Source organism: Schistocerca nitens, chromosome 7, assembly GCF_023898315.1.
Source record: "Schistocerca nitens isolate TAMUIC-IGC-003100 chromosome 7, iqSchNite1.1, whole genome shotgun sequence".
Taxonomy (NCBI): Eukaryota; Metazoa; Arthropoda; class Insecta; order Orthoptera; family Acrididae; genus Schistocerca; species Schistocerca nitens.
The window spans coordinates 425,659,168-425,947,525 of record NC_064620.1 but is presented as its reverse complement, the minus strand read 5'-3'; the positions used below and the strand labels follow the sequence as shown (position 1 = coordinate 425,947,525).

Below are 288,358 nucleotides of genomic sequence, written 5' to 3'. Positions count from 1 at the left end.
TGAGAGAGTATTAATTCTATAAATATTAGAGAGTCCAGTTTACTGTAATATATTCACTTATTTTGACAATCTCCTTACAAATGATCAGGTTAGTGAGTATTATATTAAAATGTTTTTGTGCATTTTGAGGTCCGCATATGGATGCATGGAAAACGTAACTCAGATCAAAAGTGACGGTCAAGGTATTGAATTTGATTTAAAACAAAAAAACTGCCCATTTTTGAAGCTATATAGAGTAAAAGGAAACTGCTAAGGCCAGTGTCAGCAAGCGTCTACAGGGGTGCCTAATTGGTTTTGTGCAGATTTAAACAAAGGAACTATACTCACTTCATAACTATTCCTCTAACATATTGGACCTACGTGATGAATAAAACCGAAATTCATCTCATTGATGATACAGCTGATGTTCTTCAGGGACATTTATATAGTGAAGAAGCATGCTATTGAGAAAGCAGACATCTATGACCACTAACACAGCTTACTGAGTCGAGCTTCTGAGAATACTTAGTGTGTAAAGGTTTCCTTCAGACTTTGTGAAAGAATTAGTTCTACCATTTTGGTGCTCCATTAGAAAAAAAAAAATAATAATAACCTAGAGTGCATAGGACAGCACCACGATAGGACCTGAGAACTAATGCCGCCTGCGCATCATGAAACAGGTTTCGAACCACTGAGATAACGAGAAGCTGGTGGCAGGCAGCTGGTCTCTCTCATTGCAATATTAGTCACTAAGCCTCATAATGCAACATTCAAGATAAGAAAGGTAATGCCAAGTGAATTTAGCAGAACACTTCAGAACCACATGTGGAAATAAATGCACCATCACAGGGTTGCCAAACATTTGCAACCCAACTGCCATGTCTTGGATGCGCTTGGGGCAGCTATGTAGCAAAATGCTTGCTATGTCTTATATGGGCTCTCAGAGGGAAGGTGCGAGCACTTTTCATTTTTATGCACATTTATCTCCTGATCCTTTTTGACTAGCTATCTACATTTAAGGCATTAAACTAGACTTAATCCACAATTTCTCATTTTTGAGGCTTTCCAATGCAGAAGTTGTCTGTTAATGCCAGTGTTATATAATTTCAGCAACAGGGATACCAAAGCTAGCGATGGTATTTCCAGTTATGCAAAAAAGGTGCTGAGCACTATGGGACTTAACATCTATGGTAATCAGTCCCCTAGAACTACTTAAACCTAACTAACCTAAGGACATCACACAACACCCAGTCATCACGACCAGTTATGCAGCATACAGCTTGGGATATACTGAGGTATACTATTTTCCATCACAATTACAATATCCCAACAATAGAAGTGAATAAAACACTTTCTTTGGTAGTTTGCAACAAAAACTTATTTCAATGGAATAAAAAGGAATTGGCAATTAACCTTCCCCCACACACCACGAAACAGATCTCTCACGCTAGATTGCATTTCCAGTTCTGATCATTCATGATTCCAACTGCAAAAATGCATTCTTCTTGCCATTAGCATACCCAAGATAGTGCAACATTGTATACATTGTTTGGCAACTCTACTGTCATGACAGTGATTTGCAGGAGTGGGCCTGATTGATCCTCCTAAATTCACTTGACTTTTTCTTGTTGGCTCAATCAAATAGTCTGGGTAATTCACACTCAAGATATGACATCAGGTTAGTGAAGTATAGCTTTTGATTCCAAAGTAGTAGGAAAAGCCTAATAAAAAAAGATGAGAGACCCGTGATGCAGGCAGAACTCTGCAAAAATATCTGCCTATTTATTTGGCACACCTGTGACAGTGTATTTACTTAACACTTTCGCTGCGGCATCGGTGCAGGCATGCAACTCTCCAGTGCGGCCCGGCAATGTGCGAGTGCAGGCTGGTAACGCTCGAGTGCAGGCCAGTGACACTCTGAAATGGCAGGTACCGCTCGGAGCCGACGCTCCTAAGCACACCTGAACTACAGGCTGACATCAAGACCTTACAAGATCTGTAGGAGCATGTTCTATACTGACCTGATGATGACACCTTAGGTGCATTACTTCAAAGAAGCTTCGACTGTATTGTGGTCATGTTTTAGTCTGTATGCTATCTGACACCTGTAGGGGTCACAGGCGTCATTCAGATGTTTGTGATTTGTTGATAATGTAACAAAAAATAGAATTTGGATTCCAAAACGCATATTCTTAAGAAGTAAAAAAAAAAAAAAAAAAAGGGAAAAGGAAACTGGATTCACTTGAAATTATATTTACTTTAAATGTGCATTTTTAAGATTGACTCTGATAGAGGTTGTCAATGTAGTAGCATGTTTGCTCCTGCTGTGAGAGAATTGGACATCTACATTTATCATAGACGCCCAGGGGACGCCCAGATGTGTAGAAATTAGTAAGCGAAACACTTTTCCTGCTCCTTTTCACACTGGAAGGTCCATTAACCGCCATTATGAACAATATAAGTTCGATAACTGACCTCACAAAACAAAAGTTTACACGTTTTGATGCTAGCTTAGACACTGCAACTAGACTGAGTAATCCGACAGCTTATAAGCGTCAGCTGCACTGGCTCATGGCTTCTTGTGATGCTTATAAGCGTCAGCCGCAGCGAAAGTGTTAAGCATGCAGCCAGAACTGTTCTGCTACATTCACCTGACATTTTCTTTCATATCTTGAATGTTGCAATACGAGACTCGGTGACAAGTACTGTGATGGGAGATACCAGCTGCCACCAGCGTCTCATCATCACAGTGGTTGCAAACCAGTTTTATGATGCACAGGCAGCATGAGTTCTCAGCTCTAATCATGCAGCAGACCAGTACACTTCTAAGTTCTTATTTTCCATTTTATTTAATAGAGCTCCAAAATAGTAGAATTAAATCTTTAACGAAATCTGAAGGAAAGCTTCACACATTAAGTCTTCTCAGGGCTCAACTCAGAGAGCTGTGTTAATGGTTATAGATGTCTGCTTTGTCAATAGCAAGCTTCTTCACTGTACAAATGTCTCTGAAGAACTTTGACTCTACTGTCAACAACATGAATTTTGGTTTTGTTCATCTCACAGATCCCATATGTCGGAGGAAAAGTGAACATAGTTCCTCTGTGCTGAATCTGCACGAAAGCAGTTAGGCACTCCTGAAGAAATTTGCTGACAACCAGCATTAGAAGTTTCCTTCCACTCTAGGTAGCTTAAAAAATGAGCAATTTTTGGTGGTTTAAATCTAATTCAATACTTTAACCATCTCATTTGATTTGTGTTAAGTTCTCCAAGAATCCATATCTGATCCTCAGAATTTGCAGTGTGCCTGCACTGCTATTGAACGTGCACTCTAAAGTATTTACACAATTTATTGTATACACTTACTGTAATAAATGAAACAACAGTAATACTCATTATACCAGAGTACTTCATCTGTTTATGTTGCTGTCGAGGCTGAAATGCAAGTCATAGACATTTTTTATGGAGAAACACTCAATAACAGCAAAGCATTTTATACTCTCCAAAGCAATGAGCAGTTGCTGACGCTTTCGACACAGGGCGATGGAGCACAGTGTTGCCACGGCAGCCACTGCAGTGCGGCAGCACGTGGGTCCAGGAGAAGACTGACACATGTAGCGTTTAGAGACAGACACAATCTGCCAAGAAATCGTTTGCAAAAATATTATTCAACACAGCTGTTATTAAAGATGTACCAGAAAGTGAAAAACATGGCAGCCATGCTACCATTACACTCAGGACTTCAACGCCAAAATATTTATGCAACGAGCTTACAGACAGCGAGACATTGCATTCTGACGATGCACTGTTTACCACTAGACCACAGGTGCAGACAAAGCATAGTATCTCTAACAGATAAGAAGACTTCCTCCAGGAAATGCTGCAGCTTACAGTGTTGCCACACTGTGCAGACTGCCAAACTTACACAAGTATTATCAGTGTGGACTGTATATTTGTCCCATGTCACAATTGGTGCAGACTGAAGGCACTGTGGCCTGGAGCTTGTCACAAGTCATCATGGATGTTAAACAGACGATCAAATTTTATTTCTTTGAAGAGTAATATGTAACAACAGACCCAAGGAATATTTTTGTACAAAAGGAAAGAAATAGTTCCCTGTTGTTTAAATAACAGCAGACTGCAAATAAATTGTATTGTTTTGATACGAATAGTACTGGTTGCCTTACCTCAAACAACAAATTCAGTACATTGTTGTACAAACCATGGCGATATCGCTGAAATGAATTTCATTTCAGCATATGACTGTCCTGAGGACAAAAAATTGTATTTCTTTTACTTTTATGTCTACTCTAAAGAAATATTTTGTTTCTGGCTTCAATCAGCCCAATTAACTTGCCGGACAATACTTCATACATCCCAAGGAAATATTTTAAGCAAGCAACTCGTAGCTTTTTAAAACAGCTAAGGGAGTGAACTACTTATCTTGTAGCCACATGTTCACCCCCCCCCCCCCCCCTCCCAACTTACAATTTTGTTTCTGAATGGATGGTTGGTTTTGAACACGAATCAACTAGATATATTTCTTGAGATATATTCCATTGAAATGGTGGCGAAAAACTGACCCTTGCAATAATCTAAACCCTACAAATTGTGCTACAATGAAAGTACATTAAAAGTAAATAACAAAATGCAATTTAAAGATCAATCAATACGGTGTACAGATTTAGGATAAACACAAAAACAATACATTTATAGGAACTGATGAATGTTTTTGATAATGTGTAATCGAATAAATGTTTTCTATTTTTAGACAGCACATTATCACCTACAGGGATAGAAAGATAATCCACTCTATCCGTGCAAACACACTGGAATAATCAGCACTGATGAAGGAATACAAAGATGTCAGATCAGTTAAAGTACAAGGCAGGTTGTTCACTGTCACAACTTTTTAGTTTGTATATAGAAAAAGCAATAACAGAAGTAATGAGTTCTAAATGAGAGACGTGTTTGTCACAGACAGAAAATCAGCTTGACATTGCCTGCTCATGACACAGAAAGCCACAAAGGTAATGAGCAGTAAGTGAACATTCTGGCTGGGGATGTACGACTTTTGCCATCTCATAAGCAAATAGAGAAAAAGAGCATGAATCAAGAAAGGCATAGGAGCAAACATTGTACAAGGCAAAATGACTTTTTCTAAAAAGAAAGTGCTATTAATACCCAAAAATAAATGTTGAGATTAGAAAGAAAACCTGAAACACTTTGTTTGAGCCACAGGCTCCATATGGGAAAAAAAAGGATAGAGGGCTATTGGGAAGACAAATGCAGCAATTAGAAGAACATGAAATGTCATTTACAGGAGACTACTGAAAATTGGACCGAGTAGGGAATGAAGACATCCTGCAGTAACTCAATGAGAAAAACCATGCCAAATAACAAATACGATGAAGTGAGGAGAGAAAATGGTTGGACACACAATACAACATTAGTAGTAGTTGAAGAGATGGTAGATGGAATCAACCACAGAAGAGACCCAGACATGAGGACACAAGCAGCATGTTACACTGAAATGAACACCATAGCTGGCTGGTGACAGGAATAGAGGTTTGTGGTCAAAACAACTGAGTTTATGCAAAATTACTAATGTTCCAAATAGATAACAAAAGTAGGAAATTTGAAACTACTATACCTTTGGTTTATTTGGCTCAGGGGAACAAACTAAAGTGGAAAACGTAAGCACGATTGTAATGAAAAATGAGTGGTTAGCACACTTAAGCAGGGAAATACATGGTGCTTGGACCAATGGAATTTCTTTACCGATTACAGATCGGAGATTATCAATGTGATGCCCTAATGCATGGTGAGATGATGACATTTAACAATATCACGCACAGCTACTTGAATGCCATAGCTGAAGACCATAAAGCAATGGATGATCTACTAGGTTAAACATTTACCATAGCTGTTTTACAAAATGATTCTCATACCGTAAGTGTACATTAATGTTGCAATAATGCAAATATGGGGACTCAGAAATGGAAGAGAAACAATGTATTTGAGATGTGATGTTGCACGAGGATACCAACAAGTGTGTGGCCAGATAAAGTAAAAGATGATGTAGTTCTCCATAAAACTGATATGAAAACATATTGGTAAAAAACAATGGACATGACATCAGAGAATAACTTCCTATACGCGAGACAGGAGGCCTCACAAAAATCAAATTGAAATATACCCATAGAACAACTTTTGAAGACAGCAAACGTAAGTGCTACTATGGGACAACAAGATTGGCACAGGTAAAAAAGGGGATAGGTATGGGACAGGACGCGCTAAACCAGTTAGTAGATGGTTGAAAATAATGACATGCAATCCAAATGAAAGTTATAACTTCTGTATGGGCAAAGGACAGTATGTAACACAGAAGCACTTCGACTCCAGGAGATGTTTGGAAAAACCGAGTGGTGGAAACTAGTGCCCATCTGAAAATGGACACAGAAAAGAGGAGCATAACAGATTGTAGGAAACTGATTAACATAGAAACACACAAATTTCAGTTTTGCTCAGGATGTGTGCACTACACTTCCTTTAGTTTACACTGATTACTTTATTATTATTATTTAGTTTGAACTGGGACAGATTGTTTAAGCACTGCCACAACTGTGTGGTGTGGTCTTTGGTAGCACAGAGTCTTCTGCTTGTCTGAACTATACTGTGCATGGAAAATAACTAATCACTCATGTAATGTGACTAAATGTACTTTTTTTCCATCTACGTGTATCTGCTATTCTTTTTGACTTCAAAATAATAGTTATACTAATTTGTTATTGTTTTCAATTCAAAATTCGATGATTTGATTCTTTTAAGTCCATTTACTGCCTTCATGCAGATTTATTAAATTTGTGTTTCTCTTCTCTGATTCTATCAATGAATATTTTCCTTCATTGCCACATAAATATTTTCATATATGCAGTCTGGAATGTGTACGAAATCTTTGATCACTGACATTGTGTTATCCCTCAGTAAACTTCTATTTGAAGTAAATCTATGGGAAAATGAATTTTTTTCATGGGAATAAAGTGCAGAGCAAATATCATTACTTACTTTAAAATTCAATACTATCAACCATTGTATTCAAATAGACATTTTCTTTGTTATACTGGACATCTCACTGAAACTAATTTTGCTGTCACAATGCATGTCAACATTATAGCTACACGAAGTTACATAAGATTTTGTATCTGAAGAACTGCCGACTCATTTCACTACTAAACTTTTCCAAAATTTTTGAGGTCATGCACTCCAGAATCATATGCCAGCTGGGCAACAATAGTATCGGTAAACTACAATTTGGATTTCAGAAGAGTTGCTGAACTGAGAATTTACACAGGCATTCACCAAATTAACATGGGCTAAATAACAAAACAGCACTAGCTGGTATTTTCTGTGACCTAATACATTTGACTGTATGAATCATAACATTTTTCTGGATAAAATCAGGTTTTATGGAACTGATGGTATAGCCAACTAATGGAATGTCATATCTAAACAACAGAAAGCACAAAGTTATACTTTACAATTCAACCACCGTAAGCAGGCAAGAGACTTCTGACTGGGGAGAAATCACCAGTTGGATTTCACATGGCTCAATCTTAGGTGTACTATTGTTTCCAATGTTTGTAAACAATCTTCCATCCATGTACAAGAAGCAGAATTTATTCCTTTTGCAGATGACACTACTATTGTAATCAATCTGAACATACACACAGCATCAAAAGACATAGTAAATAATGTTCTTAAATGCATTATTGAGTGGTATTCTCCGACTGGTGTCAATCCCAGTTTAAAAAAAATAACCTATCTGCACATCTTGAGGTGCCAACCAGCGGCAAGTTTAAAAATGATGACCAAGTACGAACTATGTTGGAAACTTCAAAAATTTTTAGGTGCCCATACTGATGCAAATTTAAACTTGAAAGAAACATTTTGGAAATCCTAAAACAACATAGTTCAACCTTATTTGCACCTAAAATCACTGCAAATCTTGGAGAGCAGCCAATCAGAAAGTTGATACATTTTGCATATTTTCATTCGATGTCACAAGGGGTTATGTTCTGGGGTAACTCTTCTCTTTTTAGTGTTCATTGTTCAAAATGTGCTGTAAGAATATTACACAGAGCTCTCCTACATGACTATCTTGTAGATAGTGGCTGACAGTTGCCTTTTAGCAGTCAACATGCTCAACAGGTACACATTTTGAATACCCCCCCCCTACCCCTAAGTATATTTACTCCCTCATGATATATATATATATATATATATATTTTAAAATTATCTACTTGCAAAATGTAAACTTTCATGGCTGGAAATGCCACAATAAAATATGCTGGGCTACTATGCCATGTTTGAATAGATTTCACATTTAAACCCATTGTTTCATCCCCACCTGCAGAGGACATTTTTAAGGGGTACTGAAGCTTCGAGTGTCCGTTTCACACTCTGGTTTGCTACTGGCTGCAGCAAAATTCCATTTAGGCATGCTCCTGCGAAGTGGCGTGACATTACATTGTTTTGAATACTCGAGAGCAACTGGTCACTGTCGACTGTCATTGTCCACTGTTGCTGTCACACCATGTTGAAAGACTGGTACGCATCTTCTTGACATGCTAATTTTCAAGAAGAAAGCTAGCAGCTTAGGTCACACAATTTACCAAAAATCCACACACACACACACACACACACACACACACACACACACACACACACACCCCATTACTTTCGCCGGTATTTGAACCACCACTCACAACAAAAGCAAGGCATCATAAAAATGTTGGTGGATAGAGCAAGCAACATCTGTGAACCAAGTGGAATTAAAATATCTCTCCAATAAATTGTTCAAGAATGACTGATCATTTGTTGAGGTAAAAAAAGATCATTAAGACCACAGCACAATAATTGGAGTGATGCACAAGCGCCTGTGAAATCTAAAGGTTCCTGTCTTTCATTACGGACATTACTGACTGCACTGGGAAAATTGTGGTTAATAAAAACACATTACGGTAACCTACAGACACACTGGATGATACACAATCACCTAAAACTGGTGAAGGATGACTACAAACGAATGGGAAAGGCAGGAATTTGTAGGATAAGAGCACAAAGGTAATTGTAGAAGAGGGAGGGGGGGGAGGAAAGGAGGGGGGAGAGGAGAGATGGAGATCAGCCACTGCAGAACATGCATTGCAGCCAGGAAACTACCATATTCAGTTTGACAGTCCTTAAGCACTGCCACCCACAAGCAGATACCATGAAAAGCTATACAAAGAGGCCATAGAGATTGTGAAACAACTCAGGAACATACCTGGAAGGAGGAGGACATGAAATTGATTGGAATTTGGATCCTGGCACTGGAGAAAATGTATACTAGTCTTCCACTATGGGGTGACAGCTATAGCAGACGACGAATAGACAATGGCCAATTGCACTCGAGTATTCAGAACATGTGATGACACGCCACTCTGCAGGAACACAGGTAAATGGAATTTTGCTGCAACCAGTAGCAAGCCGGGGTGTGAATCACACACTAAGAAGCTACAAAGCCTGTTGAAAATGTCCGCAGATGGGATCAAAACGCTGGGTTTAAATGTGAAATCCATTCAACCATGGCATAACAGCCTGGACATTTTGTTAATTTTGAAATAATCCACTGAATTTTAAAAGGGAAGAATGAAGTACATAATTACAATACCAGAATAAGATTGTCTTTAGCACACAAAGGGGTACACAATGCTGCCACCAAAATTTTAATGTTTTACCCAATGATGTACAATGTGTTATATACAGCAAAGTTAAATTTGGAAACAAACTCAAGAAGGTTCTCATTGACAAATACTACTATTCCATAGAAGAATTATCAACTTCTGGGTCATTCTGTGTGAAATCAGACAATAAAAAAATAAATCTGAATGTTGTTGGTTTAGAATGCTTTTATTTTTTGTCACTTAATTCTGCTTATCAAATTAAGGTAGAATCCAAAATTAGATATTTTGGACATTTCATTTTTGGGTTATTAATTTTAAAGTTCCCAAAATTGCACTATTTGCAACGCATTTTGACACCTTCAAGTGTCAGTATCTCAAAAGCTGTGACTTACAGAGATCAAATTTGTACCATTTTATTTAATTTCTTAGAAGGTTTAAATTACTTGCTGCTTGACCGTATTTATAAAAAAATGCTAAATTTTCACAAACCAAACTTTAACTCTTAAAATTTCAAAATTGGAATTTTTTATGTTGAAAAAAATGCATTATGTTAATGTGTGTGCAAAGTTTAATAATGGTATTCCAAAGTGAACATACTGAATTAAATTTTATTCAATTTGCACTGCCAACTGTAAAGATTCGCAGGATGGTTGACAGAACTATACTAGGTGAACAATAATAAAAATCAACAAACTACAAGGACAGATTCCTTACTGGAAATTGAGGAAAGAAGGTCCTATGAACATGTGTAAGGAAATGCACCTTGCCATGGAAGGCGGCACTGATGAATGAAAGTTACTCTGAGCATGTGCAGTGTATTCTTTCTGTACTGCAGGCTGTATGATTGACACAGCATACTGTAAGCAGCACTAATGGTCAGGTATTCATGTTGGGAACAAGCTGAGATTGTGTCTGTGTATGGCCAAGCTTATATGAAATGGTCGAGAAGCAGCACAGCTATATTAAAACACGTACCCTCACAGATGCCAACAACATCGCACAATATTTCAAGTCCTTTTTGGACGTTTGTGTGATCATGGGTTATTTCAGACACACAAACATGCAAGGAGCCTGTGGACTGCATGTTCACTGTTTCTGGAGGACAGTGTTCTACAGGATACTGAGACGAACTTTAGTACAAGCACCAAGCCAAGTGGTCCGCCAACATGGCGTAGGCCAAAGTATGATTACATTTTCCTGCATGACAACTGCTACTATCCCTACCACATGCAACAATCATCAGCAGCACATTTCCCTCCATGGCATGGATTTTATAGATGGTTTTTGCACCATACCATCACAATTATGGGATTTCTATCATCAGTCCTCTTTAGTGATGAACCGTTCTGTTGCTTGCAGTATGCTGCATCAATCTCACAGCCTACAACACACAAGGAACACATGGCATGTGGTCAGACGAACTGTCATTTGTCAGTGCCATCTACTTGCCAACGATACACTTCTGGACTCATGTTCATAGGACCTTCTTTGCTCCATTTAAAGTCAGGAATCTGTCCCTGCAGTTTGTTGGTTTTTATTATGTTCATCCTGTGGTTAAATGAAACTGCTGAATACTAATTGAGGATGTTCTGGTTCATCATTCTCAAAATGATGCCATATAACAATTAACATAAATAATGTAATGCATTTTAAGCTGCGTATTACTACGAGGGCTATCCACAAAGTACATCAAGTTTTGGAATTAAAAATAAATAAAATATTGGACATTTTTTTCTTTATATACAGATGAAAGCCACACTTAAATACTACTTTTCTACATAGTTGCCATTTAAATTAAGGCACTTTATCGTAGCGATGGACGAGCTTGCAAATTCCTTCGTTGGAAAATTCGGCCGCCTGCGCCTTCAACCACGGGGTTATCTCTTCTTGAAGCTATGCGTCATCATCAAAACGCTGCATAGCCTACCACTTCAGGTTGTGCAGAGTTTGGCAATACCTTTGAAAGTTTATTGTAGTACCTGTTTCCAGGAAATCCACAAAAATCTTATTTCTACCGGGTTACTGATTAACCATGTGGTTGAAGGCGCAGGCGGCCGAATTTTACGACGAAGGAATTTCCAAGCTCATCCATCACTACGATAAGTGCCTTAATTTAAATGGCAACTATGTAGAAAAGTAGTATTTAAGTGTGGCTTTCATCTGTATATAATAAAAAATATTTCCAATATTTTATTTATTTTTAATTCCAAAACGTAATGTACTTTGTGGATAGCCCCCGTATTTTATAGAACTTAATTTAGTTGTTGCTCACTTTTACAGAGCAACAAAAATATGTGTAACCAATATATTTAAAAAAAACACTCACTTGTATTGACAGTAACTCACTTCAATAGAGATTAGAAAAGCACTATGGTGGGAAATGGGGACATAACCTTAGGTACTAAGAAAGAATGAAAATCTGCATATTATATAAACTAAATTAACTAAAGAAAGAAAATCTGAATTGCTAATAATTGAACACAAAGAATCTTCCGGGAAAATGCAATTGAGTTGTAGGTGGTCTGATGACCCACAAGTTTATGGATGTCTAAGAAGGCTTGCATTTGTTGAATGCCTGTAACTTTGACAGGGGAATCCACAGTAATAAAAATGAAATGTATCAGCTAAAATGAGGAGGCCAAGTCCTACTCCAGGATGTAGTGCCAATGGAAGAAGAAGAAGAATCAGGTAAAAGAAATATTGCAAAGAAAATACCAAAAATGTTACACGCAAACTTAAAATTATCTTCCATGGAGAAATTAGTAAAAATAAAACAGGTCTTTGATGATCCACAAGCCCAAGTTATTGTACAGTTTCAAGGCAAATTTCAAGTTTCTACTGTAATAAGAAAAATTTTGGTTGGCTTCCTACCCACAGTTGAATGTGTACATGTATCGAAAAACAAGTTTGAAGTAAGCAACTTCATTGCAAGAGAAAAAAAAAATTGTGGAAAAAAGGCACACACACTACTCTTGATCATACACCTGGACAGTCCTTGTCTGCAAAACCAAGTCTGTAAGTGAAAGTTTTATTGTAATGATGATGATAGCACACAAATGCTTGGGAAAAAATGATTACATATCTTTGTGAAAGACAGAAACTTAAAAAAAAAAAAAAAGATTAATTTTGAGTAAACCTAAGGTTAAGTGTACAAACTTAAATTACTATATTCATAGTCTTTATTACACATGTTATGATGTATGCTGAAATATTTTCAGAGTAACATGGCAAAGCCAAACCTGAATTTCAATTTAAATTAACAATTTCTAATAATGTAATAAAATGATTGCTACCAAAGAAAAAATAATAATGACTGACAGCCTTATACGGTTTTTTGCCATTTGAGGTTTCCATTACAACTTGGCAATAAGTCAGAGTCTTACACACTACACACTGAATGCAACAATTACCAGTAAAATCATGTTAATACGTTCCCAGTGGTATACCATCATGAAATTTGGCACACATATTAATAGTGTATGTCTAAAAAATTTTATTCATAAAGAAACTAAAGTCTGATTTTGAAATTTTATTAATTAAAAAATTTTCCTTTGAAAGACTACAGCATTTTTATTAATTTGGTCAAGCAGTAAATATTTTCAAAGCTTACAGGAAATTAAATAAAGTGGTGTAAATTGTAGGTCTGTAAATCAAATAGCTTTTGAGATGGCCATTTTTATGTTTCAAAACTTCACAAAAATTTCACAACTCTTGAAACTTTTAAAATTAATAACTCGAAAACAAAAGGTCCAAAAAAGTTTAAGAATGTTGACGCAAATAATTAATACTATCATTGTACAGAGAATTAAAAAAATCTGAGATGTCAAGAGCCACTGACTGATTTCACATGGAGTGACCCTTTCGTAATGTGTAAAAGGCAGTGGATATGAAGTAGTAACTCACAACGGTATTTAAGGAAGTAAATGGTCAGAACGTAGCCGTATTTACACATTAATGTGTAATATGAATGTAAAATACCTTATTCCACATTGTAATGAATCATACAAATGGTTCAAATGGCTCTGAGCACTATGGGACTTAACATCTGAGGTCATCAGTCCCCTAGAACTTAGAACTACTTAAACCTAACTAACCTAAGGACATCACACACATCCATGCCTGAGGCAGATTCGAACCTGCGAGCGTCGCGGATGTGCGGTTCCAGAATGAAGCGCCTAGAACCACTCTGCCACAGTGGCCGGCAATCATACAAATGATCCATGAAATATTAAACTAGCTATACTTCGAGTTGGTAATGCTAATTTAAAATGTCATCCTCTTATATCTCACCTTTCTGCAATTCCAGACATTTGAAGATATAAAACAGATGAACTTTTAACTGATTTCTAGCAGTATGACATACTTAGGAAATAAAGAACCACTTGAAAATAATATAAATTTGTACTGGGGAAAACTTACTTTTCTTTCAGTGAATTTTTTTATTAGGGACAGCATCTTTGTTTTTCCTTTTGTTCCCAGTATAATCTTCACCAAACTTTTCAGTTCAATCTGATAAATTAATTATTTTTATAATAATCTTTTTACAATTCTCTATAATGTTGTAATAAAGTTTCTGTATGCATCCCTGTAAGTAATATTATAGTTCTCCGTCTTTCCACGTTATTGCCTCATATGGTTAATATGGCTTTGTGAATGCACAGGTTCTGAAATAAATCCAGCTGTGTAGATACTAAGTGTGGCACACATGAAGAAACTGTGTCACCCAAATACATCAAATCTGTAGTTGTGTTTAAGACATACGTGATGTAAGCAAAATTTCTATCAGATGACTCTCACAATATTAACTTTTTAAACAAATTTCCGATGATACTACTACATTTATCTTATGCTGACCATAACAGTAGAATTTGTGGAAATTTCATTTGAACAGGGGCTGTCTTGAACAAATTTTGCAAGACAAAGGTGGTTTCATGCTCACGCTTGTTATTGGTCTGACGGTTTCACCTGTCAAGCACTGTAATAACATGTCAAAACACATCATTAGAAAGGACAACAAACATTCTATTCGAACGACTTCTTCATTTTATGCCATTAATTTTTTATAGTTTATGTAAATGTCCAAGTAAACATTCAGTCCTTGATTATATGAGAAAATATATACAAAAATGATTGACTGCCTTGAACATAGATGAGTTCGAGGAGGAAATCTAAAAGGATTTAAATAAAATAGCTATGACAGTGGATTTAAAATAAGTTAAACAACTTTTATTGTGTGGTAATAAGCTGTAACAGCTATTAGTAAAAAGATTATAAACTGCTCTTGTTTGCACACATTCACTGCGACACAGCCATAACTATAATGATTTCTTGAGTGCTAAAAAATTGAAGTGCCTTTCATGTGAAAGCTAGTGTAAAGAAATAATACACTGTCCTGGTAAATAAAATCAGGGATTTTTTTTTGTGCCTTTGCATATACCGGGATAATCTATAAAATTAATGTTACATAAAAATATCAAACATATGTAACTTACTGGAAGCACATTTACAGAACTGCTTGCTCCAAAATTCAGCTGTTCACTTTTAACTATGGTTTCATGAGAAGATCAGTTTATAACTTTGGTAAACAATTGTTGTGGTACAGAAAAAGAGGCAATTGGTGACATCAGCAAGATGCCAGAGACAAGACAACCACATGTGCTGCTACAATAAATGCACTGAAGCCCTTAGGTCATGAAATTTCAAGTCTGTTGGTTTCTAGTGCAGATGCCTTGGAATACATACTCACAAAAAAAGAAAAAAGAAAAAGAAGAAAAGGAACATGACAAATTACAAGCTCATAAATACACAGATATAAATGTGTTTTCACGATACTACACTGAATTGTCTTCTTCAGTTACTGTCCACACAGAATACTCACCCATTCACACATTTCAAGCACGCGCTCACACAGACACGTACACGATGGCTCACATTTTTTTTGTCGAGTCATTTATAAATAAGACTTATTGAAGATTATCATGTTCAAAACAGTCTAATCACACAAGGGTACATGTGGCCCCACACATAAGTGCATCTCAAAGTGTTGCAAGTAGATTTGCAACTTCAAGAGCTCAGTCAATGCACCTGCCAACAGCAAGAACTTTTAACTAGTTCCGCCCAACACTTGGCACATGGCTGCAAAGTGAGGAAGAGAGGTCAAGCGACACACGACGCCCGACTGCGGGCAAAAATTCGGACACGTCGGCCAGGTGTAGACCCCCGAGGACGGGCGCCATCACTGGGCCTCACCGGGCGTACCGCTCGGTTGAGGTTGGGGGCGGAGGGGGGACGGCTCCGTTCCGTAGAGGAAGTCCGCTCTTGCGCCGCTTGCTGGCACGGCCTCGATGAATGTTGTTGGTCGTGGGAGGTGCAGTCTGTTGTTGCTGCTGTTGTTGTAGAGATGGCACTACTGTCTGGTGAACACTGGTGGGATGGTAGGTCATCTGTTGTGTTACTCGATGTTGTTGCTGTGTTGTTACTGGAAACAAAGAAAGTGTGAAAATTTTAAGAACTCAAACGAATTTCAGTTCTGAAAAATGAGATTATAATGTCAGATGAATTCAGTGAATGATGAAAATTATGTACAGACACATTTTCATCGGAGATTATGATTACATTATAGTTCCTTAAGACTAGTTGCATAAGTAGTCACAAAAAATTGTGTTTTACGTGAAAGTGTTAGGAACTTACCTGCAGACGGGGAGTAGTGTCTTGTGTGTCGGGGCCAGCCCCGTGTTGTCGTCATGCCCCTTGACAGGTGACGATATCTCCGACCGACTCCAACTATCTGTTCGAAGTCTAAACCTGTTGCATGGTTTGGAAGGTTTTCGTACTGAACACTGGTCACTTCCCGCCTCGACGAACTTCTGCTGCTTTCTGAATCCTACATGCACACCCAAAAAGATTTTAGGAAACATGAAAAAAAAATTGCTTCACAAACATTAATATACAAATTTCATATAACAACTTTTTGCTGTTCCAGCAAAAATGACGACTACAGCTTTGTGCCACAAATGCACAAAACTGAAATTAAATTGTTTTTAATTTCCACTGTCATTATAATACACCAAGAGTACTATATGATATTATTGTGTAAAAGTAGACATAATGTAATGGTCATATGTTATTAACAAGGTTTTGGATCAAAAAGAAATTTCACAAGAAAAAACAATAAAAATACAAAGAAACAAAAGGGCCAGCTAGTACTTACTTTCAGGATTTGGAATTCCATACTGCTGATAGATACAAAAGTGAATCACTAATCATAACTTCCGTAACTACTGTATTTGCACAAATAAAAGCTGCACTTTTTGCCTAAATTTTGGCTTGGAAAATAATGGTGCAGCCTATAATCAAGGTTTTCCTCTCTGTTCATAAATCTTCGATATAAAAATGATATGTACATTTACCTTGCAAGTTGAAATTAATACTATCACAAGTTAATGCACTTACTTTTGTAAATCATCAAAAACTTATGGAAAAAAGTGGAAAAACTTTTATCTTGTTCACAAATACAGCAGCTGTTCTTGAAAAAGGAAACCGCTGCATCACTGCTTTTCAGCACCCAACATCATTTACTGTAACGCTGTCTGGCACATCAAAATAGACGGATGTTGGGTCTACATTCCCTTTTTTGGGAATGTAAATAAAAATTTTTCCTTTGAAGCTGCACCAGTAATGCTTTTGTTTCTTTGTATTTTTATTGTTTTTTCTTGTGAAATCTTTTAGTAAGCTTGAGGTAGTTTTGATGCGATTTTAGTTCTATGCTGAAAAGATAGGTTATTTCATTGCACAGAGCACCGAACCTACCCATACGAAACTTCCATTTGATAAATGACTTTTACGTGCTAAGCAGCCTTCAATTTGAATAATTGCAGTTGTAGGAACTACAGAATCAATGAAGTCTTTTTCCGCACCTTGATATTTGCATTTCTGCTCTCAAAATAAACACTGACTTTTCAAACTGTTTTAAGTTAAAACTTTACCTGCAACATACCACTGACAAGCATCTTTTTTTGTTTATCTTCATGAAATCTGTCTGTGCATATCTGATAACTTGAGGTTGTTCAATTATAATGTAGGGTTGCCAACATAATTTAGTGTCTGCATCATGTACATACTAGGAGTATTTCGAAATCCAAGGTAAATTTAGTAGTGCTGCCTACATCAAGATTTACTTTCTTTTATAATTTTTTGACAAAAGTTTAGTAGTGGCCTATATTCACGCAAATACAGCATTAGTTCATTCCTACAAAAATAATTTTAGAGGGTTAAAAAGGAGTGGCCAGTCACTCGGATTCCACTAGGGGGATCCACCTGTTATGAGGTTTAGGAGAAATAAAACCATTCCTAGGGACTGAGAGCAAGAACAGAAGTGAGGAAGACATCAAATTAGCTATCCATGTTTGGTACAATCAAATGTTTTTTTATGTTTGGCGTGTTACATTTGATGGATAAAGACTGTCCTTAGTGGCTAAGTGCAGCTGATGTGAGACTCAAAAGTTGACTATGCCCTTCCATTATGGAGTCACTTTGACTGTACCACTGAGTTGAAAGTTGGTTGTACATCAGTTAACATAAATAACTGAAAATATTATTTCACTTGTGTTTCTTGTTAGAAGCAACCTACACAAAGAAAAAGAAGAACTGGGTCACTGTAGACAACATGGGAGAAAATCGGCAGTAAAAAAAAAAAAAAAAAAAAAAAAAAAAAAAAAAAAAAAAAAAAAAAAAAAAAAAAACTGGACTATGGCCTGATGTGAAACAGGGGAAGCACGTGCGATTCAGGAAATGTGAGATACCCGATCGTCACTGTATTTACCTGTGCCCTGTGTACTAAGGATTGCTTACTTTGGGACATGGACAATGGACCTAACAATGTTCGAATAACAGCAACAGTATCTAGACACCAACAAATATGAGTTACAGAGACTATAAAAGTTTTAAGAATGCACTTACAAGGGATCGCTGTCTGCCATTTATCCTTAACTACGGATGAAAGGTCTATTTTACCTCTAAGTTTCTGTTTCCCTGAAAATCACCCATCTTCGTCTTTTCCAAGTTGAAATGATAACTGTGAATGTTTCCAAATGAAGATAAAAGTATCAAAATTACAGTCAATGAACATATGGATTCAATTGTTAATGGAGATTGCACTTATGTGCATTTCTCGTGGCATAATGGTCATGACAGTGGAGTGATAATATGAAGGTGCAGTGTTGAAACCTACATGTTTCCATTTTTTTATCATTTATACTAATTCACTGGAATGAAAAAGATGGCAAAATTTGGGACAATTTTTACCAAAATTAGAAACTGAGTAACTGTGTATCACCTTTGCTACACTTGAAATGTTGTTCTTCAAGCAGCAGAAGTTGTGAAAGGTATCATGCCTTATGTCAGAAAATATTCAACCACAAAAACAATTTTTCAAGAGCTATTCTTCAAATATAGAACCAAACATTAAATCATTACTAGTTCAGAGTAAGAAACATTACAAACTCGTGCAGCTTCACTTAACAGTTATTCCTCATAACCATTTAGAAGAAATGACAACATTTTCCCAATAAATTAACAATAAAATACGTCGATTGACAGTTAACAAATAAGGTTGTTACAAGAAGTTTAGTGCCTACAAACATGCATTAAGCATCTCCAAACGGGTAGTTTCATTACATCAGCAACATGTTACTGGATCACCTACCTCTCACAAAATATGAACTGTAACATATGAAATGGACTTCTAGAAATAAATTACTCATAATTCAAAGCTTTACATAGGAGTGAACTCAGATGTCTGCATCTAGAGTGATGGGGGCGAGTGCAGTTTATAGGCTTTTAGTTTGGTCCAGTTCGTCCAATACAAAACAAAACATCATAGTGAAACAATGAAAACAGTAGCAACTGTAATTCATTGTATCTTCCTGTCGCTGGTATACTTAAGTAAAACATTGCATTACAATGCAGCATTATATATCTACAAATTTCATCCATCACATGTGCTGAATTAATATTTCATTCCATTCCCAAATGTAAAATGTCTGCACAGGATCCAATGCAATGACGATGATGTAAAATATCATTCCACAAACCTTTCTATGACATTTTTTCATGGGGTTTGCTATATTAATCAGGTTCTCGTGATGTACAGTTGATGTCTTGGATGCAAATTGTGGGACACCGTACATCATGTGGACGCCCCTTTGATTATTAACAAACAAATCAACACCAGACTAATTGCCCATAAAGCAAAAATTAGTTGGCGAGACGAGCACGAATCATGTGGTGAACTATCATGGCAACAACAGCACGGGACACAGAGCAGTAGAAGAAATTCGGAGACGTCTTTGAACAAGTGCAGCACACGACTTGCTAGTAACAAACATAACAAATAAACTTCTATAATCGAATGAAGACATTTTAGATGTAGTTACTCAGTCGTAGTTTAAGCTCCCCAACACTACATCTCCAGGTAACTGTATTACACTCCTGGTACTGATTGTGTATGGGTGACTGTAACCGAGGTAGATGTTTAGAGCAGTTTTCTTCGATCACACAGGCTGTCCTATGATCTGAACCTAGCTGCAGCAGCACAGGATCCAGCAAACACCTGCAGTATGCAGATAAGCGAATTGCCACCTGCATGTGTCACATATCTGGCACAATTATCAGTTTTTAGGTATCCTGAACCCACATGACTTAAGTGTCAGAAACATTTATTGCCAAAGGCTGAACAAGTTCACCTCAAAGATGACTATGTTGCCTCTGTATTGGGAACTGGCATTTGGTAATTAGGTCAAACAACCATTCACTGTGTTTTACTGAAATCGATATTACTCACCAAGTACACAAAACGTCAATACAAACACTACGAAAATCACTGTGCCTTGGAACATATTTGAATCAGAGATCTTTGTCTTACTGTCTTAAATTCATCTGCAACAGGATGTCAGCCAGCTAACTTTTTGTCTTATTTAGACGTGTCTTAAAAGAAACTGGCCTCAGACACAGGCATGTGACAGATAGTAGCTACTGGCATTTAGCAACTCTACAGTGTAGCTATTGATTATTTGTTAAAAATTCAAACAAGTTTCTTAGCAACTAGTCCACAAATGATTGAGCCACAGACACACTGACACTAACAGACAAGCACAAACGACAAAACCATCAATTCCAAGGGCGCGATTCAAATCCATTAGCTCTGAGAGTCTTAGTGTCTTGGCTCACATGGCTTCCACAAACTGGAGCCACACTATCTTAAGAACAGATCTAAAGTGGCCAGAATTTTTGACTATGACTTCCTCGAGCCGACAACTATTCCTCCTCAGATATCAGTATCAGAATGGCAAGCACAAATCATATTGTACACAGTCAGTCGCATTTCCTCACAGAGCATTCAGTTCCAGACAGAATCATCTCTATGAGTGAAGACAGGTTTTCAGCTGGAGATACTGGCAGGAGGTATACTGCTCCACCTGCTAATGCTAAGAGATGTCAGAGGGATTATGTTCAAAGAAGCACTATGAACAGAGTTCCTGTCTCATGCAGGAAGTGACTGAGAATGCACCTGGAGGACAGAGAGCTAGAACATAAGAGCAAAGCAGCTGCAACGAGAGACCAACTCCTTCAGCTACAATGACACAGTTTGCCGAAGACTGAGAGAAACTGCACAGCACACTCAAAGATCTACTGTGAAACAGTAACTCTGAAAGGAAAATGTTTTATACCATCTGATGTTCATGGAGCTCCATCTGAATGCAGTGTAGGAAAACTTAATTTTCACCAACATAAGGTGTTTTCCATGAGCAACGATGGTCCAAGAGTTATTTAAAGGCCGCGAGGGACAAGACATTGTGAAGAATATGCAGTGACTATAATGAGAGGTGGGTCGCTATTGGTTTCCTGCAGGAGTTGGATTTCTGTGACAGAAGCAGGAGTACTTCACAGAACTGAAGGAACTACTGATTGCAGGCAGTACGCCAATATAGTAAAGAATACTATGCTTCCTTCAGTGCAAAAAAATCAAATGTATGTACTGCCTTATTGGGTGAGACCCCACACCATCGGGGTTGTTCGCCTGCCGGGTGCAAGTTTTTTTATTTGACGCCACTTCTGTTGCTGATGAGCATGAGTTTTGTGATTGGCATGTAAGTTCTTGATTTGACGGTGGGAGATTCATGTGATGAGCAGTTTTGTATGGAGATAGAAGATGGTGTAACTAAGCGAAGGCAGCCTTGTACAGCAAATGACGAATAAAATCAGCAAGGATATTTTCCGAAAACTTCTCTATCATAAACCTTCTCCTCATAACCTTTATTCAGTACATTTTAGATCTGTAGGTGGAAACCTATGAAATTCCTGAATTACACACCGATTAATACCAGCACTTTTCTGCTTCAGCCAACAATATTTAAAATATATTAATTTTTTGTGATACAGAATGTGATTAAATACTTAGTAGAAATGAACAATTTGTTAAGCAGGTAAGACAAATTGATTTCGTCTGTAGCAGACTGACTTTGCTATGGTAATGATAAATAATAATTTCAGATGATCATCAGCCCCCCCCCCCCCCCCCCATGTGGATGGAATGTAAATTGTTTTCTTGGGCATTAATTTAATGTTGAGTTATGTAAATATCTTTTTTGTTTCAGCTAAACCCTCTGACAGAGAAATGTAGCTATTATGCTTAATGGTATATAAACAAAATAGTTTCACTTTAACCCGTATGAACCTGTATAGTGTGTTCTCATGTCTTAGACCAGTCAAAATGCTTGGAGGCTATTGTAAATGTAGCACAATGGCTTTGAGATAGGTCATGGAAACAGCCATCTGTTTCCTCGTAATATCACTCATAAGCTCTTGCTTAACAAAAAATTGTGGGTCACAAATATAACATAAGGGAATGACATAAGATATGTATACTAGCAATGCCACAGCTGAAATCACTATGCAAGTACTTGATAACTTCACCAAGAAGGCAAAAAATGCTAAAGTAATGGTCTCAGATTATATGAGAATGGAACAGATTAAACATTTAGGCATCAAGGGAAGTTCCTTCTATCTGTTAGTTAATTCAATGTTCATTCGTCCATTAATAATGGAAGAACGCCCCTTACTCATCATAGATGGCTTCTTACTTTCACAGCTTATGAATATAGTTGTAGGCATCAATGCAATCCCGGTGCAATAAGGGACTTACTGGAGGAGGCAATTATGCCACTACAGTAGAAATTCATCAGCAGACTCAGATCACCTCCCAGCACTTAAATATCACCGAAGTTTCATATCACCACAATAGTTTATTCAAGGGCCACCAGCCAACCTTGGCCTGTGAGATGACGTTAAAAACAATACCACACACATCCTACTATCAGGTCTTAGCATACACAGCTACCAATCTCCACTTAACTGACTGATTAATTCCCAGCTAAAACCCTACAATGTTGTCAAAAAACTGATCAAAGAAAAATTTTCAATACCATGTTGTAGGCAAGAAAGATACAACAGTCACAGGAAATCGAGCACATCAGAACTCGTGAAAACTTTAGCTACCTCAAGAACAAATATATGAACTATAGTGAGGCTGATAATATGGCAGGAAGGCCACCTAATTTGTTATTCTCATCCTTTATTTCATAATTTGGGGAAACACTGTCCAAAATTTCCCAATCTTTTTCATACTGCTGAATTTGTACAAATTATGAAAAAGTGAAACATGCAGCTTAGAAATCTACACCTTCAGATTACCACTCTGCTCTTCTAACCATTATGCCATGAGAGAGAGAGACATCATGATAGTCTTCTTTACAACTTTAACCCATACGTTCGTCAGTCTTTATTTTGTGGCTTTATCTTCATTCTAGAACATGCGAAGTTATCATTTCAACTTGCAAAAGAAGAAGATCAGCAATTTTTGGAAAAAACTAACTTGTTTGTAAAATTGGACTTTAATTCTTAGTTAAGGCTGAACAGTAGATAGTGAGCACTCAATAAGCACATTCTTAAAACTTTTATAGCCTCTGTGCCTTTTATTTATTGGTTCTAGATGCTATTGCTGCAATTTGATCATTATCTTGTCCATAATCTGTCCCCAAAGTAAGCAATCCTTAACATTCAGGGCTTAGGTGAATGCAGAAAGACCAATGGATATTTTGCATTTCTCAAATCAATGACACGCTTCCTCTGATGTCATTGCCCTGGCCTGATTTTTCTGCTGTTATTGCCAAAAGGTCTGATTTTTCTGCCTTTTGTCTACAGTGGCCCAATTTTTTTTGCTGTTGAGTGTACAATAAAACACTTTGTGAAATAAACAAAAGTTTAAAAAGAACATGGAATGATTTAAACAGGTTTTGATTGTTCCTGAGGGCATGGTAGCATTGAAGATGATTCTGCCTGCCTTATTTCTATTAAGAACTCTTTTAAATTAAAGTAACTTTATTTTCTGCTCTTTTATCTTCGAGTAAATTTTATATGTTTATAGTTTAATGGGACAAAAGTTTCTTGAAATTCACATGAACAGTGAAAAGATGGGAAGCTGCCAACTTACAACAACAGCCAAATATACAAGAATTTAATTCCCTTTTTTTCATCATCTTAAGTACACAAAAATTTGGAAAGTATGCCTTCCATCTCCACTTGAGACATACCGTATTTACTCGAATCTAAGGTGCACTCGAATCTAAGCCACACCTGAAAAATGGGACTCGAAATCAAGGAAAAAAAAATTTCCCGAATCTAAGGCGCACCTGAAATTTGAGACTCTAAATGCACGGGGAGAGAAAAGTTTTAGGCCGCACCTCCAAATCGAATCAAAGTTGGGCTATTGTAATATGAGACACAATTTAGGTCGAATGAATGACGATACAGCTACAGTAGTTTGGTTCGAGTTGTAAGCTTAGCAGTTAAGCTTTACCAGGTAGCCACTGCTGTGCGTCAGACGCTTCATCCATATTTATACGGATACCCTTCCTTTTTCACGTGCTTCGTCTGGTTTGAATTGGTTGCTTATTTTTCTTTGATCTGATAAGTGCCGCTCTCTTTGTTATAGGTGTTTATGTCACTCTAAGCTGAAAATGCATTATTGTACTGTGTCATGCATTGTTTGTCGCATTCTGATAATGAGTGTTTACGACCTGTCGCCGCTCGCAGCATGGCTTGCTTTTGTGTGCGCTACCGTCGCTTTAAAAAAAAATAAAAAAATAAATTTGCGAAACAATGGCAAGAGACTGGTATTTGTTGTTACTTACACTGCTGCTTTCTTTGATAATGATCAACAAGAACCAAATAATAGACTGCGTTTGATAGATGTTCTGAACAAAACTTTAGCTAAAATTTTTCTGTTTGAAAATCTTTGCAGACGCCTCTCGTGCACATTACATTATGCACAGAAATTAGAGTCAACTTAGATTTAAAAATCTAGTCAATTGCCATGCTTCATTTCTGATTGTATCACTATTAGGCATAAGAATAATACGAATATAAACATGACATGATATGTATATTCTTCCGCATTTGCTGTTGTGTTTCATAGGTTATTAGGCAGACAGGATTTAAATGAGATAGCAGCAAACACGAAAGAATACATGGCAAAATGTTTATATTTGTATTATTCTTATGGTGAAGAGAATACTGCATGCGATTCACAATTCATAAAAGTTCCTATTAACAACCATCTCTTTTCACAGGTAGGAAAAAATTCAGAACATAGAGTTGGTCATATTGACAAACATCCCAAACAGTCTTGCCAGCCGGATTTTCATAGTACATTGAAATACTGCTACATTCAAAGATGAACAATACGGAATTTGTATTTACTTCGTTGGATAATGTATGAAAATGCACTGGTCGAAACTCGCGGCGGAGAAAAAAAACTCTTCTTCCACCTTTTTTAAAAAACATTTATTTACTGACACAGAGGTTTTGGCGCCAGTATTTACCTTTGTGCATGCAAAGCATGTCTGTGTAGCGCTACATATATTCGACGGCAGAAGTTAGTTGTGGCGGCACCTACCAACATTTTTCAGAACTTCCGCTTACTTTGCACTCGATTATAAGCCGCAGGCAGTTTTTTGGATTTTTTTAAAAAAATAATAAAAAAAAGAAGTGCGGCTTAGATTCGAGTAAATACGGTACTCAGACTCCTGGGGAGATAATTAACAGACATATATAGCCAAACGTAACAGGACCTAACGCACTATGCATCTCTGAAAGTATTAAATGATGAACACTAGAACGTGTCAATCTATTTAAAATAAAAAATGTAAATGTCGTATCTCCTCTACCTGGAAGATTTTCTTCTATTATTAAAGTAATTCATGAGTCTGTCTTAAGTGCCTCAGCTTGTATACATCATCTATGGAAGAACTGGATATATGCAATTTTTTATTTTTATTTTATTGTATTCCCACTTGTACTATGTGCACAGAATATTAACACCCTACAATTTTGGCAATTGTTAGTGCTGTTTTGTTTTTATCCTTTATCACAGTCTCTGTACCTTATGATATGGTGAGATAGATTATAATAAAGCTGTTTCACTGAACATGTGCAGCAGAATATCAAAATACACAATGTCGACCATATTGCCAAATCTACCATAACACTGTTTGACAAACACATTTAACAGTGCCATATATGGTCCAATATTTGACAACCATAGAAAGTTTGACGAACTATTATTGTATACAGAGTGCTTACAAACGCTAACAGAAGTAGTTCACTTTAAAGAAGGGAGTGGACAGTTGGTTTAAATTACAAAACTACAATGTGAAATGACACACACAATGGAAATGAAAATAACAACATGGTCATCCAAACACTACTCTCGCACGAAAGTCAACTTAAACAGCTGATGTTGTAACCTTACTTATCATTTTGTGTTGTACTGCCAGCACCTTGTGCACAAGAAATGCTGTGATACACCTCATTTCAAGTGGATGCTATAGTTCAAATCTGGGTTGGAAACACAATTATGAGTTTTGTCTGTGCTGGGTTATTTACCCATCTGAAGTTTCTAAGAGTTTCTTTCTTACAATACCGAAAATGATATTGGAAACATTGGGTGGCTCTGGAAAGGAGACAAGAGCAACTGTAATAAGGACAAGCAAGAAATGGATTTCAGTGACCATTAAAACAGTTACATAAAATGCATGAGAAGAAGACCAACCATCACTTCACCAGAGACCAACTGGACACTCCACAGGAACAAATAGGTGAATACATAATTTTTTTTACAGCAGACTCAAACAATATGAATGAGCAAGTAAAACAGAAGCAAAACACTCAAAAGGAGGAAAATTAAAGACAATATCTCAACTTCAACACTAGATGAAGACAAAAGGAGCCTAATGGCAAGTGAAACCTATGTACCTGAGGAGGGTAAACATCTCAGAAGAAATACATTACAAACTTAACAATAAACAACTGGAAATTTTTTAGAGTGATCCAATCAAAATATGAATGGATAATGGTGAAATATATGTTTAATGATAATACAAATTTTTACACATGATGTTGGCATTTTCAATAAACTAAGAATAACCGCTGTCATTTTGAAAAAAATCTGGGTGCATCCAGCATGGTGCAGGAACCAACATCCTGTAATCAGGTTCCAATCACAACATCCTGTAGTCAGGTTCCAATCACTGCATCATTCTACAGACCATAGTTCAGTTCTTGCATATGGCACATGAATTAGCACTTAGCATGCGGCTGTCTTAATATTATGGTGACTGTGGGAAATTGGAATGAGTAACTAATGTAGTATTATGTCACACCAGTTACAAAGATTTTCCATGGTGTTCACCATATATTTACAGTCCCACAAACATCTGTGAGGTCAGCAGACTTTGTGACTGCTTGGTGGCAGAAATGGCATCACTGGAAAAATTTGTCATTTTTGAAACCTTCGTTACTGATTTTGCTTTACAACCATTAACTGACATTCAAGCTCTGTCTATTTCATATGGTTGTGTGTTCAAAATGTGCAGTAAACAGGAGAAATATTTTGAGCAAATGATTTGCAAAGCCTTGCGAGGCTACAGATGATAAAAATGAAGTATTTGATGACAACCGAAAATGGTAATAGCTGATGCATACATTTATTATGCTATGTTCAAAAACTGTGTTGTTATCAATGGTTTTCCTGGTTAAACCAGGAAATTAATCTGAGCATAGCAGTCCAAGGACTGTGTGTATCCGTGTTTCAAGTTTTATCACTGTAGCCACTAAATTTTGTTTGTAACATTTCTGGTTTTTTTTTTTTTTTATGTAAACTGGCTGCTAAAGAAATTTAAATAGAAAAATCATGCCTGTTTATGTATTTGAATACTATAACGCCTTTTCAACTTTTTTATGACAAAAATATTCAGTTGAAGTTTCATCTGTATATTAAAATTTAACAACACAGATGTCTAATAAAAGTACGAAGACCAACAAACCTAGAAATACAAGTTATGTAGTTTACTACTGTCGTTTGCAACTGTAACAGAAGCCTTATTTAGACCAATGACATTTGGTTTGATTTTGAAACATCTCCAGTGGTCAGGTTTATTTGTCTCCTACTTCATTCATAACATTTTTCTACACACAAAATACAATTATGTTTTTATACAGTGCTTGTCAGCTGCCATATCACTATCATGTACTCTGAGATGGCAGCTGACCTACACAATATAAAAAGTAAATGTATTTTATATACATGAAAGAGCTATGCACAAAAAGCCAGCATACATGTGTAAGAGTATTAAGAATGAAGTCTGAAGCAAAAAGATGTGACCAATAAAGATGCTTAAAATAAAGCAAGATGTGTATGATCTACACAAGACATATTACAGCTGGAAACGATGGTATTAACCTACGTAATTTCTGTAACTGTGACTGCAGTAAAGGAAAGAAGCCAACATGTAATCCTAATACTTTTTTGAAATTCCAACTACATATCTGCACACACACAAGCTGTGACTTCCCAAGACAACACAGATTTTAGCCAGTCCACAGATAATGCCCACTAACTAAAAGATGAACACTAAGTATTGATGTGTGCTGTGCACTGTTTTCTTTGTCATCATTAATACTTTTTCTCATTTGTTGTTATGTGCTATTTCTGTTCACTATGGCATACGTGAAGGATCACTGAATTTTTAGTGTGATTCTGTAAATTCACAGTAGTTACACTGATTACTGTATTATAAAACTCAACTGTCGTACAGAAAAACTAAATAAGTTTTGTACTGTTACAGCCACATTTCAGATTTCTGCTATATGAGTGCAGCAGAACTGAATTTGGTGATTGTATGTGCAATTTAAAGCTTCAGGATACATCTTCAATGGGAAAGCAAAAGCTGGCCTGCAGCGACTGAAGAAACAGCTGATCGTGTATGGCTGAGTTTCGCACATAGCCCACAGAAGTCTAAGAAACTCAGCAAGCAAAGTCCTGAACATACGATAACTAACCGCTTGGAAGATCTTAAGGAAACAATTGAAGCTGACCCCTTACTGCTTGCAACTGCTGCAAGCAAAGTAATCTGCTTTGAATTTTAAGCATGACAATTCTAATCATGACAATGCAATATCCCAACCATTCTCAAGTGTGTACGAGAATATTATAATGCTTTTTAGATAACTAACCGCCTCATTCTACAATGTGGTCTACATCAATATGTTTTTAGCTTTGCTAGGCGTATACGATTAAGTCGCACAAAAAACTTCCAATTTGCTTTACATTTAGCTTGTCACTATTTGGCTCGAGACTCAAATAACTTGGGTAGCTGGAATTTGGTAAATGTTTGATATCAAATTCAGAATGTTTCAGACTGGTCTTACCCAAGAGCGACATTATTTTGAATATCTGCTGTGATAAAGGTAATCTCAGTTTGTCACACTGTGTCTTAGTACACAACTGCATGTGTGCACTTCCATCACTTGTGGAACACATTTTATATCAACAATATATTTACAGTATCAACGAGAAATTAAGAAAGAGAGAACAGTATTTAGAGAAGGCGGTACAACATGCCAGCTTACCAAGTAAGCACCACTAAATGCATATTCAGTGACAATATTATTTTCTGGTCTATCTCTGTAATATGGAAAGGAGAGTTTTGAAGAATATTTGAAAAGAAACAGTGGGTTCACCATACCTTTCAAGCTCTTACAAGAACCAGGTTTTTCTTGAGCTACTTGTTAATATCTGCTTGCAATTGCTACAGTTTGTATGTCTGCTTCTATGATCAGTTGATATACATTTAAAACGTGGCTATAAGTTCGGAACAAAAAGTTTCCTTTTCTAAATGTTACGAGCACTAGCAATAATTTCTTGGTAGTTTCAAGATGCAGAAGTGTGGAAATATTTTTCTGATCATGAACCAGAACATGAAATTAATATTAATTTCAGGTTTTAACTCAAGCTTCAAAGAAGTTCTGCAACTACATATTTCTGAATAATGTACACTTGATAGCTCCAGCTCACAACACAAGGGGCTGGAGGGAAAAGGTGCTATCCCTCAATTTAGTGAAGATTAGGCTGATCACAATATTTGTTGTGTTTTCAGCTACATCACATACATATCAGATACTATGAGATCTGTTCAAAAAATTCAGGAACTTTGTCCACAAAATTTTTCTATCCTTATCTTTTACATATTGTGCATCGTCTCCTTCAAAATACGCTCCTTCACAATTGATACACCGTTCCCAAAGCTGTTTCCACTTCTGGAAGCAACCTTGGTATGCCTCTTGCTGGATCGCACGAAGCACTGTCGGCGAATGTTCTTTTATCTCATCTATTGTTGCAAATCTTTGTCCTTTCAATGGGGTTTTCACCTTTGGACATAAAAAGTCCCCAGGTGCCAAGTCTGGAGAGTATGGAGAATGAGGCAGCACAGTGATTTTGTTTTTTACTCAATAGTCATGTACTAGTAGGGATGAATGTGCGGGTGTGTTATCGTGATGAAGAGCCATGAATTGTCTTGCCACATTTCAGGCTGTTTACATATAACATTTTCTCGCACGCATCATAACACGTCCTGATAGTACTATCGACTAACAATTTGCCCCAGTGGCGCGAATTGGTGATGAACTACCTCTTCTAAGTCAAAGAAAACTACCAGCATGACTGACATTTGAACTGACACGACAAGCTTTCATTGGTCTTCAATAACCTTTCCCAACCCATTGTGGAGACTGAACCTTGGACTCAACGTCACAGCCACAGACCCACATCTCATGACCTTATGATTCTCTTAAAGGGAGAGACAGAACAGAAAAAAAAAAAAAAAAAATTTTTTTTTTACATTTTCGGATTTTTACCTCCATTATAAAATTTGCAATTTTCCAAATAAAATGATATGTGTATCTTTTATAAACTCACATGGGAAGTATTTTATTTTTTAAATATAATCTACACTGGTTGAAAAGGTTAAAATTTTTATGTGGATTATTTCAAGATTTAATAAAATCGGTAACTTTTTAGGTAGAAAGCTGTAGACTGCTGTGTTATAAAGGTTAAATTATGTGTTTGTATTGGTAGCATTGTCAAAAACAGTATCATATCTTTTCACAGTACAAACAAACTTTGTATGTCCAACTGTTAATGTTTTTCCGAGAAAAGTGATGAATATACTGGTTAATCTCTCAAAAAGTAAATTATGACACCAAAATGAAGTGTTTTTTAAGAAACATGAGTTTCATGGCAATAGATCGAATAAAGGGAAACACTGTGTTCAACATGTGGCATGTGAAGTTACAGACAATGAAATACAGGCAAACTCATCAGTATCTACATAAACACCAGATTGAAATAAAATGTTGCGATACAAAGTTTTATCAAAACGAAAGTGATGTAAATGGTAGGTTAGGTTATATTCTGATAGATTTACACATCTTAACAAGGGTGTTAGGTGAATGTGCTTGTTGTAAAATATGTAGAGGTACAGTTAGTTTTCATGAAGACAGTGAGATATCAAATGGAGTAGCCAGGAAACTTATCATTAATTGTGCCAGTTGCATATATACTCTTTCACTTTGGAATTCTGGTAAGTGTAAAGATAATTATTTTGAAGTAAATGTTCTGTGGTTTTACAGATTGAAAGCAATTGGCAAAGGACACACTGCAGCAGAAACAATGTGTGCCGTGATGAATATGCCATGCCCACCTTGTAATATCGACAAGTATGCAAGATTTATTGGAGCTGCTGTGTAATCTGTCGCATGTGAGTCAATGAAGGGCACTGCACATGAAGCTGTTGAAATAAATGACGGTATGACTGACATACCAGGAGCTTTCGATGGCACTTGGCAGAATTGCGGCTACAGTTCTAAGAATTCTGTTGCTACGGTGACTAGTGTGGATACTGGAAAGGTAACAGATTTCCAGATTTTAACCAAACATTGTTGTAAGTGTCAAACCAGGGAATGAAGAATGGCATATCTGTGACAGAAATTATGAAGGAACAAACGGTGGTATGGAGGCCTCTGCACTTAGTGAAATTTTAAGTTGATCTGAAAACGAAAGGGAAGTGTGTTACACTAAGTTCTTAGGTGATGGAGACTCAAAAGAAGTGAAGTAGCCTCCATGCCTTATGGTGAGAAGATTATCACAAAACTGGAATGTGTTGGTCATGTCCAGGAGAGGGTGGGCACCAGGCTGAGGAAGTTGAAACAAAGTTTGAGAGACAAGAAACTTTCTTATGGTAAAACCGTAAGAGGCAGGCTGAGAGACAAAATGATTGATGAACTATAGCAGTATTATGGGATGACCATTAGAAATAATACTGAGGATTTAACAAAAAAAAGCAGGTAATACACTAGACAGTCAACTGATGAAAAACCAGTACACCACCTTTGCCCTCCTGGACCTGGTTCATGGTGCAATTACCACAATGCCCAGTACTCTAACAATTCATAGAGCCATAAACATTTCAGCCCAGCAGCAGTCATGGAAAACATAAAACATATTTACAGAGACCTGGCAAATCCTGAATTACTGAAGAAGTGTCTGCATGGTCAGACACAAAACTTCAATGAGTCGTTCAATAATCTTATATGGACTCTAATACCTAAAAATATTTTGGTTGGAATGAAGACAGTAAAGTGGGGAGTCAGTGATGCTGTTATTGCTTCTAATGATGGAAACATTGGTAGGGTGAAAGTGCTACAGCATATGGGAATTAATCCTGGAAAAAACTGCATTAGAGAACTTGAACGGATGGACAAAGTTCGCATTGATAAAGTGGAGTATGAAGTACAGTTGGCTACTAAGGAGTCCAGAAAGAAGAAAAACCTTGGAAAAAGATCAAGAGGATGATATACAGTGTGGTGCAGGGTGCTTCTGAGTGACTAAAAATAAAAAAAACTTTAGAAGCTGTTCCTGAAAATTTACATTTTCTGTTGCATTTTCCCCTAAATCTCGGAAACCACTTTGAGTAGAGTATTCAAATTTTCAGGAAGTAATAAAGGGTGTATACAGGACAAGTATTTAAAAAGAGAGAGAGAGAGAGAGAGAGAGAGAGAGAGAGAGAGAGAGAGAGCGAAAAGAAAATCTCGGACCTCCCAGTTAAAAATACACTTTCTCCCGGATGAAAATACACTTTTTCCGTATTAAGGGGCAGTATAATTTTCCTCCCAACTGTAAAACTTATCAATCCTTTAAATCATTATGGTTTTATACACCGGTGTAGAATTTCCTGGCATTTTCGGAACGAAACACGGGGGGATATTTGTGACGTACATTGCGTGTTTTTGTATTGCGAAAGTATAAATTCGAATTTCACCAAACTACGCATATTACTTTCCGAAGCATTGAAATAGAGATTGCGATGCGATTCTGTAAGCCAGACGTAGCTCAAGCCACATGATCTCGCCAGCCGATGACAGTGGATATTCAGAGCATATGACACCTGATGTAGTCAGCCAATAGCAGCAACATCACTATTGTGTAGCACGAACACACAAAAAGGAAACATTAATGGTTTAAATTAATATACATAGCATTGCTACAAGAAAAGCAAAGCTTTCACATATAATATTAATCTTTTTTGCGCATGTTACACTTTAAGATACATCATACAATTGTGCCAATAACATTTTTAATAATGACATAAATGTCTTATCATCTGGGCTCGAAATTCTTCTGAACGGTTGTCCTCAAAGAGTTGATTTTTAAATGAGAGTCTAACCCTCTGCGATTTAAGAAGTTCATCGTACATTCTTGCACATAGTTCATCTTGCGTAAAAGGAAATTTGCTTTGAAAGCAACTCTCTTCAATCTACCATTTGTAATATTTTCCCGTGAACTGTGGAAATAGGTTAGTTTCAGCAGTTGCCTGAGAGGGCCAGATAACAGGTGTCACCGCGCTTGCACAGCCATGACGATACAGGAAGCCCTTATATTCGTACATGTAAGACATTAAAATAGCTTACATTATGTCATAAAAGAAACAAGATATCGGAGGATACTTCAAGAGCATCATAATTTCGTGGACCATATTAAAATCCTTAATTCGGCTTAAAGTGCACATTCATATGTCCAGATTCAGATGTAAACTTTCCTGGAGTACCAGTACTGTATTATCTCATGTTTGGTTCTTTATTATGGCATAATGCCATACGCGCTAGAAGATGTTAATGTGTGCTTCAAATGCAAAACACTTACTTTCAAATAAATTGACTGCCTCAGCGTGAAAGATTAACAAAAGCCAAATTTTTTTAGCAAACCGACAGAAATTACTTCATTGTTCTGCAAGGCAATTAACGCTTGACTGTCGGAAAGGTGTAAATAAAATAAAATCTGTAACTAACAACATATTTTAGCCTTCTGTAATTATTTGAATGTATTTTAATTCACTTCATTGCTCTCACCATAGAAATCCGATTTGTTTTTATTTGACGTGAGAGAAATGAACGAAGAGGAAATAGCAAAATCACTACACGTAAACACGAGTCGCGTGGAGACTACCTACCTCCATATTACAACTCAGTCTGCTGTATGTATCAGTCCCATATCCATGATATTTCCGAACCGGGGAAGTACTAGATGTATCCCCCACCACCCCTTTCTATCGACCGTTTGAGGTAGGACGCCAAAAATTTAAAAAATTGACTTTCAAAAAATGTTCTTTTTGTAGCAAACATCTTTCTGAAGTGTCCAATACATAAAACACATGTGTTCAAAGAAATGTAAGAAATGTTATTTGGTCTTAAGTGTGCAAAAGTACAGTGCCACGCTTCTTCATGCAGCATTCTTCTATCACATGTCACTGTATTTCGCTCTGTGGAATTCAAACGTGTATATTTTATAGTGGATGCATCAAACTATATGCAGGACAATGGAAGTTAAAATGTCCCGTGGTGCCTCTCATGCTCCTAGTCGGTCGGTTTGACAGATCCCGAGGCCAAAGTCTAGAATTCTGGTATTGGCTTGTAAGCTTTGGCAGCAATACGATTCTTTCCAAGATGTGTCAGGATTTCATAAAATGATCCAGCTAAAGTATTACATTCTTCTGTAATCTCTCAGACAGTCAAGTCTTCGACTGGCGACTGGCCTGCAGAATTTCCTTAACCTCTCTGACACGAGTGTCATCGGTGGACATCAAAGGGTCACCTCTGACTTCCATCTGGCCACTTTTAAACCGTGTGAACCATTCGTAACACCGAGTATGGCTTAAGCACTCATCAACACAGGCTTCCTGCATCATTTGGTATGTTTTCTTGAGTTTCACGCAAAATTTAATACAGATGTGTTGCTCCTCTAACTCTGCCATCTCAAAATTTTCGAACTGTGCAACACAATGTTCTACTCAATACAGCACTGAACAATAACCAACAGACATACAATGAAACTTCTGGCAGTTACGCACTACACACAGGCATGTGCAGGGATGCCAAGTGCTTTTTGCTCCAATACATCATTGGTGCAAAATTATGAATATTCTGGAATTTTTTGAACAGACCTCTTTAACAAGTAGTTCCATACGTACTGCTAGAAACCACTGCCCAAAATATATATTTGTCAGTCTTATTGTATTTTATATCCTTTAATTGAACATAAAAACACAGAAACTGCAGCAACTTGAAAGACTTGGCTCTCTGTTTTGCTAGTCCCTTCAACTGACACACAATACCTTATAACTTGTTGTTCTTACATAATGACTATAGACATAAATGTGGATGAAGAAGTGGAAATAACATTTAACGAGCTGGAACTTTTTACTACTACTACTACTACTACTACTACTACTACTACTACTACTATATGCAGAATGACGTGGCACACCACACCCACCAAACGGGAGCGGTAGCTGACCCACCGAATCGCTGGAGGAAGTTAAACTTGAATCTCCAGTATCCAGAGTTGACTGATCACTGCACGAGCTTAAGGATTCCTCTGCTTCTGCTTCAGGCTCGGCTTCAGGTTCAGCCTCAGGCTCGTGCTCTCCTTCAGTCTCTGTAGATGATACGGGAAAATTTTCCCGGATCCATGCTCTATACTGGATCACTTCATCAGTCACCCTGATGATTCGGCCTAGAATACTGTGAAATAAAATTTACATTACAGACTGAAAATATACTGGTCTGAAGTCTCCCCAAGTATTCCTTTGAAACTACACTGCTAATAAAAAAATTAGTGTGTTTGAATACCTCTGGAAACTTAATAAAACGCTTTTTGAAGTTCCAATTGTGGAAGGAATCCAGCATTGGCCCTTAAAGCCATTTGGGGATATCTCAGGGAAGTTAAATTTGTTATGAGATGGGTGTTTGAATATGGTTCCTCCAGAATACGAGTCCGTGTTTCTCAAATGTGTCACAGTGCTCATCTCAACCTAACCTGTTTCTTTTAAGCTTTATAGGCCCATTGTGAAAGGTAAAAATAATGTCATATACATTACAATTTTTTTATCTATTTTTGGCCCACATCTTTGTTTTTTCATCTACACAATACTTCACACAAATGGGTATCAGTAACCCCACTCATTCTGTGACTTAACAGTAAGTGTCTAGAAGTGGTATGCAGAACAATTTAATATTAGACAGCTGCCACTTCTATGGTTCATCACATGTTTCACTTTATGTAAAAATACATTTTAAGCATACCTGGCCTTGTTAGCATCATAGATGAGGTGATTAAGTGGATTCACAGCTTGTGTAAGCACAATATAAGCATAACTGAAAGCCTGCTTTACTTGCAGTGCACCATATGAACTGCGTCCTATGTCATTCCCAGGTGTTAGTGGGTCTTCAATGTAAAGAAGTGAAGGGTGTTGTCCATCTGCCATATCACGCTGCACCTGCAAGAATAACAAGTTTGGTTGACTGTGTGGGCCTGAATTAATAATCAGTAATAATTAATTAATAGTTTCCTGTTGATAATTCACTCATATAAAAAGTGGAATTGCCTGTCAAGGGTTCTGTTTTAGTTTTTCTGAGAACAGCCTGGGCAACAGAAATATCTAATTATTGAAAACAGTTAAGAGATTGAAGAATATTTGGTTCACATGATCTATGCACTAGGTTGAAATTTAATAAAATTTACACAAATATGTATGCAAGAACTGTTTTGTCTGATGTTAACTCTTAAAGGAACTAATTGCAACATGCCTTTGGGGGGGGGGGGGGGGGGGAATAAAAAATAAACAAATAAAATCACCCCTGTATGAATGAGAATTTGTCCAAGTAATTATCATCGATCTTTCCAAAACAGCGCAATGTAATGGCACAATTCATTATTGTATACTCAATGCTTTCAAGGAACAGTTGCAAACAGTAAAAACGACTAGACAACAATTAATTCAGGTATTTTAATTCATTTGCTATGTATCATTCGTTATTAAATTTTTTATAATGCCAACAAAGTCCAGAAATATAATGAAGTTGCCAATAAATTAAAAGCTCACCTAAAAGTCTTAAGGATAACAAAAGATAGTGAAGGAAATTTTAACCCTTCTGGATTACTGAAATTACTGTAGACAGACAATAGTGTACACTAAATGAATGCAAAAATTTCCACGCAGGCCCTTGATGAGCAGAATTAGCTAACCTACTTCATTAAATTTAGTTGTTCTATATGTCCATACAAAGTGTACCCAAAAAACACTGGGATACCATAGCCATGGGTGGAGCTTATGTAACATGGATTTCTGCCACTAGGCAAGTACAGCGCAACTCATTGCCAGTTCAGTGCCACCTGTGTCGTCGAGCTGGCTTGTTCTGTTCATCTGCAGTGACTGTTCTTGCTAATATTGTTTTGATCTTTTTTCATTTTTTATGATGATAGTTTTACATGACAATGTGCAGCTATAAAATTTTGTTTTCTACTTTGTAAAAATGCTGCTGAAACTGTTTTAATGTTGAAAGCAGCTTACCAAGATGATGCTATGGGAAAAACTCAAGTGTACGAGTTGTTCGCTCGATTTAAAAATGGTGACATGTCGATTGATGACAAACCTCATTCTGGACGTCCATCAACTACCTGAATCAATGAAAATACTGAATAAAAATTTGGGGTTTGTGTTCACAGGCCATCAAAAGACAATTGATCAACTGTCAAAGATTAGTGGGTTATCTTGGAGCTCGGTTCAGTGAATTTTCACGGAAGATTTGGAAGCGAAAAAAGTTGCTGACAATTGTTCCTCGGTTTTTGAAGGATCATCAAAAGGAATGGTAAGGTGAATCATGTCATGCTTTGAAACAACAACTTGAAACTGATCCAGAGTTTCTGTCAAAGATTATTACTGGTTGATGAGTCATGGTGCTATGGTAATGGCCCAGAAACAAAACAACAGTCAAGTCAATGGAAGACATCATAGTTACCCCCTCCAAACAAATATCGCCTAGTCAAATCAAACGTCAAAACTATGCTGATCTGCTTCCTCGATGCCAAGGGCGTCGTTAATTCAGAGTTTGTTCCCCCATATCAGACTATCAATTAAACCTTTTATTTGAAAGTTTTAAGAAGATTTTGCAACAGTTTTTGTCAAAGAAGACCCGAACTGTGACAGACAGAAGACGGGTTCTTCCACCATGACAATGCACCTGCACACACAGCCATCTCTGTTAATGAGTTTCTGGCTAAAAACGTCACTCCCGAAATAATTTACTACCTTTGTTAAAACAAAATTAAATAGGCAAATGCAACTACAAGGGATTCAAGTATCAGATAAATATGAAGACGTTATTTCCATTGCACCCTCCTCTCTGAACAGTGACTGATGTATTAGTGTTACCTGGCTGAATTCCCGGAAGTTATTTGAAAGATGTATTCATGGCCTGGATCATTGGTCTTCCTGGAGGTTAGGTGGGGTTACATCCCCCCCCCCTCCCCCAAACAACAACAACAACAACAACAACAACAACAAAACAATAAATGAAGACGTAAATAGAAAATGATGTGCAGGTTGCATGGTTTTGTATAATGATATTCCACGAAACATGTACACACTTTTGTTGCACAATCAATACTTATCATACAAATTTTCTGAAATGTAGTGATGAAGGTTAAGAACAGAATTTAAATGCTCAAATTACTATGTAATCTTTTATGCACTAGGCAACATTTCAAAGAATTACTTCTAGTTTTTTTACATGACTCACCTCTTCCTTTGAGATGTAGGTGCCTCCATTCTTAACGCGAATGCCAGTCTTCATGTAATTGAATTTACGGCCATACAGCTCAAAAAATTCAATTAGCAGCACACCAAGATTAGCGTTTGGGCTATACGCATTCTGACGTGGATGCAACTGCAATGAATAGAAAAATAAAATCATAATTGAAGCTAATGCTTGTAGCAGTTTCAGTTTGAGAAACTGAGTTTATTAGGCTCTTACAGAGCAGAATACATATTATGTGAAAATTCTGTACAGGAAATTGCACAGATAGTATATAGCAATACGTCTCTCTCAACAAATATAGAAATCCAGATTCAAAATAATTTCATATGAAGTAAACACCCAAAAGAACACCTTTGGGATGAGTTAGACTGTCAACTGTTCTCCAGACTCCAGCTCTAACATCACCATCTTAGCAGGTTTCAGTTCCTTGGGAAGAATGTGCTGCCATTACTTCAAAGGCATTCAGACACTTCACTGTAAGTGTTCTCAGCAGAGTTCGAGTCATCAAAGGTGAAGTGTGGATACATCCCACATTAATGTCTACTAATAATGTCTGGATACTTTTGATCAGAAAGTGTATTGTGACTGTATATTTAAAAAGCATTAACATCTAAAAGATGACGACAGGTGACCAACAGATAATATTCTTACAGCTTGCTTTTGGCCAATAAATAATTCATTCCCATGAGAACTGGCCCCAGAAAATTGTTCCATAAGGTATTATCAAGTACCAATAAGTCAAGTATGTTTGGAGTTTGATTTGTTTGTTTCTAAGACTAGCAATTATAAGAAGACTGGAAGTTGCTTAGCTTATTTGTTTGAGCAACTTACACTACGTGATCAAAAGTATCCGAACGCCTGGCTGAAAATGACTTACAAATTCGTGGCGGCCCCCCATCGGTCATATTTGAATTCAATAGGGTGTTGGCCCACCCTTAGCCTTGATGACAGCTTCCAATCTCGCAGGCATACTTTCAATCAGGTGCTGGAAGGTTTCTTGGAGAATAGCAGTCCATTCTTCACAGAGCACTGCATTGAGGAGAGGTATGTCGGTTGGTGAGGCCTGGCACGAAGTCGGCATTCCAAAACATCCCAAAGGTATCCTACAGGATTCAGGTCAGGACTGAGCAGGCCAGTCCATTACAGGGATGTTATTGTTGTGTAACCACTCTGCCACAGGCCACACATTATGAACAGGTGCTCGATCATGCTGAAAGAGGCAATCGCCATCCCCGAATTGCTCTTCAACAGTGGGAAGCAAGAAGGTGCTTAAGACATCAATGAAGGCATGTGCTGTGATGTTGCCATGCAAAACAACAATGGATGAAAGCCTCCTCCATGAAAACCACGACCACACCATAACACGACCGCCTCTGAATTTTACTGTTGGCACAACACACGCTGGCAGACTATGTTCACCTGGCATTTGCCACACACACACACACACACACACACACACACACACACACACACACACACACACACACACACCATCGGATCGCCACATTGCGTACCGTGATTTTTCACTCAACACAACGTTTTTCCACTGCTCAATCGTCCAATGTTTACACTCCTTACACCAAGCGAGGCATCGTTTGTTATTTACCAGTGCGATGTCTGGCTTATGAGCAGCCGCTCGACCATGAAATCCAAGTTTTCTCACCTCCCGCCTAACTGTCATAGTACTTGCAGTGGATCCTGATGCAGTTTGTAATTCCTGTGTGATGGTCTGGATAGATGGTTGCCTATTACACATTACGACGCTCTTCAACTGTCAGCAGTCTCTGTCAGTCAACGGACGAGGTCGGCCTGTACGCTTTTATGCTTTACGTGTCCCTTCAGGTTTCCACTTGACTATCACATCGGAAACAGAGGACCTAGGCATGTTTAGGAGTGTGGAAATCTCACGTACAGACGTATGACACAAGTGACCCAATCACCTGACCACCTTTGAAGTCCCTGAGTTACACGCAGCGCCCCATTCTGCTCTCTCACGATGTCTAATGACTATTCAGGTCGCTGATATGGAGTACCTGGCAGCAGGTAGCAGCACAATACGGCTAATATGAAAACTTATGTTTTTGGCAGTGTCCGGATACTTTTGATCACATAGTGTTTTCCATACAGAAAATAAGCATACTGGCAGTTGTAACATGTGTGCCACTGTAAGATTAACCTTTATCAATAACCTTTACCAATAGTTGTCTATTGACTTGAAATATGCAATACAGACAGCAATATTCACAAAAAATGGAAACAACTTGAGCACAGATTGAGACTAATTCTAGCAAAACTACACCAATACCTAATAAAACAACTCCGCAACACAACAAGAACACCAATACCTAAGAACATGACCACATTTGAAAAATCACAACAAGCTCGCTCTTTCCAGCCTCTCAAAATTAATTTGTACTGGTTACATACCTGCAAGAAGCTAATCGTCATTAGTATGAGACTGTAAGATGAGATACCACCAGTGAAAACCTCATTTAAATCTCTCTGTAAAAGGAACTGTTTTAGTACAAGGACTAGCTTTGGCAAAACTGGGAAGCGCTCTTTGAAGTCCTTTATGAGCTCTGCAGACTTCACACCATTGCTCATGTTAAAGCTGATGTCAACCTTTATGTCCGACTCCCGATCTTTCAGCTTTACTATTGGTACCTGTGAATTCATTAATAGAAAATGGTTTTTAAACATATTTTTCTCAATAAGAATGATACAGATTACAAAAGAAAAAATTATGTCTAATTACTTATATTTAAAAAAATGTGTGTGTGTGTGTGTGTGTGTGTGTGTGTGTGTGTGTGTGTGTTGGGGGGGGGGGGGGGGGCGGGGGCGACACATCAAATAATAAAGAAGCAATTTGTTAACAGAATATTAACATTAGTATATATACAAAAATCGAATTAGCACATTTACATGGTCTTCTTTTTCCATTACAGAAAACAGGAGCATTAACATCCAACATTATATTTGTTCAGAGAGATCTTCATTGTGGATTAAGGGTATTCACAATGTATCAGCAGCTGCAACTGGAGGCACCCCCCCCCCCCCCCCCCCATTTAAAATACCTTACTATAATATGTTACTAACTTCATGCTACGACTCAATTTTCCAATAATGCTGCATTCTCAATGGTTACTTTTTATTTCCACGTCTTGGTTTATGTTACTTTTTCTTACACATGCAATGGTTGAAAAGAATACTATACAAAGGAATGTTTAGCAACAAACAAGAACATATTTAAGATTAGTGATCAAGCTCAGCTACCCGTGTTCATCATTGACTCAGTTGTATGTGCGTCTTGGTGGAGAAGGTGATTTTAGAAGCCGAGTTATGCTCATGAACACTACGTTTATGTGCGTATCTATTGTTCCATATCTCTCTCTCTCTCTCTCTCTCTCTCACTCACACACACACACACACACACACACACACACACACACACACACACACAAAGAAATCCTTCAACAAGTATATCTACAAAAGAAAAAATAAATGTTGAAATGATGGCAGCAGATCGAAGGTCTGAGCTACAAGGGCAAAGAATATGCGATTATTAACTCTATTATTAAATATATATTTATCTTTATTTGATCAAAGTTGTGAGTAATTCTTCTGAACTTCATATCCATACATGAGCTGCCCTCTCAAAAGGCATGAGAACTCCCATTTCCCTTTCACAACATTTGCACCTCTGGTGTTCCTTGGTACTCTCAAAATCTGCAGTACAGTCATTTCTAAAGGTGGGAATATGGCAGACTTTTATTCTCAAAATTCCATATTGATCATGTAACACCAAGTATGTCAATTGTATGTCCCTGTTTTTAGTTAATTTACAGAATTATACCAATTAATTTCTATTTTATCACTATCATTCCAATTACACACCACTTTAGAAATACAAATAAAATTATACATAATTTACAAATTTACAGCCGTTATTTATATAGGGCTACTACAAACATTTGTTTTCTAAGTTATATGTTTACTGAAGTATTAATTTTACAAATATGACTGATGAATGAATAGAACCATAAACTCACTGAGTCTGCATTTTGCCCATCAGTTGACATTACGAGTTCAGTTCCTTGACAAACCACTGACTTAAGTTTCTTTGTGTTCAAATATGTGACATGTCTATCTGCTGCGAGAGTGCAGCGTGCCTTCACAAGGAATGATGGAAAAGAACTGCCATATAAACAGAGCACCGGCTGTTGGACTCTACAATTTAGGGACACTGGCTGTTTCTGTAAACAAGAAACTAACGGTCAACCAACTGTGCCACATTTTTGTATGCATTAAAAAAATTCACCGATCTGCGCAAACCACATACTTTGAACGCTGCAGAAAATTGTTTGGAAGATTTTGTGATGGTAGTTAAATTTCAAACCGTATTGTCTGCAGCTAGGGCAACAATTAAAACAGGTAAACTGTGGCTGGCGTAAGACATGGCATCCCCTCACTGGAGCATCAATGTTCACCACAAACTGAACAAAAAAGTTCCACATTGCTCGATTAGACGTAGTGGTGAAGATGATGTGGCTCTGTTCCCTTGGCTCCCAAGTCACCTGACCTAAGGCTTTTTAATATTTTCCTTGGGAAGAGGGTTTGATACATTAAGGGCCATGTTTACGTACTCTCACTGCAAAGAACATTGCAACAGCCCCGAGAAAGTATAACTGTCGTGATGACGACGGACGTAGGGGCAATCTTAGAAAATTAGTGGGGTGCAAAATGCAAACTTTGTGAGTTTATGATTCTTTTCATTAATCAGTCTATCTGTACATAGGTCACTTTAGTAAATACAGAGCTTTGATAACAAATGGCTCATTTATAGTAACCGTGTATAATTTATCAAATCTGCTATAGTGTCCAGGAAGTCCGAGGGATTTCCAGGGAATGGATTCCGAGGGCATTCTTTAACAACATATCTGACAGTGTGTCTTGGGAGCCCACTGGTGCATTCCACTGTGGTAGTCTTTCCCTACCTGTATAGTATGTCACTGCATATCTCATCGGTAGTCCGAATCATACCGAGTGTTTTGTCTTTTGGGTTAGATCAAATTTCCACGGATTGTTGTTGGCTTCGAGAAAGCTAAGGAACTCCTGTAGAGTATTATAATAGGTACCATTCTTTCTTCCAAGCTTCATGGAGTCTGCAAGGTGCTAGCTGTTCGGAGTGGTTTTCATTTGGAGTGGAGTCTGCTGATGTGGATAGCTGTTATGTCCTCATGAATTGGCAGCCGTTAATTGTTGCAAATTTTCTTATATTTCATCCGAAAGATACTGTTTCCTCTCAGGCTAGGTGGTGAAATGCTGCTCAGGAACGCAACGAGAATACGGGAGTTGACTTTATAGAGGTACATCAACTTAGTTGCGTATCTACGGGCTTCAGGCGGCTGCTGTTTATCTAGTACCACTGAGAAGTCAAAGCAGAGGGTAGGTGATCTTGGAGACAACGCTGCAGAATCCCACTTTGTACTGTACAATTTTTGCAGAATATTATTTCTTGATCTCAATTTATCTGCAGTCTTTGTTCGATTCTGTTTAAATGAAACGGTTCTATCAAGTTTAAATCCAAGGTATTATGGGTAATTGCTATGGGTCAGGTGATTACTATCGAAAAATACATCAAGTTCACAGTTGGCTCAGATATTACTCAGATGAAAGCAAGTGAATTCAGTGTTGTTCATCTGTTGGTATATTTGTGAACAGATCCATTATACAGACATCTTTTGTTAATACAGTCACTACTTTTTATAGCAACATCGCTTTTAATGACAGCAAAATTTAATAGTCCCATCTAAATTCTATGTAAATGCTATACTTACAATATCACTTCGTACATCATCAATTATTTTAACTTATATGAAACACAATAATTTTTTATTACATTTTCAGACAAAAGCATCAGCTATGAAGTCCGAAGTTCATTTCTGTTTGTAACGTATTTTGGGATTACTAACAATAATTTAATACTATTTTCAAATTATTGTTTCCTGCAGATTGTTGGTTTCAAAACTCTGTGTTAAATGTAAAATGTGCACCTTAAATGTAAAAAAGAAACAAATTAACCGATTATTTTAAGTAGGACAGTATAATGTAGTATGCATTACTCTATTGCATTTTAAAGTTAAAACAACTGGTTGAAAACCAAACAACACTGTATTTGCTGTAATTGCAGGATTCTACAAAATTAATTTCTGATATGTGTTATGTTTTCAAAGCACAGAAGTGGAACAATACCATATTTGTTACTGATACTTTGTGGTTGTGTGTGTCAGAAATTTTCAACGAGTTAGGTATTGTAAATCACATTTGTACAACATTTTACAGAGAATACAAAACAATGTGTAGGCTTTCATGTAATGTGTGTAGAGAACACTGTTCATTGTGGTACTGTTGATTACAGTAACTGAAATTAAGTTGCGTCGTTCTCGACTATTGTACTATACAGCACTTGCAGTACGTTTTACACATGCTCAACATTTTATCTCATTCTTTATCCAAGACCTTGTTCAATATTTAATTAATAATTTAATTTGTTGCTATTTCTTGTTTCACTTATTGCAGGTTTTATACATTTTGCTGACATTTTATTGCTGTATGTATTGCATAAACACAAGAAAAATTCCTCTTCATTCCCTATGGACAAATACAGCAGGTTTACTGTATTTCTGTCTATGCCAGCCTGTAATTTACCCAGAGTTACAACTGAGCATGGGTGTTCACATTACCCCCACTAGTAGTATTGAGTTTGCTCCACATGATTATAATACTCATTATCAATTTTGTCTTTATGAACTTCATTATCCAACTGATTGCTGCTATGGTATCCATTTTCTAAAAACTAGATACTGATCATTTTGTTCCTCTGACACAATTTAAGACTGCAATATTGTACGAATATGAACCACGACAATTTCAAATTTTACATGGGGAATACACAAGTGACACAAGAATCCTGTTTCTATTAAATTAGTGGCGTAAAACACTGAATTGTGTCAATACCAAGGCTTCTGAAGCTGAGTAAGGGGTATTTTCTCCTGTGCAGCTTGAAGTGTTTTTGCAGACAGAAATAGCCTAGGTCCAACATCCTGGGTACATCTCAATGACAGATTTACATTTAACTTCTGTGACAAAGCTATCAACATTGGAGAGTTGGGTGTGGGAGGGAAAGGATAATAAATTGTCTGACAAGATAAATTACGATCATTAGGGCCAGCATTCAAACCCTGCCCTCCCATACAATGGAGCACTACACAGACTAGTTATTTCTTTGACCAGAGCAATAAAAACAACTTAATATTTTTATACTGCAAGTGAATAACTTACCGAAGCCTTATCGAGAACTTTAATTGATGATGGTTCTGCAATGTTGTGTTCCAACAATGATTGTTCCAACGTCCGAAGTGGAAGGGTCTGCCATTTGCCAATCACAACCAGATCTATATCACTGAAATCAATACAAGTAGGTTTTTAGCATATTATGATGTTTAATAATAAAAATACTACTACTACTACTTATTATAACATCATTAACAACATCTCCATATCAAGTCATCACAATTTCTATAAATGTCCATTTCAGTTTTCATGCAAGCAACATGTATAATAAGAAAGATAAAAAAATCTGACATTAAAGTACAGATTATTATGCTAAGAGATCTTCGTTTCAGAATGTTCTGTATAAACAATTATGCAAAACAGTATTCTATATATCATGTGGGAATGAACACATACACATACGTGTAAATTGCAGAAATGCTCTCTTTTGGGGGCTAGAAATTTTGTGGAATACTAATATTCATAGCCCATATCACCTTCACACAAATCTATGCTAAAAGATTTGTCACCTCTCTTGGACACTTTTTTTCTAATGAATGAGAACAATAAATTGTGTAAATAAAATGTTATGACTGCATGAGGACAGTGGTTTGAATTTAATCTTGTTGGCTGCAGGTACCAACAATCAGTCTCGCCTCATCATGTTGCCCAGAAAGTCTCCTGTGACTAGGTTTCTGAGTGATTTTTCTGTAACTCTCCCCATTTCCTAAAACTCACTAGTCCTTTTTTCCATGCCTCTTCCTTTCCCTTCAACCCTTCTGCCAGGAGACCGAGCCACTGACTAAGAACTCACACATTTCCATATCTTTAATATGTTTTTTCTCCTGCCACTGCTTTGTGAGTAGATCTTTCTATCCATCCAACTATACAGTATTTGCAGTTAGCTTCTCATATACTTGCTGCCTTTGCAATATTTCAAAATCAATGAAACTGGATAACTTGCTCTCTCCTAGTGTGATTGAATTATTAGGAAAAGTGTACACTGCTACTCGCCTCGTCCGGGCTGAAAGCTTACGTGTGTAATAGCCTTTTAGTTGCGCCCGTCTCTGACTCAACGGCTCTGCTATATTGTGATTAGCAATCTGTCCTTTTCACAATATTATCATTATTTCATCCTGGGTCTTCCATTGTATGATTGACTGAATTTATAGCAGCTAAAGTGGTGAATGTTTGCTCAAATATAGTAGGGAACAAAAACACTGAAAAGCAGCTTCCCACCTGCAAAATAATTAAGTAATACATTGGACGACTTACACATGAATTGCTACACCAGATAATAGGTGTATAATGTAACAAATCCATACCCAAAGAAATGAAGAGAGGTGTTGGCAATATCATTAATCCATTGTTGTCAGCATTACATTAAGGGTACGCCTGACAAGACTGGACTTTCGCTGGTTTTTAAGACAACAATGAACTTCTATAACATCGTTAAGCTCATTCAAAACATCTATTCTTTAATAACTGACTTAACTGTTTTGAAAAGTAATATATTATTGGAAACAACTTGCAACTGAATTTGAACATTACTTATGCAGCCCAAATCTCATGAGACTATGGGTTTAGACTCAGTATAACTAGTAAAATAATTTTCCATTGCGTTCAGAAACTGTAAATACTCCCTCAATTAAACAACTGTCATATCTCATTTATCTTTTATTAGCCTCCAGTCTTCTTTTTTTTTTTTTGTTTGGTTTTAGGGCGCAAAACTGCTATGGTCATTAGCGCCCAGCCCGTAACTTAGGAAACAGTAAAAAAAAAAACAGAAATTGAAAACAAGCAGCAATGGGAACAAAGTCATAAAATTGGAGAAACTAAAAGCAGAAGGAAGGCTTAAAAATCCACTACAGAAAGGGGTTTGTTATCCCCAAAAAAAGCTTCAAATAACTGACGTCATTTCACTGTCACTAATAAACTGGAGAACGCGGTCGGCTGAGCGCGTGTCATCGGCTAAAATCAACGATAGATCAGGCGATAGCTGTAGACGGGCGCGTAACGGATTAAAATAGGGGCATTCAATTAAAAGGTGTCTTACCGTCCACAGCTGAGAGCAGTGGGGACAGATTGGGGGAGGATCGCCGCTTAAAAGATGTCGATGGCTAAAAAGACAGTGCCCTATCCGGAGTCTAGTTAAAATTACCTCCTCCCGACGACGCGTTCGGGAGGAAGAGGTCCAAGCGCAAGGAAGGGCTTTCACTTCCCGCAATTTATTATGGGGAAGTGTGGACCAATGCGCATGCCATAAATGAGCAACGTTGCGACATAAACCGCTCCGTAGATCGGTGAAGGGAAGCGACTGAATAGCTGGCAGGAAGAGAGACTGCAGCCTTGGCCGCTACATCGGCCGCCTCATTCCCACAGATACCAGCGTGTCCCGGGAGCCAGAGGAACGCCACCGAGACGCCCCCCAGGTGGAGCAAGCGCAGACAGTCCTGAATCCGGTGGACCAGAGGGTGCACAGGGTAAAGAGCTTGGAGACTGAGGAGAGAGCTGAGAGAATCTGAGCAGATAACGTACTGTATCCGCCGATGGCGGCGGATGTAGTGGACAGCATGGAGAACAGCGTAAAGCTCCGCAGTATACACCGAACACTGGTCGGGAAGCCGAAATTCATTTGGGGTGTCGCCAACAATATAGGCACTCCCTACACCTAACGATGTTTTCTAGCCGTCGGTGTAAATAAATGTGGCGTCCGTCATTTGTGCACATAGAGCAGCAAATGCCCGACGATAAGCAAGTGTAGGGGTATCATCCTTGGGAAATCGACAAAGGTCACGGAGCAGGCAGATCCGGGGATGGAGCCAAGGCGGTGCTGTACCCCAAGTTGTCAAGAAGGTTTTAGGAAAGCGGAAGGAAAGAGAATGGAGCAGTTGACGGAAGCGGACTCCCGGGGGTAGTAGGGAGGAGGAGCGGCCTGCATACCCTACATCAAATGAGGCGTCGAAAAAAAGGGCATGGGCTGGATTAGCAGGCATGGAAGACAGATGGTTAGCATAACGACTCAGAAGGACTGCTCGCCGATTGGACAACGGAGGTTCAGCAGTCTCAGCATAAAGGCTCTCCACAGGGCTAGTGTAAAAAGCTCCAGACACTAAACGTAATCCACGGTGGTGGATAGAGTCGAGACGCCGAAGAATAGACGGCCGAGCAGAGGAGTAGACTATGCTTCCATAATCCAATTTCGAGCGCACTAAGGCGCGATAGAGGCGGAGAAGGACCACTCGGTCCGCTCCCCAGGAGGTACCATTCAGGACACGGAGGGTGTTAAGCGATCGCAGACAGCGAGCCGAAAGATAGGAAACGTGGGAGGACCAGCACAGTTTTCTGTCAAACATAAGACCCAAGAATTTAGCGACGTCTGAAAACGGAAGGTTGACAGGTCCTAGATGTAAGGAGGGCGGAAGAAACTCCTTACGTCGCCAAAAATTAACACAAACGGTCTTACTGGGAGAAAAACGGAAGCCGGTTTCGATGCTCCAAGAGTGGAGGCGATCGAGACATCCTTGAAGACGTCGTTCAAGAAGGCTGGTCCGTTGAGAGCTGTAGTAGATCGCAAAATCATCCACAAAGAGGGAGCCCGAGACATCGGGAAGGAGACAATCCATAATTGGATTTATAGCGATGGCAAACAGTACAACACTCAGCACGGAGCCCTGGGGTACCCCGTTTTCTTGGGAGAAAGTGCGGGAGATAGTAGTGTTCACCCGCACCCTAAATGTGCGCTCTGCCATAAATTCGCGAAGAAAAAGGGGCAGCCGGCCTCGAAAGCCCCATGAGAACAGTGTGCGGAGGATGCCTGTCCTCCAACAGGTATCGTATGCTCTCTCCAGATCAAAAAATATTGCTACCGTTTGGCGTTTCCGGAGAAAATTGTTCATGATATAAGTGGAGAGAGCAACAAGATGGTCAACTGCAGAACGATGCTTTCGGAATCCGCATTGGGCAGGTGTTAAAAGACTGCGGGATTCCAGCCACCACGCTAAACGGTAATTCACCATACGCTCCAAAACCTTACAGACACTACTCGTGAGAGAAATGGGGCGATAGCTAGAGGGGAGATGTTTGTCCTTTCCAGGTTTCGGAACAGGAACGACGATAGCTTCCCGCCATCGTCTGGGAAAAGTACTGTCGGTCCAAATTCGATTATAAAGGCGAAGGAGGTAACGCAGACTATGGGTTGATAAATGTAGCAACATTTGGACGTGGATACCATCTGGTCCTGGGGCGGAGGAGCGAGAAGAAGAGAGTGCATGTTGGAGTTCCCGCAAGGAGAAAACAGTATTGTAGCTTTCGCGATTGTGAGAGGAGAAAGCAAGAGGTCGCACTTCCGCTGCACGTTTCTTCGGGAGAAACGCTGGCGGGTAATTTGAAGAGCTCGAAATCTCGGCAAAGTGCTGACCCAACGAGTTAGAAATTGCGACGGGGTTCACTAATGTGTCATGCGCGACAGTGAGCCCAGAGACCGGGGAGAAACCAGGCGCGCCTGAGAACCGTCGAAGCCGACTCCAAACTTCCGAGGAGGGAGTAAAGGTGTTAAATGAGCTAATAAAGAATTTCCAGCTTGCCTTCTTGCTATCGCGGATGACACGACGGCATCGCGCTCAGAGCTGCTTATAGCGGATACAGTTGGCCAAAGTAGGATGGTGGCGGAAAACGCGGAGAGCACGTCGCCGCTCACGTAGTGCATCACGGCATGCCTCGTTCCACCAAGGAACTGGGGGGCGCCGGGGCAATTCGGAGGTGCGTGGTATTGAATGTTCCGCAGCTGTAAGAATAACATCGGTAATATGTGTGACCTCATCGTCGACACTGGGAAAGTGACGGTCATCGAATGTCGCTAGAGACGAAAAAAGTGTCCAATTGGCTTGAGCAAACTTCCAGCGTCGCGGGCGCATATATGGCTGTTGAGGCTGCAGTCTAAGGACACATGGAAAGTGGTCACTCGAGTGTGTATCATGAAGGGCGAACCATTCGAAGCGCCGAGCTAGTGGAACAGTACCGACCGCAAGGTCCAAATGAGATAAATTTGCCGTGGAGGCAGACAAAAACGTAGGGACCCCAGTGTTGAGGCAAACTAGATCTGCTTGGTGGAAGACGTCTAGCAATAGTGAGCCACGTGGACAATGATGTGGCGATCCCCAAAGCGGGTGGTGGGCATTGAAGTCCCCAACCAGCAAATATGGGGGTGGAAGCTGACCAAGAAGATGAAGGAGATCAGCTCGTGCCATTGGTGTGGACGATGGAATGTATACAGTACAAAGAGAGAACGTGTATCCGGAAAGGGAAATACGGACGGCGACAGCTTGGAAGGAAGTGTTTAAATGGATTGGGTGATAATGGAAAGTTTCATGGAGAAGAATCATGAGTCCTCCATGTGCTGGAGTGCCTTCAACAGAGGGGAGATCATATCGGACGGACTGAAAATGAGGGAGAACAAAGCGGTCATGGGGACGCAGCTTTGTTTCCTGAAGACAAAAGATGACCGGCGAGTAGTATTTTAAGAGGATCGACAATTCATCCCGATTGGCTCGAATACCGCGGATATTCCAGTGGATAATGGACATAGGGTGAACTGGAAATGGAGGAATGTGACCAAGGTCGCTGTCAACTCAACGACTGCTCTGAGCTTGCGACCGACAGCACGGAATGGCATTCAGCCGAAGGCAGAAGATCCTGATCCATAGGTTGGTCAGGAGCAGCTCCTGCCACCAGCGATCGGCCGGTTGATCGGCCGCCAGCAGTGCGCCTCGGCGACACAGAAGACGGCCGAGGGCGACTTCCGCCAGGTGGTGCTGTAGATGGGACACGCCTTGGCGGAGAAGGAGAGGAACTGGGTTTCTTTGTAGCCTTCTTGGAAGTATGATGTTTAGAGGAAGGAGGAACCGATGGTTGCGAATTTGCCGTACGTAAAAACTCTTCACGAGTATGCTCTTTTTTCGAAGTCTTGGTGCCTGACTTTTGGGCTCGAGATTTAGCAGAACTCGACGAAGGGTGAACCAGAGAGTGGGCAGGCGAAAGTGGTGAGGTTGAACGGGCGATCTTTGCGCTGGCCGATCTGACGACCGTGGCACTAAAGGTGAGGTCGCAAGTCTGCGTGGCCACCTCCTTTGTTGGCCGAGGAGAAGCAAGGACAGTGCTGTATTTTCCTTTCTGAGGCACGGTGGGCTGCCGACTAGCGAATAATTTTCGAGCAGCAAAGGTCGACACCTTTTCCTTTACTCGAATTTCCTGGATGAGCTTTTCGTCCTTAAAAACGGGACAATCTCGAGAGGAAGCGGCGTGGTCACCCATACAGTTGATGCAGCGAGGGGATGGAGGTGGACAAGCACCCTCATGGGCATCCCTGCCACACGTAACACATTTGGCCGGATTGGAACAGGACTGGCTGGTGTGATTGAACCGCTGGCACCGATAGCAACGCGTAGGGTTCGGGACGTAAGGGCGAACGGAAATTATCTCATAGCCGGCTTTGATTTTCGATGGTAGTTGAACTTTGTCAAATGTCAAGAAGACAGTGCGGGTTGGAATGATGTTTGTGTCAACCCTTTTCATAACCCTATGAACAGCCGTTACGCCCTGGTCAGACAGGTAGTGCTGAATTTCTTCGTCAGACAGTCCATCGAGGGAGCGTGTATAAACGACTCCACGCGAGGAATTTAAGGTACGGTGCGGTTCCACCCGGACAGGGAAGGTGTGTAGTAGTGACGTACGCAGCAATTTTTGTGCCTGGAGGGCACTGACTGTTTCTAACAACAGGGTGCCATTCCGTAATCTGGAACAAGACTTTACAGGACCTGCAATTGCGTCGACACCTTTCTGAATAATGAAAGGGTTGACCGTGGAGAAGTCGTGACCTTCGTCAGACCGAGAAACAACAAGGAACTGTGGCAACGATGGAAGAACTGACTGTGGTTGAGACTCAGTGAACTTACGTTTGTGAGCAGACATAGTGGAAGGTGAGGAAACCATTGCGGAAGAATCCCCCATGATTACCGGCGTCTCCGATGGCGCGCTCCTCCCTTGTGGGGGACCTCTCTGAGGGCACTCCCGCCTTAGGTGATTGTTCACACCTCAGGTCACACCTCCCGACAAACGGACGGAGGGACCAATCGGCACTTTCGGAAGGTATCAGCTCGGGTAATCACCCCTCCCTGGGCCTGGCCGTTACCAGGGGGTACGTACGTGTCCTACCTGTCTACCCGGGGCGGGGAATTACGCGTTACCCCGTCACCGGCTACGCATGGAAGTGCGTGGGTTGGCCTTCAGACACGCACAGGGAGGAAGAAAGAGAAAGGGAAAGGAAAGAAGAGAGGTCTCAAACGCCGCAGCGGAGAAGGTAGAGAGAAGAGGTAAGGAAAAGAGAAGGACAAGGGAAGGATGAAGACTTACAAGCAAGGAAGGAAGGCGAAGAATGTAGTATATTTACAAGCGTCCGTCTCCGGACGCAGGCACAAACCATAACCCCAGAGAAAGGGAAAGAAAGAGCCAGAGGTGAAGAGGGGGGGCGAAGATGGGGGATGGGGAAGGATGCGGAAAGGGAAGGTATGCAGCCCGGAAAGGAAGGAAGGCCACATCAGCTCGGGGTCCCGTGCTCGCTACGCACGTAGCCACAAAAGAGTTGTGGATCCCCTGGGGGTCCTCCAGTCTTCTGACTGGTTTGATGTCATCCACCACAAATTCCTCTCCCACAACAACCTTTCCATCTCAGAGCAGCACTTGCAACCTACGTCCAAAATTATTTGCTGGATGAATCCCAACCTCTGTCTTCCTTCACAGTTTTAACCCCCTACAGTTTCCTCTAGTACCCTGGAAGCTGTTCCCTAATGTCTTAATTGATGCTCTATCATCCTGCCACTTCTCCTTGTCAGTGTTTGCCCCTTCTCTTTGTCAGTGTTTTCCGTATATTCCTTTCCTCTCCAATTCTGCAGAGAACCTCATCTTTCCTTACCTTACGAGTTCATTTAATTTTAACATTCTTCTAAAGCACCACTTCTCGAATTCTTCTGCTCTTTTCCGTTCTGGTTTTCCCACAATACATGTCTCACTACCATACAATGCTGTGCTTCAAACATACATTCACAGAAATCTCTCCCTCAAATTAAGACCGATCTTTGACACTAGCAGACCTACCTTGGCCAGGAATGCCCTTTTTGCCAGTGTTAGTCTGCTTTTTATGCCCTCCTTGCTCCATCTGTTACGGGTTATTTGGCTGCCTATGTAGCAAAATTCCTTAACTTCATCTACTTCATGATCACCAGTTCTGATGCTAAGTCTCTTACTGTTCCGATTTCTGCTAATTCTCACCACTTTCATATTTCTTCGATCTACTCTCAATCTATATTCTGTGCTCATTACACTGTTGATTCCATTCAACATACATCGTAATTCTTATTCAATTCCACTGCGGACAGCAATGTCACTGGCTAATCTTATTGTTGATATCCTTTCACCTTTAATTTCAATTCCACTCTTTTACTTTTCTCTTATTTCCGTCATTGCTTCTTTGATGTATAGATTGAACAGCAGGAGCAGAAGACCACATTCTTGTCTTACACCCTTTTTAATGCATACAATTCGTTCTTGGTTTCCCATTCTTGCTGTTCCCTCTTGGTTCTTGTACATCTTGTATAACACCCGCCTTTCCCTATCGCTTACCCCTATTTTTATCATGTTTTCAAACACCTTGCACCAGTTTTCATTGTCAAATGCTTTTTCTAGGTCAGCAAATTCTACGAACTTGCTGTGATTAATCTTCAGTCTTACTTCCATCACTAATCGCCACGTCACAATTCTCTCTCTGATATGTTTATCTTTCCTAAAGATAAACTAATTGTAAACTAACAGATCCTCAATTATCTTTTCTATTCTTCTGTAAATTAGCCTTGTCAGCAACTTGCATGCATGAGCTGTTAAGCTAACTGTACGATAATTCTTGCACTTGTTGACTTTTGCAATCTTGGGAAGTGTGTGGACTATTTTTTCCAGAGGTCTGATGGTGTGTTGCCAGTCTTCTACATTTTACACCCAAGAATAATCATTTTGTTGCCACTTCCCCAATGATTTTAGAAATTCTGATTGAGTTTTATCCATCCCTTCTGCCTTATTTGATTTTAAGTCTTCCAAATTCTGATTCTAATACTGGACCCCTATCTCTTCCCTACCAACTCCTGTTTCTTATTCTATCATGTTGCCAGATAAGTCTTCCCCCTTATAGAGAGACCTTCAATGTACTCCTTCCACGTATCAGCTCTCTCCTCTGCATTCTTAGTGTTACATGCTCCAGCTTTCAATTTCACCAAAGGTTGTTTTGACTTTTCTATATGCCGAGTCGTCCCTTCTGACTATCACTTCTTTATCCATTTCTTCGCATTTATCATGTAGCCATTTTTCACCTTAGCTTCCCTGCACTTCCAATTTATTTCATTCCTAAGCGACTTTTATTTCTCACAATATTATGAAAAGGACAGTTGTTACCCACTATATAGTAGAGATCCAAGTCACATACAGGGACAACAAAAAGACTGTCAAACAAAGTTTTTGGCCCAACAGGCCTCCATCAGAATTAGACAATACAAATAAACAAGCACGCGCGCATGCACACACAGTATCTCACTCAAATACAACGGCGCACGCTGTGCGTGTGTCCATCCCAGATTTTCCGTTGTTTGACTTATTTCCATATTTGTGAATTACCCCTGGGCATTTCTGTACTACTTTTGTTGATTATCTGAAGTACTTCCTCAGTTACTCACACTTTTTTCGCAGTTACCTTCCTTGTACCTAACTGAACAGCCGAGTGAGCTGCTTATTACAGTATCTATTGCCTCAAAGAACTTCTTGCCTATCTTTTCTTTCATTAGTACTTCCGTATCAGACTTCTTGTCCAGTGTTTATTCCTGATTAGTATGAAAGTTCAGCCTACTCTTCAACTTTACCAAATTGTGTACATCTGCCCCCGGGTACACGTTACAATCCAACGCCTTCTTCTATCTCCCGACCTTTTCCAAGTTTACCTCCTTTTGCAATTCTTGAGCAGAGTATTCGCTATAGCCATCTGAAATTTATTCCAGGTCTCAATTAGTGTTTCTCCTCTTTCATTACTACTAGGTCTCAATTAGTGTTTCTCCTCTTTCATTACTACTAGGTCTCAATTAGTGTTTCTCCTCTTTCATTACTACCACAAAGTCCATATTCTCCAATAACCCTTTTTTATGTCTTCCACTACAACCAAGTTATAATCTCCCATAACTCTTAGATTTTCATCTTCTTTTAAGTACACATTACCTGTTCAATATCCTCATATTCTTTCTCTATCTCTTTATCTTCTGCTTGTGACGTTGCCATGTATACCTCAACTATTGTTGTTGGGCGTTTGTTCGCTGTAGAGTGTGATGCAAACAACTCTTTTACTGAACTGTTCACAATAACTTAGTCTCTGCCCTACTTTTTCTGCTGCTGTTAATATTATCCTATACTCATCTGACCAGATATTGTTGCCCTCTTTCCATTTCACTTCACTGAACCTCACTGTGTCTAGACTGAGCTTTAGTGCTTCCCTCATCAAATTTTCTAGCTTCCCTACCACTTTTAAACTTTAGGCATTCTACACCCACAACTCTTCGGGGGGAGGGGGGGGTTATACTTTTGTTGGTTATTCAATCTTTCTCATGGTCACCTCCCTCTTGGCAGAACTTCGCAGAGATCCAAAAGGGGGACCAATCCAGAATCTACTGCCACTGGAGAGATCATTATAACACTTTTTTAATTGCAAGCCACATGTATGGGCCTTTAAAGCAGTGATTTCCATTGCCTTCTGCATCCTCATGCCCTTGATCACTGCTGAGCCTTGTACTTTTTAGGGGCAGTTTCCCACCCCAAGGCTAAGACAGTGGCCTCAACCTCTGTCCGCTTTTCCGCCCTCTTTGTGTGCAAATGCCACAATAACTTCTGCAGCTGCAAACCCACGTGGTGTGAACCAAGTAACTAACATTAAAAGATATCCTCAGCCATCAAGTAAACATACAACTTCCTCAAACCTCCACCCTTAGAGAATACATGTGCATGGGGGGAACTGATTGAGGGGATCAAAATGTGAATCAGTAAAAAACAAATATCTGCAACAGGTAACGGTTCTGGGCTCTTTTCAGTTGGTTTCTGGATGTCACTGTATGCAATGCCTGGATACTCTCCTGCAAAAATGAAAATACTATCACTGATATAAGTTTTCGATGAGAAGGCGAGGATATTTGCAACACCACCGAAAGGACTTTGATGAGCCCTCCTGTACTGTAGAAAATGAGCTCCAGTGTAATGGAACGAACCAACCAATTGTGAAAATATATGAACACGGAATACCATATCAAGTAACTCATTACATTTGTAATCTGCACGTGTGATAGATTTCTTTCTTTCAGTAGAAAGATGTGTAAACTATCCATAGGCTATAAATGTAAGCATCACTCAATAGTTCTTAGCATTACGTATATGGTAAATTACGGTATATTAAAACAAGAAAGGTAAAAACATTTCACTTTAAATGCTTGTTTTTCAATACAACTAACAAGGAAGAAGTAATAAATGTAAAAAAAATTAACAAAAACAATTCAGGTACTACAGGGTTAATACTGGATTTTTAATTTGGAGGAGCAGGACTCAAATTACCGCCTAACCATTTAAGCTTTCTGTAGATTTCCTGAATTACTTCAGGTAAATGCTGGAATGGCCAGTCCCCCTCGAATGAAGACCAAGTTTCTTATCTGGCAATAATCTACCCTTCTGTCAATCACTAGGTCAGGGATCAGAAACAGGGAAAAGTTTTCTATTTTTGACACAAGTGTGGTACAAAACACTTGCAGATGTGGTGGCAGTGGCAAGGATAATGATGGTGGAGGGGAGATGATGCACAATACACAGTAGAAAGTGTCCAGCTGACCTTTATTCTGGCCGACATACAAGAAACCTTAGATGGAAATGAAGCCAAATCATAAATTGGCAGAGAAAGGTTTTTATGATTTTCAGACCAACATGGAGCTGGGCAGAAGAGAAATGTCCATATTAGGTCTGGATAGGGATTCACCTTATGTGAGCATCAACAAAAAGAATAAAATGTTGTGTATGCCCTCAAGCAGAGCTGGGCATAGAAAGGAACTGTAGGAATACTTTTCACAGGTTTAAACCAAGAACATTAAAACAAATGTGCCTAGATGGACAGCAAAGCTAACGGGAAACGCAAATTTGACTTTGAAGCAGACAACAACCATCTAGATACATACAGTTTCTTTCCGTTTGTGATACAGGTGGGAGTATTGGGTGAAGATTACAAAACTGTCCTATAATGTGCTCTATTTCAATTGGTGGGTTTGTAAGGGGGGGGGGGTGTTCCACACTGATGTGATGTTTACACAATGAAGTAATTTTAATTTGGAAAATATATGCAGTTTTAAGTATGTACAGTGAACGAACACACCTGAATAAAAAATGTTTGATGGGTTCATTTAGAAGCAAAGGACATTTCAGAATTTGAACTAATCTACTCTTGAATGTAAGCCCTTCAGCTTTTACAAATTAGATGCAAATTATTCTCCCACCGTTGTATGTACATGATGAACATATATACATGCTTGATAAACAACTGAGCTGTGTCAAGTATTCCTTAAATTTCTAACTGATGGACAGTAAGAATCCGAACTTTCTTCCACCAAATTTATCATGGGAATAAAATTTTATTTAAAGATACTCTAGGCAATGAAATTTTTTCACATGGGCTATACGTATGATCTGCAATAAACAAAAGTGCTTCATCAGCAGATGACATGTGGGCTGTGTAAATTACATGGGTTGGTTCTTTCGTTATTCCAACAGATATATGTTCACATACTGCAGCCATAGACGAGATTACGAACACATGCCTGTGCAGTGGCACTTAACTATGTATTATCCATTTAACTCTGGTGGCAGAAGAAATGTTAAATGCTAGTATTTCTCTGGTGATGTGAGGGGAGTTGGTAACAAAGTTCCTGAGCACTAGATTTTGTGGGAGTGTCCTGGGTAAAATTCCAAATTGTTTGCACAATACACAGTAGAAAGTGTCCAGTATCTTCTGGAGAATAGGCATGTGACACTGCTGGTGGTGACTTGAGCATCAGATGAGGATTTTCAGGTAGGAGGTACCCTTGGTGCTATTCGAAAGGATTAGGCTTCGTGTTGGCACTGTGTTTCACTGTGACAGTTCTCTTCATCCATAAAACACAAACGCAACACCACACTGTATGTTATACTAGCTCTCTTATTACTCTTCCATACTACACAGACGTATTACACTGTATGTTATACTAGCTCTCTTATTACTCATCCACACTACACAGACGTATTCAATACTTTCTAAAACGCCAGAAGAAGACAACGGTGAACTATCATCTCTACAATGCCAATGATGGATTCTCATGTCTGCCTCCAACACTCATTTCCTGAGTACAGTACTGATTTAGAGAGACTCCCGAGATCTTACCACCTCTGATATCTACATTATGAACCAATACGGGACTAGTTCTGGTACCTGCTTGGCACTTGGCTCTCTGCAATCTGAGGATACTATTACTCTGTACTGCACGACACTGAATGACACTCCAGAGAAGGGCAATGACCAATGTTCAATTTATTGCTTAATGATCACTATGAAAACGGTACTTTACCTCAATCCTGAATGGAACCATTATGAGTCACTAAATCCCAGTAAATACTTCCTGTCTAAAATTGAGTAGAGACATGCTTCAGTGTAACAATGTGAACAACGTTTCCAATTAGTCCTGAAAACTGCCTGGGGAAAATGAAGTAATGAACTGGTAAGCTGACATGCTGTTAGCACATAGATCTACTTAATCTACTGATGCTAAACTTGTGCAGTAAGTATTCTTCGCAATTGAGCTGGCAAAACAGTGATGACAGGGATGTATTATTGTTTGCACAGTCACAAAATGAAACCCACCAACACACAATGCACTCAGTCACAATAAAGTGGTACATAGATTAGTCTATCTGCACCAAATTCTCAAATACATAATGCAATTAAAAGACAATATGTAAGCACATACAAAATGCTGCCACAAACAACTTTAAACCAGCAAGCACTAGATGATTACACTTTATTACAAAACCATCTACTCAGTCAAACAGAATTCCTCCACACATAAAACTGCAAACATCAGCAGACTGTTAATCACTAAAATAAATACTAAATTTTTGTAACAGATGTCACCACATTTTAAAAATTCCAAAGTATTGAAGAAGTTAGCAAATTCAAAAAGAGAAATACATCGACAACTATGGTGAACTACTGCAGTTCTCTGTTGTTGACTTCTAAAATATTATTAGGCTGGTCTGTGAAATGTGAAATTTGAATACCTCACAGCTTCCCTGAAATTTTTGTTGTGACTAACATTTGTAGTGCAGCATGACGTCTACGTTAGGTAGAAAGATTGTAATATGGTTGAGAGTATGCGAACCCGATGACTGAATGCCAAATGAAGACTGTAGTAACTGACTGATATGTTGTGTAGCCTAATGTTAACATTTGTGTCACATTTAAATTTGCTTTAAACCCCCCCCCCCCCCAACCTTGCAACCAGGTTTCTTCTCTCTGTGTAGCAAAGGAGTCATATAGACCCAAAGCAATACGCTGGATATGCAGTCAGTATCTTAACGAACCAACATAAAAACATACATTACAGTTGTTCAATGTAACAGTGATACTGCTTTCATAAAGATTATGGCCAAAAAAAAAAAAATTAAATTGGGGACTCAGTGCTAAAACTAATTAATAAATTTTAATGTGTTGTAAATATAAAACATCACTAGGTACAGCTGACTCAGGGAGAGAGTCATATTTTGGAGGTAAAAAAACAAAAAGCATAGTGAGATGATCTTCCAATATGCTTATGGGGTCATACTGACCCCAGTGGTACTATGAAGGTTAATGGTACTACAAAGGTAACGCACTTTTCGCTGTGAAAACGAAAACTGCAAGGTAAATGCAGAAAATGTATATACAATAATGGGAATGTATCCAAAGAGTATTTTGATGCTTGTTATGCAAATACACTGTTAATAAAGTACGAAAAATACAAGGAGGGAGGGGTACACTACATAATTTACATATATCTTCGTAACAGTGCTATCCTTACATTGTAAAGATTATCGTGACAAATTTCCTCAAGTGTTCATAGGACACTCAAAAAGACTCTCTTCCTCATCAGAGATCTATAAGCATTTTTCAAATCTCACGCATATGCCAAGGCAGCTGTTGTGCGGCTTTCCAGGTTCAATGTATTTATTTTGCACATGGATTCTATTCAATATTTTCTTTGGGTCTCAAATTGCTACACATAATTGCTTCACCACCTTTTTCCCCCTGGTCTTACAATGCTGTATGGAACATTTGGATCAGAATTTATTTCCACATAAAGTCATGAAATTATTTCACCCACAAAAAACTAGTTTTTCATGTGGTGTCTGTGCTGCTTATATTTTGAGGAACTAATGTTCTTCCTCAGTAGGTTTTTATAGACAAGTATTTCCTTTCCAATCTGGTTCTTGGCTCTTGATCTCTTAATTTTCAATGAAACTTTCTAAGCAAAGAGTCCAAGGGGAGGGAGGGAGAGTTGAGGGGCGGGGGTGGGGGGTGGGGGGAAGAGAGTGAGAGAGAGAGAGAGAGAGAGAGAGAGAGAGAGAGAGAGAGAGAGCGAGAGAGAGAGAGGAGGGGGGTAGGTTCTGAATATACGTAGAATTCTTTGTTAAGTTATGCAACGGAATTTTCATTTAAGAAGTATTACATGATTGTTGCCCAAAACCATGGGAAAATTATCATACGCGTCATTCCATGTCAAATCAACCAATTTTACTACATGATTTGAACCATGACCTCTCAGATTTGGATGAATTTTTTTTTCAGGTAATGTACCCTCCAACACTAGTTTAAATTTGAGATTTCAAATTTTTCTGATCTTTGGTTTTTGAGTTTCAGGGGTTTAAAAATAAAAAACCTCAGTTTTTCATCAATTTATGATTGTTTTAAAATGATGTAGCTAAAAAACTATACAACCTAAAGAACTCAAACTTGCACCATTGTTTTCCTCTAAAAATTCCCTTAAATTTGATATGTAACATGACTATGCTACCTAAATCGGAAAATTTTAAACTATTCCAAAAAAACATTTTTTGAAATTTCCAAAATACGTACCCTCAGATTGCTTTATAAAAATTGTGTGTGTTGTCCAGTCTGACTGACTACATGCATGCAAAATTTCAAGATGGGATCTCAATGGGTTCTTGTATAAAATAATATTTTACTACCGCAAAACACACTAGTGAGGTGAAAAGTAGACTATTTCTACACTATGAATACTAAGGTAGGCCTATGTAATTCTAACAAACTTAAATTATTATGTTAGCCCTTTTATGCAACATTACCCTCTTATTGTTTGTTAATTCATTAAATGATACGATGTTGTTTTAATTTAATGTTCATGATTCTTTTAACTATGCATCAAAAGGAGGTGAACACATTTTAAATGATAATATACGTGCTAAAAGTTAAAATTTTGAATAAAGCCACTCACCTTCATCCTTAGTTGTAAATGGCAGAGATTATCTATTTTTTGGTTTTCCAGTGTCATTTGTAATCATTTACAACAAGTTCCTTATATCAGAAATTGGCATGTAAGTAATTTCACTTGGGAAAAAGATTAACTTGTTGATATCTGCATGGATAGAACTGTATTTGTAATACCAATTGGTATTTACAAAGTTAATACACATGGTATTTATACAGCTTAGTGTTTAGTGAGGGTAGGTGTAACATACTTTAAACGTGCTTCTTTTAATGATCTTTTAAGATATTTTTCCAAAGTGAGAGAAGACAACTTCATTTCTTTGGCACTTAAAGTGTAGGTTCTTCCCGTAGCTGTTGTTGGATTTGCTGTTAGTAAAAGAGTATTTCCTGGGACATCTAATATATCTCTTGGTTGTGGATAGTAAAAATACTTGGCTGGACCCTTTGGGTGTAAAAAATTTATTTGGTACATGTCATTGTATTTTTCTTCAATGCACCCTAGCCACAAAGAGTCGTCATATGCTACTGTCAAATAACCAGCAGTAATATTTTCCAGATGTGACGGTGTTATTTGGTCCAGTGTTGTCACATATTCAAGAGACTCATCCAGACTAAAATGATAAGGCTTGACAGTAATTTGATTCTCTGTGCAGTGTTTATATGAGTGAAACTTTTGTGTTCCCACAATCGCTTTTGAGTCACTAAAACAAGGAAGTAAGTATTCTTTGGTCAGTTCATAGTCCTCTGTTGTGCAATATTCAAAGTCAATGTTTTTTATGTTTTCCATGGCAAATAGAAGTGATTTGGGTGTTAAGATTTGTTGGTCATATGGCCTTTGTAAGTTGGCTTTAGCAGCTAGCCGCTTCATAGTTCCGCCAAGGCCATCACATGCGCTCTTGCCACGGGATGTCGCAAAGAACTCCCACTCTGCCTCAACTTCAAAATCAGTTTTATGCAAACACAAATTAAGGAAGTTTTTCTTATTTTATATTGTGCAGCGCTGCCATCAGAAAAGTAAGCAATTTTTTAAAGTGCAAAAGGCAAGTTTTGTTTTATGATTTCTACTAGTTTTTTCTGGAATACATAGAAAGCGATTGCATTATGTTACAGGCACTCTGTTATGAAGACATACTGCAGATGTTTTAATTTTCCCTCCCATTTATAATATATGATGAAAGGATGCAGTGTAGCTTCCCCATTACATCAAGGTGGCCATAAGTGGGGTAGTGGCCAAAACTAGAGCCTTGACCCTATATGAAAATCTCACATTTTTTTATAATAAAAAGTGAATGTCGAATAAAAGCGTAAGATTCTTAAGTTATTATGTATTTTATTCTTGCATTAAAATATCATTTAATGAATTAACAAACAATAAGAGGGTAATGTTGCATAAAAAGGCTAACATAATAATTTAAGTTTGTTAGAATTACATAGGCCTACCTTGGTATTCATAGTCTGCTTTTCACCTAACTAGTGTGTATTGCGGTAGTAAAATATTATTTTATACAAGAACCCATTGAGATCCCATCTTGAAATTTTGCATACATGTAGTCAGTCAGACTGGACAACACACATAATTTTTATACAGCAATCTGAGGGTACGTATTTTGAAATTTCAAAAAATGTTTTTTTGGAATAGTTTAAAATTTTCAGATTTAGGTAGCACCGTCATGTTACATATCAAATCGAAGGGAATTTAGTCTATAGAGGCAAACAATGGTGCAAGTTTGAGCTCTCTAGGTTGTATAGTTTTTGAGCTATAGCATTTTAAAACAATCATTGATTGATCAAAAAATGAGGTTATTTTTATTTTTAAACCCTTGAAACACAAAAACCAAATGTCAGAAAAATTTGAAATTTCAAATTTAAACTAGTGTTAGTAGGTACATTACCTGAAGGGAAAAAAAAAATATTCATCCAAATCTGAGATATCAAGGTTCAGACTGTTAGTTGATTTGACATGGAATGACCCATACAGGAAATTCAAGTGAGTAGGCTTATAGTGATAAAAATTACTAAGACAGAAAAGGCTGCTTCGTCCTTACGGTGGTGATCTCTTCCGGGGTCAGCCTGAAGAGGGTTGGGTCGTTTTGGGGGAAGAGGTCAAACAGCGAGAACATTGATCTCATCGGGTTAGGGAAGGACGGAGAAGGAAGTCGGCTGTGCCCTTTCAGAGGAACCACCCCGGCATTTGCCTGGAGCGAGTTAGGGAAATCACGAAAAACCTAAATCAGGATGGCCAGACGTGCGATTGAGCCGCTGTCCTCCCAAATGCGAGTCCAGTGTGCTAACCACTGCGCCACTCGCTCGGTTCAGCCTCAACAGGTGGGTCCTTCTTAGTTTAAGAGTTAATGACCTGCTCCCTTCCCTACCTTCCCCTATCAACCTCTCCTTCCTCTCAATAGAAGAAAAACACAGTGCCAAAAGCAGGGATCACTATTTTCATTTTCAAATGTTTCTATGTGCAATATCTGGAATGTTGTTGTTGTGGTCTTCAGTCCTGAGACTGGTTTGATGCAGCTCTCCATGCTACTCCATCCTGTGCAAGCTTCTTCATCTCCCAGTACCTACTGCACTACATCCTTCTGAATCTGCTTAGTGTATTGATCTCTTGGTCTCCCTCTACGATTTTTACCATCCACGCTGCCCTCCAATGCTAAATTTGTGATCCCTTGATGCCTCAAAACATGTCCTACCAACCGATCCCTTCTTCTAGTCAAGTTGTGCCACAAACTTCTCTTCTCCCCAATCCTATTCAATACCTCCACATTAGTTACGTGATCTACCCATCTAATCTTCAGCATTCTTCTGTAGCACCACATTTCGAAAGCTTCTATTCTCTTCTTGTCCAAACTATTTATCGTCCATGTTTCACTTCCATACAAATACTTTCAGAAACGACTTCCTGACACTTAAATCTATACTGGATGTTAACAAATTTCTCTTCTTCAGAAACGATTTCCTTGCCATTGCCAGTCTACATTTTATATATCTTCTCTACTTCAACCATCATCAGTTATTTTACTCCCTAAATAGCAAAACTCCTTTACTACTTTAAGTGTCTCATTTCCTAATCTAATCCCCTCAGTATCACCCGATTTCGTTTGACTACATTCCATTATCCTCATTTTGCTTTTGTTGATGTTCATCTTATATCCTCCTTTCAAGACACTGTCCATTCCGTTCAACTGCTCTTCCAAGTCCTTTGCTGTCTCTGACAGAATTACAATGCCATCGGCAAACCTCAAAGTTTTTACTTCTTCTCCATGAATTTTAATACCTACTCCGAATTTTTCTTTTGTTTCCTTTACTGCTTGCTCAATATACAGATTGAATAACATCGGGGAGAGGCTACAACCCTGTCTTACTCCCTTCCCAACCACTGCTTCCCTTTCATGTCCCTCGACTCTTATAACTGCCATCTGGTTTCTGTACAAATTGTAAATAGCCTTTCGCTCCTTGTATTTTACCCCTGCCACCTTCAGAATGTGAAAGAGAGTATTCCAGTCAACATTGTCAAAAGCTTTCTCTAAGTCTACAAATGCTAGAAACGTAGGTTTGCCTTTTCTTAATCTTTCTTCTAAGATAAGTCGTAAGGTTAGTATTGCCTCACGTGTTCCAACATTTCTACGGAATCTAAACTGATCTTCCCCGAGGTCCGCTTCTACCAGTTTTTCCATTCGTCTGTAAAGAATTCGCGTTAGTATTTTGCAGCTGTGACTTATTAAACTGATAGTTCGGTAATTTTCACATCTGTCAACACCTGCTTTCTTTGGGATTGGAATTATTATATTCTTCTTGAAGTCTGAGGGTATTTCACCTGTCTCATACATCTTGCTCACCAGATGGTAGAGTTTTGTCAGGACTGGCTCTCCCAAGGCTATCAGTAGTTCTAATGGAATGTTGTCTACTCCCGGGGCCTTGTTTCGACTCAGGTCTTTCAGTGCTCTGTCAAACTCTTCACGCAGTATCGTATCTCCCATTTCATCTTCATCTACATCCTCTTCCATTTCCATAATATTGTCCTCAAGTACATCGCCCTTGTATAAACCCTCTATATACTCCTTCCACCTTTCTGCCTTCCCTTCTTTGCTTAGAACTGGGTTGCCACCTGAGCTCTTGATATTCATACAAGTGGTTCTCTTCTCTCCAAAGGTCTCTTTAATTTTCCTGTAGGCAGTATCTATCTTACCCCTAGCGAGACAAGCCTCTACATCCTTACATTTGTCCTCTAGCCATCCCTGCTTAGCCATTTTGCACTTCCTGTCGATCTCATTTTTGAGACGTTTGTATTCCTTTTTGCCTGCTTCATTTACTGCATTTTTATATTTTCTCCTTTCATCAATTAAATTCAATATTTCTTCTGTTACCCAAGGATTTGTATTAGCCCTCGTCTTTTTACCTACTTGATCCTCTGCTGCCTTCACTACTTCATCCCTCAGAGCTACCCATTCTTCTTCTACTGTATTTCTTTCCCCCATTCCTGTCAATTGTTCCCTTATGCTCTCCCTGAAACTCTCTACATTCTCTGGTTCTTTCAGTTTATCCAGGTCCCATCTCCTTAAATTCCCACCTTTTTGCAGTTTCTTCAGTTTCAATCTGCAGTTCATAACCAATAGATTGTGGTCAGAATCCACATCTGCCCCTGGAAATGTCTTACAATTTAAAACCTGGTTCCTAAATCTCTGTCTTACCATTATATAATCTATCTGATAGCTTTTAGTATCTCCAGGATTCTTCCAGGTATACAAATTTCTTTTATGATTCTTGAACCAAGTGTTAGCTATGATTAAGTTATGCTCTGTGCAAAATTCTACAAGGCGGCTTCCTCTTTCATTTCTCCCCCCCAATCCATATTCACCTACTATGTTTCCTTCTCTCCGTTTTCCTACTGACGAATTCCAGTCACCCATGACTATTAAATTTTCGTCTCCCTTCACTATCTGAATAATTTCTTTTATCTTGTCATACATTTCATCAATTTCTTCATCATCTGCAGAGCTAGTTGGCATATAAACTTGTACTACTGTAGTTGGCATGGGCTTTGCGTCTATCTTGGCCACAATAATGCGTTCACTATGCTGTTTGTAGTAGCTAACCCGCACTCCTATTTTTTAATTCATTATTAAACCTACTCCTGCATTACCCCTATTTGATTTTGTATTTATAAATCTGTAATCACCTGACCAAAAGTATTGTTCCTCCTGCCACCGAACTTCACTAATTCCCACTACATGCCACTTTCCAAAAGTAAATCATGGCAAACCATTCCATGTTTTTTGAGAAAAGAATCTTGTCTTGCTACAAAATGAGAGAATTTGTCGTCATGAGACACAAAGGTGTTCATAAACAAGAAAAAAGCAAAAGATCATTATAATTGACTGACTGTAGAGAGGATCACTTCCATATTTCACAGACTTTTGATTACCTCAAAAAATCAAGGTGTGAACTTATTTTAGTAACAGCACGAAAAGAATGTCTCACTATTCAGAACAATGTACTGAACTAATTAAGTATAATGGTTAGATAGTTTTTCCCAGTCACTGGGAGTGAACAAATACAGATGATATTTCACATCAGTGATACTAAACAGTAATTCCGCCAGTAAGTCCGGATAAGATGTCTGGCACTAAGTGTCCAGAACAAATGAATTAATACACTAAGAACATGAGGGGGCTTCTGGCCTAAGCTTTAGCAGTGTAAATGACCATTGATATATTTGGGAAACATTCAACCTAACAATACCACAGACCTGCACTGAATCGTCAGTGTTGCAACATAAACCACTCATCAAAATCTGACATATGTAAAAGACCAGCCATAACAAGAATTATTTTGTTGACTTCACCAATTATCAACTAAACTGTCACTCTTCCAAACTTAACCAGATCTTTGGCTACGCTACAATCATTAACTGTAATCACACTTCAAAAGATTAAACAGAATCAAGCAACTGCCAATGTTTTGCTCAAGCTTTGTGAATGTGTGTCAGTTGACATGCACATTGGCAGGAGCAACCAAACCAATACAGAAAAAATTCTCCAACATTTACATCGCAGTGAACACCAATTAGGCCCTATGTCACTAAAATTGACTAGTGTACGTAGGATACAAAAAAAGTGGTAGAAGTCTTGCTTTGCTTATGGCAAAAAGAGATGGGCAAGCGGACTGAATAAACATCAGGAGAGTCCAACAGATTTTTTCCCCCCCTTCCTATGTTTCTTTCAGCACATGTAAGACAAAATTTTGCATTTCTTTTCATTTATTTCCAGCAAGTAATGGAAATTCCCTTTTGACACTGACTTATCTGAAAATGACTTCGCAAAAATTAATTTGAATGCCTGCTCACGGGATTGTAGTGTGAAATGCATCATGGTACAAAATGCTGATGGTAGCAATTTATACCATAATTTTTACATAATCTCAATGCAACTGAGAAGCCCGACACTTATCAAAATATTTTACTATGGAAATATTCCAAAGATGTGGGAGGTACCAGAAATCTTTAGATCAAATATGCAAATGCATCATGCTCATTGGCTCTCATGGTAAGTGGGTAACAGTCCGACAAATCTATGAATCACTTTAATTCAGTCCTGCTGAATGAAAAACATACAGTGGTGCTATGAGGCAGGAGACAGGGTAGGAAATGTGGGGTGGAGAGGTGTGACATACAGTAACGGATGAAGAATATTTGCTAGCAACTGACCCATGGTTTATTTCGTTCTACCTACAGGCTCTTCACTGTATACGAACAATTTTGAGATACAGCATGTCATCAACTTGTTTACAAGACATCAATATTATTGTCTGTGCAAACTAAGTTAGCACCACACAATAACTGACAGGAACAATCAAACACGAGTGTCAACTTAAGCTTTCACGGACAGTATAACTATAACAAGTATGTGCAAAATATATTGTGATGTCAAAATGTATACAGTGAGTACAAAACAAATAATTCTAACCGTGTGCGTACAATACAGAAAAAAAAGATACTTTCCACATGAACAATGTCACATTCACAACAAGGCAATTGCCTTATTAGCTTAAAATTAGGATAGAGACACGAGTAGTTGCATGCCTGGTGAATATGGAATTTTGCTGAACTAAGATTCCTATGAGAAAAAAGATGATGCTATGACTGCAAAAAACATGAATTGGTTCCCAAACTCTTAAATAATTTCTCAGTCTGTAGAATACTAATTTCTACGTTTTGTACTGAATATTACTTCATTATCAACTAACTGCACAAATTGTAATAAACATGCTGCTGACATCTTTTCCACGTGTGTAATATACTTTTGGAGTGTACCACATACTTGGAAAAGGTCTTACTTCAAAAAATACTTAATTCAATTGTCCTAACTCTGAAATTTGACATCTTAGATAACTATTTTTGAGGTACACCCTGACTTGGTTTTTCGTACTTTTACGCATATAAAACTTGTAATCTTGGTTCAGCACATAACATTTCCTACTGAATTGATAGAAAAGACAGTAAATGTTATGATTTACTTAAAGCTTGCGCACATGCAGAAAATCTTAAGCCTACATCGACTGAACTGTCCCAGCGTTTTGTATTGGATTTTTACATTGTTTTTATTACAGGATAAAAATAAACAATCGGCTCCACACCCAAAACATTTCAACCACCGCATCACAACAATATACGCGACAATTAATTCTATAATAACTGACACGTATTTTTATTAAATTAACACTCAAGAAGTACAACTATTTTATATTTTTTAAACTAAATATGAAATATGCTACCCACTAACCTTGTTGGGAGATAAAGGCCTGTCCTGAAACTTCCAAATATTTCAACTGTTGAATCTGGCCACAAACTACGAATCACTTTTTTAATCTTTCGAACCACACTAAGGCGAAGCTCATGTTCTGCTTGCGTTGGGCTCATGTACTCGTAAAAGTCCTCGATCTCTTCATGAAGACTGAAAATCGTATTCTTTCATTAGCTAAGAGGCATAAAATTTACGATACGAAACGTTCGAAAGTCGAACTGAATAAAAAACCACATACCCGATGACACCACGACCGTAGGTTTTATTCGAATTTCTCCATGGGCAACCACCGTGCTCACCAACCAACGACGCCTGGTTAAAGTTCATGCCATAAGTACTTGCACGATTTTTCCTTTTCCTGCGTGTACGCTTGTAGTACGTATTATTATTTATCACACGATCATGAAAATCTTCATTGTTCGTTAAACTATCTAAATGAATGTAATCCTGTCCTTTCTGTCCTATTGCTGGACTAGTATCTATAATATTCATACTATCAAGCCCCTTTTGGGCTTCCCAAATGCGTGTCCACAGCACTTTCGATGGTCCGTCTTGCTCTGGCTGAAACCAACCTATACTGGGATCCATAAAACGCACCAGCCCTTTTGCAGGTGCTCAGACAACTTAAAGACACCACCACTATGCGCTTTTGAAGACTTTTATCACTATTCTACTACAAATATAACCACCAACAGCACGATCTGCACACACATCAACCGGCTGCAGTTCCATAAACTACCGCGAGATGACGGTAGCACACGAAAGCAGATATGATCCAATTTGGCTAAAATATTACGGTTATTTGATAAGAGGGCGTAACAAATAATACTGTCGTATAATATGTAATTTTAAAGAACACCACATGCCGTGTGCAAATAAACCATAACCTGTGATGCAAGAGCATTGATTTGCAACGATGAAGACTAGCTTCAACGTTTACATTGCAGGTGACAAATCCGATCAGGGACAAACTATTTTCCCTTCCAGTAAAAGTCTCGTGGCTATTAATAGACCAGTGGAACAGCGATGCTAAGGTATTTGAGATAGAAGGCGTCGAATATACACAACTCTGGAGCATTCATTTGTATTAAATGATGCAGAAATTTCTGGAATTTGCCAGGTCTATTGTAATTTCTGTGATTACCGACAGAGTTCACTGCGGTCACCATATTCATCTTTAGTATTTGTTAGGCTGCGTATCTCATAAGAAAAGGGGGGAAAAATATTTGAACGATATCATACTCCGTTTTTCGGCAAAACACTGTTAATTCGAACAAAGCATTCGTTGATTTGATAAGATACACAAGAACAGAATAATAATAACAAAAATACCTTCTTATGAAAGATGTTTTAGTTACGACCTTTTAAAAGCAATGCTGGTGCCAATTAATGGGAGGTCCGAGGGTTTAGTTACTATTTCTGTAGTCTAGAATGAAAGTCTCTTCGTCGTACCATCTTTCTTCCTACTCGGACAACTAAATAATGTCAACCACAGCGATGGTACTTCATGCAACAAATTTCAATTAGATGCTAATTTGAAATTTACGTTCAAATGTACCATCTATGCCAAAGTTCATCACATCGTTACTTATTATGCCTATTTAAAAATTTTAAAAGATGATAGACTCCAGAAGAATGATTAAAAATATGCGTGTGAAATCTGGCTTTTACGATTATGTACTGTCGATACTTCACAGTAACTTGTCTAGAATCATTTGTTTATTTTCTATTTGAGAAGTTCAATTTCATTTCCTATTATATTTTTCAAACAACATTTGTGAACATGTGCGGAAGACGAATGGGTACTGATACGCAAACAATCGTAAATGAGAGTGGGGAGCGCTTTAGTGTAACTCACAGCTCATTTAAAAGGATGGATGGTGACATTAACTACTGACATGAAGAACGTAGATTGTAAGGTGCTTCAGAAACTGAATAATAATATGATGCTCTAGTTAATATCATACTTCGAACCAGAAAATTATGATAAATACACTTAAAATATATACTATTTTAGTACAGTGTTCACATTTTCCGAATATGGAGCGTCCAGAAACTATATATATTGGCCACGACATCTTGGTAGATGATTGTTGCAGTGTCTGTGTGTTTATGGGTTGCATTTTTTCATATGACTTGTCAAACCAATGGCAGCACGGCATCTCTTGCCGCAATTGTCACAAGTGTATCCGGCTGCTGAGGCAGGAGCTGTGGTAGCATTGCGAAGCTTTTTCTGCCTTAATCTGTCTAACAAGCCTTCATTATGCTTCGACATTCCACATGATATATCATCACGCCACTCTGGTCTCATGCTAGCCCGTGACTCCCATTTGTTTGTGTCGATTCCAAAGCTCTCCATATCTCGTTTACAGGAGTCCTTGAACCTCAATACAGGACGTTCTACAGGTCCTTTGGCTATAGAGATCTCCCCAAGCATCACATCACATGGTAATCTGTCAGGATCCATACGGTGGACGTGTCCCAGCCGGCGGAGTCGTCTCTGCTTCAAGATAGCTGAAATACTGCTGCAGTTAGTTTTAGATAGCACTGCCTCGTTGTTCACTCGGTCCTTCCACGTTACGCCGAGGATGGACCTCAGGCACCGCATGTGGAAAGCATTAAGGCGACGTTCTTGTTTGGCATAGGTAGTCCATGTTTCCGGTGCATACAAAAGGATGCTGAGGACGCAAGCTTGATACACAAGAATTTTGGTGGTCAAAGAGAGTGTGTTGTCTTTCCAAACACGTGTATAGAGTTTGCCAAAAGTTGTCGCAGCTCTTCCAATGCGAGCATCAATTTTCTTGTCAACAGACATGTTTGATTCTATAGTAGATCCAAGATAGCAGAAGTTAACTACGACTTGCAGAGTAGTGCCATCTAGTGTGATATTCGGCTTTGTGTTAGCACCCTGAACTATAATTACGGTCTTACTGCTGTTTACACTCATCGAGAATAGGTGGCATGTGTGACTAAATCTTGATACTAACTCTTGCAGCTCTTCTGCGGAGTTCGCAACAATTGCAGCATCATCAGCATACAGGAGTTCACGAGCGACTATCTCGTAGCGCTTTGTCTTACTCTTCAGAAGACTGACATTGAGAAGCCTTCCATCTTTCCTAGTATGCAGATGTACTCCAACATTGCAATTCTCGAAAGCCACTTGGAGCAGACCTGAGAGGAAAATTCCAAAAAGTGTAGGTGCCAACACACAGCCTTGTCTTACGCCACAGTTAATACTGAATGGTTTAGATGTACTGCCATCGAAGATTACAGAGCCACGCATATTGTCGTGAATATTTATTTATTTATTTAGCGTATGGCTCATAACATCACAGTAAAAATTACAGAAACAATACGATTTAAGAAAAATCACATATGTATAAACAGAGCAATAAATAACAGTTGCCGGCCGCGGTGGTCTCGCGGTTCTAGGCGCGCAGTCCGGAACCGTGCGGCTGCTACGGTCGCAGGTTCGAATCCTGCCTCGGGCATGGATGTGTGTGATGTCCTTAGGTTAGTTAGGTTTAAGTAGTTCTAAGTTCTAGGGGACTAATGACCACAGCAGTTGAGTCCCATAGTACTCAGAGAGCCAAATAACAGTTTGTATACAAGAACACCGCCAATTGTAAATTTACACTCACAGAAGAGCAATCACAAGCAGACGTCCAGCTTAGATAATAAATAATCGATTGCCTCTTGGGTCGCCATTAGGAAATCCTGTGGGTCACCCTCGTATGCCCTTAGTGGGCATTCCTGCACGATGTGTTTGACCGTCTGTCTCTCAGCGCCACAGTCGCAAGCGGCCGAAGGAAGTTTACCCCATCTGTGTAAGGAGTCGGCGCATCTCCCACAGTTGGTTCTGATGCGATTAAGAGTTGACCAAACTTTGCGAGGGCAATCAAATCCTTTTGGTTTACTAAAGATGCATGGCATACTGTGGCAGTTTACTGCTGTTCTGCTCTCCCATTCCTCTTTCCATTGGTCATTTATTTTAAAGTTGGTTTGGTGCAGAGCCTGTGCGGTCTTTAGTGGAGGATGCCTAGACCGGAGTCGGTTTCCTTGGATGTCGTGAGTATCTTCATGGATTTTTAATTGAGGGTTAGTCATGATTTTTTGAAATTCTCTAACCAGAGCGTGTTCACGGCGCAGATTAGGAGGGGCTATGTTACTGAGAACGGGCAGCCACTCTGTAGGAGTTGGCCTGATTGTGCCTGATATAATACACATTGTTGCATTAAGTTGGCTATCTACCATGTGTGTGTGTTTGCTGTTGAGCCACACTGGGGCACAGTATTCTGCCACTGGATACACCAAGCCAAGTGCGGATGTTCTTAAGGTAGATGCTGTGGAGCCCCAAGTGGTGCCACAGAACTTCTCCAATATGTTGTTGCGTGTTTTAAGTTTCGCTGCAGTTTTCGTCAGGTGTTCTTTGAGTGTTAGTGTCCTATCTAGGGTAACCCCAAGGTACTTTGGGTGTTTGTTGTGATTCAGTAATTTCCCGTCTAGATAGACTTGTAGTTCTCTGTTGGCCATTTTGTTGTTCAAATGGAAGGCAGATACTTCCGTCTTTGTAGCACTAGGTTGTAGCCTCCATTTTCTAAAGTACTCGCTGAGAATCCCTAGGTCACTCGTAAGGATATCTTCGGCAGTTTCTATATTTCTGTTGGCTGTTGCTAGAGCCCAGTCGTCAGCATAACCAAATTTGCGCGATCTGGTTGCAGGCATGTCAGCGATGTAAAGGCTGAAAAGAAGGGGCGCAAGGACAGAGCCTTGTGGGAGTCCATTATTGAGTTTCATCTGTTTACTTCTCTCATTCCCCATTATTACTTGGAAGGTTCTATTTGACAACATATCATCAATGAGGTTGGTTATCTTCTTGCAGGAGACGGCACAGATTAATTTGTACATGAACCCCTGTTTCCAAACTGTATCATAGGCTGCTGTTAGGTCTATGAATGCTGCAGCTACTTTATGTTTCTTCTGGAACCCCACCTCTATATATGTTGTCAGTAATAGGACTTGATCTGTACAGCAGCGATATGGACGGAATCCTGCTTGTTCGATAGGGATTTTTTTGAGTATAGTCTGGCCTATTCTGTTGAGGAGCAGTCTTTCTAGTAATTTATAGACCATACTGAGAAGAGCAATGGGGCGGTAACTCTCTGGTCTATCGCCTGGTTTACCAGGTTTCAGGACTGCGATGATCTTTGTCGTTTAAGTGTGGGAGGAATGTTACCCACTTGGAGAATGTCCATAAAGAACTTAGCCAACCATTGTTTTGTGTAGGCTCCGACATGTATGAGGAACTCAGGGTGGATACCATCGAAACCCGGAGCTTTGCCTGATTTAACCTTCTTCAGGGCATTGGCAACCTCCTCGATGCGAATATCTGATGAATATTCTGAGTCCATTACACGGGTCCTTTTTAATGTTTTTAAGTCTTTCTTCACTTTTGTTGTGTGCTTTCTATTTCGTGGGGCTCTAGACACAGAAACTATGCGGGATGCAACCTTGTTGGGAAATATTCCGTCCTTTCTATGTTCAGGTGGATTTGCGCCTCCAAGTTTACGCAGTAGGGACCAGGCTTGTCGGCTTGACTTTGAAAAGTCTAGATTTTCAACAGTATTCTCCCATTTTTGCCGTCTAATAAAGTCGATGTTATGTAATAGTTCATCCGCTATTTCCCGGTCCCCATTCTTGAGGAACTCCACGTACAGGTCATCGCATATCCCTGTCCAACCGGGAATGTATTTTTTGCGGTACCCTCTTGGGATCGCTGTTTTCGCAGAGCTAATGACCGCTCCCACAAACCTCTCATAGCTCTTGCTGGTTGGAGGGATCCAGCTCAAGGTATAATCAAGTTGTACAGAGAATTTTGTCCAGTCAGCTTTTGTAAAATTCCACCTTGGTCGAGGGTAAGACCTTATTATCGGGATGGATACACCGATATTAATAAGCACAGGGCGGTGCTGGCTATGAGGGAAGTCCGTCAGGACCCTTCTAGAGGCTGTCAGTGGTTTATCGTTTGTATCCCTCGAAACAAAGCACAGATCCGGGTTATAGTCGCAGTTCCATGTGGCTGATCTGAATGTCCCTCGGTCCTTGGCATCAAAGACCAGATATGTATTTTGTTCCTCGGACCAATCGACCAGCATGTCTCCATTGCTATCATTCGTACTATATTTCCACATTTCGTGGTGACTATTATAGTCCCCAACGTATACGCTTGGGTGTGGGTGGATCTTTATCACTTCAGCTGGCCATGTAGTAGCAGGAGGTTTATAGACGTTAGTTACTGTAACTTCTCCTATTTTGATGACAACTTCATGGATATCATTTGCAATGGAGGCTTCAACTGGAAAGGAATCCTCTATGTCCCCACGCACATATGTCGCAACGCCATAGTGTCTGTCATACGTGGCTCCAAGAAGATCATATCCCAGAATCCTTCCTCTAGCTTCAAGTTGGACTCTATTTTCAGCTTGAGTTTCCTGTATGGCTACCAGGTCAATGTCGTTATCGTGTAAAATTCTCTGCAATACTTGACATTTTGCTCTGCTTATGTCCTCAATATTGAAATGGCAGATTCGGATGCATGTTCCGAGATCCTTTGTCATTTGGTCCCTAAAAGGACCGTTGTATGTATCTTGCATAGCGCTTTGTCTGTCATTCTGTTTCACTGTGATGTGGGGCAGGAATTCTTCGTTCGGTCTGCCGCCAGTTGTGTTAGTTCATTTAGCGTTATCCAGGGTGCACCACATGGAGGCGAACTAACTTTACACTTATTAAAGACAGCAAAGTTGGGGGACATCCAATTTTTTCGAATACGCTGTAGAGTCCCTCCCTACTGACGGTGTCAAAGGCTTTGTTGAGGTCAACAAAAGCGACATATAACGGCACTTAGTGTTAACGGCACTTCTATTGTAGTTGGCGCAAGGTGAATATCATGTCACTTGTGGATCTGCCAGTTCGAAACCCACACTGTGACTCAGGGTAGATCCGAGCAGCCAAGGTTTCCAGTCTCTTCAGGATTATCCTTGCATACCCCTTTCCAGCAATGCTCAAGAGAGATATTCCTCTATAGTTACAATTACCTTCGTCGCCTTTTCCTTTATAGATTGTTACTATATTTGCATCTCGCATGTCTTGAGGTATTGTGCCTTCTTCCCAGCACTGCAGTAGGATTTGATACAATATCGGCAAAACGCAGCCTAGTTTGATGATTTCTGATGGTAAATTATCACGGCCTGTACTCTTGCCTAGCTTTAGACTTTTAAGTGCGAGTTTTAATTCGTCAACAGTGCGAGTATCATCAAGCTCAAACATAAATGGGTAAGTTGGTAAAGTGCCCAAAGCTTCTGAAGAAATGTTGACCTCTTCTGAGTGTAGTTTAGCATAGTGCTGCACCCATCTATCTAGCTGCTGGTTTTTATTGTTGATTGGGTCTCCATTTAGAGCTTTTATTGCAGCGAACTTCCTGCTTATTGGTCCAATGGCCTTTTTGATGCCTTGATACATGCCACTATAATGTCCTTTGTCTCGGCAGATCTGAATAGTTTTACAAAGGTTGGTCCAATATCTATTTGCGCAATGGCGCGAAACTCGTTGCAGATCTGCTTTGCAGGCCTTGTATTCAGCTGTTGCTCGTTGGTCTTTAGGATTATTCATAACCTGTATATGAGCATTACGTTTCTTGTCTATATATGGCCGCAACTCACTTTCACATTCAGTAAACTAGTCACTTTGAGTCATACTCTGCTTCCCAAATGTTCCGATAACTGTCTGCATAATATTTTCTTTAGCTAGATACCACATATTTTCGGCGCTCTGTGCAGTTATAAATTGCTCAGGATTCAGTTTCCTCTCAATTTCTTCACTGAACTTTTTGTATAATGCATCATCTTGAATGGCTTTGGTGTTGATCTTCACTCTTCGAGAAACGCTCTCAGCTGAGTGAATCTTCTTTGCTGTGAACTGTGATTTGGTCATAGCTAAAGAGTGATCAGTATCACAGTCAGCACTGTGATATGTGCGGGAATTAAGGACATGACATAGATCACTTCTTCTGGTTACGATGAAGTCGAGTTGATGCCAATGGCCTGAACGTGGGTGTTTCCATGTTACTTTGTGTACGTCTCTGTTCTGGAAGTAAGTGTAAGTGATGCAGAGAGAAAGAGAGGTGCAAAGTTCCAGCAGTCGCTGACTGTTCTCATTCATATTTCCAATGCCGTATGGGCTAATGCATTCGGTCCAGTTATTCTGTTTATTCCCAACCCTGGCATTAAAGTCTCCCAGTAACACGAGTTTATCTGATCCACGAACATTCTCCAGGCATTTCTGCAGGTCTTCATAGAACATGTCTTTGACTACATCTTCAGTATTTATTTATTTATTCATCCTTTGATCTCTCTTTAGAGCAGTACTGGATGCAGTGATATTGGATACGTCAGTATACATTTACAATCACAACTATAGAGGAGATTACAATTTGAGCACATTTATTATTAATTTGTAATAGACACATACATATTTATAACTAATGATAACATCGGCATAAGAAAGACTTTTAATATTAACCTAATTTATTACACACAGGAAACCGAGTTCAGGTTCTGTTTAAATGAATGAAACATAAAAAAATCAGGTTTACTTTTCATTGACACAATGTATTGCTTTTGTATTCACAATTCTTACTAATTCTTGTGGACAGTACTCAAAATATTCCTTAACACTTTACAAACATGCTGTTCATAGGTATTCCTTTAGTTTTGTCCTGAAAATATATTCATATTTCATATATTTATATTGTTTAAACTCCTTAATGATAATTTTGTATAATGGACACCTTGTTTCAGTAGGGTCTTTGTTGGCCAGTTGTAGTCAGCTAATATTGACATAATAGTTATCTTTTACTCCTGTACTGTAATTGTGTAATTCTCTGTACAGCATTATTGTACAATTTGAGATTCATCTTAGTTTGAAATATACACAAAGAAGGTTAGTCATAATTTTATGTTCTTTTGTTTTGATATTACAGGACTGTCTTCTCTATAGCCTCCGCTACATCTATTTGCTTTGTTTTGCAGTTTCAGCTGTCTGTTCTTATGCACATTGATGTCCTTCCCCATATTATTACACAGTACGATAAATGTGGATGAATTAGTCTATAGCACTTCTTTAACAGTGCATCTGCTTCAACTCTGGGACACATTTTCTTCATTAAAAATACATATGCTTGTTTTGGAGCTGATCTTTTCTATATGATTTTCTCAAGTTATAAATCTGTCTATTATTAATCCTAGAAAGTTGCAACTGTCAACTTGTGTTACCTACATGGTCCTAAGTCTTATATACACTTTATCCTCATTTGTTGTTCTCTTTCTAAGTATGTCTATGTAGGTTGTTTTATTTTCATTTACAAATACATTGTTGTCACTTAAATATGTCCCTGATAATCCTTGCTTTTAAATAATTTATCGAGCTACTGCTTACAATGAGGGATGTATCATCTGCATATATGATTACATTTTCTTTTACTGATGCTGCCTTGACAGTGACATACAATTTAAACATTAGTGGACCAAGTATTGAGCCTTATGCTGGCCCATACTTAACTACTTGAAACACAGAGTAAAAGGTTTCCATGTTATTGTTGATATTTGTTGTGTTTGGGTAATGAACACAATGTTCATGATGTGTAATGACTGTCAACATTACCAATTCACATACACAATATTTATTTACACACATTATACAGACAGATACAACTTAAACACTTAGTGTCTCAGAACACACTGCCCAAGGTCCAGAGATACTGTTTTTGCAGCGATATTCTTGGGGATGGAAGTCCATAGAGCTTGTGTACTCACATATTATACGTGAATTCTACATTTTATTTTCTGTTTTCTATAAATGATTTTATTAGAGTGGCTGCATTTTCTGTAATATTATATCTGTGAAATAGGTTTCTATGTGTCCTGATACTTGACACGGCCGGTTCTGTAGTCTTCCGTTTCCTAAATCCATGATGTGGTTCATTCAGGGTATTTTGTTTTTCTATGAACTTCGTAACTGTTTTTTAATAACTATTTCTACAATTTTTGATAAGGTGGGTATAATTGTCATAGCTCTGTAGTTTCCAGGATACACGTTGTTGCCATTTTTTCAGACATGTGGGGAACTGTCTATTCCCCATTACTAAGTTTAATATGAATGTCAGAGGCTTAACTAGCTACTGTGTTTGATTATTTTTGCAGGTGTTCCATTTATGCTTTCTGTATCTTTCTTTTTCAGTGATTTGATTATATTTGTAACTTCTGTTTTATCTGTTGGAAATAGGAACAAACATTCTGTTATTATTGGTGAAGCTATACTGTTTTTAGCCAATGCTTCATTTTTTTATTAGTTTCTGAACTATATTTACATAATACTGATTTAAAGTGGAATATATTTCACATGAGTCCGTCAGTTCTTTCCCTTACACTGTAAGTACTATGTTCCCATTTTCTGTCTTACTTGATTCATTGCTGTCTGTACTAATGTGTGAACAGACTGTCTTAGAAATCTTTGATTAAATTCCTATTTGATGTTGATAATCTCTCGATTTTGGTTGCCTTATCATTTTCCTGTAGTCTTTCTTCTTATGTTTCCTATATATTTCATATGAATCTTTTAAATCTTCTCTAGCATTCATGATATCTATGGTGACCCATTTTTAACTATGTTTAACATTTATCTGTCACTGACATTTGGAAAGTTGCATTTATGTGGTGACTTATGACTGAAATGGAATTTTTTCGACTTTTTCCCACTCTTCTCATATGAGTAACATTTCCAGTATCTTGAGATTTCCAGAGTTTGTCAGCCTATGCTGTACAATTACATTTCCAATTTCAATTTTCTTGTTCTGTAGCTCAGTTAATTGACTATGGTGAACTGAAGTGACTAAGTTAGTAATGGACACTTTCAGTTTATTTAAAGGTACATTTTTAAAAACATGATCGATTGTTGTATCTGATGATTCATTGGTCCTTGTTAGGCTGTTTGCAATCAGTTTCATATTATATGTATTTATGGCATCATGAAAATATTCTGCATAGCTGTTCTGTTTCAATGTATTTACATTGATGTCACCACCTACTGTGAAGTATGTGAATTATTTAATAGCTTTGTCAAGTAGTATTTCAAGCACTATTAGGAAATTTTTTCTCCTAGTGTTTGGAGGGTGATATGTAGCTAACATTAGACATTTGTTCTTCTGGAAATTTGTTTGAATTGCTGTTACTTCAAAATACATTTCTCTACAGTTTGTAACTGGCTATGGAACACATTTACTTATATTGCTATCCATGTACCATGCTACCCCCTAACTAAATGTTAAGTTCTGCAAAAATGTGACACACTATTATAACCCTGTAAATTGTACATTTTTATCTCATTTTCAGTCAATCCAAGCTCATTCATCATGAAGATATTTTGTACCTCAGCACCAAGAAAACTTCCATCTCCTCTGCTGTTTTTAAGCATAATGAACATTTTGATGATATATATGGAACTCAAAATTAGTTTTAATTTCTTTTCTATACTGTGTTTCCTTTTCTTTTTTATCTGTGGATACCTGAAGTCCTGGTTTTTCAGTTGTGCAGCTTACTGGTTATAAACTTGGTGCATGTTTGTCACAGAAGAGTCTATTTCACACAAATATTGGCCATTCTCGGGAAAAACTTTATCATAATGTAATGTTATTCATTTGGTTCCTCTACCAATTATTATATTGATCCTGTTTTTAGATTTTTTCATTTCTGGATGCTACAGAATTATGGGGTAATGAGTCTACACTCTGTTTGGTGCTTAATAGTCCAATGTTAGTGCTTGTCATTCATTCACAGTCTTAACATATTTTTTCCCTTCAGTACTCACAAAAGTTTTTGTTTCATTGTAAAAATGTATTTTCCTCTTGTTTTCCTGTGTTCTTCTTGGAAATGTGCCTCTGCTTTTTTGCAGAGGTCTTGTTTGTGGTATGTGGCAGACTTAAATGGATGATGGATATGGAGTGAGTGAAAGTATTGATTCATCAGTTAGCTGTGATATAAAAATGAGATTTATCTTTTTATTGATTTGTTTTGATATTCTATTGTGTACACTGAATCATTATTCTAGTAGAGTGAGTAAACGCAGTAAAGTGTTGATTACTATCATAATCACATCTATAACAATTGGAAGTAGAATTCCCCTAAAGTGATGACCTTGTACTGAACCATATGGAGTATTCTACTCAATCAGGTGTACAACAAAATAAGTCGTAATACAATCACTGCTGTGAAGAGAGCGGGTCAGGATCCATCGTCCACCAGAAACACTACACCACAAACAACTGCTCCATGTATCAGCTCAGGCTCAAGCTATTGCAACGAGACCTACAACCCAAAAATTTCGCCTTTCTGGCCTGCCAAGGCGCAACTATGGTTAATACAGGTGGGGGCTATTTTTTCGACTACATGAACTCATATCTGACACAAAACAGTTTACATTAATTATGTCACAGTTGGAGTTAATATGATCAAACAATTGGACCAAGTTTTAAACTGACAATATTATGCTGTGTTTAAAGAAGCTGTGCATTTTGTGCTACCACAAGAATCAAGGTTACAAAAAATTGATGGCAGTGAAACATGTTCTAGTGATTTCCCATTTCAAGTGATTCGCTTACTATTTGTAATATTGGGTAACAAAGTGCTATCAGAACAGTCTTTAAAAAAATTCTATCTTTGAAGACTGCCACAAAACGTGAGGGCCATTCTGTGTGCTTTTACAGAGCTCTCCTTGGATGAACTGGCACACAAAGCAGATACAGTTACGATTGCATAATTGGATAATACAGTCTGTGGTGCTGTGAATGAGGTCATGGTGGGAGGCCCTGGACCATCATTGTGACTGCAGCTATGTGCACTGCAGCATCACAGACAAAAGGTCCATGGGCAGAGCCACATTTATGGGACAGTAGATGAACCAACTAACCGGACTAAATACTAGACTTAAGAGGCATCCCAACGATGACTGGGTTCAAGGCAAGAACGACCAGCAATGCGGAAAATGGTGTTGGTACCACAGTAGTTTTGCTGACACAGCGAGATACTGCACAAGTCGCTGCACATTTCCAAACGAGAGCGACAGTTGCCAGTAGGCACATGTACTCATTAGGATTTTTCACAGGACCTAAATTGCAGGAAGAATCCTGTGGTATCAGCTGTCACTGACTCTACTCGATTATTTATCAACAACAGAAGTCTGAGGCACTTTCCTAGTAGACACTAATTCATAAATCAGCTTATATCCACAAATGCCGAATGAATGTTGCAAAAATGAAGGTGATATTTTTCCTATGGCTGCCAACATTTCTACAACCAGAGCATATGGGAAGAAAACACTAACCCTGGAATTGGATGATGACTTCCGCCGTACATGGACACTTGTCATTGCCAAAGTGAATGGGCCAATCTTATAAGCTAATTTTCTCTGACATTTTTCGATTGTACTAGATTTAGTGCAACAATGCTTAATGCAAATACCTCTCTCCCAAACCGACTTCCACATCAGAGTTCGTACTGCCCAAAACTCTGTCCTGCTTTAAGTTGCGCGAAGATCTCCAGGGTAACTGCATCTTCCATGTAGGTTGTATAGCGGTGGAGATCGCTACAGTCTCAGCGTGGAGTACACATGTGTGCACTATGCGAGAAGACGACAGACATTTGCATGAAACAGTCGAACGGAGAGAGACCTGCGAAGTACCATTAGCGCAGATTTCTCAGATATGAGGACCATGTTCTTCAGAAAGGTCGACCGCTCATGAATTACAATACGAATACGCTAAATTGTGAAGGAAAATTTCTTTGCCAAAAAGAGTTGGACTACATACGTGAATACTTACGGCACCTATGCTGCACTGCTATGTGTCAGGTGGTGGCTGAACTTCGTCCCCCACTTCTTCTTGAAAGCCGCCTGCGGATCAGGCAATGGCCCCTGCCAACAGCTGTTGTGTGAGTTTCCTGCACTGATGGATCCAGTGTTGATCAAGAGCAACAGAAGCCATTACACTCAATTTTATGTGACAACACTGGGTCATCCTGTGGCTTTCAGGCCTCAGCGCTTGTCTGAATTATCCACATGAAAACTGGAATTTGCTAACGTGATTGCTGAAGGAATAATATAAAGATAACATAACTTGTGGGCAGCTCCATTGCAAATGGAGAATCTGTGGAGACTGCAGGGGCTGAAATGAATTCACTGTTCCAGACTGGTACCCAGTACCCCACATAGCAGACTTTAATGGTAACCTAAAGGGTGCTTGTTATTTAAGTGTCGTTGATAGCACTAAGGAGTTATTGCAAGTACCTATGGCTCCAAATAATAATAAGAAGACAGCTGTGACTACACCCTTTGGCCTTTTTGAGCATAATGCTATGCCTCTTGGCCTGCAGAACGCTGCACAGACGTGGCAGCGTTTCATGCTTGAGATTCTGCATGAGCTTCCATTCATATACCGTTATATGGATGACATGTTAGTGTTTTTGAAAACCAAGGAGGAGGTCATCAAGCATCTGTAAATTTTTTTCAGTAGACTGGAGAGTTACAATGTTATGATTAATATGGACAAGTATATTGTTTCAAAAGAAGAGATAAAGTTTTTTAGCTGCCAGTACACTGAATCATCCCATGAAATCTCACCATTTCCCAAAAAAGTGACAGATATCGCAAATGTGCCCCTACCTTCTACATTTAAACGCCTTAGACGTTTCCTGGGGATCTTAAGTTATTACAGAAGACACTTGCTACTAAACAAGTTGCTTATTGATAAGAATACATCTGGTAGCAGTAAGATTCCATGGACTCCTGAAGCTACAACCAAGTACTGCGACCTAAAAAAGGCTTTGGCGAAAGCTGCATTATTGACAAATCCTTTTCAGAACTCGCAAATTGCCTTGTGGATTGATGCAAGTCAGATGACACTGGAGGCAATGTTACAACAGTACAATCATAAACCTAGGATTTCATGTTCCAACATGCTACTGACCTCACCTCACCACATCAAATTCGCCAAACAGAGTTCATTGCCAAATTTTCCACATACCTGCAACATGTCACAAGGCAGGATAATGTCATGGGGTTATGTCGTGAGTGCCTACCATTATACAACATAAGGCAAAAGATCTGCTGCAACATTTTAGAAAACAAGATACATCCACTTTGTCCTGAAAAGTGGCGATGCTGAGTGTTTGACAGTTTTCACCACCTAGCACATCTGGATAAGAGATTCTGCTAAGATAGTATGAGGTAGGTTTGCTTGGACAGGAATAGAGAAAGGCTGCCATCAATGATCTCGCTGCCACATGTGACATAAAGGTTGTAAAATATCTCATTACAACTTTGCTCCACAGAAAGATTTCTCCTCTCCTTCTCAGTGATTCTCACACTTGCATTTGAATATTGTAAGCCCATTTCCCCCTTCTGGTTACCATGGTAGACAGGTTCACTACGTGGCTCAACACTGTGCTGGTACCAGATATTTCAGCAGTGTCTGTGGTCAGAGTCTTGATGTCCACTTTGTTCGCCAGATTTGGCATTTCTCAAGTTATTACCATGTACAGGGGTAGGCAGCTTGAGTGACAGTTGTTCGAGAACCTCTTGAGATTGTGTGGGAGCAAACACATACGAAATATGAGTTACTATACCACCAAGCAAAGGGATGGTAGAGCAAATGTACTGCAACCTGAAATCAGTTTCCGCCTGCTATGTGGAATCCTGGACAATGGCACTACTGTTAATATTTATAGGACTCCACATGGTAATTAAAGAAGACTTAGGATGTTCCTCTGTCCATTTAATCTATGGAGAGTAACTGAAAATACCGGGCGAATTTTCTCCCCCTCTCCTCCTTGCAACCTGTCAGTAAGAAAATATGCCATATTTTTACATTCACTGCAAACTCATAGGCAACTCCTCAAACCTATTAGTCCATTGCAACGTGGAGACAAAGCAATTTTCTTCCAGAAAGACTTGTTCAGGTATGGGTTTGTCTCAATAAGAGACAATGACACTATTCCTCTTCTTTCCCCCTCATATATGGGAACCTTAAGATAATTGATAGGGGTGAGAAAACATTTATAGTTAAAAAAATGATAAACATGGCACCGTTTTAAGCCAACATTTTCTGATGCATGTCCAGACGAACTATGGAATGAGAGAGCCCAATTCCTATATTCCCCATATGATATGTTGGACAAGAACAGAAACATGCGTCTTCCTGAAAAGACTGAGAACCTGATTGTATTTACACTGTCTAGTAGAGCAGTACTCTGGCAACATCTGATAGTCCAGCAGCGCCCTGGATTTTCAAGTTAAATCCAGTTGATGGACCAGACAGATCACGTCATGTGAGAATATATATGACACACATGAATTGCCGAATACAGGTCTCCTAACAAATGAGGGGCGGGGGGGGGGGAGTGGGGGGGACTGATGTGGTGGACTTAAAAGACAGTTAATGTGGGGCGAGTGTGAGGATTGATTTGTAAGTTATCTGTGTTGTGAAAATGAGATTTGTCTTTGCTCTGATCGATATGATGTATATTCTTAGGAGACGACTAATGTGGTGATATTCTATTGCGTCCATTGCATCATTATTCTATGTATAGTGAGTAAATGCAGTAAAGTGTTTACTTCCATCATAGCTGTGTGTGGTAAATTGAATGTAGAGTTCCCCTAAAGGAATTTTCAAGTTGCAAGATTGTTTGGACCCCTGAAATCGTAACACTGATTTTTTCAGTTGCTTTCGATTGTTTGCTGTTTGTATTTGGAGTGTATGACACTGTAACCATATGTTTTTGTTTACTTGAGAGGTTATTTCTACGTATTAAGTCACTGCACATAATTGCTTTATTTTTGTGGGGTTGTTTCCTGCTCACATTTGAACCACATCCTTCTGTAGCGTTTTTTTTTTGTTGGATGCGAGCAGTATGTTTGTAGAAATCATTTGTAATACGTAACAAACAGTTATTGTCAGCTGGCTTATGTCTTGAGAGCTCCAGTGCACAACATTTCAAGTGTTTATTGTTTGCTCTTAGGTTGTGTGAATTTGTGTCATTGTCTTGTTCACAAGTCTCTGTTTTTCGTAGAATTACTTTCTACACACTCCACGCCGTTTTCAGGGATTTCTTCATTATGTTTTTCAAAGCACTTAGACAGCTGCAACAAATATTTTTTCCAATCTGCATTTGAATTAAGAACTATATCTAGCTTTGTATTTACTGTGAATTATTGTTTCATAGTTCACTTGTTAACTCAATAAGATTTTGTACTAACTCCAGTACACTGAAGACATTGTTGACACAATTTTCCTATTTTTTAGGTTCCTGTGTTCCTTTTTCTCCAAAGAATTTGATGCATAATCTCTTCTTGCAGACTTCACAATGAACTTAATTTCCTCTTTTGGTCTCTTCACAGTATGAGCTTCGCTGTTATTGTGGCCTACACTATCACTGTGAAACGATTTTCTACACCATATTCCACACACAAAAACTATTTCTGTGTTTTCTGTTTTTTGCACTTTACACATTAATTACTATCGTCACTTACCACCATCTTGCATCATTTTGGTGGTACATAACAGCCATGAAAATATTTGCTCTTCTCAATGTGTGAAGATACAATATTGTTATCTCATTGTCAAATGATATGAAGTCAAAAAAAAATAACATTATTTCTCTACTTTGAAAGTGTGTGTGTGTGTGTGTGTGTGTGTGTGTGTGTGTGTGTGTGTGTGCACGCGCGCGCGCGTGTGTGTGTGTGTGTGTGTGTGTTGGTGTGCAAGTAACTGAAGGAGTTTTTCATTCACATTGTTATCTTTATTTCCACTTTCAGGTATAACCAGTACCACATTAATAGCATATGTTGAGTGGTTTTATTCATACAATTTGTGCTCTTCATTTGCCCCATAACGCAATGAATCTTGATTGTGATGCCAGATCTGATTCAATCCTGAAACAGACCATGACAGGGTTCTTTGTTGCCGTTGTTTTTGTCGTCTGAAGTAATTGTCTTTAATGACTTGTGGAGATATATGAAGACTTTACTTATTTTTCTTTCGTCTTGCACTTGGGATGCCTTATTTGGTTCCTTTGTCCTGCTGTATTGATATTTAAGTCGCTTCCTATTGGTATTGCGTTGTTATGAAAAATTTTATGTTTCTTGTTGGCAGTTGAGCTGTTAGAGGGGTTCATCGTGATGGACTTGGGAACCCGATACTAGTGCCATATTTCTGGATTCACAGTTGTGAACAATTCCAATAGTCGGACTATGGCTCGCAATGCGTCTATTTTGTAAAGAACCTGTGTTGTCTTGGTTCTAAACTTCCCTTTAATGTCGGTTTCTTTAAGTTCGATTCTGATGTCTTGGTTCCTGATCCGTCTCACTGCTCTAGTTGTTCACTGGAAGAACTTGTTTTGGAGCGTTTGCAGTTTCTTATATTTCAACTCGCACATCATTCCCCGTGAAGTAGAGCTGTACAAAATAACTGGTTAAGTCATGGTCTCGTATACTTGGAGTTTCGTTTTTTGGGTTTGAGTCCTGGCTCTTAATGAATGGAATGAGGGTTCGCGCCATACTCATTGCCGTTTTCTTACTATCGTCGATGTTTCTGGTGTAAAGCAATTTCTTATCCAAACAGACACCTAATAGAAATCTGACACCTTGTGTTGAAGGGATCTGCTATCGTTGAGTATTGGTCATCTGTTGGTAGACACAATGGCTATCGTCTTTGCTGTGTTGATAATAATTTTAGTTTTCTGTGCTCATCATTCCATGATGTCAAACTGGCGTTGCATCCTGGCAATAAACTAGCCAAGTTTCTTCCCAGTCGTCATAAACATCGCAACGTCAGCACAAAAGCTAATAGAGATCGGCGATACTGTGGGAATGATGGAGACAGAGAACGATTTTTTAACTTTGCAAGGAAATAATAATAATCTTTATTCACATATGATAGCTTTACAGTCTTGGATATTGTCATTTTTGTATATTCACAGTAGTGGAAACATATAAAAAATGTAGTTTCATATTAGATACTATTAAGAAATATTGCTACCACTACTATAATGGAGCTGAATATACAAAACGAAATATGGCAGAAATCAAAATTGTTAAGTGAGTGTAAAGATCTTTTAATAACTGTTTTAATTTATCCTTAGAAAGATTTCCACAAGGTCGCTTTATATCATTAGGTAATCTGTTAGAGAACTGTCTTCTGGCATTAAGTAGGCTGTGATCCATGGTCCTTTTATTAGATGGTATTATATGATAATGATCTCTGCTTTGGGTGTTGCAATGATGCATACCTCTATTCATTACTCTATTTTATAATTTCCGTTCTATGAACATAATCGTCTCGAGAACATACAGTTAGTAAACCACAATAGTAATTATCCCAGCCTCTCTCTAATAGAATCTGAAGAACTTATCAATGCAGACTGCAGGCTCCCCGCTTCAAATCTCTGTCCAGTATTGTAAATGTGAGCCAATTAATTATGTACTAGAACAAGAGGTATTGTTATGGTTGTATGTCGTTTTAACACGTCAATATTGCTGCATTTTTTTTACAGATGAATTCGGTATGCTGTTCCCAAATAAGACACTCATCCATCACAAATTCTAAAAATGTATATTTATCATATTTTTCAACTAAAGGTAAATATTCAAGATTTATGTCCACTTGAAATGGATTTTAAGTTAAGAAAAGGGTTTTCACAGATGTCTTACTCTTATCCAGCGTGTGTTCATTCATGATAAGGTCCTATGTGATTAGACTAAAGTTCTCTTTATTGTTTTGCATTTGTAACTCATCAGCACAGCCCTCCCTGATAGCTGAGTTGTCAGCACGATGGAATGCTGTGCAAAGGGGCCTGGGTTCGATTCCCAAATGGGTCGGAGATTTTCTCCGCTCAGGGACTGGGTGTTTTGTTTTCCTCATCATCATATCATCACCATGCACGCGCAACTCGTCGAAGTGGCGTCAACTCAAGAGACTTACACCAGGTGACCGGTCTACCTGACGTCCCCTTCTCTCTTTGCTTCGTTTCTTTCGCTGATCTTTTCTCTTTTTTTTATCTTCTTCTTACCGTGGCTATATCTCAGGGTTTACAATGCAGAAATGTAGTGAGAAGGGTTCACGATATCATAGTGCTGTGAGGGAGCATCACTCGTGCCTCTGGTTTGAGAAGACTGACTACTGAAGTACGAACATTTCTCAAAAGAAAAACAGGTATGTGCTCTCTTTTCTTTTAAAACTATAAACAGTAGCGTAGCTAGTACTATCTATCGTTCTACTAAGTTGAATGAGCGCGACACCATTGATGAAGTGTCAACCTCGAAAGTAATTTATTAATAACAATTAGCTGAAATAAAAAAAAACTCATCCAATCCAGAAGTCACTTACATTTAGCGTAATTAGTTTCTAAAGTGTGTGTAGTGGTCATTAATACTTAAAAGATCGTTTCAATACTTTTATCACTATCCGTTTATGAGTTGCTAAGCAACGTATCAACAAGTTAACTATGCAATGATTAATATTTGTCGTATCCCGACACTAAATCGCTTCTTGCTTGCTTTAAGCATCAAGACGATTACTATGCCGATCATATAAGCCTTTGATAGTTATTATCAAGCTAATGTCCGTAAATTGCGGTTAATGTTACTGAATCACACACGCGACGATAACACTCGATATCCAGCCGCGTATCTTGAACTCCGCGCCGATATTTGAGAATTCGCGCGCGATTTGTTTGCACCAAAGTCGGGTCGTGGTTCCCTAGAATAATTTGTAAATCAACTGCGTGTTGTAAATTAACAATTCTGTGCTCATTCATGAAAGTTACAGCAGATCCGCAATTGACGACTACTTGATCATGCACTCGAGCAACACGAAATATTTTTTCTTACAAAGAAAAAAATATCATGCATAATACAACAAGGTTATGTACTATGTCAAAACATATTTATATCTATCTCATTAAAACTCATTACCTATTAAATGTTGTACATAATTACGTTCTTTACTCTGTAAATAATCAATAAAATTTAGAAATGATGACATGTATAAAAAAATCTCAAGTTGATATGACGTCATGGGTCACTACTGATTTCGACTCCCCTACACTCACGTGACACAAAGTAGATCCGACTATATAGGGCATACTCATGTAATATCTTTGGAGGTTTCTCTGAACGAAGGCAATATGTTGTTTTTGAATCAGTCATTCATGCACTCATACGACAAGTTATGAACAGCACCCATTGATCATTACAACATTGATTAAATGTGGGGTCTAACAGGATTTGCCCATTAAATAAACCACAAACGTCATAACATTTGTCCAAGCTTTTTAAGCACTTTTTCACACAAATATTACACTTCACTTCACTGCAGTAACTTCACAACACTATTAGTTGAAAAGCCCTTCTTTAACTGACTGTACAAAGCAGGGATTGCAGCCAGTTCTGATGGAAAAATGACCAGGCAACGGCTGCCACCAAGCTGTTCAGGCTGCTAAAGACAGCTTAGTCATCTTCTTCGTCTCTTCGTCGTTCGACGATCCCGGTACTGCTGCTTGTCGATCGGCTATTCCAGCTTTTAAACAGGCCGCTCATATTGCTGGGTTATTTAATAGTTCAGCTGACAGAGTCATCTCTGTATCTCAACAGTGCATCTTTCTATTTTCGTTGGTGTCAGCATTGTATCCTTGACATTTCATGTTTATCAACACGTTGCATGGTGTAACGTAATCTGTTCCAGCCTTCATCTACAACTATACGGCGAATGATTTCCAACTTTAATTTAATAAGAGATATTATCATTATTAATACGTCTTAGCACTGGTGTGCATTTACTGTGCTCCATTTGTTCATTGTTGAATACAGACTTCACTATCGTGTGATACATTCTGCGAATATGTTGGTTTATCCTTCATATATAGAGTGAGTATATTTATTGTGTTTTTGCTTGCAAGTCACTTTTACATTGTGTCATAATTCTCTTTCATTTTATAATAAAATCCTTTCCTATCGGCCGTTGTGTCTAAATTACTTCGATCAACCAATCCAGTGTTTCCATCATTTTCGTGTTTACACCATGTTCATCCTCCCATTTTGTACCTTACTGATGATTATTTTTCGATAATAGTCACAAAATTATTTTAATATATCTCGTGTCCAGATTCACTCTAATTGACAATGAATTCTCCAATGTGATCTGATGCAGGTCATCATCTTGATGATGATGATCTCCTTTTCCTTTTCCATATACATGTTCCTTCTTATCGAGTCATGTCTTTTTTCTTCCTCATACCCTACACACACACATGAAATTATTTTTCACCTTAATACTATTGTTAATAACGTATTCTTCATAACATATAAAAATATAAGAAAAATATTTACAAATCTTAGATCAGTTCTTCATTCCCCTGAATAACACTTTTGGAATCCGTTAGCATTCCTTCTCTCTCTCTTATTTTTCCAATTTGGATACCTCTTTTTGTTTCTTATGACTTTCTTTATTGGCTCTGAGCACTATGGGACTTAACATCTGTGGTCATCAGTCCCCTAGAACTTAGAACTACTTAAACCTAACCAACCTAAAGACATCAGATTCATCTATGCCCAAGGCTGAATTTGAACTTGTGACTGTAGCGGCCACACGGTTCCAGACTGAAGCACCTATAACCGCACTGCCTGACTTTCTTTATTCCATCTCCTCTTAACATACATACATACACACACACACACACACACACACACACACACACACACACACACACACACACACACACACACACACACACACACACACATATATATATATATATATATATATATATATATATATATATATATACTTTCTAAAATGTACATATATTATTTTCATAACAAAAAAAATACCCTTTGTAACTGTATATTACCAACACAGAGTAGCATTCATGATATGCTTTTGTTTTATTCATAAGGCTTCATTCCTATAATGGTGTCTCAGTATCAAAGTCCTTCTTTCTTTTTCTTTCTTGCAGTTTATTTCCATATTACTGTCCTTCCCTTCTTACTGAAAGTATTTCTTAATTTCTGTATGGTGAAGCAGTCCCTTTTGGTATCTGAGTCACAGTCAGCTAATATGTAACTTCCTTCATGTGGTATTTGAATTATCTTGTAAGGGCCAGTACACAAATACTGCCACTTTTTGTTCAGTTTCTTCTTGTTGGATGGTTTTGGATGATTTCTTAATAGTATTTTCTCAACAATTGTATATGTGATTACTTTCTTTACACTTTTGTCAAACTTTGCTTCCCGCAGTTTAGCCTGATGTTGTAGGTTCTCATAAACTTTTTGCACAATATCCTCCTGTGAACAGTCATCTTCTTGAATTCTGGGCCAATTCCCTGACCAATCTTGAAATTCGTTTCTTCCACGCATTATCTGGTTCGGTGACTATCCAGTAGAACCATGTGGTAGGTCATTGTAGATCCTCTCGAATTCTGGCAACCGATTAATCAATTGGTGTTGTTGCTGTGGTGTATGTGGCCATGGAAAGCGGTTTAATTCTCGAAATAGTCTTCTCTATCGGATTCCCACAAGGATAAAATCTGGATATGTATATATGTCTGATGTTATGTTCCTTCATAGACCTTTTCCACAATCCACTAGTAAAATATGCTGCACTGTCAGTCAGAATCATTTTCTGTTTCCCATAATCAGTAATGTAACTGATGATAAGTCTCCTTAACATTGGTCGGACACGTAGAGTCTGTAATGGATATAATTTGACATATTTTGAAAAAAATGTCATAACAACCCAGTATATACTTAAATCTTCCACGTGCAGTGGGACATGGACCACACACATCACAAGCTATTAGTGTTAAAGGTTGGTGAGAAATTATAGGATGTAGTTCGATTCTTTGACAATAATTTATGGGTTTGATCTATTGGCATATTTTGCATTTCTTCAGAATATTATTTGCTAGTCGTTATAGGTTCGGATAATAGCAATATTCACCCAACTTGGCGTTACATTTAGAAGTCCCAAAATGTCCCCACTTCAAATGAGTACGCCATAGTAATGGCTGTATATAACCTTGTGGGACACAAACTTTCCAATTGGTGTTGGTAGATTCTTTCCTAAATAATACCCTAGATTGTACAGTATGTTGATATTTAGTATTAGTAGGATTTTTGTGCTTAATCTTGTCCCTAATAGGCTTCCAATGTAGGTCTTCTTCTTGCAACTGTGGCAGCTTTTGGCACAGCTTTGAAACTTGCTCTTCATAATAATTTACAGATATGTCCATTACTTTAAAATTTAAAGATAGTTCGTCATCCTCTTCATTCGTTCTCCCTTTTCTAAGTCGAGATAAAGCATCAGAAATTACATTGTCTTTTCCTTTTATGTACTGCACCGAAATGTTGTATTCTTGTAACAACAGGGCCCATCGGGTTAACCATGAATGAAACATTCGACCTGTCAAGATAAATGATAAAGCCTTATGATCACAGTATATCGTAGTCCTCTTGCCATAAGCAAAATATCTGAACTTCTTGAGTGCCCAAATGACAGCTAAAACCTCTAATTCAGTGGTACAATATGCTCTCTCGCATTTAGACAATGTTATGCTTGATGGTGTTCAGGTCACACAGATCATCTATTTGAAACAATGTTGCAACTAAACCTGTTTCTGAAGCATCCGTCGCAATACAAAAGTCTTGTTCAAGATTCAGATGGTGCAGAGGTTGTGCATTAATCAGAGCATGCCGGATTTTATCAGAGGCTTGGCCACATTCCTGGGTCCATTTCCAAGTAACCTTTTTTCACAGTAGGTGGAGTAAACAGTTTTGGGTAATTATTTGGTCAGGTAGAAATCGACGGAAGAATGAAGCAAGCCCCAAAAAAGACTTTAGTTCTTTTTTACTCCGAGGATACGGGCACCTTTTGATAATATTCATCTTCTTGGGGTCGGGCTTAATTCCATTCAGCGCAATTATGTGTCCGAGAAACTTTATTTCATTCTTGGCGAATTTTGACTATGTCAGACTCACTGTCACTCTGTACTCAGAGAATTTCATTAATACTTTCTCTAACAAATCGAGATGCTCCTCCCATGTTGTAGTCGCGATCAAAAGGTCGTCTACATACAAAGTAACTTTGTCGAGGAGACCTCGTCCTATTATGGTATCTAATGCGGAAATAAACACTCCTCCATTGACGTTTAAGCCGAATGGCATAACGGTGAATTGATAGCTTCTCCCAAGAAAGATAAAAGCAGTGTACTTCCTTCATTTAGATGATATTCTCGTCTGCCAATAGGAGCTCCTCATATCCACGGATGTCAAAAAGCAGGCACCATTAAACTTCTGAATAGGTTCTTTTAAATTCTTGGGTCTCGTTTGTACTGGAATAATAATTTTGTTAGTTTCCCTAGCGTCAAGAACTAGTCTTACATCACCATTTCATTTTATGACAGCCAAGATAGGCCTTCAATATTGAGAATTAGAGGGTTCTATTATTCCCCACTCTAACATCTTAGTGATTTCTTTTTTCACTGCCTCTCTCTTAGACCATGGAATAGAGTATTAAGTGCGACAAAAGGCTTCATGAGGATAGGTTTGAATATTAAACTCGAACTCTTTGATGATTCCTGGATGTTTACTAAATACTGGTGCATAATTAGTTAACAATCATAGTAAGTCTTCCCTGTCATCTGACGTCCGCTATTCAGATTCAAAAACTTTCTCTTGTAGTGTGCCTTGATCTACCTCTTCTTCAGAAGATTCGATGAAATAAACTTTCATTTGCTGAATCGCACTTAACACCAATATAGCTAACCATTAGTTTTATACAACATTGCTCTGGGACTACTTGCCCCTTCATCATAGGAACTGTCATAATCTCGTTTCCGGAGTTCAAAGTACACGTCCCTTCTTTCAAATTATTTATCACTCCAGCTCTACACAAAAAATCAAGACCCCAAACACAGGGTACGCTCATTTTCGAAACAATCAGAAAGGTACTATCTATAGTAGCCCCCCACATTAGAATGTCGACTCATACCTGTTTTGATATTCTCTGTGCTTTAGCACCAAATGTGCCGGATACAGTGCATCCAGTAACAGGAAACGTTAATACTCTCCCTCCTCTGCTGATCGGTTTATAACTATCTTGTGTCATTGCGCCAATGTTTGCGCCTGTGTCGATCAAGATCTCAATATCGATACCATTTATTACTGCTTGCACGACAGCTTGTAAGATTCTTCCACCTTTATTGGAAATATTCGGCGCTTCTTCACTCAACTCTTCCCTTAAGGGGCTCCAGAAAGGCTCAAAATCATGAAAAGTTCAATTTTTACTTTTTTTGCGTTTTCTGAATCTGCAGACTATTACCTTTTAATAGATATATAATTTATTCAATTCCGAAGACTACAACTATTTTTAAATTTTTTTTGAAATGTGTTCTACATGGGCGTGACCCACTGTGGCGCTGTTAAACTGCTGTCAAACGGTGTTATTATTAACGTCCGTGTTCATCAGGTACATTTTAGTGATGTGAGATAAAGTATGTGTTGTGGCTAACCTGTGATGGTTCAATATATATCGCTGGTGTGATTGTCGATTGTTTCATATTTATTTACTCTGTCGTTATCTCGAAAATATTCGTAATTAATTCTGTTTCTTGAGTCTCTGTTTTGTTGAAGTATAATAATGAGTAAAAGTAAAGTTATTAGAAATCCTCTGAAGGCTTTTAAGAAAAGGAGAAATGTTGAAAACCAAAGGTATGTGTTATTACTGTAAACAATAAAGATGATGAAAATCCCCAACATAGCTTGTGTCCCAAAGAAGAAGACAGTTGGTGTAAATATAACAAAGGATTGCTAACTGGTGAAGTGTACACTCATAAGCATAGTCTGCCTCATGCAATAATGGAGGTGATAAAACTTATTTTCAGAGACTTAGCAGCACCTGAACTGTTGAAAAAGTGTATTCATGGAAAAACTCAAAACCCCAATGAAAGTGTAAATAGTGTTATATGGTCGAGAATGTCCAAGACTGTATTTGTTGGAATAGAAACACTTCACTTTGGTGTGTATGATGCTGTTGCGACTTTCAATGATGGCAACATTGTAAGGTGCAAGGTATTTAGAAATATGGGAATGAAGATAGGTTCTAACATGGTACGAGCGATGCTTGCTTTAGACAAGGAATGCCTTCGGGCTGCAGACAGGACTGTAAGGAGTCTAGAAATACAAGCAAGAGTAAACAGGAGGAGGAACAAGGGGAAGCTGGAGGAGGAGTTTGCAGAGGATGAAGATAATCTATCCTATGGACCTGGAATGCACTAAAAAGTTAATCCAATCTTTGTCGCTCGATTCCCAAAACTTTTATTTTCTCATACTAATTACATGTTTTCTAAGGATCTTCCAAACATATTTGTTTCAAACTTTCAGTAAATATTACACAGTATCTTCTGCATAATTTAACACAGCCTCTTTCCAAAAAACTGTATATTTTTGAATATATAAATAAAAAATTGCAAAAAAATGTTGTGAATTTTCATTACAATTGAAAAAAAATCATCTTTAATAACTGAAGTAAAATTTTGTAAAATCCCTGTGTTAAGTTGTAGCCCATATTCCAATAAATAATCTGTAAAAAGTTCAACTTCCTACCTCAAATACTTTGTGAGGAAAGATGTAATTTATAAGCGTTATTTTAACATTGCAAGTATAGGGCGTTCCGGAGCCCCTTAAGTCCAAATCATTATTATATATCAATACATCTACTGAAAAATGATGCCTGCCCTCCTTTTCATACCCGGTCATCCTAGGAAGGCTTTTGGAGACGGTTTTTGGTTTAACCTTTCGGTGGATGTTTTCATCGGTGATTCATGAACTTCCACTATACGAATATTGTGTTCAGAGTTCGGTATTGCTTTGTCACTCAGTGGTATCGGTCCTTGCGATTGTGATGCTGGTACACTACGTTGCGGATAATCTACCCACGGTTGTATCCTATCAGGGTCTTCTTCCAGATATTATCATGTATGCGTTTACGATTAGGCTTTCCCATATTGACATAATTTACGCGATTACCATTATTCCCATACGTTTTCTTAGTATAATAAGCATCGCGTTTATATTGATATCTTTCATTGTTAAATTTATAATAGTCATAGTGCGTCGTTTTCTTTCCTTCTGTTAGTGTAGGTTTAGCATTCCTATCTCTGTTGTCTCCTTACAACCACCACCACGATTGTTAATACCGGCATCATTACGCTGTGTGATAGACTATCGATTATTATTCCAAATTCTGGCATTTTCCATAATCAGATCAATAGAATCAACTACAGACAAAAGCTGTTCCACAGTACAGTCAGGTACATTTATCAGTTTTTCGCGAATATGAATTGGCAATCTTCCCTTTAGAATATATATTACTTCCCAATGTGAAATGGGCTCGCACCAGTATCTCGTTTTGTTAATGTATTTTTCGAAATACTGTCGCAGTGAACTTCTCTTACTGTTATAATATTCGGGTTGGTACACTTCCTTACGCAACCGTTCCTGTTTGCTCTTAGACCAGTATTTTGACAGAAAAAGCTGCTCAAATTCTGCGCAAGTACTACAGTTCTCGCTTGCTTCTGCAGCCCACAGTGCTGCTTCACCTGTAATTTTGGATACGATGAACTGAAGCTTATCTTGTTCCGACCAACTATGTGGAAAAACATGCTTGAAGTTATTTACGAAAATTTTGGGAAGGATGTTGTCCTTCTCTGAAGAAAATGTCAGAAATTGCCTGCTTTTAAATATGCTATCTTCAACTTTTAGAGACGATAGATACCCTCTCTGTACAAACGGATCATGTTCATTCTCGTAACGTTCATAAGATTTATCAGGTACTGTGATACCACAGTTACATTTATACTCACTACAGTGTCGACTGTTTTCGATTTGTTCATTGAATGATTATCGTCAGTCAAAACATTTTGTGATGACCTCCAACCTAAATCAGACATTTTAAAATTCGTGTCCCTTTGGCCCTTCAGCAGTTCTTCAATTGTCCTATCTGTAATTGCGTGAAATTCATCAGTAAACAATTTGACAAGTTAGTCGTGTTACGCCTACGTCTGTTTCCTTTCGATAAGTTAGGATCGTTTCACTTCGAGAGCGTTATTGAATTTCTCCTCAACCTCCTTATTCTTAACCTCAATCCATTCGTTAACATATTTCTCCAATTTTGAAGTTAGTTTGTTTAAATACTTATCAATACCCTTACATGCGTCGTTTTCGAAATCTGTTATTTTTGCGGACAGATCGTCGATCCGCACACCGGTTTTCAGGCAACTACTTTGGCAACTACTGACTATATTTGATAAATCAGTATGTCCTTGAGAAATAATATCACATTTACTGACTCCTTCATTTATTTTTCCTGTAAATTCAGAATGTAAATCATTAATATCCTCAGATATTTTGGTTTCTAATTCTTCAAACTTAGCATTTAATTGTTCTTCCCAGTGAAGTTGTAATTTTGCAAATTTCTCATTTAAAGAACACATTTCCGTTTTCACTGAACCTATGTCTGTGTTCAATGAATGCATGTCTGTTTTCAATGAACTCATATCTGTGTCCAGTGAACGCCCGTTTGTGTTTAATACCACTAACAAATCCAATATCTTGGCGTCCCTGTCCGTTATCACGCTAGTGGACTTCTCTACCTCACTTGGGCCACAAGCTGTGGCACCTCTCTCCCTATCTGTTTCAGTATCATGCACAACACTTTCACCCAAACCTGATGTTTGTGATTCTATCTCTTTCACATGTGACATGTCATGGCTCTCCTCCATTAACCCATGCAATGTCTGTCCCGCATTTAATTCCTGAAACGCCTCACCCTGAGGCTCAGGTTCTATTTCCTTATCACTACTCCCTGCATACCTTTTTTTCGCACTTTTATTAAAATATCTTTTCTTCGAGTATGCATTTTTACAAATTAAATCTCCCTACACACTGCTGCTACTGGCATTGTGACGACACACACAAACGACTACAATAACAAATTTTGATTCACTGGTCTACTCATACCTGCGAGTCTCGCATTTCAATAGCGAGTACTTATTCAGTCGGTCTGTGCGAAGTTAGATGTTGTGGCCAGATGTATCCTGCACTGCAAAGTACTCGAGCCCCACGTTGGGCGCCAAATGAGACCTCCCCTTCTCTCTTTGCTCCGTTTCTTTCGATGACCTTTCCTCTTCTTTCTTCCTTCTTCTTACTGTGGCTATGTTTCAGGGTTTTCAATGCAGAAATGTAGTGAGAAGGGGGCACATGTGTGTGGTGGTTCACGATATCATAGTGCTGTGAGGGAGCATCACTCGTGCCTCTGGTTTGAGGAGACTGACGATTGAAGTACGAACATTTCTCAAAAGAAAAACAGGTATGTGCTCTCTTTTCTTTTAAAACTATAAATAGTAGCGTAGCTAGTACTATCTATCGTTCTACTAAGTTGAATGAGCGCGACACCATTGATGAAGTTTTAACCTCGAAAGACGTTTATTAATACCAATTAGCTGAAATGAAAAAAAAACTCATCCAATCCAGAAGTCACTCACATTTAGGGTAATTAGTTTCTAAAGTGTGTGTAGTGGTCATTAATACTTATAAGATCGTTTTAATAATTTTATCACTGTCCATTTATGAGTTGCTAAGCAACGTATCAACAAGTTGACTATGCAATGATTAATATTTGTCGTATCCCGACACTAAATCGCTTCTCGCTTGCTTTAAGCATCAAGACGATTACTATGCCGATCATATAAGTCTTTGATCGTTATTATCAAGCTACTGTCCGTAAATTGCGGTTAATGTTACTGAATCACACACGCAACGATAACACCCGATATCCAGCCGCGTATCTTGAACTCCGCGCCGATATTTGAGAATTCGCGCGCGATTTGTTTGCACCAAAGTCGGGTCGTGGTTCCCTAGAATAATTTGTAAATCAACTGCGTGTTGTAAATTAACAATTCTATGCCCATTCATGAAAGTTACAGCAGATCCGCTCTTGACGACTACTTGATCGCGCACTCGAGCAACACGGAAGTTTCTTTTCTTACAAAGAGAAAACATATCATGCATAATGCAAGGTTGTTTACTATGTCAAAACATATTTATATCTGTCTCATTAAAACTCTTTACCTATTAAATGTTGTACATAATTACGTTCTTTACTCTGCAAATAATCAATAATGTTTAGAAATGAATAACATGTATAAAATGGCTGTTTATAACATTAGTATAAACAAGAAACCGAAATGATGCAAGGAAGTTTTCTATGGGACCACACAGCTGAGAATGCCTGTATATACGAATTATTTTTTCCTTGTTCTTAAACTATAATAGCATGATATGTCCAATATCCTGTAAAAGTGATCCACAGATTTTTAAAATTAATACTTCTGGTGCTACTACCATAACCACCTGAGTAGGCAAGCAAGGTAACATGCCACTTTTGGGACATTGGAGGTAACACTGATCTATACTGAATCCATCTTGCAGTTTAAAGACGAGGGCTGATGAGCTGGTCATCCTGGATAAGGTTTTTAGGCTGTTTCCCACACCCTACTAGATAAATACTAGGCTTGTACCCACATCACACCTCATATACACTTTACACAAACATTTATAAAACTTTCTCACGCTTGAAAATGATATGTAACCTAGATGCAGAAAGATAACATAAACAGATATCATGTGGGGGAGGGATTGGGGGAAGGGGGGCACTACAGCCATGCGGGATTAGCCAAGCGGTCTGAGGCGCTGCAGTCATGGACAGTACGGCTGGTCCCGGCGGAGGTTCGAGTTCCCCATCGGGCGTGGGTGTGTGTGTTTGTCCTTAGGATAATTTAGGTTAAGTAGTGTGTACACTTAGGGACTGATGACCTTAGCAGTTAAGTCCCGTAAGATTTCACATGGAGTTGAACATTTGAACTACCACTACAACTATTGTAGCACAGTTTGGTAAACTGTCTTCAATAATACAGGAAATAAGTAAAGAGATTTAGTGCTAGTCATCTTCCTAATTTGTGAAAGAGTACTGAATGATCCTTAGACCAAAGATCTTATGCAAATGTATAAAAGTCCCAATGAGTTTATATCCTCTATCCATTGTTTTCAATGCCTCAAGGAAAAAAGTTGTTTCTATTGTTACTGTCAATTGCCATTTTAAGAAGTCGTGCCACAAATTCTGTATCTACAGAATAAAAATTCGATTTGGTAAATAATTACTCTCTCAAGCAACTTGTCTAGTGCTGAAGTCACTGAAACTGGCCTGTTATTCAGTGTGCAAACGGATTCTCCTTTTGCTATGGAACGCTCATATTGTAGCAGAATTGCTCGTGCAACTTTTTATAATACTCAGAACGTCGAGTTTGGTCTATAAGGAGCTGTTTACAGCATTTGAGTGGTTATCAAATATCAGAGGATAAACATACATTAGACTTAATCTCACTACTAGACAGGCTTGTCATAATGTAACAATAACAAGTATCATGTTGTTCAGTATTAACTCACAAGCACACGATTCTATAGCTAATTCAGTAGTTGGTGAAGTCATTAGATAACTAAACAAACACTGTTTTTGGCCTTGTTTCATAATTTTATTATTAATGTTATTGCACAACCAACATTTCGGGTTATAAGCCCATTTTCAAATACATTGCTGATTCGCAAATATGATAAAGCACAGATAAATATGATGACAAGGCAAAGGTAATCATCTCAACTTCTTAAGGTATCGATCCCTAGCTTATGTACAATTATGTCAATGAGCATTATTACACATTCTGCAATTACACTACAATGACTGGACTAAAGTTATGCATCAACCAAGAACTTTTTAACTGTGATGGACTGGGGCCCAAAGCTTTGCTCCTATCCTACGGTTGTAATCTCATCTAAAAGAGGTGAATAATCGAATTGGGCTTGCTCGTTTAATAATAGGTATGGGGATATATGTATCAGCTTTTTAATTTGTAAAATTTATAATTGGTTGAGTTTGGCCACCTGTTCCTCTATGTGTAGGACTTTATATCTGTTGTGTATTTGTGGTTATTGTTCAGGCAATGTTCTGCAAAGGCCGAACCAGGCTTCTTCAATCTCAAGCTTCTGTGGTGTTCTTTAAGATTGGTACAGATTGACCTCCCCATCTGTCCAATGTAGCAAGACTGACAATGATGATTTTATAAACCCCACTTCTTGTGATAGCTGATTGTTTGTCTTTTGCATCGAACAAGAAACTACCTATTGCCTGGGGGTCTTATAAAAACGCAGAGAAACCCATTGCCTTCAAGATGTTATTTATGCTATTTGATGTTTTCTCTATAAAAGGTAATATTCACCTTTTCTTTTCCAGTTTGTCTGTGTTTTTCATTGGGGGGGACAATAGGTACATGACTTGCTTCTTCATCGTTTTACCTAAAATTTAATGAATGGTGATGGGGTGAAATTCATTATTTGTGACTATTGTTTTTATTGTGTTAAGTTCCTGGTCAAAGTCGTCTTGGGACATAGGGATAGAAAGGAGATGGTGGATCATGTGATGTAATGCTGCATGTTTGTAGGTTGTAGGATGCTGGGAGGAAGCTGCAATGAAAGTGTCAGTGGAGGAATCTTTTCAGCAAATTTTAAATGTATGGTTAATGCCTTCTTTCTTCAAGTTAATTTCAATTTCCAGGAAATTTATGCTGAACTTTATGTTAGTGTGCCACTGGTTAATATTTTCCACAAATTTATGGAGTTGTCTACTGGAACCTTTCCACATACAATCTGTACCAGGTTTAAAGAACACACCACAGAAGCTTGAGATTAAAGAAGCCGGATTCAGCCTTTGCAGAAAATTGCCTGAACAATAACCACAAGTACACAATAGATGTAAAGTCCTACACACAGAGTAAAAGGGGGCCAAACTCAACCAATTAAAAATTTTACAAATTAAAAGACAGATGTATATATCCCCACACCTATTGTTAAATGAGCAAACCCAATTCAATTATTTACCTCTTTTAGATGATATCACAGACCCTGGATAGAAGCAAAACTTTGGTCCTCAGTCCTTCATTGTTAAAAAGTTCTTGGCTGATGCATAACTTTTGTCTGGTCATTGTAGTATAATTGCTGTATGTGGAATAATGTATGTAATCTGTTAAAAAATGATCATTGACGCTATCGTACATCAAGGTAGGGATCGATAACTTAAGAAGTTGAGATGATTGCCTTGTCATCATGCTTACCTGTGCACTATCGTCTTTGGAAATCAGTAATGTTTTGAAAATGGGCTTATAACCCGCAATGTAGGTTATGCAATAACATTAAAAAAATTGTGAAACAGTATTCTTTTAGTTAATTTACGATGTTTCACCAAGAACTCACAGTTGATGCAATTAAAATGATCATTAGATAACACCAGATATCTACAACACAATGATTATAAATTAGTTTTGGTGTCAATTTAAAAAAAACTTAAAGTATGTTGGTAGATACATTGTTAATAATCTATTAGGGCTCTCTTGAGCTGTTCATTGCTAAAATGTCCTTAGTATGATTGAGGCATCTTTTCTGGAGTCGATACCTTTCAGCTCTTCCACCCATACTTGTCTTGTATACTTGTTTTGCCTATCTCCCTTTCTTTCATCCATACTGTACATCCAAACCATCGCTCCTTACCTTTCCTAATACTCAACATTACATCTTCTTTTACCACACAACCCTCCCTAAATTTAATTCAATGACCTATATTTAAATTTTAAGTCTTAATGGATGTATAGAAATGTTCAACAAAACTTGAAACATGTAATGGCATTGCTTACTGATAAAATTAAATTATAAGATATCTATAAAATGAAACAGTGACAATGAATGTAAACCACTAAAGTGAACAGTGGCCTTGCATCTTCTTGGAAAGTTTGAGTAAGTCAAGTTTCTATGTTGTTTTTAATTTTAGACCTGATTCCAGGTTTTCATCAATAAAATGGATCTTCTATTTACTCTCAATTCGGTTGATGCTTGACAATGATTATTTGCATGAATATGCAGACACAAATAAGGAAAAAACAGCAAATGATAGCTAGTTTTTTCAGCTGATTAAATGAGTAAGAAATACTATTCTAGCTGCATCATCCTCTTTCAAAGCAGACCACTTGTGCTGTGAACTAAGTTCATTTATGTTTTTCTTCAATATTTTGTACTAGCATAAATATGTTCAAATTTCTATCTCCACAATTCTTTGTTTTTTAAATACAGCAATTGCATTCAAAGTTTCCAATGTCAGTATTAGAACTAGAACAATTTAATTATATTACAGTGCACTTTTAAGAGGTTTTTTAAAGTTGTTGAGAAAAACTTTCCTCATATTTAAAAGTGTTCTTTTGAAACAGCCAATGTCAATATCAGAATTATTTTCTCGACAGTGTTCCAACAGGCATGAAAAGTGAATCAAGGTTTATCTTTCACAATCTGCTAACATAAAAAAATTATGTTTCATTTCCTCTGCAGTTTATGATTAACCTGGTTTAAATGGGCATAATGTCTACCAAGCAATAAAAATTTTAGGTCTACTTTCCAATTGTTAATTCTGAATGGTGAACTTCATTCCCAAAAAGAAATGCTTTAATTTCTGTCAACAAAGAAGCAAAAGTTTCAAAATGTTTCCTCTTGGTACCAAAGTACGTTTTTATGCAGCAAAAGATCAGTGTACTCACTCTCCAATTTAACTAAAAATTCTTTAAAATGATGATGATTAACAGCTTTAACTTAATCATCAATTCCATAACTTTGTTAATTTCTTCTATAAATGTTTGCACAAAGAGTGCTTCTTAATGAATGATGTAATGGTAAACATGTATCTCTTGATTAGTTTTTTATTTCAACAGAGGAACATAATTATTTTTTATACCGTTACTATGTATTGTCACATTAATGAAACAGAGAGAAATGTAATGTTCTTCAGTGCACTCTATTACATCATTTGCTCTGTTCTCTCCACATGCTTGACCTATGAGTGGCACTAATCCTGGAAGTTCTTCCTTAGGACCTGTAGATGAAATAAATCATGCAAAAAGTGGAACTTGCTCTGTATCATTTATGTCCCAAGAGTCGTCAACTACTGTTGACAATGCTGAAACCGGTTTAAGACCTTCGACTTTCTAGTTCGCTATATTCAAACACATTTATTCTATATGGAATTATTTTAGTGGAGAATGGTAACGCTTTTTTTAAAGAATATCTTCTTTGTTCTTAAAATCCAGAAATACCTTTTCAGGTGCATTTATACAACAAATTTTTATGTATGTGTCACCTGTATATGGTTCTCCTCTGTTATTAGTTTCTTGACTAACGACAAAACTTAAAATGTTAACATTGTTGAGAGACTTCATTGAGGAATTAAAAAGAAAATTTGATTTTGCTTGACTCTTCTTAAGTTTCTAAACTGCTTTCTTCCATTTGTAATAGCTGGTGGATTTGGGGTTTTGAAATTCTACATTGCCTTTTACAGCTCCTGGTCGTGGCCCAATTCAGGTAACAGCAACATGGCTGAGGCATCCTGTGCCCTCCTGTGTATTTTAGCCCTGCAATGCTGTCAGAGTGCAGCATCTGTTGGGCAGTAGCCAACGATGCAGTTTCCTCTGACAATAGCGACTGTGGGTTTGGGTGGGCTTTGGTAGATATGACCATGTGTGTTGTGGCACAGCTCACAGACACAGTACTGGCCAGCAGCTGGTAGGTAGGTGTTGCAACGGCAGTGATCCACTGTCATTCATTGATGGCTGTCAAGCTGCAACCCAGGGCCGGTGCTGGTGCGATGAAGTGGCGACTCCGGGTCCCATAGCTTCAGAGCAAACTGCCCTGGTCCAGAGTCGACAGGGGTACATGAACAGCATTCTAGACATCACCCATGTATCACAGCCCCATGATGATGGAGCTGCAACACTAACAGAAGTGACGTCAGAGTAAAAACGCTAGGTTCTTATATGCTTCCAAGCTGCATTTTCTTGGGCTTCTCTATACCTTATGGTTTATACACTATGCTATTGGTTGCTGCCAGTGTGGAAAGCCTTCTGTTTATGTACTGTCGTGTCAACTATTTCCACACCCTACAAGGCTAGTTCGCCTCACAACGTTGTTACGGCTGTGTTATATTTTGTAAGGCGTAACACCTGCCCTTGCCTGCAGCTGGCACTACTGCAAAGCACTTCCTATTTTACATGTTTATGCCCAAATATGGTCAGTGCCCTACATTGCCCCCCTCATTAATAAGCTGTGATCCCTGAGGCAGCCTTGAACTAGACTGCCTGTGTGCAATCTAGGGTGGCAAATTCCCTGACGATTGGGCCAGTTGGCTTTAGTCTGCTCTTTGCTCAAGATTTCTCTAACTACTATCGTTTCTGACACATTAGTTGTCCTAAGCTCCAGTAGTTCCTTTTTAGCTGAACTTAACTTAAAGTTGCACTGTCGTTCCCACTATGGCCTCATAGGTTCTGAGAATGTAGTCCACTGGGATTTGAACAGCAGCTGGGTGTGAACTTTGTGTTTCGCTTCTTGTACATGTAAACAAGGACTATTCTTAGCAGAATAAGTGATGTTGTGGTACCTGGTGTGACACTGGTGAACATTGTGTCTCTCTTGTACTGGTTATTCCTGCACTGATCCACATGCTGCATGAACATCTCCACAGAGATTCGCCTCTCCTACTCGTTAACGAGTTTGTCCATGGACTAAATCAACTCGGATCCTAAAGTTTGGCTCAAAATGATTGGATTCGTGGCTGGTACCACTTCCATATGTTCGTTTGGGCAATACAACCGATACCGGAAAATGCACAGATGCTTTATTCCCGATACTGGGACATGTAGATGAAAAATGGGTCCCACTATATCGCATGATTTTCCATTTGTTAGGAGTCCACTTCCGTCTAGCTCTAGCCTTTTTGCGCCATGAGCTTTTCCTGTTCCTGGATAGTACTATCACTTTATCAAAGACAGAGTTCAACCAATGAGCCTCAACCTGCTGGAAGTACAGTTGAGGCCTAATCACCTCGTTCTGGCAATCCTTTTCTGACCCAGCAGTAACTTCACTGTGCAGGCGTTCTGATCTCTCTCACTGTCCTGTTTGAACAAAACGTAACTTCTGCAGCTCTGCTTTTTCGATTTACGCATGCCCACTTTTGTCCTCTGCAATTAGTAATAGTCACCGAATTTTTACCCTGACAAACTTCCTCAGCATCTCCATACATGTGGAATATGTAACATTGGTACCATGTTTGTTTTTATGTTACTGGAAAGGGATCTGAAATGTACGTTTTTGCTCCATCAGTCCCTGCTTCCACCATGGCTAGTTTTCTCTGTAAGGCAAATTTTTATGTCTACGTAGTAGGACCAACTATAGTTGGGGTGGTAGCAGTTTTTTTCCCTTCCTGTAGTCACTCCAGGTGCGGATTCTGCAAAGCTTTTACTACAACAATGACCAGAACCATGGCTATGGTCCACACCTTCTCCATCTTGTCGCCTGACATACCAAACGTGAGGGAAGGGATATCTATAATTATTTCCTTCCCCTAAAAGTCCCCTGCTGCCCCACAGCAGTTCATTCCCGCCTACATTATACATTATGCTACACTTATACTAAAAAGAAAAATGTAGATCTACTCTTAATGCATATGGACTTCTTCTCATTGGTTTGTCTAAAACTTCTTGCTCCCTTCTCCACACCTTCTTTTTCACACTTTTCTTCCATTCCGACCCCACAATTCCTGGAATAACTTTCGGATTCCCTCGAAACAGCTTCAGAGTCGAATATGTACAACTGTAGTCCTCATCGGCAGATGGATCTTGACAGTCACTTATGACATAATTTCCACAACTTGATGTGGTTCTTGATATTTTGCAAAAAATCTCTTCGTCTTCTCCTTTGAAGTATAAGAAGTAGATAACATTATCGATTGACCAATGTTGTATTGCGACATTGCTACAAATTCTTTCCGTTCTTCTACTAGCTTGAGGGCGTAGCAGACACGTGCTCAGGTTTTTGACACACAACAGCTTACACCATTTCTTGAACAAATCCGACTTAAAATTTGTTCCCTGACCCATTACTATCGTCTCTTATACCCTGAACTTCAGTATCCACTTATATACTGCACCACTGTTGCTGGTTATTGGTTGGATATTGTGACCATTTCCTTATATTTCGAAAAATGGTCTGCAATCATGAGCATATACTAATTCTCTGAACATGCTTTGTTGATAGGTCCTAAGACATCAACCCTGAGCAGTTGAAATGGTGATAATGCTTCAGGCAGCATTGGCAACAACACTCCTGTTTGATAGAAATCCGCTCTCTGTGCATCTTGTATGCAATTTCGCAGGTATGGTCCATGACTGCTTTCCTATTCCACCGTAAATACATCTCTGCTACTCTTCTTTTGGTAGTCCTACATCCTTCATGACCTGATAACATGTGATCATGTGTCTCCTGTAATATTCTGTCTCTCAGATATGTTGGCACTCCACTCATGGTCCCAAATTAGTTTTTCTGCACAACAACTAATCCAGTACACAAACCACCACTGCTCATGAAACGATTTACGTTCAGCATCCATGTTCTGTGCTGACTGCCTTTCCTTAAGCTCATTATCTCCTGTTTGTAGTACCACTACTTGCCTACTCAGTCCATCTGCGTCTCTGTGATTCTTTTATAGTCGATGTGTGACCTCAAAACCAAATTCCCTCAATTGCGCTGCCCCTCGGTTCAACCCCAGCAACCATTTCAACGCTGCATGATCCATTATCACTTGAAAGTTTTTCTCGTATGGATAATACTTGCAGTAGGAGATTCCATAGATAAGGCTCTAAATTTCTTTTTCATTGTGGAGCAGTTCTTCTCTACTGAATTCTTTTGCCTTGATGCGGGGGCCACCACATATCCTATGAAATTCGGAAAACAAACATAAAAATAAGGAAACTGCATTCCCAATACTCTAAGGGCGATATACTGGGTATACGCAAGCTGCATCGAAATCTGCACACGAAGCATGGTTTGCATTTAACTATGAAAAGAAAAGGTTTATATGTGATCGTGTTAGTGAAATAGTTAAAGAAATACTTCTAAGGAATAGAACAATCTATCAGCTTCCTGTACATCCTTCCAACAACAGCAAGGGGACACAACCTGCTAGAGCAAGACAACCACCATCAAGAAGTGAGGATTTTTACTGTCCACAGATGAAGACAGAATCTCCATAGTTCACTCCAGAAGTGTTCTTCAGATTAAAACGAAAGGAAGGCAGAGACAAATAAAGGTAAGTGATGAATCAGATATGCCAAATAGAAACCCCAAGTTTATAATTGTCCATCAAAATGTGCAGTCATTGCGAAACAAAATTAATGAACTAGAGGAATTGCTGTCAGATCAATTAAAAGAAATACCTGTAATGTGTTTTAGTGAACATTGGCTGACTGATGAGATGTTAGCAATCATGAGTATACAGGATTATGTTACGACATCTCGTGTCTGTAGAAAAATGTCTACACATGGAGGAACATGTATATTTGTGAAAGACAGTATCAGCTATTGCTGCCTAAAATCTCTCGAAAATTTAGAAAAAGATGGTGATTTTGAAATCTCTGCTGTAGAACTAACCTCAATAAAAACGATCATCATTTGCCTGTACAGAAGTCCAAACTCAAACATAAAAATATTCTTTATACTACTTGAAGATAGTCATGACAGTATCAGGGACCTAAACAAAACAGTTATAATATGTAGAGACTTTAACATTGACTTTAACAAAGTTTCAAATGATAGAGATGATCTTATGGCTATTTGTGCAACATTCAACCTGCTCTCAATTATAAATAAATTCCCCTGCCAGAGTTACAAGTGTATCCAGCACCACTATTGATATGCTACTGATAAACAAGTATCGCCATGAATATGCAGCTAGAAACTTCAACACAGGCTTCAGTGACCACCATGCTCAGCTTCTTGAAATATCTTCAATGCTGAACTTAATTAAACAAACAGAAACAATAACAATATGAAGAATCTTCAGCTATCAAAACATTGAGCACTTTAGGAATTTATTAAAGAAGGAAACACGGACTAAAATGTACAGATACGAAAACACAGATGAGAAGTTCAACATATTTATGGATATATATACACATTATTCTAGTATGTCATTTCCAGCTAAAAATCAGAAAATCCAGTGTAGTAGGCTTAACAGAAGATATTGCTGTTTGACAACAGGTATAAAAAAGTCATGTGCTGAAAAGATTGTATGAGATCTGCAAGTCTTCTATTGTATCCAATGAATTCCTTGCATATTTCAAGAATTATAAAATGATACTTAAAAAAGTGACCAAAGAAGCTAAAGTAAGGGCAAATGAGTGCTGTATAAATAATGCCAATAACAGGATGAAAGCTGTGTGGAGTATAGCAAACTGGCAATGTTTCTCCTCAAAATTTCAATATTGAATTGAATTGTAATGGCAAAGAAATAAATGATCCTAAAGAAATAGCAAATGTGTTCAATACTTATTTTAGCAATATAAGTGAGCAATTAATAGCTGAAATCAAATCTTGCAATATAAGCTGCCCAGTATCATCTGTAAATACCAACATAAATCCTACTTCAGTTTTTCTCTTTCTAACAACCCAGAAAGAAGTCGTTTCAGTTATCAGAACTTTAAAAGTGATAGGTAGCATCCCAGACAGCCTTCTTAAAAATGTGGCGATCTCATTAGTGAACCATTAGCTCACCTTTATAATAGTTCCTTTCAAACTGGAATTTTCTCATCATGCCTAACAACAGCTAAGCTCAAGACACTATTCAAAAAAGAGTAAAAGGTAAAGGATGAAGTGCCTGACTACAGGCCCATTGCTCTACTATGTGTATTCTCAAAAATCATAGAAAAAACTTTTAAAAGAAGAGTGGTAGATTTTATGGAAGAACACAAAATACTATCCACAGCACAAAATTGTTTCAGGAAAGGCCGATCAACTGATACAGCAATTTTTGAATTATTAAGTACTTCAGAGACTAGATAACGGCGAAAATGGCATTGGAATATGTCTAGATCTCTCTAAGGCTCTTGATATCATAGATCGCACGGAACTATTGCCTAATCTTGACAACATGGGGATTAGAGGAACATCTAACAACTGGATAAAGTCATACCTAAGTGGTCGAAAACAAGTGGTTGAAGTGCAACATCAAATTTTCATCAAATCACTCAACACTGTTCAAACTATGAAACCATTAAATATGGAGTGCCACAAGGTTCAGTTCTGGGACCTCTTCTATTTCTGTTATATGTGAATGATGTAAACAAATTGTGCGGGAACATCATCCAGTCTGCTGACGATACAAGTGTGCTAGTGAATGGGAAAGAAATGGAAATGCTTCCGAAGTCTACAACATAGACAGTGAACAATATTGAAAACTGGTTTAGTTACAACAAATTGGTAATAAATGCTGGTAAGACAGCGGCACTAAGTTTCTATAATGTGAAAAAAGGTGAGCAATCTGTTCAGATTCAGGTATGTGAAAAGACCTTCAGAATGTAGACAACATTAAGTTCTTAGGAGTATGGCTCCAAGATAATCTTAAATAAACACATATTGAAAAAGTTTGTAAGAAATTATTAACTACATGCTACTTAATGAGAATATTAGAGGGATGCTGCAACAAAGGTTCTCTGAAAACTGTGTATTATGCCTATATATACTCACAACTGAAATATGGAATTATTTTCTGGGGTAACTTTTTTTTTTAGCCAAAAGCTCTTTAGGTTACAAAACAGAATTATAAGAATAATGGAAGGTGTAAAATGGAACAAAACCTGTAGACCACTCTTTAAAAAGCTCGAAATCTTCCCGCTTCCATTTATGTATGTGTATGACATAATCGTGTTTGTGAAAAAATATTCAGTGGAAAATCCCACTCTCTTCCAGAAAAATGAAAATATCCACTCCTATAACACCAGGCAAAAAGGAGACTTTCATCTAGAGCCCACTAGCACCACCCTGAATAAAAAAGGAACCCTGTATTATGGGAAAGTTATTTATAATAAACTTCCCCCACAAATTAAATCAGTAAATGACCTGGCAAATTTCAAGTCAACTGCTAAGGGATATTTCACTCATCACTGCTTCTATAGCCTCCACGAGTTCCTTCAGAAAGTTCACAAACGATTTGTGTCTTTGCCTTAGTGTTATATCATATAAATGTTACTAGAACTTTAATGATTTACCATGTATATGTTACTGTAATACAAATATTAATCTGCCAGTAGAGTACTTGCTCTTTCTGTTTTTTGTGCAATATTTTCTCTGTATATTGTAACTCAGTGAGCCTTTAATGTAGAAATAATGACTTTAATGCAAATTTAATAGTATATACATTGACTTGTCATACATCAGAATGTACTATTTGTGTACTATATGATTACCAGAACCAATAAAACTCTACTCTACTCTATTGCCCTCGACTCCTTGAGGCAACACACAATCAAGTGCACAACTGGTCACATTATATGACATAATTCGCTCCTTACTGAAATTTGGAAACACTAAGATTGGACCTGATGTCAAAGCCTCTTTGAGTTTCTCAAAAGCACATTGACAATCATCTGTCCAAACAAATTTTGAACCTTCCTCCAGAAATTGTGTCAGTGGTGTGGCATATCCACAAATCCTTTTATGAATATTCAAAAATAATTTGTGACTTCATGACGTGATCGCAGTTTGTTCAGCAATTCAGTTACAGAAAATTCATATAAGGCTTTAACTAACCTTGAGTCTGTCCTAACGCCATCCTTACAATTGAAGGGTATGGGGAAAGACAATGGTAACCCTCAAATTTGAATTTTTCAAACCAAGTACAGTATGACAATGATTAACTTTATCTGCGCTAGGTGGTGTAACGACTTCATCATATTGATGACAGATGGCAGCACAATGTTAATTTGTTTCTGTGGGAACCCACATACGCTGGTGAGAAATAATGGTAACCCACAAATACAAAATGGAGGCAGCAGCAGATTGTAGTGAGGGAAACTGTGATATTTTTGTAATTTTAAGGGAATTGTGTGGTGATTCCAATGATTCTGACTGTTTCGATGATGACATTAATGATCCACATTTCAATTTAAACGAGGAGATGGAAGATTCTACTTATATTAATTCTACTGCAAGTCAAGTATGTTTTGTTATCCAAATCATATTGTTATTTGCTGGTTACCATAATCTTCGTGCTAGCTAGTTAGGCTACTATTTTATTTCCATTTTCAACTTTTTTAAAAGATCTTGATATGAAGATAGAGTCAATACATCTTTTAATGCAACTATATTGTCCTCTGTAAATCATGGGATGTTTACAAAAAGAAATATTCTCGTAGTTGTGGGTTACCTTTTTATTCATCTTATCATTGATGCAGTTACCAATTTATTGGTTAACAGCACTTTTTTAATATTACACTATCCATGCAAAAATATTTTTTTAATAGAATGAAGGGTATCGCAACAGAACTGACCCTAGGATTAAAGATGTCACAATGAAAACATCGAGAATAAGAAAAAAGCTAGTGAACAAACAACAACAGAAGAAACTTGCAAGGAATAGTGGACTTGAATATAGTACGAAAGAAGGTGCAATGATCCAGGCGAGAAATTTAGTTCGAATTTCCTGTAAATGTTTTAAAAGTGGTTTGAATGGATTGGAGAGAAGCTTATAAAGAGTATAAACAAGTCATTCTGGAACATTGGGGACTTTGATAGAGAAAATGCTTATTCCTTTGGTTCCATGCAGCTAGAACCCATAAAAATAAAATACACAGGCGTAACAACACTGTACAATACAGTGTTATAAAAGATTGGCAGAAGCACTGATGTCTGTAAAATTTTGTTTTTAAGGATCTGTGGTTTGTAGCACAAAAGAGGTAGAGTAGAAAACACGCAATCCAAAATGTGAGCAGGGGCTATTATTCCACCAGAAGATAGAAGAGGAAAACACAAGAATAGACCATATGTCCACTCAGAGGAAGATGTGCAATTGGTCAAAAAACATATAGAAGGTATTCCAAAATACAAAAGTCACTATAGTAGAAAAGATAATGGTGAAAAATTCTATGTGTCGATGGAATATTCCCTGCAAAGTTGCTACAACTGTTATAATGATAAATACCGGTACTGTCCTGATATCAAAGCGAAGCCTGTATCTTTTGATAAGTATAATCGCATTTTCATTAAAGATTTCAATGTTTCATTCAAACTGTCAAAATCAGATACTTGCCCAACATGTGATTCAAATGAAATTCATCTGTTGGAAGCAAAAAACGACCTGGAAAAATTAAGAGAAATTAATATACAGAAGGACTAACATCACCGAAGAGCCCAGGAATGCCAAGATAATATAAATGTGCGAACAGAGTAGTAAGTTTTTGATAAAGACTTTCATGTTATAACTTTCGATCTTCAACAGGCATTTTCCACTCCTAAACTCTCTGCAGGTCCAATGTTCTATAAGAGGAAACTGTGGACATATAACTTCAACATTCATCCCTGTAATTCGCCACCAGGTCATTTCTTTGTTTGGGATGAAATGGTAGCATCAAGGGGTTCAGAGGAAAGAGGCAGCTGCTTACTGAAGTATTTTGAAGATCACAACTTACGAGGGAATAAGTTGATTGCAGCTTCAGTCAACTGCTCTGAGCAAAACGAAAACTGGAACATTGTATTTGTTTGGATGCTGTTTATAGCAAAAGGAAGATTTTCCACCATTGAGCACCACTTCCCACTTCCTGGACATTCCACGTTGCCAAGCGATCGAGATTTCGCTGTTGTGGAGCAGTGTGTTTGCTGTCATGTGCAGTTTGTATATGTCTCTCAACACTGGGTGGACATGTTGAAGAAGTGTGGCCAAAAGCGACAATTTTGTGCAATTTTGTGTCCATGTTATGTGATCAGAAGATTTTGTATGCATCAGTGACAAGAGATTTAGATTTAGCCGTAAGGATATCTCATTAGAACGGCACAAGGTGTTATGCGAGATGCTGTACGGCTCCTCCTCGATGCCGATGAAACATGAATCTTGTTCATATCAAATACATTTCATGGGGAAGACTGGCAGAAAGTCAGTTTACACAGAGGAGGTCGTCCTACCACCTTAGAAGGAACCAGTCTTAAAAAGAAGTATTCCAGGTCAGTTCCAGTTGACTCAAAGAAGAAACAAGACCTCATATCTGCACTGAACTGGATACCACCTATTTATAACAAATTCTACAAAGGAATAAAAACTATGAAGACATCTACAAATGAGGATGAGTATGTAGATTCATCTGCAGACAAAGTGTGAGAATTTTCAGCTGTCCTGTGTTTGTTGCAGGGAAACAATGGGATGCCACCTAATATGTTCGCCACAGCTAGGAAAAGATAGAGTTTTGGACATTATTAACTCAAAGTTTGTATTTTTTTCCATTGATCTGTGCGCTTAAGATGTTGTACAGTGACTACCTTTTCTTTTGTTTCCTTCACTGCTTGCTCAATATACAGATTGAATAACATCGGGGAGAGGCTACAACCCCGTCTCACTCCCTTCGCAACCACTGCTTCCCTTTCATGTCCCTCGACTCTTATAACTGCCATCTGCTTTCTGTACAAATTGTAAATAGCCTTTTGCTCCCTGTATTTTACCCCTGCCACCTTCAGAATTTGAATGATAGTATTCCAGTCAACATTGTCAAAAGCTTTCTCTAAGTCTACAAATGCTAGAAACGTAGGTTAGCCTTTCCTTAATCTTTCTTTTAAGATAAGTCGTAGGGTCAGTATTGCCTCATGTGTTCCAACATTTCTACAAAATCCAAACTGATCTTCCCCGAGGTCGGCTTCTACCAGTTTTTCCATTTGTTTGTAAAGAATTCGTGTTAGTATTTTGCAGCCGTTCCTTTTTAAACTGATAGTTCGGTAATTTTCACATCTGTCAACACCTGCTTTCTTTGGGATTGGAATTATTATATTCTTCTTGAAGTCTGAGGGTATTTCGCCTGTCTCATACATCTTGCTCACCAGATGGTAGAGTTTTGTCTACTCCCGGGGCCTTGTTTTGACTCAGGTCTTTCAGTGCTCTGTCAAACTCTTCACGCAGTATCATATCTTCCATTTCATCTTCATCTACATCCTCTTCCATTTCCATAATATTGTCCTTAAAAACATCGCCCCTGTATAGACCCTCTATATACTCCTTCCACCTTTCTGCTTTCCCTTGTTTGCTTAGAACTGGGATTCCATCTGAGCTCTACATACTCATACAAGTGGTTCTCTTTTCTCCAAAGGTCTCTTTAATTTTCCTGTAGGCAGTATCTATCTTATCCCTCGTGAGATAAGCCTCTACATCCTTACATTTGTCCTCTAGCCATTCCTGCTTAGTCATTTTGCACTTTCTGTCGATCACATTTTTGAGACGTTTGTATTCCTTTTTCCCTGCTTCACTTACTGCATTTTTGTATTTTCTCCTTTCATCAATTAAATTCAGTATCTCTTCAGTTACCCAAGGATTTCTACTAGCCCTCGTCTTTTTACCTACTCGATCCTCTGCTGCCTTCACTATTTCATTTCTCAAAGCAACCCATTCTTCTTCTACTGTATTTCTTTCCCCCATTCCTGCCATTTGTTCCCTTACGCTCTCCCTGAAACTCTGTACAACCTCTGGTTTAGTCAGTTTATCCAGGTCCCATCTCCTTAAATTCCCACCTTCTTGCAATTTCTTCAGTTTTAATCTACAGTTCATAACCAATAGATTGTGGTCAGAGTACACATCTGCTCCTGGAAATGTCTTACAATTTTAAACCTGGTTCCTAAATCTCTGTCTTACCATTATATAATCTATCTGAAACCGTCTAGTATCTCCAGGGTTCTTCCATGTGTACAACCTTCTTCATGATTCTTGAACAAAGTGTTAGCTATGATTAAGTTATGCTCTGTGCAAAATTCTACCAGGCGGCTTCCTCTTTCATTTCTTAGCCCCAATGAATATTCACCTACTACGTTTCCTTCTCTTCCTTTTCCTACTGTCGAATTCCAGTCACCCATGACTATTAAATTTTCGTCTCCCTTCGCTACCTGCATAATTTCTTTTATCTCATCATACATTTCATCAATTTCTTCATCATCTGCAGAGCTAGTTGGCATATAAACTTGTACTACTGTAGTAGGCATGGGCTTTGCGTCTATCTTGGCCACAATAATGCGTTCACTATGCTGTTTGTAATAGCTAACCCGCACTCTTATTTTTTATTCATTATTAAACCTACTCCTGCATTACCCCTATTTGATTTCGTATTTATAACCCTGTATTCACGTGACCAAAAGTCTTGTTCCTCCTGCCACCGAACTTCACTAATTCCCACTATATCTAACTTTAACCTATCCATTTCCATTTTTAAATTTTCAAACCTACCTGCCCGATTAAGGGATCTGACATTCCACACTCCAATCCGTTGAATACCAGTTTTCTTTCTCCTGATAACAATATCCTCTTGACTAGTCCCCGCCTGGAGATCCGAATGGGGGACTATTTTACCTCCGGAATATTTTACCCAAGAGGACGCCATCATCATTTAATCATACAGTAAAATTTCATGCCCTCGGGAAAAATTACGGATGTAGTTTCCCCTTGCTTTCGGCCGTTCGCAGTACCACAACAGCAAGGCCGTTTTGGTTAGTGTTACAGGGCCAGATCAGTCAATCCTCCAGACTGTTGTCCCTGCAACTACTGAAAAGGCTGCTGCCCCTCTTCAGGAACCACGCGTTTGTCTGGCCTCTCAACAGATACCCCTCCATTGTGGATGCACCTATAGTACGGCTATCTGTATTGTTGAGGCACGCAAGCCTCCCCACCAGTGGTAACGTCCATGATTCATAAGTCATCGAATTACAGTAATTATTGGCGTAGCATTTATGTAGTATGTATATAATATTACAAAACATTATTCATAAGTCATCTCATTACAGTACTTATTGGCATATCATTTATGGAGTATTACAAAACACCATTTATAAGTCATCTCATTACAGTAATTATTGGCACTCATTGGCTAGTTACAAAGCATTTATTATGTGTTATTCAGAAGTCGTCAGGAGTTATTGCGTGTAGCATCAAGCTGCTAGTGATATATATGACATAATGCAAGTGACATAAGACATATTTAAAATGTAAGACATTGCAACTAGTATTCAAGGTGTTTAGTCCAATACTACAGAGACATAATGGAATCAATACATCAGAAAAATTTGCATTATACACTCCTGGAAATTGAAATAAGAGCACCGTGAATTCATTGTCCCAGGAAGGGGAAACTTTATTGACACATTCCTGGGGTCAGATACATCACATGATCACACTGACAGAACCACAGGCACATAGACACAGGCAACAGAGCATGCACAATGTCGGCACTAGTACAGTGTATATCCACCTTTCGCAGCAATGCAGGCTGCTATTCTCCCATGGAGACGATCGTAGAGATGCTGGATGTAGTCCTGTGGAACGGCTTGCCATGCCATTTCCACCTGGCGCCTCAGTTGGACCAGCGTTCGTGCTGGACGTGCAGACCGCGTGAGACGACGCTTCATCCAGTCCCAAACATGCTCAATGGGGGACAGATCCGGAGATCTTGCTGGCCAGGGTAGTTGACTTACACCTTCTAGAGCACGTTGGGTGGCACGGGATACATGCGGACGTGCATTGTCCTGTTGGAACAGCAAGTTCCCTTGCCGGTCTAGGAATGGTAGAACGATGGGTTCGATGACGGTTTGGATGTACCGTGCACTATTCAGTATCCCCTCGACGATCACCAGTGGTGTACGGCCAGTGTAGGAGATCACTCCCCACACCATGATGCCGGGTGTTGGCCCTGTGCGCCTCGGTCGTATGCAGTCCTGATTGTGGCGCTCACCTGCACGGCGCCAAACACGCATACGACCATCATTGGCACCAAGGCAGAAGCGACTCTCATCGCTGAAGACGACACGTCTCCATTCGTCCCTCCAGTCACGCCTGTCGCGACACCACTGGAGGCGGGCTGCACGATGTTGGGGCGTGAGCGGAAGACGGCCTAACGGTGTGCGGGACCGTAGCCCAGCTTCATGGAGACGGTTGCGAATGGTCCTCGCCGATACCCCAGGAGCAACAGTGTCCCTAATTTGCTGGGAAGTGGCGGTGCGGTCCCCTACGGCACTGCGTAGGATCCTACGGTCTTGGCGTGCATCCGTGCGTCGCTGCGGTCCGGTCCCAGGTCGACGGGCACGTGCACCTTCCGCCGACCACTGGCGACAACATCGATGTACTGTGGAGACCTCACGCCCCACGTGTTGAGCAATTCGGCGGTACGTCCACCCGGCCTCCCGCATGCCCACTATACGCCCTCGCTCAAAGTCCGTCAACTGCACATACGTTTCACGTCCACGCTGTCGCGGCATGCTACCAGTGTTACAGACTGCGATGGAGCTCCGTATGCCACGGCAAACTGGCTGACACTGACGGCGGCGGTGCACAAATGCTGCGCAGCTAGCGCCATTCGACGGCCAACACCGCGGTTCCTGGTGTGTCCGCTGTGCCGTGCGTGTGATCATTGCTTGTACAGCCCTCTCGCAGTGTCCGGAGCAAGTATGGTGGGTCTGACACACCGGTGTCAATGTGTTCTTTTTTCCATTTCCAGGAGTGTATTTAGGACCACAAATATATCTTAAACTGGTAGCATTATTTAGTTGTATACTGGTGATAGTTGGGACTGTTAATAATAATTTTTTTTGTGCTTGCAATGCAATTGCGTTGGGATCGATAGTCAATTGCTGGGACATGAAAATATTTGCTTTTGACTTATTGCTGGGAATAAGGATTAATAACGTCATTCGTCATGAGTCAGCTGTAGCAAGGTTATCAAACAAGTAGAGTATATGTGATCACATTCATGAATGATAGAGACAACTGGGTAAATAAAAAAATGCAAGTACTAGAACAGGTGTAATAATGTACTAGAACAAGTGTAATAACTAAATGTTTGTAGCATACAACATAACGAAATATTTCAGAAATCATTTTAATGTCATGAAAAGCTTCTCCTGGAAAAAATACAAAGTGGATTATTAAGCTGAAAGAAGAAATTTATTCAAATAATGCTGAAAAGTAGGAAACTTCGAATTAACAGGTAATGAAACATGTACTTAATATGTATGTACTCCAGCTGTCTTTCCCAAAACATTCAGTCATTATACTATACGACATATGATATACTGTCAAAAATAACTGCAACAAATACTTAAATAACTACATAGAATTTCTTAACTAATAGAAAATATATAAACTTCATCATTATCATCATCTGCAAAGAAAAACTTCATTATTCATATTACCATATTCTTCATATAACTATTCATCATCATTTATTATCATCTGCAAAAAAATAGACACTTCATTATTCACTATTCATATTAACATTTTCTTCATACAACTATTCATTATCATTCATTATTTCATATATTATAGAGTTTCTTACTTCTAGCATATTTCATCACTAAAATTAACATGTGTAGTTTTGTCTGACAGTCTGCCACAATCGCCTTTTATTCTGAAAGAAAAATAACTAGTCAAGACTGCTATCACATGGTGTGTGTAGTATATTTTGGTAATCTATGTAAATTCTGATCCATTTACTCTTCATGACAAGATATTGCATTTTCCTTCGTCCATTCCAATGGTGAAATTTCCATTTCATAGTAAACCACTGTGGTTGTTTAATTTATATCTTTTACATGGTATTGCTTTCTGAAAATGATGAATATGGGTTTAAATCATATACCCATTAAATGAAAACTTGTTTTTGGTGATATGACTAAGCATACAGCATAGCATGACAGAAAACGTATTAGGTCAAAACCATAGTCAATGTTCAAGTGCAAAAATGTGCACACACTAATATAATGTAGTAGCAAAAAATCTAGAATAGTCAAGATATTGAGATGTCATAAGGCAAAAATGTCAAAGCATCTGGTGTTTGTTACATCTTAAAAGATTTCATAGTGCATACAGAGAAAATACCACTTTCGATGGGAAAACCATCATACATACATAAAAAATGAAAAATGTGCGGGGTGTGATATGTAACAAGAAAAGCGACCTGCTAACCTTACCTTGCTGGGCACTTGCCAAGAAAAAATATGATCATCGTCAGTAAGTAGTCACATAGATATAAGTGCATAAGTGGTCACATAAATATCGGGAAACTGCATTACAGTGTGGTAAATCATAAAGCATGTTTATTCAATAAAGGTTTTAATATTGGAAACACAGTTATTGCCCTTGCTTTATCTGGTTCTCAAAGTTTCGACATGTTCTACATTGGGGTGAGGAATGCTGCGAATTCTATATGTACCAGCGTATAGTAGCTCAAAAAATTAATTTACTGCATCTACTCTTTCCTCTGTTGGATAAATAGTGTGTGTGCACTAATATTTTCTGTCGTATGTGAAAGTCACGGCGTGTACAAACCTGTTTTTGCTGTCTTCTCCGGCGCTCTGCGGCACGTTTGATGTTGTTGAGCGCAATGTCAATTATTTAATTTTGGCATAGTCTACGAGATGTAGGAAAAGATACTAATTCTTTAATTTTGTTGGGTGGTTCAACATTTTTCAATATAACAGTCGGAGATAGCATAGTAGATTCATTTGGTATGGAGTTAATTACGTCCTGGAATGAGAGTATGTGTGTATCCCAATCAATATGTCTTTTATGGCAGTATATTCTACATAGTTTACCAGTTTCTTTCATCAGTCGTTCAGAAGGGTTCGAAGAAGCGTTATATCTGGATATATAGATTGGAGAAATGTTTCTTAAAAAAATGGTTCAAATGGCTCTGAGCACTATGGGACTTAACTTCTGAGGTCATCAGTCCCCTAGAACTTTGAACTACTTAAACCTAACTAACCTAAGGACATCACACACACCCATGCCCCAGGCAGGATTCGAACTTGCGACGGTAGCGGCCGCGCGGTTCCAGACTGTAGCGCCTACAACCGCTCGGCCACCCCGACCGGCACAAAACGTTTCTAGCTCGTAACATACGTGAGCATATAGCAGATCGAAATTGTGGTCCATTGTCGGAAATTACTTTCAATACATGCCCTAAATGAAATAAAAAATGTTTTACAAATGCATTCGAAATAGATTTAGCAGTAGCTTTGCGTAACGAAGTGAAGGTAACGAATTTCGAAGTGAGTTCAACAGTGACAAAGATGTAACAAAAACCTCTATTAGATCTGGGAATCGGACGAAAAATGTCTACAGCGGCCATATGTCTCAATTTAATCGGTACAATGGGATGTAACGGAGAAACATGTGAAGTCGTGTCTGATTTAGCTTTCTGGCAGATTTTACATGACGCTAGAACTCGTCGAATACGTTTCTCAATGTTGGCAAAATAACAGTTCTGTCTGAGTATAAGAAAACATTTTCTGGCTCCATAATGTGCGTAACTTAAATGAGTATACCAAATTAATTTGTTAACAAGTTCGTCAGGAATACATGATAACCAGCTGTTGCTGTCAGGGTGAGAGCGGCGAAACAGAACGTTACTGCGTACGGTATAATGGTTTCTAATGGTAACGTTATTCCTATCTTGCCAAAGGTGTTTAATTTCTATCCATGCGTTGTCCTTGCTCTGCTCTTGTGCTATGTCTCGTAATGACGACGAAATGAAATTTTCAAATGCAACTTTGTTGAATATACCTGAGGCTCAAATTTGCTTGGCACAAGTTGGTTGCGATGTCTTGCTGATTGTTGCGCAGAGAACGGGATAGATAGTGCGTCTGCTACAATATTTTGTGTACCGGGAATGTGAACAATTGTAAAATTAAATTCCTGTAAATAAAGCTTCCATCTACTTAACCTGTCATGTGTAAATTTAGCGGAAAGTAAAAACTGTATAGCTCTACGATCTGTATAAACGGTAGTGTGTCTTCCACAAAGAAAATGCCTAAATCTGGTAAATGCCAATACAACACATAATGTTTCAAGTTCTGTAACAGAAAAATTGCGTTCAGCAGGTGACAGAATGCGACTTGCAAAGGCGATGTGTTTAACTACTGTAGTATCGTCTTCTCCAATTTCCTGAAAAATGTGTACGCCTAGAGCGGTGTTAGAACTGTCGGTGGCAATAGCAAAATTTCTGGTAGGATCTGGGCGTGATGAAAGTGGTGCGTTCAACAACTCATGTTTTAGATTAACAAATTCAGACTGTGCTTGGCTATCCCTGGACCAAATAGCGTTTTTGCCCGTCAATTGGCACAATCTAGGGGTATCTAAAGCAGAGTAATGAATAAATTTACGGAAAAAGTTAATTAATCCCAGAAAGCTGCTTAGTTATATCTGCGTCGTTGGAACAGCAACGTCACGTAAAGTTTTTCCGGGTCAGGCGCAATGCCTTCTGCTGAAATTACATGTCCAAGAAATTTTATAAAAATTTTGCCAAAGTGTGATTTGCTAAGATTAACTCTGAGTCCTAGTGCACGAAAAGTTTGCAACAGTTGTTCAATAATTAAACTGTATTCAGACCAGTTAGCTTCTGCGATAAGGATGTCGTCTACATACGCTGTGATTCTGTCTTTAAGTTCTGTCGGAAGTATAGTATTCAACCCGCGAATAAATGCTGCTGAAGAAATTGTTAAACCAAACGGTAATTTGCAAAATTGATAACAATCACCAAAACAGTGAAATGCTGTATACTTTCTGCATTTGGGATGGAGCTTAATTTGCCAAAATCCCGATTTTAAATCTAATGTGGAATAAATAGCAGTACCATGAAATTTCTGTAGAAGTTTTTCTAGTGCTTGTGGGCGATCTGTTTCATTGATAATAATGTCGTTGACATGACGCGAATCAAGTACAAGGCGAAGTGATATATCCTTTTTCTTAACAATATGGTGTGGGTTTATGTACGGACTAACTAACGGTTCAATAATTCCTTGGTCTAGCATAGCTTGTAATTCTTTCTTAACTGGTTCTCTGTGAATATATGGAATGGGATAGTGTTTCACTTTAAATGTGTCGCGCTGTTGAACTAGAAATTCATACATAAAACCGGACGTAGTACCTGGGATGTTGTCAAAAACTGGAGCATGCTGTAAAAGAATTTTGCGTAGTTCAGTACGTTTGTCATCTGTATTTGCGTTAGTCTGTTTTACTTTATCAGAAGTCATTTGCATAACGTCATAGTCGGCTTCGTCTGGTGTATTGTAGTTGTGTACGTACGTCTCTGTGAACGATGTGGAATGACAGTCTTATGTTACGTGATACAGAAATGACCTCTGTCCGATTAATTGCTTGTTCTTCTGCAGATAAAGCGTGCTGAAATTCTAATTCCAGTTATACCTTTTCATCCTTTAACATTAAATAGTAATTTTGAAAGTCAATAATTGCATCATTTTGTACCAAAAAATTCGTACCTAAAATAACGTATGTTGTCAATAAGGGAACAACCCAAAAATTTGAGTGTAGCATATGACCTGCAATACAAAATGATAAATATGTCTGTAATGTTACATCTACTCCTTTACCCGATACTGCTCCTTTTCCTTTAGTTTTGCCTAATGGTAACGTAGGATAAGTATTCTCTCTGTTACATTCGTTGAAAGTTTCCTCATTTATAACTGACATAGGTGATCCAGATTACTGCTGAAAATGTGGATAATCCAATCTTTACTTCAATAACAGGGTGGGAAATGGTTTTTTGAATAACTGATTTTTCACGTAAAAGTGTGTCTCGGATGTCGTCAAAAGTAATAACATTTTCGTGAACAAGATTCTGTGTGTCAAAAGTTCTGCTTACGTTGCTGGAAGATGCAGCCTGTACTATATCTAGTCAAATTCTTTCTGACGTGCTGTTATTTGCAGGAGGATGCTGTGGCATTTCAACTATTTGTACTGTTCTGTTATTTCGTCCTGATGTATAAGGTTCGGGATGATATCGACTGTCTGGTTCATTCATGATAATCTGTTGTTGTGGATGACTCTGCTGCTGATAAGACCGACTGTTATTAAATGTACGCTGAGAACTGTGCTCATTACTTTTGCGTCTGTCATGATAGTCATTACTATAAGGCGAGTTGCGATAGGAGTTGAAATGATGTGTGTTCTGTACGTAGTGATTTCCTTGCTGTGCGTTACTATTTGGCGGAGCCGACGCTATACGTGTAGGCGGCGAAACATTAAAGCTTGTTTGACCTTGCACATTATATTGTTGGTTAGGAATGCTAACCGGCTGGTTTCGTTGCTGTTGTGGGGAAAAGCCTGTATTGTTGCCAAAATGTGTTTGCCGTTGCTGGTAATTTTGATGGTACTGATAATTAAATTTTTGTCTGTTATTAAAGTTCAGGTGGTTGTCATTCCTGGAGCGTCTATGACCTTTGCTGTTAAAATAGCGTGGCTGTTCGTAATTACTGTATGCTTGTTGGCCTTGATTATGTTGTGAAAAAGCCGGCCGCGGTGGCCATGCGGTTCTGGCGCTGCAGTCCGGAACCGCGGGGCTGCTACGGTCGCAGGTTCGAATCCTGCCTCGGGCATGGTTGTATGTGATGTCCTTAGGTTAGTTAGGTTTAAGTAGTTCTAAGTTCTAGGGAACTTATGACCTAAGATGTTGAGTCCCATAGTGCTCAGAGCCATTTTTTTGTTGTGAAAAATTTTTGTTTATGAAGGAATAGTCTGATTGCTGAACTTCCAAAAGCTGTAACAGATCTCTAAATGCCGAAATATTTTCTTTCTGCTTTTCTTGTTGAAAGTTATACTCTTAACGATCGTGATAATTTTGAAATACATAATTGGATAAGTGCTGATTCACTGTATGGCTCACATAAATATTGGTTTTGTGGTAGCATGTGATCAAAAAATTGCGTAACAGTGGGAAAATTTGAGTTCTAGTAATTCGGTAAGCTAATTAACTGTTCCTTGGGTCCGCGCTCTGTCGTCTTCGACCAATGCGCTGACAGAAAAGCATTCTGAAATTCTTCTACCGAATAATATTGTCTCGCGATCGGTATCATACGAGTTGCCGGTTCGCCTTCCAAAAAACTGCAAATAAATTCAAGTTTGTGAGTTATGGGCCAAGTTGGTAGAAAAGCAAAGCTAAATTGTTGTTCAAAAATGGCTCTGAGCACTATGGGACTCAACATCTTAGGTCATAAGTCCCCGAGAACTTAGAACTACTTAAACCTAACTAACCTAAGGACATCATGCCCGAGGCAGGATTCGAACCTGCGACCGTAGCAGTCCCGCGGTTCCGGACTGCAGCGCCAGAACCGCTAGACCACCGCGGCCGGCGCTAAATTGTTGTATCCAATCCAAAGGGTGAATCTGTGTTCTGTCATTTTTAAATACCTTAAATTTCCTAACGGATAGAAAGTGCTTGTAATCAAAATTATCGTCTCTGAATGTCTGAACAGGTTCAGGATTGTATGATAATCTGTTTGTCTGTGTCTGTTCGGAATCTAAGTCACGTACTCTCTGTAAATTACCTAAGTTATACTGACTGTGTGACTGTGACAAATGTTCAGAATGTGGCATATGCTGTGACGTATTAGAGGCTGAAACATTTTTCATTTCTGTCACTTCTTTCTGTAAGGATGACAATTTTCTACACAATGTATTGTCGGACGTACCTATCTCACTGATTGTCTGCTGTAAATTTTGGAATTCGGGTGTTTGATTGAAAGAAATCGGTGGCGTACCATCTGATTTGGTGTCATTGTTACTTTCGATAACGTCAATACGACTGGCCAGTTCATCATATTTTTCAGTTAGTGCTTTTACCTGATCGTCATTTTTAGTGTCACAAGCATTAATTTGTTTTTGAATTTAATGTGTGGTTTTGTTCAATTTCTTAACGTCTGCTTTAATGCCATCAGGATGTTGTATTAATTCTAATTGTTCAGGTCTGTTGGTCACTGTCGAAAGTCTACTGTGTATTTATTTTCCAAAGTCTGAATATCAATGTCTGTTTTTGTTTTTAGATCGGAGATTTCACTATGCAATTCAGTGTTCAACTTTGATAGTATTGATTTCGTCTGATACTGTAGCAATGTTGTTGTCTACGTATATTTTTGCTTTCGTTAACAACTTGTGCTTGTCTTCCTGTCTCTGTGTAGTAATTGTTTCCATGACTTGTTTCTTTACTTGGTTCTGTTCCTGTACGAATTTACGGTAACGCGTTTCACAATTTTGTTGGTGGTGATTACAACGTTCGTCAGTTTGACTGTCCTGTTGTTCAGATTTCTTGTCAACTTTCGCATCCAGAGTGCGTGAAATTTCTGCTGAGATTAATTTAAACTCGTCGCGCAACTGTATTGCATTTTCTGAACAATGTTTAGCGACTGCACTGATTTAATCTCTAAGTAATTTAGTTGTGGCAGCATGTTTGCGTCTCTCTTCACTATTATTCCTGGCACAGGCCTTAATTTCCTCACGTAACTGGTTTTTAGTTTCATTACATTGCTCCACAACGGCTGTAATCTGTTCAATAGAGGTGTCAAGTATTTCATTAATTTGTTTGAATGACCTGTCGTGATTTTCATTCGACTGTTTGAAACTTTCATTAAGTTGTTTATTCGATTCATTAAGTTGTAGCAATACTGCCATAACTTGATCCAGCCAAAATTAGCGACTCTCTTCTCTGTGCTATGTGATGGTGTATCTGCATTTGTTACGTTTTGTATAACCATTTGGTCATTGTCTGATTTATGAAAAGGTTTGCTAATTGTCTGTGCACTGTTGATCACTACATCGGAATCAAATAAATCTGACATATTTTGAGTACATTGTTCATCTTCATTGGAAATATTGATCTGTTTACTGAGTAAATTTTGCAAATCAGGTGTGTCAAACTGGGCAGCGTTCATTGTATCGGAATGTGCCACGTCATCACGTCATCAATTGTTGTTAAATTTACAGTGGACATAATTGAATTTGTTTGTTAATCATTTGGATTAAAATCATTATTCGTGGTTGGCAAGCACTGATTATCTGCAATTAGAGGTTTATCATTATGACACTGAGTGTCGCTAATAGTATCAGTCAAATTATTCGAGTCGGCTTTTTCACTCACTGCGCACCGCGATGTACTGTTGGCAGTTTTTCGCGGCATTTTCACAAGTCAAAAGTAGGCACAAAATCAAACAAAGACAAAACAAAAATGGAACAAATACAATAACAACACAGAGCAATAAATTGCGGATGATCTGTGAAGGAAGGAGTGACAAATTAGTGAAAGCGTTGCGCCAGATGGATACTACATTTAACATTAGGTAAATAAGAGCAGATATATAACTGACTTCTTCCCAGAAATTCACAAAAAAATACGATCCTGGCCGGTTGTCAACAAGTGTAACCTCTCAACAGAAAAAATATGTATAAAATTATATATAAAATTATAATATTCAAATTTAGTGTGACCTCCCAAAAGTTTATTCCTGTAACCTCGCAATAATAAAATGTGACTAACCTCCCAATAAAAAAATGTGACTCATATATAGCCTTTCAGTAATTAACTGACTGTAAATCTGAACTGGTAAATTTGAACATCAGCAGTGGTGAGTTATGGACCTGAAAGATCATTCTGAATAAATTGAAAATTCATACCTGAATGAAGTCGCCGGATAACGTGTATATATCTGCTACTAAACGAAATTTTTCTGGCACAGCCCAGTGCAATGCTGGCCGTTAGATTTGTCATGTGTAAAAAGAAACAACTGATTTTTCTTTACGATAATCGGGATAACCATGGAGTACAGAAATTAGTAAATTCTTTAAATTCAGATGAATGATTGTCAAAAGTTAATTTTATAAGAAAGATTATTATTAAAAGATTTTTTAAAAACATTTACATGGGACTTGATATAACAATAGTACAGATTTAGTTGTAAAAAATTACATATGCGCACAGCTGTTTTTGAGGCTTATCTCACTAGGGTAAGATAGAAACTGCCAACAGGAAAATTAAAGAGACCTTTGGAGAAAAGAGGACCACTTGTGTGAATATCAAGAGCTCAGATGGAAACCCAGTTCTAAGCAAACAAGGGAAAGCAGAAAGGTGGAAGGAGTATATAGAGGGTCTATACAAAGTCGATGTACTTGAGGACAATATTATGGAAATGGAAGAGGATGCAGATGAAGATGAAATGGGAGATATGATACTGCGTGAAGAGTCTGACAGAGCACTGACAGACCTAAGTCGAAACAAGGCCCCAGGAGTAGACAAAATTCCATTAGAACTACTGACAGCCTTGGGAGAGCCAGTCCTGACAAAACTCTACCATCTGGTGAGCAAGATGTATGAGACAGGCGAAATACCCTCAGACTTCAAGAAGAATATAATAATTCCAATCACAAAGAAAGCAGGTGTTGACAGATGTGAAAATTACCGAACTATCAGTTTAATAAGCCAAGGCTGCAAAATACTAACACGAATTTTTTACAGACGAATGGAAAAACTGGTAGAAGCCGACCTCGGGGAAGATCAGTTTGGATTCTGTAGAAATATTGGAACACGTGAGGCAATACTGACCCTACGACGTATCTTAGAGGCTAGATTAAGGAAAGGCATTTGTAGACTTAGAGAAATCTTTTGACAATGTTGACTGAAATACGCTTTTTCAAATTCTGAAGGTGGCAGTGGTAAAATACAAGGAGCGAAAGGTTATTTAAAATTTGTACAGAAACCAGATGGCAGTTATAAGAGTCGAGGGACACGAAAGGGAAGCAGTGGTTCCTTCTCTAGATTGTCGCACAGTTGACAAAATGGTAGATATCGAAATAGACGACAGAGGGATAGAGAAACAATTAAAATCGCTCAAAAGAGGAAAGGCCGCTGGACCTGATGGGATACCAGTTCCATTTTATATAGAGTACGCGAAGGAACTTGGCCCCCTTCTTGCAGCGGTGTACCGTAGGTCTCTAGAAAAGCGTGGCGTCCAAAGGATTGTAAAAGGGCGCAGGTCATCCCCGTTTTCAAGTTGGGACGTCGAACAGATGTGCAGAATTATAGACCTATAAAACTTCCTGGCGGATTAAAACTGTGTGCCCGACCGAGACTCGAACTCGGGACCTTTGCCTTTCGCGGGCAAGTGCTCTACCATCTGAGCTACCGAAGCACGACTCACGCCCGGTCCTCACAGCTTTACTTCTGCCAGTATCTCGTCTCCTACCTTCCAAACTTTACAGAAGCTCTCCTGCGAACCTTGCAGAACTAGCACTCCTGAAAGAAAGGATACTGCGGAGACATGGCTTAGCCACAGCCTGGGGGATGTTTCCAGAATGAGATTTTCACTCTGCAGCGGAGTGCGCGCTGATATGAAACTTCCTGGCAGATTAAAACTGTGTGCCCGACCGAGACTCGAACTCGGGACATTTGCCTTTCGCGGGCAAGTGCTCTACCATCTTTTTTTTTTTTTTTTTAAATCTAATGAACCGCCGCAGGAGCAGGACGACGGGTAGGGCAGGGGTCGATACCCGAAGCCTGGCCAACCCGCCGCCACGCCCAAGCAACGTGTTCGAGTTCGAGGATCGAAGGATCAGGAAGAGGATGTAGTGGGTTTGTCGATGTTGTTTTATTTATTTATTTCTTTAATTTTTATAACATTTTTTTGTATTATAGATTTATTTTTGTTTCATTACAAAGAAAGATCCTACAACTGCCGTAGCCGAGCGTCCGAGTCGTCTTCTCGTCTGTTGGGAGGGGTTCCCCCCTATTCCGACCGTAGAGGATCAATATGCTCCAGGATTCTTCATTTTCAGCGTCTCGTACCCGGAACGCCCCAGTGAGCAGGAGGATCCGCAAATAACGAACCTAAATAATTTGCGAAACGAGTTCTGTACTTCGGGTGGCGGCTGAAAGCTGCATGTGTCGTCATCAATAGGGACCAAAAGTCGAGTGTGCCTTTGGGAGCATCGCAAAATATGTAGTAAACGGCCATGCCTTTTAGCCAGTTAACAGCGTTCGTTCTGGTTGATGGAAAGTATACGCCGTCGGGGCGCAATACTTCATCAGGGGAGAGAGACTCCGGCAATCGCTGCAAGAGTAATGCCAGCATGCGCTGCGTCAGTAGCCAGCACTCGCTGGTCGCGGCACACGTCAGACGGTGTGCATCCGAGTCAGCGACTGAGCATGTCGGACACAAGGGGTCGCCCGTCAGATGTATGGAATGTAACCTCTGACGAGTAGCGAACTTCCCATTCACAACCACGTACCACAATGAACGCACCGTCGTAGGTAGAAAAGGCGGGTGTTCCGCTCGCCACACCGTGTTCCAGGCAACTTCAGGATGTCCGTGGGTGACCGTATTTACAGGTTGCCGCTGTTGATAGAGGCGATAATAGTCTTTTGTGCTGGGCTTCCGTGTCGTCGGAAGTTCTGACCGTAAGTAGCTGAAGTCCATGAAGAACTCTCTGATGTGGGTGAGTGCCGGTGAAATGTGTCCTACAGAAACCGGGGGATGCAGAGAGTGTGGTGCCACTTCCGCTATCAGGGTGCCCGTCAGAGTGGCGTGGGCAGAGGTCCACGTGCGACGCATAGTGTTGAGATAAAGCGATCGCGCACGGTTATATACGTGAATTAAACCGATACCGCCCGCCCGCTGCGGCAGTGTCAGGGCGGCGTATCGGACTTTAAAAACCAGACCGGTGCTTACGAAATGTCCATATGCTGCTTGAAATCTGTCGGCCATCGTAGCTGTCAAGGGAAGGATATGCGCAAAATAGTTCAGTTTTGAGACAAGATAGGTGTTGAAATAACGTGTTCTGAGGCGCATATCCAAGCGACGCAGTTTGTTGTCCTGCAGCAGAGCACGTGTCTGGTGTAGGAGCCGGCGGTACGTAGCCGCCGCCGTGCGGCGGACATTGCTGTAGAATTGCACTCCTAAACACTTGAGTACGGGCACCTTGTCAAAGGGCACCGCCGTTGTGTGGGAAATCCCCCCTCCGACATCCATGTATTTTGTCTTCTTCACGTTGATGAGGCTCCCAGCGACCGCCCCGTACTGGCGTAGCCACTGTAGCGCCATATGCATTTCATCCTCTGATCTGGCCAGGAACACCACGTCATCGGCGAATGCACCACAACAAAAGGTCACGTCCCGCAAGGAGGTACCAGTTAATCGCTGCCGTAGACCATGTAAAGCTGGTTCAAGCGCTGCAGCAAATAATATGCCCGACAGGGGGCACCCTTGTCGCACTGACCGTCCAACAACAATGTGACCAGACTGATAACCGTTGACCATCATGCGGGAGCGCGCTCCGTGGACCAGTCGAAGGACCACCTGTGCAGACTCCGGAGAGAGGCCCATGTGTTGCAAAACTGCGCGTAAGAAGCCGTGGTCGACGCGGTCGAATGCGTGGTCAAAATCTACGGCGACAAGGGCGCCTCGTATTTTGCAGGCCGCCGTCAAAGCAATTACGTCGCGGTATGCTCCTAACGCCGTATGAATGTTGCTGACACCACCTAAACATGTCTGATCGGTGTGGATGGCTTTCCCAATAGCGGTGTGGAGACGCGCGCGGAGGATACGGGCGAAGATCTTGCAGTCGTTGTTGAGGAGTGTGAGTGGGCGAAAATCCTGCCACTTACAACCACCATTCGGTTTCGGAACTGGGATCAAGATGCCTTCTGTGAATTCTGTGGGGACAGTGAAATCAGGGCGGATCAGGTCTTGAAACATTTGGAGCCACTTGTCACCCATAAGGTGGTAAAAAGTGCGGTAGAATTCCAGGGGTAAACCGTCCGGTCCAGGCGACTTGTTCGGTGCTCCACGTGCCAAGGCCGATGTCAGCTCGTCGGGTGTAATGGGCAACAGCAGACTATCATCGGGTGCCACGTCCCGAGGGGCGGCAAAATCGTGCAACAGCTTGTCATAATCACGTACGTTTCGCAGATCTTCCATGTACAAGGTCCCATAGTGTCTGGCGAACGTGTGCGCGATATCCGTTTGTGTCACTGCGTGCCCGCCGTCTTCCGTGTTTACCGCCGTAATGAGCTGACGTTTGCGGTGGCGCCTCTCGCGCACAATGTGATACACTGACGCTGTTTCGTTGGGGATACAGTCTTGCACTCGCGCACGGATGCGGACACCGTCTAGCTGCTCTGTCCTGATGCGAAGTAGACGAGCTTTGATGCGTTGTACGGACATCTGACGTTCGGGAGACGGCGGTTGCGTCGCCAGCTCAAGTAACGCTGTATAGTAAAATTCCGATGTTGCCCTTTGCCAGTTAGATCTGTCACGCCCGTAGGCCATCAAGGTCTTTCGGAGTGCAGGTTTGACACATCCCAGCCACCACAGCAACATGGAAGCATACATAGGCAGGCGCCTGATACATTGACGCCACGTGTCAGTGACTGCTCGCCGACACGCTTCCTCGCGAAGGAGGGAGACGTTCAGCGTCCACGGGCCCCTGCTGCGTCTAGTGAGTTGTTGGGGCAAGGTGACAGTGCAGATGTACGCGAGATGGTCCGTGAAGGCCGTCGGCCAGAGTTCTGCATCACGAGTTGCTGTGCGGAGGGCACGCGAGACGTATAACCGGTCCAGACGACTGGCAGAATGGCTGGTAAAGTGCGTATATCCACTCTGGGTCCCATGATGTAAGAGCCATGTGTCGTGGAGCGCGAGGTCACTTATCAATGCTTGTAGAGCCGGGCATGGGACGTAATGCGGTATCTGGTCCTCGGGCCGCAGAACGCTGTTAAAATCGCCGCCCACTGTGTAATGGTCCACATTTCCTTGCAAAAGTGGGGCTACCTCCTCCGAGTAGAAGACATGCCTGTCACCACGGTGCGAATTACCGGAGGGAGCGTAGACGTTAATGAGGCGGACTGCGCCAAGTGTGAGTGCGATGCCCCGCCCGTTCGGCAAGTACGTCGCGTCCGTCGCGTCTATGCCATCTCGGAGAAGGATGGCCGTTCCTCCTGCGCCATCACCTACGGGTAGGCTGTACGTGGTGTAGCCATATAGGTCTAAACACAGCTCCGGACGGACCTCCTGGAGAAGGGCAATGTCCAAGTCTGCCGCTCTGATCATGTCGTGTAACATGCGGGTCTTGACAGTGGAGTGGACACCATTTACATTGACTGTTCCCACACGGTATGACTGAGACATATCAAGTGGCGGAGGCAGTGTGCCGGTGCAATCCCATAGTGATCTCACACACCACACAGCACACAGCCATCCATCTGCATGCTGTGCATTACTGTGCCATAGGAGTCCATGAGTGGCAGAGCCCTCCGGGCTCAATGTCAGCCATGGGCTCTGGTGGAGATATCGATGTTTGCTGTGCATCATCTGCCTCCATATCTTCTGCCCAATCACCAAGAGACGATTGTGATGTCATTGGGGGCTGGTCGCTTTCACAGGAGCCCACATTTTGGGAGTCGACGCAGTGCGCCTCGTTTTCTGGGCCACCAGATTTAGGAGAGTGTTCCTTGTCTTCAGGCACCTTCTGGTGAATGATGCCACTGGAGTCCGTTGCAATTGTGAGCGAGTCAACGGAGTCGATGTCTTCCGCCGGCTTCACATCCCTGTCCTGTTCTTCAGCTGACAATCGTCTCTTCTTGTGTCGCTTGGGTGATTTTTTGCTTTCGGGTCCGAGGTTCTACATCCACTGGAGGGCGGGGCTCGACACAGTCTCGGTCGCTAGGAACCCCTGTGTCTTATCCCGACAGTGACGGTGGCTGGGTGCCCACGACGCTGCGATGGGCAGAGGCTGTAGGAACCTTTGCACCGTTGGGCTGCGGCGTCGTCGACGGCGCTGACTCTCCAGCGGAGCTGGCAGCGGCTTGAGAAGGTAGCAGGTTTTGATCATCCATCACATCATGTCGTGCCGCCTCCACATATGTTAGCGGGAGAGAGGTCATAGTGGATCGTTGGGGAAGTTCATTGCGGGGCACCTGAACGAGGCGACGCTGCAGACACTCAGTTCTAACATGGCCCTCCTGGCCGCAGCCCGAGCAGGTCCTCGGTTGTCCATCATATATAACAATTGTGCGGCAGCCACCAACGAAAACATATGATGGAACGTGCTTCTTAAGTTCTATGCGCACTTGTCGTACCCCGTTAAGGACAGGGTACGTTTCGAATGTGTTCCATTTCTCCTCTGTGTGGCTCAGAACTGTGCCGTATGGCCGCAGCACATCAACGACTAGGGTGGCAGGAACTTCGAACGGTAGTTCAAAGATGCGCACGGCACGCAACCCCAGACCGGCATGGTCAACTCCTACCACGCTCACGTTGCCGTCTGCGTGACAGAAGCGAAAGCCGTTTGCAGATCGTCGGAGTAATCTGTCGCAGGCCGCTTCGTCAATCAGTTTGAGGTACACTGTGCTGGTTACAATAGACAGATGAATTCCTATCAGTCCTTGTGGTTCGATGTGCATGATGTCTCGTGGAAACCGTTCAATTTCATGGGCCTTCGGTCTCGTGTACGATGCGTTGAACGTTAGTTTGATTGTAGCTTTTCGATATGAGAACGCCATGTCGGGTCGGTACAGGTACTATACGGCAATACAACGACGCGACCGCGCGCTAGCGGGTAAACAACACCTGCGGAGCACTGCCCGGCGCGCCGAGCCCGTCCGCACGGTAACACGGCTGAAAGCCGACTGCCCTCTGAGCTACCGAAGCACGACTCACGCCCGGTCCTCATAGCTTTACTTCTGCCAGTATCTCGTCTCCTACCTTCCAAACTTTACAGAAGCTCTCCTGCGAACCTTGCAGAACTAGCACTCCTGAAAGAAAGGATACTGCGGAGACATGGCTTAGCTACAGCCTGGGGGATGTTTCCAGAATGAGATTTTCATTCTGCAGCGGAGTGTGCGCTGATATGAAACTTCCTGGCAGATTAAAACTGTGTGCCCGACCGAGACTCGAACTCGGGACCTTTGCCTTTCGCGGGCAAGTGCTCTACCATCTTTTTTTTTCCCGCGGGCAAGTGCTCTACAATCTTCTTTTTTTTATTTTTGTGGGAGTTAGTGTTTTTATTTATTTATTTTATATGAAGGAAGGTAGGAGAAACAGAAACCTTTAGTTTTCACAAAATAAACATAGTAAGTCCTGACACGTGATAACTGTTCAGGAAGGAACCTCGCTGCCGTCCTACCATGCAGCATGAAATAACAACAAAATCGAAGTGGGGCCACCTCCGGCACCCTAAAGAAAAGTATTTTGGATATGAAAACAAAATTTGAAGTACATCCATTTGCTAACTGTTCAAGCGTGAGTTTTTCGTAGGTCGCATACTCGCATAGTGTTCTTAGTCGATCACATTACTTGGTCGGTTTCACAACGAAAGCACCGCCGCTCATCTTTGCGCACCCGGCACACCCCAAGTATATGGCGGGTCCGCAAAAGCCGTTACTAGGAAATTGGCATACCAATCCTTATACTTTTGTAGCCGTAATAGTTTTGTGTGTCCATCTTGCAAGTACTGCTAGTAATCCAGGGCGTTCAGTAAGTTCGGACGTGTGTCTCTATAGATGTAATGGACCGTCATACCTGTGATCCACGCCACTGCGTTCGTCTTATGACGCGGAAAATACGTTTCCTCTGGAAAAAATACTATGTCAGAACAGACTGCTGTATAGATAGTGCGCCGCATGAACGATATTATCTTTCTTGCGAGAGTCCAGACAGCCAATGCCTCGCCGCAGACCAGCCGATGGTCGTCCGTATCCAGCACGCCGCATTGCTGACACAAGGGCGAATCCGCCAAATGTATTGCGTACTTTTTATCATTTGTAGGGTATTTTCGGTTGACGACAATGTACCATGTTGATCTGACTGATGTAGGTAGGTGGGGGTGGTGGACCGTGCGCCACACCACGTGCCAATTAACAGCTGGATGTTTGCGTTCCACCCTACTCCGGGCGATCTGTCGAAGAAGCAGATGGTACACGTCCTTCGATGTCGACTGTCGGGTCGTCGGTAAACGCCCTCGAACGTAACTGTGTTCCACGATGAACGTGCGCACATACGTTAAAGGGGGCGATATATGGCCGACACTGACTGGAGGAAGATGCGATGTTGGTACGAGTTCTTCGATGATCGTCCCCGTAAGCGAGTGGTTCCTGTTGCGCCACCGTTTGAGCATAGTATTAATATACATGGCACGCGCCTTCTCGTGCACGTTCACTAAACCAACGCCCCCCTCTCGCGCTGGGAGGGTAAGCGTGTTGTACTGTACCTTAAAGAGTTGTCCCAGGCACACATAGTACCCAAAAGCCGCCTGAATCCTCATAGCCATCGTGCGCGTCAAGGGGAGAAGGTGTGTCAGGTGGCACATCATGGGCGCGAGATAAAGGTTGACGAGTAACACTCGTTGCAGCATATCCATCGACCGTAGGGCGTTTAGTCGTACTGCCGTGCGGACTCTGAGTAACAGTCTTCGGTAGTTGTCCGCAGCCGTTCTCGCTGTCTCTTTATGAAAGGTGATACCCAAACAGCGGAGGGTTTCCACCGCAGGTAAGGGTCCTTCCGTTCCTGGTTCTAGTCCACGCCCCACATGCATGAATTGTGATTTTCGGTAGTTGACCACACTTCCAGCTGCCATCCCATACGTCTGTAGCCAATCCAGTGCTGTTTGAGTCTCCCTCTCATTCCGTACGAGGAACACAATATCACCCGCGTATGCTTTGCATTTGAATGATAAATGCCGTAGGGAGATCCCGGTAAGACGGCGGCGAAGGCCTGCGAGACACGGTTCTAAGGCGATCGCATAAAGCAGGATCGACGAGGGGCAACCCTGTCTCACTGATCTTAAGATCTTAAAATACTCAGTTCTCCCTCCGTTGACCACCATCGCTGATCTGGCGCTGTGCAACAGCCGCATCACAGCATTGGTCAATAATGGCGAGACACCCATCCTGTTCATCACCGCCGCGAGGTACACATGATCCACGCGATCAAAAGCATGATCGAAATCTACTGCAACCATCGCCCCCTGGAGGCGGCATGCAGCCGCGAGGGCGACGACGTCACGGTAGTCTCCCAAGGCTGTGTGGATATTACTGATGCCGCCAAGACAAGTCTGATCGGCATGTATTCGATTCTCCAGCGACTGTTTGATACGACTTCCCAGGATGCGCATGAAGATCTTGTAGTCACTATTAAGGAGGGTCAAGGGGCGATAATCACAAGGCCGTTTGCCACCACGGGGCTTCGGTATCGGTATCATGAGCCCTTCCGTGAATTGAATGTGAACCGGTACTTCTTGCCGCAGAAGCTCATTAAACATACATAGCCACATCGGTGTCATAATGGTCACAAAGGCACGGTAAAATTCCAACGGGAATCCATCTGGACCTGGGGACTTGTTGCAAGCACCTCGTGTAATCGCTTCCTCCAGCTCTTCACACGTAATTTCAGATAACCCGTCCTCTTCCCCGTTCACACTCGTCGCGTCTGGGATCTCTTCCAGGACGTTCCCCAGCTCCCTCTGACCCGCCCCGTTGCTCGCATAGAATCTGCTAAAATGATCCGTGATCGCCTGTGCGATGCCCCTTTGTGTTGTAAAACGACGCCCATCGCCGAGATCGATCTCATGTATTAAATACCTGCGTCTTCTTCGTCTTTTCTTTATCACGTAATGCATCGAGGGAACCTCGTTGGGCAGGAAATCCTGCGACCTCGCGCGTATCATCGTACCTGCCATCCTCTGCTTCGCAAGTTGTACCAGCTTCGCCTTAACTCGGTGGACGGCCGTCTGGCGTTCTGGTGTAGGTGGTTGAGCTAACAGTTCCCGGAGAGCCGTAAAGTAAAACTCAGTGGTCGTGCGCTGCCATTGAGAAACCTCCTTCCCGTAACCTATTAACGTCCTCCGTAAAGCTGGCTTCGCGCACTCGATCCACCACTGCAGGACAGAACCGAAAGAATTTCGTCGACGGAGGCAGCCATGCCACGCGTCCTCCACCATGCGTCGGCATTCTGCATCTCGCAGGTGGGAGACGTTCATCTTCCAATTACCCTTCCGTCTCCATACCTGCTGTCTATCAAGGTTAACCGTACAAACATATGCCTCGTGGTCTGTAAACGCTGTCGGCCATATTTCTGCGTCCACCGTCGACATTGCTAACGCCCCTGAAACGTAGATTCGGTCCAAACGGCCCGCGGAGTGGCTAGTAAAAAATGTATATCCTGGTTGGTTGCGATACTTCAGGTCCCATGTATCGACTAATTCCATCTCGTTGACCAGCTCCCTAAGTTCTCGGCTAGTAGTATAGTTAGGTTGTTGGTCCTTTCTGTTGAGCACACAATTAAAATCTCCGCCGAGTATGCAACCATCGTATCGTCCCTGGAACAACGGTGCAACCTCATGGGCGTAAAAATCTGCTCTGTCCCTTCTCTTATCCGAGCCTGACGGTGCGTATATGTTGATCAAACGTATTCCTCCTATGGTGACGGCAGTACCACGGGCAGAAGGCAAATACTCTACTTCGTCTGCACGTATCCCTTCCTTTAATAGTATAGCTGTGCCAACGCCTCTCTCGTCACACGGGGAACAGTAAATGTCGTAACCGTAAAAGTCCGAGGGGGGAAGTACCCGAACTTCTTGTGATACTGCTATGTCTAAATCCGCAACCTTTATCATGTCACTGAGCATCTTGATTTTTACCGGCGTCCCAATGCTATTGATGTTAACAAACCCTATCCGATAAGCTTGTTGCATGGCGGTCAACGTAGATAGGGTACCGTACGGTCGCTAATTTTGCCGTACATAGGCTGCCGTCGGACTAACGTCCCCCGCCGTCCCCTCATATGGTCTGCCATTATTCCGTGCACTCTGCCGGTCTTACACCGGGAGAGTGCGTGGGGGCAGTTCCTCCGGCATCATCTGTTCCCCACGGGGGTGGCTCTTCTGACCAGTCCCCTAGTGTCCGATCGTTGACGTGCGGTGCAGGCGCCGTAGCCTCCTCAGCAGCCTGTTGCCGTCTATCGAGCTCCTTCGCTGTGTCTGGAGCATCGTCAGCGGTAGGTCGTGCCGCCGGTCTTACACCGGGAGAGTGCGTGGGGGCAGTTCCTCCGGCATCATCTGTTCCCCACGGGGGTGGCTCTTCTGACCAGTCCCCTAGTGTCCGATCGTTGACGTGCGGTGCAGGCGCCGTAGCCTCCTCAGCAGCCTGTTGCCGTCTATCGTGCTCCTTCGCTGTGTCTGGAGCATCGTCAGCGGTAGGTCGTGCCGCCGTCCCGCTGGCCACCGTTGCATCCACGCTAGGCAGTTCTTCTGTATCCATTGTCGTCTGTTCTGTACCCGTAAACTTCTCAGAATTATCTGCTAGATCAGAGTGGTCGTTCTCCACCGTGAGGCGGCGCTTCTTCCGGCGTTTTGGTGAGCGCGGTTTACGTTGCCGGGCCTCGGAATCAGAGGTCAGCATGGTCTCCAGTTGTTCGTGGGGGACGTCGGAATCGTGCGCCGTCGTATTATCGACGTCTCCAAGTGCCTTATCTGAAGGGGCCGCAAGCGGAACAGAAGAGAGGGCGTCCTGTGACTGCTGCAGGCGGTCCAGCGCAACGTCGTCTTTCTGTGGCTCGCCACGATTCGCCGCTGTCTGTATGTTCTGGTACGCGTCTGTCTCGCGGCCCACGTCATCGCGTAATGCGGCGACGTACGTCATGGGGAGCACAGTCGGATGCGGCGTGAGGGGTGGATCATCCCGTGGCAGCTGTAATAACCTCCGTTGAGCACACTCAGAACGTATGTGTCCCTCCTTCCCACATCCAGAGCACGTCCTTGGTTGTCCGTCGTAAATGACAATCGCCCTACAACCGGCGATGTACGAGGTGTGGCTAGAAAAAAACCGGACTAGTACTGGTGAAACAATAAAACGAATGCAATAAGGCTGAAAGTCGCGTGGCCTGTCACGTGACTCTCGCTCCGCCTACTGCTCGAGTTTCATCTGCCTCCTGCACTCAGTCTGCCCGTGGCGTCTGTTTTAAGTAGTTGACGTTTTGTCTGTGCGTCGGAAAATGTTGAGTGTACAGAAAGAACAGCGTGTTAACATCAAATTTTGTTTCAAACTAGGAAAATCTGCAAGTGAAACGTTTGTAATGTTACAATAAGCGTACGGCGATGATTGTTTATCGCGAACACAAGTGTCTGAGTGGTTTAAACGATTTAAAGATGGCCCCGAAGACACCAGTGATGACACTCGCACTGGCAGACCATTGTCAGCAAAAACTGATGCAAACATTGAAAAAATCGGTAAACTTGTTCGACAAGATCGCCGTTTAACAATCAGAGCAGTGTCTGAGTTAACAGGAGTTGACAAGGAAAGTGTTAGGCAGATTCTTCATGAAAGTTTCAACATGAACAAAGTGTGTTCAAAAATGGTTCCAAAGTGTCTCACAATTGAACAGAAAGAACGCCGAAGAATGATTTGTTCTGACATCCTGGAAAACATTGAAAGTGATCCCACCTTCTTACAAAATGTTATTACTTGCGATGAATCGTGGTTTTTTACTTACGATCCCGAAACTAAACGCCAATCGATGCATTGGAAAACTCCTGGTTCTCCACGACAAAAAAAAGCACGAATGTCAAAATCGAAATTCAAGGCAATGATGATTGTTTTTTTTGACATCAAAGGGATTGTGCACATTGATTGGGTACCAGAGGGACAAACAGTGAATCAGCATTACTACATTAGCGTCCTGGCTACCCTACGTGAGCGAGTACGGAGAAAACGGAACGATTTGTGGAGAAAAAAGTCATGGATCCTTCACCAAGACAATGCCCCAGCTCACAGTGCGTTGTCAGTGAAGACGTTTTTGGCAAAACACAACATTCCCATCTTAGATCATCCACCCTACTCACCTGATTTGGCCCCCTGTGACTTTTTTCTTTTCCCTAAAGTCAAGTCAGCTTTGAAAGGAACTAGATTTGATGAGACTGTTGAAGCAGTAAAAGAAAAAGCGACGGAAGTAATGTATGGACTTACCGAAAATGATCTGCAGCATTGCTATGAACAGTGGAAAATTCGTATGGAGCGGTGTAGAGACCGAGGAGGAGAGTACATTGAAGGAGATAACATGAAATTGTAAATAATTGTAAATAAATGTTTTTTCCAGCATCAGTCCGGTTTTTTTCTAGCCGCACCTCGTACAAGTATGACGGGACGTGTTTTCGGAGTTCGATCCGTATTTGTCTGACGCCATTGAGGACAGGATACGTCTTGAAACTCGCCCATTTTTCAGCCACGTGGGATAGGACCGTTCCGTAAGGACGCAGGGCGTCTGTCACCAATTTTTCTGGCACTTCGAATGGAAGCTCAAATACGCGGATCGTTCGGAGGCCCATGCCGGCGTGTTCAACTGTTACCGCTCCAACATTCCCGTCCGAATGACAGAAACGAAGGCCTTGTCGGTGACGAAGTAGTAGTTCGTCACATGCCGCTTCATTTATGAGCTTGACATAAACCACGATGCTGACTATAGATAAGTATATGCCAACTAGAACGTCAGGTTCGATTTTCACCTCGTCCCGTAAATAACGTTCGATCTCGTAAGCCTTCGGTCGAGCATATTCGTTAACAAAACTAATTTTCAGTGTCGATTTGCGGAATGACAAGGCAATGATTCGTTCTATGTATACCGCGACACACCGCTACACACTTAACGTACACACCTCTCGCGCAGACGTGCGGCAGGGACGTAACACCGTCCGAACCGCTGCGCCGCCGAAGGCTGACTGAGCTACCGAAGCACGACTCACGTCCGGTCCTCACAGCTTTACTTCTGCCAGTATCTCGTCTCCTACCTTCCACACTTTACAGAATCTCTCCTGCGAACCTTGCAGAACTAGAACTCCTGAAAGAAAGGATACTGCGGAGACATGGCTTAGCCACAGCCTGGGGGATGTTTCCAGAATGAGATTTTCACTCTGCAGCGGAGTGTGCGCTGATATGAAACTTCCTGGCAGATTAAAACTGTGTGCTCGACCGAGATTCGAACTCGGGACCTTTACCTTTCGCGGGCAAGTGCTCTACCAACTGAGCTACCGAAGCACGACTCACGGCCGGCACTCACAGCTTTACTTCTGCCAGTACCTCGTCTCCCACCTTCCAAACTTTACAGAAGTGCTAGTTCTGCAAGGTTCGCAGGAGAGCTTCTGTAAAGTTTGGAAGGTAGGAGACGAGATACTGGCAGAAGTAAAGCTGTGAGGACCGGGCGTGAGTCGTGCTTCGGTAGCTCAGATGGTAGAGCACTTGCCGGCGAAAGGCAAAGGTCCCGAGTTCGAGTCTCGGTCGGGCACACAGTTTTAATCTGCCAGGAAGTTTCATATCAGCGCACACTCCGCTGCAGAGTGAAAATCTTATTCTGGAAACATCCCCCAGGCTGTGGCTAAGCCATGTCTCCGCAGTATCCTTTCTTTCAGGAGTGCTAGTTCTGCAAGGTTCGCAGGAGAGCTTCTGTAAAGTTTGGAAGGTAGGAGACGAGATACTGTCAGAAGTAAAGTTGTGAGAACCGGGCGTGAGTCGTGCTTCGGTAGCTCAGATGGTAGAGCACTTGCCCGCGAAAGGCAAAGGTCCCGAGTTCGAGTCTCGGTCGGGCACACAGTTTTAATCTGCCAGGAAGTGTCATATCAGCGCACACTCCGCTGCAGAGTGAAAAGCTCATTCTATAGACCTATATCCTTAACGTCGATCAGTCGTAGAATTTTGGGACACGTGTTATGTTCGAATATAATGACTTTTCTGGAGACTAGAAATCTACTCTGTAGGAATCAGCATGGGTTTGGAAAAAGACAATCGTGTGAACCCCAGCTCGCGCTATTCGCCCACGAGACTTAGAGGGCCATAGACACGTGTTTCCAGGTAGATGCCGTGTTTCTTGACTTCCGCAAGGCGTTCGATACAGTTCCCTACAGTCGTTTAATGAACAAAGTAAGAGCATATGGACTATCAGACCAATTGTATGATTGGATTAAAGAGTTCCTAGATAACAGAACGCAGCATGTCATTCTCAATGGAGTGAAGTCTTCTGAAGTAAGAGTGATTTCAGGTGTGCCGCAGGGGAGTGTCTAGGACCGTTACTATTCACAATATACATAAATGACCTTGTGGATAACATCGGAAGTTCACTGAGGCTTTTTGTGGATGATGCTGTGGTATATCGAGAGGTTGTAACAATGGAAAATTGTACTGAAATGCAGGAGGATCTGCTGCGAAGCGACGCATGGTGTGGCAATGGAATCTCAATGTAGACACGTGTAATGTGCTACGAATACATAGAAGGGAAGATCCCTTATCATTTAGGTACACTATAGCAGGTCAGCAATTGGAAGCAGTTAAATCCATAAATTATCTGGGAGTAGGCATCAGGAATGATTTAAAATGGAGTGATCATATGGAGTTGATTGTCGGTAAAGCAGATGCCACACTGATATTCATTGGAAAAATCCTAAGGAAGTGTAATCCGAAAACAAAGGAAGTAAGTTACAGTACACTTGTTCGCCCATCACTTGAATATTGCTCACCAATGTGGGATCCGTACCAGATAGGGTGGATAGAAGAGATAGAGAAAATCCAACAGACAGCAGCGCGCTTTGTTACAGGATCATTTAGTAATCGCGAAAGCGTTACGGAGATGATAGATAAACTCCAGTGGAAGACTGCTGGAGAGACGCTTGGTAGCTCGGTACGGGCTTTTGTTGAAGTTTGAGAACATAGCTTTACCGAGGAGTCAAGTAGTATATTGCTCCCTCCTACGTATATCTCGGGGAGAGGCCATGAGGATAAAATCAGAGGGATTAGAGCCCACACAAAGGCATACCGACAATCTTTATTTCCACGAACAATACGAGACTGGAATAGGAGGGAGAATCGATAGAGGTACTCAAGGTACCCTCCGCCACACACCGTCAAGTGGCTTGCGGAGTATGGATGTAGATGTAGGTGGTTGGGAAGGGAGTGAGACAGGGTTGTATTCTCTCCCCGATGGTATTCAATCTTTATACTGAGCAAGCAGTGAAGAAACAAAAGAAAAATTCGGAGTAGGTATTAAAACCCATGGAGAAGAAATAAAAACTTTGTAATTTGTTTAATGAAGGTAATTTTTATTTACTTAATTTACCCTATCAAGGTAACCCTTTAATCAGTGAGGTTCGCCGATGACATTGTAATTTTGTCAGAGACAGCAAACGACTTGGAAGATCAGTTGAACGGAATGGGCAGTGTCTTGAAACTAGGATATAAGATGAACATCAACAAAAGCAAAACGAGGATAATGGAATATTGTCGAATTAAGTCGGGTGATGCTGAGGGAATTAGATTAGGAAATGATACACTTCAAGTAGTAAAGGAGTTTTGCTATTTGGGGAGCAAAATAACTGATGATGGTCGAACTAAAAAGGATATAAAATGTAGGCTGGCAATGGCAAGAAAAGCGTTTCTGAAGAAGAGAAATTTGTTAACATCGAGTATAGATTTAAGTGTCAGGAAGTCGTTTCTGAAAGTATTTGTATGGAGTGTAGCCATGTATGGAAGTGAAACATGGACGATAAATAGTTTCGACAAGAAGAGAATAGAAGCTTTCGAAATGTGGTGCTACAGATGAATGCTGAAGATTAGATGGGTGGATCACGTAACTAATGAGGAGGTATTGAATAGGATTGGGGAGAAGAGAAGTTTGTGGCACAAGTTGACTAGAAGAGGAGATTGGTTGGTAGGACATGTTCTGAGGCACCAAGGGATCACCAATTTAGTACTGGAGAGCACTGTGGAGGGTAAAAATCATAGAGGGAGACCAAGAGATGAATACACTAAGCAGATTCAGAAAGATGTAGTTTGCAGTAGGTACTGGGAGATGAAGAAGCTTGCGCAGGACAGAGTAGCATGGAGAGCTGCATCAAACCAGTCTCAGAACTGAAGACCACAACAACAACGCTACATAGCTCAGGCACGACCGGCCCAACCGTCCGACTGCGAGCTACCGCTACTACTGCCGACACTGCTCTCTGGTCTGCGATTCTATTATAGCTTACATATCGCAGGCAGCGCGTGTGCAATCCATCGGAATTACGCTTGCTCGAGTGCGCTAGCAATAAATTCCTTAGTCATGGACCTCTTACAACCAATAATCAGAAAGCAACCTATGTATTCACGATCCATCCGCTGATTTTTCGGAAGCGATGACAGTTCCGTCCTTCAGCTGTGGATCGGTGAATTCCTCGAGAATCAGCATCAAGTACCTTAGTATCCTGTATGGTTTGCGGTAAACGGGCGATTCACTTCTTCTCAGTATTCAGTGCTTCTCAATTCGAGTTGCTGGAAACACTGGTTTTAGAAAAAAGAAATTCCTAAAATCCACCAGTATCTTTTCATCTGTTATTAATTGCTCCCCTTTATGTGCTTCACTTTCCCCCATAATATAGTTTCAATGGTGTTTGGCGACTGTCTGTGGCCATCATCCCTCATGTCTCATTATTTCTGCTCCAGAATATCTATGTTAGCAATTACCGACCCCTTTGTTAACATTAAATCCTCGGCAACGAAATTAACCACAAAACGGTTAGACTGTCAGAGAGAGAGCAACGTGAGTTCCTGCTGCTAATAAGGCGAGTACAACGTTCGTTTATTGCATATTTTTACGAGCTTCAAGCAGGAGAAACTTACTTTCAGTTATCTGTGTAGCTATTAGTTTATTTTTGTAATTTCTTGCGTGTTTGAGTGTTACTAGGCACAAACGTTTAGCGTAAAGTACCGCCATTGTTATCGACCCTCGTATCGTACAGGCTTTTGATTGTTTTGGTCAGAACAGCTCAGTGTTGGTTAGATTGTCAGTGAGAGAGCACCGCTAGTTCCTGCTGATACTAAGGCGAGTACACCATTCTTTTGCTACATATTTTTATGAGTTTCAAACAGGAGTGACTTCAGCAATGGATAGGAACTGTGATTGCTGTGTACAGATGCGAGCTTAGTTGTTGACGCTTTGCTCACAGCTTCAGGCTGTGTTGGCCTCCATCACACAACTTGAAGCTGCTGCCAAGGGGCATCACTGTGGGGGTTCAGATACGGGTATGCAAGGGACTTCGAGCACGTCCCATGTGTCCCCCCAATCGGTCCACTGCTATGGCCGCCCTAGGTACTGCCTGCACTGAGGTTGATCTCTCACCCGTGTTTGAGTGGGAGATCATTCTGAAGTCTGGCAGGCAGTGAAAGACTTTCTGAGGGGCCGATTGTAGGGCCTCCCCAGTTCGTTTGATGAACAGGTTTTGGGCGTTATCTGTGGCTGACGAAGTCTCTGAGCCGGATGCAGTCGTCCACCCTGTCGCAAAGGGAGCTTCTCGGCCCGCAAAGTCTGGGCGTTCACAGAGAGTGGTTTTGCTGGTAGTTGGGAGCTCCAATGTTAGGCGCGTAATGGGACCCCTTAGGAACATGGCAGCCAAGGAGGGGAAGGAAGCCAATGTGCACTCTGTGTGCACTGGAGGGAGTCATTCCGGATGTGGATAGGGTTCTTCCGGATGTTATGAAGAGTGAAAGGTGCAGACAACTGCAGGAGGTGGCCCATGTTGGTACCAATGACGTGTGTCACTTTGGATCGGAGGAGATTCTCTCGGGTTTCGAGCGGTTAGAGGAAATGGTAAAGACTGCCAGTCTTGCTTCCGAGATTAAGGTGGAGCTCACTATATGCAGCATCGTCGATAGAACCGACTGTGGTCCTTTGGTGCAGAGTCGAGTGGAGGGTCTGAATCAGACTCAGGCGGTTCTGTGACCGTGTAGGCTGCGGATTCCTTGACTTGCGCCATCGGATGGTGGGTTTCTGGGTTCCGTTTAATAGGCCAGGAGTCCACTACACACAGGAAGCGGATACACCGGTAGCGGGGGCTGTGTGGAAGGGACTGGGCGGTTTTTTGGATTAGAGGGTCCCAGAAAACGACAGAAAGGGCGTTCGCCTAAAACGGGGCAGGTAAAGCACAGTAAGGTAATTGTGGAAACGATCAGTATTGTTGTTGTAAATTGCTGTAGCTGTGTTGGGAAAGAACCAGAACTCCAAGCCCTAATAGAAAACACTGAAGCTCAAATAGTGATAGGTACGGAAAGCTGGCTAAAGCCGGAAATAAGTCCAGTCGAAATTTTTTCAAACTACCTAACAGAGTTCAGAAAGATTAAATACAGTTGGTGGTAGAATATTTATTGCTGTCAGAAGTAATTTACCTTATAGTGAAATTGAAGCAGATAGTTCCTGCGAAATAGTATGGGTAGAGGTTATACTTGACAATCGGACTAAACTATTAATTGGATCGTTTTACCGCCCTCCTCCCTCCCTCCCCCCCCCCACACACACACACCGACTCAGAAGATATAGTTGCTGAACAGTTCAAAGAAACTTGAGACTCATTTCAAATAGGTACCCCACTCATACAATTAAAGTCGGTGGTGACTTCAATCTACCCTAGATTTCCTGGAAAAATTATACGTTTAAAAGCCGGCGGCAGGCATAAAACGTCATCCGAAATTATAGTGAATGCTTCCCCAGAAAATCATTTTGAACAATTAATTCATGAGCCCACTCGAAGCGTAAATGGTTTCGAAAGCATACTTGACCTCTTAGCAACAAATAATCCTGGACAAATAAGGAGTATCGTGACGAAGACAGGGATTAGCGACCACAAGGCAGTTGCTGCTAGGCTAAAACCGTAATACCTACAACCATCAAAAAGAAACGCAAAGTACATCTATTTTAAAAAAAGCTGACGAAAATGCTCTTAACGCCTTTTTAAGAGACAGTCTCCACTCCTTCCGATCTGATCACGTAAGCTTAGAAAAGATGTGGAATGATTTCAAAGAGACAGTGTCGACGGCAATTGAGAGATATATACCACGTAAATTAATAAGTGATGGTACTGATACCCCATGGTACACAAAACGGGTTACATTGCTGTTGCAGAAGCAACGAAAAAAGGATGCCAAATTTAAAAGAACGCAAAATCCGTAAGATTGGCGAAGTTTTGCAGAAGTTCGAAATATAGCGCATACCGAGATGCTTTTAATAATTCCCACAACGAAACTCGGTCTCGGAATCTGGCAGAAAACCCAAAGATATTCTGGTCATACATAAAGCACACCAGTGGCAAAACGCAATCAATACCTTCATTGCGCGATAACAACAGTCAAGTCATTGATGACAGTGCCACTAAAGCAGAGTTATTAAACACGGTTTTCCGAAACTCCTTCACAAAACAAGACGAAATAAATATTCCTGAATTCCAATCAAGAACAACTGCCAAGATGAGAAAGATATAAGTAGATATCCTCGGTGTAACAAAGCTGCTTAAATCACTTAATAAACTAGTTCTAAGTTCGAGGGGACTAATGACCTCAGCAGTTGAGTCCCATAGTGCTCAGAGCCATTTGAACCATCACTTAATAAAGGCAGGGCCTCCGGTCTAGATTGTATACTAGTCAGGTTCCTTTCAGAGTATGCTTATACAAAAGGTCCATATTTAGAAGTTATATACAAGTGCTCGCTCACAGAAAGTTCCATACCTAAAGGCTGGAAAATTGCTCAAATCACACGAATATCCAAAAAGGGAAAAAGCAGTAATTCGCTGAATTACAGGCCCATATCACTAACGTTGATTTGCAGTAGGGTTTTGGAACATGTATTGTGTTCGAACATCGTGAATTACGTCGAAGAAAACGATTTATTGACACATAGTCAGCATGGATTCAGAAAACATCGTTCTTGTGAAACACAACTAGCTCTTTATACTCATGAACTAATAAGTGCTATCGAAATGGGATGTCAAATTGATTCCATATTTTTAGATTTCCAGAAGGCAGTTCCTCACAAGCGTCTTCTAACCAAACTGCGTACCTATGGAATATCACCTCAGTTGTACGACTGGATTCGTGGTTTCGTGTCAGAATGGTCACAGTGCGTAGTAATATATGGAATGTCATCGAGTAGAACAGAAGTAATATCCGGCGTTTCACAAGGAAGTGTTACAGGCCGTCTATTGTTCCTGATCTACTCGTATATTAACGATATAGGAGACAATCTGAGTGTTTGGAGGTGATGCTGTCATTTACCGTCTTGTAAGGTCGTCAGATGACCAAAACGAATTGCAAAATGATTTAGATAAGATATCTGTATGGTGCGAAAAGCTGCAATTGACCCTGAATAAAGAAAAGTGTGAAGTTAAAAGAAATCCGCTAAATTTCGATTACGCGATAAGTCACACAAATACTTAGGGATTACAATTACAAATAACCTAAGTTGGAACGATAACATAGATAATGTTATGGGTAGAGCAAACCAAAGACTGTGATTCATTGGCAGAACACATGGAAAGTGCATTATGTCTTCTAAAGAGACTGCTTACACCACGCTTGTCCGCCCTATTCTGGAGTATTGCTGTGCGGTGTGGGATCCGTACCAGGTGGTACTGACGGATGACATCGAAAAAGTTCAAAGAAGGGCATCTCGGTTTGTACTATCGCGTAATAGGGGAGACAGTGCCACAGACATGATACGTGAAATGGAGTGGCAGTCATTAAAACAAAGGCGTTTTTCGTTGTGACGGGAACTTCTCATGAAATTTCAGTCACCAGTTTTCTCCTCCGATTGTGAAAACATTCTGTTGGCACCCACAGGTAGAAATGATCATCACTATAAAATAAGAGAAATCAGGGCTCGCACAGAAAAAGTTAAGTGCTCGTTTTACCCGCGTGCCGTTCGAGAGTGGAATGGTAGAGAGACAGCTTGAAGGTGATTCATTGAACCCTTTGCCAGGCACTATATTGTGAATAGCAGAGTAATCACGTAAATGAAGATGTAGAAACACAGGTACCATTCTTTCACCCGTTACCTCTTGTACGCTTCCACTTCTTTTTTCTAAGCGACCTGTCTGATCTAATAGGGTGCGATCGCAAAATGTCTCCGCAGCGGCTTTCTATTGCAGCGACAGTGTTTTCAGTGGGAAAGGTTTTCCGTGCAGGGGGAAACCTTACGGAGCATGTGAGGTGGCAATTTAAATTGCGTTTTCCTTCTTCGAGGTATCCAGATCGTTACATTGCACGTGATATAATTTGCAAATTGCAGACAACAGGTTCAGTTCATGACACACCACGAACTGGAAGCCCACAATTTTAACAGGACGGAAGCTTGACGACATTTCGGACATATGCTGCGGAGTCTAACAAAATCACTGAGAAAATTATTGCAAGAGACTAAAGTCTCTCGTACAAAAGCATATAAGACCATAATCATAAAACTGGGGATGTATCCGTATAAAATTGCTTACAGTGCAGCACTTACATTGTGTAGACCATGTGAAACGATTAGCGTAACGTGAATGGTTTCAACGATTTGTTAACCGACATGGAGTTGGTGTTTTAGATCGAACCTTTTCCACTGATGAGGCTTGGTTTCACCTATCTGGCTACATTAATTCCCAAAATTCACGAATTTGGTCACCAGGGAATCTAAATGCCTTAAGAGACACGCTATTGCACGCTGAGAAAATCAGAGTATGGGTTGCCACAACTCGAGTGCGAATTTTAGGACCAATCTTCTTCGATCTACTGTCACTTCTGATGTCAACTGTTCCCAGGTAATTTATATATTTATTGAGCTATTGAATGATATTGAGATCTATCATTCATTTTTTCAACAAGACAACGATATTGATCATACAGCACACCAGTCCCTACGACTTTTAAATGAAATCTTTGGAGAAAGAGTAATTAAGAAAGGTCTCTGGCCCCCTCATGTTCACCGAATCTGTCTTCACCCTTTGGGATGCAGCTAAAGGATTTGTGTATCAAAATAACCAACAGGCAATAGATGAACTGAAGCAGCACTAATTGATTATCTGCGTTCAATAGCGCGTGAAACACTGGTAAAGGTGTTCACAAATAAATATAAACATATTGAGCTATACCTTCAAGAAAGAGAAACCATTTCCAGCACCCAGTATGATATTGATGAGTACATTGTATTTAATTGTAATTGATATAGCCGATTAATTTCATTGTTTTAACTGTAATAATGTTGCATGCCATCTCCCAGCCTAATTGCAGCCACGAGCAGTGAATCCCGGCCTCTAGCTTATACAGCGACATGAATGTAGTGCCAACCATACACACCCCACAAGACAAGGCATGCAGAGCTCGCCACAGTGGAGAGGCTTTTTTGACGCACTGTACTTCATTTACTTCCAAAGGTTTCACCACACCCAACACTTCTATTGGTGAGTTAGATTTAACATTGACCCAAAGCCATTTCCCAGTACTTTTAGCTACACAGTTGTGTGAATCGAGTCTTAGAGAGACTGTTTGCGGTTTAATTATTTTGTCACTCGTGAGACTGCTACACAGGTAGCACTTTTGCACAACTGAAATATTTTTCCATCAAGCTGTGCCATGCGTTACCGAAGTTCGATTTTGGCACAATGCTGATGTAAGAAATATGGTCTCAGAATCTTGTCATAGCCCTCACTCACAAGCAGCACCATCTTTACTCATTGTCTGAACCGAACTGTAACCAGGCAACAGTCTATATCCATTGATACCAATTGTTTGACATCGCTACCCCCAACTTCATGCAATCTGTACTGTCGTGGGTTTCATTGCTTATGTTCCACCAGATCTCCAATGGAAGCTGACACATGCGCCCCATGTCCAGCAATATCCTGCAGTTTTTCCACCCCTCCGCCCCCCCCCCCCCTACTCCTTTGACCACTCAACCCACCCCTGCATATGACTTCATAGCATCTAATTTTACTGGGACCTACTGTTGTCTTTGGTGTTCAGTGCTTTCTATATCTCCAGTCACCTAACCCTGAAACTACCATTGTCATTATGCTGACCTCTACATCTACTCCCTAGACACAACAGCCAACAGTAACTCACGATCTTGTTCGCTAAATATTGGTGGGATGTGCACTCGACATCCAGAGCATGTCCTGTGTTCAGATACACGTCTTGTTTGGGTGGATGCAGTTGTGTTTGAAGATGAGGCTGAGCCCAGTTCTGTAGTATGTGTGTTGGCGGTACTTCTGGGAACATATAAGTTGATCTAACTCTGTCTGTTGAGACTGTAGTAGTCGGGACAGTCACTAGAATGTTCAAAGTTCGCCCTCCTCTTTCGATAACATGATGTGGACAAGTGTAAGGTGGTTGTAGAGCTGGTTTGACATCGTTTTGCCACGATGTAGTCAATGCTGAAGGAATTAAATTTCGTGTCGATAAATTTAAGTTCTTAACTGTCAGATTATGAGTTCTCCTCAACGAAAGCATGTGGTATCTAAGTACATACTCAGACGTGACTGCCATTTCAGTGGCTTTAAGTAGAGATTGCAAATTCCACACAGGGGTTTGAAAGAGGAACCCTTAGTTTTGGCTCAAAGAGATGGCGGACTTCTGCGCTCCGGGCTTCAGCCAATGCTTGTTCTCAGCATGACTAATGGCATTTCCCTTTATTCCAACCTCCTTGCGTAGAACTAACTATCTTTCTACACTGTCCCTATCTTTGAAAAGAGGGAGACAAAAGAAAGGTATCCACAGATGAATAATTATTATTATGATCTTTAGTCTATGGAACTGTAGGCTGTATTTACTTATTGTTAACAGCTTTATTTATTTCAGTGTTTCTGATTTGATTCATAACTACATTGGAGGTGAAGCTAAAGAAATATTATGAAGATATTGTATTGTATTTTACGTGATGGACCTCTTATGAAAGCCAAGCTGTGAATCAGTTAGCAAATTTTGCTCAGAAAAAGAGTGAATTTTCTATTATGGATCACTTTCTCCAAAGGGTCAGATGAAAGAAATCGTTCTGTAATTAGAGGTGGTCTTCTTATCTCAGTTTTATAAACTTCCTTGAAATATGCCCGAAGTTACATTTACATATGATAATGTCATTCCCTTAAGAACGACATAATGTGCTCTGTTTTGCTAACAATTCTTCAGTTGAGTCATACAGGTGATTTGATATTTTGTATGATTGTACTGTGTTCTTTAGGTGGCAGAGTGGAGCTGTATGAAATGTCTTCTTGAAGTCAACGAACATGGCATCGACATAGGAGTCGCTAAGTAGCATATTTAAGTACGTTAGGAAATAAGAATAGAGCGAATGACTGATTACAAAGAGGACTTAAGAGCAGTCCAATCATGCCAGCACAAAATTTTAACATTCTGGTGAAAAAGCCATCATAACCAGCAGAATTATTGTTTTTTAATTATCTGATTAATTTTGTAGCTGTTGATGGTGCATGTAATGGCTGCTGAAATAAATTTAATTCATTCACATTAGGCTGATTATTAGTAGGAACAAAATTTACTATCACTGTGAGGGAGTAATTATTAAATTTAATGGTCACTGATTTCTATGTGTCACCTTTTATTCCACAGCTATTTTTGCGAACTTTAAGGATATACATCAAACAGGAGTTCTTTGGGAGACAGACATTCATTGGGCATTGTCGTATCAACAACAGGACCTTACTGAGCTGAATACATGAGTATTAGTGAGAACGAGTGGAGAGTCAGGTATGAATGTGTTGTGTGGGGTGATGTAGAGAGAATATTGAGTGAAACAGTGTTATATTGATTATTGTGATTATTAAAAGTGAAGTAAATGTTGATGTAAGGTAAGAAGTGGAAGTGTATTAAAAACCAACATTAATCAAATAATTCAAAGGAAAGTAATATATTAAGAAATCAGGATGGAAGCTGAATTGGATTCAAGTAGCTCAAGCATTTAACATTAACAGTCACTTGCTCAAGATAGTAATTTTCATAGCGAATATATTGGGTATGGAGTCGTATCAGCCATTTAAGAGATTATAAAGTTATTCCATGGTAATTACAAGACAAATCAAAGATGAAAAACAACAAACTATTACTATTACTATTACAAAGAAGACACATAGTTGTCATAACACCCCCACGAGTGCTTGATTCGCTAATTCATTCACTCTGGAAGTCCCTCTGACTGGGAGCAGCATTGATGCTTAATTTTCGTTAGTGACTTCATCAGAAAATTTGCTTATTGCTTGTCAGGAGTGATCGACTTGACAGTAAACTTTCGAACCTTAATTATCTCCGAAAAATGGTGGTGCCTTGCATCAATGCGTTTTGTTAGAATGTGATGCACACTATTGTGACTTGGTCCAATGACACCTACATTATAAAATAATAAACTTATTGATTTTATGACCATGTTTAAAACGCATTTCATGAAGCAATTCTTGAAGTTATATTGCTTCATGTGCTGCTGTTGACAGGGCCACACATTCAACTTCTGTCAGTTATAGAGAAATCGTTTACTGTCATTTTAAAATTTCATGAAATTGCTTCTTTAGCTAACTTAAAAATATAACTAGCCTTTAATCGCCACTGATCGAGATTGGATGCAACTTCAGCATCATAGAAACCGTCAGCTTCGGTTGTTGCATTTATTTTAAACGTTAGGCCTATATTAAAGGTGCTCCTGATGTTCCCACACTTTGTTAACTATTTTGCTGTGGATTTTCAATAATTTGGGTTGACTTTACTTAGAAGCCCCACAGTATATGGGATGTACAGTCTCATGTGTTGAGCCAAATACAGGAGTGATCAAACGGGTTGTTAATAGGCAATATGATGTAGCACAAGTCCTAACTCATTTGTTAATTTTTCTTCACGTTTTTCTAACTCCAAACTAGGTACGACAGGATGTGCAACTGCATTGCCATTTGTCTCACCAAATTCCCTGGTAGGTTTGCAGCATATTTACTTTCATCGGTGATGATCGTCCCTTGTTTCCTGTGTCGTTTTATTTCCATGCCAAGGCAGTAATCGAGTTGACCAGGATCTATTATCCCTAACTGATCCATTAATTGTTTCTTCAATTTATTATTTCTAGTTCAGGAGATGATCAGTTCATCTATGTAAACAGCCAGAATGAGAATATGTTGCTTTTCAAATCTGGAGCACATGCACAGATAATACTCTGACTTATTTTTGTAATGTTACACCAAACGTTTGACACTTGTTTTAAGTAATAAATTGCCTTCTTCAGTTTGCTGATTTTCGTCCTCCTTCTTCACATGGTCTTCAGGTCAATGAACATTAACTTCTTCATTGAGTTTGGTGTATTGAAATGTGGTTCGAACATCGATGTGGTCAATGTCAAGATCAAATATAGCTGCTAAAGCTGACATTGTATGGAGTGAAGAATGACGAAAACAGTCGAGAACGTTTCTTCATAGTCCACACCTGGTATCTGGGAATAACCTTTCGTGACCAAAAAAAGCATTATTACGTTTCATTTCAGTAGCTGACGTTTCTTTGCCTTTAAATATCCGTTTCGAATTGATTGCCTTTCTGCCTGGTGGTAAATCAGTCGAAGCCCAAGTCTTGTTATCAAGTAATGAATTACATTTCTCATTTAAGGTTTCCTTCCTTTTTTCACAGTCACTATGACTCGTTACTTCTTTATGCAAATTGGGCTCATGAACACCTGCAAAACATGTAAAATTCTCTTTAAGCTATCTAGGATTTGCTTTTCTTTGATGTGATGATTTTTTAATTTCTGCATGCATGGATTCTTCATCTGATTGATCAGTGTCCCTATCTACTGTCACTATCTGATCAGTGTCACTTTGTTATGTATTTACAGGACACAGTTTCAGTCTATTACTGGCCCATGATCTATTGGTCTATGAAAGACGTTTAAGAAGCAAGCAGCTTCCATAACCTACTACACACAAGCCAGAGCCTTCAAAATGGCAACAACATGTAGCTGTAAATACATGGTCGGATTTCCAGAATGGACATTTTGACATAATAACAAACTACACCACTTTACTCTCCAATACACATGTAGCTGTGTATTTAACACAAGAACAAAAGAACAAATTACTGATCTCTTCCTATTTATACATTTACAAATGAAATTTTAACAAGTGTAAAAATTATGAAATACGAAAAAAGAACATGGGGCACAATACAGAAATCAAGTACTATACATGACAGCAAGTCACATGCTCATACATAAGCGCATTTCTATGGTTAACACATGTGCGTAAGAACGAATCACTAGCACTGTTTTCAATTAAGTGGGCAAAAATGGAATGTTAACAAATGTGGAAAATTAGAATCCACGAAAACTAAACAATGTGTGTATTTCAAGAATAGTGCAGAATGTGTGGCATGCACATACATAACAAGCTAAAACTCAGTTTTCCCATGGCAAGAAATGTAAATGATTATGAAAAAATCGTATCATATATTAATTGTAGGATGCAAAAAGTTGTTTGCAAATGTTATTATACAATCGCTTAATTCAAAGGCATTTCATTTTTGTTGTCTGACTATAAACAGTATATGTAGTGAAATGTCTGGTTTACCAAAGAACACACGTCTGATAAGCTATTTAGTTACATTCATTTCAGGTTGTTTTGTATCCAGAAGCGATTATGCAAAGCGAAATCTAAAAAATTATGCAAAGCAGGAAAATATGTGCAATGAGACTACAACTTCTGTTTAAGTAACTGTTGTACCTGCTGTAAATCAAAGGCAAATGTCAGGCTACAGTCACACGTTTGTTTCATTAATTTGTGAAAAGCTCTCACTCTAAATTGATGTGACCCAAGTTCAATCACTAGCGTTTTCCTTGAGGTTGTACCTGCTGTAAATCAAAGGCAAATGTCAGGCTACAGTCATACATTTGCTTCATTACTTTGTGAAAAGCTCTCACTCTAAATTCATGTGACCCAAGTTCAATCATTAGCTTATTCTTTGTGTTGATGTCTGTAGCTGTTTTCAGTTGGTGATACATTCTCTGACAGAAGCTACAGGTATCATATTCTGGAGTACCAAAACCTACATTAAAGTCTGTATTAAATATTTTCGTATAAAATGTTCTCTTCACTTTCAGATCAGATATTACTGAATTGTTATACATTAGGAAAAGTTTTTTGTACTCAGCTCACTTGGCAGATAAAGGAGCTGGCTCTCACTTCTGGAGTAGAACTCTCCATTGCTTGTAGAGTGAAATGAATGTGTTTCTTTTTTGCACTATATTTTCCAGCTTTATGGTCTTCTCCTCTCTTGTCAAGCACTCCTTCATCTGTTTTAAGGCCATAAGCGATGGCATGCACTCTTCCTTAACCAATGCCAAAAATCTTCCTGAAGAAAGCAGCACACACAGGAACCCTAGCACCTTTTGAATAAACCTGAAAAGCATTAAAGGTAGCAATTACAATATTAAGCCTCTAACACGTTTTATCAGTGTAATAAATCAGAAATTTGACGAATTTTTACTTACATGATACTGCATTGTTAGAGCATTTGATTTTTTTCCAGTTAATTCTGTACTCTCCTGCGCTTAGGACCGCTCACATCTAGATGTAAAGAAAGCTTTTTGTCTGGTTTAGCAAACACTACCCTTTTAGTTTTGTGTAGACTGTTAACAGGAATCGAACAAGTGCAATAGTGTCCTACTTTATACTGCCAAGGAGGTCTGAAGCTCACGAGATGAGGATCCTTATCCCAATATCTGACAATGAAAAATTACGAGAGAAATAATTATACAGGTAACTACAAATAGTTTAATTCGTTTAGCTTTGCAATAACAATAATTATATTATTCTGTACTCTTACCTGTTTTCCTACTGTAATTCCCTTTTTGATTTCATTCGTTTTCTCGTTCCACCATTCATTTCCTCTCCAACAGTCACACATTCACTCGCTATAATACTCTCCATATTAGCATAACAACGTTTTTACGTCTCACCTATAAGTCCAACAAACAGAATGATAAACATTTATACACAACAATGCTGTAATATTGAAAACGAATATTAACTGGTCATTGTTGGTCAGTTAAAGGGTTTCAATTTAGTCCACCAGTCTAACATGGTAGCAAACATAAGTTAATAAAACAAAATAAAGGCAACAGTTGGACTTAATGCAGTTTGATTCAATCATACTAGATGACAAAATGCTATTAGTTGCATCTGCTACTTTTCAGCACTCTTTTTGAAGGTGTTAAAATGCGTTTGGACACAATCTGATAGCAGGAGTGCGTATAGCGGGTAATAAAATACCGGATTTCATATCAAATCCAATTTTGTCCACCAGTGGAAATAATGTGTTTTGAAAAGTTGCTCTTCATATGCATAACAGTGATAGTGATAATGAATCAGTTTTTTGAAATGGGGTTGAGAGTGACGCTGACATAGATGTGACAGGAAGATAGAGAGGTGGATGTTAAAGAATGAGAAGAAGATGATAAGGGTATTCAGGAAACTAATGTGGCTAGGCTTATATCTAGAAGTGGACAGGTAATATATGAAATAGTACCACCTGATGTATGCGAGGAGGCATCCAAGAGTATAGTATGGAAAACCTTCAACACTGGATTGAACTTGAATTTACAGAACAACACACTTTCTTTGGTCTATTAATAATACAAAAGGCACATGGGAGCCATTGTGAGGTTTTGTGATATTCTGATGCGCCTCTGGTTTGATGATGAGCTTACAAGTGAAGAAAGTACAGCAGGTTCTAGATCAGAAATTCAACCTATATGGTTTGTTTTTTAAATGTTGTTTGATGCTGCTTTTCACATTACATCATCGGGCCCTATATGACAGTTGATGAGCACTTGTGCACTTTCAGAGGATGGTGTTCATTCAAGGTGCATAGTCTTCAGAAACTTGGACAGTGCAGCGTACATGTGTGTGCTGCTATAGATTATGAGACCTATTGTCTCATAAATGAACAACTGTATACTTTCTAAATGAAGGGGAATAAGCCAGGGAAAGAAGTCTTATGTGTTTTAGCTGATCTGCTAAAGGGAAGTTTACGAATATTTCTACTGATAATTTTTTCACAAGTTTGCAACTTAAGCATAACATGCAACAATGGAATTATAATTTCAACAAAGCACATGGATTTTAAAATAAGTCACTGTTATTTTTGTGGAAATATTTTACATTTAGTTATAGATGTATGTGAACTGTGCAAAGAGGCAAAATTTGAAGCTGCAGCCATAGTATTGCAAAAAGGGAAATTATAGTATCATCACTGTTTAAAGAACCAAAATTTGAAGCTGCAGCCATAGTGTTGCAAAAACAGGAATTTATAATAGCATCAGTATACTGCCCCATCAAAGCATAATGAAGAATTGTTTGTGGATCCTCTGGAGAAACTGATGTTCTTACTACTCAGATACAAAGATAACATAATATTAATATTTGATGATATCAATATAAATGTTCGGTTTAAAACAGAAATGTTGGATCATTTGCTAAATACATTATGATACCTTAACTTCTGTTACGTATATGGCAAACCCACAGGGCAGGAAGCATGTCTAGATAATATAATAAGTAATTTTCATCCACACAACATAGAATTTGGTACAGTCAAATTATGCGTTTTTGATCATTAGAGACTATGACTTAGATAATCTGTTAAGCATAAAATAATTGAAACTTCCACTGAACATAAAAAATTATAAGACAAATTAATGCCAAAACATATACCAGTTGGCAAGTAAATTGAATGTTAACAAAATAATAACCAATGCAGACTATAATGAATCCACCAGCAAATTTTTAGAACTGTTAGCTGAGCATTCTGAAGCATATACTCCTAAATGCTGCAAGGAACATTCAAGCAGAGTCGCTGCACTAAATCAAAAAATAAACAGTTGGTACACTTCACATCCAAGTAGATTAAAAAACATAATGCTACTCTAATATGAGAGCTCAAAGCATAAGAATGCTGTCAAAGAAATGTATGTGAAAGTGAAAAATATTTATAGGTCTGAAATCAAGGCAGCAATATGCAAAACAAATGATACATTTATCCCTAACTCAGTGAATAAAAACAAAGCTTCATGGGGAATTATTACAACAGAAATAAACTGTGATGATAAAGTATATGAGAATTCAGTCCATCTATTATTCTAAATGTACATTTTTGACAGTACTCTCTCAGGTCACACTTTCATGGATGACATGAGTAAAGGAGAGGCACTACTGCTGGAAATGAATGGTAAGCTGACAGGCAGGATTTGCTGAATTCTTCTAATGGAGAAGATGGTCAATAAATCAGTAGCTAACTCAGAAATCCTAGGGCAGAAAATTTCTATGACTTCTCAGATTATGTTATTAAATATTCCAGAAGTCAAATTGAAATGCCATTGACTAAAATAATCAATAAAATCTCAAATGAAAGCATTTATCTGGAATGCTGGAAAATATCTGTTGCTAACCAGTACATAATAAAGGAGATACAGCATCTTCAGATAACTATCGACCTGTATCACTTATACCCATAATATCAAAGATAATAGAATATGGCATGCACAAGCAGATGAGTCAAATATTCCGAATCTAACAAAATAATCAATTCCTCCCAGTGTGGTTTCAGATCCTGCATTTCTATACTCAAAGCAGTGAGAGCATGGTAATAGAAATATAGAGTTCTTTTCAAAATAGAGATGTTATTTGTGCAGCAGGGTTGGACCCCAGGATAGGTATTAATATGGCCTCCCACAATTTTCTCATAAAAAGAATCCACCACTACAGAGTGAGAGAGAATGCTCTATGCTTAATGCAGTCTAGCTTGCACAGTAGAAAACAGTTAAGGTAAATAATCAAAAGTCAGAATGTCCCCCAGCTGTAAACAGTATGCCTCAAAGATCATTCCATTTCATTATTTACGTAAATGATTTACCCACAGTTCTACCATTGACCCAATGCTGTATGCAGATGATGCAATACTCAAGATGTGTGATACTAGTGTTGAAAATGTTCAACATCATATGGTAGTAGCAATGGACAGATGTACTACTTAGTTTGAGATAAATGCACTGTATAAGAATGACAGTAAAACCTAAGACATTTTATTAATTCTCAATGTTCCCAGTGGTGACAACAATGCAATCTGATTATTAGGATTTCATGTAGACAAAAAGCTGAGCTGGGATACCCACACAGCGAAATGATTTGACAGATTAGCGAAAGTCATCTACTGTATCTGACGTACAAGCTGAAAAGCAATGTCAATAAAGAGATTATATGCATATTTTGCATTCTTCCACTCCAACCTGAGTTGTCAGATACTATTATGGGGCAGTTTTGTAGGCTTAAAACTAATTTTTAAATGACAAAAGAAAGCTATAAGGTTTATTGCAGGACTTAGCCAACTTGAATAATGTCGAGAGTATTTTAAGCAACTAAATATAATGACAGAGCCTATCTTGTATATCTACAACTGCCTCTTCTTTGTTAAAAATAATCCAAGTACATTTGACCTATGGAGAATCATTCATGACCAGAACACAAAAAGTGGACATACAGCTAATATGCCCTACATTATGCTGGCAAAGACCCATAACAGTTACAAAAATTTTGGGCTTGTCTATTTCAGTAAATTACCTCAAAGTGCCTACACAGTGCCAGTAAATAAATATAAACTAGTCTTTCGAGGTGGACGAAAATCAAAGAAATTTACACTGCTCAGTAATTCCTTTCACGTGTCACAAATGATCTACATTTCTGATGAGAATGAATAATAAATTAACAACAGGCTTTGTATATGCCATGCTGTGTAGCTATTTTATTACTGTTTCATTACTTATTATCGTTTATCAGTTTAATTAGTTATTATCATTGTCACTCACCTAACTATACAGTTAATTTCTCTTGTGACTGCACTATTAGGAAACGTTTTTTTGTTATTGTCACTTACTTAGAATGCAGTCTATCTATAATTATTGTTATTATGTGACCGTTGACAACACTGATTGCATGAAAAGTGCTCAAAGATAAAATAAAACATTTGTATTTGTATATGTGTCTGTATTTGTAATTGTAATAATGTGGTACACTGCAGAATATTCTTGGAATCACTCATCCATGAAATATTGATCGAGTTCTTGCGTTTTTGCATCCATTTACTTGAAAATTTTGAAAACTGTCAATTATTTCTAATGTGCCCGTCTTTAAAATGTTTTGCATGGACCATGGATAACGTGGAAATTATCAAACTTTTCCTCAGAATTCCTTGGTGCTTGCCTAAATTTGTTAAGAGATGGAATAGTGTGGTGTAGCTCCTGTGACCACTGTAACAATTGTTCACACATACTGGGAGAACGTATTTGGCATTTTTGTAATCATCAGTCTTGTGACTGCTTTAATATGGCATGCCACAAATTCTTGTTCTGTGCCAGTGTTTTCACCTCATAGTAGCAACTGCAGCCTATGTCCTCAATTACCTGTTGGATGTATTCGAATCTCTATCTTTTTCTACAGTTTTTACGCTCTACAGCTCTCTCAAGTAACAAAGTAATGGTGAACTTCGATCGCAGTTAAGTAGCGTTTCCAAAAGCATGAATTTCTTGCATGTGCATCCTCCATTACTGCTCATGTAAGTCAACTTATATTTGGAAACACTGTACTTGCACACTGTCACCCCAGCTTATGTGTAAGTTATGAAAATTGAAATGTGTTCTACTTTCTTGCATGATGTCATTTCCCCGCCATTTCCTACGAGCTTCAGCAACTGTTTATAGGTGGATCTGTTCTGATTCTTCTCTGGTTCGTTCAACAGAGACTCCCTTGTGAATAATTTTACTAGCTGTCGTCTTCAAATTCGGGTAAGTACCATTTCCAACTCAGGTCTTTGGAAACACTAACGTACATGTGAGGGCAGTAGTGGGAAGGGGGATTCACATGTAAGAAATGGATGCCCTTGTTCTAGCTCTAACATGCATTCTATTACTTGACCACCAATACTACTAACTGAACAGTAATTTGTGTACTGTCATACAGCACCTTATATTTGTCTTTTTATTCCTCTCTTTAATTTTTTGTTTATTACTACTGAAATTCATGTTAACAATTTGAGTCCCATGTGGCTGGCAGAACCAGACCAGCTGGCTCTGTTGCACTGCTGACAGCCTTATGACAGTCAATGTGCTATTAAAATATTTGTGATACAGGGTGTCAATTGTTGAACTATATGAAAGAAAAATAAATTAGTTACAAAATACTGCGTGCACACACTTTATTCAACATGTAAACGTCACTATAACTATTCCAATTGAGGTTATGACGTGTTTGATATGCCTGCCATCGTTGGCCATGATGTGGCGCAGGTGAATAGCGAAATTCTGCATGCCCCGCTGAAGTGTCAGAATATCAATGCCGTCGATGACCTCCTGAATGGCTGTTTTCAGCTCAGCAATGGTTTTGGGGTTGTTGCTGTGTACCTTGTCTTTTATGTAGCCTGACAAAAAGGAGTCACATGTGTTCAGATCCGGAGAATATGGGGAACCATTGAGGCCCATGCCAGTGGGCTCTGGGTACCCCAGAGCCAGGATGACGTCCCCAAAGTGCTCCTCCAGGACATCAAACACTCTCCTGTCTCGTTGGGGTCGAGATCCATCTTGCATGAACCACAACTTGTCAGTAAGAGGATCACTTTGAATAATGGGGGTGAAATCACTTCTAAAACCTTCACACACTGTTCAACAGCCACCATTTCATCAAGGAATATCGCACTGATTGTTCCATGACTGGACACTGCACATCATTAAGTCACCCGTTGATGGTGAAGATACTTCTCGATCGCAAATTGCGGATTCTCAGTCTCCCAATTGTGCCAGTTTTCTTATTGATGAATTCTTCGAAATGGATGTGGGATTAGTTGCTAAACAAAACCATAGTAATTCCCATTATTCCCCACAGACAAACGTGCAGTATGAATGTCCTAACACAAACTGTTCAGAAGTTATGATAATTTTATTTTATATATTTTAATAACTACCACCCTATATATGTGTAATTAAAAAATGTAATCAGTGCAGGCTTGAATAATTTTATGCTAAATCTTTAAAGAACACATGAATGAAACGAGACAAAATCCCTTCAATCAGTGAACCTGCTACAGATTTTCCACATTGACGCTACAGTATATCGTGAGTTGTCAATAATACCCATAAATTATTTTGCCACAGTTATTTAACAGTTTACTTTGAAGCCATCACAACTTAATACTCTTTTATTTTTATATAACACACAGAATATAATAGTATTTGTAACTGTTTCACAGTCATAGCTGCTGCAATTTCTGTAATAAAAGTTTATCACATGATTATTACAGTTGAGGCTTCAGCAATGTAATTTTACAGGAAGTTTCGGCCATCAGTTTCCTGCTACAAATTTTATAATGTTTTGGAAGAAAGAAACATTAAGAAAGAATAAATTTTAAACAAAAATGTCACTGTAATTATAAATTTATTAGTAACACAGGCTACATACTAATCTTTTTCTTCAAATATTTTGATTGTAGTGTAGTCATTGCAGTATTTTGTCAAATTGTTCAACATTACCGGGAAGACCTAAAATTTATTCACTGCAGCCTGTGCTTTAGTGTTCTTTCACATTTACACTCTTCCTCTTCTTTATAGCCCATAATGACACATTCCTCTATTTTTCTGTAATATATTCGAAATAAAACTGACAGATGATCTGAGTTGCAAAGATAAATAACAGCACTGTTTTCAAGCAGTCTCTGCATCAACCAATAGCATTAACCGCTGTGTGGGAATGGTTAATTTCCTCTCACCACATTCCAGAGTGAGATCATTTGGAACAGAAACCACAACTTCTTTGTTACTTCATAACCATGGTTTACAGACAATACATTCTTTCACAGAAAGTTCCTTTTTCGTTGTATATCCATCTACCTGTGAGGACACTAAGAGAAAGTTTGCAGATGTCAAAACTGCACAGCAGAACTTCTGGATGTTTTTCAATGTCCACTGAATGGTCAAAAGTATTTGAACAAGCAAATAAGGTTCTCAGTGATATATTCTTGTTATTGAAATGCAACAGCAGCATGTCCTTGAACCTTAACTTTCTCTCACATTCATATATTTGCACATAGTTGATAAAGTAATTTGCTCCACTGAGCTGACAATAAATACTGAATCTTCCCTCCAAGTGTGATTTTGAAATTTTCTCAACAGAATGTAATCAGTTTTATGGTGTATAAGCATGTATGGTATCAATAAAATGCTTCTGAAGTATTTCTGGGAGACTGAAATGTTTTTGAAATTAATCCACGAGACTGTGGTACAGACAGCCCATATGTTTGGGCAGCACATGTCCTTTACAAAAAATTTGTTTAAAACTAGTTTCCCTATTAGGATTTCTGTTAAAATTATTAAACCTTTCTCCTCCAAATGGATCTTTTATATTTACATTATTCCACCAGTTGTAAATAACGTTAATAAATGATACTGTATGTTCATCTCCTGTGAATCTTGTGTCTCTAGAAGTAAGAATTTCAGGGCTGCTACATTTCTGTTATTAAATACCCTTAGATCTAGGTACACCTTCTGTTTCTGGGCACATGATGAATAAAGTAAATTATCGAATTTAAATAATGAATTTTGTTCCACCTTTTACATGAGCTCTAAGTACTTAAATTCTGCAGTAGCTGTCATGTCAAAATTATTAAAATCTGGGTATTTCAACACAGCATCATGTTTGGCAATCCAGATATTACAAATACAGTTTAATATGTGTAGAGCATAAAAAGGGAACAGTTTCCTGCTATTACTGAATGGGTGCTCAATACATGGTTGTAAAATACCAGCAGGAGTTAGTAGCACATAACATTTCTCTCATATACTGCTTATAAAATAAAAATTTCTATTTTAAACATGCTATAAAATGCAATACACGGGCTTTATTAACATAGAGCTACTTGTTTAATGAACGACATGTTGAATAAAAGCTCGTCTTCTACATTAATAATCGCAAAGTAAATAAAACAGCATTATCTGCAAAATTTAAAAGAATATGAAACATTTTCATTTAAAAAACGAAGCCAGTTTGCACTAAAATGTTCATACATAACCCAACCTAAACCACTACTTACTTCAATTATTCGCTCAGAAAGTAGTGTAAAATATATTCTTAAACCTCATACAGCGCTGTATTACAATGCAAGAAACAGAATGAAAATGTCACAAAAACCCAACAAAAACACCCCAAAACATGAAATTTCAAGTTTACCAACAAAAATTTGTTTGACATGAAGGAAATTAAGCAAAAGATAAAGGAAGAGAAACAAATATATCCACCTTTCCAAGCATCTTTCTATAGTTAAAATTTGATTTGCTTTTGTTCTGGCGTAACTGCAAACACCAGAACAAGGATGTGAAATGAAAGACCAGAGAAGGAAGCGAAGAAATGGCGGCCAATACTGCTCGGAATCGGACCGCGCCGCACCAGACACGCCACCTCCAACAGCTGCATATAAGCGCAGCTCCTGCTAGCCTCAGCTGAGTCTGCAATGTGATTAGTGCTACGCTGTCAGTAAAGTGTTTGCTCGGACTCTGTGTATACCAAGAGCTGTTCTGTTTTCATGTCACCTCTCTCTAGCGACATTTACTGTAGTAAAGTTAAGCATTTTCTGGAAATAAAACTACTAATGTTATTTGTTTGAAATTGTTGTATAGCATTCCGAGAATGCTGCATCCCATATGCACCCTATTAGCGACGAGTGGAAAGGCACCACAGTTTTAAATGGGCTCAAAAAACAACGAAAAACCAAAATAATAAATGTGTACTACTGTTCAACATGTTGTCAGTTGAGGCCATCATATTTCACTGACTGCAGAATGAAAACACAGAATGTTTACGTTTCAGCATGCTGGTGGCGAATGACAACAGTCTATTATGGGCATGCACCACATGGAGTGCTTCCATCTCCTTTGAACAGAGAAGTCAACAGCCGAATGTTTGTCATGCTGTGTTATGTGTGGTGTAGTATGTGGAATGTGCTTCACATTTTTCCCTTTCTGTTAAGGCATGTCGAAGATTTATAGAAGGCAAAGGTGTTGCAAGTTTCTTAAAGGTAAGGTTATTGTGTGTGTGTGTGAGTGTGTGTGTGTTATTTTGGTGAATGCTTTTATTACATTGTTAGCTACATTTTTCAAATCTGGTTGTTGTCATTTGACAGCATTGTGTCGATGTGCATTCGTGCTGCATGGACATTCTCGTGTTTGTAGGTAATATTTTGATGTTTGGTTGAAATAATTTTGAAAGCTTATCATACTTTATATATATATATATATATATATATATATATATATATATATATATATATATATATAATGGACATTCCGATCATTTTCGCATATAACATAGCTCATTTCAGTAAATATTCTAATTTTTCAGGCTCTGATATTGCGAAACTTTCCGACAAGGAAACGGAGCAGTTTCTACTAGAGCTCAATGACAGTGAGCTTTCAGAGCTGTCGGACAGTGAAGAGTAGGTATGAGGAATGAAAAAGCACAGTGAGATTGTCGGTCCTCACCGCATGAAAGAGATACTCTAGAACCCGAAAAAGAAGTTTCTCAAGCAGAAAATGAACGGCTGCAAGTTTACTTCAAATAGAAAAAATGCCTTTTAAATGCTTTGACACTACTTTCAGTGTTCTAGATATTACAGCTGATGAAGAAGTAAGAAGTCCTGTTGAATACTTTTCAGAATACTTCACCAGTGTACTTATTGGAGTACATACACTCCTGGAAATTGAAATAAGAACACCGTGAATTCATTGTCCCAGGAAGGGGAAACTTTATTGACACATTCCTGGGGTCAGATACATCACATGATCACACTGACAGAACCACAGGCACATAGACACAGGCAACAGAGCATGCACAATGTCGGCACTAGTACAGTGTATATCCACCTTTCGCAGCAATGCAGGCTGCTATTCTCCCATGGAGACGATCGTAGAGATGCTGGATGTAGTCCTATGGAACGGCTTGCCATGCCATTTCCACCTGGCGCCTCAGTTGGACCAGCGTTCGTGCTGGACGTGCAGACCGCGTGAGACGACGCTTCATCCAGTCCCAAACATGCTCAATGGGGGACAGATCCGGAGATCTTGCTGGCCAGGGTAGTTGACTTACACCTTCTAGAGCACGTCGGGTGGCACGGGATAAATGCGGATGTGCATTGTCCTGTTGGAACAGCAAGTTCCCTTGCCGGTCTAGGAATGGTAGAACGATGGGTTCGATGATGGTTTGGATGTACCGTGTACTATTCAGTGTCCCCTCGACGATCACCAGTGGTGTACGGCCAGTGTAGGAGATCGCTCCCCACACCATGATGCCGGGTGTTGGCCCTGTGTGCCTCGGTCGTATGCAGTCCTGATTGTGGCGCTCACCTGCACGGCGCCAAACACGCATACGACCATCATTGGCACCAAGGCAGAAGCGACTCTCATCGCTGAAGACGACACGTCTCCATTCATCCCTCCATTCACGCCTGTCGCGACACCACTGGAGGCGGGCTGCACGATGTTGGGACGTGAGCGGAAGACGGCCTAACGGTGTGCGGGACCGTAGCCCAGCTTCATGGAGACGGTTGCGAATGGTCCTCGCCGATACCCCAGGAGCAACAGTGTCCCTAATTTGCTGGGAAGTGGCGGTGCGGTCCCCTACGGCACTGCGTAGGATCCTACGGTCTTGGCGTGCATCCGTGTGTCGCTGCGGTCCGGTCCCAGGTCGACGAGCACGTGCACCTTCCGCCGACCACTGGCGACAACATCGATGTACTGTGGAGACCTCACGCTCCACGTGTTGAGCAATTCGGCGGTACGTCCACCCGGCCTCCCGCATGCCCACTATACGCCCTCGCTCAAAGTCCGTCAACTGCACATACGGTTTACGTCCACGCTGTCGCGGCATGCTACCAGTGTTAAAGACTGCGATGGAGCTCCGTATGCCACGGCAAACTGGCTGACACTGACGGCGGCGGTGCACAAATGCTGCGCAGCTAGCGCCATTCGACGGCCAACACCGCGGTTCCTGGTGTGTCCGCTGTGCTGTGCGTGTGATCATTGCTTGTACAGCCCTCTCGCAGTGTCCGGAGCAAGTATTGTGGGTCTGACACACCGGTGTCAATGTGTTCTTTTTTCCATTTCCAGGAGTGTATTTCGATGGTTACATTAGGACTTCCCTGATTGTGTATGTATTGGGAGCCACACACAAGAATATCTTTGATTGCAGACATGTGTACTGTAAATACAATATTCAAACAGAGGAATCCTCCTGATTAAGTCGACAAAATGAAGGTGGTTCTCTGGAAGACAAACTTTGGATGATGAGATCACCTCTAAATAGAATCAGGGAAACTTGTCTCAGCCTGAAACAAGAAGAAAGACAAAGTATTGATGAGCAAATGATCCAGTTCAAAGGAAGGACTGTAATGAAGTAATTTGTTTGTGGTAAGCCAAACCCTGTTGGTCTAAAAAATCTTGTTCATTGTGGAGTTTCTGGAATTGTATATGATTTAGAAAAAAGGTGAGGGCGAAAGTATGGGAACTGAAAGTCAGCTCAAACACCTGGACCTTGGTGGTTCCATTGCGACGCCACTGAGTGAACACATTCTACAAGGCTGTGGGAATAAACTATATTTCGATAATTATTTTGCATCTATGTAACTGGTGTGTGACCTGTTGAAAAAGAAGATCTTTTCCATTGGGACGATTAGAGGTAACTGGTTACGTAAGTGCCCACTGAAATCCGAGTCTGAACTGAAGAAGAAAGGAAGAGGACCTGTCGATGTTTATGTGACCACAGAAGAAGATCTCTTATTCGTTCGCTGGCTCGATAATAGTGCTGTCACTCTCACTTCCTCATATTTTGGTGCAGACATTATCGTTTAAGTAAAGAGGTGGTGTACAGCTCAGAAACAACATCACAAAAGCAGCCATCATTAAGGATTACAGTGTATTTATGGGCAGCATTAACAAAATTTATTTTTTGATATCTCTGTACAGAATAAACATGAAAAATACGAAATGGCCTGTAAAAGTTATTTTTCACATGTTAGATTTCTCCAAAAGCAACTCATGGCTACAATACCTGAGAGATTTGGCTGCCAAAGGAAAAGGATGTAAAGAGAAAATGAATTTGCTGAAGTTCAGAAACTAGTTATCTGAAGCTTTAATTCTAATGGAGAACGAAAATAGTTCCACTTCGAGGAAAAGAGGATGGCTGCGATTAACTGAGGATGAGTTTAAAGATGAAGAACCAATATTGAATACAGTAAAAACATACCAGAGGGAGGTGAGGCCAGTTTCAGTTGCCAGATATGATTGTTTTCTCATTGACCACATTGAAGAGAGGAACAAAGGTGCAAATTAGAAAAATGCACTGGCAGAAGCCAGCATAAATGTTCCAAATGCCATGTAACACTCTGTTTGAACAAAGATAACAATTCTTTTGTTAACTTTCATATTAAATAATTTGTTGCAATAAATTTTGTCACTTGAATGACGTAGTAATTATTTCTGTATCAAGAAGTTGTTGCCTACATTCTTTAGTTGTATGTACCCATCACACAATGGTGTCATATGACAACATAATATTTTTCAAAAATTTCTTTTCTTTCAGAAAAAATGTTGAGATAAATCATTTGAGTAACAAAAATGCAAAAATATATTCTTCATTGGCGAAGAAAAAATACCGACCAAAAGGGATATATGGTGTATAATAATTCAAATATTCTTCCTCAGGTTTCTGAAGATGAACTTAAAAGAATTAAAAATATCCCTATATTTGCTTGATAGCATTGAAGAACATAATTAAAAAAGATAAAGACATGATGCAAATATACCTTTATGTCGCCTCATTCATTTATATTTTGATTTCACATTTACATTTCCAAAAAATTTAAATCACACCTACTCTTTAGTTTTAAGTATGTATTTGATAAAATAATATTAAACTCATAATTGATCTGCATTCAGTTCAATCATATGCAGCATACTGTACCTAGTACATGTCGTCCACCATGGCGCTCGGGAGCCACAGCACAGCTACGACACCTGAAGATGGGCTTGTAACAGACCAAAACCGGTTGTGTGAAAATGAAAGAAATTTACAACTGAAGCGGTATTTTCAACCTCTGGCTGCATGCAGATGTATTCTCCACATTTAGTCATTATGTAATCACAAGATGTAACATATAAAATATTTATATCCAAATCAATTATCTTTATAAATGACTTGGGAGTAGTTATGTTATTCAGTAAAGTTTCCATTTATACAGTAAAATTTTATAAGTAAATTTTAAAGTCATCTATAAAATAGTTTTCTTTATAAATGGAAGTTATTATATCCAAGAAGAGTAAAATGTTTGAAATTGAGAAATCAATTGAAAATTTTCATTCACACAAATGTGAAAATGATTAACACACACACACACACACACACACACACACACACACACACACACACACACATACGTGTATATATATATATATATATATATATATATATATATATATATATATATATATATATATATATGGAAAATGTCGAACAAACTGAGTATGAAAACACACCTTCCAAATTTGTATAAATTGTGAAAGTTAAAGATTATGATAGTTTTTGCTTACATCAACACAAGGAGAAGCACTCAATGTATGTAAGACTTCTCTTCGAGAATGTAGAAAGAATCGAAGTATGTTAAACATAAACTTAATGAGGAATAGAAATTTTTAAATAAAATCTTAAACGGATGCTTTCTGCCAGCTAAACACATAAAATTAGAAATACAAGAAATTGAAGTTTAATTGATCACTACATTGGCTATTTAATGAAATATCGATCATATTTCTCAATCACATTCATTTTCTATACATTAAAAAACATTTTTGCATCTTTTTTAAATTTAGATATTTTTTCCTGTATTTTCATTGTCACCATTATTTTATAAATTATAGTTAAAATTCTAGTTTAATTATGATTCCTTTACTGATTAGCCAATTGTCACAGTTTACAGCTGTACAACTATGTAATTATTGTAAAGGAAATAATGTACCTGGATAGTATAAATTATGAAAAATTGAATTACTTGCATTTATTACTGAATATCATAGTATTTAGAAAAATATTCATATAATTTGAAACAATTGTTCTACCCTAGAATTGAAAATAACAATGAAGTTTTCAAATGTGCTGAAACTAAATACTTGAAAGAAATATATCGATTTCCTTGTCATACACTTGGGAAACAAAGAAATACAAAAACAATTATCTATAGCTATTTAATAGAACATTTCAATGTAGCTTAAAACTAATGAATTTAGAGAACAGTTTTAATTTGCTTGATCCGAATTCCTTTTTGAGTGTATCAAAATTAAAAAAATATGAAAATTGTAAAAGAATATAAAAATAAATAATGGATTGGAAATTAATTTTACACTTTTTTGTTTATATAAAATACAGTAAAATGAGAGAACTACGAAATTCAAATTTCAAACACTGAATTATAGAATCATAGATGAAAGAGATTTTATTAAGCTTTACAAAGAAGCAAAAAAAAAGAAATTCTAAAATAAATGTTTGAGTTTGAAGGCCATGGCTCAGGATGCACATTCAATAAAAATATTGAATCACAGTTAGCATTTATTAGCTATATTCGACAAAAAGGCTCATCATTTATTTATTTACTGGAAGAAATAATTGTTAAAAATATTATCATTTTTTGTAATCAATAAAACTGGCATTATATCTTGTAAATAAAGATCCATAAAGGGTTCATAAATATAAAAGTGTTGGCGTTGATACTGATGTCAAAAATAAAAATTTTGAATTCCTAATTCTGGTTAATAATGTCATAAAAAGTGATGAAAGTTAATGTATCTAAACATGTTTATTCATTTAATGAAATATATTAAAATGTATCCATTAAAAGTTATTAAATGTAACAAAGAAGAAAGGTATACATTTATTATATTTTAAGAAATCCGAAAACTGGCACTGTTGATGTATAAAAAATTGGTCTAGACTTGTTTCAAACCAAATATCAAAACATAAGGAATCAAAATTAATCCATTGTTTGTGTGTATCACAGTCTAACAAATAGGATATATTAGGTGGTTTCACATAAACTTTTTAAGTTTATAATCCACAAATAAATGAATTACAAGAGAAAATTTCATGAATTAATTTTAAAAATGAACAACATACGATGTAAGTGCAATTTGTAATGTGTGAAAGTTTGCTTTTAAAGATATATAATTGTCATTCATATCAAGGTACTTCCTATACAAAAAAAAGAAGAAAGTAGTTTCATTTATAAATCAAGTACATAAGTGGTCATAATGTGAAGGTCCAGTCGGTTATAGAGGACCAACATGTCATAAAAATTACAGAATGTATGAAGAAGAGGTTAAATAAACTGTAAAAATTTGATCTGAAATTGAAGAAATGGAACCATTAACATCTGAAGAACTATCAAGACGTGTAACATCTAAAATATTTTCGTTGTGTAGATGTCATTATCCAACAAAGAATCAAAAAGTTTCACAACATCATCATTAAACTGAAAAACATGCAGATCTATTATGCGTAAGATGTAATTTAAAAATAAAAAACCACAAGTTTTGACATATTTATTTGCATATTTTTTGGGATAGAATTCGTGTTTGTCATGGTTGCAATGAAAACGAAGCAGATGTAAATCAAACAATGAAGACAGACGTATTAGTTTTGGTAAGAAAACAGGCAATTCAGAAATTTTGTGACACATTTAGATTCATGGAAAACGTTTCTAAAAATTTAACCTATCTAGTACTTAAAAAAGCGCTTATCCTTATGATTATATGAATAGGGGAAAGAAATTTGAAGAAATGCCTCTGCCATCCAAACAAGAATCTTGTAACAAACCCAGTGATTTCAAGTAAGAGGTGAAGATTGTAAACACGAAAAAATTAGTTTAGGAAAAAATTAATATAAAAAACCTTGGTAATTATCATGATTTATATTTTCTTCTGATGTTTTCTTCTTATCTGATTTTTTTGAAAATTTGAGAAAAGATTGTAGAAAATCTTTTCATTTGCATCCTTCTCTGTAGTTTACAATAATGCTAATTTAGTTTGGAACTCAATGTTAAAAATGTCGACTTGGTTTCTTACATGTTTATGATACGATATTAACTGTTTAAAAAGGTGTTAGAGAGTGTGTATGGCAATGATGTAAATAAGAAAAATAAATAAAAATATTTAAAAATAAAAGACATGTGAGAAGAAATACCTAAAAATATTTAAAGGATTATAATGTAAAAAAGACATCAAATTGTTTATCTTATTTAGAAGCAAATAATTTATATGGCTATGCTATGAATCAGCATTTACTAAATCTTGGATTAGAATGGGATGATTCAAATTGTTTTCATTCTGAAAAGAATCATCGAAATTACAGATAAATCTAAATATAGACATATATTTGAAGCAGATTTAGAATATTCCTAAGAACTAATTGAGTTACATAAAAATTTACCAACAATGCCTGGATCTAAAGGCAATAGCAACACTGAATGGCAAACATAATATTGTTATTGTGGTCTTCAGTCCAGAGACTGATGCAGCTCTCCATGCTACTCTGTCCTGTGCAAGCTTCTTCATCTCCCAGTACTTACTGCAACCTACATCCTTCTGAATCTGTTTAGTGTATTCATCTCTTGGTCTCACTCTACGATTTTTACCCTTTCACTGCTCTCCATTACTAAATTGGTGATCCCTTGATGCCTCAGAATATGTCCTACCATTCAATACCTTCTTCTAGTTAAGTTGTGTCACAAATTTCTCTTCTCCCCAATTCTATTCAATACCTCCTCATTAGTTATGTGATCTACCCATCTAATCTTCAGCATCCTTCTGTAGCACCACATTTCGAAAGCTCCTATTCTCTTCTTGTCTAAACTATTTATCGTCCATGTTTCACTTCCATACATGGCTACACTCCATACAAATACTTTCTGAAACGACTGCCTGACACTTAAATCTATACTTGATGTTAACAAATTTCTCTTCTTCAGAAACGGTTTACTTGCGATTGCCAGTCTACATTTTATATCCTCTCTACTTCGACCATCATTAGTTATGTTGCTCCCCAAACATCAAAACTCCTTTACTACTTTAAGTGTCTCATTTCCTAATCTAATTCCCTCAGCATCACCCGACTTAAGTCGATTACATTCCATTATCTTCGTTTTGCTTTTGTTGATGTTCATCTTACATTCTCCTTTCAAAACACTGTCCATTCCATTTAAATGCTCTTGCAGGTCCTATGCTGTCTCTGACAGAATAACAAAGTTATCGGGGAACCGCAAAGTTTTAATTTCTTCTTCATGGATTTTAATTCCTACTCTGAATTTTCCTTTTGTCTCCTTTACTGTTTGCTCAATATACTGATTGAATAACATCGGTCTAGGCTACAACCCTGTCTCACTCCCTTCCCAACCACTGCTTCCCTTTCATGCCCCTCGACTCTTATAACTGCCATCTGCTTTCTGTACAAATTGTAAATGGTCTTTCACAACCTGTATTTTACCCTTGCCACCTTCAGAATTTGAAAGAGAGTATTCCAGTCAATACTGTCGAAAGCTTTCTTTAACCCTTTGACTACTGGAGGTGCACGATCCTCTTGGCACGATGAGGTGCTGCAGCGTGCGCTATCATCCGTATACCTGCGCTAATGTGCCTGACCCTCAAGGTGCCGCCAGGGATGGAGCGCTCCTCGCTGCCACACCCGCCCTGTGCTGAATATTTCTGCAGTGACTGCGACTCAACGCGAAATATTGTGTCCTCTCCCGTCTGACACAGAATACTCGTAAATGCACTCACTACGTTGTTCCCCTGCAGGTGAATTACTACAGAATCAAACAGTCTGGTAAAACTATTTTCCATCACCAAGAATGATATCTTGCTTGTAGTTTTCTTGCACTATTTTCGTAGATTATGCCGAAAGCCAGGTGATTCGTTAGCTTTACATCAATAGTTTATTGTTCTTTCTTGGATACCCGTCTATAATGTCTGCATTTATCTATGCATTCCTCACTATACTAACTCAAGAACGAATAAAATAAGCCATAGATTATAGATAACTGAAAGTTATTTTTGTTGTTCAGAACATTGTATTACGTCGTTTATAGGAGAAAGCAACATACAGATCATCTTTCATATCACACTACAACATCGGAATTTACTGTAAGCAATGGTAAGAACGATTTTACTTCACGTTGTTAAATTCTTATTCTGGTGTGATAAGAAATTTCACATGGCCTACTGTTTGGCACTTTGTAATTACCCGATTATGCGTAATTTTTTTTCTTTGACGAAATTTGTACAATACTTGTGATTGTTGAACATAAGTATTCAACAGATTTTCTAACATTTGAAAGCTATGAAATTTCTGGCTTTTTGTTAGCACATTAATTTCACTTATAGAGAAAATTCAAAGTCATGAACTGTAAATTTAGGCGTTACTTTTACACTTTGTGAATATGTTTCCCATGCTTCTTTTTGATCCTGGGTTTGGACCGGCACTGGCGAAGTTAAAAACATTTTTATTTTGTTTTTCCATTTTTATAATTTTTTTTTTCTTTTTCGAAGTTTTTTTCTAACAGCATTTTTGTATTCGTTCTATGCAGCAATTAGTAATTCTGTTTTGTGTGGTATTTTTCAAAACAGGGTGCATGGGGGCTTAATTATAATGCAATAATTTTAGTAGCTGTGTGTCCGGTTACAAAGTCTCACAACCGGTTGGCCCTGACTAGTATTAGTACGCAATCTGACTGCATAAAATAACAATAAAGAATGAAAGGAAATTTCCGTTAACACAATTGATTAATTAAGTCCCCTGCAACTATAAAAGCTACGAAACAACAAAGCACAAGTGTAACTGTTCTGTGTGTGGAAGTGTGGTTAAACGTACATCTATCTGGCACAGTTCTTCCTCAATACAACTAGAAATTTTAAACACCATTTACAATGAAGTAATAAAAAAAGCCAGAAATACTATAATTGCACATAGAAACCAGAATTGCAGTCTAATACATGAACACGAGCCAGGTGCTTTGTTGACTGAACCTGTGACCCAAAGGCATTGTCATTAAGGAAATGTGAAATAATTTTTTTTTACCTCCATATATATTGACGAAAAATACACTGTGATCATTGCAGCATCTTCCATCTATACATTACACCAACCGAACAGCATCTACTCTCTCGCCCAACAGAACAACAACTGCACACAACATGCTCTCACTAGTACTGCTCTCGACATCCTCTCAACAAGCACTGTCCACAACAACCTCTGAACTACTACTGCACCAGTGGAGGCGGCGGAATAATAATCTTTGGCGCAATCTCTGGCGCTGTGACACAGTGTAGCCACCTTTCAAGGGTACGACACACAATGGTACCTTGCAAGTTTTACATTCGTACCTGCTTTCTCGACTCACTTTTTGTTTCCAGCAAACAATGCATCTACGTGTTAGCGCACATTTCTTGGATATCTCACTTGTTATAATGTCTAGAAAATGCCTTGCCACAAATCCTAGAGGATTATCATCAGAACACCTTCCTCTGCCAGCTCTTCTGCGCTCTAATGCACACGTTTCTGTAAGTTTCCTTACCAGTGACAGATGAAACTCTGCTATCGTCATTTTATGACCTGTTAGTGATCTGTGTAAGACATGAGCATTTAAAACACACAGATCTAGAACGTGAAAAAGAACTTCTTATACCACTTCATTGTTTTCCGTATACATCCGACAGAGCTAAGCAGCATATCAGAATGGTCAACTGCTCCCATATTCAAGTTATAATCTACAATGCTTTGTCGTTTCTTAATTTTTTCTCCATTATTCCTGTCGATCTTTCCTGTGTAAACCATTTCTGTGGTGTTACATGTGGTCAACATCCATACTTCCCTTTTGTCACACCGAATTATAGCAAGCATTGTATCAGTACACATAAATTGAATATCTCCATGTTCCAGTTTCTTCTGCAGTTTCGGGATGTTGCGTCTGTTCTTACGGATAGTACCACATGCGTTCTTCCCATGCCTGTGAAGCCAGGCAAACAAGTCAGGGCTTGAGTACCAGTTATCGACGTGGAGGGTATGTCCACGTTCTAAATATGGCTTCATAAGTGTAGCCGCTATGTCACCACTTTTCCCCAAATTGTGGAACTCAGATTCTGTTGATGCCCCTGTATTAACCACGAAATCCAAGACGTAGCCAGTCTTATAACCACATAACCCAAATGTTTCTATACCGAATCTACTCCGTTTCGATGGAATGAATTGTCTGAAAGATAAGCGTCCTTTGAATAATAAGAAACTCTCATCAATGCAGAGTTCCTGATGTGGATTAAATGCACAACGGAAAGCTGTACGAACTTTATTAACAATGTTCCTATTTTTGAATAATCTGTCTCCTCCAGTATTGGCAGAGTTTTCACTGAAATGTAACATTCTCATAAGTAACAAAAAGCGGTCTCTTGACATGAGTTCACTAAAAATTGGTGTATTTAGAAGAACACCTCTGGTCCAGTATTCGCTAATTTTCAGTTTTGTCACGTGAGGCATTAGAAGAGAAACAGCTATGAAACAATACATTTCTTCATATCCAGTATCTTTCCACTTTGAGATTCGAGAATGCACTGATTTGGGAGTATTCTCCTTGGTGAATAAATAAAACCGATTCGTTTTGTCAGCTAGCTATTTCATCAGTTCTTGTCTAAAGAATAACATGAAAACTGACAGAATACTTGACTCATTCCCAATTTGACACACATGTCCCGACAGCGTATCATCAAATGCGTGATTAACTGTCCAGTCAAATATGTCACTAAGACGTGCTTTCTTCGTAGGCGTTTCACTATCACTTTCTGATTCTTCAGATTCAGAACAACTAACATTTCTTGTTGAAACATGATATTCCTTTGACACCCCTGATGACGTGGACGGTTTATGAATAGAGCTTTCGGACTCTGTGGAAGAGCTATTACTTTCGCCAAAATCAAGTAGTTCACCCTCATTGTCGCTCCTCGTAAGAATCTCCATGATTTCTTCCTCAGTGCAACCACGACGTCTCGCCATTTTCCTTGTAAAATACAGGACGCGAAAAACACTGATGTAAATTCCGATGAACAGTAAACTGTAGTGCGAAGCCTAGGCTCACAACGGACAAGCTAGCGGCCAGAACTGCGAAAGGCTAGTGAGACATGGGAGGGGAAGTCCGCTGTCCGAGTTATCTCGTCATCAGCACTCAGGTAGTGGCGCGCCTATACTCGTCAACAGCGCTCAGGGGAAAACAGGCGGCCTCGACTATACTCGTCATTAGCACCCAGGGAGCGGCACGCAGCTTGACGAGTAAAGTCGTCAACAGCAGTCAAAGGGTTAAGTCTACAAATGCTAGAAACTTTAGTTTTGCTATTCCTTAATCTATTTTCTAAGATAAGTTGTAGGGTCAGTATTGCCTCACGTGTTCCAACATTTCTGCGGAATCCAAACTGATCTTCCCCGAGGTCGGCTTCTACCAGTTTTTCCATTTGTCTGTAAAGAATTCGTGTTAGTATTTTGCAGCTGTGGCTTATTAAACTGATAGTTCGGTAATTTTCACATCTATCAACACCTGCTTTCTTTGGGATTGGAATTATTATATTCTTCTTGAAGTCTGAGGGTATGTGCCTGTCTTATACATCTTGCTCACCAGATGGTAGAGTTTTGTCAGGGCTGGCTCTCCCAAGGCTATCAGTAGCTCTAATGGAATGTTGTCTACTCACGGGGCCTTGTTTCGATTTAGGTATTTCAGTGCTCTGTCAAACTCTTCACGCAGTATCGTATCTCCCTATTCATCTTCATCTACATCCTCTTCCACTTCCATAATATTGTTCTCAAGAACATCGCCCTTGTATAGACCCTCTATATACTCCTTACTGCTTTCCCTTCTTTGCTTAGAACTGGGTTTCCATCTGAGCTCTTGATATTCATGCAGGTGTTTCTCTTTTCTCCAAAGGCCTCTTTAATTTTTCTGTAGGCAGTATCTTTCTTACCCCTAGTGATATACACCTCTGCATCCTTACATTTATCCTCTAGCATCCCTGCTTAGCCATTTTACACTTCCTGTCAATCTCATTTTTGAGACGTTTGTATTCTTTTTTGCCTGCTTCATTTACTGCATTTTTGTATTTTCTCCTTTCATCAATCGTCTCCATGGTCTTAAATATAGAAATCTTAAACAATATTTACGTCTAGGAAAAAAGATAACAAAAATGCATAGAGTTAAGATTTCAACAAACAAATTGATTGGAAAGATAGATAAATTTGAATAATAAATAAGGAACTAAATCAGAAAATGGACAGGAACAAATTTCTACAAATTAAAAAATAGTTCAATTTTTGGTAAAACGATGCAAAATAACAGGTATAAGTTGAATATAAAATTAATTTAAGGTGCATTGAAGTGTGAAAAACGTATAGCAAAACAAAATTATAAAGGAAGAAAATATATAATGAAAATCTTGAATCCACTCACAGGAATAGGACAAAATGGTTAATATATAATTTTGACTAAAAAGTTATGAAACCTGAATGTGGAGAAAAACTGAGATTAGTTATCAAGATACTGACAGTTACATCTACAATATATGGACTGAAGATTTTCATGGAGTTATTAAGACAATTCTCGATAAATTTAATACATGTAAATATAAAAAAAATAGTTAATGTAGAATAATGAATTTTTGTGAATATATTCGCCAAGGTAACATACTTAAGTGATTGCAAGATCTCAGATTAATGTAAGTGCGAGATAAACCATTGCAAATGTGAAATTCTGGTACATTAATAACTGGTGAAATTACTAGAATGTTGTTTTATACAAGTATGCAAATGTGCATGAATTGTGTTCCATAGGTGCAAGATGTCAGTTTGTGGGATGGACTTCCATGCCTATTGCACTTGTTTGGTCAATACAGGTACGATTAATGGTGGTTCTGGATAGTTGGAGTTGTCGTCCAATTATGTTCCATATGTATTCTAATAGAGATAAATCTGGCGATCGAGCATGTCAAGGCAATATGTCAACAGCCTGTAGAGCATGTTAGGTTACAAAAGTATATGTGGGCAAACGTCATCCTGTTGCAAAACACACCCCAGAATGCTGTAAATGAATGGCACCACAACTGGTAACATCACCATATTGACATAGAAATTTGCAGCCAAGGTGCATGGGATAACCTCTAAGAGTGCTCCTCCTGTCATACGAAATTGCACCCTATACCATAACACCAGGTGCAGGTCCAGTGTGTCTAAGCATGCAGACAGGTTGGCTGCAGGCCCTCAAATGGCTTCCGCTTCTGGTTAAGAAATATTCTATTCATTTTTAGTACCCTGCCCACAAGATAATGCATTATTATGTAAACAGCCCCTGTTAAAAAAGGACCGTTATCACTTTCGTATAATTGCATAAATTTCTTTAGCTTCTGTGTTGCCATTTTTCATACGCAGATGGAAAACATTGCAACACCAAAAACACAACTAATGTAGCACACCGAAATTTTGGGTGTAATTTATCAAGATAACATTTTGAAGTGCTTAACACTGCAAGATTACAGGCTAATGGAAGCCAGAAGAAATGTGAAATGCCAGCCCTTTGATAACTAGTATAAGTACCAGAATTTTGAATTCGAACATGCAGACGTGTATGCATTGTGCTGTGTGCACGTGGTCAGTCAATATGGGGATGGTTAATGCTGTTTGTGGACGACACTGGACTTGTCGTCCAATAATGTGCCATATGTGCATGACATCAGACGGTTCTTGTGATCAAGAAGCCCAAGGCAACATGTCAGCACTCTGTAGAGCACGCTGTGTCAGAACAGCGGTAAGTGGCTAAGCGTTATGCTGTTGCCAATCACCTTCTGGAATGCTGATCATTAATGGCAGCACAACAGGTCGAATCAACAGACCGATGTACAAATTTGCAGTATGTGAGTTTGGGATTTACACTAGAGTGTAGGCACAGTGTGTCTAGCATGCAGACAAGTTGGTTGCAGGCACTCAACTGGCCTCCTGACGTACACATGGCCATAACTATATCCGAGGCAGACCTATCTTTCATTAGAAAACACAAAATACCTGGAGACTTCCCTCTAAGCTCTCGCTTGACAGCAATGAAGTCGCAAATGTCAGTGATTTGGCATCAGTGGAATGCACCCTATAGGTTGAATGGCTCAGAGCTATCTTTGAGGTAAACGATTTGTAACAGTTCGTTGTGTCAGAGTGATGGTAAATGCCGCTCAAATTGCTGCTGCAGATGCAGTACAATGTGTGAGAGCCATATGATGAACACAATGGTCTTCCGTCTGTGTGGTGCCATGTGAACGCATGGAGCCCAGTCTTCTTGCGATCATACATTTGCAAGATGATCACTGTCACCAATCATACACAGTTTGCTACATTATTGCCAGTTTTTTCTTCAGCATTGCAGAAGGAACGTGGAGCTTCTCATAACTCTATTAAAAATTCTCGAACAAACTCAATGAGGTACTGATAATGTCGTCTTCGTCACCTTAAAGGCATTCTTGAGTAACAACAGCTTACCACGTCCAGGCGCAATGGCAACTAACACACACTGCCGTTGCAGCAAGTATTTAAAGCAAACATGATTTTCATTCTCGTAGTGACACTTCTATCGCCATTCTTACATGACTGGCACGAAGTGTGAATAGACATATAGAAACCTCCTTACCAAATTTTGTTCATGTTGTTTGACTCCTTCTTCATCAAGTGATTTTTGCTTCCTTCAGCGTATAATTTAAACAACACTCAACAAATAAATAAGAAAATTTCAAGCATAATAGAGGAAGAATATAATGAAAAGAATAATGGAAGAATTTTGCAGCTTACGGTCAAAAATTTGTGCTTATGAAGTTAGTGACATTGCTGAGAAAAAATCAAAAGGAGTCACAAGAAGGTGATGTAAAAACTCTTATAGGTTTACAAGACTATAAAGATTGTTTCATAGGAAAATACAAAACTGTGTATTTCATATGAAACAATAAACATGAGATTTAGTCAACTGAGGTTAATGAAAAAGATGATAAAAGTGGTGTTTTGGAAAATAAAATAGGTACATTACCATATGGACCTTGTACAATAATTAGTTAATAAACTCATATTTGAAATTTGATGATAATTTTTATTTATAGACAACATTAACAATAAGATTTCTACAGTAGTAGGCAGACATTAATGATTATTGATGAAAGTTATAATCCACGGGTATATGCAAACCAAGTTGCAGATATTTTAGGATAGCAATTTTAGGAAAGGAAATAAGGACAACATTAAACAAAAATATTTTAATATTCTCCTTGCAGTGCTATCTGAAAACAGTCATCCTTATTTAATATGTATTAATGAACCTAGATTTTTATTAATTAGTTTTGAAATAAAAAACGACTTTGGCTGAAAATTTTCAAGATTGGGTTCATGTGGAAGTTTTAGTAACAATTCGTGAACATGGAGCAGTTAAGATTAGATAAGAAATAATAGCTTCATATGTAAACGAACAATAGTTGTATAGAACAACTGGAAATAGTAAATAAAGTAAAGGATACCATCATTAAACTACAAGAAGATAGAATAAAATCTAGAAATGATTGTACAGAAAATTTGATACAAACATTTAATGATATGTTAGAAATATTATATGAAAGAAACCTAGAAATGAAGAGATTACTGCCTCATATTGCACATCAAAAAGTCAGTCACGAATTGACACTAAGTTTTTCTTTTAAAGTTCTTTAATCAAAGTTATGAATATAATAATTATGTCGCTAGGGCAAAAAGAAGAAGATGACAAAAACAACTCAACAAAATTAAAGATAGCCATTGTGGCGAGTCGTAGTGTCATGTTGGACAATTTCAGCAAGACTACAAAAAACCCAGTTACTTATTATTAATGTAACATGAGGTTTTATTTAATCACTGGTTTTCCTGAGTAATGATCGTTATTCTGTTAGTCGTATGGAGTGGCCAAACAGTTTGATGTGCAATGTCACAGACTGTGTGGCCTCTCCCATCGGGGGTTCAAGTCCTCCCTCGGGCATGGGTATGTGGGTCGTTCTTAGGATAAGTTAGTTTAAGTTAGTTTAAATAGTGTGTAAGTCTATGGACTGATGACCTCAGCACCTTGGTCCCTTAAAAATTCACACACATTTGAGCACTTTTTTATTTTGTTAAAGAAATCTCCACCTGAGAGCATGTAGCAATGTTGCCTGTCGAGCAGTGTAAGTGGCACTATGTTCAGGCTCATAAGTGATCATATACAACTAGCAAACAAGCTAAATGCATAAGTAATCTCAACTACACAAGAGTAATGCCCTTTAGCAATCTTCAGTGCTGTTGCATAATAATCTCATTACTAGTTGCAGATCGTCTATCGAATTTAACACTCTGTTATTCGAGGTGGCAACATTTTTCTCTAAACAAAATGAACAGTTTTGTCACACAGTACCACATGCACACAATGCTAATGTATTATTTAGTGTCAAAATAGTTCATAAAAGTTGTTAGGAAATAACCAGGCTTCATAAATTAGCAGAGAACAATTTTTATCACGTAGGATGTTGTTTAAATAGACATAAGTTCACTACATTTAAAGATTATTCACAATCTAAGTGGAATTTATTACCTCTAAGTGGGTTCTGGGCCACCAATACACAATTATTATCGCAATAATGACGATTAAGGTTTATGTCTGTATAAAAATTCAATTTAAAACTGCCACTGCAATATGGTGGCTAACATAAGGTAGTCACTTATCGATTCTCCTTCAGGCACTCTTTTACTACTAACAAATAATATATAATATATATTAATATTATAATATATTAATAATATATTAACCCCCCCCATGAACCATGGACCTTGCCGTTGGTGGGGAGGCTTGCGTGCCTCAGCGATACAGATAGCCGTACCATAGGTGCAACCACAATGGAGGGGTATCTGTTGAGAGGCCAGACAAACATGTGGTTCCTGAAGAGGGGCAGCAGCCTTTTCAGTAGTTGCAAGGGCAACAGTCTGGATGATTGACAGATCTGGCCTTGTAACACTAATGAAAATGGCCTTGCTGTGCTAGTACTGTGAATGGCTGAAAGCAAGGGGAAGCTGCGGCCGTAATTTTTCCCGAGGGCATGCAGCTTTACTGAATGGTTAAATGATGATGGCGTCCTCTTGGGTAAAATATTCCGGAGGTAAAATAGTCCCACATTCGGATCTCCGGGTGGGGACTACTCAAGAGGATGTCGTTATCAGGAGAAAGAAAACTGGCGTTCTACGGATCGGAGCGTGGAATGTCAGATCTCTTAATCGGGCAGGTAGGTTAGAAAATTTAAAAAGGGAAATGGATAGGTTGAAGTTAGATATAGTAGGAATTAGTGAAGTTCGGTGGTAGGAGGAACAAGACTTCTGGTCAGGTGACTACAGGGTTATAAACACAAAATCAAACAGCAGTAATGCAGGAGTAGGTTTAATAATGAATACGAAAATAGGAATGTGGGTAAGCTACTACAAACAGCATAGTGAACGCATTATTGTGGCCAAGATAGGTACGAAGCCCACGCCTACTACAGCAGTACAAGTTTACATGCCAACTAGCTCTGCAGATGATGAAGAAATTGAAGAAATGTGTGATGAAATAAAAGAAATTATTCAGATAGTGAAGGGTGACGAAAATTTAATAGTCATGGGTGACTGGAATTCGGTAGTAGGAAAAGGGAGAGAAGGAAACGTAGTACATTAATATGGACTGGGGCTAAGAAATGAAAGAGGAAGCCGCCTGGTAGAATTTTGCACAGAGCACAACTTAATCATAGCTAACACTTGGTTCCAGAATCATGAAAGAAGGCTGTATACATGGAAGAAGCCTGGAGATACTGACAGATTTCAGATAGATTATCTAATGGTAAGACAGAGATTTAGTAACCAGGTTTTAAATTGTAAGACATTGCCAGGGGCAGATGTGGACTCTGACCACAATCTATTGGTTATGACCTGTAGATTAAAACTGAAGAAACTGCAAAATGGTGGGAATTTAAGGAGATGGGACCTGGATAAACTGACTAAACCAGAGGTTGTACAGAGTTTCAGGGAGAGCATAAGGGAACAATTGACAGGAATGGGGGAAAGAAATGCAGTAGAAGAAGAATGGGTAGCTTTGAGGGCTGAAGTAGTGAAGGCAGCAGCGGATCAAATAGATAAAAAGACGAGGTCTAATACAAATCCTTGGGTAACAGAAGAAATATTGAATTTAATTGATGAAAGGAGAAAATATAAAAATGCAGTAAATGAAGCAGGCAAAAAGGAATACAAACGTCTCAAAAGTGAGATCGACAGGAAGTGCAAAATGGTTAAGCAGGGATGGCTAGAGGACAAATGTAAGAATGTAGAGGCTTATCTCACTAGGGGTGAGATAGATACTGCCTACAGGAAAATTAAAGAGACCTTTGGAGATAAGAAAACCACTTGCATGAACATCAAGAGCTCAGATGGAAACCCAGTTCTAAGCAAAGAAGGGAAAGCAGAAAGGTGGAAGCAGTATATAGAAGGTCTATACAAGGGCGATGTACTTGAGGACAATAAAATGGAAATGAATATGAAATGGGAGATACGATACTGCGTGAAGAGTTTGACAGAGCACTGAAACGCCTGAGTCGAAACAAGGCCCCCGGAGTAGACAACATTCCATTGGAACTACTGACGGCCTTGGGAGAGTCAATCCTGACAAAACTCTACCATCTGGTGAGGAAGATGTATGAAACAGGCGAAATACCCTCAGACGTGAAGAAGAATTTAATAATTCCAATCGCAAAGAAAGCAGGTGTTGACAGATGTGAAAATTACCGAACTATCAGTTTAATAAGTCACAGCTGCAAAATACTAACGCGAATTCTTTACAGAAGAATGGAAAAACTAGTAAGAGCCGACCTCGGGGAAGATCAATTTGGGTTCCGTAGAAATGTTGGAACACGTGAGGCAATACTGACCCTACAACTCATCTTAGAAGCTAAATTAAGGAAAGGCAAACCTATATTTCTAGCGTTTGTAGACTTAGAGAAAGCTTTTGACGATGTTGACTGGAATACTCTCTTTCAAATTCTGAAGGTGGCAGGGGTAAAATACAGGGAGCGAAAGGCTATTTACAATTTGTACAGGAACCAGATGGCAGTTATAAGAATCGAGGGGCATGAAAGGGAAGCAGTGGTTGGGAAGAGAGTGAGACAGGGTTGTAGCCCATCCCCAATGTTATTCAATCTGTATATTGAGCAAGCAGTGAAGGAAAAAAAAAGAAAAATTCGGAGTAGGTATTAAAATCCATGGAGAAGAAATAAAAACTTTGAGGTTCGCCGATGACATTGTAATTCTGTCAGAGACAGCAAAGGACTTGGAAGAGCAGTTGAACGGAATGGATAGTGTCTTGAAAGGAGAATATAAGATGAACATCAACAAAAGCAAAACGAGGATAATGGAATGTAGTCGAATTAAGTCGGGTGATGCTGCGGGAATTAGATTAGGAAATGAGACACTTAAAGTAGTAATGGAGTTTTGCTATTTGGGGAGCAAAATAACTGATGTTGGTCGAAGTAGAGAGGATAAAAAATGTAGACTGGCAATGGCAAGGAAAGCGTTTCTGAAGAAGAGAAATTTGTTAACATCGAGTATAGATTTAAGTGTCAGGAAGTCATTTCTGAAAGTATTTGTACGGAATGTAGCCATGTATGGAAGTGAAACATGGACGATAAATAGTTTGGACAAGAAGAGAAGAGAAGCTTTTGAAATGTGGTGCTACAGTAGAATGCTGAAGATTAGATGGGTTATCACATAACCAATGAGGAAGTATTGAATAGGATTTGAGAGAGGAGACTTTTCTGGCACAACTTGACTAGAAGAAGGGATCGGTTGGTAGGACATGTGTTGATGCATCTAGGCATCACCAATTTAGTATTGGAGGGCAGTGTGGAGGGAAAAAATCGTAGAGGGAGACCAAGAGATGAATACACTAAGCAGATTCAGAAGGATTTAGGTTGCGGTAGGTACTGGGAGATGAAGAGGCTTGCACAGGATAGAGTAGCATGGAAAGCTGCATCAAACCAGTCTCAGGACTGAAGACCACAACAACTACATGTTAATAATAATAATAATAATATATTATTAAAGATTATATTAAATATTAACATTTAAAAGTATTTCTCAATGTTAATTGCTTATTATTCAGCATTTACCAATAAACTGTGCTGTACATCAATAGCACTAACAGCTGTGTCCACTGTACCTGACCAGAAAACTGTTTTTGATTTAATTTTGCCTTTTGGTAATATACTGCAATCAACAGCAAAAATATTCACATATATACAGGGTTGTTCATCTGATGTTTCAGATAAGATTATCATGAAAACTATACATTGGGTAAAAATAGTGGGTAAGACAAGTTTGTAAGCTCAAAGGGGGACATCAAATGATACTACACATGACCTCCAGCCCCCACCACCCTTGGGTGGGGTGGGAGGCAACTTTTAAATCTTAAATGGAAACACCTATTTTTTATTGCAGATTCGAATTCTTCATAAAAAAGGAATCAAATTTTGTCTGAGATATTTTTTAAACCATTGACAAAGTGCGCTGAAATCGAGAAAAGATTAAAATTGGGGAAGTACTCTGATTTATTTAGAATTATCCGAGAAAGACGCATCAGATCAACAAAAAATGTGCACCAATTCTTTCATTACGCCAAATTAAGCTATTTTTGTACAAAATGTACTGTAGCCTACTTTTAGCATTATCCAGGAACAACGATATGCTATGTAGTAGAATGATGTTCCCATGGGGTGCTTCATTAGTGTGATTCCCTTTGCCTCTCACAAGTTGGGGTGCTTCATTTGTGTGAGTCCCCTTGGCTCTTACAATTTTGGGTGCTTAATTAATGAAATTAGCCACGAATAAATTGTTCAAAATTATCCCCATCTGCTTCAATGCATAAAGTCAATCGTCTGCAAAAGTTGTCCACAGTTTTGAGAAGCACATCCTGTGATATGGCTGCACACACTCTTCGAATGCATTGCTCCATATCATTTCTGGTTTTGGGCTGCCTTTCATAAACAATATTTTTTAAATAACACTACAAGAAAAAATCAGGAGATGTTAGGTTTGGTGAACGTGGAGGCCACTGAATTGGTCGGCCCTCGTCCTATCCACCAACCACGTTTCTGTAAATCTGAAAGGTTCCACACATTTTTAGCATATGGGGAGCTGCTTCATCCTGATGGAACCACATTTGTTGCCTGGTTTCTAAATCAACATCTTCCATTAGCTCCAACAAATCATCATGGAGAAGTTGTAAATAAGATTCCCCAGTAACATTTCGGTCAAAAAAAGTCCTATCAAGTAACCGTTTAAAATTTCAGACCAGGCCATTAACGACCATTTGTGTTGATTGTCAACAGGTCTGTGCAAGTGTGGATTGACAGGGGACCAATAATGACAATCATGACAATTGAATTCGACATTGTTTTTGAATGTCGCTTCATCAGTAAACATACTGTATCTTAAAGAAATCATTGTCACCTCTTATCATTTCCAAGGCCCTCTATCAGAAATGCACGCTTATTTGCATATATTTCGGCGTTAATGGCTGTGTCAGTGTAATATGATTCACATGATATTTATGTGGCTTCAAAATCCTCTAAACAGTTGATTTCGGTATTCCAGTTTGTCTCTGAATCGTTTAACTACTAATTTCGGAATCCAGTTGAACACAGGCGAGAACGGTAAGAGTACTAGTGTCATTTTCATTGCATTCCTGATGACGAGATGTATGGTGCATGTATCCATTTCGAGATCGTTGAGTGCAATTTAGAACAATGTTTTCGCTTGGATGTCGTCTGTTTGGGAAACGATCTGCATAGAATTGCGGAGTTGCAGCGTAATTTTTATGGCACTCACCTAAAATTAACATTATCTCAACAATCAATGTAGGAGGATAGTGAGCCATGTTTTGCTAAAGAATAATTTACTTTCATCAGTTGATGTTTACAGTTCACCATCTGAAAGTGAAGTGACGTCTGATCGCATTGCACCGACCTTTATACTGAGCCATATTTCGCAGTTTGGGCACAGTAACGCCACAGTTGGGTGAGTAATGCAATTGTGTCCCTCCATCAAAAACAGTAGCAGGTAGGATACATTGTGTAAACAAATAGTTTAATTTGGCATAATGAAAAAATTGGTGCACATTTTGTATCGATATGATGCGTCCTTCTCGGATCATTCTAAATGAACCGAAGTTCTTCCCTAGTTTTAATTTATCTCGATTTCAGCGCCATCTGCCAATGGTAAAAAAATGTTTCAGACAAAACTTGATTACTTTTCTTTTATGGAGAATTCGAATCTGCAATAAAAATTGGGGGTTTCCATTTAAGATTTAAAAGTTGCCCCCCCACCCCACCCAAGGGGGCAGGTCTGGAGGTCATGTGTAATATCATTTGATGTCCCCCTTTGAGCTTATGAACTTGTCTTACCCTCTATTTTTACCTGATGTATAGTTTTAGATATAATCTCATCCGAAACTTCAGATGGACCATGCTACAGACTAAATTTCTTAAAAAATTTATTAAAGTTTTTTATTGAATTATTTAAAAATTTTATAAACTTCAACAATTTTCATAAAGTTCACTGCCCATGCCTTTTTTCTTTTTAATGCATTATTCCTGTAACTGCTGTTGCAGTTCATTTTTGTCCAAATGAACCGTCAGAACTATGCAGTCTTTCATTTGCAATTTGTTGAAGTTCCTGTCTGCTTGATGGTTTTGTTCTAAATTTTTTTGGAACTCTATAGGCAGTAACATGCCTTCTACAAGTTTCAAATATTGTTTCATACCTTCATCATCATGTACCAATCTTTCATCGTATTTTGTCCCAGGATCGCAATAATTATAAACTGGTAAATGCATTTCAAATGGTAAAATATTAATGAATACGTTTAATAATTCTTTTCCATGATTTTCACTTTTCCAAACTGTATGAAGTAACTGATTCAAAAATCAGTCAAATATGATATTCCTATAGGATTATTGACAATGAAATCACTAAATTTATTCTGTAATCTTTGGGTTATTTCAGCTTTTTCCTTTGGTAATTTTTATTTCCACTCACTTCTCCTCCTTGAACTGCTTTTAATCTGTCACTTAAACGTCTATCATCATTCATCCAAACATATCAAATTGATTTGTTTGTATACTTTTTATTGAGCCTTCACTTGTTTTCTCATCCTGATATGACTGTAAATCCTCTGCTGCCCATTTTGAGTGATAGAGGTCAACAATTCGTTTTACAAAATGTTTGTATGTAACACTGTTATTTTGTTTGGTTTATCATTAGAGTATTGTGCTCCTGATTTGTATAATATATCTGCATAATTTGATAAATGAATAGAATCAAATTTTATATTCAAATTATGTATAGCAGCAGCTCCCAACCAATGAACTGCAGCCCACTTGCGGGCCATGGGCAGCACGGTATTGGGGCATGAGCGTTGGTCAAGAGTTGAGGACAAGATAAAAATTATTGAGATCTTTGTGTGTTTCACTCGTCAGTTGTCAAAGCCAGGGAGTACAGAATGAAGTAAGGGTAGAACTGATATATCAGTATCTTACAGCACTCACAAGGGAATGGTTCATTCCGTTATGTCGAAAACTACCCAGATTTTTTTAACAGACAGAAGAAACTAAGATGGACAGACAGTATTTTTTATGTTGAAAACTACCAATATCATGTACCACCAGATGGCTGGAAGTGTTCATCCCTGATGACTCCGACGATGCATGGCTGACTGCTGATGACAAACACATAATGTGACTGATGATCTTGCTGTTTGATCCCCTCCCACAAATAAACCGAACAGTGAACCACGTAACATGCCACAATCTGATCGCAGTTTGTTGAACTGTTAGTTTTTCGGACACAAGTGTTCACAAGAATGACTCTTCCGAATATTGCTTATTTAATATGCTGTCACAAGAAGAAGGAATGACGATCGACGTTTTACATCCTGTCCATGGCTGAGATTATAAGAGATGGAGCTTTGCTGGGATTTCTTACTACTGAAAGGGAAAGAAGTGACTACTGCCCTTTTAAGCATCATTTGCCTGGAGCTACCAATATGTGAATGGCTGACGTGAGAACTGAAATTGTGTCTACTGAATGTCAGCTGACAATATTAGCCACTACAGTACTTTGGTCGTTCCCCATGGAGATAGAACTGAATTACCGTTCACTGAGAGACATGATGGGAGTTTTGGGGAACTATCTATATGAAAAAGCTTTTTCAGCTTTACTTTTTTTTGAAAAATAAGTACAGGAATAGACTAAATGTAGATAGTGATTTGGGACTAAAGCTAACCAGTTTTAATACCGATAGTGATTCTCTCATGGATGACAAACCATACTGCATGGTGTCCTTTTCAACACTAACCACTCGATTATGAGTTTTCATCAAGTTGTGAACGCTAAATGGATATAATACAGATCTGTAAGGAAAACAATATCCATCATATGATGGATAATTCAATAAACATTTAATTGATTACTATGTGGCAAAGCTATTTGACTTTATAACCATAAAGAAAGGAAATAATATGTTATGTAAAATGGAACATACATCATTACATAATCGATTTTTTTGTGTTTGGCTTCATCTCTTGTTGATGAATTAAACACAGAAAACAATGTAATTTGCATTGGTAAACTAAAAATAAGGGAAATGTTGTACTTAAATCTTTACATGAGAAAAGGTACAAATACAGCTGTGGTGGTACTTCTCTCCTATATATCATCAGCTGAAGTTCCTTGTCCATGCAATATAATGGACATCCATATACTTTATTCATTATATGTGCTTGGTGGATTTTTTGAAGATTATAAAGAAGTTATGTGGGGAGGTAATCTTATTATTTGTTTTACTTGGCTATTCATACCTGTTCTGATTACAGTTACTCTGGAATTGAAATAAAAGGTACACTTACAAAAGAAGCTAAAAGTGCAGCAGATAATAAGAAAATTCTTGTGCATGTTATTATGTATGAGCCTGAGTAGGAAATTGCACTAGAGCAAGACAGATTTAAATATCATAAAATACCGATATCTTTCTGTAACAGCAAACTATACACATTGCAGGATTAAGCAATAAGAAAAATTTTGACTTAAATATCACAAAATTACTATAACTCAGCAGAGTCCGATTTGTCTTATTTTATATTAGTTCTGTTTCAAACTAACTGTAAAAATGATCAGTTGATTGATTCTTCCTTATTTGATCACATTCAACTACAGAGTATTTATTTGAGAAATGGAAGAAATGAAGTTTTCCCCAAGAAATATGGAATTTAGATCCACCAAACAGCTTTCTGAAAGCTTACAATGCATTTAGCGATTTTAAGCATGTTATGCAGCTGAAAGTAATTGTTAATGTGAAATCATATACTTTTTAAATAATTATCCTATGTCTTAAATACTGAACATAGAAAAATGTTTTATAAACACGAAAAACGACTATGAAGTTATGGGCTTCTTTCAATGCTAAAATACCAAATGATACACTTTTCTGTAAAATAATGTATGGAAAAATAAGTTCATATGTAATATGTAAAATAGAATATTAACTGAGTATTTTCAAATATTACTTTTCCACATTTACATATAGCTTCAACATATGAAGAGTTCTGCCAGAGATAGTCACAAGCCACAAAGTAATTTTTTTGGGAGAACATTTCCAATGCTTGATGAAATCCATAAATAAGGACATGAGTATTTCATCTTACATATTTATACTAAGTATACATTGCTATCCAATGAATATTCGCTCTACATTAATATATTCACGAACATATAGCTATTTTGATATATTATTACATTGTACGTTAACTCATAAAATGTGGGCTATGATTAGATGAGATGACTTTTATTTGATATTTATGGGTTTATCTGAAACAATATAAAACATAAAATTGCATTTGGTGAATTTAAATTTTTATTTTACTGTACTTGTTAATACAATTTTAGATAAATATTTTACTTACATTTTAGGAAATGATAGCTTTTGGGATTGTTTCTAAATTACTTTCTCATTCCAAGTCTTTAGTGCTTGACTCACTGCTGTCAGTTGCTTCAAAGGAGTGGAAATAATGTTGATTTGCATTTGGAATGTGGTTCAAAAGTGATATTATATCTTTCAGTTTATTCCTATTGATCTTCAATTTCCTTCTGTATTTTCCTGGAAGAGTGAATGCATTTAAAGCAGGTTTTCGACCTTGGTGCCTAATATTAACTTCTTTTGTCAGTGACTCCATAATTGTGGGGAATGTTTATTAAGAATGGAGTCTGTTCCTCGCATTTGAATCTAACTGCTTGTGATAATGAGACATTGGATTTTTTTACAATTCTGCACTTCAGACACTCAACAATCTTGAAGTTCTCTCTCTTCATTTTTGTTACAACAAATGGTGGTTTGGTTGACAACTCTGCAATAACACTGGACCAGACATCTGCATCGTAAATATTCCTGGAATTCATAGCATGTTTGTCTATTCAACCACAATTGACACATGGTAGCCTTGTGTGTCATACCCGGGGAAACTAATGTGTAATGGTTTTGAATCTTTGGCATTCTATGACGGATCTCGCTAATGCCACTATAGTCCACTTCTTGTTTTGACCTTTGCAGTTGACAATAATAGTGTGTCAATTCTGAGATGATCGATTGGAAACTTCAAAATATTTCAAAATGCAGCTTCACACCTCATCTGCACCTCATCTAGCTTGATCTTTGCTCCAATGAAAAAAAAATCAACACCAGTAGAGTAGTCACAGATCCTGAAGTACCAAGTCCACATCTTCCTACAGCAGAAAGATATTCATACCAATAGCTTAAGTGTAGGTAAGGTCTGTTGCTGGTCGATGACAAAACCTGAATTTTCTGTCTTTCTTTGCTAGTTCGCTTCTTTTATTTTCTATTGTCCCCATTGTGCTTTCTTGTGGTCGACATCTCTTTCTACCTCAACTTTTCTTGTTCAGGAGCAAACATAAATTTTGCATCATATAACTGTTTTGCAAAGGAGTCACATTTACCACTCTTGTCTGACCTTGGTTATTTAAAGCCAATATTAAATTCAGTGTCAAGTATCTTTCTGAACTTCCCTTCTGAAGCCATACGGACATTCTCTTGCTTGCAATAATCGAGGTAGAATTTTTTGTACAGAAAAGAAACTTTCATGTCTCAGTCAAAATACTGCTTACTAGGATTTTTCGACCAACCGTAGCGGCTGGAATTTTTCGGAATACTGTTCAGAAAATCTCTAACATCTCTGTTGTTGGTTTCTTTATATGCTTGAGGATGGTTTGTGTAATTTACCTGTAAAAATATATAAAATAATACTTTCTAAACATGTTATATTTATGGGATAGTAACTAATGAAACAGAAAATTTTATTCATAGTGTGTAATCTTATAAATATTTACTTCGCCACTCTGATCTAATTTGGGAGTGGAACAGCCACTTTTGGGTTGTTTCTGTAGATTCTGAATTCTTCTGATATAACCCTGTACACCATGGATGTTTAAAAACGTCTGTCTGCAGACATCTATTAATATGTCTGTGCTACAAATTTGGTACTGGAATGCAACTTTCCCTCTTGAAAGATCATACTTTTTATGGGTACATGAAATAAACTGAAAGTATTAATTACTCATATGAAAACTGCTTTGTTTAAAACATTTCATTATGATAAATAAATATAATATTATATAGCTTTCTCAATATATCTTTACTTCAGTCATTTTATCAGATCCATTTAGATTCATTTAAAACATGTCATTATGATAAATAAATATAATATTATATGGCTTTCTCATCTTATCTTTACTTCAGTCATTTTATTAGATCCATAAGGTATACATTTTGACTATAAAAATAAGGCAAATTCCAAAATGCATCAAAAAGGGAGTCTTTATCTCCAATTTTTTCGAAACACTTCTTTGAACAAGAACACGATTTTCCTACAGATATCACATCTATTTTTTTTATGGATGTAATGTGACACCTAAGCTCTTCCAAAATTTTTTCTCTTTTTGCCTTTAGTCGAGTCCAAGTTACATTTTCATTTAATTCCCTGATTTTCTCTTGTTTTTGGTGTAAACTGCAGAAGAAAGCAACATTGCCATATTTAACAGGGAGATAATCACAAGCTATGAAAAAGTAATATAACTTTTCAAGTCTCTATTTAAAGTATATGACCATTAATATTTCTTGCTCTAGTCTATATAAACACACATGTAATACAATTTAGGGGTACCACTTCTGTTCAGTATTATTTTACTGCATCTAAATAAAGTTACACACAATTTTGAAGACAAAGTTATAAGCCATTTATAGTTATGTTCAAACAAGAAGGTAATCTGATCCATTTGTTTCACGATTCAATTAACTTCCACTATCAGAAAAATCAGTACCTCTCTTTGTTGAAGCATAAGTAATGCTTAAATCTTAATTTTTTAGATTAAGAAAAGCTTCTTAATTCCCACCAATTTACTTTGGATTTTGATTATTTTTCTCTAGAAATTTTAATTAGTTTCTTGGCCATCAAATGTCACCAAAAGATGTGAAGATAGAGACATTTGTTGGTTAAAAACATTACCGCTGGCAAAATTCTAAATTATTTGCACTGTGGCTTGTAACCATCTCGGACACAAACCTTCATATCTTCATTGACTACTCTAGATAAAAACATGGAAACTGCTGGAAAAGGGTGTTATCTTCCTTCACCCACAAAGTTAAAGTAAGTTTCATGTTGAAAAATTGGATTTTTTAATGTTTTGGGTGTTTTATTGTATTTTTTGTGAGATTTGTAGATAGACTGTAGACAGGATTTAAGATTAAGAGCGACTGAGCCCACAGTCCCAAATTCTATCTATTTATGTAGCTTAGGGCAGCAAGCCGAGTTTCTGTCATTACAGACCATGTAAGGTGGAGCTGCCATCGCAGTTTTTGTCATATACAAGTGAACTCAAGCATTGATTTTAACGATTGTACACATGTGATAATACAGGAAAACTGATTTCCCCAGAACTCCTATTAATAATGTGATAGTTTTTGTTTTTACATGTGATTATCATATATTGACAATTCTTTTTGAAAGAGACAGAATTATTACTGTTGAGGTAATAGCTGTTTTTGTTGCCCTATAAATCTCTTATATCACTGCTTCTACTGGGACAAAGGCAAAATATCCGTTTGGTCTGCAGCATTAGTTTTCTGACGATCCCTCATTGATATGTGTGAAGTGTTTTACTATACTTCTATAAGAAATTAAATTTTTCAATACCCATAATATCCAGTTTTTACACAAAATAAGCTTTTATATTTTATGACTTTTGCTACATAGAGTGATGCTTACATGTACAGAAAGTAATGTATTGGCGATTTACGATAAGAGAACCTGCTGGGTTAATGTTACTGGTACACTGAACAAGAAGCAAGTGTGTTTATAGATATATCAAATAGTCTATTTTCACCTCTAGCTGTGTTTGACGCTATAAAAAGCAGATTTGTACCAGGAATTACTTTATGACTGACATATCAACGCAGTGAAGGCATCTGGTAGAGTTTTTCAGTGCTGTGGTAAGTTGTGGGGAGCAGAATAACAATTCCACAGCCTGGCAGCTTGAAGCTAGTTGCAAGAGACTTTTTGTACACACTCTGTCTGGTACACATACTAATGCTAATTGCTCTGCCGTTATTGCTAACACAATTCCTAGTGTAACATCAAGTAATCAAGACAATAAGTAGGTTAACTGAAATAAGTTGCTATCTGTTCCAAGGGTTACACTAATAAATCGTGACCATCATTACATGTCTCATCCACTTTCTCTCATTGTGTGTGTGGTTAGGATGCTGAACTAATACATAAAGTGCAACTTTTGCCAAAAGGCACTATATTCTAATGTCTGTAGTTCTGTTATCTCAAACAGAAGGAACGTAAGTGGCATATTTGTAACATTCAATGATGATGTTGATCTGTGTAAAATGAGCTAGAAAGTATGAAGACAAACATCGATTTTTAATATGAAAAACGCTTTGTAAAAATTAGTTACCAGTATGTCAGCTTTGCAGGATGTAAGGAATGATGTTTTCCTTGTGAATGGACATATTTCAAATAGACCTCACATCGATATTTACATTCATCAGTTGACATGTAGCTGTGTTCACTGAGTACTTTAAAATAAGGTTGCACTGTGAAGTGAGACACCACATTGAGGAGCTTTGCAATGCTTGAAGTAGAAGTATCGAAATCAAAATAGCTTTGCTTAAAAAACCTCTCTTTTTGTTTTGAAAATAAAATTATTCACATATTTATTGCCATCTAGCAGTGTTTCCACAGTAGCAAAGAATTGGATAAGTTGATTCTAATGGATTTGTGTTAAGTGATACAGTAGTAAGAAAGTTCCACAATACAGAGATTAAAGTTTTGCATAAATGCTGTTTCTCTGCGACAAAAGGTATTGATACATTACATGCTCATACGTTTACCATCAGTTCTTTCATTTTTCTGTTGCATTAACTGCTGGTCTAAGTAATCCTTTGAGTTTTTTTGTAAAAAGACAGGGAAGAGAAAAATTTCAGTCACTAGAAATCCACATCTCGACAGTTTACCAGAAAAGGCAGCAGCCTTCGTTGTCTAATAGATACGCTATAGAAAAAAATGGCAACACCAAGAAGGAATTGTGCGACATAGATGAAAGTTGGCAGACATGTTTCTACATCTGAAAGGTGATGTCTGTTCAGATTGCGCGCCAGTCACATCAGAGTGACAGTAGAACTACTACGAGGACGCAAATTAGGTCTGTTTTAATACACACTGTAACGGTCATGGTCTTTAGTTACCTTTGAGATTGGACTTAGTGAGTTGATGTTAGCCAACAACGCCTTTAAGGCGACAAGGACGCCATTATCAGCACCTCACCGAGTTTGAACGAGGTCGTGTAATAGGTGAATGTGAAGCTGAATGTTCCTTCTGCGATTCTGCAGAAAAACTTGTAAGGAATGTAACCACTGTACGTAATTACTGGCAGCGGTGGTCACGAGAATGTACAGTTGCAAGAAGACTGGGCTTTGCATGGCCACGTGGCACTGCCTAGAGGGAAGACCACCGTGTTTGGTATACGGCTCTGGCGCATCATACTGCATTTGCAGTAGCAGTTTGAACAGCAGTTGGCACCACAGTGACACAACGAACTGGTACAAATCGGCTGCCTCAAGGACAGTAACGAGCCAGACGACCTGTAGCGTGCATTCCACTGACCAAAAACCACGACCATTTGGGACTTTAGGGGTGTCAAGCGAGAGCTCATTGGAGGGCAGTCTGGAGGTATCTTGTGTTTTCTGATGAAATGTGATTCTGCCTCGGTGCCAGTTGTGGCCGTGTGTCAGTTAGGAGGCCAGCTGAGGGCCTGCAACCAACTTATCTCCATGCTAGACACACTGGGCCTACACCTGGGATGCGATTTCGTATGACAGCAGGAGCACTTCGTGGTTACCGCATGCACCCTGACTACAAATTTGTTTGTCAGTCTGATGATTCGATCTGTTGTGCTGCCATTCATGAGCAGATTGCACCGGATGATTTCCCACAGTATAACGCTCGCTCACGTACAGTCATTGTAACCTAACATTCCACAGAATGTTGACGTATTGCCTTGGCCTGCTCGATCACCAGATCTGTCTCCAATGATGCACATATGGGACACCACTGGACAACAACTCCAGTGTCAACCATAAAGAGCATTAAGCCGCCCTGTATTGACTGACTAATGGTAACACACATGGAACTCTGTCTCATAAACAAACATCTGGCACCTGTACAACACAGTGCATGCACATTTGCAAGCTTGCATTGAATATTTTAGCGGTTATACTGGTTATTGATGTATCAGCATTTCATATTTGCAACAGGTTACAATAACCTGTGGTCGCGCGATATTAATCACCTAAATGTGTTACTTAGACAAATGTATTTCTGAAATTTCATTACTCTACATAAATTATAATTTCGTGTTGTAATTTTTTCAGTCAGTGTTATAAATAATAGCCTGTTACAGGTGCTAAAGAAGTTAATGCATTTATATGAGATTGATAATGGTCCTATTAAACTGAGGCTGTTTACATAAAATGAATTATCTTCTGTGGCAGGGCATTTAAAACGAATGAAGGATTTATTAACAAGAAGTGAACAGCAGAATATTGTGTAAAGCAGATGAACGTAAATAGCACAGAGTGATTGAATTGTCTTCGAATCCATACACTCACTCCTCGGTACATGTACTCATAATGGTGTTTGTTACTGAAAACAAATGCAAATATCAGCTGAATTGTGATGTGCACAAAGACAATATGCATCATTCAAAATAATTTTTAAGTTCATGTTGCCTTCTTGTTCACGGTTCAGAGTAGAGTAATGAATTCTACTGCAAAGGTATCGTACTCAATAAGTTTCCATGTAATATTAAGCAAGAAACTGGGAATTCGCACCAATTAAAAAGAAAGATTCACTTAATTACCATTTTTTCTAAAAACTATCTGAAGATGCAGATTCAAGGGTAAAAGATTCGCTTAGTTACATGGCAAGTGCAAATATCTCTTGTAAAAAATCATGTAGAAGTGCAATGTAAACAGGATGCAGTATTTACAGATGGAAATAATTATTTTGTCTGGTATGTAGAAGACTAGTTAAGTAAATATTAAGTTACCAGCAGGAGATAAATGGCAACTATTTAGAATAATTATGGAGGTAGAATCCTTTTTCAATGTTGTAGCTTTCTTTTTAACTCCCTCAATGAAATTTAGCTGGTGTAAGCATGAATAAAATTATGCACTGTGTAGAGATAGGTAGATTAATGTTAATACAGATTAAGGTCTACAACTCACTTGTCTTTGGTTAATACAAATTTCAATTAATTCTACATCCCTGAAAGCTTTTCTCTTGGTAGGACCACAGTGAATGACAATTTATTACAGATTAAGTTTTGTGCTTTCTGTTAGCAGCAGAATTAATGACCTTCATATATGCACTGAGATATCTCGTTTTGTGCCCTGCATATTGGGAAATCTGACGAAAATCTCAGTTGTCAAAAGTCACTGTTTCAAAATACTTTCAGAGATGTTTCCTAGAGTTGAAGGTGGGGATGCATGTTGGTCCTTCGACGTAAATCTTAATGAATTACTAAGATTGTTTGATGACAGATGTTAATACCTAATTCTCTTTAGGAATTTTCCCCATAAGCAACGTTTTACAATATATTATGCTACTTATTATGATATTGTTTTGGTACCTGTACTGGATTAAGCAAATGTCATAAAATACAAATGCTTATTTTGTGTGAAAACTGGAGTTTAATGATATGAAAGGATTTCGTTTCTTATAAAAGTAGTACTACTTTTTAACAACAAGAGAAGAGGAATACAGGAATCGCCACAATTACAAGAACCGGGTGTGACTGTACTTCAAAACACAATGTTCTTAGGGCTCAATATAGATGACTGTTTACTGTGGGGAGATCACATTGATACCCTAATAAGGAGACCTAGTTCAGCTGTATTTGTTGTCAGAAATGTGAAACCTCTAGTAATAGATGATACCATGCAGATGTTGTATCTCTCACATTTTAATGCTATCATGACCTATGGAATAGAAATATTGGGTCAATTGAGTGTTGTAAAAGAAGGTGTTATAGTGTAAAAAGTAACCACCAGAATAATGGCTAACGCAAGATGAACAGATAGTTGTAGGAGACTATTAAAAAAACTTAAAGTTTTAAGTTTTTTGAATAGTCTCCTTCAACTTCAAATTTTAAGTTTTGGTCTACACACCCACTCATGCACCTACCCACCCTCCCACCCACACACACATGCCCACACTGAGAAGCAAAAACATTGTGACCACTGCCCACAGTGATGTTTGATGCTGCCAGGTGATGTTGCAGGCATGTGACATGGTAACAACATCATTAAGTGGAGGAGACTTAGATGGTGGATCACCCTCGTGAAGATATGGGCTACAGATGAGGATATCCGTTAAGATAAGCGAATTGACAAAGGGCAGATTATTACACGGGGCCTGTGAAGAAGTGTGTAAGTAATAGGGCAAAGAGAGCATCATCCCACTCTGCATTGTTGCCATATTTATTCAAGATGGTGGATCAAAGATGGTGGAGATAGATGTGGCAATTTTGCAATGACATCATGATGAAAAGTTCAAATTTTGGTGGGGAAATAGGTCGATTGGGCTACCTCCACAAACCTAACCCCCTCCCCTCCCCCTCCTCTCCTTCCTCCCTAAGAAAATGGAAAGAAGTTCAAATTTTGGCAGGGAAGAAAGGGAACTTGGGCTACCTCCACTAACCTAACTCAATCGACCGCCACCTCTTTGGAATTGGCAGGAAAAGGACTCAGCCTGTGCTGAGCCATGGGATAGGATGGACGAAAGCCTTTATTTTGAAGGCAAAATTTATTTCGAGTTGTCATAGGCAGTAGCTCTATCGAGTGTGTTCATCATGAGGCTTAGAATCTAACTGACCTAGTACACAGTATTGCCATCAGAGGGCACTGTTGCCCCATGGCGGGCTGGGGGAGGGGGGGATGGTGGGAAGACGATTCAGTCTGTGTCCATCTGCTGGAGAGAGGAAGGAGTGCACTTTATTTATTTTGGAACAATTTATTTAGGGACGGATTTCACGTAGATCTTTTATTACATTCAGACGAAACACTCACTCTGACAGGCTTGGGGTCAAAATACACAGCCTCCTAACTACTCGTAAATCACCGAAATAGTGCAAATACACTGATATAAACTGTTAAAATCATGTATATATAGGGCTCTGCAAACACGCTCACTAATTGTAAACTTTGGAAATAATGCATTGCCCACCCTACAGACCTGCAAACTACACGTAAATTACTGAAATAATGCAGTACACTGAAGTGCAGACACGAAAACAACTCGTAAATTGTCAGAAAATAATTCACATTTAACGCTCTGCTAACACGCACACAACGCTTAAACAGCCAGAAATAATGCATGGCACAAACACTCATTGCACGAACAATCGCTTTAAAACTATCATTAAGAAATGTGACCGCGACGTATCAGCGAATTATTCAATACAGAGGTTCCAACTCGGGCATGCGCCGACGCCACCGACTCCGGACGCAAGCCACCATTGGAGAGACGAACGCCAGGGCGCGAACCATTGCTCTCAGGCCGCTCCCTCCTACAGCCACCAGTTGAAAGTCACGTCTATTTTCGGGTACACAGTCAGAATTCTTCGAGTGTTATACTGACGTCATATGTCTATGTAAATAAGAGCCAAATCTTCCTATGGACGCCCACATTTTCAACTAGGCACCGTTGCTGGCGCGATGACGCATAGCTGCAGGTCCAGCACTGAGAAAGATGTTTGCGTAGTGGCTCACCCTCGCAGACACAGCTAAAAGGTTGTCAATGTGTTAATGAAGTCACAAGCCTATGTAAGTAACAGCTAAGTCCCCCTATGAACTCACTATAGAAAGGGTGCATTCTCCCTAGCGATCCTAATGAGACATCCCGTCCCACATGAGAGACATGTCGGCGGGGCACACATGTTTACCTGCCTAGTATGCTTGACACGTAGACGCGAGATGTGTGCTTAACATGGCTGGAATTTTCGGTGTCCCACAGCTACTGGGCTGGAGATGTCCTAATGCCACAATGTTGGATGCGGGGCAGCATCAAGCCAGAGATGGATGGTCTGCTTCAATTTGTCTTTGAACCCCTGAACAAAGAATACATCACCTTACACTCATAACTTTCCGTAGATAACTTGCCCCTCCATCTTGTTCGAATCAGTCTGTAGAGGCTCTTATGTCCCAGCACAAAGGATGTCTTGTGAATGAATGGAGCATTCTGACTGGCTCTTATTGAATTTACCTGCTAAATTACTGATGCTGTCGATGGGGAAGCATTGTCTGCCTTTTTTTTTGTTTGCCTTTTTTGTGCGGATCGCCATATTGCACTGACAGTTAAACCTTGCAAAAGTGGTTTACAGATTGTCAATTACGGAAAGACACTTGCTCAATTACACTGCTCTGCCTCTGAGGATGGAAGCTTGAGTACTACAGTGTGAAGCCGATCTCCAACCCGGCAATATATCACTGTGTACTGTTTCGATGTAGTAAACATACAATTCGTATCCTGCACCATACAAAATCGCCCTTCTGCATCAAGCATATAGCTATCGAGCCCCAGACACTTGTACAGACAGCATAAGCACATGCACTGTAGTTATACTCCTCCAAGCACTGGATATTTCCCCTTAGATCGGGCGGTCATCCACCGCAGCCCACGGTCACAAGTCGTCTGCCCCCAAAGCGTGACAAGAGCGCCCTCAGCAGACCAAAGTCACTCTCCGAATTGTCGTACAAAGTTGGGGTTGGTCCCCCTCAGGCGTTACTGTTTCTGGCCCCAACCTGGTCGCTTTCTACACCCATCTCCAGACTCTGGGATCAGGCGAACATACGTAATTTCACATGGTTTGAAAGAATATCATACCATTTTCGCGTTACTTCTCGATATGAAGCACATAGCAATATCGCTTGCTTAGCAGTATCCCTTCGGCAGTGTAATTTCGAAGATATAGACCGGAAATTATTTCTCTAGAAACTCAAAACTCTAGCGAGTTGAAGCGTGCTGTAAACCATTGAGTAACTAGAAACTGATCATGTCTACGACACATGCCCATACACAGTCGTACTGAAAAGAGAGCAAACATATTGCAAATGTAGAATATGTGGGTGGAGGCGACTGTATGCAATCGAGTGCAGTTGTATACTATGCCTCCCAATCAGTAAAATAGTGCATTTATGCTAGGTGTTGGCAGCTGCACTACATTGACAAGCAATTTTAGAACACGGAACGAGAGATGTCAGGATCGCATGGGTAGAACTAACATAAAATCGGTAGAATTGCGAAAAATGACGGAAAATACGTATAGATTGAGTGAATATACACCGAAATGTGGGGAAATTGAGGAAGTACTTGCGTGTCTTATGGTTGGCGCAGAACAATTTGTACATGGGAGCAAGAATGCGACAGCAAGAGGAATAGAAGAAAACGTCGACATGGAAAGGAAGGAAGGAAACCAGGGAAGCAGTCACTTTTTTTCGTCGAGGAAGCATTGTACTGTATGTCTATTGAGGTAACAGTAATACACGACTGCTGTATTTAACGTTTTTAAGGAAAACAGAGAACCATCTGCCTCAAAGCTTACACGTATCTGCGTTAAAGGATGACAGAGAGTGGACGGAGTGATCGATTGAGATGGAGCTGTAATGAGGTATAATTTAATAGCACATTGATGATGCAATCTAGAGAGGGAGGTAGATGTTGCTCTAGGTCATTTGATCATTTTTTCCGCTGTTCTGTCAGGATGTATCAGTCGCGTGACAGCCTGCATTCAACTCGCATACAACCACGTGTTCTGTATGTGACTTAGACCACTATCTACTTGCGACCGTTAAAAGCAGACCTCTCGGTCATCACCGCATATACATCTGCTTGACAGATGTGCTGTTTAAAGAGTTTGTGGCGGCATGACGTGTAATTTCACATGTCGGACGTTCCTGCTATGCGTTTATCTGTTTCTTTGTAAGAGGTATTCTCCGTTACTAACTTTCATTTTATATAGGACTGATGCCAGCATAGTATAATTTCTGAACCATGATCGGATGTGAACAGTGGATGCTCTATATATCTCTGGAAAGCTATATTGTGCATGTGTCACACAGAACCGATGTTTCAAGGAAGTAGTTTTTTCATTTTACAGTTTGTTACCATAGTTTATCGTAGAGAAACCTGCAAGAAGGATGTATGTCATGCGCTGGAAATACATTTCTTACATTGGAATATTAACAGCGCTACATTCCACACGACTGATAGGTTGGAAACCGAAGCGATCTAACATTACAGCCTGTTTTAAGTGCAGAACCGTGTAGCCTTAGGAGTGCTTGTGTTTATGTTCTCTCTTATCAATACCCTCCTGGTACTGATCCCAGACACTAGAACAATACTTAAAAATTAAAATTGATAGCGTAGTTGATTTACATAAAATGCTTCGAACTCCATCCATTTGGACCTCCACCATGCGTAAAACCCACGCGTTTCTTGTTGTTCTTAATCATTGCTATTACATCACAAAACTTTCACATCTATTACTATACATCGATAAGGTGTGCTAACTTCCTCCACATGGGCGCATCTGGAGAAATCTTGTGCACTTGGATGGGCGAGGACTCAGCAAACTCCATTCATTCACGAGATGGGGAAATGTAGTGGTCTACTTCTAGCCAGCTGCAGATTAAATCAGTAATGGTGCTGCAGGACAGGTTGGTTAAAGACAGTGTGAGGGGATCTTTCAGTCTCTAATTTTATTCTAAGAGTGCGAGAATGCTCTGTGACTCCCATCCGCATAGAGATAGATCGTAAATTATGCACTATGCTAGATGTGCTAGAAATATGTAGAGCGCTGTCTGGTATACTTTGATGATGTTTATGTTCGAGAATTAACAATGAATGGATGTACTGCACAGTCATCTATCTACATTCGCAATGATACTCGCAAAGCAGAGAAGGGGCGGTTTAGTGATGATACTGAAATTGGGAAACATGCTGTCACATTATTGGTCAGTACTGAAATTACTGTAAAATTGCTAAAATTGTTCACGCTATCGAATGTGATGCTTCTTATTACAGTGCATTGATGGTGTCTTTTCCACTTCATCCATCTACTGGTACGCTGTTGGTTGCCACATAATGACTGACTGACATCACTTGTTTGGCATGGAGAAAGAGTTTTGGTGGAGGGGCAACACCATTTGGGGATGGCTAGCACCGAAACAGTGATCGCGTACGTGCCTTCAGTATGAGGAATCAGTCGAAATGGAACGCAGAGCCAATCAGCTATGCCGTCACTGTGACAGATGAGTTTAAATACAGAGTTCGTCAATCACCTTCGGACAGCAGTTTGGAAACGCTCCACAGCGCCGCCATACTCTTCCAGTTTCTTTATATTGTAACGTCTTTTATTTAAAAGTGCGTGTCGTGTGTTACGGTAGCAGCAGTAACTGTGTGACTTCTAGTTTTCTGTGAGAAGCAATGGATCAGAACGCGTTAATGTCAGTTTAGAACCTCACACAAACCTCGAAGTCGTGGCGGAAAAAACAAAATGCATGGCAGTGTACGCTGCGTATTACAGCAGAAAAAGCAGTGTTTCAAACAATGACACATGGTCACAGGGATCGTGTCTTGCGACTCATAGGTTAGTTTGTGGGATACGGTCTTCCTCCTACAGTACAGGCTATACAACTTTACACTGGTCTGTGCAATGGATCAATACCTGTATATTTAATAGGATCATCACATGTGCTGGATGCCGGCATGCAGATGGTATTTGTTTTTGATATGTGGGTGGAGAGAGATGCGGTAAAAATCTTATAGAGTTCTCTATTAGATGAAGTTAGTGGAGATTTTATAGTTCATAATTTTTCTCTGTTGGATGGTACAGAATAATGATGGTAGCATGTCAGGGTGATAGACGTGAACGGGCCCTTAGGTATGCGGATCTGCTTCAGACTACAGTACCTGTATGTAGTTTGAGGATGCACCACAATGCAGTAGCAAAAGCCTTGTCCTTCTCCCAGTTCCTGTACTGTCTTTTATACTATCTCATGCTGCAGGAGCAGGCTTCGTTTGGCACCGATCTTACACATCATATACTGTTGGCTGAGCTATGACAACATATTCCCATTTCCATCGAATGGTCAAAAACACGATCCTATCGCACTAACTCAGGTCAATCTGTTTTTACATGGGTTTCAAAAGGTGGTAGATACAGCTCTCTCTGACTTCTGCTCAGTTCCGACTTAAATTGGAACGATCACATGCGCAAAGCTGCAGAAATGGAAGCAATTGCAAGTGTGGTGTCACCGCCAGACACCACACTTGCTAGATGGTAGCCTTTAAATCGGCCGCGGTCCGGTAGTATACGTCGGACCCGCGTGTCGCCACTGTCAGTGATTGCAGACCGAGCGCCGCCACACGGCAGGTCTAGAGAGACGTCCTAGCACTCGCCCCAGTTGTACAGCCGACTTTGCTAGCGATGGTTCACTGACAAATTACGCTCTCATTAGCCGAGACGATAGTTAGCATAGCCTTCAGCTACGTCATTTGCTACGACCTAGCAAGGCGCCATTATCAATTGCTATATATATTGTGATGCATGTACCGTCAAACCGATGTTCACCAATTATGGATTAAAGTTAAGTATTCCAGAAGCTACGTACTTTATTTGCTATTCTCAAGACATTGTCCTGTTCCAGACCTCACGCCATCCTGCGTGAGCTTAAACGCGTGCCTTTCGGCTACCTCACAGTGGCTTGGCTGTCTGGCCAAGTCACAACAGCAAGAGGCATAAGGACTATCTAAAGTTTTACTATAACAGACAGGTTCGAAAAAGGTGACTCGTTTCGAGAAATGAAAGTGCCAGAAATATGATTCACTAATGGCTGTAATCATTAAAGGGCTTCTCCATCAGATACAAAGGCGGTATGTGGTTGAATGGGAAGACTTGATTCCAAATCGTAGACATCATTTCTACCAGCGTCTAGAGATCTGAAAAGCTAGTGTACATTTCTTATGACCTCAATCAGCACACCATCTACTTTTTTGATCCTTCTCAATCAACCATAGCCTATAACTCAGTGGATATATCACCAAACCTCTGATGTGGCATCGAGATAGAATGCATTACAAATACTGGAGAAATATGTAGCGGCGGCATGAGGGAGTTGCAAATACTGGTTTCACATCACGTTCCTTACCTGAATCACTTTCTCTATTTGGTAATTTAATTACGAAGTTACACAATCGGTGACATGTAACTGCACTGTTGGTCTGATAATATACATTCTGGCGATCACCATCTATATTCAGTGTCGTGGTATTTGTCTGCAAAAACCACATCATCTGAAGATAATGCCATACCTCGATTTGTAAAGCCGGCATAGCTTTTAACATGGATACTTGAGTGCACGTGTAGAACCAAGACCGCTTGTGATAGTAACATACAGCAGCTGTTGCCTTAGTGTTTTTTGACATCTGGCGGTTTGTAAGACGATTACTCCTCTCTTTATCAGACACAGTGGTACCACTCGCAAGAAAAACTTATAAGACATGTCCACCCATCGCTGATTTTCGGTCAATATTATTTCGTATCGCCAACAGTCAGTTATTGGCGGAGTATTATACATAGTAGTAGGGGATGCGTGATAGGTTCGCCTAGAGCATCAGGATTATGAAGTATGAGAGTGTGTTCCAGCATGTGCAAAGGAAATGACTATGTACAGTCGTAAGGAAGGTATGGATTTGACTTGGATTACTATGACAGCGAAGAGGAAAGTATATAGAGTCATAAGAATGGTACAGATGTTTCTATTCCCGGAACCACAGCTGTCAGCAGGGTGTATTTCCAAAACTTCGTGCATTGTCTAATGTCGTCCAATTGAGACCGCGATCGTAATATTTAATTTTAAGTATAGTGATCAAATATGTATGTGGCTAGTTTCCTAGGACGATTCTATCTGGGGGTGCATGGCGCATAGCGCTGGTGGCCTGTGGCGAGAATGATTCACATTTGCGGCTAACGATAGGAGCTGTCCGAATGGAGAGGCCCTTCTGGGCTGCAAGAATGTAGCTGACTTAACTATGTCGTCCTCTAGATGGCCGAAATAGCGAACTAATACTTAGTGTGTGTTGGACAGCTTTCGTGATGGCGTGGAAATTTGAGAAGATTCAATATGAACGAGTGTTTGCGTTGGACCATTAGTCCCTCCCAAGTAAAAGGTCTGCACATTTTTTATCTTTATTTGGTTGAGAGACCATCGATTGTGGTGTGCGCATCGAGCAGGTGAAAGATGGGTGGAAGACACTTTTGCTGGTTCTCTAGACATGAGAAACACATTAGTTGCCTTTGTAAATTATAAGGATGATTTGGAATATAAGTTCACTCTATTTTTTTTAAAGGTTTCTTGTAAAGGTCTTCGCAGATGAGATCAGTTTGTAGTTACTCAATGATTTATAGCACTCTCCATCTCGCTAAACTTTCGAGATTCTGGAGAAATAATATCCGGTCTATATGTATAGAAATAATACTGCAGAAGTGATACTGCTAAGCAAGTGACATTGCTGTGTGCTTGATACCGAGAAGCATCGCAAAAATGGTATGATATTCTGGCAAACCATATGAAATTACGTATGTTCTCGTAATCCCAGAATCTGAAGATGGGTGTAGAAAGCAAGCAGGTTGGTGCCAGAAACAGTAACAGTAACTTTGTACAGCAGTGCGGAGAGTGACTTTGGTATGTTGAGGGTGCTCTTGTCACGCATTGGGGGCAGATGACTTGTGACCGTCAGCTGCGGTGGATGACCGCCTGACCTCGCCCGAAATATCTAGTGCTGCGAGGAGTATACCTACAGTGCATATGCTTATGCTGTCTGTCTTCGCGTTATATGCACGAGTTCCTGGCGTTCGATAGCTATATGCATGATGCGAAAGGGGCGATTTTGTATGGTGCAGGATACGAACTGTATGTTTACTACATCGACATGGTATACAGTGATATATTGCCTGGCTGGAGATCAGTTTCACGCTGTAATATTCAAGCTTCCGTCCTCAGTGGCAGAGCAGTGTAATTGAGCAAGTGTCTTTCCGTAATTGACTATCTGTAGACCACTTTTACAGGTTTTAACTGTCAGTGCAATATGGCGATCGGTACAAATTAGATTTGCTGCTGAAAGTCTCAACTGCAGAAAAAAAAGGTGGACAGTGCATGCACATCAACAGTATCAGTAATTTGGTGGCTAAATTCAGTAAGAGCCAGTCAGATGTTCCATTCATTCACAAGACATCCTTTTTGCTGGGACATAGGAGCCTCTACAGACTGGTTCGAACAAGGGGTTGGGTGGGGTGGGGGTGGGGGGTGGGGGGATGGGGGGAGCAAATTATCTGTGGGAAGTTATGAGTGTAAAGTGATGTATTATTTGTTCAGGGGTTCAAAGACAAGTTGAAGCAGACCATCCATCTCTGGTGTGATGCTGCTTCTCACCCAACATTGTGGCATTAGGACATCTCCAGAGCAGTAGCTGTAGGACATCGAAAATTCCATCTATGCTAAGCACACATCTCGCGTCTATGCGTAGCCATACTGGGCAGGTAGAGACACAGATGACGTGTCTCTCATGTGGGATGGGATGTCCCATTAGGATCGCTAGGGAGAATGCACCCTGTATTATTGTAGGAAGCATTTCAGCAGATTTCTGTAGCATGTTCATAGGGGGACTTGGCTGTTATTTACACAGACCTGTGACATCAGTATAACATTGAGAACCTTTTAGCTGCGTCTATGAGGGTGAGCCGCTCTGCAAATGTCTCTCTTAGTAATGGACCCACAGCTACGTGTCATCACACCAGCAATGGTGCCTTGGTGAACATGTGCATGTCCAGAGGGAGACTTGGCTCAAATTTACATAGACATTAGGAAGTCTAACTGTATACCCGGAAATAGACGTGACTTTCACCTGCTGGCTGTAGGCAGCAGTGGCCTGAGAGCAATGGCGCCCACCCCAGTGGTTGCTTGCGTCCGGATTCGGCGGCATCGGACCATGCGCGAGTGTGAATCGCTGTAGGGAATAGTTCGCTGAAACATCGCAGTAAAGTTTCTTAACGATAGTTCAAAAGCAATTTTACGTGCAATGAGAGTTTGTGCAGGGCATTATTTTCGGCTGTTCAAGGGTTGTGAGTGTGTTGATAGAGTGTTAAACATGCATTTTTTGTGGCAATATACGAGTTGTTTTCGTGTCTGTACGTCAGTGTACTGTGTACTGCGTACGAGTAGTTTGCAGGTCTGTGGGCTGTGCAATACCTTATTACAACAGTTTACAATTAGTAAGCATTTTACATGCATTATTTCGGTGATTTACGAGTAGTTTGCAGGCTGTGCATTGTGACCCCAAGCCTGTCAAGAGTGAGTGTTTCATCTGAGTGTAATAAATGATCTACGTGAAATATGTCCGTAAATAAATTGTTCCAAAATAAATAAAGTGCACTCCTTCCTCTCTCCAGCAGATGGAAACAGACTGAATCCTCTTCCCGCCATTCCTCCCCCCTCCCCGCCCCCTCCCCCCAGACTGTCTGGTGGCAGTACTGTGTCTTAGGTCAGTTGGACTCCAGACCTCATGGTGAACACACTGGATGGAGCTACTATCTATGGCAACTCTGTTGTTTAAATAAAGACTGCCTACAAAATAAAGACGTATGTCCATCCTATCCAGTTACCCAGCACAGGCTGAGTCCTGTTCCCATCAATTCTAAGGAAGAGGTGGTGGTCAGATGACTTAGATTAGTGGAGGTAGCCTAAGTGACCTTTTTTCCTGCCAGTTTCTTAGGTTAGTTGAGGTAGCCCAAGTGCCCTTTTTTCCCTGCCAAAATTTGAACTTCCTGCCATTTTCTTAGGGAGGGATGAGGGAGGGGAGGGGGAGGGGAGGCGGAGGGGGTTAGGTTAGTGGCCGGCCGTGGTGGCCGAGCGGTTCTAGGCGCTACAGTCTGGAACCGCGCGACCGCTACGGTCGCAGGTTCGAATCCTGGCTCGGGCATGGATGTATGTGATGTCCTTAGGTTAGTTAGGTTTAAGTAGTTCTAAGTTCTAGGGGACTGATGACCTCAGATGTTAAGTCCCATAGTGCTCAGAGCTATTTGGTTAGGTTAGTGGAGGTAGCCCAAACGACCTATCTCCCCACCAAAATTTGAACTTCCCACTATGACGTCATTGTGACATTGCCACAGCAATCGCCAGCATCTTGGATCCACTGTCTTGAATAAATTTGGCAACAGTGCAGATTAGGGTGACCCTTCGTTTGCCCTACTACTTCTCAAGAATGGCAAAGTGGGTCAAATGTTCACATGCTACTGTCATGAACATCTACGAAAAGAGGTAGAAGGACAGTTAAAGTACCACAAGGCGCTAAATGGCTGGACGTCCAGGACTCTTCACAGCACAGTGGATTTGGAGGCTTGTCTGCTCTGTAAAGTAGGTGAGATGATCTGTGGAATCTGCACTACAAAAACACAATGTTGGTGCATTCACAAGTGTTTTGGAACACACCGTTCATCATACATTGTTGAACATGGAGTTCTGAAGCAGACCACTCCTACGTGTTCACATGTTGACCCAATAACATCATCAATTAGGATTACAGTGGGCACGGGACTATCAGGATGCGACCGTCGAACAATGGACACATGTTGACTCTTCGGATGAGTCACATTATTGCTATACTAGGTCCATGGTCGTCTCCACAAACGCTGTCATCGAGGTGAACGGCGGCTCGAAACGTGCCGAGCGTCAGAGATGCTGGCTGGTCGGAGCAGTATTATGCTATCGTAGACACTCTCCTGTGCTTGCAGGGGACCTATTATTCATTTATTTGTTTGTTTATTTAGCAGCTTTGTGTGCACATGTATGGATCAGATCCAAGTACAGATTTGCATTGGTAGTTTAAAACAATAATAATCAACTGCACATTTTGTATTTGCTGTACGGTCTACCTATGAACATCTATCTACACTGATGAGACAAAATATTATGACCACCTGCTTAATAGCTTGTTTGTCCGTCTTTGGAACGAAATACATCACTGATTCTGCATTTAAGAGACCCTTAAGTTCGTTAGTAGATTTATGGTGGAGTGTGGCATTACATGTCCATGCACAGGTCATGCGATTCGCGTAAATAACGGGCCACTGATTTGAGTACGTGGTGATGGTGCCCAGTAGCAACCTAGATGGGTTCCATAGAACTTACAGCGGGCGAGTTTGATCACCGAGACACCAACGTGGGTTCACTATAATGCTCCTCAAACCACTGTAGCATGGTTCTGTCTCCGAGACATGGACAATTATACTGCTGAGAGATGACATCGCCGTCGAGAGGGCATCAAGCATGAAGCGATGCAAGTGGTTCGAAGCAGTCAGGGCGTCTTCGATTACGAGTATAATTGTCAATGTCTCGGAGACAGAACCATGCTACAGTGGTTTGAGGAGGATTATAGTGAACCCACGTTGGTGTCTCGGTGATCAAACTCGCCCGCTGTAAGTTCTATGGAACCCATCTAGGTTGCTACTGGGCACCATCACCACGTACTCAAATCAGTGGCCCGTTATTTACGCGAATCGCATGACCTGTGCATGGACATGTAATGCCACACTCCACCATAAATCTACTAACGAACTTAAGGGTCTCTTAAATGCAGAATCAGTGATGTATTTCGTTCCAAAGACGGACAAACAAGCTATTAAGCAGGTGGTCATAATATTTTGCCTCATCAGTGTAGATAGATGTTCATAGGTAGACCGTACAGCAAATACAAAATGTGCAGTTGATTATTATTGTTTTAAACTACCAATGCAAATCTGTACTTGGATCTGATCCATACATGTGCACACAAAGCTGCTAAATAAACAAACAAATAAATGAATAATAAAGTATTTCATATGTATTGTTGAGGAATCGTCAGAAAATTAATACTAATGCCGAAGTGATATTTTCTCTTCTACTTCCGTGGAACTAGTGAACAGAAAGATTATCAGTGCAACAAAAACAGGTGTTCACTGAAGAACTGTATTTCTTTCAACTTCAAAAGAGACCGTCAATACGTTTCACTTGGCCATGGGCACAAATGATACCAACTGCATTAATATAAAGAATTTATGTTTTGGTGGGTAAGCAACTGACGCTTGATGTTGAATTCCATTCGTCTTTAAGACTCACGTCATATGATAATTGAATCTCCATCTCCCATTATCTATTTGATGTACTTTATTTTTCCGACCAAGTTTATTTTGTACTTGAACTCTGAACTCAGCGAAAGTATCACACATTTGTTTTGTTGATTTTAGCATGTGACTGAATGACTTTATTGACATATCGTCTGTAAAAATGAGAAGATAACGTGCTTCTCCCCAGGAAGCTATGCTCATTTGTCCACGAATGTCAGAATGAATTATGCCAATTAGATCTTTTAGGAAAATCTTGTCGAGACTATATTTCTTTCATGGAAGAAATACATGGATCTAAACTGAAGCTCACCCAATTCAGTCCGCCAGCTATTTTTAACTTTAGTAAATGCATGCTTACATGGTTCAAGTGCCTCAGCCTTCATTGCCACAAACCGTAACTGCCGATTTCCACGGGATTTGGATGATGACGGACTTCCTTTAGTCAATACATGCCACCTATTTGAGTTGCAGTGGCAATTATATAATATTTTTGTATATACCACACTGTATGTCTTCAAACTTCATACACAATCCACATATTGTCATTTGACTGACAGCAAGCTCTATCCAAGATTTGGAACACACGCGACATTATTAATATTTATCTGGTTATTCTTGTTATTATAGATAACTTTCAGATGAATATTGCTTTTTCTGACTGCTTCAAGATTTCTGTTATCAGCTTTTGTCATTATCGTCGACTGGAAATTGTTGAACGGGGGCACTTTTATTTGTCGTGTGTCATGTACTTCTGGATCTATATATAAAAATGATAGGAAGATACAGTTAGAACCATCTGTATCCCAGGAAAAAACTAAAAACTTATTAAAGTTCTTCTCTGGCGACACTAGAAGCCAACCTGACTTAATGACCAGCAGACTGCCAGCTAGGGGGGAATGCTGGTTAATACAGCACCCTTATCGTAAATGGTCCTTCTTGATTGATGTTTCCTGAATACTTATTAACACCATTTATCTGGCAGCTTCTTCACTCATTGTTTAGCTAGAAGCAAAGGCACCCTTCCAATAAGCATTCTCTTCCGCTTATCTATCTTCTGTTTCATTCAGTTCTGTTAACAAAAATGCACCATCCTTGACAACACATAATTTGAATTTGCCAACTCTATCTCATAGTGCTGCATTTCTGGACATATTTTGGTCCTTTTTTTGGTGTTCTGGTCACAGCATTAACCAAGACGGTATGTCGCATGGAGCAACAAAAGACTGTAAATATTTTCTCTTCTTCCTCTTTGTTGATAGTTTTCTTCTCTTCGTCTTCCACTACCCTTGTATCTACTGGTGGCTTCTTTGCACTCCTATTTACATTCACCCTTCGTTGTTAATAGATAAGAACACCAACATGACTAGCTTCTCTATTTTCATTTTTTGCAACATTACTATCTCCTGCCTCTTTGACAACTTCCTCGTTTCTTCTTCTTTCCGTTCTCAGTTCAGATCTTCCTCTCTTCCGCTCTGCCCACGTAGATTGTGGTTTCGGATTCTAGTTCATTCTGTTCTGAACCCATTGCTTCTGCTGGTTTGTTGTGGTTTATTGTCTCTTCACTAATCAATCTGCAGTCTTTTGTCTTCCTCTTGTAATGTTACATGTATGTAGACGAGTTATTCAGCCACCTGAGTTGGTATACGATGAGATGAATTTGCTTGTGAGGCTGGGCACTGGTGGACAGCCCCAGGGCCGTGAAAGAGCTGTGGCCAGTCCAGTAGCAATGACAGTTGCCAGCGAGCCCGTGTGGATACAAAGATTTGACAGGAAATGGGTAAACCCCAAAACTGGAAATTTGGACCGCAGTCAGTCGCTTAGAAGAATGGGAGAATGTACCAGCAATAACAGACTTTCACACAAGCTGAAACATGGCGTCTTACAGCTCGGCAATAAATCACAGTCAAACAATAAAGCAAACTTTATACAACTGCGCTTCAGAAAAACGAGGCGCATCCAGTGACACAACAATATTTTCAATTTCTTTATAACAATAAAAGTTAATGTTTTACAGCGACTAAACAATTTCACAATTGTAAGTAGGCTGTATAGGTTTTTTTATTAGTAACGCCACGTAGCGCTCTGTATGAAAATCACTGACTGTGCTGTGTTTGCATTGTTGTTGGCTATTGTAGTGTTGGGCAGCTGGATGTTAACAGCGCGTAGCGTTGCGCAGTTGGAGGTGAGCCGCCAGCAGTGGTGGATGTGGGGAGTGGGATGGCGGAGTTTTGAGATCGGATTATCTGGACAGAGACAGTAAATTTGTAAGACTGGATGTTTGAACTGATATATATATATAAAACAAAGATGATGTGACCTACCAAACGAAAGCGCTGGCACGTCGATAGACACACAAACAAACAGAAACACAAACATGTGTATGTTTATGTCTTTGTGTCTGTGTGTCTATCGACGTGCCAGCGCTTTCGTTTGGTAAGTCACATCATCTTTGTATATATATATATATATATATATATATATATATATATATATATATATATATATATAAAATGACTTTTGAACACTATTAAGGTAAATACATTGCTTGTTCTCTATCAAAATCTTTCATTGTTAACTATGCCTATTAGTAGTTAGTGCCTTCAGTAGTTTGAATCTTTTATTTAGCTGGCAGTAGTGGCGCTCGCTGTATTGCAGTAGTTCGATTAACGAAGATTTTTGTGAGGTAAGTGATTTGTGAAACGTATAGGTTAATGTTAGTCAGGGCCATTCTTTTGTAGGGATTTTTTAAAAGTCAGTTTGCGTTGCGCTAAAAATATTGTGTGTCAGTTTAGTGTTGATCGGAATAAGTAAAGAGAGTAATGTCTGAGTACGTTCAGTTCTACTCAAATGTTTGAAAATCAAATAATGTAAGAGGTTTATCAGCACAGTAATTCATTAATTTTTCTAAGGGGACGTTTCACAATGAACCTCTGAATTAACGACTTTTATCTTCTTCATGCAATTTCAACAAAACGATACCTCAGACGATACCATTGCACCAAAATCTCCATCCCTGAAAGCTGCGTATCTGTACCTATTTTACCTTTTGATTTAATACATTTTTTATATCTTTCCATGATGCAAATGTTAGGATACTGTATTCATTACAATAACAAATGGATGAAGCATAAATACCTCATATCTTGCCACACTTGTGTATTTACTTATTTTTGTTGGATATTTATTTAACTGCTGATTGCAATTGCTAATACAAAATAATAGAAATTTAAAAAGTTGTCAATCATTTTTTAGCTGAGACCAACTTTGAAAACAGAGTCAGAGGACACTTCTGTCAAATAGGCCTAAATAATTGTTTAAACAATATTTAACAACAGTCTGTTATCATTTAACATGAGCACACTTGCACAAGAATACTGGCTTATTTACTTATGACCAAAACTTTGCTTATATTTATTGCACATAGTCTGAGTGCGAACGAATTTCACAACGTTTCTTCGTTTAAATATCGTTGTAATATATTAGTTTAGTCTGGGAAGCAGTAAAGGTGAATCACACCATGCCTGTAGAACTTAAAAACTATGTATTTTTGGTGGTCTTCAGCCAATGGAAAAGAAGGCAGTCGCAAAACACCACTGAAGTCTTTTGTAGATAGACTTTTTTGCAGAGGTGCAGTCAGGGGAGCGATGCTGGGCACTTTCTGTCTAGATGCTGAAGAACACACTTCTATATTGGTTTTGGAAGAAGGCAGACCTGCCGGTGACATAGTGAGCTTTTTAGTCAAATGAGTGATAGATTCTGGGCGGTGAATGGTTGCTATGATACTTTGACTTTTGATGCACTTTATGTCAAGTTTCTGAAGAATGCAGACCTGGCAGAGGTGACATGAGTTATTTGGTAGTGTAGGTGATTGATGGTGGGCCATGAACGGTCACAACAATACACTAACTTTTACGACTTCGTTACGGAACTGAGAATAGATATATGGGATTATACTCATTATCTTGCTTGTATTAATTTGTAAATCGTCATGTTGAACTCTGAACTATTGTGGGCTGGTAAACATTTCATGTATTGTGATCATGAATAGACTTAGTTTCGTGTGTCTTGGATGACTGCTTAGCTTGGGGTTTCCACTTTCATTCTCGTAATGCAACTTCACAGCATTTGATGAGGTAATTTTCTGTCTGTATTTTAACTGGATTCGTAGGACTACTTTGCATTTATCTGTGATATACTTCTCATGAATACACATTTTTCAACATAATTCTTTATCATCTACATCAGTTACAGGTATTACAATAGAACTCATTTTAATAAATTATTCATTTATCTTTTATTTAATATTCCTGTGTATTTTATTGATTCCCGATCCTAGCCAATGCATACACTATTTGACTGCAGCATCACACCTACAGATTATTATCTGCAACATGTTAGCTTGGGGCATGAGAACAGCTTGACCCTGTGACTACAGTGAGCTTTTCATTTTAAACAGAGCAGTGCACAGTTCAATTACCTAAGGTGTGAGCAAGATCAGGTAAAGTCACAACTAATTTTGTGCTGGATAGAGAGCAGCTACTCAACAGAAAACTATTACTTGACATAACAGTTGGAGTTTTCTCGTCTGGGATATGAAGTTAATCCCATTAGAACTGTAATTCTAACACCTGACAATATCGTTGATCCAGGTCCCAAACCTATTGCATGAGAGGCAATTTGCTTTGGGGTTCTGGTCATTAGATTTTGCAACAGGTGTGTGTGTGTGAGGACTGATGGCGGAAGTTAGGTGTGGGGAAATCGGAACTTCAAGAAAGAAGAAGAAGGCTACGCAGAGGCATGCTGAGCTCGAGTCTGCAGCGGCCAGCAGCGGCAGAGACTTCGATAGCGGCGACAGCAACCGCGGCGGCCGCGGCATTGTTGGCTAGCAGAGGTGACTTCGAGTTCATCAGCATCGGCAACGGGATCAGCATCGGAAGCATCTACACATTTGGCAGCAGCGGCCAGATTGACGGATAAGCAAAGTAGTATATGTGCTGACAGTGTCGGTATGTGTGAACCTACACGGCCATTGTCTGGGATGGAGCCTGCAATGAATGAGCAACCACACCGTCTGAGTGGTTCAGATGACGCTAGTTGGCCAGTTAGTCGTAAATCTGATTGTGGTATTGTCGAAATGGATCTTACTGATGGTGCAGATAGTGCAAAATTTGAGAGGGGAAGTAAACTTACAGACGATTCAAGGTCACAATTAATCCAAATATTGCTGGAAGTGCAATGTAATATAGGGGCATAGAGTACAAAAATGGAACAGGGAAATTCAGATCTCAATTCAAATACTGAAAGTGTTAAAGCTGAGGTGGGAAAAAATAAATAAGATATTGAAGGGTTTATTGATACAAAGTTAGGAGTTATAAGGGCAGACATAGGCAAAATTTCTGAGGAGGCTGGCCTGGTTAATACCAGAGTGTATGCACTAGAAAAAGCTGTCAGGGACAAGTTGGGAAAGGTACAGGACGAGCTGGATAGTAATGTTAAGCTGAGGCTAAACGCCCTTGAGGAAGTAACTAATAAATCTGTTGACAATTTGTCAGCTATAGTAGTAGGATATGAAAAGGAGGTACTTAATATATTTTCATTCAGAATTAAATAAAGAAGCTGTGCAATGTGAACAGCAGTTTAAAGATTTGCCGGTAGAATTAAATTCTTTAGCAGCCAATCTGTCTACCAGTTTGAGGGGTGTTCCAATTGAGGAATGACAAAAAGTTTTGCTAATGGTGGAAAATACCATCCATTCGATTTCATTGCTGCATGAAGAGATGGCTTTGTATGAGGAATGTTAGAAGAGGCTAAAATAGAGTTAACGAAAGGGCATCTTGACGCCAATGTACAATCATGAGCAAATTTATTAAGTTATTCATTTACTCCATGTGAAGTGTTTGAGAATTATTTCCTGAACAGATTCTGGAGTGGAGCGAAGCAAATGCGACTTCAGAATGAGTTCCTAAACGGACCAAGTTTCAAACGCGGAAATGGGTCGATATACGATTTTGTGTACACGAAGCGACTAAGTTGATGCCTAGAAATTGTACACTGGGAGTGTTAATGGAAATGGAGATGCACAAGAGACACTTCCTGTAACATTTAAAATGGGATATTTTCCACACTTCTACGAATTCCATTGACAAGTCTTTAAATTTATTGAGAAACTTGAGCAGGTGTTGAAATTCAAGTCACATAATGGGAAACAAATACCAGGAAAGGAATCATAATAATCACCAAAGTAATTATCACCACAATGATAACAATAATTTTCAAAGGGGAAATGAAAATGGGCATTTTCACAATGGAAATCAAAGTTGGGAACGAAGATTTAAGGGGCAGGTGCCTCACGAAATGCGGTGCGAGAATATGAGGTCGGGAAACAAGAGTTCGCCAGGAAACAGAATTCGCCAAGAAACAGAGTTCGCCACGTCTCAGGTCCGTAAGTAAAGGAATAAACCGGCACTGAAAAGGACACGTTGTTTTAAAAATCCAATGGTTGCCGAAAGTTCAGCAAAACCACAAATGCTGAAAATGGAGGTAGTAAGAAGTGAGAATAAAATAAGGAAAAATTTTATGCGGCGCAACGATGTAAGAGGTGGCAAGAGATTTTGTAAAATATGTTGAGAGATTCGATAATGGTGATATGAGGCTGAACGATTTATTTTTTGAAAGGGAAGTGGACGATGGAATGAATGTACGGTTGTTGAAAGATCCTGTGATCAGATGAGAGACTGAGGTGGATCGGAATTTAGTGGAAGTGGAATGTGTGATGAATTCTGATAAGGCACCACTCAGTAGCAACAATTATCGTAATGTAGGTGAAACCAATGACTATGATTTTGTATCGGAGGAAGTATATGAAGCTATCTTTGAAGGTGGTGTAGCCGAAGTTTCGTCGGCTGGAGATGAATTTTGTGGTGTATCGACGGAAGCATGTGAAGATATTTGTGAGGAAGGCGTAGCAATGGTCTATTCATGTGGTGATGAATTTTATTACATATCGTCCGATGTGGGTGATTTATCGTTTAAACGAGGTAGCGATGATGATTTAGATGCCAATGTTGTGAAGCTTGAAGCTACTGATCTAGATATCTCGGAAGAAAGAATTTGTGTATTTATTTCTATTGATGAAAGTGAAGCAATGGCTGTTGGTGAAAGCAAGAATTATGAGTGGATGTGGAAGGCTGAATGTGAATGTAATGTGTTAGGTGGTAGATCAAAATGCAAAGTGTCGGAGAAATCTGAGAGTAGAGGAAATGTAACGCAGACAGAGTTAGATCCGAGTGTGGTGGAATTCGCATGTAGCGTGGTTTCTAATGTGGAGCGATGCACTAGCGGTAATATATATGGTGTATTGGAGGAGGTTGATGGAGTTATTGGTGATGATTACTATAACGTGTCGACGGATGTAAGGGATGTTTTAAGAAATAATCCTTACGATTATCAGCGGATGTTAATGCAGTTATTTGTGATAAAGTTCGCAGTGATTCGGCGGAATGAGGTTTTATTTAAGAGAAAAGAAGTTTTAAGTTATGTGGTTAATTGTGAGATTGTTGCAGCTACTTATATCGTTAATACGGAGGAAAGAGATAATATACTTGACTCTGGAGGAGAAGATGAAACGACGGATTTTGAGGAAGATTTAGATGCTACAGATGATTTGGAAGTAAATCTGGAGAATCTGACAATGGGCAATGAGATGGAGGGTTGGTCTAAAGAAAAAGGAAGTGACGTTGGAAATGATCGTTTGAGAGAGCAATGTGTAAAGAGGGGTAAAATGATAAATGTGCAGCCTATAAGTGAAATTCTCGATGCTGTTGAAGGAAGAAGGTGTCCGTTTCTCGAATCTAAAAGCAGTGTTCCATTAGTTGTCATAAATTTTGTTTTTAAACTTAAGAGACCGTTGATGAAAGAGACAAGGGGCTTCGAGGTTGAGCAGTTCAAAAAAGATAAAATAGTGAGATTCAAAAGATATTATAAGAGCCAATCATGGCAGGTTCCATCTAGTGAAGGAAGAAAGGCATGTGTATTAATAAAAGTGTATAAATAAGCGTATTTTATGTTTAGTGTTTAAGAATTTTGAGTGTTCTTTCTGTTTTGTATAAAGTAGTGATGAATGTAAACTGTATGTAATACAGCGGAGAGAGACGATTTAATGCAAGAAGAGAGTATATATTGGTCGTACAGCTCTCGGTGCGTGGAGGTCGGCAGCACGTAATTAATCTCAGTGTTTACGTAGAGAGGAATATGAATTGTTTTTTCATAAGATTTTTGGTATAAATTTCAACTGGTTATTTAAATGTGTTACCTGTAGTAATTTGGATGGGTTTCTCATATACTGTATGTAGTTTAACCGTAATTATTGTTCGCACAAAAAAAAAAAAAAAAAGGTGCTTGGAGGTCATCAGACCTCACAAAAAATTTAACTGATTGTGAGAATAAAACAAGTAGCTAAGTTTTTGTGGGTATACTGCGTGGGTTAATTTGCAGTGTATTTTATTTTAGAAGGATTTTGAATATATTTATGTACATAAAATTTTGGGTACAAGTTCATAATATGGTTATGAGAATTTATTCTGTGTATACATCGTATTTTAATGCAAATATGAGTGAACATTTGCTGAATTTATGATCCAGCTATCTGCAGGGTTAAAATAAAAGTGAGCCTTTTGTGCACAGGGTAGTATTACTTTTAAAATTTCTAATTAGACGCGGTGAAATTGTTGAAAGTGGTAAAATGTTAGTTGATTTATGTTGTCGAGCAAATTTCGTAGCAAGAAAGATGTGTTTTCTAGTGGGAATATGGACAGAGTGTTTTTAATGTCGAGTTGTATCAGGAGTGTCGATGCTATAAATCAGTTTTTGCTTGTTGTCCTGTTTTTTGAATGTATCGATTCCACTGGGGAGGGAGTTCAGTGTCGATCTGTGGGGATTGCGGAAATCATATGATTAACTACAGCACAGCTGTATTTCGACAACTATCGTCCTCCAAAACTGATGGTGACTGGATTGGCGCTGATTTCGGCGCAGTACGTGGTCGAGGGAGTCATGAATTTCTGCAGAGGCGGCTGAACTCCGAACGATCTAGACTTTGATGCCAGAACACCGGCTGTGTCCTGTGTTTGCGTTAGTGAAGTCTCTTGACGAGAGGGTGAGAGATAAAAGTGCTATCAAATCAACGCAAAAGCGCTAGAAACTTCTGTTAAAAATTCAAATTGAAATTTTGTTTAAAATTCTGTGTTTTGATTAAGTACTGTAATTTTATAATTTGTGTTAGATTTACAAAATTTATGCTGATAATAGATGTTACGGCATACCCTAGGAGGTACATGCTATTTCATACACCAGCACAAAGATACTTGCGCTATTGTTCTGACTCGCAAGTAGGGTATTCCATTTATTGCGTTATGTCTTTATTTATGATGTTATGTAATTATGTCAAATTTGGTGCAATTTAGTGTAGTGTACCAGGTAAGTGAGCTGTGTTTGATGAGGTTATTTTCAGTCTGTGTTTTAACTGGGTATAGTAGGATCACTTTCCGTTTAGCTGAGATACACTTTCATGATTAACCATTGTTCATCGTAGTTCTTTGTCGTCTACATCAATTACAGACGTTAGAATAGAACCATTTTAAGAGTTTATGATTTATCTTTATTTAGTATTCCTGTGCATTTTCTTAATCCACAACTGTTGCCAAAGTACAGACTATTTTACTGCAGGATCACAGCTACAGATAATTATTTGCAGTGAGTTAGCTGGTGGGCATGAAATTAGACTGTGCAGCTAGACGCTGTGACAACATCGAGCTATCCATTTAAACAGAGGCGTGCATAGCCCAATTACCTACGATGCGGGCAACATCAAGTAAAGTCGCAACTTGTTTGCTCGTTAGGTAACTTCGCACTCACCTTGACTAATTGGTTACTACCTGTTTAGGATATTTAGCGAACAGGTGATCTTGCTTCTTTCATCAGAGAACGTAGAACAAGAAACGCTGTCTATAATGACAACGCCCAGAAACAGTTGAGAGAAGCCGAAGAGGAATGCCTTTGTCTTTTGTTCTGTTATGGGATTCGGATCGGCGATGTTACAATTAATAAGAGATCTGTTCATCCAGTGTTGTGGTTTTTATATACGAGCAACAAAATACAAAAGAGTTCTTTGAAAAGCAGCAGGTTATTTCGTTGCTGCAATACTATAAATCGCTCTCCCAGCCCACGACCTTATGGAGACGGAGTAGAAGTCACAGGGCAGGACTTGGTGGCCTGCGTAGCAGGTCCGCTCAAAGATGTATAGATTCCGCTTTTAATCTACCCATACTTGACTATTAGCCAAGCAGGCGAGCTACCGCACGTTGTGGGAAGACCGGGATGGCTGTTACTCCCGTCCAAGCCAAGCTACGCCCAACCCAAGTAGGTTTCCCACAGGGCTAAGCTACGTAGTAGTTTAATCTGTACGCTTTCATTGGAGTGTTAGGAGTAGCTTTGGAAGTTGATGAAAAGTCTCTTTTTACCCAAGTATCAGAAAACGAGGCTCAAAGAAATAATATTCATTTTGGGTCATTGTAACTCAGAAAATGGTGGATTTGTTTACTTTTCGGCGATTTTGAGCTGATTTATATATTTCCACATGAACGGTCTTCTCTGCAGCTTCACCCTCTTTCGACTAGTACCGGCTATTATCAAACCGAACCATCATCAGGTCACCTCTAATACATGTTTTCTGTAGGAATCAAAACCATCTCTGGAAGTCGAGTTCCTTTGCACCTAAGAACCTGAAGATGTGTATGATACTGCAAGTAATGTTTCGGAAGTCTAGTTTCCATAACCTTAGCATGTTTCAACCAAATAGGACCCCCATTATATCAAATTTAATTACTTTTTCCAGAATGTGTATTGCGGGTTCGCTGAATTCATTCTAAGTGGCCAAAACAGTTTAATCTAAATTCTCCAAATGCATTGTAGCAAATCGAAGTTCATTTTTCGCATTGTATTAATGTAAAAAGTAAATGTCTGAAAGAAGAAGCTTTACCTTCATACTAAGCTTTCTCCACACTGTGTTACATACCACCAGAATGTGGTTTTTAATACCTATGTTTTTTTTTCTATTTCAGTCAATGTTTTCCCTAAACTTAGAAAGCCTATATACTGTTAAATGGCCTCAACTTCTTAGCATTTGCACATACTTGTCACCCACTAAGTCTTTGTCCTCTTTCAAAATATTTATGGAGTGAGGAAATTGCTGGCCAAATTTACAAACGTGCCGTAACATACTCGAGTTTCCCGAATGAATATTCAGTAACTTTTTGTACAATTTTCATTGGGAGACGTATATCGATTTATTTGAAGCTGCCTGACAAACACAAAAGAAACTTTTCCCCTGCTGGACTTGGGCTCTGTTCCCTGATTGATATATACTCACCAATTCCTGATTTCTCTTCGAATTCCTTTAAGTCTGGTCTGTTCATTATGCTGCTCTCATCGTTACGATAAATGAGTTGCAGTGAAACTAGCTATGCAAACATATATCTAGTCACGATAGATAGATAGCACAACCTGTTCTCAGGTGCAGCAGGCTGAACGGGTACTGTGAAACTTGCCAGGCTTGCGGAAACCCAACATGGCCTGCTTTAACCACTGTGCTTCAGCACACATGTACTCTTGTCTCCGTTGCGGCAGGCTGATCTGCTTCAATGGTTGCGGCGAAGATAGGCGGAAAAAGAGTTTATACACCTCTGAGTCCACTCCATCAAGAAAAAGGCGACGGTACAAGTGAATAATTAAGATTAAAACTATGATCGATTGTGTCAGGGTGACAGACAGTTTGACAGGTAATATGTCTTATGGGCTCAGTACAGTTATAGAATGGCACCATTAAACGCCATTAGCAATCTGCGATTAATTGCTGATGGCGTTTAGTGTACGGGAAAATGTCGTCTTTAATTGCTTGTAGGAGGACAAAAGATAACTTGAACGGAATTCTTATTTGCTGTGATGAATGGCAACTTGCTGTAAATGCAGAAAAATGTAAGTTACTGAAGGCGAATAAGAAAGTACTCTATAATGTTGGAATAAAGCGTTGGATGTGTGCTGCTTGACACAGTCACGTCAATTAAATATCTAGGTGCAACGTTGCAAAGCGACTTGAAAGGGCACGAACACATAGGATGATTGTAGGACAGGCGAATGGTCGACTTCAGTTCATTAGGAGAATTGTAGAAGAGTGTAGCTCATCTCCAAACGAGATCTCTTACAGAACACTTGTGGGGCCCATCCTTCACTACTGCTCCAAGGAAGACATCGAAGTAATTCCGGAGACATACAAAGTAGTGCCAAATTTGTCACCGGTAGGTTTGATCAAGACGCGAGTATTACGGAAATGCTCCGTCAACTAAAATGAGAATATCGGCAGGAACGAAGAAGATATTCTTCTGGTACACTATTGAGAAAATATGAAGAACACGGATTTGCGACTGACTGCAGGACTTTCCTGCCGCCATCGACATATTTCTCGCAAAAGAACCGCGAAGACAAGCTAAAATAATTCTGGGCTTCTTCAGAAGCTTCTAGGCAGTAATTTTTCCTTCGTTCCGTTCGTGAGTGTAACATAAACGGAAATGACTAAGACCAGTATTACAATATCAAATTTCTTCGATAAAGTTTGTCAGATATGTCTGACGTAGTGTAATAGGCAACTTTTGTGAAATGTTGCCTTTAATCGAATTTATTTGACTAAGCCTAGCGCCCCGCCTTACATTTCATCAAAGAAAGCAGTAAGATTGAAATTAACTCTCTTTCTTCGAAGTGAATTAGACTATTCAGCACTGACAGATTTGTCTAAGAAGTCAAAATCAGGAATGATGTAAGGCAAGTTCACTGTCACCAATGATGCTTATTTGTTCCTTGAAAACGGAATTAAATAACTGTTATTGTTTGTCAAGGGAAGAAAATTAGTTCAATAAGATTCATTGATGAAGCAGCAGGTGAATAGGAATTGTTTTTGTGCTAAATATAATGGAACATGTGCTAGCTATAGGTTACGATACGCACATAAAGAGGATAGCATCACAGGCCGACATGCTAGAGGACTAAATGCTAAATGTTGCAGCCGAGAAAGAGAAACTTGATGGGCACACGCAAGGCACAGAAGCAAGGATAAGTCCATACGGTCTTTTAGAAGAATATGTAGCAGCTAATGTCCAAGAACGTAAAAATTGTGCCTAATTTTGAATGTATTAAAATGAGTCTTAAATCCGTAAAGAAAATCGAGAAACGACCAGTTGGGTTGGTGCATAAGTTCATGGCGTTTTTGTTTTGCATGCTGGTATTCCAGTTGCCGTGGGTTTCTTTATCGACTGTCATTTTTGTTTGTAGTTCAGTGTTGCTATTTGAGTTCAAATATTTTCATTTTGTCATTTGGAGATACAGAGTGGAGCTGTGGACGCTAGAAAATGAGTTCTAAGTGGAGAAATCCGCCATATTCTTCTGTTTGAGTTCAGTAGGGGGGTGACAGCAGAGGAAGCAGCCGGAAACACTTGCGCCGTCTATTGAGATAATTCCACGACACAGCATGGTAAGAAAATGATTTTTTCGTTTTAAGGAGGATCGTTTCGACATTAGTGACCCTCCACTTTCAGGAATACCTTCGGGGTTTGATGAAGATAGTTTAAAAGCATTTGCAATGGAAATGAGCGTTTGGCGTCTTTGGCCGGGAGGCCCCTTGCGGGGCAGGTCCGGCCGCCGTGGTGCAGATCTTATTACATTCGACACCACATTGGGCGACCTGCAGGCCGGATAGGGATGAAATGATGATGATGACAACACAACAGCCAGATCTTGAGCGGAGAAAATTCCCCGACACAGCCGGGAATCGCACCCGGGCCCGTAGGACGGCAATCCGTCACGCTGACCACTCAGCTATCGGGGCGGACGTTTAAAAGCATTAATCCACAATGATTACCCTCAGTCTAATAGAGAACTGGCAAATGAAATGAAATGTAGTCATACCATCCACGTGCGACATTTGCATGCAACGGGAAAGGTTAAAAAATCTAGTGTTTGGGTATCGCATGCTCAAAGCCAAAACGAGAAAAATCAGCAGTGACCAGATGTACATCTCTCCTTGCTCGCCATCAATTGGCTCGTGAACAACACCAAACACTCCTATCCTGTATCATTATTGTGACGAGAAATGGTGTCTTTATGCCAACATAGGGAAAAGAACGAAATGGGTGAGCTCAAAGACAGCAGCCACTCGCTGTACAAAGACTTGCGAGCGTTCACGAAAAATAAAGTTATACATCTGGTCGTACAGCTACGGTGTAGTGCATTGCGAATTGCTTCCCCGAGGTGTAACGATCACTGATGTCATTTTTGCTCAAGAAGTGAGACGTCTTGTACACGAAATCCAAGAACAACGACCAGGAAGACTGCGTGAATTGATGCTACTCCATGATAACGGCCGCCGGCGTTCTGCTAGACAGACAACAAACACTATACAGGAGTTAGGTTGGGAAGCCATTCTGCATCCCATCTGATCTTGTACCTTCAGATATTCACCTTTTCCTCTCTCTATCAAACAATTTTCAAGAAGCTTCCTTTTCGGACGAAAACGCGCTCCGAACTTGACCAGTTCTTCGCCTGAAAACCACGTGATTTTACAGTCACGAAATAGAAAAGTTACCCTAGCATTGGCAGACTGTTGTAAATAGTGGACGAGAATATATTATTGGTGTCCGAAGGCTCTGTGTATCTGTTGTGTTTATTAAACTTATCGAAAAACGCTACGGACATATGCACCAACCTAATGTTACCGCCAAAGGATCATAAAGTACCTGGCAAGCACGCAGATATACTCACGATCAGTTCCTTTTGAACTTAAAAACATCAGGTCACAATTCATTTCTCATGTTAAAGGATTTTTCAGCGATACCATTACGACTCGGCTACCGTGATCTGTATACATTACAGTGCACTCAGATTATATTAAAATTAACAGGAAGATTAAATTTCGTATTCATGTTTGGAAATATCACTCCCTCGTTTAGTGACTGGGAACTATGAAGTTAAAAATAACAATTTCTCCGTTGGTCATGTGGTTCTTCTACGACTACATGTCAGCTATCTGAAGGGACTACGACAAAATTTTTGATGACTGTGTAATGCTCCTTTTTCAGCCACGTCAAAGATTTTTGTCAAAGAAATATGATTAATATTTAATCAAACTTCTTTGTCAAAGAAATTTGATAGTGTAATACCTGCCAAACAGCGGTACAAGGAAACCTCCGCCGTGCACCGTATGGTGGCTCGTGGACTAAGCATGTAGACGTACATGCTCTAGGATTTGTAAAGTGTGGTGAAATTTAAGAGTTTTGGAGCTTTGTTTGGTCTTGCGATTAAACGTTCTAACACATATGTCGAAGAACTCAAGGGCCAAAGTGTTGTCATCACTTTTCACTCGAGTGTGTCGCACTCTATCTGAGGGAAGTGTGAATATCTTTGTAGTCAGAGGCGGCAAACAACCGGCGTTCTGTTTACGTGTCAACCACGTCAAGTGTGCCGCGTCCCACTGAGGGGACAGCAGGAAGCAGACCGACTAAGCGGCGACCACAAAATGGCAAGTAGACGCGTCGTGCCACTGCTGTCGGCAGATTAGTAGCCGAGGTTTCTGTAGGGGGAAAAAAAAACCCATAATAGCTCTTTTCACGCGTGGACTCTCGTACGCATAGTGCTGGATGTTGCACAGCCAGCACACCGGGTCAGGCTCTGCTGTGGCCGCCGGCGGCCTCGTGGCAATCAACGTGTTTAAGGCCCTACACACGCACCGACCGACCGACAAATTGGACGTGTGTAAGCGTTTTGACCGGCGGGCCGACGAACTTCCTTTGTCAGGATGTCGCGTCGGGCAGTCGGACCAACCGTCAGCACACTCCCACCCCCGGGAATCACTCCACCCATGCCGCGTGTAGCGCTCTCGTACCAACCGCCCGACACATGTTCATCTTTCGTTGCTGCGTGCGGGATTTTATGGTGTTCTAATCTACATGACAGGGTGTGACGCAGACGAAACTTTGACAGTCACTGGAGAAAATTAGACTGCAGATGTTTGTGGGACACGTCGGGCAAGGGGTATAGCAATATAGATGGAAGAAATGTTTTCATTTTTTTAAAACTAATCACTAGTGGTTTCATGTGGAACACACAGAGTAAGTCTGTCGACCTTCTGTATTTTTTAGTTTTTATTTCCGATGCTTATTGGCAACGAAATCTGAAAACCGAAACATCGAAATTCAGTGGCCGTTCATTCAGAAAATGTTTGCTTAATTGTTATAAATATGTAAGTCCAATGGTTATCCAAGACCGCTGCTATGATGAGCTAAGACTGTTTCTACATTCCTAACAGTTGCTAATTACTTCATTTCTTACATATCTGTTGCGGTATTTATTAGATGATTTGCTCCACCGCCATGTTTGATCTTCTTCAAATCTGAAAAGAGTTTCTTAAAATACAGGTCATTTTTATGCTACGTACATATAGTAACATTTACAGGTCTCTTATTTATTTTGCTTTGTCATCATGTATTTCCTCGGGTATTTATAAACCCATTGCAGGTTTCAGGAATCAGTTTAGTTAATAATTGTGGAGATAAAACATCACTGAATTTGAGGTCCTCTCAACTTCTGCAACTGGCTAGTAATTGTAATGTCGCTAACAGTCTCACCGCAGTTTTCAGCCTCTCATGATTATATTCTTTTTCGTTAAAATGGTTTTGTGTTCAGCAACTCCGAAATATATGGTTTATACGTTCTTAGCTGATTATGAAAAATCATCGGTTTTGAGCTGCTTAAGTAACAGAACGTGGATAAATTTCTTTCCTCGCCTTAGCAACTTACTTGCCCACAGCTTTTTCTTGGCTTTTTTTGGACCTCGCTACTTCTAAAACAGCCAAGGCAAACCATCGTTTTTCCTTATGCATAATACCGAGCGGAATTGCGTAGAACATATCTTCAATGAACTTCAATCGCAATATGACGGCTCTGAAATCACTTAGTGCCGTCGGTCGGGACAGGTGTAGGCTGCCACAATATTGATCAGTCGTTCTGCCGATAAACTGGCGCGTGAAGGGCACTTTAAACTAGTGGGTGTCTCCTTACATATTGCGCAAAAGCGGTTGTCGTTCGCACTCTGAGGCAGAATGCTAAGCCATAAAACCATTGTTACAATCGTGTTTAGTAATCCATCTAAAGGGACCTTAACATGTTCAATACTATTATCAAACCGCCAGTGTATTGACCGATTGAGGGCGCGTATTGACGTATTGTCAATAAGAGAAATATTGAAAAGCAATATTGTTGGCACAAAAATATTCTAAGCGTTGTCTACATGTACAGTGTGTATGAGGTCGAGAATGAATGGACTGAACACGAACCAGCCACACGACATAAGCGGGAACTGTTTTCAATTTGTGTGCATATCACACACATTTCAATTTTTCAAGTTGTCTTTTAACACTAAAGTTTTAGTAGGCCACTGCAGGGATAGTAACCGAATTTCCACCTCTGCAACGGTCTGTGAAAGATTCGCTGTGACACTGCTCTATCAATCTCAAAGCATGGTATTTTCTTCTTGCGTTACAGTGTGGACAAAGCCGTCTAGTTCGAACAAATTTTTTTACGTTGAATATAGGAGTATAACCTTGCATGGCAGATAGTGTGATTCCGCGATGTTAAAAGCTTTCAGGGATGATTAAGGGTAAATGTGTTAATTTGGGGAAGGGACGTTTGTCCGGAAACGACCGTGTCGTAAGTTATGTCAAAAATAGTTAAGACATCTCTGGCAATGGGATAATGTATTGGTTCTGTTATTGCTAAGATTGTAGGGTAGGAAACTTTCAGAAGTGGTAGTATAGGCGAAAACAAAAAAGGTATAGTAAACATGATCTCTTAAATGCATACCGTAAGACCTATGGGCGCGTGTTCAGCAGGAATGGGTTTCACAGCAGCAAAGATGGAAAAGTGCACATAGCTCTTAATGTGTGCCGTAGTAGAACCCATGTTTACTAGATATTTTTTCTAGACTTTGGTCCATACGACCACCTCTGAGAGCTGCCTGCCATACATTCTGAGCAGCAACATTACCGGTACATCTATTCCGCTGTCAAGGGAACAGAACGATTTTCGCTTATCTTTTCCAGATCAGGGTCCCTTATTTCAAACTGATACATTTATTCTCCTCCTCCATCATCCCCGAATGTTTGTAACATCGCTGAATCACCACGTATAACTGTGCTATAGGTTTGCATAACAATTTTCAAACTTTTTTTCTGATGTATCAGTAAACTACGAGCATTCGAATGCTTGCCTGTCACCAGAAATGTGAAAGTTACTCCAAATATCTAATTGACTGTGATTGCCTCTTTTTAACATTTTCTCTATTTATATCGTGTCAAAGTTGCCATAAAACGCAGGACTCGTCTGAAAATAGGTCACGGATCAGTCAGTAAATTAACAAACGACAGGTCACTCCTTTGCAGCCGTTCTCACTCATTTCTTCTTTATCGTCATTTACTGTCGTTTATTCCCAGCTATAGCTAATAAAATTGCGGCACACTTTCTTTGGGGTATTAGAAATTTTTAACCTCCTTATGTCGTGTTGCCAGCTGACATTCGGCGATATTGACAAAACTATTGGCGTTGAGTGGCTTCAGTGTATTGAACGTTTGACAAATTAGTATTGTAAGTAAAATATTGGACCTGTGCAGGCCCTTTTAAGGCTCGTACTACACTGTAAAGAAACTTAATCAAATAATCTTTTATAACAGTTTCTAAATCTTTGTTTTATGTGGGTATTTCAATCGTTCATAAGTCCATGGTTCTGTCTTCGATACAAGCTTTATTACAGTTCTTAGACAGCCTAATACGCATCTTATGGTTAGCGTTATTGACAATATGTCAAGCTCTCTGTGGCTGTAGCTTTTAGGTTATGATATTTTTGTAAGTAACATACAGTCTTCAGTAATATTTTGTACTGAGTCATTAGGCTTCTTGTGGAAAGTGTGTGTGTTTGTTTTTGTTTCCGCCATATTTGTGAAGTCATGGGTCAAAGCAGACGGGCGGGATCGGACGCTTCCGTATTTCCAGTCCAAGGCCTTTCGGTGCTTGACTGTGTAAATCACAATATCCTTTTAAGTAAATTAGAATATTATGATGTAACAGGAAATGCAAAATGGTTTAGATCCTATATATCTGATAAAACAAAGGGTTCAATAGGAAAGAGACGTATTAAGCTATCACGTATTATACAACTGGGAAGCAATAACATATGCCCCCCCCCTCCTCCCCCACAATGTTCCATTTTAGGCCCTTATTTTTTCTTGAGTATATCAATGACCATGCATCAGTAAAATTAGCAAATGCCAAGTTGTTTTCAGATGATATAAACATTGCAATAAATAGTAAATTAAGACTTAGAAAGATCGGCTAATGAAATGATAGAGGACGATAATAAATGGTTCTTGGCAAATTCTGCCACTAAATCTTGAAGAAACATACTATATGCATTGCAGAACTTGTAAAAGGCTTCCTACCAGTGTATACCTAAACTAAGTAGATAGAAGTTGAATGTGCTAAATTATTGGGATTACAGCCTGATAATAAATTTAATTGGGAGTAACATACCACGTAATTGCTGAAGCGCCCAAATCAATCTATATGCTATGTAAATGTTGTCAGACATAGGTGATACAAAAATAAAAAGGTAGCGTGCTAAGCATACTTCCACTCTATCTCTCAGTTATTTTCTGCGGGAACTCGTAAAGCCAAGCTAAAGTTTTCCGGATCCAAAAACATGCAACAAGAATTAATCGGGGTGTGAACTAAAGACGGCTGTTCGTTGAACTAGAGATACTAGCTACTGCTTCCGAATATACTCGTATTTATTCTGTAATGAAATTTTGCATTCAAATTTCTTTCTTTTTCAAACTGACGGTTTTGATGATGGAGTCAGCACTACAAATAAGAACAACTTCCACGAAGATTCAAAGTCAGTTACTTTGGTGTGAAAAAGTGTCCACTATCCACCAATACACATTTTCAATAGCATGGCCCCCCTGTGGTTGCAGGGGTTACAATAGGCCCGAGGTATTCTTGCCTGTTGTACGAGGCGACTAAAGAGTTTCACACGTTTAGGCCTTCATATAATGGTCCCCTGTAGAGTTTGACATCCATTCTTCAAAATGTTCCCGAAGAGTGAGCCAATTGGGGAAGGGCGCCTTATAAGGTGCATCATGTCGTCGTGCATTGAGATCTTTAGCCCACTTTCTCGTCGTCGCATTGCAGTCCTGCCCATTCTCCATCTCTTGGGCGAGGACACCTTGTTGGGTGCGTTTTCCACCATGCATTATGCAGTGTCTATTTCTGCTTCGACGATGACCATGGACTTCTTTGCACCAGATATCCAGCACGGTAGCCAGTCCATTGTGGTGGGGCCGCCATGTACCCTGTTGGTTGTAGCCCAGTGACCATGCAGAGATCGCTCTCCTGATACCTCCGCTGTTAACTCCCCACGTATTCAAAGGGGTAGATGCCCATCTCCCTGGTGCATCGGGACTCCCGGCAATGGCCATCCTGCCAGGTGGCTTTTGCTGTGGCTAGGTGGCGCCTGTGGTGAGGGCCCCTGGTCAGAGTGGGTGGCATCAGGGCGGATGACACGCGATGAGGCGTAGTCCAGCATCTCTTGCTGCTGGTGAAACAACAGCAGTCTCTAAGCAATTACGAGCTCAATTCAACGCACAGAAGTAAGACCCCAAATCGTTCCCCTCCCTGACCTCACCATAGGAGGAATGTCAGGCTAAGGATGGCAGCAGATTTTATTCGCCCCAGTACCTTGTATGTTAGAGAGCTGATGGGGACTCATTCATGACGATGAAGCCTCAGTTTTTTGTTGAGTATTTAGAGGAAAAGTTAGGGTAAGGTGCATGGCTTTTACAAAATGAGATCTCGGTCAGTCTTGATCAAAACAGCATCCTATGCCCAGTCATGCGAGTTAATCGATGGGGACAAGCTGCGAGATAGTTCTGTAACCATCACGCCCCATAAGAGCTTAAATATGGTCCGAGTATCATATTTCACAGAGACCTTCTTTTACAGTCAGACGATGAGCTGCGCGCCGATCTAGAGCGGTGAGGTGTACATTTCGTTCGGCGTCTCCACTGGGGTCAAAAGGATAATCAGGTTGCCACCTGTGCCTCCATCTTGGCCTTTGAGGGTAATACATTGCCCGAGAAGGTCAAGCTGGTGGTCTACTGGAGTAATGTAAAGCCCTATATCCTTCCCCTGATGTGGTGCTTTAAGTGCTGGAAGTTCAGCCGTATGTCTTACAGTGTCACATGCAAAGATTGGGGATGCCCATCACATTCAAATATGCCATTTTTCAACTGTGGAGAGCACCATTCGCCTTGCTCGCTTGACTGCAGGATTCTCCAGAAAAAAAGGAAAATCATGGAGTAAAAGACCCAGGACCAACTGACCTACACTGAGTCTAAGAGAAAATTTGAATGCCTGCATCCTGTGTGTATGACATTCTTAGGCCACCGCTGCAACAGTTCTGGCACCATCAGCTCTGCCAACCCAGGTCACCTCTCAGAGCTGGAAGACTACACCTGCCCCTTTGATGGTGGGAGGCATTTCCCTCCCTGTTGCTCCTTCACCACCTACTTTGGGAGCAACAACCCCAACCATCGGGGATGTCCGTCCCCACTTATAAGCAGGAGACACAACTTCTCTCGCTAGGAGGGAGTCCCTCGGATCACTACTTTCCCAGGTTTCTTCTAGTGGGGAAGACATCCGCCAGTAGCTAGAGAACCCAAACGCAGGTGGTTGTAGGGCTTCATGTGCATCCTCAGTCATGGAGACTGAGCTAGTGAAGTCCTTCCAGGCAGGGAAACCCAAGGAGCAGCGAGAGAAATTCAAAAAGAAAACCCCCAAAGACGAAGCAAATTGCAGTTGCACCCACGCCACCCATACCTACAAGCTCTGTGGTTGAGGATGGGGTGGAGACTTTGGGGTCCACTGAGGACCTAGATCTCACCAGACCCTCATATACAATGGACGTAGACAGCTCAGGCAATAAATCCTTGGCAGCAGATGACTCTGAGGCGTAAACTGCCTCATTGAATGTTCCATGCCTTCCCAGTTTCACGATGTCATCCTCCAGTGGAATTGTGGCGGTTTTTTCCACCGCATGGCTGCAAGCTCCTTGAACGCCTGGTGAGTCAGCGGCTGTTTTGGATCCTTGAATCCCGCGACCTTTTGTCATCGACTCATGGTTGTTTTCGCTGAGGCTGCTCTACAGTGGATAACTTGGTCGGAAATACGGAAGCGTCCGATCCCACCCGTCTGCTTTGACCCACGACGTCACAAATATGGCGGAAACAAAAACACACACACACACACACACACACACACACACACACACACACACACACACACACATTCCACAAGAAGCCTAATGACACTAACGGGACAAGCGCGGGAAATGGGGTGTTTTGGGTGGGGGTAAACTAAATATAAACAAATTTAGACGCCTTGCGTAGCTACAACGTGTAAGTGAAGACAGCCTGCATGAATACCCACCCACCTACCCAGGGGTCGTAACCCCTGCAACCCATAGAAGATAAAGATGCTTCAGTAGCTGATTAGTGTTTTTTTGTCTTTTTAAAAAAAAATCTCACGGGATAGAACAGATCAGAAAGATAAATATAATAAACTAAAACAGAAATTGGAGGAAACAGATAATTAAAATAAGTAATAAGTGTTTTTAAATTAAAATAAAAAAAATCTCACGAGATAGAACGAACAGATCAGAAAAGTAAATAAAATAAGATAAAACAGAACTGGAGACAGCCACACTCAAACCAAACTCCGCGGCGTCATGACGTCACACACAACACCCTTACGTCACAGGTCAAAGCCGACGCGTGGGATCGGACGCTTCTGTCGACCCACTTGGTCCACTTGGCGTCTATCTGGTCAGCTTTTGCCCATCGGCAACACCTCACTGCAGTCTTCGTTGACCTGCATAAAGGCTAAGACACCACATCCTTACCACCCTTCACGAATGGGGCCTTCATGGCGCTCTGCGTGTTTTTATCCGCAAGTTTCATTCTTGTAGGTTTTTCCAGATCCAAGTTGGTTCCTCCTGCAGCACTTCCCATCGGCAAAAAGATGGGGTTCCACAGGGTTCCGTGCTGTGTCCCCCTCTCTTTCTCGTCGCCATTAACGGACTGGTGGCGTCTGCTGGGCCCACAGTGTCCCTGTCTTTGTATGCTGACGATTTTTGTACCTACATCGGGTTCCTCCATCATGGGCGCTGCAGAACGCTGTCTACAGGGGGCAATCTACCAGGCGCAATCTTTGGCGCTCTCCCATAGCTTTGTTTTCTGTGGCCAAGTCGTTTGTTGTGCATTTCTACTGTCGGCATACAGTCCATCCCCATCTGGACTTGTTCCTCGATGACCAGTCCTCAGAGATGGACACCCATCACTTCTTGAGTCTGGTCTTCGATGACCGGTTGACATGGCTCCCTCATCTTCGCCAGCTGAAGAGGGCGTGCTGGTTACATCTCAATGTTGTTAGGTGTCTGTGCAATACCACTTGGGGTGCAGACTGCTCTATTCTCCTGCTATTGTACAAAGTGCTGGTCCAGTCTCGATTAGACCATGGGAGTTCTGTCTATGGTTCTGTGTAACCTTCGACATTGAAGGACATGACCCCATCCACCATTGTGGGGTACGCCTAGCGACTGGTGCCTTCCAGACTAGCCCCATGATTAGCCTTCTCGCAGAGGTGGGGATTCCACTGCTGCGAGTTTTGTGCCAACAGCAGCTGATATATTACGCACTCTGCATTCGCTGCACCCCAAAGCTCTCCTTTATCCAGACATAGAGCATAACTTCCCGCAGCGGTGGCCATGTGTGGGCTTACCGTGGCTGCTTGCATTCAGTCGCTCTGCTCTGCGCTCCAGCACTTCCCTTTACCACCACTTTTCTCTGCTCACGCACATACCCCTCTATGGTGCGTCTCTCGGCCACAGCTCTGTCTTGATCTCTCCATCAATTCGAAGGATTCTGTCGCTCCGGAGGACCTTCGCCACCAATTCTACTGTATCCTCAGTTCATTCCAGGGTTCAGAAGTGATTTATACTGATGGCTCCATGGTTTCTGGTCACACTGGTTATGCTCACACCTATTCGAGACACTCAGAACATCGTTCCTTGCCAGTTAGCTGTAGTGTTCTTACTGTAGAATTGGTAGCCATCTTGCGCGCTCTTGACTATCTTTCACTATCTGTAGTGACTCTCTGAGCAGTGTGCAAGCTATTGGACAGTGCTTACCTCGCCACCCGTAGGTCATAGCTATCCAGGACTCCGTTTTTCTCATTGATCAACGTGGATGCTCCGTTTTGATTTGGACCCTAGGCCATGTTGGGATCCTTGGCAATGAACTTGCCAATAGACTGGCTAAATTGGCTACTAATAGGCCCTCTCGCACTGCTGGTATCCTGGAAATAGACCATTGGTTGGCATTACATCATCAGGTTTTGGGATTTCGGAATGCAGAATGGTACACTCTTTCTTTGTCGAACAAGATCATGGCGATAAAGGATTCTACAACTATGTGGTGTTCCTCCTTAAGGGCCTCTCATAAAGCCTCTGTCGTCCTTTGCCAGCTCCACATTTGCTATACTTGGCTGACTCGGTTATCTCCTGTCTTGAGGGCCCCTCTCTGTTGTTGCGGATTAATATTGACTGTGGTTCACCTCTTACTGGGCTATCCTGACTTAGCTGCCCTGTGACTGACTTACAGCTTTCCTCGCTCGCTACCTCTGGCGTTAACTTACAATGCCTCAGTGGTTGATCAAGTTTTACAATTTCTTTGTGATGGTGTTTTATTGCTTTATTTAAGGGTGGGACCTTCAACCTTATTGGTGGGTGGATGGGATGGCAGGCTGTCCTTTTCCCCCCTTCATCCAGATTGGACTGGCTTCGACTGGGCTTGGTGATTCACCCTCGCCCTCTGCCTTCTATCTAGTCTACCTGTGCTTCTTCCTTCATGCCCTTGTCATTAGTCACTTTATTTCCCTCCTCTTCTTCCGCCTTCTTCCTTCCTTCTCTGTCAATTGTTTGTAATTTTATGGGCATTTCAGTTCCCTTTTATAGTATGAGGTTTTCTTGGTTTAGTTACTCCAAGGTCGGAGGGACTGATGACCGCATAGTATGGTCCCTTCTGGAATCCACCCACCCATCCTTGCCTGATGGCTGCAGTGTTTTCATTGCAGAGCTGGTGGCTATATCTCGTGCTCTTGACACATCCGTTCATGCTCTGGGGAGGCGTTTCTTCTGTGTACTGACTGCTTGAGCAGCCTACAAGCTATCGACCAGTGCTACTCGTCATCCTTTGGTAGCGACCATCCAGGTGTCCAGCTATGCACTGGAATGGTCTGGTCGTTCAGTGGTGTTCGTGTGGACACCAGGTCATGTCGGAATCCCAGGCAACGAACTTCCTGACAGGCTGACGAAACAGGCTACACGGAAACCGCTTATAGAGACTGGCATTCCAATAACTGACCTGCTTTCGTTTTCACGCCGTCAGGTTTTTCGGCTTTGGGAGACGGAATGGCATAGTCTCAGTACGCGCAACAAACTGCGCGCCATTAAGGAGACTACGAATGTCTGGCAATCCTCCATGCAGGCATCTCGCAGGGACTCTGGGTTTCTCTGTCGGCTCCGCATTGGCCATGCTTGGGCGACCCACGACTACCTCCTGCGCCGTGAAGACCCGCCTCAGTGTCGATGCGGTGCCCGGTTGACAGTGGCCCGTATTCTGGTCCACTGTCCCACTTTGACTGCCCTGCGGCGAAATCTTCGGTTACCAGACTTGTTGCTGCTAATTTTATCTGACAACGCCTCATTGGCTGATTTAGTTTAAAGTTTTATTCGTGAGTGTGGGTTTTATCATTTGATCTAAGTTTTAGCGCATGTCCTGTTTCCTCCGCCCTAGTGGTATTAGGGTGGAGGTTTTAATGTGTTGCAGAGTGGCTGGCTCCTTTTTATTCTCATGGTCAGCCAGCAATGATCTGTTTTGTCGTTTTAATCTGTTATACCTGTTTCTTGCGTTCCTGTGGTTTTCTCCTCCCCTTTTGTTCATTTAAGTGTTTGTTGACCTTCTGTCATTGTTGTGGTTTTTCCTTTCTCTCCGTTTTTTGTTGTCAGTCTTGCTTCTTTTATTCTCAATCTTGTGGCATTGTTTTATTTGGAACAAGGGACCGATGATCTAGCTGTCTGGTCCCTTCTCCCCTCTTTTAAACCAACTAACCTGAACAGCAGATTTAGTTTTACGTTTTATTCGTGAGGGGGATGGTTTATCGTACCATCTAAGGGTGGGCATTTAGCCTTCTGAGGTTGCCACACTCCCTCCATTTTAACTCTGTTGCACTTCCTTTGCATTTGTTTGTCTTGGTGGTCTTTCCACTACATGTGTTCATCTCGCCTTGTCTTTTTAGGGTGGACATTTTAATATGTTGCAGAGTGGCTGGCACATCCTCTTTTCTTATTCTGTCCGCCCCAATAGCTGAATGGTCAGCGTGACGGACTGCCATCCTAAGTGGCCCCCATTCGATTCTCGACTGGGTTGGAGATTTTCTCCACTCAGGGACTGGGTGTTGTGTTGTCTTCATCATTGCACCACCATCCGGCGCGCTGGTCGCCCAATGTGGCGTCGAATGTAATAAGACCTGCACCAATGTGGCTGGACCTGCCCCGTATTGTGATCAGCCAGCCCAGACTATATGCTCTATGGTTTTAATACCTTCTTCTATTACTTGTCCTTGTGGTGTATGACTTCCCGGTTTTTTGTTCATTCCATTAGTTTTCTTTTTAAATGTGGTGTTGGGTGTTTTCGTACAGTGAGCCTTGCTTGCATCAAACAAAAGGGACTGATGACCATGTAGTTTGGTCTGTTCATACCCCAAACAAACCAACCAACCATCCCAAATGCTGGTGTGAAGCCAATGTCATACCTATATCTAAACCTGGTAAGGAAAAACACCTTCCTCCTAGCTAACGTTCCATTTCTCACACCAGCTGTGTTTGCAAGGTGATGGAACGTATGATTCATGCCTGATTGGTGTGGTGGCTCGAGTGTCGCACTTTACTAACAACTGCACAGTGTGGATATAGAGTGCGCTGTTCTGCGATTGAACATCTCGTTATCACCCATGCCTTGAACGGTTTTCTGTGTAAATCTGACTGCGTTTTTCGATTTAGAGAAAGCCTAAGACACCTGCTGGAGGACTGGTATCCTCCATACTCTCTACACACGGGGTTTCCGTGGCCGATTGCCCCGTTTCCATTAGGAATTTTTAAAACAGAGTTTTCAAGGTGTGTTCGGGTTATACCTTGTTGGGCCCCTTTATCCCGGAGAATGGTGTGCCTCAGGCTTCCATCCTGAGCGGCGTCCTCTTTGCTATTGCCATTAACCTTATAATTGGCGCTCTCCCACTGGGCATCTCTGGCTCCCTTTTCGTTGACGATTTTGCAGTTTATTGCAGTTCTCCACTGACTTTTCTTGAGTAGCGTCTTCAACGATGCCTCGATCGTCTTTAGTCATGGGGCGTCAACAATGGCTTTCACTTTTCGACTAACAAAACCGTTTGTATGAGTTTCTGGTGGTGCAATCGGTTTCTTTCACTGCCTATACATCTTAGGGCCTGTTGATATTCCATTCATTGAAACTACCCAAGTCCTGGGGCTCATGATCGATAGAAAACACTGTTGTTCCTCCCACGTGTCATATCTGGCAGCCTGTTGTATGCAGTCCCTCAGTGTCCTACCTGTCCTCAATGGTATTTACTGGGTTGCAGATCGTACATCACTCTCAGTACTATCCACAATCGTGGCATCCGTTTGGCTGCTGGCACATTTTACACTAGCGCAGTTGCGGGTATATATGGAGACGTTGCCGAACTACTATCCTACCGCCGTGACTTTCGCCTCAAGATATGTATGCCGCTTGTGTGCGTGGCCACCCATCCCACACCACCTCCTTAGATGACTCCTTTGATCGGCAGTATGGGGTGCCTCTTCTGCTTACCTCCTAGAGTTCGCTTTCGGCTCTTGCTCCAGCAGCTTAACTTCACGCTGCCTGCAACTTCACCACCTTGGATTCGTGCGGCGGTTCGTTTTCACCTTGGTCTTCATTCACTTCCTAAGGACACTACTCGCTCCTTGCTCTATCGCCTTCAGTTTCACGACCTTTGCATAGAACCTGGCCATAGTGACTCTGTTCACACTGCTGGCTCTCGGACTGACCTTTGTGTCGGGTGTGCCTTCGTCATCGGCGCCGATATTTTTCGGTATCGGCTTCCGGAACAGTGCTCAGTATTTACAGCAGAGCTATTCGCCCTGCATCAGGCCACACGGAACATCCGGCGACACAGGCTTTTCATTTGCGTCAAATGCTCAGACTCTGTCCCCTTCAGACCCTCTATGTGCTGCACACCGTCCATCCCTTAATGCAACGGCTCTAGGAAAGCTGTCACTTGCTCACTCTTGATGGAGCCACTGTGATGCTTATGTGGGTTCCTGGTCAGTCGGTGTGACAGGAAATGAGGCCTCTGACGCTGCTGCCAGGTCTGCAGTCCTTGTACCTCAGCCCGCTGGTTCTTACATTCCCTCCGATGATCTCTGTATCGCCATCTATCAGCTGATGGTGTAACCTTGACAGCACCACTCGTCCTCCATTCATGGGAACACGCTCCGGGTTATTAAGCCTCTCCCAGCAGGTTGGACTACCTCTTGCCGCGAGATCATCATTTTAACTATGTTGCTTATAGGGCACCGTCTTTTTAGCCATCGATATTTAAGTGGTTCTCCCCCACCAATTCGCTCACATTAAGGCCATCTTTTAACTGTCTGCCATTTCCTGACGTTATGCCCTTTTTTTAACCGCTTATGTTCTCGTTTGTGTTGGCAGTCTGAGTTAGCGGTCGTTTTAGCGAACTATGCGCCGGCTGTCGACGGGATTTTACTTTTTATCCGTCGTAGCAATATGCCGAAGGCCATTTAGGTTATAGTTCAGGACCTCCATTTCTCTATGGCGTATTTTATATACACATCTTAGTTCCCTGTTTTTAGTTGCCTTCTCTTTCGTCGATTGAGATTGACGTGTAGTCTTTTTTAACTCGTTTCTTTGTCTTTGTGATTTAAAAGTTTGACATGGGCGCATATGACCCTAGTTTTTGCGCCCTGAAACAGAAACAAAACAAACTAGATAATGATGGTTGATAACACACTCATAGCGCCGCATCGCGTTCTCCTGTTCGTATAGGCTTTACTTCATGTGAATCTCTCGTTTTCCCCTCGAAGCAGTGGATTTTTCAAAACGTGCAGGTTGGTATCTGTGATTATATGTGAATGTGCAGGCAGCTAATTTTAGAAATAAATTAAAGGATGCAGTTACAATGCATTTATTAGCAAAAATTTGTAAAATAGTTAAAATTAGTGTGAAACGATTAATTTCAAAAAGTTAATAAAATTGGTGAGAATGGTAAAGGCGACTATGAAAAAAGAGAATCTGAGTACTTCCTATCGCTGACTGACGACAAACTCTTGCATATTTTGTAAAACCTGATAGCTATTTGTACCTCGTCGGTAGCTTAACAATACTGTTTTGTCTACTCGTTTACTAAGTAGTAGTATTATCGTATTAAAGCTCCGATGATCCATAGACTTACCCTAATGGCGGTTGACAATAGCCAGTGAACAGAATGCAGAGCTTTGTACCAGAACACACATGGTTCTCCTGTGTATAAATCACCAGGCAAGGTTCGTTCTCAAGGTTCGCTATCTCTTCTCTCTCCAATGATGGACTACTGTGCCACGTAGGCCGTCGGTTACTGATGTCTGCGTGGGAAACAGCTTTTCCTACGGTGCTGTTACACTCTACAGCGCTCTTTAAGGCAGCTTATTACTTCTGTCGGCTATGACGTCTCAAAATGTAAAACTTGGAAAATAAAATGCTATCCGAAACGAGAGAGATTTCACATACTCCGTAGCAGACGTTAGGTAAGGATGCTAATGTTTCTCATGCGCCGAATGCAGGTTTGCCTGGCTCCAGTGATACGTGTGGGCAGTTGATCTTACCATTAACCGTGAAAACTGAGTCGTATGAATACGTACATCGCCACGAAGTTCCTGATGATACCTCGAAGGAGTAATATTCTGAGAACACAAGTCAGTAATATTTTAGAATAATAAAGAATGCATGCCAGGGTTTACAGCAACGAAAGCTAACTCTACGGTCTCATTATTTCCCGTCGTTACGGTTCTTGGGCGTGTCCTCTTCGTTTACACTGATAGAAAATAACTTCGCATCCGGCAAACCAAGGTAGGCATGAGACGGTATTTACATCGTAAAATTTGAAAATGAAGGGCAGTACTGTTAGTGCTTTGGATTTCGGATTGAAAACGGTAAAATTGTTCGAATTTGTTCAACGAAATACTTCATTTGACTCAATACTTAAGCTACTATTTCATGTTGAAATATTTTTGTAAAAAAAAAAGGCTGAGTCTACCATATGGTCGACAAAGTTGGTTGAAGATAAAAACTATACAACGCTCATTATTAGAGTCCAGTTGAAGTTACTTGATAGCTGACGTCTGTGTCTGCCGCTACAGTGTTGCCACATTGGCTGCCGGCTACTACTCGGTTATAGGCGAAATACAAGTACGGCTTTTAATATGTAACTCCAAGCAATGCCGGAAGCAGCCGCCACCGCCGCCAAGTATGACGGAAATCGGTGAGGCTTTATCGACAGCTGGTTTGACATGACCAGAGACTGAAATGTGGCACAGTTCTAAACGAAAAACGTGGTAGCAAGAAAAATAAGAGAAAATAAAGTCAACACGGCGATTACAATGATGCGTCAACGCGAAAAAAATGCAAAAAATGTAGTTAACTAATAATCAATGATAGCTTTTGATTAGATTTAGAAGAATAAAAAATTTCGTTGAATCTGACGGGATTCAAACATACGAACTTGTGTGTCAGGTTTATACGCTAACTGCTATGCTGTACCACGAAACTGAGAAAGATTTTTGTGTTTGACTCCGGTAACGCCGTTGCAACGATTAATTGCGGCCTTCTGAAATTCTACTTCACACAATGCTGTTGAAAGCTTATCTAATGTAAGCCGATATCCGTAGTAGTAGGAATGCTGTAGCGTTTGTTAGCACTGTGTATGAAAAGTTGCATAACGTCAGCACTGTGTGTGTGTGTGTGTGTGTGTGTGTGTGTGTGTGTGTCTTTCCTGTAGTTAACATGTGTGATGAAATACTAAATAGAAGGGATGGATCGAGTATTCGGGATCCACATACATCAAGAAAATGGAACAAGGAATTGGAAGTGAACCAATTGTTGTGAGAGTTTGGCAACGGCGAACGCTTGCGGTGTGACGTTGAGCCCTCTGATTGGAGGGAACCAGCTACAAAGAGTAAAATGTCAACTATGAAGTAATTTTAATTGGAGCATAGAAAGTATTCATAATAGAGCAGCCTGCAATGAAAGTCGACCAACAACGAAATAATGTTCCGCAAAACTGAACGAATACGAACTCAGTACGATTAACAGCAATCCCTGTTTTAGTACTGCTATATTTACTTAAACATCGGTTCCACTTATGTAATGGTATGCCGGATGTACTATCATCATTTAGACTTCGTTACAATAGTGCACTAAACTAATTGATCGTTCATTTTTTGCAAGGAAAAAATAGATAGTGGAAAGTTAAAATTTGTTTCTTCTCCAGGATGTGAGACAGGACCATTCACGACACGAAACTAACTTCGGGTTACCACGGGTGGTTTCAAGTGGTTATGAGTCCAGAGTCCTGGGAGACAAAAATTTTATTCTCGTAAACACCTATACGAAGTTTGTTCAAAAAGCAGAGGAAATTTTGTAATTTCGTGTATTGTATTAGATTCACGCAATTTTCTCGTTGTGTTGGTAACCATGTCGAAAAATATATTTAAATCAACCATATTGAATTAATAGTGTTAGTTACCAAAAACAGTTACATGTGATTCGATAGTGTCAGGGGCTATTTTGTAAATAAGTGGATCAGAGGACTTTTATTAAATATCGCTGAGAGAACGATATAAAGTGCAGCAAAATTTAAAAAAGGTTGACTATTGGTTCGATGAGTTTACGAGTAAACAAGAAAGAGGTTAAAGTCCGAGCTTTGACACAGATTTTAATTCATTACTTCAGTTTCTTATAGAAGAGTAAATGAGGGTTTGTGAGAGGTACAAGAATTTCTATGAAGGCCGTAGATGACGAGCGCCCTGGGTCTCTCACATAATCAACCAACCAGTTATATCGGGGAATAGTTGAAAAACTTACTAAGTGAAAATAAATGCTGTCAAAGCACAAAAACTAATATGCTCCTCTTTAAAAGACTGAGAAAAATGGGAATCGGCTGCCACGGTTCTCATTTCACATTCCTAACAAAAAGTTCGGCTTCGGGATCGAACCCGAGCCGAAGGCTGAAATGTTCCGTCTGCTGTCATCTGCTGTATGACAACAACTGACACTAATTTTTTGTTAGTTATTTCTCACTGCAACCTACTTTGCAACACTCAAGCTTTCCAAATTATGTCTGAGCACCCTATATTGTCAGGGAGGGAACGCGGAAAACAGTGCAGTCATTGTCATGATGAAGAAACGGAGCGATTTATGTATCCTTCAAAGGAGCATGATCATGGGTGGAAGTATTTCCGAACCCCCCAGGGGGTCCACAACTCTTTTGTGGATACGTGCGTAGCGAGCACGGGACCCCGAGCTAATGTGGCCCTCCTTCCTTTCCGGGCTGTATACCTTCCTTTTCCGCATACTTCCCTATCCCCCATATTCGTCCCCCCTCCCCTCGCCTCTGGCTCTTTCCTTCCCTTTATCCCCCTCTGGGAATATGGTTTGTGCCTACGTCCGAAGACGGACGCTCGTAAATGTAACATATTCTTCGCCTTCTCTGCTTGTATGTCTTCATCCTTCCTTTGTCCTTCTCTTTTCCTTCCTCTTCTCTTTACCATTTTCTCCGCTGCGGCGTTTGAGACCTCTCTTCTTTCCTTTCCCTTTCTTTGTTTTTCCCTCTCTCTCTCTTCCTCCCTGTGCATGTCTGAGGGCCGACCCACGCATTTTCGTGCGTAGCCGGTGACGGGGTAACACGTAATTCCCCACCCCGGGCAGACAGGTAGGACACGTACTTACCCCTGGTAACGGCCAGGCCCAGGGAGGGGTGATTACCCGAGCTGATACCTTCCGAAAGTGCCGATTGGTCCCTCCGTCCGTTTGTCGGGAGGTGTGACCTGAGGTGTGAACAATCACCTAAGGCGGGAGTGCCCTCAGAGAGGGCCCCCACAAGGAAGGAGCGCGCCATTGGAGACGTCGGTAATCATGGAGGATTCTTCCGCAATGGTTTCCTCATCTTCCACTACGTCTGCTCAAAAGTGCAAGTTCACTGAGTCTCAGCCACAGACAGTTCTTCCATCGTTGCCGCAGTTCCTTGTTGTTTCTCGGTCTGACGAAGGTCACGACTTCTCCACGGTCAACCCTTTCATTATTCAGAAAGGTGTCTACGCAATTGCAGATCCTGTAAAGTCTTGTTCCAGATTATGGAATTGCACCTTGTTAGAAACAGTCAGTGCCCTCCAGGCACAAAAATTGCTGCGTACTTAACTGCTCCACACCTTCCCTGTCCGGGTTGAAGCGCAACGCACTTTAAATTCCTTACGTGGAGTCGTTTATACATACTCCCTCGATGGATTGTTTGACGAGGAAATTCAGCACTACCTGTCTGACCAGGGCGTAACAGCTGTTCATGGAGTTATGAAAAGGGTTGAAACGAACAACATGCCAAACCGCACTGTCTTCTTGACATTTGACAAAGTTCAACTCCCATCCAAAATCAAAGCAGGCTATGAGATAATTTCCGTTCACCCTTATGTCCCAAACCCTATGCGTTGCTATCGGTGTCAGCGGTTCAATCACACCAGCCAGTCCTGTTCCAATCCGGCCAAATGTGTTACGTGTGGCAAGGATGCCCATGAGGGTGCTTGTCCACCTCCATCCCCTCGTTGCATCAACTGTATGGGTGACCACGCTGCTTCCTCTAGCGATTGCCCCATTTTTAAAGACGAAAATCTCATTCAGTAAATCAGAGTGAAGGAAAAGGTGTCGATCTTTGCTGCTCGAAAATTATTCGCAAGTCGAAAGCCCACTGTGCCTCAGACAGGAAAATAAGGCACTGTCCTTGCCTCTCCTTAGCCAACAAAGGAGGCTGCCACACAGACTTGTGATCTCACCTTCAGTGACACGGTAGTCAGATCGGCCAGCGCAAAGATTGCCCATTCAACCTCCCCACTTTCGCCTGCTCACTCTATGGCTCACCCTTCATCGGGTTCTGCTAAATCTCGAGCCCAAAAGTCGGACACCAAGACTTCGAAAAAAGAGCATACTCGTGAAGATTTTTTACGTACCCCAACTTCACAACCATCGGTTCCTCCTTCATCTAAATATCATGTTTCCAAGAAGGCTGATAAGAAATCCAGTTCATCTCCTTCTCCGCCAAGGCGTGTCTCATCTACAGCACCACCTGGCGGAAATCGCCCTCGGCCATCTTCTGTGTCGCCGAGGCGCACTGCTGGCGGCCGATCAACCGGCCGATCGCTGGTGGCAGGAGCTGCTCCTGAACAACCTATGGATCAGGATCTTCTGCCTTCGGCTGAATGCCACTCCATGCTGTCGGTCGCAAGCTCTGAGCAGTCGTTGAGTTGACGGCAGCCTTGGTCACATTCCTCCATTTTCTGTTCTTCCCTATGTCCATTATCCACTGGAATATCCGCGGCATTCGAGCCAATCGGGATGAATTGTCGATCCTCTTACGATCCTACTCGCCGGTCATCTTCTGTCTTCAGGAAACAAAGCTGCGTTCCCATGACGGCTTTGTTCTCCCTCATTTTCAGTCCGTCCGATATGACCTCCCCTCTGTTGAAGGCACTCCAGCCCATGGAGGACTCATGAGTCTTCTCCATGATACTCTCCATTATCACTCAATCCCCTTAAACACTTCCTTCAAAGCTGTCGCTGTCCGTCTTTCCCTTTCTGGATATAACTTTTCTCTCTGCACTGTATACATTCCATCGTCCACACCAATGGCACGAGCTGATCTCCTTCACCTACTTGGTCAGCTTCCGCCCCCCCTATTTGCTGGTTGGGGACTTCAATGCCCACCACCCGCTTTGGCGATCTCGACATCCTTGTCCACGTGGCTCACTATTGCTAGACGTCTTCCACCAAGCGGATCTAGTTTGCCTCAACACTGGGGTCCCTACATTTTTGTTTGCCTCCACGACAAATTTCTCTCATTTGGACCTTTCGGTCGGTACTGTTCCGCTAGTTTGGTGCTTCGAATGGTTCGCCCTTGATGATACACCATCGAGTGACCACTTTCCATGTGTCCTTAGACTGCAGCCTCAACTGCCCTATATGCGCCCGCGACGCTGGAAGTTTGCCCAAGCCGATTGGACACTTTTTTGTCTCTATCGACATTCGATGACCGTCACTTTCCTAGCGTCGACAATGTCACACATATTACAGACGTTATTCTTACAGCTGCGGAACGTTCAATACCACGCACCTCCGAATTTCCCCGGCGCCCCCCCCCCCCCCCCCCCAGTTCCTTGGTGGAACGAGGCATGCCGTGACGCAATACGTGAGCGGCGACGTGCTCTTCGCGTTTTCCGCCACCATCCTACTTCGGCCAACTGTATCCGCTATATGCAGTTCCGCGCGCGATGCCGTCGCGTCATCCGCGATAGCAAGGAGGCAAGCTGGAACTTCATTAGCTCATTTAACACCTTTACTCCCTCCTCGGAAGTTTGGAGTCGGATTCGACGGTTATCAGGCGCGCCTAGTTTCTCCCCGGTCTCTGGGCTCACTGTCGCGCATGATACATTAGTGGACGCCGTCGCAATTTCTAACTCATTGGGTCAACACTTTGCTGGGATTTCGATCTCTTCAAATTACTCGCCAGCGTTTCTCCCAAAGAAACGTGCAGCGGAAGTGCAACCTCTTGCTTCCCTCTCCCAAAATCGCGAAAGCTATAATACTGTTTTCTCCATGCGGGAACTCCAACATGCACTCTCCTCTTGCTCCTCCGCCCCAGGTCCGGATGGTATCCACGTCCAAATGTTGCTGCATTTATCAACCCATAGTCTGTGTTACCTCCTTCGCCTTTATAATCGAATTTGGACTGACAGTACTTTTCCCAGACGATGGCGGGAAGCTATCGTCGTTCGTGTTCCGAAACCTGGAAAGGGCAAACATCTCCCCTCTAGCTATCGCCCCATTTCTCTCACGAGTAGTGTATGTAAGGTCTTAGAGCGTATGGTGAATTGCCGCTTAGCTTGGTGGCTGGAGTCCCGCAGTCTTTTAACACCTGCCCAATGCGGATTCCGAAAGCATCATTCTGCAGTTGACCATCTTGTTGCTCTCTCCACTTATATCATGAACAATTTTCTCCGGAAACGCCAAACAGTAGCAATATTTTTTGATCTGGAGAGAGCATACGATACCTGTTGGAGGACAGGCATCCTCGGCACACTGTTCTCTTGGGGCTTTCGAGGTCGGCTGCCCCTTTTTCTTCGCGAATTTATGGCAGAGCGCACATTTAGAGTGCGGGTGAACACTACTCTCTCCCGTACTTTCTCCCAAGAAAACGGGGTACCCTAGGGCTCCATGCTGAGTGTTGTACTGTTTGCCATTGCCATAAATCCAATTAGGGATTGTCTCCTTCCTGATGTCTTGGGCTCCCTCTTTGTGGACGATTTTGCGATCTACTACAGCTCTCAACGGACCAGCCTTCTTGGACGACGTCTTCAAGGATGTCTCGATCGCTTCTACTCTTGGAGCATCGAAACCGGCTTCCGTTTTTCTCCCAGTAAGACCGTTTGTGTTAATTTTTGGCGACGCACGGAGTTTCTTCCACGCTCCTTACATCTAGGACCTGTCAACCTTCCGTTTTGGGACGTCGCTAAATTCTTGGGTATTATGTTTGACAGAAAACTGTGCTGGTCCTCCCACGTTTCCTATGGAAGCATAGTTGACTCCTCTGCTCGGCCGTCTATTCTTCATCTCGACTGTATCCACCACCATGGATTACGTTTAGTGTCTGGAGCTGTTTACACCAGCCCTGTGGAAAGCCTTTATGCTGAGACTGCTGAACCTCCGCTGTCCAATCGGCGAGCAGTCCTTCTGAGTCGTTATGCTAGCCATCTGTCTTCCATGCCTGCTAATCCAGCCCATGCCCTTTTTTTCGACGCCTCATTTGATGTAGGGTATGCTGGCCGCTCCTCCTCCCTACTACCCCCGGGAGTCCGCTTCCGTCAACTGCTGCATTCTCTTTCCTTTCGCGTTCCTAAAACCTTTTTGACAGCTTGGGATACAGCACCGCCTTGGCTCCGTCCCCGGATCTGCCTGCTCCGTGACCTCTGTCGATTTCCCAAGGATGGTACCCCTACACTTGTTTATCGTCGGGCATTTGCTGCTCTATGTGCACAAATGAAGGAAGCCACATTTATTTACACTGATGGCTCGAAAACATCGTTAGATGTAGGGAGTGCCTATATTGTTGGCGACACCCCAAATCAATTTCGGCTTCCCGACCAGCGTTCGGTTTATACTGCGGAGCTTTTCGCTGTTCTCCAGGCTGTCCACTACATCCGCCGCCATCAGCGGATACAGTACGTAATCTGCTCAGATTCTCTCAGCTCTCTCCTCAGTCTCCAAGCTCTTTACCCTGTGCACTCTCTGGTCCACCGGATTCAGGACTGTCTGCGCTTGCTCCACCTGGGGGGCGTCTCGGTGGCGTTCCTCTGGCTCCCGGGACACGCTGGTATCTGTGGGAATGAGGCGGCTGATATAGCAGCCAAGGCTGCAGTTTCTCTTCCTCGGCCAGCTATTCAGTCGCTTCCCTTCGCCGATCTACGGAGCGTTTTATGTCGTCGTGTTGTTGTTTTATGGCACGCCCATTGGTCGACACTTCCCCATAATGAATTGCGGGACGTGAAAGCTCGTCCCTGTGCTTGGACCTCTTCCTCCCGAACACGTCGTCGGGAGGAGGTAATTTTAACTAGATTCCGGATAGGGCACTGTCTTTTTAGCCATCGACATCTTTTAAGCGGCGATCCTCCCCCACTCTGTCCCCACTGCTCTCAGCTGTGGACGGTAGGACACCTTTTAATTGAGTGCCCCTATTTTACTCCGTTACGCGCCCGTCTACAGCTGTCTCCTGATATATCGTCCATTTTAGCAGATAACTCGCGCTCGGCCGATCGCGTTCTCGAGTTTATTAGTGCCTGTGATATGAGGTCAGTCATTTGAAGCTTTTTTGGGGACAACCAACCCCTTTCTGTAGTGGATTTTTAAAGTTTCCTTCTGCTTTTAGTTTCTCCAATTTTTTGTTTCGTTCCCATTGCTGCTGGTTTACATTTTCGTTTTTTTACTGTTTCCTAAGTCACGGACCGGACGCTAATGACCATAGCAGTTTTGCGCCCTAAAACCAAAAAAAAAGTATTTCCGAAACGCAGAGTTTGTAAACTGTTCGCGTGCGACCATGGTTGAAGTATATCGCGCATGGGAATATGGCACTACCCAAAACCAGCGCTGAGGCAACTGTGTTCGTCACAGGCTGTAGATGTCAATGGTGAACGACGGCTATGGTCAGCAAGGGTGAATGCAGACACAACTCCTGAGCAGCTGACTACCCAGATGAACCAAGGGGCTAGCCAGTCACCTCGACGGTCGTCCAGCGAACGTTGCTGTCTACGGGCCCATGCAAGAGGCGCCCACTCTGACAGCTGTTAATTGGCGAAGAAGGCTGGAATTTGGATAAAAATAACGCAACTGAACGTCCACAGACTGACGACAGGTGAACTTTTCAGATGTAGTTTTACGTTTCACCGGCGTGAAACCTCTGAAAGCAAACAGCCTGAGCAATTGTCGGAAGAGAGCCGGAGGAGGGAGCATTATGGTCTGGGGAATGTTTGCATTCCCTGTGTGATGACGTAATTCTGAAAGTCACAATGGATCAACACATGTATGTGTCTGTCCTTGGTGACATTGTCCACCCTTACATGCAATTTATTTTTCATCAGCATGATGGCACCTACCAGCAGGACACTGCAATATGTCACACAGTTGGCAGAATATGTGTGTGTTTTGAAGAGCAGCAGGATGACTTTACCGTACTGCCCTGGCTACCAAATCTCCCCCCCCCCCAATATCTAAACGCATAAACGCAATCGAGAAAGTGAAAGACCATCCGCAACGGACTAGATCCTCAACCGAGAAACCTAGCGCGGAAGGCCACGGCACTAGTCAGCTTGGTTCTACATACATGCTGGTTCCTTCCAGAACCCAAGACTCATTCTGGCTTTCCTGTAGCGGTCCATACTGCAAAAAGTGGTTATTTCAGCTTTTGACAGGTGGTCCTTCATCCAACACAAATTCGCTTTATACTACTGCACATATAAATGCACATCATCTTCAGGGTACACCTATCGTATACATAAAATGCGGCGTTAGATTTGTAAGTGCAGAGAATTTCTTATGGTGAAAAGATTTTTTTGTGAGGTGCTGATACTGCCATTTCGGGGTTCCGAAAGCCTGTGTAGGCGTGCAGTGCCCATTGCGTGTAAAGTGCCATAGAATTTAATTGCTGAAAAACAAAAAAAAGGGACTGAAATTTGGCGACGTCAGAATCGTTTAGATGACACCAGAACCATGGCGCAGTACATCACTCGAAACTTCATTTACCTCAGACTGGATATTAAGTGCGTGTAGAAGTACGATAATTCTGAATCTCTGAAGCTCGATAACGGATAATAATATTGAAAAAAGTTTGAAGATTCCAGGAGATCATCATCTTCGGAATGTATGGTAAAAGTTTCGGCGATTTGCCGTGCGGTACCCAAAAACTGTAGTTAGCGGTGTTTTCTCAGGTACCGCCCATGAACAAGTGGTAAAATTCCCAGGAACGGGACAAGGATTGGAACTCCTCGTGGAAGGCTACGCCCCAATTATGACATTATTTCTCGCAGTTTGCATTAATTTTTTTAATGAGATAATCACAACTGAGAAAGGGTTCATTTGCTCCAAAGAATTCGAACAATTGTAAATAGTGAATGACATAAGTGCAAATATTGTGCTTCACAATCCATTGTTTTTAAAAAGAAGGTAGCAACAAAAATTTAAAACTTTTAGTTGAGGCGGTGCTGAATGACAACTACAGAATCGGCATAAAAGTTGCTGGACAAACGTTGAATACTGAATAAACTGTGAATTTAGCAAAGCCAGTCAGGTAAAAAAAGATGTAATTGTATATTAAGCAATACCAAGTTAGCAATGGGCCCCGAAACAGTTTCAGAACAGTCTTTGAGAAAGGCCCTTCTTCAGAATGAATTAATTAGCAAGAACTGATTAACAAGTGTTTGAGTCAATGGCAGTAAGTCCTTAATATCACAGGCCTGCACCAGCACTTACGATCAATGGGCTAGATAGAATCTCAGGACGTGAAACACTGAGGAACAATAGACTAAACGTTACAGAAGGCTTGGCAAACTCAACTAAGAGAGTTGACGAAGCGGCATGAAAGCTGCCCGCAGAGGTAAGTGACGGCGTCAGACCTCGCACTGCCCAACAGCCAGAATTTCGGAGTGGAACCGCACCGAAAAAACGCTCGCGGCAATACACTGACTCCAGTCCCGGTTTCCCCCCTTATCACGCAACCAAGGCGAGAAACACTGTGTGGTAGGAAACAGTGCAGCGATGAAATCGCCTAAGCAATACAGGTCCCAATCAAACTGTAATACAGGCACAATAGCCCTTCGCCAAAGGTCGCGCAAGAGACACCTAAGCCCCTTCAATTAGGTACAATTAAATGAACAATTTACTGGCCTGTGCGCTAGAATTTGAATATCCATTAAATTATATACAGAACAAACTTAGTGAAAACTCTAAAGCAGACAAATTAAATTTAATATACTTTGCAGCAACAATTAGTTAAATTGAAAACAGTTAAAAAATTACTTAATCTGATGGATGAGAAGTCAAACAGCACCCCAAAAATTTTTGCGTTTGAGGCTTGAACGTAAGATTAGAAAAGCCAAACTAGACCTTACCTCAAAATCACAGGGCAATGGCGAGCAACTAACCAATTCCTCCATAATAACGACCCCAATGAACATGAACATACAATAGAAGAATGACCAGTATTAAGCACAAATGAGCAGAAACTCTTACGATACTAGCACCCTGGCAGGAGACAATATTAAATAAGTGATGGGCTTGGAAACCTTCAGCTCAATACAATAACCTTAAACACACGGAGTTCATTATGAAGAGCACTGTCACTACCAAATAATTTGTAAAAATTCCTCTTTAAGTCGTGATCAAAGACCTTGACAGGGAACAATTACAAATAGGAACCTTAAGATTATATTGGAACAAATAATCTCACAGAAACATTAATAAAATGCTGGAGAGCAATACGACCCAAGACAGAGGCACAAGCGGCATGCCCCAAGACAACTCGCGACATCAGCAACCATGCTATTGTGCATCTCGTCAAATGCGCGGAAAGGCTGGAGACTGTCGCATTACGCTCACGGCGTTCAAGTTAATGCAGCATAAACCACCAGGTTGCGGTTGTTTCATGCAATGAATGGAATGCACGAGTAAAAAAAACGCCTTCCCAAACACTGATCTTTCCTGTTACCCCACAGGTCAACCTCCCAGTGTAAGCATTGCCACACATAAGGCAAGAAAATAAACATGGGTACTGCCTCCTGCCCCAATGTCCATGTCTTCTGCCCCCCTCTTCCTTCTTCTGCCCCCCTCTTCCTTCTTCTGCCCCCCTCTTCCTTCTTCTGCCCCCCTCTTCCTTCTTCTGCCCCCCTCTTCCTTCTTCTGCCCCCCTCTTCCTTCTTCTGCCCCCCTCTTCCTTCTTCTGCCCCCCTCTTCCTTCTTCTGCCCCCCTCTTCCTTCTTCTGCCCCCCTCTTCCTTCTTCTGCCCCCCTCTTCCTCCTTCTGCCCCCCTCTTCCTCCTTCTGCCCCCCCACTCTTCCTCCTTCTGCCCCCCCACTCTTCCTTCTTCTGCCCCCCCACTCTTCCTTCTTCTGCCCCCCCACTCTTCCTTCTTCTGCCCCCCCACTCTTCCTTCTTCTGCCCCCCCACTCTTCCTTCTTCTGCCCCCCCACTCTTCCTTCTTCTGCCCCCCCACTCTTCCTTCTTCTGCCCCCCCACTCTTCCTTCTTCTGCCCCCCCACTCTTCCTTCTTCTGCCCCCCCACTCTTCCTTCTTCTGCCCCCCCACTCTTCCTTCTTCTGCCCCCCCACTCTTCCTTCTTCTGCCCCCCCACTCTTCCTTCTTCTGCCCCCCCACTCTTCCTTCTTCTGCCCCCCCACTCTTCCTTCTTCTGCCCCCCCACTCTTCCTTCTTCTGCCCCCCCACTCTTCCTTCTTATGCCCCCCCACTCTTCCTTCTTATGCCCCCCCCACTCACTCTTCCTTCTTATGCCCCCCCCACTCACTCTTCCTTCTTATGCCCCCCCCCACTCACTCTTCCTTCTTATGCCCCCCCCCACTCACTCTTCCTTCTTATGCCCCCCCCCACTCACTCTTCCTTCTTATGCCCCCCCCCACTCACTCTTCCTTCTTATGCCCCCCCCCCACTCACTCTTCCTTCTTATGCCCCCCCCCCCACTCACTCTTCCTTCTTATGCCCCCCCCCACTCACTCTTCCTTCTTATGCCCCCCCCCACTCACTCTTCCTTCTTATGCCCCCCCCCCCACTCACTCTTCCTTCTTATGCCCCCCCCCCACTCACTCTTCCTTCTTATGCCCCCCCCCCCCACTCACTCTTCCTTCTTCTGCCCCCCCCCCCACTCACTCTTCCTTCTTCTGCCCCCCCCCCCACTCACTCTTCCTTCTTCTGCCCCCCCCCCACTCACTCTTCCTTCTTCTGCCCCCCCCCACTCACTCTTCCTTCTTCTGCCCCCCCCCCACTCACTCTTCCTTCTTCTGCCCCCCCACCCACTCTTCCTTCTTCTGCCCCCCCACCCACTCTTCCTTCTTCTGCCCCCCCACCCACTCTTCCTTCTTCTGCCCCCCACCCACTCTTCCTTCTTCTGTGACAGATTTTACTAGAGAAATATATTTTAACAGAAACAATTAAAATCTTTACACACCTTTTACAATCCCAGCTACAATTGGCGTTGATCATCGACTTATGACAAATGAAGACTACGTTAGAGCCTAATGCAACGTCACGGATTCCTCTTCCATTCAGTCCGTGCAGAAGACAAGCGATTCTATTACAATATATTGCCTATTTATATCTTAACTAATTCTTGTACAGTCTTCGTCAGTTTGGAATACATATCGTTTCTTCTGTGGCGGTTTTCACATCCTCTGCCACAGATAGTATTTCACACTCTTTGCATAAACATTTGTAATAGCAAAATTCATAATTATCTTTTTCCTCACAGAATTAAGTGTCCTTTTGAAATTCAATTAATAGAAATACATATAAATTACATGTTACAGTGAGCATTATACATCGAAATGTTCTTTTAACTTTCACTTTGGAGAACGTTACAGCACAAACGCGCGCATACACGCGGCGATTTTTAAATTTACTTTTGCCATTGCAGAGTGACCAGTTCGATGTGGCGATCCCCTGTAGATCTGCGCCTCAAGGGCCGGATAAAAGCACTGAGAGTTCTGATACGGTCTCGACGACGACGACGACTACTACTACTTCGCCTCCAGACCGGGCTGAATCCTCGACTGGTTCATCGCACCTTCCACTGCGCATGGCGGGACAAGATCCAGGGCGTCTCTTTCGCCGACAGTCTCCACAAAATCTAGTAAGTCTACCCACAAGGATGTCCAAATGTTACATTTGTATTGCATACGGTGAGGCTGGTAAGAAACAGCCATCAGGTAATACAGAATGTGGAACAAGCGCCTGAAATAGTTTAACGGCCACCGAAAAGGACGACGTTGGAGAGATGTTACATACTATATACCTTATTCCGAAGTAGATCGACCGAGCGATTCACGCGTGTTACTGTGAACTAACTGTACACATAGAACATGTGTACAGTTAGATACATTTTGTTCATTCCTTACTTAGCCTGAACAGATTACAACCGTAAGGCACCTCTGGCCAGAAACAACACATACAAAAATGTTACATGAAAATTACAGTAATTTGGATTACTAACAAAAAGTAATAATTTGTCATAGTAATAAAAATGTGACAATGGACGCTAGGAAATACAGAATTTCAGTAGAGAAATCTGTGGACCAGAGTAGGGAAACTGGTGACGGAGGGATGGTTGATGAAAGTGAGCTTCAACAAGAGATACTTCATGTGATAAGAAAACCATATCTCTTTTGAAATTTGAAAGGATATCAATTTCCCCAATGTTTTGAGGAAGATGGCTTCAAAGTTGGATACCAGATAGGAAATGAAGCGTAATATGCCACCTCTTACTGGTGGGCCGCGGTCAGCAGTCTCTAAGTGGGCAAAGTCTAACTTCAATGCCAAGAAATATGATACCAAGTCGTTCCTCTCCCTGGCCACAACATGGGAGGAACGCCACGCTAAGGATGGCAGTGAAACTTATTCGCCCCAGTACCTCGTATGTACGAACATGAAGCCTCAGTTTTTTGAGGAGCATTTGGAGGACAAGTTTGGGGAGGTGGAGGGCTTGTCCAAAATGCGATCTGGGTCAGTTTTGATAAACAGCACATTCTGCCCAGTCATGGGCATTGCTCGCTTGTGGCAAGTTCGGGGATGTTTCTGTAACCATCACGCCCCATAAGAGCTTAAATATGTTCCAGGGTATTACATTCCACAGTGACCTTCTTTTGCAGTCAGACGACGAGCTGACCGCCAATTTAGAGCGACGAGGAGTTAATTTCGTCCGGCGTGTCTGTCGGAGTCTCAGGGATAACTAGGTTGCCACTGGTGCCTTCATCATGGCCTTCGATGGTGACACACTACCCGAGGAGGTCGAGGTGATGGTCTACCACTGTGACGTCAAGCCATATACCCTCCCCCGATGCGATGCTTTAAGTGGTGGAAATTCAGCTATACGTTTTCCTGCTGTACTTCTAGCCCCACCTGTCGAGATTGTGAACGTCCATCGCATCCCAATACTCAATGTGCCCCATTTCACATCTGTGTCAACTGCAGAGAGCAGTCTCTAAGCGGCAAGCTATGAGAGCTTTTAGAAAGAGTCTGGTGACCAGTGTTCTGGTGGAGGCTGGAGTCCCTCCATTGCAGTTCCTACGTGAACAACTGCTCGCTAGTTAAGTTGCACACATTCATAGTTTTCCTGAGTATCCGTATTACTGTCTTTTTCCACCTGTGGCAGTTGATCTCCCGCATCAGCGGCCCAGGCCATGGCTAACGATTGATTTTAATGTCGGATGCCTTTTGTCTGAACTAGAGTCCTTCCCTTTACCACCTCCCATACAGGTCGTTCTGCATACGCCTCCATGGTGTACACCTACACCGCAGATTCATTTGAACCTTTCGCATGACCGTAAGGACTCAGTTACTCCTGCCGCTCTCCGCTGTCGCTTCCTCTCGATTCTTGACGTGTTCCTGGGCTCGATGGCTGATGGTAATGTTGGCTTCGCCTATTTTTACAGACGCCATATTGAACAGCATTCCTTGCCCTTTGGCTGGAGTGTATTCACTGCAGAGCTTGGGGCCATACATCCTTTCCTGTTCTGGTGAGTCGTTTCTCCTCTGTTCTGACTCCCTGAGCAGCTTACAAACTATCGACCAGTGCTACCCTCGACATCCTTTGGTAGCGAACATCCAGGAGTCCATCTCTGCCCTGGAACGGTCCAGTCGTTCAGTGTTGTTTTGTCTGGACCCTAGGACACGTCGGAATCCCAGGCAACGAACTTGATGATGGGCTGGCCAAACAGGCTACATGGAAACCGCTCCTGGCGATGGGCATCTCGGAAACTGACCTGTATTTTGTCTTACGGTGCAAGGTTCTTCGGCTTTGGGAGACGGTGGCATAACAGTATGCACAATAAACTGCGTGTCATTTAGGAGACGGCGAATGTGTGGAAGTCTTCCCTGCAGGCTTCTGGCAGGGAATCAGTTGTCATTCGTCAGCTTCGCATTGACCATACGTGGCTCACTCATGGTTACCTCTTCCGTTGCGAGGACCCACATCAGTGTCACTGTGGCTCCAGAATTACAGTCGTTCACCTCTTGCTAGACTGCCCAATTTTAGCCGCTCTGCGGCCGACTTTTAACTTCCCCAGCACCCTGTTTAGGTGTTGGGCGACAATGCCTCAATAGAAGCTTTAGTTTTACGTTTTATTCGTGAGGGTGGGTTTTATCATTTGATCTGAGTTTTAGCGAATGTCCTGTGTGCCTTAGTGTCCTTCACCCTAGGGCTTTTAAGGTGGAGGTTTTAATGTGTTGCAGAGTGGCTGGCTTCTCCTTTATTCTCATGGTCAGCCAGCTGTTGTAATCTTTCTTGTTTTTAATCTCTTACCCCTGTTTCTTGCGTCTCTCTCTGGTTTTCTTTTGTTCGTTGTCCTTCTGTCGTTCATCTGGTTCTTATTTTCTCCTATTATTGTGCCGTAAGTGGGTAATTGTTCTATTGGGAACAAGTGATCGATGAACTCGCAGTTTGGTCCCTTTCTCCCCTTTTAAACCAACCAACCATCATCTGCTACAACCTGCGCTCCTCGTGGCATCTGGAAGGACCTTTTCCACGTATGGAGTTATGCCGGCCGTGGTGGCCGAGCGGTTCTAAAGTCTGGAACCGCGCGATGGCTACGGTCGCAGGTTCGAATCCTGCCTCGGGCATGGATGTGTGTGATGTCCTTAGGTTAGTTAGGTTTAAGTAGTTCTAAGTTCTAGGGGACTGAAGACCTCAGAAGTCCTATAGTGCTCAGAGCCATTTTAACCATTTTTTTGTGGAGTTACTCCACCTATTATGCACACTGAGTGTACATTGGCTTTCTTACACCTTTCTTGGCAGCCATGTCCCTAAGTGCCCCCATAACGTGACTAATATTGGAGCTCCCAAATGCCAACAGTTACATCCTCTGTGATTTCCTGGATCTTGCAGGCTGAGAGGTTTCCTCTAAAACAGGTAAGAGACTGAATGTGCCTAGGGACAGTGTCAGCCACAGACAACACGTGGAACCTGTTTGTCAGACTAACCAGGGAGGGCTTACGTGCGGCCCATGGGAAGTCTTTCGCCGCCTGCGACGCCCTGAGGCGACCTCCCACTCGACCATGGAAGAGACGTCAAACTCAGTGCGAGCAGTAACTGGGCTGGCGACCTGTGCGGACCGATCGGTGGACCCAGATGTGCTGCAATTAAACTCAAGTTTTCGGTACAAATCGGAAGTGAACTCGCGAGGACTGTACACCGTCCTGGATCGAATAGATTTCACAGAAGTCACTGTTACTGTGTCACCCATAATGTTAACAAATCCGCGCAGCAAGTGGTGACAACTATTTTCCATTTTTGTGGCGAGCAATTATTTTCAATATCAGAAGTCAGGGCAAAAGACCATTTAATGGGACATTACCACAGAGGTCGACTCTGAACTGCTAATGGTGCTGTTTAGCTTAGAAATATATTATTAGTATTAACATCATGAATATTACGATGTTGTGCACGTGGAAGTCTGTCAAATATATCTATCAATTAGAACTCAATCTCCATTTATAATCATAGTCCTGATCCCGCTAAGTAAATAAAGATTACAAACATTTTTCCGTGGGCTGGACAGGAATGGGGACTTCCAGACTGGGAACGATTGTCAGTATGTTTTCCATCACTTTTTGGCTGACCACAGAAAAAGTTTCCAGGCTCTCGTAAAAGACGGTGAAAAATATTCTAATATTTCCTACTACTTAGGGTTTATCAGTATTAACCCGCTGCCCCACAGTCTGCTGGATCCCCAAGGCCGACCCACAACAGTGATACCACCTCACTGCAGCTTCGAGCTGCATAACCGAAGCCATCACAGTCGAGAGCTGTGAGCGAAGTGTCAGCAGCTCGGATCCACACATTGCAATCACAGCCCCCAACCATGCCAATACCATGGAAAACTACACTACCCAGAGAAACGAAGGACCATCAGCACGCGAACTCTGGTGTATTCACTGATGAAAACGCAAGAACTGCGTCTAATACATTAGTTTAAGACGCAGAGATTCAAAAACTGAAGAACCAAAACACACAGATGAAACTATAAAATTCGCTCCTGGTTAGGAACTCGGAAAACGTCACATAATTGGTTACTTCACTGTGGCTGCTGCTTGACAACTTGACAGAATTTCTTCGTCAGTCTGCATGTATTTGTAAGACGTTCAATTATACTTGAACATGTTGCGGGAATTTCTTAGTACCTGACCCTTCAAAGAAATAATTTTGGAGACTTGCGATACACCGTTTTAGGCCGCGTCCCGCGTTAACGAAATAAGCGACCAACAGTGCACGACTTGTGGATCTCCAACATTCCAGCGACAAGAAGCAGCGTCGGGCCGAGCGGTTCTAGGCACTTCAGTCCGGAACCGCTCTGCTTCTACGGTCGCAGGTTCGAATCCTGCCTCGGGCATGAATGTGTGTGATGTCCTTAGGTTAATTAGTTTTAAGGAGTTCTAAGTCTGGGGACTGATAACCTCAGATGTTAAGTCCCATAGTGCTTACCGCCATTTGAACAATTTTTTTTATGCGCTCGAGTGTGTTGCGGTGGTCCCGCCGCAGGTTGACTGCTAGAACCGACCAACTGTTCCTACAAAACGGCGCGCAATAACCATAAAATACTGAAGCTCGAGAGTAAGGCAACGAAATTTGCTTTAATTATCGAAATAAGCATATAACGGAGCATGGTGCATTAACAAAGGAAGGAATCTTAATGGAGAATTTTATGATTTGTATTAACTACGAAGAGTACCAGACAAATGTTTGGAATATACGCGGATGAGCAGAAATACATTCGACCATCTCATCGACGAATTAAAGACCCCCCCCCCCCCCCCAGGGGGTCCACAACTCTTTTGTGGATACGTGTGTGGCGAGCACGGGGTCCCGAGCCATTGCAGCCTTCTTTCTCTCCAGGGCTGCATTTCGTTTCCCTTCCCCTCCTTTCCCCTCCATGCTCCTTTCCCCTCGCCCTCTCGTCTCCCTCTCTTGGTGTCCTTGCTTATGTTGGCCCCCGCTATCCTCCTGGTTCTGTTGGTTTTCCAATTCGGCTTTGTTGCATAATCATCTCCTCCTTTTGGCATTCCTTGGTCCCCCTCTGGGGTTTGACCTCCATTACAAAATTTCTCCTCCGTAGTGTGAGCCATTTGGGGAAGAGCACCTTACCTAGTGTCTCAGACGTGCGCCCTCATAGTACATTCCACCTTTTCTTTTAGGTCGTTGTCTGATACTAGGGTGCATAGCCAGCACGGTAGCCAGCCAGCCTGTGTGGTGGGGTCGCTATGTACCCTTTTGGTTGAGCCCCCTGAACACACAGGGATCACACTTCCGATACCTGAGCTGTGACCTCATGCATGCTTTGAAGTGGTTGCTCGTCATCCTGGAGCATCGGAACTCCCGGCAATGGCCGCCGTGCCAGACGGCCCTTGCTGTGGCTGGGTGGCGCCCGTGAGGAGAGCCCCTGATCGGAGTGGGTGGTATCAGGGCGGACGCTATGCAAATGAAACGCATACGGGTCCAGAACTCTGGCCGTTCTTCTGCGGCCGTCTCTCTGCGTGGAACTGATTCCTCAAGTGTTGCTTCTCGTGCCCCTTCGGCCTTCCCTTCCATGGCTACCCCCTGGGAAGAGGGTCAGGCCCGTCGTCTATGGGCAAAACCTTTCCCCCGTTATCTAGTTTGCACCAGGACTGATGGAGCTACTTTCACCAGTGTCAAACCTTTATTCTTTGTGGAACACATTGAAGACAAGTTTGGCGAAGTGGACTCCCTGAGCAAGATGTGGTCTTGTTCGTTGCTGATAAAAACTGCTTCAGCTGCCCAATCTGCGGCCCTTCGTGCCTGTACCCATCTTGGCACAATTCCTGTGTCCATTACCCCTCACCAGTCTCTAAATATGGTACAATGTGTGATTTTTCACAGGGACCTCATCCTTCAAACTGATGAGGAACTTCGGGACAATCTCGGACGGCGGGGTGTTCACTTTGTTTGGCGTGTTCAGAAGGGTCCTAAAGACAATCGTATTGATACTGGTGCCTTTATCCTGGCCTTTGAAGGAGATACCCTCCCTGAGAAGGTGAAGATTATGGTCTATCGCTGTGATGTGAAGCCGTACATCCCACCTCCTATGAGGTGTTTAAAGTGCTTGGGTTTTGGCCACATGTCTTCCCGCCGTTCCCAGGCCCCTCTCTGTGGTGACTGTGGACGTCCACTCCATGAGGGGAGTCTCTGTGTTCCCCCTCCTGTATGTGTAAATTGTCATGGTAGTCATTCTCCACGTTCACCAGATTGCCCAGTAGAGGCCCGTAAGAAATATGCACGAGTTCACCCTGTGTCCATGACATCTAGTTACGCCTTGGTTACATCTTCACCCCTTCTTCCCCCTTCCTTAACCCCATCCCGGACCCCTCTCCTCCACTCCTCCCCTGCGGCTCCCACACCTCCCCTGCGGCTCCCACACCTCCCCTGCGGCTCCCACACCTCCCCTGCGGCTCCCACACCTCCCCTGCGGCTCCCACACCTCCCCTGCGGCTCCCACACCTCCCCTGCGGCTCCCACACCTCCCCTGCGGCTCCCACACCTCCCCTGCGGCTCCCACACCTCCCCTGCGGCTCCCACACCTCCCCTGCGGCTCCCACACCTCCCCTGCGGCTCCCACACCTCCCCTGCGGCTCCCACACCTCCCCTGCGGCTCCCACACCTCCCCTGCGGCTCCCACACCTCCCCTGCGGCTCCCACACCTCCCCTGCGGCTCCCACACCTCCCCTGCGGCTCCCACACCTCCCCTGCGGCTCCCACACCTCCCCTGCGGCTCCCACACCTCCCCTGCGGCTCCCACACCTCCCCTGCGGCTCCCACACCTCCCCTGCGGCTCCCACACCTCCCCTGCGGCTCCCACACCTCCCCTGCGGCTCCCACACCTCCCCTGCGGCTCCCACACCTCCCCTGCGGCTCCCACACCTCCCCTGCGGCTCCCACACCTCCCCTGCGGCTCCCACACCTCCCCTGCGGCTCCCACACCTCCCCTGCGGCTCCCACACCTCCCCTGCGGCTCCCACACCTCCCCTGCGGCTCCCACACCTCCCCTGCGGCTCCCACACCTCCCCTGCGGCTCCCACACCTCCCCTGCGGCTCCCACACCTCCCCTGCGGCTCCCACACCTCCCCTGCGGCTCCCACACCTCCCCTGCGGCTCCCACACCTCCCCTGCGGCTCCCACACCTCCCCTGCGGCTCCCACACCTCCCCTGCGGCTCCCACACCTCCCCTGCGGCTCCCACACCTCCCCTGCGGCTCCCACACCTCCCCTGCGGCTCCCACACCTCCCCTGCGGCTCCCACACCTCCCCTGCGGCTCCCACACCTCCCCTGCGGCTCCCACACCTCCCCTGCGGCTCCCACACCTCCCCTGCGGCTCCCACACCTCCCCTGCGGCTCCCACACCTCCCCTGCGGCTCCCACACCTCCCCTGCGGCTCCCACACCTCCCCTGCGGCTCCCACACCTCCCCTGCGGCTCCCACACCTCCCCTGCGGCTCCCACACCTCCCCTGCGGCTCCCACACCTCCCCTGCGGCTCCCACACCTCCCCTGCGGCTCCCACACCTCCCCTGCGGCTCCCACACCTCCCCTGCGGCTCCCACACCTCCCCTGCGGCTCCCACACCTCCCCTGCGGCTCCCACACCTCCCCTGCGGCTCCCACACCTCCCCTGCGGCTCCCACACCTCCCCTGCGGCTCCCACACCTCCCCTGCGGCTCCCACACCTCCCCTGCGGCTCCCACACCTCCCCTGCGGCTCCCACACCTCCCCTGCGGCTCCCACACCTCCCCTGCGGCTCCCACACCTCCCCTGCGGCTCCCACACCTCCCCTGCGGCTCCCACACCTCCCCTGCGGCTCCCACACCTCCCCTGCGGCTCCCACACCTCCCCTGCGGCTCCCACACCTCCCCTGCGGCTCCCACACCTCCCCTGCGGCTCCCACACCTCCCCTGCGGCTCCCACACCTCCCCTGCGGCTCCCACACCTCCCCTGCGGCTCCCACACCTCCCCTGCGGCTCCCACACCTCCCCTGCGGCTCCCACACCTCCCCTGCGGCTCCCACACCTCCCCTGCGGCTCCCACACCTCCCCTGCGGCTCCCACACCTCCCCTGCGGCTCCCACACCTCCCCTGCGGCTCCCACACCTCCCCTGCGGCTCCCACACCTCCCCTGCGGCTCCCACACCTCCCCTGCGGCTCCCACACCTCCCCTGCGGCTCCCACACCTCCCCTGCGGCTCCCACACCTCCCCTGCGGCTCCCACACCTCCCCTGCGGCTCCCACACCTCCCCTGCGGCTCCCACACCTCCACTGCGGCTCCCACACCTCCACTGCGGCTCCCACACCTCCACTGCGGCTCCCACACCTCCACTGCGGCTCCCACACCTCCACTGCGGCTCCCACACCTCTACTGCGGCTCCCACACCTCTACTGCGGCTCCCACACCTCTACTGCGGCTCCCACACCTCTACTGCGGCTCCCACACCTCTACTGCGGCTCCCACACCTCCCCTGCGGCTCCCACACCTCCCCTGCGCCTCCCACACCTCCTGTGGGCGCTGCTCCCCCTCCCCAGCCGGAGAAGTGTCCCAGTCCTTCGGCGTCTGCCGGTCAAGGGCGCCTCTCCCGGGATGCCCCTTCCTGGCACCTTCCAGGCCAAAGGTCTGCTGCCGCACGACGACCGCGAGAGCCGCGGTCTGTCGGCCCCCAGGTCGCCCGGTCTCTTTCTGTTCCTGATCTTGCTGCAGCTGGCTCCTTTATGCCACACAGCCCTCCTCGATCTCAGCCCGAAAAGAAGAAACATAAGTCCCGGGACAAAGAGCATCTGGTGTCACCGGAGGTCCCTTCCCCGACTTCTCAACCGGATTCTGACCTGTCGTTCATGGATGTCGCCCCCTCCTTGTCGGTGACGGGTGGGGACCCGGCGGTATGACTGGATTTAGCATGTTTAGCCCCCATTTAAACCATCGTTCTGTGGTTATCCAATGGAATTGTAATGGATACTATCGTCACCTTCCGGAATTGAAATCCCTTCTTTCGTCCTACTCTGCAGCTTGTGTGGTTCTCCAGGAATCTCATTTTACTTATGCTCACTCACCGACCCTCCGTGGGTTCCGTGTTTTCTGTCGAAATCGGGTCGGACCCCTGCGGGCTTCTGGTGGCGTTTGTACGTTGGTCGGTACAGACATTGCTAGCACGTGGATTCCTCTTCAAACTACATTTGAAGCGGTTGCTGTCAGGGTCCACCTGGACTCTGAGGTCACGGTTTGCAATTTTTATCTCCCTCCTGACAGGACTTACACCTGCTGCCTTAACCGCCCTTCTTCAGCAACTTCCTCCTCCCTTCCTCCTCCTTAGGGATTTTAATGCTCATCATCCTTTGTGGGGCAGTACCTTTCCATGTAGATGAGGTCTTCTTATAGACCAATTTATTGCAGACCACGACCTGTGCCTTCTTAATGATGGCTCCCCTACTCATTTCAGTGCCGGTCATCGTACCTTTTCTGCCATTGATCTTTCTCTTTCTTCTCCCTCTCTCCTCCCTTCAATACACTGGTCGCCACACGACGAACTTAGTGATAGTGACAATTTCCCGTTGATTATCACGCTCCCTTCCCGCTCCCCGATGGACAGGTTACCTCGTTGGTCTTTCCAACGCGCCGATTGGCCTCTTTACACTGCACAGGTCGAGTTTTCTCCCTCTTTGTCGGGTTGTATTGATGACGTCCTACGTGACGTGTCTGACGCGATTGTTCGCGCTGCTAGCCTTGGTGTCCCGCGCTCATCTGGACCATTTCGTCGCCGGCAAGTCCTGTGGTGCAGTACGGCCATTGCCATTGCCATCCGTGATCGCCGTCGAGCTTTGCAACACTTTAAGAGGAACCCGTCCGTAGCCAGCCTTACTACCTTTAAACGCCTTCGCGCTAAAGCCCGTTATTTAATCAAACAGAGCAAGCGGATATGTTGGGAACGATTTGTTTCTTCCCTTGGTTCTACTGTCCCTCTGTCACGGGTATGGGCTACACTTCGCTCTCTCCAAGGTTGCCATCAGCAGTCCACCCTCCCAGGCCTTCACCTCGCAGATGGCATTTGTACGGACCCATTAGTTCTTGCAGAACATCTTGCGACCCATTTTGCAGTGGCATCAGCGTCAGCCTCCTATCCAGCTGCTTTCCTTCATCAAAAACAGCGGGCTGAAGCTTCCACCTTATGTTTCACCCCTTGTGAGTCAGAATCTTACAACGAACCTTTTACTGAATGGGAATTTCTTTCTGTTCTATCTTCTTCTCATGATACGGCCCCTGGCCCAGATTCCATTCATAACCAACTGCTTCAACATCTCAGTGCTCCAAAACGGCAACATCTTCTTCAGGTGTTTAACCGTATCTGGCTCCAGGGTGACTTCCCTTCTCAGTGGAGGGATAGCATTGTGGTTCCTGTCCTTAAGCCTGGTAAGAACCCCCTATCTGTTGACAGCTATCGGCCAATTAGTTTGACCAATGTTGTTTGTAAGTTACTTGAACGGATGGTAGCCCGTCGGCTCAATTGGGTCCTCGAATCTCGGGATCTATTGTCCCATTACCAGTGTGGCTTTCGAGAGGGACGGTCTCCAATCGATCATTTACTTCGCTTGGAATCCGCAGTTCGGCAGGTTTTTCCCAGCGCCGCCATTTGGTTGCAGTGTTTTTTGACCTTCGCAAGGCCTATGACGCGGCCTGGCGCCATCACATCTTACTTACCCTTCATCAGTGTGGTCTTCGGGGCCCACTCCCGATTTTTATCCGCCAGTTCCTGATCCATCGGTCATTCAGAGTTCGAGTTGGTACTGATTTTAGTTCTCCACGGACCCAGGAGACGGGCATCCCACAGGGTTCTGTCTTGAGTGTCCTCCTTTTCCTCATTGCTATCGATGGACTTGTGGCCTCTGTCGGACCCTTGGTCGCCCCTGCCGTGTATGTGGATGATTTCTGCATTTGGGTTAGTTCCTCCTCGATGGCATCTGCAGAACGGCAGCTCCAGGTAGCTATACGGCGTGCCTCTGCATGGACCCTCTCACACAGGTTTCAATTCTCTCCTTTAAAATCGCGAGTGGTCCACTTCTGGTCGCCGTACTACAATCCACCCTGATCCAGAGCTCTATCTCGCTGCACAACGATTGCCTGTGGTCCCACAGTTTCGTTTCCTGGGTCTTCTTTTCGACAACAAGCTCACTTGGCTGCCCCATATCAGACTCCTGAAGGTAGGATGTTTCCGTAAACTCAATGTCCTTCGCTTCCTTGTCCACTCCTCTTGGGGTGCGGACCGTTCCCTCCTCCTCCGTCTTTATCGTGCTCTAGTTCTGTCTCGCTTGGACTATGGTTGTCAAGTTTATGGTTCAGCTGCTCCTTCCACACTGCACGTGCTGGATCCAGTCCACCATCGTGGTATCAGTTTGGCCACCGGTGCCTTCCCTACTAGCCCTGTTGATAGTCTCCTGGTTGAAGCTGGGATCCCCCCCCCCCCCTTTCTGTTCGGCGGTCCCAGCTTCTGGTGTCTTATGCACTCACTATCAGTTCCTCTCCCACTCATCCTTCCTATTCTATCCTGTTCCCAGACCATGGACGTCGCCCACCCGACTCCCGCCCTCGGGCGGGTTTACCGGTTGGGCTCCGCCTTGCGTCTCTTTGCCGTGATTTTCAGCTTCCTTCTTTGTCCTGTCTTCCTCGCTCCCTCCCCTCCACCCCTCCTTGGTTAGTTCCTTGGCCTCGAATTCGGATGGATCTCCGCCGAGGTCCGAAAGATTCCATCCCCCCAGTGGTGTTCCGTTCCTTTTTCCGCCAAATTTTATGGGAGTTTCGGGATGCTGTTTTTTTTACACTGATGGCTCTAAATCTGCTGATCATGTTGGGTATTCCTTGACGTCCTCTGTTGGAACGGAAAGTCATCTGCTGCCACCTACATGTGGGGTGTTTACTGCGGAATTTATGGCAATTTCCCAGGCACTTACCTTTATTAAACAGTCCCAACACAACCGCGTTTTGTTATGTACGGACTCGATGAGTGGCCTTCTTGCTATTGACCGGTGTTTTTCGCGCCATCCCTTGGTCTCTGCCATCCATGACCATCTCGCTGATATTCACCGTGCTGCTTGTTCCATTGACTTCCTTACGGGTCCCTGGCCATGTGGGTATCCCGGGTAATGAGCTCGCTGATCGTTTGGCTGGGGGAGCAGTTACTTACCCCCGTTTTCTGTAACCCCTCCTGCAGCGGATTTACGGCTTCACATCAAATCCCACTTCGCACAGTCATGGGCCAATTCTTGGGAGTCTACTCCCCTGTCTAATAAACTTCGTGCTATTAAGGTGACACCAGGCCCGTGGCGTTCTTCCTTTTCGCCTCTCCCGAAAGGATCCCCCCTGCGGGTCCGGGGTAAGAATAGACCCGAGGTATTCCTGCCTGTCGTAAGAGGCGACTAAAAGGAGTTTCAACCGTTTCGGCCTTCCATGTGATGATCCCCCTTGGGGTTTGACCTCCATTTTTCGAAATTCTACAGAAGTACGAGCCTATTGGGGAAGGACACCTTACGTGGTGTACCACTGGTCCTAAGTGCACTAAGACCTTGGCACTCAGCATTGCACCGGCGTTGTAACCATACCCACTATTCCTCAAATTGGGCCTAAACGCCTGATGGGTTGTCCAAGTTACGCCCATAGTGCATCTCCATCTGCACCAGCGATCATGATGGACTTTCCATGGCACCAGAAATCCAGCACGGTAGCCAGCCCGTTGTGGTGGGGTCATGTACCCTCTAGGTTGTAGCCCCCTGACAACACAGGGATCGTACTGCTGATACCTGAGCTGCACCCTCCCCACGTCGGCCAAGGAGTAGATGTCCGTCTCCTTGGGGCATCAGGACTCCCGGCAATGGTCATCCTGCCAGGTGGCCCTTGCTGCGGCTGGGTGGCGCCCGTGGGGAGAGCCCCTGGTCGGAGTGGGTGGTATCGGGGCGGACGTTTCGCAGATGAAACGTCAACACGTATCAGGTCGCTCTGCGGCCGAGTCTTTCAAAAGAAAAGCTACCGTTTCTAGTTCTGGTTCTCCTGCCCTTTCCCACTTGGCCACTCCATGGGAGGAGGGACAGGCCCGCCGGCTTGGGGCGAAGTACTTCCCCCGCTATTTGGTCTGTTCTCGAACCGATGGGGGGAGATTCGCCACCTCCAAGCCCATGTTCTTTGTTCAGCACATTGAGGACATCTTCGGGGAAATCGAGGCTCTCAGCAAGATGCGTTCAGGGTCCGTTCTTATCAAGACCACCTCCGCCACACAGTCGGCGGCGCTCCAGGCGTGCGACCGCCTAGGGGACATCCCAGTATCCATTGTCCCACATCTGGCACTAAATAGAATGCAGGGGGTTATTTTTCATCGTGACCTCCTGCTACAATCTGATGAGGAGCTGAGGGCCAACCTGGAGCGCCGAGGCGTGCATTTCGTCCGGCGAGTCCAGCGCGGCCCCAAAGACCGTCGCATCGACACCGGGACCTTTATCCTCGCCTTCGAGGGGGACGTTCTCCCGGAGAAGGTAAAGGTGATGTGCTACCGGTGTGACGTGCGACCTTACGTCCCGCCTCCTATGCGCTGTTTTAGGTGTTTGCACTTTGGGCACATGTCGTCACGGTGTGAGGCTGAGCCCCTTTGTGGCGATTGTGGACGTCCTCTTCGTGAGGAACATACATGCACCCCACCACCTCGGTGCGTTAATTGTCCTGGCATCCACTCGCCTAGATCCTCAGACTGCCCCGCATATCAGAAGGAGAAGATACAAGAACTCAAAACTTTGGATCGTCTCTCTTATTCTGAGGCCAGGAAGAAGTATGACCGCCTCCATCCCGTGCCATTGACCACTTCGTTTGCCTCAGTTGTGTCCACTCCTTCCGCGGTATCCTCACCCCTATCCTGTCCCCCCTCCGCCCATCAGGGGGCTCTGCCTCCGCCTCCCAAATCCCTCCCTTCCAAATCCTCCTCCCCATGGCCCCCACCCCCTCTGCCCCAGGGGCCACCCTTCCTCCTCCTCCTCCTCCTCCTCCTCCTGCCCCCACGCCACCTGAGAAGCGATCCTCTTCTCAGGCGTCCATCGGGGAAACATTCCGGACCCCAGCTTCCGAGGTCCGGTGTTCCAAAACGGACCCCGCGCGTGAGGACCTTCTTCGGGTCCAGCCCACCATCCCTGTGCCTCCTCGGCCTTCCAAGAAGGCCTCCAAGAAGAAGTCTCTATCCCCCTCTCCACCCCGGCGCGTTTCGTCTGAAGCTCCATCCGTGAGTCGCTGCTCCTGGCCGTCCTCAGTTTCGCCGGGACGCTCTGCTGCCAGGCGCTCAGCTGGCCTTCCGTCGGCAAACGATGCTGCCCCTCCTACACAACCAGGGACAGCGGCCGCAGCTGGCGACGAGTCGATGGAACCGGATCCGCCTCCCGTCAGTTGTAGCGTTGTTCCCTCGCAACCTGGCCCTCCGCGGCCGTCGAGGTGACCAGCTCTTCCCCCGTCTCGTTCCCCCGTCTCGTTCCCCCAACTATTTGACTAGCGATGGCGTTGTTTCATTGGAACATAAGAGGTATTCGATCTAATCGGGAGGAATTACAGCTGCTCCTCCGCCTGCACTGTCCACTCGTCCTTGGTCTCCAGGAAACCAAGTTGCGCCCGACTGACCGTATTGCCTTTACCCACTATACCTCGGAGCGGTATGACCTCACCCCTGTGGACGGTGTCCCAGCTCATGGTGGGGTCATGTTGCTCGTTCGGGACGATGTCTATTACCATCCCATCCCATTGACCACCCCACTCCAAGCAATAGCTGTCCGCATTACTCTTTCTGCTTTTACTTTTTCAGTTTGTACCATCTACACTCCACCGCCATCTGCTGTTAGTCGGGGTGACATGATGCACCTGATCGTTCAGCTTCCCCCGCCGTTTTTATTGTTTGTCGACTTCAATGCCCATCATCCCCTTTGGGGCTCTCCTGCATCCTGTCAAAGAGGCTCACTCTCGGCGGATGTCTTCAACCATCTCAATCTTGTCTGCCTCAATACTGGCGCCCAGACTTTCCTCTCGGACTCTACTCATACCTACTCCCACTTGGACCTCTCGATCTGTTCTACCACTCTTGCCCGTCGGTTCGAGTGGTATATCCTTTCTGACACCTATTCGAGCGACCACTTCCCCTGTGTCGTTCGTCTCCTGCACCACACCCCATCCCCACGTCCTTCGCGCTGGAACATACTGAAAGCTGACTGGGGACTTTACTCCTCCCTGGCGAACTTTCTGGACCACGATTTTCCCAGTTGTGACAGTCAGGTCGAATACCTCACGGCTGTTATCATCAATGCTGCCGAACGTTCCATTCCTCGTACTACCTCTTCTTCACGTCGCGTTTCCGTCCCCTGGTGGAACGAGGCTTGTAGGGACGCTATCCGTGCTCGACGACGTGCTTTACGCACCTTTCGCCGCCATCCTACGTTGGCGAATTGTATTGAATACAAACGACTCCGAGCGCACTGCCGTAGAGTCATCAAAGACAGCAAAAAAGCTTGTTGGGCCTCTTTCACCAGCTCCTTTAACAGTTTTACTCCCTCTTCCGTCGTTTGGGGTAGCCTGCGCCGGCTGTCGGCCATTAAGGCCCACTCGTCGGTACCTGGCCTGACCTCAGGTAATGAGGTCCTTGTTGATCCTGTGGCTGTCTCCAACGCCTTTGGCCGCTTTTTCGCGGAGGTTTCAAGCTCCGCCCATTACCATCCTGCCTTCCTTCCCAGGAAAGAGGCAGAAGAGGCTCGGCGACCTTCCTTCCACTCGCTGAATCTGGAAACTTATAATTCCCCTTTTACTATGCGGGAACTCGAACGTGCGCTTGCACTGTCCCGGTCCTCTGCTCCGGGGCCAGATGCCATTCACGTTCAGATGCTGGCACACCTTTCTCCGGCGGGCAAAAGCTTCCTTCTTCATACCTACAATCGCGTCTGGACCGAAGGTAAAGTCTCCATGCGTTGGCGTGTCGCCGTTGTTGTTCCTATACCCAAACCCGGGAAGGATAGACACCTTCCTTCTAGTTACCGCCCCATTTCTCTTACAAGTGTGTCTGTAAGGTGATGCAGCGCATGGTTAATGCTCGGTTAGTCTGGATTCTCGAATCTCGACGGCTACTTACTAATGTCCAATGCGGCTTTCGTCGCCGCCGCTCCGCTGTTGACCACCTTGTGACCTTGTCGACATTCATCATGAACAACTTTTTGCGAAGGCGCCAAACGGTAGCGGTGTTCTTCGACTTGGAGAAGGCTTATGATAACTGTTGGAGAGGAGGTATCCTCCGCACTATGCACAGGTGGGGCCTACGCGGTCGCCTGCCCCTTTTTGTTGATTCCTTTTTAATGGATCGAAAGTTTAGGGTACGTGTGGGTTCCGTATTGTCCGACGTCGTCCTCCAGGAGAACGGAGTGCCTCAGGGCTCCGTCTTGAGCGTAGCCCTTTTTGCCATCGCGATCAATCCAACTATGGATTGCATTCCACCTAATGTCTCCGGCTCTCTCTTTGTCGATGACTTCGCGATCTACTGCAGTGCCCAGAGAACATGCCTCCTGGAGCGCTGCCTTCAGCGTTGTCTAGACAGCCTCTACTCATGGAGCGTGGCAAATGGCTTCCGGTTCTCTGAAGAGAAGACGGTTAGTATCAACTTTTGGCGATATAAAGCGTTCCTTCCGCCATCCTTACATCTCGGTCCCGTTGTTCTCCCATTCGTGGACACAACTAAGTTTCTAGGGCTCACGTTGGACAGGAAACTGTGTTGGTCTCCACATGTCTCTTATTTGGCGGCCCGTTGTACACGTTCCCTTAATGTCCTCAGAGTTCTTAGCGGTTCATCTTGGGGAGCGGATCGCACTGTCCTGCTTCGCTTGTATCGGCCCATAGTCCGATCGAAGCTGGATTATGGGAGCTTCGTCTACTCGTCCACTCGGCCATCCCTCCTACGCCGGCTCAACTCCATCCACCATCGGGGGATACATCTTGCGACCGGAGCCTTCTACACTAGACCTGTCGAGAGTCTTTATGCTGAAGCTGCCGAATTACCATTGACCTACCGGCGCGACGTACTGCTGTGTCGGTATGCCTGCCGGCTGTTGTCTATGCCCGACCACCCTTCTTACCAGTCCTTCTTCGCCGATTCTCTCGACCGTCAGTACGGGCTGTATGTGTCTGCCCTGCTGCCCCCCCCCCCTCCCCCCGGAGTCCGCTTCCGTCGCCTGCTTCGACAATTGGATTTTACCCTCCCTACCACCTTCAGAGATGGTGAGAGCCCGACACCACCTTGGCTCCAGGCTCCGGTTCATATTTATCTCGACCTCAGCTCACTCCCGAAGGAGGGTACTCCGGCTGCAGTGTATTGCTCACGGTTTGTCGAACTTCGTGCTCGACTTGCCGCTCACACCTTTATTTACACCGATGGCTCCAAAACTGACGATGGTGTCGGCTGTGCCTTTGTCGTCGGGGCCGCCACCTTTAAGTACCGGCTCCTCGACCAATGTTCGAGCTTTACGGCCGAGCTTTTTGCTCTCCATCAGGCCGTTCAGTACGCCCGCCGCCACCGCCATTCATCGTATGTACTCTGCTCTGACTCACTCAGTGCTCTTCAGAGCCTTGGAGCTCCCTATCCAGTCCATCCCTTGATTCACCAGATACAGCAGTCCCTCCATTATTTCGCTGATAATGGTTCTCCTGTCAGCTTTCTGTGGGTTCCCGGACATGCAGGAGTGCCTGGGAATGAGGCTGCGGATGCTGCAGCCAAGGCTGCAGTCCTCCTGCCTCGGCCAGCCTCCCATTGTGTCCCGTCATCTGACGTTCGTGGGGATGTATGTAAGAGGCTTGTGTCGTTGTGGTGGGATGCTTGGTCATCCCTCCAAGGAAACAAGCTCCGGGCAGTAAAACCGCTCCCAACTGCTTGGACAACCTCCTCCCGACCATCTCGGCGAGAGGAGGTCCTTCTGACCAGGTTGCGGATTGGGCATTGCCGGTTTAGCCACCGCTACCTGCTCTCTGGTGACCCAGCCCCGCAGTGCCCTTGTGGTCAGGCATTAACAGTGCGCCATGTTTTATTGTCGTGTCCCCGTTTTAGTCAATTTCGTGTTGTCCTGTCCCTGCCATCTACTTTACCGGATATTTTAGCTGATGACGCTCGAGCAGCTGCTCGTGTTCTGCGTTTTATAACTTTGACTGGCTTGTCCAAAGACATCTAAACTCTTTACTTATTTTATCTGCATCTTTGTCAGGTCTTTCTGGTGTCCCCCCCTCCCCTTGAGTTTTACTAGATTCCATGTGCTCTAACAACAGTGACTGGGCGCTAATGACCTCAGTAGTTGAGTGCCCTTAAACCGCACCAAAAAAAAAAGAGAATATCCCGAAAGGACTCGACCACACTGTGTCGTCTCCGCATTGGCCATACCAGGCTGACCCATGGTTTTCTTTTGCGTGATGAACCACCCCCACTATGTGGTTGTGGAGCCTTCCAGTCAGTAGCCCACATTTTGGTTGAATGCCCCCTTCTTTTGGCTCTGCGTGCTAAGTACAGACTCCCCCACACTTTACCTTTGATTTTGGCTGACGATTCCCGGATGGTCTCTCTGGTTCTCGGTTTCCTCCGGGAAAGTGGTTTTTATTCTCAGTTTTAAGATTTTTAATTTCTCTCTGGTGTTGGGGCAGGGCGGTGAGTGTTTGGGTGTCTCCCACTGCAAGCAGCGTTCGGAGATTCCCGATTCACCTCCCTGACCGAAATCCTCTTTTCTTCCCCTTTTACTCTGTTTTTACCCTTTTTTAAGGCTTGGTTAGTCTTTCTATTTCCATACGTACTTTCTACATTATAGCAGTTGTACCTCTTAAGTCACAGGTGGTCTTGCCTACGCTGCTTCAGCATAGTGTTGGGTTCGTTCTCTTGCCGGCTTCCCTCATTTTGTTTTTTACCAATGACAACATGACTGCCCTTTTACGTTTTTCCCTTTTTCCGTTTTATTGTTCTGACTTTACTGAGATGTCCCATTAGCGGCATGGAGCATATTTGAAACAAGGGACTGATGGCCTTGCTGTTCGGTCCCTTAAACCGAAACAACCAACCAACCAACCAACCAACCAACGAATTAAAGAAAAATATTTTTCTGATCACGAACTTTGAACAGCCGATAGTTCCGGAAGAATGGCTAACTTAAGTATGAAAAAACGAGTCACTTGACCCACGAGGTATTCATAGTGTAGCGATAGCGTCTTCAGTTATCTGAATTGTCGTGGATCCTGGTTTAGGATCCGGCTGTTAGTTATATTTTAACTGACTCAGCTGCAATACTATCACGTGTTTTGTGTACGAAGTTTTATACCTACTCGTTACACTGAATTTCGAAGTGTATTTTCAGGGTCTTGCCAAAGTGCTTGAATCCTTAAGTGCGTAGACACATATCTTAGTATGCAGTGCGATTTTTTTCCACTGTGTACAAAATCTAGGGATTGAACGATGAGAGGATACGGAACAAGAAAGGTCTAATAAACATTGTGCCGTGCTTGGCTCGTGTTCGTGCCATCTCATTTGGCCTCCTGTTTTCACTGTACTACTACCTCGTTATGTTAATTTCAATTACTGGTGTCATTGAGGTGCCGCCTTGCCTGCACGTGAGTGGCAGCAGCGGCTCTTCTCGATATAAGTCCTGGCGTATTACCTTTGCTGACTGCTACTTGCTGGTTGTCGTGTGTTGGGAGTTAGTTCGGATCTACCAGCGAGTTGGAACGCGCCTGCAGTGCAGTTCGGACCTGGCAGTCGTAGAGCTGGGAAGCGGCAGAAGTCGGTCGGGTTGGAGCAGCAGTGAGGCTTGGACAGCCATGCCTCGCCCGACCGTCGCCGGCACACATGACTTGAACTGGGGACGGTCTCGGTTGATCGTCGGTTGGTTGTCTTACCGGACGACTTGTATTTGCTCGCCAGTCGCTTATTGGTTGGTGGTGTGTGTCTCAACTCGTGGTTTGGCCGTGTCATTGCTCGGTCACTGCTTTTAGCATTGGTTGCGTTCTTCGTCCTAGCGTTTGTGAAATTGTGTGTAGCTTGTGATGTCGACTGCTCAGATATATTAATGCTCTCTCCATGCTGGTGTGCGAGGAGTGGGTCGGTTGGCATGGAGCTGCTTGGAAATCTCTGCGGGGCATAGTTTGGCTGGGCCCACTGGCGGTCTCTACACAGAGGTTGAGTGTGTGGGGCTGTTCCCATTGCTGAGAGGTCCGTGGCTCACAGACACTGGACACGAAAGTTGAGTTTTGGATTTAATTTACAAGCAAGTGAAGACTGTTCACATTGTGCCGTTTGGTTCCTGTTGCTGGCTGTAGGGACATTCCCGCGAGCAACAATGTGTGTTCGAGTTGGTGAAGGTTTAGCTACCATCCGGTGGAGTCTAACTGTATTTGGTTATTTTCAATTGAAGTGCACCAGCGGAATTTTCTGGTTTGTGGCAGTTAACGTTCCGGTTACCTGCCCTGGCCGCTGACGTGAATTTAGGCAGTGTCCTTTCCTCACTGTGTTGTTGCTCTCCAGCACGGTGTATAGTTAGACAGCTTAATGTATGCTTGATTGTGGGCGTCCATGCCTTTTACATTTGCATTGAACTCCTGGTTGTGTGCTGGTCGAGTAGAGCGCAAGTTACCTTGTCGGTGGGTCTGTTGACTGTCGGTTGGGTGTGTTGTTTTCGGATCGAGAATGGTTGGGCCGACTGCCTGTCTCACCTAAGTGAACGTTAGTATTTAAAGTGTTGGCCGACCCCCGAAACTTCTGAGTGCCGTTAGCTGCACTGCCTTTTCTTATTTTCTGTTGTGTGTTTTTGTATGGCTCATAGCTGATGGTCTTCAATTAAAGTTGACTGGTTTTTAGTGGTGTTTTAAGTCACAGGCCTTCAGCCGTTTTAAAATTTAATTTCCTTACTTGTCAAGTGTTAGATTGTTTGGTCTTTCAGCCTAATTAATATATTGTTTAAAGATAAAGCCTTGGGCCTTCTGCCTAATAAAAATTATTTTAGTTGTTTTAAGTCATGGGCCTTCAGCTGTTTTTAAATGAAGTATCTTTGTCTTCGAGCATCAGACTGTTTGGGGCCTTCAGCCTAATTAAAGATAAGACCTTCTGTCTTGCGTTGTTTTTTGTTTGTTTAATTTTACCTTGAGTCTTAAATCATCGGCCTTCAGCTGTCTGTAAGGTTATTGCTCTTAGAGTGTTACATTTTTGGACCTTCAGCCAAATTATAGAACTTACTTAACGTGAGGCCTTTTGCCTTCTAAATATTCCTTTTGGCATCTGAATTTTGAGTTAATGGCTTTTAGCCGTTTTTTTTAATTAAAGTGGTTGTGCCCTTAAGGCATAAGACGGTGTGGCGTATTCAGCCGATAACTAAGTTCAAGAATTTGTACTGTAATGTTTGGTCAAAGAAATAAAGTTGTATGTCTTAGAGTGTAACTGACAGCCTCTCATTTTGACCCCTTTCCACAGTTCCAACTACCTGTCCTATCCTATCCTGTCCTGCGGGTTTAGCAGGGCGTTTCACCTGTGTCCGGAAATGAATAGGTTCCAGATTAGACACCATTTATTCAGTCTTACTTCGTTACAGTGACTGCAGTCTAATACGCTCTACACCATGCAGCTATAGTTACAGTATGCGTGGTTTTTCTCCTAGAGGGTGGTACTATTCCTCATACGTCATGCTCTAGCGCTCTCTCTTGCCATAGTAATTGGTAATGTTGTGTCCGATTCACTTCTCTTACTGATTCACGTTGTAGTGGATGTGATAAAGTTTTGTACACAAAGGTTCCGTGTTCGAATCGAGAGTTTGCTGACATGGCGTTTACTTAAGGAAAGGTAAATGGCAATGTGCAGCAAGGTTGTATCAGATTAACTCCGCCGACAACCAGCACAGCATTCAATGTCTGCAACTGTGTTTCGCCGTTTGTCTAAGACGGTCGTTTCAGGAAGCAGGAAATATTTAAGGACGTACCTGAAATGAAATGTTCGGAAACCAGACTTGGAGGAAAATGTGGTCAACACTGTGGAAGACGATCGCCGTGTCAGTACTAGGCAGTTGGCCCGCCAGTATAGGATGAGCCAGACAACCTTATGGAACATTCTCCATGACAATTGTTCTTACCTTCATCACTTACAGCGTGTGCAGGACTTACTGGAGACAGACTTTCCACATCGGGAGCAGTTCTACTGGTTTCTTCAGCAGTCAGCCATGATTCCTGGGTCTGTGTCATCCATCCTGTTCGCAGATAAGGCGGAGTGGTATCTTCAACTTTCATAAGTCATCTGTTGGATAGTAGGTTGAATCCCCATGGTATGGTGACAGCGAATCAGCATCGGTGCAGCAGGAATGTGTGGGCTGGGATAATTGTAGACTGTATTTTGGGACCAGTCTCCCTTCCACGTCACTTAACAGACCGGAACTATCGGCGTTTCTTGCCAGTGGTTTTGCCTCCCCTGCTGGAAGGTAGCGCGATCGATGATTCGAAGGGTTATGTGATTGCTACATGATGTTGCTCCAGCCCACTTCGCCGATAACGTCCGGACGCATCTGTCATGTCTTCCCTTGTTGACTGATCGTACGGGGGTGGGGGGTCCAGTCGCATGGCCTCGTTCACCGGATCTCAACCAGTGCGATTTCTGGTTATGAGCCGTCTCGAAAGTATGTAGAACCCACCAGAGATGTGGAGACATTGGAGCAGAGTATTCATGCTGCCTTTGACTATGTTGGGATGCAGCCTGACCTATGTGAACATGAGACAGAACCATGCGACACGCATGCATCGAGTCACATGAAAACCATTTTCAACACATATTGTTGTAACTGGCTGCATGGTACAGCGCGTATTAGACCAGTCTCTGTAACAATGTATGATTGAATACATGGTCTCTAGCCTGGAAACAATGCATTTCCGAACGTAAGTGCATTAGACCTTTTTTTGTTGCATGCTCTTCCATCGATAAATGACCAGAATTTTTACACAGTGGAAAAAGTCACCCGGTATAATACACGTTAAATTCCTAGTGAAACACTCCGAACAACTACGAAATTTTACTAATTCTAGATTGTTGGAAGTTAATTCATTACCAATGAATGTTCATGCCAAGGGTTTCAATTAACCTAAATATCGAAAAATAGTGTTTTGTAAAACGATTTGTCTAAAAGTAAGAAATGAAACATTCAATGCCCCTAATTTGCTGTACATAATTTCGAGCTTCATTCAAAGCCACGTCAAGTGTTCCTCTATTGTTGTAGAAAATCAGTTTCAGGAAACATTTGATAGATTTATAATTTTTTAAAGTTTTATATAGGAAGCACAATTTTACTAACGCCAAATTTGCTTTCGTAGCATCTTATGTTCTCGAAATGTCATAAATCTGGTAGATTCGGAGGAAGCCTTTCCTACAGTTAAATATCAGACCGATGTATCTTCTTATGCGTAAAGAAAATTGGAGACGTAATGTAGGGCTACTTAGAACGCCAGTTTATTGTGACTGATTGTACTCTCTCTTCTATCTGGCATCATTCTGAATAGTCAAATACTACCAATGCTCACATGATGGCAATCATCTTGCTGGGAGCACATAATTCTACGTTTTTCACGGATAAGGCCTGAAAGCAACAGTGTTAATTCGTCTCCCAGAGGGTTGAATAGGTTTATTCGCCCAAAATACCTCTAGAGTAATATGGACAAACAAGTTTGCACCCATTAACTAACAATTATTGAGAGTTCATTCAGTTCTAGTAATTGATTTTGCGTATTTAGTTCTCCATGGTTGCTGTGGATTGATTTATTGAAAGGCAAAGGGAAACATAGGTGGAATAATTTTTAATGTGGGACGAACTGAGTAATTAACTGAGATCTGGTACTATTACTGGTGGTACTGGTGGTACTGGTGGTACTGGTGGTACTGGTGGTAACTGAACCCTCTTGCAAATACGTCCCATCAGTTCAAAAGAGATCTGGTTTATCTCTAATATAGAATACCGTTTTACAAAGAAGTTACTCAATAGTGTAAAAGGCTAATGCTACGCTGGTACTCCATTGTCGCTGCACACAAAATATTTCATAATACCAGTACATACACTGTCAGCTGACTCTAGGAGCATAGTGATACCACTTGGTTTTCATTTTGTGTAACGGGGTTTTGTGGGTGCTAGCCTGGAAAATAATCAGCATTCCTCGATCATGAGTGAGACGTTTGGCTCAGAAAGAGGATAACATGTTAACATTATACACTGCATAGCTTTGGGAGTATGATTTTCTAGAAAAATGCGTGACACTGTTGCGTGAAATGTTTTGTTATTTTTTGTTACTATTATAAACTGTTACCCTCTACAAAACTATTGTTATGAGTAACCTTTCACTGTATAGATTTTATTGCTAAACAGATACTATTTAACTGCCTTTTCAAATACGTTTGCTTTACTAATATCTCTCAACTCCTTGGGCACTGTGACGTACAGCTTTATTCATCGGTAGAAAATGCTGTTTAAAGTAAATGTAAGTTGTATGAATCTTGTTCGGTGCTGTTAAACGCCATCACCATTCTGATAGGTTTACTGTGGCCCTCCACGAATTCACGTCTTGGGCCAAACCCATCCTCTCACAGTAGTACTTAATCCTACACCCTGAATTACTTGTCTGATGTTTTCAAGTCTGTCTTCCCCCACAGGATTTAACCTCCATAACTCTCTCTAGTGTAATGAAAGTAAATCATAGATGTCTCAACACACGTCCTGTCATTCTATCCATACTACTTCCTCTTCGTGTTTTCCGTACCTTTCTCTATTAGCCGATTTTGCAAAGCACCTCCTCAGTACTTACCGTTTTAGTCCACCTTATTTTCAACATCCTTTTCTATAGCATCACATCTTACACACCTCAATTTCTTAGGTTCTCTCCTGCCCAGGTTTCAGTAATTGCTAAGAATTTGTGTGCGTGTGCGTGAGTTTGCTACCAGTCACGAGATCCACGTATGGAACTTCACGAAACAGAGGAAAACCTCATTAATGATCATAAATTTGTGCAGAGGTAATGGTTAGGGTGTGTAAAAGTGCTCTGGGGAGCAGTATTTGGTGCCTCACGCACATTGCTGTCGCCGTTGCAGAGTGACAGCTTCGATGCGGCAACTCCCTACAAGTCTCCTCGTCTGCAACGGGAGCAGAGTCCTATAAGGAATGACGACTCAATACCAGTAGCGTCGCCGCAAATGCACAGGACCAAAAGTCAGGAGCACTTGGTGGCTGCTTCGCCGCCTTCGTCTGCACACCCGCCTCGCTCGTCTGTGGATTGGTCGCTGTCTCCACGGCGCAGGGCGGGACAAGATCCAGGACGCGCCTGCCTCCAGGAGTCTCCAAATCGAGTAAGTCCTTTCAAAACCGTCTCCAAACATAGCATTTGTACCGCATATGCTGAGGTCCCCCCCCTTCTCCATGAACTATGGACCTTGCCGTTGGAGGGGAGGCTTGCGTGCCTCAACGACGCAGATAGCCGTACAGTAGGTGCAACCACAACGGAGGGGTATCTGTTGAGAGGCCAGACAAACGTGTGCGCAGCAGCCTTTTCAGTAGTTACAGGGACAACAGTCTGTATGATTGACTGATCTGGCCTTGTCACACTAACCAAAACGGCCTTGCTGTGCTGGTACTGCGAACGGCTGAAAGCAAGGGGAAACAACAGCCGTAATATTTCCCGAGGGCATGCAGCTTTACTGTATGGTTAAATGATGGCGTCCTCTTCGGTAAAA

At 41.1% G+C, this 288,358-nt stretch overlaps 2 protein-coding genes across 3 annotated transcripts; both read right to left on the bottom strand.

The window, feature by feature from the left end:
• Nucleotides 1-14,916: 14,916 nt before the first annotated feature.
• LOC126194778 (terminal nucleotidyltransferase 4B-like) lies at nt 14,917-72,109 on the bottom strand. 2 transcript variants are annotated; one of them, XM_049933075.1, is made up of 9 exons: nt 71,308-72,109; nt 71,049-71,219; nt 46,647-46,767; nt 41,733-41,969; nt 39,288-39,434; nt 36,792-36,985; nt 35,983-36,230; nt 16,392-16,584; nt 14,917-16,179 (listed from the first exon to the last, which is right to left on the bottom strand). In XM_049933075.1, exons 1-9 carry the CDS (start codon nt 71,655-71,657, stop codon nt 15,858-15,860), a joined length of 1,983 nt encoding a protein of 660 aa, XP_049789032.1. In that variant the 5' UTR covers nt 71,658-72,109; the 3' UTR covers nt 14,917-15,857. The 2 variants fall into 2 exon arrangements, with proteins under 2 accessions (XP_049789032.1, XP_049789033.1); XM_049933076.1 differs by having other exon boundaries at nt 14,918-16,179; nt 36,008-36,230; nt 71,308-72,099.
• Nucleotides 72,110-136,476: 64,367 nt separating this feature from the next.
• LOC126195670 (PE-PGRS family protein PE_PGRS30-like) lies at nt 136,477-286,556 on the bottom strand. Its single transcript, XM_049934296.1, has 3 exons — nt 286,466-286,556; nt 269,005-270,949; nt 136,477-136,864 (listed from the first exon to the last, which is right to left on the bottom strand). The coding sequence occupies exons 1-3, from the start codon at nt 286,554-286,556 to the stop codon at nt 136,477-136,479; spliced, it is 2,424 nt and encodes an 807-aa protein (XP_049790253.1).
• Nucleotides 286,557-288,358: the final 1,802 nt, after the last annotated feature.

Bases quoted from the DNA above. Each gene is read 5' to 3' on its own strand.
- LOC126194778 (XM_049933075.1), bottom strand. From the start codon at position 71,657: ATGGATCCCAGTATAGGTTGGTTTCAGCCAGAGCAAGACGGACCATCG. The intron at 41,970-46,646 runs GTAAGTTATTCA...ATGAATTCACAG, and splicing joins AAGTTCTCGATAAGGCTTCG to GTACCAATAGTAAAGCTGAA. The intron at 36,231-36,791 runs GTATGCTTAAAA...TTTATTTCACAG, and splicing joins TATGATGCTAACAAGGCCAG to TATTCTAGGCCGAATCATCA.
- LOC126195670 (XM_049934296.1), bottom strand. From the start codon at position 286,556: ATGGGACGTATTTGCAAGAGGGTTCAGTTACCACCAGTACCACCAGTA. The intron at 270,950-286,465 runs GTTAATTACTCA...TGGGAGCCGCAG, and splicing joins AGTAATAGTACCAGATCTCA to TGGAGGTGTGGGAGCCGCAG. The intron at 136,865-269,004 runs GTGTGGGAGCCG...CGGACCCGAAAG, and splicing joins GTGTGGGAGCCGCAGGGGAG to CAAAAAATCACCCAAGCGAC.